General features: G+C 41.2%; 1 protein-coding gene across 1 annotated transcript; it reads left to right on the top strand.

The window, feature by feature from the left end:
* Positions 1-62,640: 62,640 nt before the first annotated feature.
* Fbn2 (fibrillin 2) lies at positions 62,641-279,173 on the top strand. Its single transcript, XM_059246115.1, has 65 exons — positions 62,641-62,654; positions 63,282-63,364; positions 67,925-68,023; positions 70,897-70,992; positions 76,596-76,691; positions 117,002-117,199; positions 128,137-128,262; positions 156,539-156,664; positions 167,180-167,332; positions 168,437-168,649; positions 169,680-169,817; positions 176,732-176,851; positions 177,697-177,822; positions 178,933-179,055; positions 180,831-180,953; positions 185,513-185,665; positions 187,784-187,837; positions 189,772-189,897; positions 192,707-192,832; positions 197,527-197,646; positions 204,856-204,993; positions 205,936-205,986; positions 206,437-206,562; positions 209,248-209,475; positions 209,991-210,116; positions 211,800-211,928; positions 212,731-212,856; positions 214,542-214,667; positions 215,085-215,207; positions 215,361-215,486; positions 216,270-216,395; positions 218,701-218,823; positions 221,028-221,150; positions 222,813-222,938; positions 226,197-226,319; positions 227,129-227,251; positions 229,999-230,160; positions 230,861-230,929; positions 231,517-231,642; positions 232,692-232,817; positions 233,596-233,748; positions 236,732-236,800; positions 238,093-238,218; positions 238,410-238,535; positions 238,995-239,120; positions 240,722-240,838; positions 242,370-242,498; positions 242,931-243,050; positions 245,487-245,612; positions 246,266-246,418; positions 247,313-247,378; positions 247,657-247,782; positions 248,599-248,718; positions 249,734-249,856; positions 250,314-250,445; positions 259,476-259,601; positions 260,835-261,041; positions 262,191-262,316; positions 263,957-264,079; positions 265,838-265,954; positions 266,559-266,687; positions 268,278-268,397; positions 273,588-273,819; positions 275,136-275,310; positions 277,228-279,173. Exons 1-65 carry the CDS (start codon positions 62,641-62,643, stop codon positions 277,600-277,602), a joined length of 8,481 nt encoding a protein of 2,826 aa, XP_059102098.1. The 3' UTR covers positions 277,603-279,173.
* Positions 279,174-288,358: the final 9,185 nt, after the last annotated feature.

The raw sequence follows: 288,358 nt of genomic DNA, 5'->3' as shown, positions 1-288,358 counted from the left end.
AAAACAAAAAACATTGTTTAGCAAATGCTGATTTAATAAAAGACAAAGTAGTATATTGAGAAATCAAAAAAAAAAAAAAAAGAGCCATGCCATATTGCCTGCCCATGTTAAGTTTCTGTTGTCCAGTATTGAGCCACTAACCAGAAACTTTTAACATGCCTGGACAAATCCTGAGTTATTAGAAAATAACTTATCATTTCCTTATCTTTCTGCTACACTGACCATTAGTAACAATGTTTTGTGGTTGGGTTGCTTAGTTGCGGTGCTTAGCAACTCAACAGTCCCCTGATTTTTTCCCAAAGAATGTTTCTTGGTCTGCTTACTATAAAACCCACCTGAGAAAAATAAAAATTTGCAGCTTGATCAGAATACTGTCTTGCTGTCAATTATTTGTGTCTCTTGTCCCTTTCATTCGCCATTCCTCCTTCTAGCGTCTCTGCTGAAGATCCCACTGGCCGGGACAACTGGCACCCAACATGGAGCTCAAGGATGTGGAGGAGTGGTGAACATAGTCACAGCCCAGGGAAGGCCTGCCTAAGAGCTGGACCACCATGGAAGTCGGCTCCATGAGCAAAGGTCCGGTCAGTAATCACCTGGGAAACACCCAGCCGTGAGACAGATCCAGAGGACTTGTGATGTGACAATGTAAGTTAAGTTTACCATGGGACAAGCATTTAGTAAACAGGATTTGTTTATTTCGGGACTGAAACAGTCTCTCAAGACACGAGGAACTAGGGTTAAAAAGAAAGACTTAAAAAAAAATTCTTGACTATATTGGAGATGTCTGTCCTTGGTTTCCCCAAGAAGGGACCATAGATGAAAAGTGCTGGAGACAGGTAAAAAAAAAAAAAAAAAAAAAAAAAAAAAAAAAAAAAAAAAAGATTGAAATTAGCATTGCAGATGTGTCCTTTTGCTTATAAAAGCAAAAATGAACAGGAATTTGCTTTCTGTTGCTGTGATAAACATCATGAGCAAAAGCAAGTTGGAGAGAAAATGGTTTATTTGGCTTTCATGTCCCACATCAAAGTCCATCATTGAGAATTCAGGGAAAGAATTCAATCAGGAGCAGAGGCAGGAGCCATATTGGAAATCTGCTTTCTAGTTTGTTCACTGCGGCTTGCTCATCTTGCTTTTATCTATGACCTTGGACCACTTACTTGGGTGTGGCACCACCCACATGGGATTGCCCCTCCCACATCAATCTTTAATCAAGAAAATGTCCCACAGGTTTGTCCGTGGGACAAGCTGATATAGACAACTGAGGTTTTCTCTCCCTAGGTTTGTGTCAGATGACAAAATTAAACCAGCACAAGAAGGGTCCACTGGTTGATCAAGACAGAAACACTACTTCAGCATACTGAAATCAAAGAATATTTAAGGAAACTTGTGATAGACTTCAAAGTATGTCCAAGGCCAACCTTCCCAACTGCCCTAGGATTCATTCATTCATCTGTATGTATGTCACTAGGGCTAGCCATGTAACAAGCCTTGGCCATTGGGACACTGACATCCATTCACTCAACAGAGACTTACTTGAGAAGGGCTTGCCCTATAGGATTTATCCTTTTGGAATGTTCCTTCTTGAAATTCGGGTCTAGGGGTACCTAAGAAGCCATGAAAAGAGTCTGATATGGGAGCCACTGGAGAAGGATCTCGGCTAAGCCTCTTAATGAGGACTGCGCCAAATATCAGTCAGATCAGAGAGGTGAAAATTAAAATAAAATATACACGCCAAAACATAGAGAACAGTAAGAATTAAAAACAATAGATGTTAATCAACATATGGAGTGACTGGAGTTTCCTCCTGTTACTGACAGAAGAAAAATTTACAACCACAGTGAGAAAAGATCTGTAAACTTCTTATAAAAACAAATAGTCCCAGTACCTCCATTCTGGATCCACCATGTACTCTGTTGGCTTCTCTTTGTGAGTAGCTCAAAATAGGAACTCTGTCTGAGAACTCCTTGTTGGACTGCCTAAGACATTATGCAGAGTACTGGACTCCTCAGACTCAGTTCTCCTTCCTGTCCCTAGTATCAGGCAAATAGGACAGCTTGAAGAGTCTCCATATGGAGTATGTTAGCATCTCAGCCCAGAATGATGTCATTAAATGATAAAACCTTTGAAAATAAATTAAGCTATATAGATGGAGCCTCATGAACAGGATTAGTGTCCTGACAAGGGAGGGAAGTCCCTGATAATTCTCAGGATCCTTCCCTTTTTCTGAATGATTATTTCCTGCCTTTACCTCTACTTCACGAAGGACTTCGACTAAAACAATCATTCAATAATTTAAAAAAAAATTAGGAACATCATGGATGAACCTTAAACCATTGTGTAGCTTGAAGAACAGCATCTCAAGGGAATAAATACTATATGATTCTATTTACATGAAGTATATGAGGAGTAAATAATCAGAAAGACATCTGACTCCAGAGTTGAGGGATCCTTTGGCAAAACTGGAAAGAGATGCAGCAGAACTAGCTATGATGATGATAGCTCCCTATGTTTCTCTAGAGTTTAACTGGACAAAACTCACCAGTAGACTGAAAATTAGCTAAAATTCAAGGACTATAAACAAATATTCAATTCTAGGTATACGCATGCTAAAATATCTAGACACTGCATTAGTTACTGTGCCACGCAATGACCAAATACCTGATGATGTTGTTATTTTCTTTTACTGTTTTGCTTTTTTGAGGTGTGGGGATCCACCACCCAGCTCAAATAAATCACACACAGAGGCTTATTATTTCTTATAAAATGTCCAGCTTGGCTTGTTTGTTTCTAGCCAGATTTTCTTAACTTAAATTATCCCATCTGCCTTTTGCCTCAGGTCTTTTTTCCTTTTTTTTATTTCTGTATATCTTACTTTCAGTCTTACTCCATGGCTGGCTGTGCAGCTGGGTGGCTGGCCCCTAGAGTCCTCCTCTCCTTGCTCTCTTGATCTTCCCTTTGCCTCCTAGATCTTCTATTTATTCTGTCTGCCTGCCAGCCCCACCTATCCTTTCTCCTCCCTTGCTATTGACCATTTATTAGACCAATCAGGTGTTTTAGACAGGCAAGTTGACACAGCTTCACAGAGTTAAACAAATGCAACATAAAAGAATGCAATGTAGTGGGTAGCCATTCCAGCTTTGATCTGGAAGTTCCAACCCTCATTGAGACTTCGGCAACTGTCACGTCTACAAGGCGGGGCCAAGGGAGGCGCCTGGAGACCTGAGATCTGGATGGGCTGCGCACTCACTCGGTTCCGGGACCTTGGACAGTGAAGGTGGGCCAAAGAGAGCTCCAGAGAACACTGCTGGACTGCGATACACCTTCCCCAGACCCCGCGGCCTACCTATCCCTTAACTTGTAAGTTACGCCATTAAATAAATCTCCTTTTAACTACGTGGAGTGGCCATAATAATTTCACCAATAATGCAACACATCTTTGCATTATTAAACAAATGTCCCATGCCATAAACAAATGTAGCACATCTTAAAATAATATTCCACAACAAACTGGCAAGAATACAGTCAAGGCTTCCAATAAAGTTTTCTGATGTCCCGCTCACCTTTAGCTGGCTAAAATCAACCACAACGTCCACCACACAGCAGCCTGGAGATTGGGTGGCCTTAAAATTTTCTCTACCAAGATAATTAGCCCCAAGTCTTTAAGCGAAGGAAATAAATGTCATGTGCATAAGCTATTTCTCAGAATGTAACATGAATAGCTGGGAGTTCAATTCCTAGTAGAAACTTTGGTTTTAATGTGAATCCTCATGAGTGTATTGAGTTTGCATTCTTACAGGCATTTTAGGCTCTCAAGCTCCAGAAAGAGTTGCTCATTAAGTTCTGCTTATACTATTCAAGGGATTTCTAGTCTTCATCTCTAAACCCCTCTGAATTCCTCCTAGAAGCCAATTCCAAAGACTTCTGAACTACATAATGAGGAATAGTCACAATCCCTCCTGATACTAAAATCTTATTCTATGTGATTTAGCCTTGATCACGATGGATAATTCCCTGAAAAGTACAATTTGAGGATTTACCTCCAATTATGTATCCCAAATTTTCAGTCTACAATCAGCTAGCTCCATTGCTGTGATCTGGTGAGGTGGGGCCAGGGCAGGGGGTTGTACAGGAAAGCAACTTCCTCATGCCGTGGTAGCCAGAAGCAGAGACTAGAGAAAGGAAGTTTCCAGAGACCAGATACCCTACAAAAGGCAAATGCTCAGTGAGCTGCTAGTAGGCCCCACCTACTAACACATCTACCATTTCCTAAAATAGCACCAAAAGTTGTGCAATAATCACTCAGCACATGAGTCAATGACAGGAACATTTCAAATTCAAACCATAGTAGAAATGATAATAAGTGAAACTCTTGATGGATTGGCGTCTGTGTTGCAGTGATATGTCTATGATGTGGCATTTAATCCACAACTGGAGAGGAGGCTTAGTAGCTTTAGTTGTTAGAATGATCTGACACATGTAATTTTTATATTACTTATTATTATCCATATGTATTCATTATGGGGGCATGGTAGGTGTCATAGGGGCATGGTAGGTGTCATAGGGGCATGTGTGATGGTGTCATAGGGGCATGTGTGATGGTAGGTGTCATAGGGGCATGGTAGGTGTCATAGGGGCATGTGTGGAGGCTAGAGGACAACTTTCAAGAACTGGTTCTTTCCTTCCACATTTGTGCGGGTTCCAGGAATTGAACACAGGTCATAGGCTTATGCAACAAATGCCTTTACCTGTTGAGACATTTCATCAGCCTCCAACCTAGATACTTTTTAAAAATGGTTTGTCAACTATGGTTTTCACAATTGGAAAAAAACGAACAACCCACTGAAGTTGTACTTGCAAAAGTAAAAATTTAAAAAAAAAAAAAAAGCGAAATTTAGTGAAGAATACCACCAATACAGAAATTACACTTCTGGTATTTCATCCAGTTTCTAGAACAAAGTCACTTAAAAAGATACAAAAAATTCCTCCAGTGAAGACCATAATGGCCAAAGAGGAAATGGAAAGGGCAATAACACCACAAACGTCAAATCTAGTTAGAGGTGCATTGCATAGGGACGAGAGCTTGTGTTCTAGAATTCGAATTCTGATTTGGCGACTGTCTTAGTTAGAGTTTCTGTTGCTGTGATAAAACGCCATGACCAAAAGCAACTCGGAAAGTAGAGGGTTTGTTTTATCTTGTCGCTTTGTCGTCCGTTATCCTCAGGTGTCATCAAGGAAGGATCCTGAAAGCAGGAATTGACGCAAAGGCTATGGAGGAGGAGTGCTGCGTACAGGCTTGCTCCTCAGGCTTCCTCAGTCTGCTTTCTTATTGTGGGAGACCAGCTCCCACCTTTTGAATGGGTTCTTGATGGGGAGGAGAAAGGAATGAGGAAGTATTAGATAGAAAGATAGAAGGAGATAAGACAGACAGAAACACAGGATAGCTTCAGAAGGGCCCTGGGTCAATACCCAGTCACCTGTCCTCCCTTTGGTGTCCTGCCAGGCCACTGTGTCCTTGTCTGAATCCTGACTCTAAGCAAGGTCTTACTGGGGAACCTCTGTGGGCACCCACATCTTACAGCACCCAGGATCACCAGTTCTGGGTGACATTGACCACAGTGAGCTGGGCCCTCCTACCTCTGTCATTAATCAAGACTATATACACAAGCTTGCCCAATCTGGTAGGGGCATTTTCTCGATTGAGGTTCTCTCTTTAAAAATGACTCTAGCTTGTGTGAAGTTGACACAAAACTAGCCAGAACAGTGACTAACTGACTTGGTGACTTTGAGCACCTATCAAGTTATTGTATTTTAATGAATAAAATTTCCTAAACATTTCAAGAAATACAAAGCAATTCCCAAGAGCCAATGCTAATTCTTGAGAATGTAAGATGCTAGTACTAACAATATAATAACATCTATGAGTATATTAATACATTGACTGCTCCAAAGTGAGTCAAGTCATGGAATCCTGCACACTGTTGCCCCTACCAAAACATTTACACTAGAAATTTCCAGTGAATACAATAGTTTTATTATGTGCTCATGGGCCTCTAAAGAGACAGAGAGGGTAAATGAATGTAGATTGAAGTCATCATGTTCGATGAATAACCTTGAGCATTAATGGTAAGCTCTGTGATACACTAACAGTTCTGAACAAGCAAACAGTAAATGATTCTGTTTTTCCCCAACTGAATTGTATGCATATAGAAATGAAGGACTAGAAAAATAATACCATCCACCTGGTTACACACTCTGTGTTGATAACAGAAAAATAAAGCAGAGTGTTTCCAGTATCAAATGGAAATGAACCTGAGGTAGGCCATTTCATCTTTCGGGAGCTATGAAGACGCAGGTTGAATGGAGTGTTTTAGTCTGGCTTGACTGATCTTTATTCTCAAGGAAAAACCAAATTGTTACTGTAGGGCAGAGAACAAAATAAACAAAACACTTTCTCACATTTCTGCTATCCACTGGTAAAAGTTAGGCAAAGGCTCTGGCAACCCATTCAGGCAGAACCAGTAAAATCTTAGTTCCCTGGGGAATGAAGGATTGAGTGACCCCATTGGGCAGAGGATCCCAGCCAGCTGAGATGCTGGCAGACAGCAATGTGAATGGAAACACACAGGGAAAGAAGAAAGCCTCAGGTGCCCGTGGAAGGCCCCTGGCCAGTTACAGACCAAACCAAAGATTCTACCTGGTTCTGATGCCTCAGTAAGTCATACCGGTATTGCCACATTTCTAATCACATTTCCTTCCCTGAATGAGATTATTGATAATATTTAATATTGCAACATGTGCTGAGTGAATAAGTTCTGAAGTGGCACTGTGCAGAAGTAAAGTAGTAAACAGAACCAGAGATATTAGACTGGACTTCACTAACTCTGGGAAAGGAAAACACATAAGGCTTCTCTCTCTCCACCTGTGCGAGGAACGGAGTCAAGGACAAGGAACTCTAGAAGGCCTGGAATAGATGGAGATCTTACATCCTACAAAGCCCAATTCTATTCTCTTTCAAATATCTGGGATCTTTAAGACTCTATCTTCTGGCCGGGCAGTTGTGGCGCACGCCTTTAATCCCAGCACTCGGGAGGCAGAGCCAGGTGGATCTCTGTGAGTTTGAGGCCAGCCTGGGCTACCAAGTGAGTTCTAGGAAAGGCGCAAAGCTACACAGAGAAACCCTGTCTCGAAAAACCAAAAAAAAAAAAAAAGACTATCTTCCTGGCCTGGATTATAATAATAATAATAATAATAATAATAATAATAATAATGAGGAGAAGGAGGAAAAGGAGGAAGAGGAGAAGAAGAAGGAGGAGGAGGAGGAGAAGCAGCAGAAGGAGGAGGAGGAGAAGAAGAAGAAGAAGAAGAAGAAGAAGAAGAAGAAGAAGAAGAAGAAGAAGAAGAAGAAGAAGAAACTTTGCCTCCATAACAGAGTGAAGGCAACCTGAAGCCCAGGACCCCTGTACCAACAGACAATCAGGTATCCTACTTCATAGTCAAATTTATGTGGGTCCTAGTCTGCTTTATGACTTTCTGTGAACTCTAAGATGCCACAGGTATGATATGGGGGTGATTAAAATTTTATTCTCCATCAGTTTGGCCAAACTGTAAATAAAGTTATCTTCCATGAATAATTTATTTTTCCTAGTTTCTTTAAAAATGCAGGGAAACTGAGGTGACAGGTTAAGGATCTAAGTGCCCACAGAGCTTTAGTGTCTTAGAGGTCATCAGTGGAGGTCAATCCTGGGGCACTGTATAGACCAGACCATGTCTGAGTAGAGACTTGGGCTGTGTTCCCACAGCCTATCTGTCCCAGGTTCCCACTTTAAATTAGAGGGCTATTTATATTATTTTCAATGCCAAGCTAACTAAGGCAAAACTATCCTCAGTCCTGTAGAAGAAAGACAGCCACAGTGTGGGGGCTAGTCCATCTGAAAAGAGACGAGAAGAACACACAGCTAGTTCTGTTACAACAGGCCCTTTCTGCCTACAACCAGGAGACTGACATGTCACCAAAAAAAAAAAAGCCAGACATTTGTATGATATAACGTCAACTTGTCATAAATTAGCATCACCTGAGTGGGAGCGGTACCTGAAAAAGTATTCTAATTGCTTTGGTCGATGTGGAAGAACCCACCCTACTGTGCCAGGCACTGCCTGATAGCAGTCCAAATAAAGGGTCTGGCAGAAGGGAAATCATGTCTTCTTTTGCTAGCTTGGCGCTCTCTTTGTTGCCAGGTTAATCTGCCCAGTGGTTGCTGCTGAGGACTCCTTCCCTAATATCAGAAACAGTGTTACCAAGCTTTCATCAAGGACTAGAGACAAGCAGCTATTTGGGAAACTTCAGAGCTTCCAGCATCAGATTTGGACCGCTGAGGCACCAGCCTCAGAGACTGAGCAACTAATGACCTATTTGTTGGCCTCATTCCCAGTGAGAGGCAGCCGCCATTTGGGACTATTCTGACTGATGAGGTACACAGCCTCAAGCACCAAGTAATTCCTCTCAGGTCTGACTCTGCTGTTGGTACTATTTTAAATCTGACTTAATAAATTCAATACATTGTAAGCATGTATTCATCTCATTAGTTCTGTTCCTTTAGCAGACTGTGACTAATACAGATGTCAAAGTTTCCCCTATAAGCTGCCATAAGTGAGAGAAAAGAGAAAGGAGAATATCATAGGATATGTGACTGAACCCCCAACCCTACCAAGAACCACCAGGGATCTCTGTTTAACAAAGGCATCAGCTTTGCATGCTATTTCAGGGGTCCATGGAGCCCCAAAGTCTTTCCCTGCTGTAGATGTCTCTGAATAGCCATTCAAAGAGGATAGCCAAACCCCATTCAAATCTCATGGAAGCCTGACTCCCCTTCTCCCTCAGCAGATTCCGGGGGGGGGGGGGGGGCTCCAATAGCATTCTCAAATTACCTGCTTCAGAGGAAACTTCATTAAATTTTGCAAAGAACACAGAAACAAGCCTTCCATTTAGCAAGACAATGGAGAAAATATCCACAGAGAGCACTTTGTGAATCAGGGCCCAAAGTGAAGAACCGTATAAACTTGCCACACAACTATCCTTTCTTTAGTAGTCAGAAACTGTACAGAAAGGGATTTTGTGTTTGCTATGGAGTGTTAACGTATCCTGATTTAGCCAGGTTTAAAATCTCTCCCCTTTCCTTTTACAATAGCCAAATGAAGTTTTTGTCTTTTCTTTCTCCAGTCTTTTTCGGTTCCAAATGGACTTGTGCCCAGCATTGCTAAAGGGAACATTTCTCCTCAACAGTCAGTGACTTCCACAGAGCAGATAATGCAAGCTCCCTCTGGATAGCTAAATCTAACACCGGAAATAGAGCTTTGTTCCTGGCCAGCCATCCCCTCCAAGCCAGATTCAACAAAATTTATCTGAAGTTACGTTATTAAAGCAAAGGAGCACTGTACCTGAAATTAATCGCCATCTTGGGCATCCCTCCAGAGTCCCTGCCTTCCTTCTCCCGTGCTCCATCTCTCTGTAAGATACAGTCTAACTATCCAGGTCTCTAAGTGAAGTATATGAACCAATCCAAAGTCTGTGCCTATATTGAATCCATCTCTAGGACAAACCTCACTTGATCATGTGAATATTTTTTACATTTGGTTTCTGTGTTTGAGTATGTGTTTGAGTTGGAAGAACACAGGCAGGTCACAGCACAAGAGTAGAGGTCAGAGGACAATCTTCCTTCCACCTTGTTTAAGGCAGGGGCCCCTTGTTCACTACTGTGTACGATAGGCTAGCTGAACCATGACTTCCTGAAGAGTTTCTATCACCAACTGCTACTCACTGTACAAGTTATGAGATGACAACTATTATAGGCTCTCCATAGCTTCTTGAGATCTAAACTTGGGTTCTTATACTTGCACAATAGCCCTTTATCTCAGTCCTAAATAATCTTTTAGGATTTTGGTTTGCTAGCCTTTTATTTAGGATTTTTGCATCTATGTTCATCAAACACATTACCCTGTAGTCCGTCTCATGTGCATGTGTGCTCACTCTCTCACTTTCTGTCATTTCATTATCTATTTTTTTGTATCAGAGTAATGCTGTCCTCTGAAAATGTTTTTAGCAAGAATCCCCTTTTCTTCTTTTGCTTGTTTAGAGTAAGGATAATTAGAATGAGCTTTCTAAAAATAGTCAGTAGAAGCCATCTATTTGAGATTTTCTAAATGAAGACTGTAATGATTTGAAAGAAAATGGCCCCCAAAGGGAGAGGCACTATTAATAGGTGTTGCTTTGTTGGAGTACATGTGGCCTTGTAAGCAGAAGTGTGTCACTGTGTGGTAGGCCTCAACATCTCCTTGGCTCAAGCTATGCTCAGTGTGACAGACAGTTCACTTCCTGTTGTCTGTGGATGAAAATGTAGCTCCTTCTCCACTCTCAGATCCTTCTCCTGCACCATGTCTACCTGTATGCCATCATGTCCCACCGTGATAATGGACTAAACCTCTGAAACTGTAAGCCACCCAATTAAATGTTTTCTTTTATAAGCATTGCTGTGGTCATGGAGTCTCTTCACAGCAATAGAAACCCCTAGCTAAGACAGGGACCTTTTAGTACTAATTCAATCTTGCTACTTGTCATGTATTTATTTGTGTTTTCCTTACTCCTTAAGATGTATTTGAGGACATTCTCCTTTCTTTCATGAAGACTGTTATAAATGCCCCTCCTTAAACTGTTTTTGTTCTATCACATAGATGTTGATATGTTGGGTGTCTTAGTTAGGGTTTCTATTGCTGCCACAAAATACCATTACCAAAAAAAGCAAGTTGGGGAGGAAAGGGTTTATTTGGCTTATATTTCCAGAGCAGAGTCCATCACTGGAGGAAGTCAGAACAGGAAGCCATGCAGGGATGGAACCTGGAGGCATGAAATGATGCAAAGACCGTGGAGGAGAGCTGCTTACTGGCTTGCTTCCCCTGGCTTACTCAGCCTGCTTTCTTATAAAACCCAAGACCACCAGCCCAGGAATGGCACCACCAACCATGGCCTGGAGCCTCACCCACTGATCACTAATTGAGAAAATGCCTTACAGCTGGATCTTGTGGAGGCATTTCCTCAACTGTGGCTGCTTGCTCTCTGATGACTCTAGCTTGTGTCAAGTTGGCACACTAAACCAGCCAGTACATTGGTTCTCTGTTTTATTTGTTTAAAGCCATTTTTAAATCCTATTTCTTAAATTTTTCTTGGATATTCTGGCTGTTCGAAAGTAAGCTGTTTATCTGGGCGGTGGTGGCACACGCCTTTAATCCCAGCACTCGGGAGGCAGAGCCAGGCGGATCTCTGTGTGTTCGAGGCCAGCCTGGGCTACCAAGTGAATTCCAGGAAAGGCGCAAAGCTACACAGAGAAACCCTGTCTCAAAAAACAAAAACAAACAAAAAAAAAACAAAAAAAAGAAAAGTAAGCTGTTTAATTTCCATATGGTCATATTATTTCCAAAGTTTTGCTTATTATTAATTTCCAGCTATAGTCCATTGTGGTAAAAAAGATAGCATGGTTTCAATTAGTGTTAAACTTGTTGATACTTTCTCTGTGACCTTCATATGATCTGTCTTGAAGCTTCCATGTGCTGATGGAAAAAAAATGTGTAGGTCAAAACTATTGGGTGGAATTTTTCTGTAGATGTCTGCTACTACTATGTAGTATAGGAGATAGTTTAATTTGTTTCTTTGTTAAAGTCTGTCTTAAGGGTATATTCAATGTGGATTGTTATTGTCTGTCATGCCCATTTAGTCTCTTAATATTTCTTCAATATTGGGAGCTTGTATGTTCAGAACTGTTGTTTCCTCTTACTTAACTGACAGAATTAAACAAGAATCTCCTTTCTCTCTCTCTTTTTTTTACTTCTTTTGATTTACAGTCTATTTTATCTGATCTAAGAATGATTGATCATTTTTTTTATTTTAGATTCTATGTACATGGAACAGAGTATCTCATCTTTAATTTTATGTATAACATTAGAGCTGACGTGAGTTTCTGGTAGGAATGTAGAGTTGGACCTTGTTTTATATACACTTAGGTGCACATCTTTTAAATGCAGAATTTATTCAATAGTGTTTACAGGCATGTAATTTCTTACAGAGGCCACTATATTGCTAGTCGCATGATTGTTTTTGTAGTTCCTGCTCCTATTACTTTATAGTTAAATAATTAACTCTTGAGGTTGTTTTTTCAGTGAATTGTTTATTGCATGTGTGGTATATGTGCTTATACCTACTTTTGTGTGCTTGTGTATGTAAAGCTGAGCACACAGATGGATATCTGTGTAGAACAGAGGCCAGTGTCTAGTGTCTTTCTCTAGTGTGCACCACATTAAATTTTGAGATTATGATTAATGTCAATTGTCAACTTATAGAATCTACAATCACTTGAGAGGCAAGCCTCCAGGCACACCTGTGTGGGATTACTTAAATAGGTGAGCCTCTGGGCATGCTTATGAGGGACTGTCATGATTGGGTTATCAAGATGGGAAAACCCACCTTAGAGGAGAGCAGCACCAATCCCCAGGCTTGTTCTGAGGCTTCAAGAAGGAGGAGAGGAACTGAGCACAAGTGCCATCACTGACTTCTTCCTGACTGAGATGGCAGTGTGACAAGCTACTTCATACTCTGCCACCTTGACTGCCTCACTTGGGCTGCAAGCCCAAATAAGCCCCTCTTTCCTTATGTTGTTTTGGGGGGTAATTTATCATACCAACAGGAAAAATGACTAAGACATGAGTCTTGGATCTCACCAACTCATCCCCACTGATTGGCCAACAAAGCCCTGGGGTCCTCCATCTTCTGGTTCCATAGCACTGATAGCATAGGTGTGTGCCACTGCACCTGGCTCTTTTGTTTTGTTTTGTTTTGTTTTTTGTTTTCAAGACAGGGTTTCTCTGTGTAGTTTTGGTGCCTGTCCTGGATCTCGCTCTGCAGACCAAGCTGGCCTGGAACTCACAGAGATCCACCTGGCTCTGCCTCCAAACAAAGTGCTGGGATTAAAGGCATGTACCATCATCGCCCATCATGCACCTGGCTTTTAATGTGGGTTCAGGGATCCTAATTCAGGTCATTCTGCTTGTGTAGCAATTAATTACCAAATGAGTCATCTCCCTAGTCCCTGTATTATACTTTGATGCATTCCTTATTATTTTTGCTGGTTATTTTACATATTTGATAAGTTCACAGCTTAATGAGCTGTTGAGGGTTAGTGTTAGGTGCTGTGGATATTTGTATGCTGTAATGTGTTACTCTGATTTGTTATTAAATAAAGTGCTGATTGGCCAGTAGCCAGGCAGGAAGTATAGGGAGGACAAAGGGAGAGGAGAATTCTGGGAACAGGAAGGCTGAGTCAGGAGATGCCAGCTGCTGCCATGAGAAACAAGATGTGAATGCAGAACTGGGAAAAGGTACCAAGACACGTGGCTAAACATAAATAAGAATTACGGGTGAATTAAAGTGTAAGAGCTAATCAGTAATAAACTTGAGCTAATGGCCACACAATTTGTAAATAACATAAGCCTCTGTGTGTTTACTTGGATCTGAGTGGCTGCAGGACTGGTGGATGAGAGAGATTTGTCCTGACCACCAGCAGGCTGGGACACAGAAAAGCTCTAGCTACAGTTATGTTCATTACTTTTTTGTTGCATGATAATATATCTATAAAAAGCCAACTTTTTTAGTTTGTTTATGCTTATAGTTCCAGAAGGGAAATGCATGGCAGCAGGCAGCTCTAGCTGGAAGCTAGGTGATGATGTCTTTAATCTTCAACCAGATGAAGAAAGCAGTGAGAGTAAACCGGAGGTAGGGTGAGGCTATACACTCTCAAAGCCCTCCCCCCATAATAGACTTCCTCCAGCAAAGTGGCCCTATCTCCTAAATCAGTGGTTCTCAACCTTCCTACCGCTGCCATCCTTTAATATGGTTTGTCATGTTGTAGTGACCTACAACCATAAAATTATTTTGTTGCTACTTCATAACTGTAACTTTGCTACTATTATGAACTGTAATGTAAATACCTGATATGCAGGATATTGGATATGAAACCCCCAAAGGGGTTGCCACCCACAGGTTGGGAACCACTGTTCTAAACCAATGTTTAAAATATGTTAGCCTATGGAGGCCGCTTCTCATTCAAAACACTATAGTGTTTTATAAGCCCTCTCCTTGTCCTCGTTTCCCCATACACACCCACCATGATGCTTCACGTCATCACAGGCCTGCAAACAAAAGCCAAGTGACTTCTGACCTAAAACTTGACACAATGAACCCAAATAAATCCCTCACCCCTTGAGCTGCTATTTTTTAGGTATTTTTTCACAATAGTGGAAAAGCAAGGTTGTAATCGTTTTAAAAAATTACTTTAGCACCTAGGCTCTATAACTGGTCACTCCTGAGTTCTACATCTGCAAGGATCTTTACAGTATCAGGGCTATCCCATGCTATGGTGGTAATATGTTCCATATCATCTTATTCTATAGTGGAGTTGCAGATCTACACCTGGTACCAGAGCAGCACTTGAGACCCATATGAGCCCTAGTCTGGTGATAACTAGAGAGGATAGATGAGGGAGCCAGCCTCTTGTTCACCAAAGCTAATGATAAGCATTCTTATATTGGAGTCTCCCAGACACTGAGGCCTTTACAGTCTTAAGAGCACATGTCCCAAGTTAACTGCAAGGCTGAAAATAATGTGGCAAAAACTCAAATCTGCAACAGAATACAGGTATCTGATGCCAGGGCCGATCTGTATGGTTTCATCTGTGATCTTTTCTTTTCTTTGACCTGCTTATGGAGACTCACCTTTTTTTTTTTTTTTTGAGATGGGGTTTCTCTGTGTAGTTTTGGTGCCTGTCCTGGATCTCACTCTGCAGACCAGGCTGGCCTCGAACTTACAGAGATCTGCCTGGCTCTGCCTCCTGAGTGCTGGAATTAAAGGCATGCACCACCACTGCCTGGCGGGGACTCACTTTCTACCAGTGCTAAATCTCTCACTGAGCTTCAAGACCAAGCATTGCACTAGCTTCCACACCCATTCCCCTCTGAGTGGAGTCTTCCTCCTTGCTCTGCCAACCAGCATTGGAGGGAAGGTGGTAACTACAGTCAGCCATCTGACCCAATGCAGATCAAGTGGCTCATAGAGAGTTGTATCCACCTGGTGGTAGGGTTATTGAGCTTTATCAAACTGAACCTGGTTTTGGATTTCAGATCTACAACCTAGATTTAATCATTTTTCCTTCTTCCCAGGAAAAAGCTGCTTTCCATTCTAGGCTTACTTAGAGCTGGGAAAGGTGATACTGGAAAGCCATTTCCCCATGCTTTCTTGAAAAGGGGAGGGTGGGTAAGCACTGTGAGCTCTCACCTCACTTCTGTAGGTCTTGTGAAGTTAGTTTGGTCTGTCTATGTAGTGACAGGAAGCACTTTCTTGGCTCTCTTACTCTGCCTCTTGTAGGAGACATGATGTGCATTCAGTTTACATTGATGGTTTAAAAAAAATCCCTTGTTTTGTCTTCTTTTTCTCCTTTTGCTATTTGGAACATGAGAACTTATATTTGTTTGCTCCTAAGTGACCCAGACATTCAACTTTGTATTCTAATGCAGTATTTTCTGTCTAAAATGGAGATGATGTGCAAGCACACCTTGTCGTAAGGAGAAAGCACACTTGAATCTAAACTGCTCTAAAATATGGAGTCTCCGAATCTATCTTCTCCATCGTCTGCAAGACAGGGAGAAATGAGAAGCTGTGCTGATTCTGTATATTCTCACTGAGTTCCAGGTAGAAAAATCAGGCAACTGAAGAACATGAGATGTTTGCAACTACATCATCAGATTCCATTTTGCAAGATGGCTACTTTTACCAGCATCATTGATGGTATTTCTTATAAGCAAGTGTATTTACCTGTATGTCTAATTATATACACATGTGTGTTGATTATTTCATATCTTTAAAAGATGGGTGTGAAATAATTAACTTTATTAATATTAATATTGCTAATATTCATGCTTAAAATACATGGTAGAAGTTACAAGGTACAATGAGACTGTCGGAATTCTGGACTGATTTCTTTTTGTTAAGAACATAAATTGGGAACAATTCCCCCTAGAATTGTTACAGAAGCATTGTAACAACAGAAATTTTACCAATATGTAGATTTTTATAACAATATATGTTTCTATCCTCAAATTTTGTGAACTATGAAGATAGGAGTGAAAACTCTTAAGTGTCCCAGAAAGTTATACATGATAGACACTAAGTCTTACATTTCAAATTCTAGAAATGTATTACTAATACAGAATATGCTATTAGAAAGATTATATAACATTTTTTCAAACTTAATATAAAATATTGATGAAAGTTAGGAAATTATGAATAGAAGTATTTCGATCCCGATATTACGATGTTCTTTTTATGGCCTAATCTTATGATTGGAACTTTTTTTTTTCTAAAACATTAAAGGTGTATAAAAGCTCCATTTGTCCTTCAAAGTCCGGTAGTTACATAATTTTTTGTGAATGTTAAGATGAGTTAAGACCAGATTCTGGGGAGAAGTTTCCTAAATTATTCTTATTATTTATATTTCATATGAAACTAGAAGGAAAGTAATATTCCCTGGGAGCCACTGAGCAATAGTTAAAATGTTTGATGGGAAATGGGAAATCCATTAGTTCTTGGTATTTCAGGGCTCTAAATTCTAATTTTGGCTTTATCTCTCTGTTATGATCTTATTATTTAAGGCTGAGGAGGAAATTTTGACTGAAAAACCCTTTCTGGAATCATGGAGCAGTGGGAAGCAGGATATGAGAGTGTGCCATTATTTTCCTCATGCCTCGTGGTAGGATTCCTTTATTGCAGTACTAGATGATCGTTCACAGGAAGAGGGAAGTTTCCTGTAATGTTGATGCATGTTGATACCTTCAGTGCAGTAAGAGACAACATGGTTTGCCCCATGTGGGTGAGTCTACACATGAATTTCAACTTAGGCTGACCTCTCTCATGTGATGTGGTGAGCAATAAAGTTTTTATTTTAATTGCTAAGATGCCTGAAATTAAGTGTAAAAAGACTATACAAAGACCCTTGCCATATTTGACCCATTGGGTAAACTTAAAAAAAATAACAAAAGCAGCAATAATCCTTTAAATGTCACAGTTCTGACCAAATAAAACATGCAGAATCTATGGTTTTGCACACTGCATGGGTACAAGCTATTTTGTCCGAATTTATGTAAGGCTTCTGTGTTTTACCAACAGTATTTCAAGCAGTTCCTGCTGCCATCCCCCTTTTCTCTGAATATTCCACGTACAAGGATGTTTGTTTAAGTTACACTATTACATACCCATTTAATGTACGAAGAAAAAAATTTATTTACAAAATATCACTGGAGTGCTCTAAATTTACCCATGGCAGGCAGTGTGATCCTGCCAGAAGGAACATAGACCTCATGTTACTTTGGCTTCAATTCTAATCAAGTTCATTATCTCCTTTTTTTTTAAGTTTTCCTTTTAATGATGTGTATGTCTGCATACAGGGTGTGTGAGAGAGAGTACAGAGCCTGAAGAGGCCCAAAGAAAGTATTAGAACCCCTGGAGCTGGAGTAACATGCAGTTGACTTGTGAGCCACCCCACATGGGTCTTCTAGAAGAGCAGTATGTGCTCTTAACAGCCAAGCCATCTCTTCAGCCCCAGTATATCGCTTCTGCTATGTGAGAAGGAAAGGTCACTGCCACTCTGTAGTCACTTTACCCATCTAACACATTTCCAATTCCCAAAGCAACTGTTTTAATCATTTACCGATGTCTCCAAGGCCATCATTCTTTCCCTAACCTTTGACTCTCAACATATGGCAATGTCCTTACTTGATTTAAAGGACAATATGGGCTCTCAGATTTATCTCAGACTTTACTGAGGCTTCAACGGTGCCCCCACTGTGCATCTTGTAGTAGGGTATGCATGAGCACGGAAGAAAGTACCAGGATATTCTGTTCATGACCTCTTAAAATATTAGATTTTACTCAAAACCTTAGAGAACCTAGAAGCTGAATTGCTTAACTTTTAAAAGCTGTACAAACCAGACAAATGAAGTTTTTTGTGTTTGTTTTTCAAGACAGGGTTTCTCTGTGTAGTTTTGGTGCCTATCCTGGATCTCATTCTGTAGACCAGGCTGGCCTCGAACTTACAGAGATCAGCCTGACTCTGCATCTCGAGTACTGGGATTAAAGGCATGTGCCACCAACATCCTGCGAGGCTTTTTCTTGTTTGTGGAAGTCTGGGGTGTAGAAGAGTTCATTTATGCTAGTTAATTGAATAATTTTATTGCAGATCATTAATGAGTTTTAAATGTAAATTTCTCATATTTCTAATTATGTTAGTTATAAATGCAACTATTTCTCTAAAATGTCTATCTTCTGAGATAGGTGCACAGTCTTCATAATGGCCCTTTCTGATATCAGCAACTGTGAAAGGAACTCTGGGACATCCAAGTTCAGATAATAGGAAAATGTGCAAAATTTACCTTTATTATCAAATAATGAACTCAAAATAATTAATGACCAGCAGAACACAGACTCCATGGAGTTAAATGATAGCAGCTGCTAAATATTGCTGGCATGTATTAACAGAGCAACATACGTGGTTGCCATGCTAAGTAAGAGCAAGTCAGTGAAGCCAAGCAGGTTTCAGCGAGGTCCTGCATGTCCAGCTTCTGAGGAACCGAGACCTCCAGTCAGAACTTATTACTTATGCAGCTACCAAAATATAACTAATGGTGGTAACAACTTAGTAGATCTGTGTTGCCTACAACACTCGGGACACCTAGCTTCAGGCACTCACAAAACACAGTTGCGGCCTCTGAATCAGTTCTCCATACTTAGAAACCTGGGGATAAAGACAGGGGAAAGCTCCACTATAACTCAACACAAAGCTTCTCTAACGCTTCTTTCCACCCTTCCCCAGAAGAACACAAGGTACAGAACACGTGGAAAAGGGGAGAAATAAATGCCAAAACCTTTTAGGTAGTTTGGGATACTGAGTTCTTGGTAATTTTGATTCCAGTAACCCACAAAACCAATGTGTCCTGATTGGAATGAGATTCCTGGCATCATGGGATAAAATGAAGACCATGCCCAAGGCCAATGGAACAAGTGGCCCAACTGTTATTTTTACAAAGTAGCACTATATTCTTAAATGGCTACTGGCAGAACCCTGGGAATGGCTCACTGACCCATGATGCCAATGCCACCATGGAAGAAAAGGCCGAATGGAAGGTCTTAGCGCTGAGTGTTCTGAAGCTTACCCACAGAACATATACCTGCCAAAGTTCTGTGCATTTAATACAACAGATGTTGAGTTCTTGCTCACATGACAGTCCAATGTGAGTTTTCCTTAATGATGGCATTTATTCCCATAAAGACCACAGATCTACAGTGTTTCCTATGTGTATCTTTTCCATCCATAGGGCATCCTCATTCTTAGAGTTCATGGGGTAGCACTGAGGGAAAGAGGTTGAAAGTGAAACACAAATATTACTGAAATGCAATGGCCTCTGCTGCTCCTTATGTTCAGTCTGTTAAGACGTAGTCACGGAATCACATCTAGATACAAAAGCATCTGATAACTCTGAAGTTAATTTCAAATGAGTAAGAGAATAAATCCTTAAGTGTGACAGTTGCTACAAGGGGAATTTAACTGGTTTGGCATTCGGGTGGTTTTCCCTAGCAGCTAATACTAATACAGGCTGCTACTGAGTTATGTTCCCTCTGAGATGTGATCTTAAAAGATAGTTCTTTCTGTGGGAAGACTTTTGAGTCACAGCTTAACAGCTCACTCTTGGCAGGAAAAAAAAAAATTACCTAGAGAAAAGTTTCTGCATTTCTGCCTCTGTGCTGGCTAATGGTTTGCTCAAACAGATCTCTCAGAATTGATAACGGCTAGTAACAGTCCTATGTAAATGGTCCCAGATAAACACTGCCTAAGAGATGTTTAGAAAAACAGCAGTGGAAACAGCAGCACCATCTCATAAAGGGCCATGAGGGAAATGCATTAAAAGAGCTGCTAAGACTTTGTGACCAGCTGCAGGAACAAGGTTCATGATGGATCATAGAGATCCTGGGCTGGAAGCTACCACTCTAAAGCGTCACTGTTAAGTTGGTCTATAATGTGTCATTGAGATAATTTTTATGTGTGTAATGGAGTCATTATGTTAGTGAGGTTATTTTTAATTTCTGGAGAAAGAGAGAGAAACACACACACACAGAGAGAGAGAGAGAGAGAGAGAGAGAGAGAGAGAGAGAGAGAGAGAGAGAGAGAGAGAGTGCTGGTAGATGACTGATAGAATCTTGTGGACATCTGTTTTTTGGGGTTTTTTTTCTACATAGAGTCCTTTCCTTATCTTTATGACTAAGAAACATTCTCATATTTGGAGAAACTGACTCCCAGTGCTAGTAGTCACTGAAGTATGGGAACAACTCAGAACATGACGAATAGATATCTTGGAATCTGAATTAGATGCCAAGATGGACGAGAACAGGGGAGAGAAGAAAGTGTCAGACTACAAACTCAAGTAACAAAAATCTGTAGCCGTGCTGTAAACCAATGATGAGCAGGCTGAAAAGGAGATCATGAGAACACTTGTAATCCCAACCACCTCAAAAAGTATCTAGGAATAAACACAAGCAAGGAAGTGAAAGATAATGTCTTCGTTAGGGTTTCTATTGCTGGGATGAAACACCTTGACAAAAGCCAATTTGGGGGAGAGAGGGTTTATTAGGCTTACACTTAAGCATTGCTGTTCATCACTGAAGGAAGTCAGTACAGGAACTCAAACAGGGCAGGATGCCAGAGGCAGGAGCTGATGCAGAGGCCATGGATGATGCTGCTTACTGACTTGCTTACAGTTTCAGAGGTTCACTCTGTTATCCTCATGACAGAGAGCATGGTGGTTTGCAGGCAGACATGGTGCTGGAGCTCAGAGTGCTACATCTTGCACAGAACAGGAAGTTGACTGACAGTCACACTGAGGGAAGCTTGAACAAAAGAAACCTCAAAGTTGGCCGCCAGCGTGACATTCTTCCAACAAGGCCACACCACCTAATAGTGTCACTCCCTTTGTGGGGGCCATTTTTTTTCAAACCACCCTAGATATCTACAATAAAACTTCAAATTTCTTAAGAAAGGTGTTGAGAGAGGCACTAGAATATAGAAAAAGCCCCTGCCCATGCTCATGGATTAGTAAAATTGATACTGTTTTATCATTTATCAAAAGGAGCCTACAGGTTAAATAGAATGCCAACAAAAATTCCCATAACAAAAAAATGTCCTAGAATCCATATGTAACCACAAAATACCCAGGATACCAAACCAATCTAGAAAAAAAAAATACTAGAAGGATTCAAGCTATATTACAGAGACATAGTAATAAAAGCAATATGGTACTGGCACACAAAAAGATATGTAGGTCAAAGCAACAGAATAGAAGATCTAAACACAAATGCACATAACAACAGTCATTTGATATTTGGCAAAGATGCCAAAAATACATACTGGAGCAAGGATAGTATTCAACAAATGGTGCTTGGAAAAATGGATTTCGAAATGTGTTTGAACGAAATTAGACTCATGACCATCGCCCTGTATCAAAATCAATTTTAAGTGAATCAAAGATCACAATGTGAAACCTGAAATGTTGGAAGTACTAGAAGAAAACATGGCAGTCTCCTGCAATATGCAGGTGCAGGAAAGGATTTTCTGAGCAGGAAAATTAGCTCAGGAATTAAGGGCAAAAACTGACAAATAGGACATCATACAACTTAAAAGCTTCTGAAAGCAATCTACTGAGTAAAGAGAAAACATATGGGGTGAGAGTCTGCCAGCTACCCATCTGGGAGGAGATTCATATATAAAGAAGGTTAAAAAAAAGAATAAAGAAAACAGACTATCCAGTAAAAAAAAAAAATAGGATATGAATTCTAACAGAGTTCTCCAAAGAAGAAATAAAATACAGAGAAGAAAGAAGGATAAGGGACAAATAACACCAAAGTTGTTTGATAAAATCTCAAGGAATCATGTATTACCAAAAATTATATACAGTCCATATAAATATACATGATACATGAACACACACACACACACACACACACACACACACACACACACACACATCTATAAGGAAGTTAAGCCCCTTGGGCTGACAATTCTTCCCACAAGAACCGCAGACTAAAATTCCCCAGTACTAGGCATGAGAAGCCTCCTTTCCTCTGTTTGGTCAACATAGGCCAAGTGACTTCCAAAACAACAGCCTCTCAGAGGTTGAAGTTAAGCCCCAGTTGCTGAAGACATGACACACTTAGACTACCGTCTCAGATGATTTGAGCTGGATCTAACCTGAAAACCTCCTTCCCATAGTTCAGCTTCCATAGTACCAGAAAATACTATGCAAGCTGCTAAAGGATGGAAGAAATGAATAGTCCTACCCAGCTGTGACACCTATGAAAAACAACAATATCAGCATTGAAAGATATCCACAAAGATGCTATAAGTGGTACTCACATGTCAGTGATAAACCACAACTGTCTAATTAGACTTCAGGCCCACTCAACAGGAAGGAAATCATGACTGGTACTAGGAACCTAAACAACTTCCTGGGGCTAGTGAGGTCATGGGCATTAGGGAAAAACCTACTACTGCCACTTTGCTAGACAGCATAATTCATTACTACATTCTAAATCTTATCCTTATACCCATAGATAAGTGTAGCTACCACTCTTCATCCAAAACAAACAAACAAACAAACAAACAAACAAACAGCTTCTATTTACAACAAATTGAGACAATCACAGAAAGCCACAACTGGACACAATGCCAAGACCAATGGATTGTGGGAAGTTCTGGCCCAATAGATGCATCTACATCACAATTGCTGCATCTATGGCTCAGGGAACATTGAAAAAATGGGGGTGGAAAGATTTTAAGAGCCAGAATATCAAGAAGTCTGCTGTGAAACAGTCTCTCCTAGAACTGGCTGCATAAACATGGAAGGAAGAAAATGTCATAAGATCTTGTCACCAGAGAACGAACTATGGACAATAAATGACTGCTGGAAGAGGGAGAATTATCTTCTCTCAGGGATGTCCCTTCTTATTGGTTATCCAACACAAAGTGGTTAGACCTAAACCATATATAAACAAACATGGAAATGGACACTTCAGGGTATATTGATATATTTGTGGATATATATGTGTGTATATATATATATATATATATATGTAACAATAATAATAATCAATTTATAATAATCAAATTTAAGAATGAGGTTATGGAAAGGGTTGGAGGGAGAGTCCCTGGGAGAGGCTGGAGGGAGGTAAGTGAAGTGAGAACATGATATAAGTCTATTTTAATTAAAAGTAATTTCAGAAGCCAGCAAAGGAAAAAAAAAAGGTACGCACAGCGTCAGCACTGAGGCATCTGAATCTACCTGCTTGTTGTCAGTGCTTAACACTCATTCATACACTGGATAGGTGGATAACTAGAGTACATGGACCATTTGTTAAGTGGTGGAATGTATTACCTAGATCCTGAAGCTAAATGATTTTATTATTATGAAAAATAATCTTATAGACATAATTTATGTCCCCCATTTTTCAAATATATTTTGTACTACTGCTTTCTACTATCTGGATTGAAATTTTTTGAATGTTACATAGAAAGTGAGTATTAAATAGTTTTAGAAATGATCAACATCCTTAGCAATGGGGAAAATGCACATTTAAACTTGGAGATTTCATCTTATCCCCATCAAAATGGCCAGGAAAACAAAATAACTGAGAGCAAATGCTGGCAATGATGTGGGGAAGACGGAACCTTTATTCACTGTTGATGGGATTACAACCTGGTCCAATGACTATGGAAATCAGTGTTGAGAATACTCAAAAACCTAAAATAGATCTATAATATGGCCCAGCTATACCACTCCTTGCATATGCCCAAAGAGCTGATATCCTACTACAGAGATACTTGCTCATACTGTTCTCTGCCAATCTATTCACAATAGTTAGGAATTAGGATCAGCCTAGGTACCCTGTGTTTCATTTAGAGTTTCTATTGCTGTGACAAACACCATGACCAAAAACAACTTGGGAAGGAATGGGATTACTTCATCTTACAATTCTCAATTCACACTCAATCGCTGAGGGAAGTCAGGACAGGAACTCAAGGCAGGAACCTCAGGAAAAGAACTAAAATAGAGGCCAGGGAGGAATGCTGCTTACTGGCTTGCTCCCCATGGCTTGCGCATCTTGACTTGTTGTACAACCCAGGGCATACACATGCCCAGTGGTGGCACTGCCTACAGAGGGCTGGACCATCTTTAATCAATCCTTAATTAATAAAATGTCCCACAAGTATATCTACAGGCCAATCTGATGGGGACATTTCCTCAACTGGTGTTCCTTTTCCCAAATGACTGTAGCTTGTGTCAAGATGACAAAAAACCAATTAGGTCATTTTTCAACTGATGGACAGATAATGAAAACATGGTGCAGATAAATGGAATTATATTCAGCTGTAAATATGAAATCATGAATTTGCAGGTAAATAGATAGAAAATATTATATAAAGTAGAATAACCTAGATCCATGCCTGGTATAGTCCCGGAAGAGAACCTACTACTGCCATCTTGGTAAACCAATATTGCTTCCAACTGTATTCTAAATGTTTTAGACTAGCTCTTACCCCTCAGCAAAGAAGGTTCTTTCTGTAGTAGACAGAAGCTGTTATGGAGACTCATGACTGGTCAAAATGATGATAACATCTGACCATGAGTTAAGTATTTTATACATCTACAACACTATACAGAAGGCTTGGGGAATCTTGTGGAAGATGATGATGAGGGTACAGGAAGAGTCTAAGAAAAGCCTGGAAGTTTCCTGGAGAACCCATGATCTTCAGTCCAAATTGGAAATCTCTGTGGCATACCCTCAAAGACCTGCCCAGAAATACGTCTTAGTTGACTCTAGATCAATCAAGTACACAATCAATATAAACCATAATAAGCACCTTTTGACTGTAGCAGTCTTTCCTTCTTGGGGGTAACCAATAGGTTCTTTAAAAAAATAGAACAGGGGTTTTATATTAGCCCCACTCAGTGGTTCCTGTGGGCTTTGATGGCAAGTTAATCATAATTCTAAAAGTACCAGGAAATGTCAGAATTTCAGTGGATGTTTAACAACACCTCTACATGAATCTCATTGCCTGGTGTGGCAAGCATACCAGTCTTAAAGTCACTAATAATAAATGAATGACCATAGATCTGTGGCAGTCTTCATATCTGATAATTTTAAGGAATACTGAGTAGTTGTGTTGTCGGATGCCCTTTATAGGAACCTGGTGTTTTTGCCATTAAACTGAGCTAAGTTAACCTTTATTCAGGGACAAAGTCACAGTGATAAAGTGTCACACTTATCCAACTTTATTAATTTTATATAACTTCAAGATGAGTTGTGACTACTGATATTTCATCTGGCTTAAAGGTGCTTGTGAAGTTTCTTAACTGTAAAGTTAGTCTTTTTTGCTCTTCAACTTTTCCTACTTCACTCTCTGCAAGGACAGCACTATGTACAGCAAACTCCAAGGGAGCAGGTATTTCTCTTTTCCTTCTTTTCAATTGGAGCAATTATGCAATCTTCTAAAGCTTGTATGCATGGAAGAGTTACATTCTCTCCTCTGTTAATTAATTTACTCATGGGCTTGTGGAATCATAGATGTTTGTTTTATAATTTAAGCTATAATCCAAAGCTATTTTATTTTGTTGCTCAAAATTTTCAGTTTCAGATATTGGAAACTCTTTTAATAGGCTCTGTCTTAACGTTTCTATTGTTGTGATTTAAGAACTAAAAAAATGTGACTAAAATCAACTCAGGAAAGAAAGAGTTTGTTTAATTTTACAGTTTATAGTCTTTCATTCAGGAAAGTCAAGGCAAGAACTCTAAGCAGGAACCCGAAGGAAGGAACTGATGCAGAGGCCATATAGGAGTGCTGCTCACTGCCTTGTTCTTTATAGCTTGCTGAAAAGCTTCCTAATACCTTCCAGGACCACCTACCCAAGAGTGGCACTACCTCCTACGGTATAGGTCTGGAAACATTTTCTCAGTTGAGATTGCCTCTTCCAAATACCTCTAGCCTTTGTCAAATTGACATAAAAACTAGCGAGCATAGACTTCTATGTCTTTTAGAAAATGCCATCAATGGACATGGGTTTATTCAAAAGTTATTTGTTCTGAACATATCATTAATTTTGAGACTACAATAAGTTTCAGGCCCATCTTGTATATCAAGCAGTATCGGCTGCTTATCAAGGATAATGAATAGTATATTAGGTAACAGGGTCTGTTAACTGTACCTTTAAATGCTCTTGATTCTAGCTTCCATGGATTAAAACCATAAATTATTGACTTTATTTCTTCCCCCTTTTGCCAATATGCATTCAATATAATCAAATTCCCTCAATAATAGACTATCCTCACAGTGCTCCTCAAATTTTAAATTCTGCTTTTTCTTTTTTTATTTAGTTCAAAGTATTTACTGTCTGTTGAGACTTCTTCTGCATACGTGTTATTTAGACTTACTGAGTCATCTAATTTCCTGGTAGCTTAACATTTTTGGTTGTAGATTTCTATTTTAACTCCATTGTGGTGTTAATTAACTTTCTATGATTTCTATTGTCTGAATTTGTGAGATAATGGCTACTGACCCAGAATATTGTCTGTATGGCTGGCTGTTCCAAGTTGAATGTTCCAAGTTTAGGAAAAAAAGGGAAATTTTCTGTTCCTGAATGATGTATTCTATAATTGCCCATTAGATACAGTTGATTAATGGTGGTATTATGTTAAACTACATCCTAGCCGATGTTCAGCTCGCTGGAGAGAAAAGAAGCGTTGACATATCCAACTAAATCACAGATTTGTCTGTTTTTCTTTGTAGCCCTATCAGCTTTTACATCATATATTTTGACTATCTGGAGCCCTGCTAATGTGGGTGCAAGGTGTAGAAGGGGAAGTATTCTATAATCCCATGATGGATTTCCACATTTTGAATGGGCCTACACCCCCAAGCTGTGGACTTGACTGACTGTCCTACATAGGTCAGTTAAGGCCTGGCTGGAGCCTGTTCCCTGGACAGGATTCTACAGAACACTGGTTTTCCATACAGCTATGCTCCAGCTGCAAACATGAAAAGACTTCTTGACCCTTCATCATGAGAACCAGAGTTGCCAGAGGAAGGTTTTGTAACAATCTGGGAATACCTAAGGATTGAGTCCCAGGAAGTGTTTTGTTCTTAAGCTGGTTCACACTTAGCCACTATCTACTCAAGATAAGCTCTACAGTGCTGTAATCAGTTTATTGCTACAGTGGCTTCTGCTCAGGATAAGCTCATCTTCACTGTGATTCTTTGTATCCAGTTGCCTTGATTTCACAAGGACAATTTTCTCTGTAACCTCAATCCTCTAATGGGTCCAAGGAAACACTGGCTTTCAATCTACCAAACATTTTTCTTCATGCAAAGATGGGAGTGACAGCTTGCAAGGTTTTACAGGTCAGAGCTGAAAGGTCCTACAACAGCTTACATTTCTCTTTATGTTTGACATAGCATACAAAGCCAGAAGTTTCTTTACAGCATTTTCACATGTTTTCTAGATCCCTCCACAATCGTTTTCCCCAGCTCCCTGTCCCTGATTGCCATTTGTACCCTCACACCTCCATTGCCCCCCTTCTATTTCCATCTATGCGGTCTATTACTATCCCCTTCCTTCCTTGAAGCTTCTTTTTCCCCCTCTCTTCACAAGCATGTTCCCTTTCTAGTTTCCTGGCCTCTGTCCAACTTAGTCCCACATAAACAGACATATATAAAAATTAGGAGCCGTGAGTCACATGAAAGAACATATAGTACCTATCTTGCTAATCTTGCATTGCCTCATTCAATAGTATTTTCCAGCTGCATCCATTTTCTTCCATATTTCATAATTTCAGTTTTCTTGACAGTTGGATACAATTCCATTGTGCATATGTACTACAAATTTCGTTATCCAGTCATCTGTCGATAGACATGTAGGTATGTTTTATGTGATTGGGAATACAGTAAGTAAGAATAAAAATGAATATGCAAGAATCTCTCTAAAAGGATGTGGAGTCCTTTAGTTACATGCTCCAGAATGGTATAGCTGGGTTATATGGTAGTTCTGTCTGTATATAGATTTGAGAAACCTCCAGACTGACTTCCAAATGAGCTGTACCAGTTTATATTCACCACAGCATGAATAAATGTACATCTTTCTTTCTACACATCCACACGAGCATTCAGACTGGGGAGAGTTGGATTTTCAAAATATTTTTGATTGGCATTTTCCTGATGGTTAATGTTGTTAAACAAATTTAAAGGTATTTATTGGGCATTTGTAGTTCTTCTTTTTGAGAACTGCCAGTTCAGATAATTGGCCCATTTATTTGAGGTTTTGTTCATGTTATTATTTCATTTTTGTAGTTCTTTATATAGCCTAATATTAAATGTATTCATATAGCCTAATATTAAGCCCTTATCTGAGGTAACTGGCAAAGATATTTCTCTTATTCTGTGCGCTCTGTACACTCTGCTGATATAATGATTTATTTTGCTATACAGAGCTTTTTAATTTCATGTATTCTTATTTTTCAATCTTGGGATAATTTTACATACTGTTGAGCTTCTATGCAGAAAATTCTTGTCCATATCTATGATGTGGAAGGTTTGCATGACTGTTTCTTATAGCAATTTCAGAATTTCAGATTTTTCAATCAATCTTTAATGGGCTTTGAATTTTATTTTGAGTGAGGTGAAAGACAGGACCTAATTTTGTTTTTGTGCAGGTGACTATCCAGTTTTCCCAGCACCATTCATTGGGTAGGCTGTTTTAACTAGTGTATTCTTTTGACACACGTGCTGCCTAGTTTTAAGTAGTAACTTGACAGGACCTAAAAATCACTTAGAAAGAGAGTCTCATGAGGAGTTATATAGATTAAATTCGGCTGTGGTCATGTCTGGATAGAGCACCTTAATTGTTTGACGTAGGAAGACCCACCCCATTATGGTGGCACTACTCCCTAAGCAATGCAGTATAAGAGAGGAGAAGGAAGGTGAAGATGTTTATTCTCTCTTTGCTCTTGATTCTGGAAGTGGTAGACAAGATGCTCGAATTCCAGCCTTGACTTTCCTGTTGTGATGGACTGTTGCTGTGGGATGTTTTGTATGCTGTGAATATGTGTTGCTCTGATTGGTTGATAAATAAAATGCTGATTGGGCAGTAGCCAGGCAGGAAGTATAGGCGGGATAAGCAGAGAGGAGAATTCTGGGAAGAGGAAGGCTGAGTCAGGAGATGCCAGCCTGACGTCCAGGGAGCAGCATGTAACGGCACATAGGTAAAGCCACGGAAAATGTGGCAACATATAGATTAACAGAAATGGGCTGAGTTTAAGTGTAAGAGCTAGTCAGTAGTTAGCCTGAGCCAATGGCCAAGCAGTTATAAATAACATTAAGCCTCTGTGTGGTTATTTTATAAGCAAGCCACGGGACTGCAGGGCCCAGGCAGGACTGGAGAAACTTCTAGATACAGACTGTAACCCAGAATTGTGAGCCAAATAAGCACTTTCTTCTGAAAGTTGCTCTTTGCCATGGTATTTTTCACAGCAAGAGAAATGAAACTGCAATTTTACCTGTGTTTTGTTCCATGTTGGCTTTTCCACAATGGCTCTGTTGTGTAGTTTGAGGTCAAATAATCTGATGCCTCCAGCTGTGTTTTATTATTATTATTAAAATTCCTTTGGCTCTGTATGGCCTTTCCTAAAAGTTTGCTATGAATTTTAAGATTCCATGTACTTTACAAATTAAACTAGTCACTTCATGACTCAGTCACTCGTGACTTAGATCAGGAGAATGGGTTTGTTTTCTGTGAATAAAATGGAATTATATAAAAGATGGGAGAAACCCAATGCTGAGTTTCACTGTCAGAAGGAGCTACTGAGACTGTTGCTTTCAAAGAAGACATTATTTCCAATGAATATTTAGCACAATTTGGTCAGGGAAATAAGATCACCTACAGGTAAGACCAAGACAGTTTGTCAAGAGAGACAGCTTAGGGACATCAAAAGATAGTCTTGCAAACAAAACTTTGATTTAGCACTTGATCTAACATGAATACTTCCCTCCAGAGGGGATTAGATTGAACACCAAGAGTCAATAACGCAATCGCAAAGAATGAGTAAGTTCCCAAAAATACAGTTACTAACATCATCTGACAAGTCAGCCCCAAGAAGAATGTACTCTGAGCATACTTGAGAAATTAGTCCTTAGGCAGTGATATATGAAATCTTTATGATTAACAGGAAAACAAGTTAAGATGTTTGTAGATTGTATAACGTGTTCACATAGGTTGATTTATTGCTTCATAAAGCATTTGACACAAAGACAACAGGAGAATGGATTCATAAGTATGTAGGTCAGTTTCAAACACAGCATCAAACAATTTGGCAGAAATACAGAGACAAATGTAGATGATGAAAAAGAGATGGTGGAAACACACACACACACACACACACACACACACACACACACACACACACACACACAAAGTGGGAAGCTTTTGCCAGAGAATATTCAAAGCCTTGCTATAGTTCACAGACCAGACTATTAATAAAACACAGCTTCAAAGCTAAGCATGGTGGTTCTTGCCTGTAATCTCAGCACACAGGGCTGGAGGCAGGAGGATGAGAAATGCAAGATCAGCCTGGGCTGCATGAGACCCTGTCTTAAAAAGAAAAACAAACAAACAAAAACCAGTAATGTCACCTGGTATGATATAGTAACAAATAAGACCAACTGCCACCCTAGTGAGGTACAGTCTGAATTGTTGAATTTACTATATTTTATATGATAATAAAAATGGTACTCTATAACAAAGTCATCATGAAGACTTCTCTCTGTAGCCCACCTCATGTGCAATGAAGGACCCTGTTTATCAATGGGAGAACGCATAGTAAATGCCTGAGATTTTCACTAGTCTGGGAGGGATGAGATAGCTAGAGTTCCAAGTAGTAAGACACATTTTCTTGGACCTCTGTAGGTCTGTAAGGGGAAACCTCTCCTGCTGCTTCTGGACAGTCGTGGTGATTATGAATGACAGGTGTTAATGACTGCTCACCTGCCATCTGGCTGAGGGGGATACAGACTGTGAAAGCTGCTTCCACAGAGGTCAGTGCTCCCCTCGGTTTCTCTTAAGAAGCAGGCACTGCTTTTAGTCTACATAATAACTGATAAGTTTATGTCCATTTAACAAACCCCATGTCTATTCTGTGCAAAGCACTGTCTTGGGTGCTGAGAACTAGCTGTGAAACATTCTAGTCATGAACTTGAACCTGATGCTTTCTCTTCATTTTCCTAGTGATAGAAAGTGACTTTGAGAGATTTTTTTCATTATATTAAACCTCAAGAATAAAACAAAATGGAGAATAATTTCCTTTTAATTTTATATTTGTGTGTGTGTGTGTGTGTGTGTGTGTGTGTGTGTGTGTGTGTGTTGTGTGCAAGCATTAATGTGTGTGCCTATATGGCAAATGTGGACATCAGTGGGTTTGGGGAATGGAACTGAGGTCATCAAGTTTGCCTAACAAGTGCTTTTTCATTTCTTAAATAAAACACTGGTATCTAACTAATACCTCCCGAATATAGATAACTACGTTAAACTGAATTCTATTGACTAAATAGCCTATGGCATATGCCTTAAACTGAAGTTCATAAAGTATTCCATCAAACACCTCCCCAAACACACACACACACACACACACACACACACACACACACACACACACACACACACACAGAGGTTTAATAAACATTGATACTCAATGGAGATGTTCTACTAACATGTTCATGGAGTTATGGAACAGTGGCTTACATTCTTATTATATAGCTACATGTTCTAAACTGTCAGTGTGTCACAGAGCTCCAAACACCGGCCTTCTGTTTCCCCTTGCCCATGTTGGTCTTTCCTCTGTACCCACTCAACCTGAGTCTCAGCAGGTTGCCACATATTAACCATCTTCCTCATTGGTTTACCACACAGTCCATGGCAAGTTCCAGAGGGAAAGTGCATCAGGGTCAGAGATTGACTTCTCTCCGCCCCTGCTCTGCATGCTGCCTCTGGGTTGCTGATACCCCAGCACAAAGGTTTTTCTATTTTGAAAGAGCAATCCCTTCATCAACGTCTTATTGGCTTTGAATTTTGAAAACCAAGCCTTCCCCAAGATTTAGAGAAGAGACAATGTCTTTTTCTTGCTAAAGTAGGACTCTACCTGATCTCATATGATTTCACTATATGTTGCCTATATCACGATTAATAAGTTATTTTCTTTTGTGCATGTATGCTGCATATGTTGTAGGTGCATATATAAATGTGTGTATGTGCATGTGCTAGAGGTTGACATCAGGTGTCTTAGTCTCTTTCAACCTTATTATTTGAAATAGGGTCTCTTGCTGGGCAGTGGTGGTGCATGTCTTTAATCCCAGCACTCAAGAGGCAGAGCCAGATGGATCTCTGTGAGTTCAAGGCCAGCATGATCTACAGAGCGAGATCCAGGACAGGCACCAAAACTACATGGAGAAACCCTGTCTGGAAAAAAAAAAACAAAAAACAAAAAAATGGAGGGTCTTTCACTGAACCTAGAGCCCACTGATTCAATGAAATGGACTATCTAGCAATCAACAGAGATCTGACTGTCATCATCTGTCTCACTGCTCCACCCCTGGCTTATATGTAAGTACCGGGGATGTGAACCCAAGTTTGAACGCTTTGCAAAGCAAGTACTTTCCTGACTGAGTCATCTTCTCAGATCTGAGTCCTCTTATTCCTAAATTCTTAAAATTACTCTACCGTCAATGTGCCAGCTGTTTCTCTCCAGAATCACTGGCTAATGCAATGTCTACCAAAGCTCAGCTGCCCAAGGTGTGTGCCACATCTGTGTATCTCTCAGCCCTTCTGGTTCTTTCTAGGTATACCTTTCTCAGAGGGTACTCTAAATGCTGGCTCTAACCTGCTCACCAAAAGCCTGTCTAGAAGATTTAGCAGAACAAGAGTTAGTCACTAACTTAAGGATGAAACATTGCCATTCTCTCCCCGTCAAGTCCTGTTCTTGTTTATAGAGACTCTACTGATTTCTCATGACACCTAAGTTCTTCCCTACTGATCTCTGCTTGTCCACCCATCCTCCTAAACTCTGACATACTGACATATGTGACTGTAAAACTGTTCATCCAACTGTCAGCCTTTAGAGATGAGAAGCCTGGACAAGTACACCTGCTGTCAACTGGGAGATGACAACAGCATCTAGAAAAAGAAAGAGGCAACGTTTGGCATCAGATTCTCGGTTCCAGCCTTCAGCATGAAAGCTTTGCACTTTAGCAAGAAAGAAAAACCCACCCTCCATACTTTCAACTTGTGTCTACATACAGCAACAGGAATCTCCTTTCCTTCAAATGCCCAACCCCGGCTGATGGAGAATGATGGAAATGGAAGCAGACCACCACATCCGGTCATCAAGTGCATTGTGTGCTCACTCTAACTTCTTGCCCAAACCAAGAGAAATGATGGGACATTTCAACCTTTCAAAGTGCAGAGGAAGCCTCAGTTTGATTGCACGTGTCTTATTCACACTGATTCTTCTGTATGTATCTTCTTTAAGAGCACAAAGGAAAACGTGATATCAAGTCAAAGGTGTGGTAGCTGTCAATGTCCCCAGGTTGGCTGCAAGGTACCAACAAATTCCAAGTCTCCTCCAACATCTTTCTCTGCAAGGAGTCCCCAGGTAGGATACTGACTCATACAACTAGACATCCAGAGTTAGCCAGGGGGCTAGTAATAACTTTGACTTCTGTTGGCAGGTCACATCTGGATGGGGTTTACAAGCCACAAATCAACCCCATACTCAATAGCTCCAACTGATCTCAACTTCTGAAGCTATGTTCTCAGCACCTTGTAAGAAAGTTTACTTACTGCCCGTGTCTCTCCATTCTAAATACATGTGCTCAACAAATCTCTCCTTCCTGTTGAGAAGCTCCTAGACAAGCTAGACAATGAAAATATGCATCTCTCCTAGCTCCTTTAGCATTATTTTATACATTAGTGTATAATATTGGCTATTGTGATATTATATGTATATGGGCCATGTATGCTCATGGCTTGTCTTCGAAGACTTGCAAGCTACACTTGCCTAAAAATGTTTAACACCACTCAGTCATCTGCCCTCATCATCACTAAATTCCTTGAAAAGCATTTCTTCCTTCTCTAGGTCTAAATGGACTCAATGCTTTTCTTCATAGCAAGAAATGCCAAGTTTCTGTTGCCTTTAGATGTTAACTGATTAATAAGTGAATATTAGGGAAATCCCACATCCTAACCGCTGGAGTATTGCTGGCACATAAGTCATCAGGAATAATTCCAGATTCAGAATCTATTGTTGATGCTTTCTAGCCAAGTGACTTCTGGTTAGCTCTTTAGCTTTTCTGAACCTAGATTTTTTTAATCAGAAAATTAAAAAAACAAAAAAACAAACAAACAAACACAGATTGAATCAGGGACGATGAGCATTCTTCATAGCCTGGGCAATATACATACATCTAGTAATGGTTATCTATTAAGAAAGCTTTGAGAGTGGTTATGTTTTGTGGGTAGGAGGATGTTAGAAGAGAAAGATCAGTCTATGACTACCACTCTGAATGTGTCCAATCTTGTCTGATCAGGGAAGCTAAGTGGGGTCAGGCCTGTTTGGTGTCTGAATGAGAGAAGGGAAAGAAGGAAAGTATTCACGCTATACATTTATCTCTGCTAGAAAAACATAACAGTTTCTTCAGTATCAAACCAATAGCTGCTGACCTAGTGGTCCATCTGAAGATGATCTAGAGAATATAGAGACACTGAAAGTGCTCCAAACCATCCAACACTTGCCATTGTATAATTCTCTCAAATGATGTCTTTACCCTTGCAGTGTTTATAAAGAACAATTGCATCCATCCCCTATGCTTAAGACTACGCCCAAACACATGACGGCTACACTACTCAGTGTGCTAGAAATAAATACAATTTTTTCAACACATTGTTCCCCCAATCACTATCTGAAAACACAAACTGCATTTTTATACATTTAAATGTGGAGATTGACATCGAGAAGAGCTTATGTACTGCCTGTTAAGTGCATGTGTTGGTTTTTATTAATAGTAAAATATTAAGCTCAAAGTGATGATTACTTCATCTTTTGCCTTTTTTGGTGTTAGTAAAACATACGTAGAATATTTGAAGTATTTTCACCCAGGCTGTTGAAGGGCAGGGTGTAACTAACTTCCTTTTCAGTCTGAAAATTTACAGGAATGCACCAAGACATCTGTGTGGAATTAACAGTGCTGATTCTATAGATTCAAGCGACTCCCCATTTCCAGTTTCGGCACTTCTGAGACAGGCTTTTGTCTGTTTTCTTTAATAAAAATATGACTTGTCTGCATCACGGGGGACAGCATTAAGCCAGAGTAACACAAATTTGTTTAAATATAAACTCCAGACCATCAAGTTGCTTCATATATTTGCATTCACTTATAAAATATGATCTCCTGAGATATCTTTCATTGGGCCAAACACCAAAACAAGCAAATGAATTCAGAAAGCTCAAAAGACAGTATAAGTGGTCTGGGATCTTGAAGTTGATAAATTAAACTTTCCTATGTAATAAAATGACTTCATCTTGGAATCTTGTTGGCTGTTTAATTTATGGACACTACGTGATCCAAGCTTACATTTCATAAATGTGTAAATATATTTAAGACAGATCACACCAGCCTCATTACTCATGCTGTTCAACTTTCGGCTCTGAACTCTGCCTCCTTCTCGTGGGGCTCCTCTGTGTAATCCCTCATGGTGCTAGTATTTCTGACTTCCAATGGCTTGTGTACTTCATTTTTTTGTTTGTTTTGTTTTGTGTTGTAATCATCCAATTTTGCTATACCAGCAAGCCACTGAAGAGACTGATGCAATCCATGGAAGAGAGATAGAATATCAAAAGCCACATAATATCAAAAACCACGAGAAAGACAACAAAACAATTATTGTTTTGTTCACACTGAGCCTTAGGTCCAAAATGATAGGGGAATCTCTCTCCCATCAATAATCTGTATACTCTAAACATGCATGTGAGACTCTGTAAACAAGCATAAACACATATGTTAGAATTCCATACCTTAAGGTTTGGGAAAGTTAGAAAGTAGGAAGCAGAAAAAATGAGCCTAAAAATAGTATAGAATGGATATAATTTTTAGACCTATCTTTTTCTGTAGAAAAAAAGGAAATTTATCTCTATATAAATACATGCAAATGTTTTGGAGAAGATGATAATACTGTGACTATGAAGATCTAGAGGCTGGGAAATCCGAGATCAAGATTCAGAACAATGCAATATTTGCTGAAGTATAGCTCCCTGAGCAGTTCTTACAGCATCTTCCCACAGCAGAAAGGGCCATGTACAGAAGAACCAAGTGGACCAGTGGCTCTCTGAAGCCTCTGTTAAAAGAGTAGTAATCCCATTCATGAGGATGGAGCCTTCATCATCCAATCATTTCCCAAAGGTCCTTCCTTTCAATAGGGCCATATTGGAGATTGTTTCAACATGAGTTGTGGAGGAACACAACTCTTCTAACTGTAGGAATCAGTATGTTGCAAACAGCAACTTTACCATGGGTCCTGAATGTCTTACATATGGCAAGAATGCAACCCTACCTATTTTCCTGGGCCATGTTTTAGGGTTGTGTTTGTGGCAAGCAAGCAAAGGATGAGGAAACATTTCTCCTTTCTCTCCAGAATGAGGAGGCTGCTTCTGGATGCTATAAGACATATAATCCCTCAGCTGTGTGATACTGCTGTGACAACAAGCCACCGTCTGTACAGCATCTGTCTCTGCTGCTTTGTCTTGTCCCTGTGGGACTTCAAAGAACTCATGCAACTCAACAGGAAACAGGCTCTTGGCTTTCCTACACTAAAAAAACAAGAGCTCCCCCACCTACTATTTTTGAAACAAGACCTTGCTCTATAGCCCAGGCTGGCCCATAACCCATAGTCATTCTTCCTCCTCAGCTTTCCAAGTGCTGGCATTATAGACATGAGCCAACATGTTCAACTCGTGGTGTTATTTTTGTCACATATTTTCATCTACATATATTATAAAGCCCATGATGTAATTACTCTTTTAATTTAAATAGAAAAATCATTATTTGAAACATAGGGCCTACAGGAAAGGTTATGATCATTCCCACTTTGCTTTGGAAGAGCAGAAAACACTCTTAACTGCTGAGCCATCTCTCTAGTCCCACTTCACCTAACTTTGAAAATCTCTGATTAGGTGGTGAATTGAACTGATACTATTTGTCAACAACTTTCACCATCAAATTGCAAGTTGGATCCTTGCCTTGGGTAGCTCTGTGGCTTTAAGAGATAGGATTGAATTTAAGCAAGTTATATACTTTACTTACCTTTTGTTGGACTCTGACTTAGAACTTGTGGGTTTGGTAGAGTTATGCCTTTTCTGCCAACATACCTAAGACAGTTTGAACCATCTCACTAGTTCAAAAGCTTTGAATCCCTTGTTTTTCTTGTAACAATCATGGGAACAGCCAGTGAATCACTATAGAGTCTTATCCTCAAAGACAGAAAATAACAATAATGTAGAAACTAATAATTTATTTTTATCTCCTTAGGCCAAATTTCACTATTAATTTCTTGAAGTCCATTACCTGGAATATGATTTAATTATAAAATAAAAGAGGATTCTTAGTTGCTAGCCAAAGAAATAGTAACTATTCCAGTCAGGAAGGGGCTCTACAAGAAGAAAGTTAGACATCTGTGATGAAAATTACATAACAAGATTCAAGAAGTAAGTGTGTGGAATGGTCACTTTTGGAACATAGGACTTATCACTCCTAGATGCTATGCATCTGTCCTCTTGACTTTTTTCTGTTCTGCCAACAATACATCCCTGACTTCCAGTTCAGTGATGCAGATAGTAGCGTCTAATGGCGGAACTGAAGCATTAGTGGGGATGGTGTCACCATTTTCCTCCCATATTTGAGTAAACAGAACCAAGTCCCACAAGCAGTACACAGTGAGGATGACCCCTACAAAAGAAGCTGATAATGAGCCAACAAAGCTGAGCACTTGCGAACATATTAATGAACCTAACTTCTTACTCTAGCTTGGGGTTCTGATATCTATTGTGACCTGCAATTCTCTGGGCACATTTTCTGGGCTGGAGTACTGTTTCTTTTGCCAGCCTCTCCTCACTTTCTAAAGTGTTCTGTTTTCTATTAGTCGGGGTGCTGATGAGGACTGATGCCAGTCTGATTCTCAGGAGTTTACTAGTACCCTGCCTTTTCATTTTCCTTTCCTTCTAGAAAACGTGATGATCAATCATTTCCTCGGTGTCTTGCTCTAGACACTCTGTTATTTCTTATTCCTTTGAAACTTTTCACTGCTACCCCTACTTCCCGACCCCCAACTACTTAGTTAGCAACTAACATTTTTGAAAGTGGTCCATTGAAATATCTTCAATGGAACCTCAGCTTCTCATGCAATCCTGGACGTAATGATGGAAGTAGTCCTTTTATTCTCTAAAGGGCTGCTCAAGACAGAATCACTTGAAGATTCTGAATAGTAGTCAGAATAGTTAAGTAGTTAGAATCTTTATGTTTCTTCAATGTCTTAGTAAGCACCCAGTTCTGACCCTCCGTCCCATCACATTCAGGTCCTTTCCCTTTGCACCTCTACTGCTACCACCATGTGCCTTCTCCAGAGCTTTCATTTTTCCTCTGGCTAAGCTAATTTCAGTGGAGTCAATAAGCACCACTGTTTCCATGGACTTCTTTCTGGTATCTGTAAAAGCTACAGCTGTGTGGTGCTCACTGACCAACTCGTTCTTTATGCATAGCAAAAAGAAGAAGCCTATGGGATCTTCCTCTACCCAAGCTGCAACACCAACAGAGGCCCCTATACATTCTTTTCTTTTTTACTTTTATTCTTCCCTCACACTTTACATCCCAACCACAGTTTTCCCTCCCTCTACTCCTCTCGGTCTCCCACCTCTCCTTTCCCCCAGATCAACTCCTTCTCCCTTTCCCTTAATAAAACAAACAAACAAACCCAAGCCTCCCAGATATATCCCATGAGCATGGCCTTGCAAGATACAATAAGATTAAGCACAAACTGTCATTTCAAGGTTGGACAAGGCAAACCAGTAGGAAGAAAGGGTCTCAAGCACAGGCAAAACACCACCCACTCCCATTGTTGGGAGTCCCACCAGAACACCAAGCTATACAACCACAAAGTGTATGCAGAGGACCTAGCTAAGGCCCATATAGGGTCTCTGTGTTTATCACTTCAATCTCTTTGAGCCATATGAGCCTTGCTTAGTTGATTCTGTGGGCCATGTTATCAATGTCCCCCACCTTCTTTGCTCCCCCTCTTCTGCTGGGTCCCCCTGGCTCTGCCTAGTTTTTGGCTGTGGATCTCTGCATCTGCTCCTGTCCGTTGCTGAATGATGCCTGTCTGATGACAATTGGGCTAGGCACCAATCTATGAGTCCAGCAGAGTATCATTGGAAATCATTTCATTTAAACCCATTTCCAATGATGGTTTCTCAAGATTAACTCATAAAAAGTACTCATTCCCACGCTCCCCCACCATTTGTTCATTTTACTCATACTCATTTAAACATTTCCTATTACTCAACAGAAGCCTTGGGAACAATTGATCCCTCACTCTTTCTCACGAAGTGCTCTTGACTTTTATTCCTGTAACTGGAGTCTCACTTTCCTTCCCACCTCATTCCTTACCAATTGCAGCTTCTTGCCAACTCCTTCTGACTGCAGCAGACCTCAAAATGGACCTGGCAACTGGTCATCTCTCCATCTCACTTTACATTCTCTCCCTGACGTGTATTTTCAGATTCTCAGTGTGTTTAAAATTTGCCAACACTGATGCTACTTGTCCTTAATCTTCTAGAAAAACTGCAGAAACACAGCTCTGCCTCTTGGAGGGCTCTGAGTGGTATCTGGGTTCCTGGTTTTCTCATCACTGCCTCATTCAGAACACAATGACGTCCAAGTTACCGGCTGGACAGTTACCTCCACTCTGCCCCTGCTTCTGTACTTCTGTATTCTTCTATATCCTTCTGTGAGTGTGCTGGACCATTGACGTTCTATTTCTTTATGTTTGAAACAATTAAACTCAAGGAGAGCAAACTTGTGGGGATATATTGTATCCCCCAAAATATTGTGCACCCTAATAAAGCTTATCTGAGGATCAGAGGAAAAAGCCAGGCACTATATTAAACATAGAAGTCAGGCAGTGGTAGCACATGCCTTTTATCCAAGAATTCGGGAGGCAGAGATCTACCCAGATCTCTGTGAATTCAAGGCCACACTGGGGAACAGAGACAGGCATGGTGACACACTCCTTTAATCCCAGCACTAACTAACCATAAAGGTCTGGAGGTCTGTACAGACAGGCAGGAAGTGATGTAGCTGGGCTGAGAGAGGAAGTGATATTGCAGAAGAGAAAGGCAGATTGGCATGGGTGTATAGGAAGTAGGTCTCTTTGGAAAGTGAGGTGTTGGTGAGATGAGGTTGTCTGTGGTTTTTCCTATTCCTCTGATCTCTCAGGTTTTAACCCCAATTTCTGGCTCTGGATTTTTTTATTAATAAGGCGATTTAGCAATTCATCTACACAAACTACTTTTGTTTCTGTGTTGACCAGCTTCACAGCAAGGGCATTATTAAAATCTACAAAAGTTCAAGGTGTACTAGGAGTCATAAATATCAAATGGCCAGAGCAGATGATTGAAGGCATTGCTTACCCAGGCTTCTCATTTCCCTGTGATTTCCCTTGACATTGCTGTTCTTCTCACATTCAGATTTTCACTTGAAGAGCTTTACTAGAAGCATAACTGTTATTTAATCAGCTCATCAACAGCTTCCAAAAACTCAGTTCGGTGTCAGGTACTGCTCTGGTGTCCATGTGTAGGAATGATCAATATTCTCTTTCTGGGAAGCATCTAGCAAAATATGTGCCCTCTGCATGAGGCCACATCACCTTTCCCGAGATAATCACTGAGGTAAGCAGAAAAGGGAGGATCTATTTTTTTTTCTTAAAGACAGTCCTTGGCCACTTCTGGTCCAGGTGAAATGTGATGTTTTTATAGAAGAGACAGAATAAGACAGAACAAATGAATTGTGGGTAATTCAAGAGTAAACATTCGTTGTATTTATCCTATCCATGACTCTTAATGAACTTTGATAATTGCACTGATGTGCAATAGTCTGCTTTCTTCTACTATACCAAAACACCCGAATCTTTATTTACATACATACATACATACATGCATATATTGTTTATATATATGTATATATATGTATATATATGTATATATATGTATATATATGTATATATGTAGTTCACGGTTTTAGAGATTGACAATGCAAACACAAAGGTACCAGCTTTGCCAAGGGTGAGGACTGACAGTCAGAAAATGGAAAACCAAAGGTGAGGAGGGAGGGACTACTTTTGTGACCTTCTACTGGACACCCTCAGAAAAATTTTTACATGTAATTTCTGTTTTGTATATTAGTGAAAATGAATTTCTAAAAATGTTTTATTTCTTCTATATGTGAATATTAAATTGTTTACTGAATCAAATAACATTTATAAACCTATTTACAAATTATACCGGCACCTAGACTTCACCTTCCACCCAACTCATAGCAGAGACAGACCTGGGCTGCTCTCAACCTTGACCATATAGATGGTTCATTTTGTTGTGGGCAGTAGTCAATGAAGAGCTGTATACTAGTAATAGTGCTGAGAATAAGAGATAGAATGCCCAGATCTAAAGAAGACATCTATATTCATCCTTCCACTACTATGGCTCAGGGAACACTGAAGAAGAGGAGAAAGAAAGAGTGTGGGAGAAAGTAGATGACAAGCAGTGCTGTGAAATGCTACCTTTGGACATGGCGGGACTATGCCAATCACGAACTCCCAGCACCTGTGTGTACCTGCTCAAGACCTATATAGAAGATCAAGCCAGCCAGGTGGTGGTGGCACACGCCTTTAAACCCGGCACTAGGGAGGCAGAGCCAGGAAGATCTCTGTGAATTTGAGGCCAGCCTAGTCTATAGAGCGAGATCCAGGACAGGCACCAAAACTACACGGAGAAACCCTGTTTCAAAAAACCAGGAAAAAAAAAATCAAGCCAGATTCCTGCCATGGATGGGGTAGGTGATCTGGAGGCCACACCCCTTACTGAGAAGCGACTGGCATTGGATGGATGCAGGGAAAGGGAGATGCTTGCTTCATTTCTAACTTTTGATGTGATTACTGGCAGTTTTTTCCAGGGTCCATTGGATGGCCCCACACTCGTGCACATATGGGCAACACTAAGTGAATTTTGTGGGTTTAAAAAAAAATTTAAATATTTAAAAAGGCATGAAGTTAAGAGGGAGTTATGTTCCTCCTATATGGTGATATTTAGAAGAGAGAAAAGAGGGGGTAGACATGATTGTATTTTATGAGAAAAGTATGAAATTCTTAAAAACATAGAAAAACTTGAAATATACTGATGAAAGGATATGTTTTATATTTTTTATTTCTTGATGTGCCAACAAATTGATTTGTCATTTAATTTTTAAGAAGCAATTTATTTATTTAAAATCCTCATCCCTATATTATCGAAATAATACTAATTTTGAGGACAATATATAGCAGGTTTTACAGCTCTGTTATTTATCTAATTATATATGTGTACTGCAATTTTATGAGAACAGTAACAATAAGCAATGATCATCAAATGAAAAAAAAAAAAAAAACAAGCTCCTTTGGACTTGGGCTACGACGGCTCTTAGTTCAGACTTACGCTACCATGCATAAGGGCTTGGGTTTAATTCCAAATACAGAAAACAAAGAATCTTTTATATTTTGTCTATTTATTTATTAACATAGTAAAAGACTTCCTAATATGAAATCATTCTTCCATTCAGAATCTAAATGATTACATTAAGCGGGAATATAATTGTTACTATTTCTGTCAGATTGCTTACCTGTTAAATTTTCATTTCTACAGAAATAGATGAAACCTTTGTTTTAGTATCTTCCTGCAGCTGGCAGAAACCAAAGTAAGTTGTTTTTTTTTTTTTAAGGACGCCTCTTTTCAATGTTTCATGTGCTGGAGCTTTAAGTTCATTTTACTAAAACAGTGACCAGGAAACTGCATAGTTTCCACTTCTAAGTCAACTGGTCTCCTTAAAGAAAGCAAAACTTGCAACAAAACTTTAAATGTCTAAAGTGAACTATTTATTATTTTTATCTTTCTGTTCCCTTTCCAGCTAGTTTTTGGCTCTGACATTAGCATAATATGTCAGAATTTTATTTAATTTTTCTTTAAACCATTTAAATATAACCAATAAAAACCTCCATTATTCTCATAAAGTCCACTTGCTCTGCTTTAAAAATGACCAGCAAGTAAACCAGGTGCTTGTCACTTTTCCCAAAGGAACACAGGTTATTCTAGAAAGCTATTTATCTAGGAAACCCTATGGTATGTGCAAGTGATAGGAAGATTCCAAGACACTTGCCTCTTTAGTTTTTGCCTTAAACTTTGGGATTTACTAGGACTTGCTTAGGTATCTTTTTTGACAAGCCTACTTTTTTGTTTTTAACCTTCCCTTCTCCCCCTGAAATAGTTATGGGAGTCATTCAGGTTCAAATTTCACATCTTTAAACTATACTAGGCAATTTATGGGGCTGATTTTTGAAGCCAACTGCAATAGTACATTTAAGATTCTTGGATGTGCCCACCCTTTATACCTAAGATTTGTTTGTTCCAATGTAGAATGGATTCCCACTCAACTATGTAGGAAAATGTAAGTGACCCCGTTGAATACATTTGATCCAAAGGAAATTACTTCTTGAAAGTCTACCTTTGACGAATATGTGCAGTAGGCAACTTTCTTTTTCTATAAACCATCCTATATTATATATAAACATCATTTCAGTGGATTTATGGATAAGCTGGTATTTATCAGTAAGTTGTAGTTATTTTATTTTTAAGTTTCTTTAAAATTCTGTTCTTATAGTGCTTGAAAGGAACAATATGGACATGCCTCTTATCTTTAGTGTTCAACATATTTTTTGTTTGCTTATTTATTTTTACATTCACTTATTCATTTGGGTGGGGTGGGGAAGGGATGTGGGAGGGAAAGTGGATGTATGTAAAGTAGGATGGGTATAAGTGAGGAAGACTATATAAATAAATGTACAGTGAGGACTAGGCTCCAGTGGTAGTCTAGGCTGGGTAGATAAGTAAATCTCTGGGGTAGGTTGTCAGGAAGGCAAGCTGGAGATTCAGGGAAAGGGAAGCTTCTGTAGTTGGTAGGGTGTCTTCTCCCTTTGAGAAACTTCAGTTCCACTCTTGAGGCCTTTCAACTGATTGGATCAGGCCCTCCAGGATTAGCAAAGATAATCTACGTTCTGAAAGTTATTATTGTAGATGCTAAGTCTACAAAATGCCTCCATTATAACACCTAAACTAGAGGTCAGTTTAATTATAAAAATACTCAGTAAACACATAAAATTGACTACCACACTGAACAAGAAAAAGGAAAGTAGAATTAATAAGGCTATTCTCCACTGTACCAAGGGATATTATAATACTTATGATAAACTTAACAAAATATTAATGATTATATGACTAAGAGAAATCAACAAAGGCCTAGTAAGAGTTGTTCTGTGTCTGTGATTCAATGTTTCAAACATTGAGTACTGATGAGATGTTCACTTGCCTAAAACCCATCTACAAACTAATTGGCATTCTGATCAAAATCCCAGGAACTCTAAACTGAAAAAAAAAAGCTTACATGTCCACCATGAAATGAACAGAGGAATTATAATATGAATAAACACTAGTTGAAATGCTCCCACAATACAGTTACTAAGCAAAACAAGTAATGGGATACTGCACAGTAATAAGGAATAAACTGACAATTGCTATAGTATGATGAGTTATAACATCATACTGTGGGAAAAGCTATGAGAACATATTGTATGAATCAATTCATATGACATTTATATGTTCTACTTGAGACAAACTAACATACAGTACAATACATACATACATAGTATGCCACCCGGATAGAGGTGGAGGGATTTACTGAGGAATCTTCCCCTAGTGATTGAAATAGTCTTTATTTTAACAGAAAGAGGTAAAGTGCTTTGGGCCATCATCACAGTTCACCAAACTATACACTTATAATATGTACACTTCACAATATATAATTTTTCCCTCCATTTACAGAGGAAAAGAAAAATGCCTATGGGGAGTGAGGTTGAGTTCAGCCACCCTGAAGCTGGGTTCAGTTGTTTCTTAACAAAATATTTTTGCATGATTTGATTTGTGACCATTTGTTTGTATTGCTTTGATTAAAATTTATTTAAAGTACTCATACAGACTTCCAAGTTGAGATGGTAGAATGAAAACATCTGAAACTCCCCTATTCCCAACTGTAACGAGAGAATAACAAAGAGGAGAAACTAGTCAAAACTCCTCCAATGCAGTCAAAAGGAAGGGCAGAATTTCATGACATACAATTCAAAATGTTCAACCCCAAATAAAAAGAAGAGGAGAGGAGGGGAAGAGGGGAGAGAAGAGAAGAGAGAAGGGAAGGGAAGGGAAGGGAGGGGAGGGGAGGAGAGGGGAAGAGAAGGGAAGGGAAAGGAAAGGAGGGGAGGGGAAGGGAGAAGAGAGAAGTTTCTTGAACTCACTCATCTCAACTCTGCTGTAAAATATAATTTCTAGTTTGACCCTGGAACACATGCATGGTAAGCAAAATATGTGACAGAAAAATTTAATTATAGTAAGACCTTCAACCACAGCATGAACTCGGCCAATACACAACAGTTGTGCCTGTATAGGGAAAAGTATCAGAAGTGTGCTGATCCTTTCTTTTTTGTTTGTTTGTTTGTTTTGTTTTTTTGACTTGACATAAGCTACAATCATCTGGGAAGAGGGGATCTCAATTGAGAAAAATTTCTTCATCAGATTGGCAAGTTTGTGGGGGCATTTTCTTGATTAATGTTTGATATGGTGTTGAGGAACATTATTTTAAAATGTGTTACATTTGTTTATGCTGTGGAACATTTGTTTTAATGATGCAAAGATGTGTTGTATTCTTTTACATTGCATTTGTTTAACTCTGCGAAGCTGTGTTAGTTTGCCTATCTAAAAACACTTGATTGGTCTAATAAAGAGCTAAACAGCCAATAGCAAGGCACGAGAAAAGATATGAGGGCCTGGCAGGCAGAGAGAACAAATGGGAGGAGAAATCTGAGAAGATCAAGGAAGTAGAAAAGGAGCAGAGGAGGAATCCAGGGGCCAGCCACACAGCCACACAGCCAGACACAGAATAAGAAGGAAAAAAGGATATGCAGAAATAGAGAAAGGTAAATGCCCAAAGGCAAAAGATAGATGGGATAATTTAAGTTAAGGAAAGCTGGCTAGAAATAAGTCAAGCTAAGGCCCCTGTACCATGAATCTTAAAGAGTCTTTATTAATAAAACAAATCTGGGCCAGGTATTGGGGTGAACACTGGAAGATCAGAGAGACAGAACAAGCCACAGCTAACCTCACCCGGCCAACTTCTCAGCTGGTCTTGTTTCCTCAGACTGGAAGCTTCTGTGTCCTCATCCCAATGGCTCTCAGATGAACTGTGCTGCTCGAAAGCCTGAAAGCTTAACCAGCCAAATGCTTCTAGTTTCTGGTCCTCACACCTTATATATCTTTCTGCTTTCTACCATCACTCCCTGGGATTAAAGGCTTGCTTTCTAGGATTAAAGGCATGAGTCACCATACTTGGCTGTATCCTTGAACAGATGGATTTCTGCCTCTGGAATGCTAGGATTAAAGGTGTGAGTGCCATCATTTTCTAGCCTTTGTATCTAGTGGCTGTTCTGTCTCTGACCCCAGGTAAGTTTATTAGGGTGTACAATATTTTGGGGAACACAATACTGCCACAGGCCCTGGCATTTATAATTAGGAATAAGCCTCCGTGTGTGATTTATTTGGGAGCTTGGTAGCGCACCCCCCCCCAAAGAGCCAAAGAGCAAAGAGTGAGAATAAAAAGAGTAAAAACAACCATCTATGACATGGGAGGGCCCAACCCACTATGGGGAGTGCTGACCTAGGAAAGTGGTCCTGGGTTGTAGAAGAAAGAAAGCTGAGCAAGTCATGGGGAACAAGCCAGTAAGCAGCATTCTTCTATGGCCTTTACTTAGTTTCTATCTCCAGGTTCCCACCTGGAATTCTTAGCCTGACTTTCCAGGATAATGGACTATAAGCTGTAGAATGAAAAAAACTCTTTTCTCCCCAAGTTGCTTTTGATCATAATGTTTATCACAGCAGTAGAGACCCAATGAAGACAGGAAGTTCAATTATCTTTTTGCTGGTAGGAAACGAAAAAGAATAGCATGAGCCACTATTAGCTTCTAAGAGTCTCAGCAAGTTGCTTTGTGCTGGGTACATTCCTGTACAGAGTAAAGTGAGTGGTGAGGACACTGTCAACAGGGCAGTGTGGGTACCCAGTAAGGGACATGCTGCATGCTACAGATGGCAATTATCTAGAAGAGAGATAATGGAAAATTCAGATGGACTTTCCCTAGGAAGTAATGACAGCAAGAACCCAATAAGAAAGAATCTTTTAAAAATAAGTAATTTTTTAAATTTAAGAATTCATACAGGACTGGATGATGGTGGCACACGCCTTTAATCCCAGCACAGAGCAGAACCAGGCGGATCTCTGTGAGTTTGAGGCCAGCCTGGACTACAGAGTGAGTTCTGGGAAAGGCACAAAGCTACACAGAGAAACTCTGTCTCAGAAAAAAAAATTAAAAAAAAAAAAAAGAATTCATGTAGGCATGTAGTATATATTTTGATAGAGTCCACTCCCTTCTCTCCCCACTAGTTCCTCTCTTATTCCCCATCACTTTTCCCTCCAACTTTGTGTGCTCTCTTTTTTTAACTCGGGGAGTTCACTTAGCACTGCCTGTGTGTGCAAGCAGACTCTCAATTATGGTCAAGCTTAATTGTAGCAATATAGGTATAATTAGCACTGTTGTAATACATTACTAATTTGTAAGTTGAATTCTCTTGCTTCAGTTTTCAAATACAAAGTTCAAATACGTTTAAAAATAAAAGAGATGATAAATGACCATTAACTAAAAATGTCAGACCTGAGAACCTAAAACATATACTAAGAAGCAAAACCAAATCAAACATCAGCATCTCTCTGACTAATGATAGACTTGGCTAATAATCAGATCACCAACAGAGAAGGGTGTTTTGAGATCACAACAACCAGCATAGAAAGAGATACAGCTATGGAAGCCAGTGGGTCAGCTAACAGGCCAGGCAATCACATCATCTACCACTGACATAAGGAACATTGCACACAAAGTCCAGAAGATACTCAAAGGTAGAACAACAAAACATTCATTTTCCTGAAAAAAGCAACAGTAGAATCTGTAGATGCAGCATAATACTATATTCCAGAAATAAAAGAATAAATGACAGTATCTACCAGGACAGGACAGGTCTTAGATAAATTTGTAAAATATCAACAATAATACAAACATATCCAAGGAAGAAAAAGCAGGTTGAGTATGGTTAAAAGATGACAGCAGGTAGGCTACATCCTTACCTACAGCTCCACCCAAAGTCCTGAGTAACTGTACAGCTGATGTCCAAACAGCTAAGGGAAGGCACAAGCCACTCCCCAATACTGTGCGTTGAAACTCAGAAGTAATTTGAATATGTAACACAAGGGCTGAGGTACAGCTCAGTAAAAGAGATATGGTTTGATTCACTAATCATGTATGTTTTCTGGAACTAGAAAGATGATGATGAGGAGGAGGAGGAGGAGATAAATATATAATAAAGAAAAAGGTAAAATTCATCATTAAGGAAAGGGGATGTTGCCCTGGTAAATTGTAAGTTATGAAAATAAATTGGAATAAGCCAAAATTTGAAGAAATTCCTTTTTAAATTCATTTTCTTACTCTATTAATGATTAATCAATGACCATTTAAAAGTGAATAAATTAGTAAATGACATTATACTATTAGCATGTGACATAAGTAGGAAGGCACTGATTATTTGACTTTTCATGGCGACATCAATATTGTCTAAAGCCGCTATAATGAGAAGTTGTGGCTAGAAAAACATAAATACTGAGCAATGTTTCCATAGTCACATCTGAAAACAAGACATACACCTTGCAAATCACGGGAAGCGTATACTTGATAGCTAAACCAAAGTTCAGAAGTTTCAGCTGTCTGCACAAAGTGCCAAGGGCACACCAAATTACAATACAGAGAACCAGGGAGTTGACTGGGGTGACTTACTAGAGCGCGGGTTAGGGGTTACTTCCACAGCACAGGGGACCTCGAAGCAGTTACATCACTGGAAAGTCTCGGCCCAACATGGTTGACAGCTCACCCATAGCTACATAAATGATGAAGCTCCCACACAGTTTGCTCTTGGCAACAGTAGACCAAATACAGCCAAGGCAGAAATCCGTACAGCTGGTAGGGAGGTGCAGGCCCAGGAGGCTGAAATCTCAGATGAAAGTCTACAGGCCCTTAGCAGGCACTCCCTTTTTGAGGGAATGTCAACAGGCCCAGTCTTGAGGGTCTCTTGTGAGTAAGCACAGCTGTTCCAGTAAGGTTGTTAATAGCTGTTACGATGATAGGACAGAGTCTCTCTCTCTCTCTCTCTCTCTCTCTCTCTCTCTCTCTCTCTCTCTCTCTCTCTCTCTCTGTGTGTGTGTGTGTGTGTGTGTGTGTGTGTGTGTGAGAGAGAGAGAGAGAGAGAGAGAGAGAGAGAGAGAGAGAGAGAGAGAGAGAGAGAGAGAGAGAGTCTGGCAAGAAAATCTGTGAACACAAAAACAAAATGTTTAAAACCAAAATATAAAATGAAACCAGACAAAATTTAAAACTAATAATATTTTAATACCTCATATATGGAGAATGTATTCACATAAAGGTTATCAAGTTTAGTAAAGAAGGAGGATGGGAAGGATGAGAGAGAGGAGGAGGGGGAGGAAGACTTGAACACAAAACACAAAAAAGCAGCCCCAGAACTAAACAATAGTTTAGACAGGTTAGATAAGGAAGAAACAAGTGATAAACAAAGTGGAATATGAGACATAAGTATCAGTGTCACAGGGACTCAATTAAAGCAAATGTTACGTGCGATAGCAGTCCATTGCATGACTATAAGGTGTTCAATTTACTGTCAGGCTACAGTTACCCAAACTGTATGTGTTAGGCCAAGTGCGGTTCATGCCTGTCACCCCAACACTTAGGAAATAGATTGAAAAGCTTACTATGGAGCCTAGGCTACATAGTGAATGCCAGGCCAGCCTGCCAAAAAAGACAGATCCTTGTTTCAAACAGACAAAGATGTGAGAGTTTATAGTAAAATAACTCAAGACCACAGAAGAATAAGTTTGGAGTCATGCACAGTATCAGCAGTAAATTTTAACTTGCCTCAGTTAAGTCAGAATAGATTAGCTGTAGATAGAAAAAAAAAGCTAACAGAGAGACTGAATTATGTAATTGTTATATGTTAGCCAACAGATATCCCAATTTGTATATCAAGAACATGCACGTATACTTTTTTTAAAGCCCTTTATGGAGCATTTAAAAGAACCAACACCATGTAATGTGACAGGCAATATTCAGATAGTTACATGAATATGTAGAGGACAGGCCATAATTCCTGAAAATGTTTCAAGATTACTAGAAATTAGTAGTCACAAATACAAAAATATGTAATGGTATTAAAGTTGTATACCCTTTCTTTAACTACTTCAAATTCAAAAATGAAATTAAAGTTAGGATAATAAACACATCACATATCAAAAAAAGTAGCAATTACTTAAGGTTGGGTTTAGGAAGAAATCATAGTGTACACTTATTGAGCAATTAAAGAGAAATGTGAGCATCTGGACATGAAAGTTGAAGAAAAAAATCAGGAAATTAAAATGTGCTTTCCAGGATAAAATGACTAAGTAGAAATTACTTCTTTGGGTAGCGGAGAATTAGTAAATTGTAAAATCTATGTGTGGGTAGTTTGTGGTTATCAGTGAGAGGGGGTACAAGAAGTAATCAAGCCACAAATTGCAGCTGGAGTTTTCTCTCTGGGTCCCGCCAAGCCCCTGCAGTCTGACAGTCCACTTATAAAATAAACATACAGACCTTATATTATTTACAAACTGTATGGCCACAGCAGGTTTCTTGCTAACTGTTCTTATATCTTAAATTAACCCATTTCTATAAATCTATACCTTGCCACGTGGCTCATGGCTTACCGGCATCTTCACATGCTGCTTGTCATGGCTGCGGCTGGCAGTGTCTCTGACTCAGCCTTCCACTTCCCAGAATTCTCCTTTCTCCTTGTCCTGCCTATAATTCCTGCCTGGCCACTGGCCAATCAGTGTTTTATTTACACAGCATCAAATAACTTTTGACTATGAAAAAAAGACTTTTTTAAAAATGTGAAAACACCAATTTAGAAATAAGCGCATGGTCAATACTTTGTGTCCTGTGCCGTATTGTCTGGATGGCTGTGACTCCTTCAGTAATTCCTGAAACTGTATGGTGACAATCCTATGGCTGTTCCTTTCATCATTGCCTTGAATTTCCATGGAAACTTAAGAATTACTGCATCAGTATCCACAGATGAAGTAGCAGAGGGCTTATCTGTGATTGCAGGGAACCTATCTATAGATAACTTCTAGACATTGAGAGCTCATCGCTGGACAGACAGCTTTTCTCTAACTCTCTAGGTCTTTCTCTCTTCTAGTCTTTATCATTTTCCTTCTGTTAATGATGTGCAAATTCATTGTAATTATATCTAAGCATTCTTTCTTCAGATTAACAGTTCATTAGTGATGTATAAGAAGACAACTGGCTGAAACTGGTTATTAACTCCAGTATTTTTGTTGGTGTTTTCCTTTTTTTAGTATTCCCTATATACATAATCTGGTTACCTGCAAACATCTACTATTTTAAAGATTCTCCTAATGCTTAAGTTTTGCATCCATATTTTGTCTTTTTGCAGTACATTGTTGACTAGGAATGATGAAAGAAGCCAACTTTGCCTTGCTCCAATCTTGAAGCAGTTCTAATCTGAATGTTCCAATGAGAAAGAATTCAGTTCTGATCAAGTGTTTTAGCCTCAAGGGTTTTGCAGATGTCTTTCATCAAGCTGAGAAAATTTCTATCTCTAGTTGGTGGCTTTTAAATGCTTTTTATTCTGCATGGTTATTGGTTTGCTATGACCATGAGTTTGCTTCTTTAAAAAGAAGAAGAAGAAGAAGAAGAAGAAGAAGAAGAAGAAGAAGAAGAAGAAGAAGAAGAAGAAGAAGAAGAAGAAGCATGGGGTTGTGGGTACATGTAGCATATGTACTAGTGTGCAGAGGTGTGCACATTCATGCATGTGCAGAGACCAGAGGAGGACACAGAGTGTCCCTTTCGATCGCTCTCCACTTTATTCCCTTGAGACAGAGCATTTCTCAACCTGGAGCTAGAATGGCAGCTAGAAAGCCCTAAGTATTCTCCTGTCTTCACAGTTTGGGGATTGCAAGTGTCATGGCCTCACCTGGATACATGAGTGCTGGGGATCTGAACTCAGGTCCTCATTCTTAAACAACAAGTGCTCTTACCCACTGAACCATCTCCCCAGCTCCCAAGTTTTCTTCTTTAAGTGACATAGTATGCTAATTCATAAATATTAAGTGAGCTTTTCACTCCTAGAGCCACTGCCTACAGATCACAGTGTACAATTCCTCTTATGCATTGTTAGATTCAATCTATTATTTTGGGGGGAGGGAAGGGGTTTGGGTCTGTGTTCATTATTTGTCTGTAATTTTCTATTCTTGAAATTTCTCTGGTTTTGATATTAGAGGAATGGTGGTACCACAGAATGAGGTGGAAATTTTTCCATATGTTTCCATTTTCTAGGGGAGATTTATAGAATGTTGATATCATTTGTCCCTCAAATGTTTGGGGAAAGTCCAGTGAACTTTAGACAGTACCACCCAAACCTGGAAATAACCTTTGGAAAACTATTAATTACCACTTCAATATCTTTAACAGTCCTAAGATTCTAACAGTCCTAATTCAAGATTATTCATCCAGTGTGAATACTGGTAATCCATGACCCACAAGCCATTATTGCACTCCACTTAAGTTAGCACATTAGTATCATAATTGTTTAATACTGTGTGTTTATTATCCTTTTGATGCCCATAGGTAAGTAGTTACAGTTCTTTCACTTAATATAATGATGTGTGTCTTTTTCTCCCTAGCTTTGCTGTAAAGTTATCCATCTTATTGGCCCTTTTCAATAACCAAACTTCGGTATTAATTTTCTCTATCACTTTCCTGTCATCAATTTTATTTATATCTGCTCTAATTTTTATTTCTTTTATCATATTTTCTTGGGATTTAACTTACTCTTCTCTTCTACGTTCCTAATGTGAAATTTTAGATTATCAATGTTAAATATTTCTTTTTCCCTAATATATGCTATAAATTCTAAAATTTCCCTCTAAGTGCTGTTTCCATGATATACATACAGATCAATAAATTTGACTTCCATTTTAATTTAGTATAGTGGTTTTTTAATTTCTTGAGACATTTTGTATGGGAGATGTTTGGAAAAGTATTATTTCCTATCTATGGCATTTCCCCCTATCTTTCTGTTTATTATTTCAACTTTAATTGGCAGTCTTGTGGTATGCTTTAATTTCTATTCTCTAAGAATTTGGCAAGGTGTGTTTTATTGCCAAAGGTGACTACCATGGTAGATAATTCACATGTGCTTGGGAAGAATGTGCATTGTGTGACTGTTAGATAAACTATAATATAAAATTCAACTAGATCTAGTTGATTGGTGCTGGTGTTCAGTCCAGTTTTTGTCCTTTTGGGATGTCTGCCCATTGGACCCATCAATTTCTGATAAAGGCCTGTTCACAGCTCTAACAATTACCAAGATTTTGCCATTTTATTTCATCTATTCAGTAAATTTTAATCTAATTGGAAGCAATGTCTCTGTTTCACATTGAAAAAAAAAAGGGCAAATTTGAGTCACTAATTTAAAAAGTGTTTCTACGTATATTGTAGTAGGAGCTATTTGAGCCATGCCCTGAAGCACTACCTCTCATGAGGTAGCAGGTAACTGTTACACCTGCCTATGACCTTGAGGTACATGGACCTGGGGTGTGGCTAATCAGGGACCCTTAAGACCTGGGATGCATGTGCATGGCTCGCTTTTAGCTACCTCATGATTTTGGATGCTGAGACTGACCAGGGCAGAGCTCTCCAGAGAACAGTGTTGGACCGTGTCTCACCCTCCCAAGATCCTGCAACAAATTTCTTTATTCTGTCTTGTGAGTTAACCCCCAAACAAATTTCTTTGATCATTAAGCAGACTGCATGGATTGCTGGTGATATAATCCCAATAGCATATTATATATTATTTGTTTATTTATAATGTGTGGGGTGATGGTGGTGTGGGTGTTTACATGCCGTGATGTAAATGCCTGGGGAGGCCAGAGGACAACCTATGGAAATTGTTATCCTCCTTCCACAATATGAGTCCTGGGGGCCAAATTCAGTTCTTCGGACTCAGCAACAAATATTAAACCATCTCTCGGGTACCATTTTTTTTTAAGTATAAATTTACAGAAAGTTGAAAAGACAGGGAAGAGATCCTACCTACTTACTCTTCCCCCAGATTCCCCCAATACCTACTTCTCAGATACAATATAAAAACTAGGAAATTGACACGTGAGGATTTGGGTAAGCACTACCAGGCAGTTAGAGAGTGATTGCCTTGTCACAAAGGTGGCTTGGGTCTCCCCTTTGTCTTATCACAGCGCACTCACGAGATCCCGATATCCTGCAGCTGCCTGGATGCTCTTCTGTTTGTTCTGTCCCTCTCCCGAGTACTTCTTACACACACATTGAGAACACATAGACAATGTGATAAATTCAGAAAACTAAATAAAGCTTACTGCATTCACCCATCTTTCCTCATGGATCGGCTACTGTTCTTTCTTCTCAGTGTGTCCAGAGTCCCGCTCGTCATTTCCTTCTTGGTTAGAGAACTTCCTTTGGCCATTTTTTTACAGTAGGCTTTCTAGAGAAAATGTCTTTCTTGCTCTTCATCTGAAAATGTCTTACTCAGGTGTAGGATTTTAGGTGGACAATTTCTCCCATCTCGGTCATTTCTGGAGAGAAACCTGCCCCTATAGCTGTTACTCAATTGCTTTTCTCCAATGCATAAAGTCAATTCTCAGGCTGAACTCAAGGTATTTTTATGATTGATTTTAGTTACTTTGTGATGAATCGGTGTCAATTTATTTGGGTTTACTGTGTTTATGATTTACTAAGATTCTTGAATCTGTGTGTATATATCCATTGCCACATGTTGGAAAATTTTAGACATTATTTTTTCCTCAGGTGGTTTAACACTGTTCTCGCTTCTCTTGACATTCTGATAATAATTTTGTTTTCTTTTCTTCTGGACCTCCAATGCTTTAATATTCAACTGATTTTCTCTAAATTTTAGTTTCAGTAATTCTATTCTTCAAACTGCAAGTTCATTGAGTGCTGGTTCCTGGGCTTGAACGACTCAGCAAGATTATATCTCAATAATAATAATAATAATAATAATAATAATAATAATAATAATAATAAGAGAGGCTAAAGATAGCTGAGTGACAGGCTGCTTGCCTAGCTTCTATCTCCAGCATCGCAAATAAATAACACAACTTACTGCATTTTTATTGCTGTATTTTTTCAGTTCTAAATTTCTCATTTCTTTCTTTCTTGCTCCTTTTTTTTTTAATCTGTGCTCACAAGTACTCACTGAAGCATTTTTATCATGGCTACTTTAAAAATACTGTCAGACAAACCCAGCATCCATGCCATCTTGGTGCTGGTGTATATGGATTTTCATTTTTCATTTGTGTTCACAGTTTCTTGGGTTTTGCAAGGTGAGTGATTTTCTCTGTTGAATCTTAGGCACTTTGGTCTTTGTGTTATGAGACTTTAATATATTTAAACCATCTATTTCAGCCATCTTCCTGGTATCACACTGATGGGCAGTAAAGAGGGAACTCCCTCACTACTGCTTGGTAGTGGTGGAAGTCCTATTTCCACACCAAGAGTCTATTAACACTCTTCATGAAGAGGAACACACTATCATCGCCAAGCAAGAGTTGAACACATCCTTCTCTTTGTAGCTTATCATAAGCCCTAGTTGGGAAGGACAGTGGCACCTTACTTCTGCTCCCCAGGATGGTGCCATGGTGTGGGTATCCACACACTCATGATCCTCTTCTATAGCTTCTCACATGCCATCTAATCAGATAGGGGCATCTCATTACTGAGAAACTGGATGCATGATTTTTTTTTTTTTTTGGAATGATGTCAATGTGAATGGATCGGTGGAGGGATGCCTAGAATACTGGCAGAGCATGACTTCTGTTTGTGTCTGTGAATTGTTTTCTGAAGAGATTACTAGTGTGGGAGTCAATGGACTGAGTGAGCAGATTTACCACTTCATTAGCTGGGGACCAAAGGCACAAGAAACAGAAGAAAGAGGAGCTGATGCTTCTGGCTCTTCCTTATGAAACAAGATACAAATTTTTCCAGCTTGTGATAGTTAGTGCTTTCAACCTGATACAATCTAGAACAGTGGTCCTCAGCCTTCCTAATGCTGTGACCCTCATGTTGTGGTGACCCCCCAACAATAAAATTGTTTCTTCGCTACTTCATAATTGTAGTTCTGCTACTGTTATGAATCGTTATGTAAATATCTGGTGTGCATCTGATTTGTGACCCCCAATGGGGTCATGACCCACTGACCTAGACTCACTGGGGAAGGAAGTCTCAATTCGAGACTGTCTAGATCAAGTTCACCCATGGGTATGTTGTCTAGGGGGAACTTTCTTAATTGGGTTCATTGAGGTGAGAACACCCACCCTGAATGTGAGAGACACCATTTCATGGGCTGAACCTTGGACTAACAGAAAAGGGGAATGCAAGCTCAATGCTACCAGGCATGCATTCATTCATTGCTCTCTGCTGGATTGTGGATGTGATGTGACCAGCTGCTTGAAGTTCCTGCCACCTTGACCTCTCCACTCGGATTGTAGCCTGGACTTGCGATTCACATCAGTCCTGTCTCTCTTGAGCTCCTTTCGTTGGGGTATTTTCTATCACAGCAACATGAAACACAACTAACACACAAGTGGTCGGTCTCTGGTTTTTTTTTAACGTTTCATTCTGATCCGGCAATAGGAATCCTTCGAGGTTCTCAAGCCTTTGACCTCAAACGGAGACTCTACTTTTGGTTCTGTGGCATCTGGCTTCCTGGGATAAGTCAGGCTGTTGAGTTCTCTGGATTTTCAGCTGGCAGAAGAGGCTCTTCAGTCTGTGGTTCTGTAAGCCAGCCCTCTGGTAAATGCATATCCACATAGATAGCACTGTTGGTTTTGTTTCTCTGGAGAACCCTGGCGAACAGGTCTGAAGTCCAGCTTCTCCACTGACATGGTGGCACGCTGGCTCCTTACTGCACGGGAAGACTGGCAGTCACACTCCCCACAGGATCTTCTCTGATGCTGTGTAGGAGGTGGGAGGGTCCCTTTGGTAGAGTGTGAGGGTCAGGTTCCCATCTGCCTTCTGTCCGGGTATGTGTGGGACAACCACAGCTGATTCTGTTTTAGTGGTACAACAGCTGTTGTCTAAGAGGTTCTGGTCCTGCTAGGCCCACCCGCTTTCATCTCTGTTACTGGAGATGACAGGTGTTCTTAGAGGCTTTCCTGAGTCCGTGATGTTAGCATTTCCAAGCTGCCAGCTTCTCCAGCACCAGGCAGGCATACACTTCCGTGTCATTCCGCAGGTCCCAAGCTCACTAGACAGCCTGGCTTCTTCCCACTGTTTCGAGACTTCCTGGGCATACTGATTCTTCTTTCCCCATAGGGTGTTAGCTTAAGTATGTTCAGCAAGGGGTACAGAGAAAATTACACCTAACCCATATTTTTCAAAACCCGGTCTTCGATTTATTTTTCCTAAGTGGTTTAAGTCAAATTTGAAGCATCACATTTTATCACCAAAAACATTTTAGTTGGTATAGTATTAATAACTATATTACTTAAATATATAGTCAAATATGCCCGTAACTCCCCATTGAAAATGAAAAATAAATCATTAATACATAGCAATTTCCTGACTATACACGTGTGCACATGCCACAGTGTGTGTGTGTGTGGGGGGGGGTCAGAGAAAACTTTTGAGAGTTGGTTTTCACCTTTCCCCACCCACGAAGGCAGAGACTTTCTTCATGTTCTGCCGCTGTGTTCGCTAGGCTACCTAGCTCTGAGTTTCTGGATGGTTCTTTCATCTTTCCCTCTCATTTCGACATAGGAATGCTGTGATTACAGATGTGCACCACTCTGCCTGGTCTTTTACGTGAGTTCTGGGGTTGAGTTCAGGCTCACACAGCTTTAACCCACCTTTCTCCCTTTTTCCTCACACATTGTTTCCACTGAATGAAATTTTGGACTTCTTTATGTGTCTTTCATTCCTAATTTACATCTCACTAGAAACTTACTGTCCAAAATGTGATTTTTGACTAACTGCTTACTCTGTGGCTAGGCTGTAAATGTAACCAGTTTATTTTACTTTGCTTTTAGTTCCTTTAAAATTCAATTATTTTAATCACATAAAACAAAGATGGTTTCAAAGCTGTAAGAGTATGTGCAGCTTCCGCTAGACTTTCTCCTACATTCTCATTTCCCCACAAGTCATTGCTGTTAGACTGGACTCAGGCTTCTATTACAAGACAATGCACCGCACAAACACACGGACAAAAGGCAGCATTCAACGTGAAATCACAGGTCTTCCACTTGAAATAATTATAGTAAAATGGTATATAATATAAATATGCCATTTTAATCATTTTGATTAAATATTTGATTAAATAGGATGGCTTGCACCCAAAATGCAGCCATCACTACCCTCTCCCTTTAGAACTTTGTCACAATCTGGAATAGAAACTCTGCAACCGCAGAACAATGGCTCACTATTCTCTCCCTCCCTAGTTCCTGGTAATGTGTATTCTACTTTGTGACTCAATCAATGACCTGTTTTACCAACACCTTGCTGATGTCCCCCCCCAGCTCTCTTTGCTAGACATCACTCCCGAGGAACACAGCGTCCCTTATTAATTTTCCTTATATTTTCAGAGTAATCCATAAAACGAGTTAAGCGTGCATGCAGCCAATTCTTCACTGGTGAAATGCTTACGTCCTTTGCTGTTACAACAATGCTGCCATGAATAGCTTCCAGGAGCCATCATTGTGCATTTCTCCGAGTATTTTTATGCAGGCTCCTAAAAGTGGTATTACGGAGTGAAAGAGTGAAGACACACGCGATTTTAGAACGCTTGGGCTTAATGCAAGAAGCAGGAATGAAATATGAAGTCGTTTAAGTATTAAACGAAAATTCACAGGGCAAGATTAGAATGCCACTTTAACTTCTGAGATCATTTATTTAGCTCCTTAAACAATTATTTGTTTGACTCAAAATGCAGGAAGAAAAAAAAAAAAGACTTCTGTTGCTCCCCGTGTCCCTTCCCCGAAACCGTGTGACTCCTGCCTTTTCCTCCTGCTCTGTGTGGACGTTGTTAGAAGGGTTACTACCTGAGAGTCTTTGTCTGCCAACTACAGCTACACTGGGGAAATAAAGGAGGGAGGTGTGCCAATTCTCCAAGAATTTTTGGCTGTCAAATAGCACATCTGGACAATCCAGGCTAGGAAAAACAAGGATGCACACTCATTTCTTTTCAAGTAAGGGTTTCTGGGCTGGAATCAGCAGGACGCTGTTCTCAAGAACCGCTTCCTAAACTGCTTGCTCATTCCTAGTTTTCAGAGGTGTGTGGTCCCCTGTCCCATCAATTCCACTAAGAGATGGCAAGGGCCATCATAGAGACCCCCCTACGGAAAGCAGGGCCACAAAAGGCCCCAGAAGCTGAGGGAGAGACACTCTAAATTTACAGACTATTCATCGCACCAATCGCTAAGTTTAATCATTAATCAGAAGGGGTCCAAGACAAAAACTAAAGCCACGCCCCAGTCCCATTTACCAGCCACTCTGCCAACTGACCTCCCAACAACATTCCCGTTTAAGGACCCAGGCAGAGTTCTGCCAGGGGTCACACCTGAGCACATCTCCTCTAAGGATTCCTTGTGACTGTGGCGCCAGCGCGTGCCCGAGGCTCCTTGCCATATGAATTCCTTCTGTACACTGAGGATGCAGCTCAATCTGGAAACGTCCAGCCCGTTTGTTCTACCGATTGATGGTGTTCCTGGTAGGGGTAGCAGGGCGCTCCGAAGGGCCTAGAATCCTAGGACAGGAGAGAAGCTGAGATCCATTGTAAGGGTCTGTCCCTGGACAACTGCGAATGCCCCCCACCTCGGATCAGAGTCTCGGTCCCTGCAGGAGAACTGGGTCCAATTTTCTACCATGCGGTCTCTGTCCCGCGGGGGAAGTTCAGTAGCGCTCTCGGGTTCCCTTGTCTCCAGTCCTCGAGACCCCGGAGCTCTCAGGAGGAGAGGCAGGGGCCCCTGCGGGGTCTCTCCCCAAACCTGGTCGCTGGCCGCCCCCTCCCCCGCCGTCTGCTTGCTTTGTAAGGCAGTCAAAACAGAGCTAGCGGCCAAGGAGCGGGACGGGAAGCCTGGCCGCCTTGCCTCGCCCCTCCAGCGGGCCCTGGCCCCCTCCTCTCCCTCCCCTTTCCCACTTCTCTCCTCGCCCTCACCTCCCCCATCCCCCTCTCATTTCCTCTGGCACCCCGGCTCGCCAATCCCTCATCCGAAGCCCCGCTTCCAACCTAGACTGGGCGCTCAAACTAACCCCCCCCCTCCGCCCGCCCCCCGCCCCAACACACACGCTCCTACCCAATCTCAATCTCCTCCACTCCCTTCGCCCTGCCCCCCTTCCTGCCTCTTCCCCTCCCCCCCCCAGCGCTCGCTCCCCCTGGTCTCTGCGGGAGATCGCCCCGTAACATTGTCCCCGCCCACCCCGCGCCGCTGGCCCCTCCGTCCCGGCTGCACTCCACGTGTGGACCGCTGCGCCCCGGCCCCCTCTGACAGCCGCCGCCCGCTGTCCCGCCCCGCGCCCCACCGGGCCTCTAAAACCCCGGCGCCGCGCCCTCCTCCGCGGCATCTTCCCCGGCGTCCAGCCTCCTGCCCTCCCTCCCGCCAGCCGTTCGCCTGGGCCCCCGCGCACCTCCGCCGGGCTGTGCAGCCGCCGCCCGCGCCTAGCTGCCCCCAAAGGACGCCAAACGAGCCCCGAGGAGACCCTCCTCTTCTTTTGGGGGTGACTTTTGTTCGCTCGCCTGCTTCCTTGGGTGACTTCTGCAGCTTTCCAGGATCTGTGCCCGGAGCGCACGGGAATCCGCTCAGCCTCTGCACACCCCCACCCCACCCCCCGCCTTTTTTTTTTTTTTTTTCCCTTGTGAGGTCCGCTTTCTTTGTAACTTTATGCCGCGGCTGCTCGGGTTACTTTTGTAATTTCCCGCCCCCACCCGCTGGCGGTCCTGGAGTCGCTCGGGGCAGTGGCCCGGGGGATGCAACGTGGACCGCGCGGGGCTACCGGCTGCATCACCGCCGCCGCGCCTCGCTGCCCCCAGCGCTAGAGCCCGCGCTCCGCACGCTGCGGGTCAGGAGCTGACGCTGCATCCCGCTCCATCCACCAGGGCACCGCAACCCAAGCGAGTCCCGCGAGCTGACGAAGGGCTGGTCAGACCCTGACTTTTTTTTTTTTTTCTTTTTCCGGGCCTCGCGGATTTGGTCTTCGACAGTCCTCTCTCTCTCTCTGCGGGCCTCGGTCCCTGTGCTCTTGGCGCCGGCGATGGGGAGACGGCGGCGGTCGTGTCTCCAGCCCTATTTCGTGTGGCTGGGTTGCGTGGCGCTCTGGGCGCAGGGCACAGCGGGTCAGCCCCAGCCTCTGCCACCTAAGACGCTCCGACCCCAGCCGCCCCCGCAACAGGTCCGGCCGGCAGTAGCGGGCTCCGAAGGCGGCTTCGCAGCGCCCGAGTACCGGGACGAGGGTGCGGTAGCGGCGAGCCGCGTCCGCAGGCGAGGACAGCAGGACATACTCCGAGGGTAGGTGGGCGGCGGGGTGGCTGGCTTGTGCGGGGGGGACCTCAGCTTCCCTGCCTTCTACTGCACACCCTCCCTGACTGTCGCGCTGGCGGGTAGAGCCACAACCCCCTCCACTAGGACACTTAAAGACCCCAAGAGCTCCAGGAGCGCCCCTCGTTTTCCTCGGGGAAAGTCTCAATTGCTCCGTGGAAAGCCCTCCCTAGGGGACTTCGGCTGGTTGGCGGTGGGAGCAGGCCTCTGGGTGTGGATGGCAGAGCCTATGCAAAGTCTGTGGCGCTGAGAAAGGGTCCCAGTGTCAGACTGAAAGCGGGCCCGGGTCTGCCCTGCGCGGGGGCCCCCCGGAGTCTGCCTGCTCCCCCACCGTCGGGGGCGCAGCTCTAGAGCCTTTTGTTTGAGGACGTGTGCGGGAGCAGTTGCTGGTGATCATCGCCAGATCCAGCGCTCCGCGTTCCAAGTCGCCTTCCTTGACACCTAGGGGCCAGAGACAACAGTTGGTCAAGGAGGGATGGATCTGGGAACAGCGGCAAAGGTTTCTGAACGCAGTGTTCCTTTTGTTCTCGGCATCCGGACTCTAGAATAGTAGCAAATTATGTGTCTCTTGTTTCTTTTCCCGGTTTAAAAAGTCAAGCAAGGGAGGGCAGATGAGAAGGGATGTTTAGATGTTCTGGACCCTCCCCCGTTCTAAAGTCTAGCCTTACTTCCACATCTGCTTCCCAAGCCCGAAGAATTTGAAGGGGAGTTTGATTTTTGTTCCTTGTCCTGATACCTACTCGCTCAGGCTTTGCTTAGGAAGATCTTGTGTGTGTGTGTGTGTGTGTGTGTGTGTGTGTGTGTGTGTTGCTGCACCCATCCTTACGTGGTGGACATCACCGTGTTTGTCCCCTGCAGGCCCAACGTGTGCGGCTCTAGATTCCACTCTTATTGCTGCCCTGGATGGAAGACGCTCCCGGGAGGAAATCAATGCATTGTCCGTGAGTGTTTGGCAGGGCCCACAGTCCAGGGCAGCATGCACAGCTCTGTTACAGGCTGACCTTACATGCAGTGTTTGAACACCCAGTTGCTCATACAAAGCCATTGGTCACAGAACCGTGGTAATGAGAGCTCAGTGGCAAGGAGGAAGCCGCATCAGCTGAGACTTCACTAAGGGAAACTTGGGAGGAAGACGTGGATAAAGGGTTTAGAATGCTTAGATGCTTACTATTTGTGTGTATTGATACAAAGGGAGGGCTTTGTGTTAAAGCAATTCCCTAGATGATGCAACATCACCTTTCCTTTAAAAATTACAGCTAAGAATTTTTAGTGTTACTAAGGTCACTCTTGGACTCCTGGGTTGGGGCCATCAAAAGATGGATCTTAGACCCTTATCCTACATCCTTATCTCTGGTTTGCCTCAGCAGCCACATGGCAAAGATTTAAAAGGAATACTCTCACAGATTTTTTTAATTGACCGAAAGTTAACAGTTTTTTTTGTTTTGTTTTGTTTTCAAGAGAATTAATTTAAGTTGTCTGACACCCCCCCCCTTTTTTTTTGGTGAGGGGACAGTTAAACTTTGAATTTCCCCATGCCAAATCTTACAGTGGACAGTATGTTTTCTCAAATATGACTCTTACACCTTGAAAAGGTCTGTGTATCAGAACTTAAAGGTTCAGGTTACTTTTTTTCAGCTTCCAGGGTATATATGCCGGTTTCCAAGTTCTAAACTTGTTAGTTTTCTAGTGTTATGATCAAGGGCTCTGAGAGATCTTACTTCACAGGCTTGTGGGGTGAAGTATGATAGGTCTTTCCTGCATGTTTATGTAGCCCGGCCACGTTTGTCCACTCTGGAGGACAGCCAGGTCACAGACAGCACATGCATTTACAGCCCGTAAGTGACTTTAGGCTGACCTTGGTGTTCCCCAAGGGAAAGATAATTATGCCACTGTGAACAGAAAAAGGGCAAGCTATCCTAGCCAAGGGGTACTGTGGGCATAGTGGCATCTCCGACTCTGTGTTTATTGGTTTTGTGGGTTTGAGACAGACCCTAAATGCTATTTCTGTGCAGTTCTTTCAAAGGACAGAAATCTGAAGATTTATTGTAAAGATTAGTTCTCTCTCTCTCTCTCTTTCTCTCTTTCTCTCTCTCTTCTATTCAAAAATCCCACAACCTCTAGTAATGACACAAAAATAAGAAGCAGCTACTGTGTCCTTTTAAGTGATTGATTCATAAATATTTTAAATAAACCCATGTATGTATAGGCCTTTGGTTTTATGGGGGGAATAAAAAAGAATGATGGTCACTTGCCTTCTCTCCAACACAGCAAGTCCTATGTGAAGTATTTATAGAAGGTGCATTACTCTTTCCGGCCACTGGGGCGTTACTGTGGCTGCCTCACACTATTGGGATCCACAGACTCTTGAAACAGCTCACATCACTCACCACACACCTGCCGCACTAGCAGGGAATGACTTAGGCACTGTGGAAAGTCTGACTCACTAAATGTAATGAATGTGACTGCCATTATTGAGTTGGCGAGCAGCCGAGGAGAGGGGATAGGTTTATGGTACGTGTTGAAAATCTGTAGAGTCAGGTTTTATTGGATCAGTAAGGAATGGGGATTGCAGAGAGCAAAGCCTCCCAGCATAGTTGCAGCTGTAATTTAGGCATGGCCCAGTGAGTGTCCACTTTTAAATACTTTGGGTCTTTGACTATCATCGTGCCATTTCCTTCTTTAAAGATCAGCTTTGAGCACCTCACAGTAAGTATTGTCACCCACATGTCTTCTACTTGAAATATTTGGGTGCTAATGAGACACGTGAAGCAAATCTGAACATTATCTTCCTATCTCCAATAAATATTTATGATATGTATGTCTGGTATGTCTAAGTAGTATTTGTTAATTAACATCTTAGGAAAATAATTTGTATGCTTGAGAGTCTAAAACGTGTGAACTTGTACACAAAATCAGCAGAAAGCGTGTGCAGCTGTGGTACCGTCCCTGCCGAGTGAGCCTCACCTAGTTCAAGTGCATTAAATTTGGGAATTCTGTTTTTGCATCTTAAGAAGGTCATAGGTGAAGAAATACGGAAATTAAAACCATTGTAGATGTAAAACCAGGAATTTTTAATTCCCCAAATTCTCAGTAACAAATATTTCTTTGTTGACTTTACTTAGATTCCACCATGAAGCAAAGACAAATCCTGAGACAATTTACAAAATAATGATAATAATATGAAGACCCGTGATTAGTTTTCTCATATGTTCCATCTCCACTGTCTTCCTCTGCAGAACGAGCTGTAAAGTTTAATGTTAGCCTCTTACCAGGCTTCACGCAAGAAGCCAGTAAAGAAACGTCTATTCCTTAAAAATCATGCTGCATTATGATTTTGTTCTCTTCTTCATTGTGCTCACTGTATTATTCGTTTTTAAAGACAGGATCTCTAGCTAGTCTGCTGTCGTGGAACTGTGTTGCTCAGGTTGGCCTTGAACTCGCAGGCTTTCTCTCGGCCGTCCAAGCGCTGCGGTTACAGGCTTGAGACACCATGCCCAACTGTTATTATATTAATTGTGGCTTGAAATGCCACTGAAGTGCTTCCAAATTTCCATGTTTGTTTCCAAACCTACTTTCCAGCTTTCTTCTTTTAAAAAAAAAAATCATCTAAGAACCTGAAATAATGGAAGAAGAGTTTGCTTATGCATTTATTTATGGAGAAAGTTCCGCAACAGTGTTTTGATCAGTGGGGAAACAATGGAGTGGGATCGGCTTAGCATCACAGCATTTGCCAATGCGGGGGAAAAAAAAAACCACATTAGAACCTTCCAATACAATTCCTTTCATTTATGTTTCTAATGAGGAAACTGAACCCAGGGATGTTTTGAGTATTTTCTGTGCTCACAGTGGATCATTGGCAGAGTGAGAATTCAGCTTCACACCTCTTATATATGTACCCCATGTGTTAAGTACCAGCCCATGCAGCTTCTCCTCATGTCACCAGACTCCCAGTATGTATGTACATCCTTCCTCCCGCTCCTTCCAGCATTCCCAGGATTCACAATTTCAGTTAAGATGAGGGAGCTGTAAAGAGACCCCAGACTGAAGTGAGCATACGGAGGAAGGAGTTCTCCAGACTTGCTTCCTCCTGGCCTGTGTAAGGGACACACTGAAGCCTCGACAGACAGGTCACTGCCTGAGAATGTCCAGGCTCCAGCCCCTCAAACCTTCTTGTGGTTTGAGACCTAAATGGGGCTGCTACACTTAAGCCCAGATTCACCTGCCAGCTAAGAAAGAGGGACCCTTGAAATAAAACTGTATTTTAATTAACATTTGATATAGAAAAATTATTGGTGGTCAAAAACTAATATATTTGAAGTATTAATTCTACGTTGGAAGGCATGTTCTTGCCTTTTTTAAAAAAAAAATCTTAAGACCGTAATATTTTTACAGTATTTTCATTCAGGATAACTAGTTGAGACACTGTCCATATTATGCAGATGCTAAAGGAGGATCTTAGAAAAGGAAAGCAATTACCAAGTCGGTTTGCTCCTGTAGAGTGCCGGCCTTACATTATAGGGGTCCCAAGTCTCTTTGAAAGCTCCAAGACCTCTCTCCAGCAAAAGATCCTATGCACATTGCTGTATTTGCATGCTGTTTCAGGACATTCCCAGACCCTTCTCTTGTTTCTTGTACCCAGAGACAGATCAAATCAGCACACAGCCTTCATGCTCAAAGAGGGAATTCAACTGGGGAGATAGAGATAAATCTTTCAGCTCCTTAATGGCCTGACTAAATTTGGGAGAGAGTTCCCATTCCAAGGCACTTGACTGTCGATTTTGAGTGGCTGTGGTATGTGCTGTATCAGTGAGCCTAGACTTGGCTTAGATGACCCGAATATTCACTAGAAGTCACAGCTGTAGGAAGCTTCAGTCCCCAACCCCCCATCAGAATGTCTTTTTAGAGCAGCAGGAGTGTTTTAGGTTGTGATAATACAGCAGAAGAAAGACTGGAAAACGGAGAGGAGTCAGGAAGGGGCTGAAGATTGATGACAGGGCAGGGCAGAAGCCAGCAGGGATGGAATGTGCAGGGAACCCGACGTTTGGCCAACTCATTAGGGACTGGAGTCTCCGTCTACCAATTTCACATTCTTAAGCAGTGGGTTTTATTGTCTAAGATGTTCAGTCTCTCAGGGTTTCCTCACCACTGCCAGCACCCTGGGATCAAGACTGCCTCCTTTGGTGAGTCCTGAATTCAAAAGTTACCAGTTTTGAATAGAAAAAAAGCAACTTGTATTGATAATCAAATTAAAGAATTGGCATCAATTGGTATTATAGCATTTTAAGAGAGCTTCATTTGTTTGTACATCATCACAAGGAAACTGTAACACTTCGTCCCCTATCTCCATTGGGCAGTTTTATTATGTACTAAAAGTCAGATGTGTTGCAACATTAATCATCCCCTAGTTTTCCAGACCTGTGGCTTTAAGATATTGCCTTCTGGCTTTGAAACATGACGGAGGGCGCTGTCACTCATTCCCACTCGTGTTGTGCTCTCTGCAGCCATTTGCAGGAACAGTTGCGGAGATGGATTTTGTTCCCGCCCCAACATGTGTACTTGTTCCAGTGGACAAATATCCCCGACCTGTGGAGCAAAATCAAGTATGTTGCCTCTCTGTGGCTATATTCGCTGAACTTTCCTTAAGCCTGTGAACCAGTGGCAAGTGTCCTCCTTGAAGAAGATACGGATTGGTGGTGGTTCTCACTAACCAGACCTGCGTTAAAGTTTTGAACTGAGACAGTCTTGGTGCAAGAGTTGTTGCCACGAGTAGCTAATTGACAACAAAAGATGTGTCTAGGTGGTGGGATGGGTAGGATTCCATGAAGTAAGGCTTGGTAATAACTATAACTTCCTGTACTTTCACTGTGGGCAACATTCTGCGTGAATAGTTTACATTATTTATTATTATAATTATTTATTTTTATAATCCTCTCATTGACGTTTATTTGATACTGATATGATCCCATTTTGCAGAGGAGGAAAGTGAGGCACATATGTATTAACTAATCTACTGCCCTACTTTGATATCTGTCGCTGTGATAAACATCATGACCAGAAGCAACTTGGGGGAGGAAAGGGTTTGTTTAATCTTACAACTCCCAGGCCAGAGCCCATCACCAAGGGAGGTCAGGGTAGGCACTGAAGCCAGGAAGCTGGAGTCAGAAACTGAAGTAGAGGCCGTGGTGGAATGCTGCTCACTGGCTTGCTTACACGGCTTTCTCATCTACCTTCTTTACCATCCAGGACCACTTGCCCAGGTGGTATTCTCCATAGTGAACTGGGCCCTTCCACATCAATCATTAATCAGGAAAATGTCCAATAAACTTCACTATGGACAGTCAAATGAGTCATTTCTTCTGGATGACTCTAGTTTGTGTCAAATTGAAAAAAATCTAACCAGCTCGCCTACCCAAGGCAGCACAGACTTGAGTCTCCTGACTAAGGCTTGCTCACCCTGTCCTCCCAAAGGCTGGCCTGTGTTTATTGTCATTTTGTGTAACTGTGGCAGCCTCTGTTCTTTTTGTGTCTAAACTATGGGGAGAGAAGACTAGAAAGACCACAGATATTTACTGAAATACTGACCAAATATTTTATATGTGCTAACTCACTTTGCTGCACATATTAATTCCTAACAATTCCATGAAGGTAACTATAACAAGTAAACTAAGAATGTATTTTTTTCATGTCTCTAGAAAATCGTGGGACTCCAAAGTCCAAGATTAACCTTCTGTGCGAGTGTTTAAGATCACATTAGCATAAGACAGAAATAATAGCTTATTTAACTGCTCAATGGCTAAACAAAGGCTTTAAATCTTCCTAAAATGAGCATGAAATTGTTACATTTTAATGGTTCCATCCAGAGGTTTTTGCTAAACAAGGGTAATGTAGAACCTGTCTGATTCAGGAATAAGAGTCAAACTAGGCACACCAATGTGTTTGTCTTCTGAGGAACCACTGACGCAAACCTCTGGGTTCATTGTTTTTAACAGTCTGTGTTTTCCCAGTGATTTCAGACTTACCATTCAAACTCACAAGGATGTCAAGTGCCTTCAGGAGCGCATTTCCCCTACCAGATTGTCTGCCAGAGACCCTTCCTCGGGTCTTTATTATCTTAGTCTCTGTTTGCTCACACCCACACTTGGCAACAACACATAAACAGAAGCAATGCTGCTTCTTAATGTCCAGGCCTGAACGGAGAATGCTTACATGGAACCTGGTTTCGGCAGGCATCCACACATTCATTTGGCTTTTAGAGAACAGCTAGTTTCTTTCCATCAGGAACTTTTCTAACCCTTCTAACCTTCATCCTGCTTGAACTTGCTAAAGCTTTTTAGCACGATTTATCACTAACTTCCTGGAACACTTTCTTACACATGTGTGCCTGTGTGTGTGCATATGGAAGCCAGAAGTTAACCTGGGGTGTCATTCCTCAGTTACAGCTCACCTCCAAAAGGAAATTCTTAATTCATTGCTGACCACAGTCTACGTGGCCACAGCTGCTGCTGCCTCAGCAGGTGGCCATGTCACCCACCCAGTGTTTATACAACTGCAGCTTTTCTTTTTCCATGTAACTCTTTAAATATGTGGGCTCTACTAGACAATATATTTCAACTGTACCTTTTCCTTGCCATGTGGTTCAAGTCATCCTCATCTTTCCTCCAGACTCCCATCTTCCTGACATCTCTAAGTTTCCCTTTCACACAGCAGTTCATCTTTTAAAATCAAATCTCTTCACTTTTATTGAATCCCTTCCTTCCATCTGCAATTGGGACATACTTAACCCTTTGGTGGGCAAGGGGCCCCACCTTATCTCGTTGGCCTTGCCTGCCTCTCCAAGATACCTTCTGCACCTTCTGTTTCCTAAAGTCTTTAGGTTGTTGAGTTCTGATCCTTCAGGAGCTGCTTCTTGCTACTGCCCGTGCCTGGCTGGTTCTCGTTTTTTCAAAGCTAAGTCTAGACATCACATCAGAGTGCTATTTTTTTCTGCATGTTGTATCTAAGTTCCTACTGAATCTGGACCGTCCTCCTCCTTACTATTTTTCTCCATACACTTTACACATTATATAACTATACATTTGCTATTCATAATTACTTTGAAGCTTTTTAAACCGATTTGATCTGTCTCCAAGCTTCCACGAGGTCTGACTCCAAATCCATCATGGCAGCAGGCACATAGGCCTTGCTGTCTAAGTGGATATGAGTGTCTCCCATATGCCCTAAACTATGCCACCAACACCTTCTAGGGATTTCCTTTGACACTGGAATGGTAGTTTATTTAAATATATACTAAGTCACATGTGGTAAGAGGTATATCCACATGTGTGGACTCAATAACAAATGATAAACACTTGTTGGGTTATAACATTTGTATCAGTAGGCTACATAGAATATATTTGTCATCAGGTTAGACATGTAGTCTATAGACTGTATAATTTGGTGATTGACATCTGTATTTTTCTTGTGTTCTTCACAGTCCAGCAGTGTAGCGTGAGATGCATGAACGGTGGGACCTGTGCTGAGGACCATTGCCAGTGCCAGAAGGGATACATCGGGACTTACTGTGGACAACGTAAGAAACCTTAGGAACAACTTATTTATAAACAATGTGACTTAGTGGCCATTTCGTTCTGGTCAGAATGTAAGTTCTTGCAAAGCTCATGGATGGTCGTTGGAAGAGATAGTTTTATCTAGTACGTCATAGTTCACAAGTAATTGTTACAAATTTAGCCTGGAGGAATTCTTCCAACTTTTGTGCCTTATACCGTTAATGTGGAGTGCTAGTGATGTGCTATCAAGTTTGACATTTATCATGGGTATTTACGCCACAGAACACAGATACGTTCCTGAAAAAACAGTAAAGGATACTGGGAAACTCTACAGCCCCCTTTACTCTGCCCCCCCCCCGATACATACAATTTTTTAGAATTGTTCAAAATTAACCCCATGAGAGCCAATTTCACACATTACCATTTATTCAAATCCATTTAGTACCAGAACACAGGATTGCAGGAATATTTGAAAAGTTTAGCTATCACTATGAAGGAAGAGACTTAGCAAAGCTCTTGCCCACTTGCGGTACTGGAAGTTACCATCAGGGCCTTGCATCTGCCAGGCAAGCAGGTTGGCACTGTGCTCTATCTCTGTGCCAGTTAATAAAACTGTCTTCACTGGAGAGAATCACATCATGATAAGGGAATAGTCCTGTTTGGAGAGGGGTGTAGAGTGGAGCTCCTGGGCTGTGACACATCCCTGGGGAATACGTTTGGTTAATGTTCACCAAATTGTGACACTTTCATGAGCACTTACGCTGTTTTTGTCTGTTGGGTTACTTTAATTTGCAGTACTGAGCATGAGTCTGAGGCTTCGTGCATGATAGGCAAGCCTTCCGTAGCCGAGATGGAGCCCTGGCCCTCTTTACTTTTTAATTTGAGACAGGTTCTCACTTTGAAATTACCCAGGCTTTGTTTGAACTCACCATCTGGCCCAAACTGGCCTAGAACTTGTGATCCTCCATCTCAGCCTCCCCGGGAGCTGAGATGTACAGTCCTGCACTGCCTGGCCCAACCAAAATTAACATAATCTTAAGTGCATGTGAAGAACACAACATTAGAAAATGTTGAATCACGTCGAGAAAGATCATCCACGTTACTTCATTCACATTTCATGTGAGTCTAGACTTCTGGGCTCCCTACGAACTGTTTATCTACTTCCAACATAGAAGAACCGATGCGAAGTGTACATGGGTGTCTGCTTTTAATTATGTTATTTATCTTTGTTGCAGTTTAAAAATGTTTCTTCATGGTGATAAACATGTATAATATGGCATTTATCGTCTTAAAACTTTTAAGTTCCAGTTCGGTGGCATTAGACCATTAACGTTCCAAGGCAGACATCACTTCCCCATCTTCAGGTGTCTGTGCTGTAAAATTGGAGCTCTCCACCCGGGAGGTCATGGTCCTCACTTCCTTCCCACCCCAAGCCCTGGCACCCGCCATTCTATCTTTATGCTTTTGATTGCTCTAGGTACTTTATACAAGTGTAATAATAAGGACGTATAAATGCAGTATTTGTCCTTTCTTCACTGGTCCTTTTCAGGTTACTTAGCCCGATAAACTCATGTTTTATCCAGGCTGTAGCATGTATCAGAACTCCTTCCTCTTAAAGATTACTACTGTCAGGAATTCTCATTCTCTCTCTCTCTCTCTCTCTCTCTCTCTCTCTCTCTCTCTCTCTCTCTCCCCCCCCGCCCCCTGTGTGTGTGTGTGTGTGTGTGTGTGTGTGTGTGTGTATGTATCACTGTTTATGCAGCTGTTCATGAACATTTATATTAATTCATCTTTTGGCTATTGTGAGTAATGCTGTTTCCAACACCATTTTTTGCAAATAACTGTTTTGAGTCCTGGTTCCCATTCTTTTATATACATACTTAGCAGTGGCGTGGGAGACATTGGGATGCTCTGTTTTTCGAGTGTATGAGGAAGAGCTGTCCTGTTTTCTGTTACAGAGTTATTCCTGACAGGAAAGCAGAGGGGCTCAGCTCACCTTGCCAACACTTGGCATTTTCTCTCTTTTCCTTAATTAAAACTACTCTAATAGATTTGAAGCCGTAGCGCATAGTGGTTGTCCTAATTATTTTTAATACTGCCTTCTAGGTGGAAATGTAGCTTCCCAATCAATGCTATAAAGGTGTAAGACAATCTCAAGAAAACTATTCAGTTCAAACCAAAATATTCTGGTAAAGGCAGGAATAGGCCAGCTCAAAGATTAGATAATACATGTTTCACTGCTTGCTTTCTCTGTTGCAAACACTGAACTCTGCCACTGTGTGAAGATGACTACAGGCAACATGTAAATGAAAGGGTTCATGTTTCTAAGAGAGAATTAGAGGGTAGATGGGAAAGTCGGGTCCCTGTGATGGTGGCTTCTTGTTCTCAGAAGACATTGCAGGCAGAACCTGCGTGGGACCATTATCTAAACAGAACCAATGAGGGGGAAAGGAATGAACCAGGATCCCTGTGTTTTGAACACCTAGCTCAGAGTCTGTTCAGCAGACTCCTAGTCTTAGGGCCCCTCTCATCCAGAAGGGATGGTTTGGCTTTCTCAGTAGCTCAGTCTTCCCTCTTTCGAAGATGTCCAGTTCTTCATCCATCCCAGGAAATGAGCAATCCCCTAGGTGATCACCAGCACTCCCATTACAGTACTTGGGAACTCTCATCTTGAATATGAAAAGATCTCTATTCAAGGTTGCATACATGACCAAAAATCACAGAGAAAGGTGGTTGCACTCTGAGGGCCTCTTCTGAGAGAGGGGACACCCCTATTCACGATTAGCAAGGTGAGAACTCACAGTCAACCATCATGAAGACTAGCATTAAAGTAAGGAGAGGAGGGGATTGGACTCCATCATAGCAGGGTGGTTCTCTTTTGTTGTTGCTCTTTAGTACAATCTTTGGATGTTGGAAAACAAGTCACCAATTCATGCGTATTTCACAGGAAAAAAAAACAAACAAACGAAAAAAAACCAGCAGTTAAGAGTCCAGAAAAGAAGCCATGTATGGTGCACATGCTCTTAATTTTGGCACTTGGGAGGAGACATAGGCAGATCTCTGTGAATTTGAGGCTAGTCAGGACTACAAAAGGAGACCCTATCTCAAAACAAACAAACAGTCCACCACTCCAAGAGTATAAAAAAATCCTTTGGCTTTTCATACAGGTTTACTTAATTCTCACAATATGGTGGGTGGGAACCACCAGCTGTTATGAGCAGGCATGCTGAGGATCAGGGAAGTGGGAAGGCTGGAATGGAGGACAGGACTCATTGCTTAGGATACTCATCTGCCTGGCAAAGGGGTAGAAAAGGCACTGGGAAGGACTGGTATGGGGCGAGGTTGCGTCAGTAACCACAGTGCTTGGAGGAAGATAAGGCCAGCTAACTGGTCTTCTTCTGTGATTGACAGGAACAGGAGCAAATGACTGGCAGTGCACTGGGTCCCAGACTTTCCATTCACAGGATCCATATCAATATTCACAGTGTTAGAAATCTGAAACTAGAAATGTCAGAACTATCGGCTAACTCATTTTAAAATGGGTGCTCACCCACGTCGCATGTTCACATAAATATTTTATGAACAATAATTTTACTTTCTGAACCTCCAGACACATTGTAAAGACAAAAGGACGTGGTAGTCTAGCACAGACAAATTAGGTTAGGGTTACTAAGTAAGTGGCTAGCCTCTGAAGGAGGAGCTGAACCTTCATCAGTACTGTCCTCTTGTCTGGGTTTGGGAAACTCAAGAGAAGCAGCCTCCTTCTGCTTATAGGTTCCAGTCAGGGGCAGACAGATTCTTTCCATTTGTGTCTTTGTCTGACAGGGGAGTATTGCAGACATACATGAATTTGGAGGATGGAGATGATCAGATGCCTTTCTCAGTAGCTCATTTTATTTATTGGGGAAGGGGGGACGTCTCACTGAAGCTGGAGCTACCATTCAGGTAGGCTGGCTGGCCAGGGAGCTCCAGGAATCTGCCTGTCTCCATCTCCCTCATGCTAGGATTACAGGGGCACCAAACTTTTTGTATGGATACTGAAGTCCAAACTCTGGCCCTCATACTTGTGTGCAAGTCCATTTCCTGGCTGAGCCAACTCCCCAGCCCATCTGTGTCTTTTCCAAAGGCTGGTACAGTAACAAGATGTGGCTGGGAAAGTGGCTTTCATTCCAATTTCCTTCCACTTGATACCATTGAAAGAAGATTCCTTACATTTTCGTTAATCACATTCAATTAGGGGTTCCTTCCGCAAAATATATGTGTTGGTCAGTTGGGAAATCCTAGATCCAAATCTAGCTAACGGTTTACGATTGAGCTTTCCAATCCTGGCAACGGATTCCAAGAATTCCACACTCCTTAGAGATCTCTGGGAAGTTCCTGTTCTCTTTGACATTTCTGTCCACCCCCGTCTGTCTTGCAACTCTCATGGGCTTCCTTCGGCTTGTCCTGTCCTTTGTATTGACTCCTCTAACTTTTTTTTGCCTGCCCCATGTTTCAAGGCAATGGTGGGTCAGAAGTGCTACTTAGAAACATTCCGTGTGATGGGTAAGGACGCAGAAGACGTGCCTCCTAGAAAGGCACACTCCTCCAGAGCCATATAGCATCATGCTGTTGAACAAAATGTGACTGCAGCAGCTAACCCTGAGGTTCATGTAGCACGTAGTATCAATGTGTGACTGCAGCAGCTAACCCTGAGGATCATATAGAACATAGTATCAAAGTGTGACTGCAACAGCTAACCCTGAAGATCATATAGCATATAGTATCAAAGTGTGACTGTAACAGTAACCCTGAGGTTCATAAAGCACATAGTATCAATGTGTGACTGCAACAGCTAACCCTGAGGTTTATATAGCACATAGTATCAAAGTGTGACTGCAGCAGCTAACCCTGAGGTTCATGTAGCACATAGTATCAATGTGTGACTGCAACAGCTAACCCTGAGGATCATATAAAACATAGTATCAAAGTGTGACTGTAACAGTAACCCTGAGGTTTATATAGCACATAGTATCAAAGTGTGACTGCAACAGCTAACCCTGAGGTTTATATAGCACATAGTATAAAAGTGTGACTGTAACAGTAACCCTGAGGTCATTGACACACGTGATGCTTTAGGATGGAGAAAATCTTTTCTGTGCAAGTATGTGTCCTTGTGCTATGATTGGCAGAGCAGAAATCACCCCATGATCTCTGGACAAAGATGATGGGCAAGGAAATAGCCAAGTGGCTGCACCTTCAGCCTACTTCTGTCTACTTATTGAACTTCTTATTTTTTGATACATACCTCACTTGGAGGGCACATCAATGTGTTTTGCCTCTGATGTCCCAGAGGAATAGGTAATATAATATTGAATAGTGATCTTCTGACTTTTGTGGGCATCAGACCCAGCCAGTCCTTATGAACCTGATAAAGAAAAAAAAACTTAATAATAAATGTTTAATTAATTATAAGATCTATGAATTGTTGAAGCATCTCTGACATAGTGACCCAGCAGACTCATTCGCTCCCATTTTAGAGCAGCAGTTGGATATAAAATGTTTTCTTGGCCACATCATTTCAGGATTTTGCTGTGCTTTGGAGACATACTGTTTAATGAGCTGTTTCTCAATGTTTTGTGTGCAGCTGTCTGTGAAAATGGATGCCAGAATGGTGGGCGTTGCATCGGCCCCAACCGCTGTGCTTGTGTCTACGGATTCACGGGGCCCCAGTGTGAGAGAGGTAAGAGGGGAAAAGAGACTGGGGGACTTCTGTTTGCAAAGTCTATTCTGTAATGCCACAATGATGTATGCATGCTTTTTTTTTTTAACCATTCTATGGTAGTTATTTTAATGAACTGTATTTTTTTTTATGTGCCAGTAGTTAGAATTGTAAAATTTGGGGCAGCCCTATCAGAACCAGAAGCATTCTATATTATTTCATTACATTGGTCTGAATCTGAGAAGCCACTTCAGAAGCAATAGCTTCAGGGTGATGCCGACTGACTGACTCCTGGCAGATTCTCATCATGTACTTCATTTATTTTCTAGACACTATTGGGAGTACCCCTCTGCTGTAAAAAAAATTAATGTCAATATGTCCCTAGCTGAACCCCACAAAATTTGACACAAATTGCCATAACAATAAAGACACACACTACGTTCCGTGACACAAGTCCAGAACTACTGGGCTTCGTCTCAGATGTGATCAAGGCTTTCAGTGTCTTACTCCATTCCTCTTGGCTCTGCACTCCTGTGGGCTTCCGTTTGGTCTTACTCTGGTGGGTTTTGGGGTGTTTTATTGTTGTTTTGTTTGTTTTGTGATTGTATGAGGACTGTCATCATTACTAAGGCAACATACATCCTTGTTCCATCTATAGAGAGAAGCCTCTCTTTAACTGTTTCTTGGTCAATTATAGTCTTCAGAGATATTTCATGCTGGTGGGATTAAGCTTGAGTTCTGCACAATAGTCCATGACAGAGGATAGCGTTACGATGTTGGCTCTGGATTCAGTACCCATTCCTGCAGCATGGTATGAGGTAAACCCTCCCAAAGCCACGTGCAAAAGATGGCTGGGCATCGGAACCCAGCAGAACTTCCCTTGGGCAAGACAAAAGAGGGTTGAAGGAATGGCCGCTTTAAGCAAGCATCCTGCGCTGACCACTGTGCTCTATAAACAGTCACTAAAGCCGACATGAAAGCAGCTCACAATGATTCCAATAGCAATTAAACCTGTTTCCTATTAGCTACTGAGAACGGCCAGCATTGATGCTCTCGAAACTTAGCCGTAGAGCCTGATACCAAGTGGGGCCACAGTCCACCAAGGAAGTTAAACCTCATCGAATGTAATAACAACTACTTAGCACCGAGCCAAGGGAGTAAATGTAAGTTTAGATTAAAAGTAACATTACATTATCCCATGGTTATGTACATCTTCAAGTTATTTTCCCTGGGCTTGTGGTGGTATCTAAAGTTACATAGCACTTTATTGGGAAACTAAAGTCTATGGAGTTAATATCAATGAAATATTACAAGTATATATGCAAAGAATTCTTGGGATTGTGACGATAACCTGTACTTCAAAAACCTAAACTCACCAGGTGTGGTGGTGCACATCTTTAATCCCAGCACTCGGGAGGCAGAGGCAGGCGGATCTCTGTGAGTTCCAGGCTAGCCTGGTCTATAGAGCGAGTTCCAGGATAGGCTCCAAAGCTACACAAAGAAACCCTGTCTCAAAACAACAACAAAACAACCCCCCCCAAAAAATACTAAAACCTAAACTCATTATCCTCACAAAAATGTCATATTGGTATTCAGGGTAAGCCTTGATAATAAGAATGGTGAAGTATGAGAAGTTAGACATATGCCAACTTTTAACATATGTCTGTGTGTACACACATTGAGATATTTATGCTATTCCTAATGTAATAGAGACTTCTTGGGACTAAAGTACATTCCACAGATGACAGAGTTTATCATTAGTCTTAGGATGAATTTTAAAGCTTTTACCAGATGTTCTCATTGGGAAAAGGAAAATGAATTGTGAAATGTTAGCACAAATTGATCGGAATGAAGTAATACAGACTTCCTAAACGATGTGTTTTAAAGACCCTAGAATAGACGATAAACTTTAAAAATGCAGACACAATCAGGACCAATGGAAAAGAAGCTCACTGTTTTCTGTCGTTCACATAAATTCCACAGCTCTTTCATCAAAGCAGATTTCAAAGTTAGTTCCTGAGTAGCACAGAGTTGGTTGTGTCCTTTCAGGCCAGGCTTCCAGGCATTACATCACTATTCTCCAACAGTTACTCATTCACTAGACAGGATGCCAGTAGAGTTATGTACATTTTACATGTACAGTAGCATGTTTTCAGAAGAAATTATAAAATTAATCAGTTAATGAATTGACCTTAAAAACTTGCTGAAAATTGTGTTTCATTACCGCTCTTCGGTAATGAAAGTACAAGAGCTTCATTTCTTTCAAGCAAGCAGTGAGGAATTTACACTCCTAAATTGCCACCGTGAACTTTAGCATTTCAAGGTCGCATTTTTTTTCAGTAGAATTTTTACATGTACATAATAATTTTTATAAGATTAGAGTTCATAATCTCTCTTAACAACTATTGTAACTACTATATACAAGAGGAGTGACCCATTTATGTTGAGTAAATAGGCTAATTTGCCTGGTTATAGTTAAAGTTGATGTTTTTACTCAATTACTGATTTCAGAATACATGTTCTTTATTATATAAGGAAAAAAAGAGTTTCATAAAGTCAAGGGCATTTCCCCTCCTTAATGTAGAATACATATAATTTTCCTTTAAACTAGCCTCCTGGGCTCAGGGGTCGCATAGAGCAGGCCTGCTTTTGCAACTCTCCGGGTTCTGGCAGACTGCTCTCTGGATTCAGGCAAAAACTGAGGGTAGCTAATGACTGGCATGATTAAGCTATTTAACTTGAGTCTTGGAGCTGTAAGCTGAAACTCTGGAGTCGCTCGTCTTTATGATACACACAATGACCTTTTATAGTTAGCAGAAAGAGAGAGGCCTTGTGGTCACATGCTGACTGTAAAACGCAGACAGCTCAGCTGTGTCTAAAGCACATAAAAGTATTCAATTATTTTTGCTTCTTTCACGAAATAGATGAAAAAAAATTTTACTTCCCATGCACCTGAGAAAAAGCAGAAACAGACTTGAGCATTATGTAGCAGGCCTCAGTGTCCCCCATACGGAAAGCAGCTTATTACTCATCAACAGAAATTTCAAGGAGGCAGAGAGGAAATAAGTGAGTCTACATAAAGGATGTTTAGACACACTAAAATGATTATTTGATTCCTGATGTGGTCTGCCCACAGTCTCTTTTCAAAATCTCTTTGACTTCAGTGAATGCTTATTTAATGATTAAATTTTCTCTGTAGAACATCTGGTAAAAATATATGCTCCACCCTTTTAGCTACACATAAACTGTGACTACAGATTATTTTTGTCATGTAAAAAATGTTTTTCTTAGAAAAGCATTTAATTCTATAAAACTTCAAATATCCTGATACCTAGTGACATTGTCTTTAAAATTTAAGCCTTCCCCAAACTACCAAAACAAGGTGCTTTTTAAAAAGAGGGACTACAGGATTGCTTTTTGAACCTATCAGTGTTTTCAAGAAAAATCCTTCTAAGGTATTCATTTGCAAAGACACAGGATTGTGAGACCAAGTTGCTAGCAGTACTGGGTGTAATAGCAAAGCTTTCATGCCTTTAGGGAAAATGATGTAGAATCAGTTCTGTGTTTGGGCAGTTCTCATAAAATCATACAGTTGTAGAGATAGATGTGTGAACTCATTATCCAAAAGGATGCTGAGGCAGAGTACTCTGGTATTTCCTGGAGCCCTGCAGCCACAAGGCTCCCACTCCTGTTTCCCTGCAGGGCTTTCATTGTCAATGTCCTGAATGACCATGAATACTACACTGTTGCTGTCTTACCTAACCTGCACATTTAAAGTATGCACACACAGCCGGATGGTGGTGCCGCATGTCTTTAATCCCAGCCCTTGGAAGGCAGAGGCAGGCAGATCTCTGAGTTAGAGGCCAACCCTGGTCCATAAAACGAGCTCTAGGACAGCCAGGGCTATGCAGAGAGACCTTGTCTTCAGAAACAAACAAAAAAAAATATCTGTACATATCCCATATTATCTGGTTTGGTATGAATGTGACAGCAGCACCTTCTTCAACACATTTAACACAGTCACCACTAGAGTAGACAAGCATGATTGTAACTTCAAGTCTTTGTCTTTTCTTTTCTTTTCTTTTTTCTTTTTTCTTTTTTCTTTTTTTTTTTTTTTTTTTTTTTTTTTGGTTTTTCAAGACAGGGTTTTTCTGTGTAGTTTTGGTGCCTGTCCTGGATCTCGCTCTGTAGACCAGGCTGGCCTTGAACTCACAGAGATCCACCTGGCTCTGCCTCCCGAGTGCTGGGATTAAAGGCATGCCGCCGGCCGGCTCAACTTCAAGTCTTATTAATGAGGTTTGAATTGTCTGCATGTTTGTTCAGTCCCTCACATGTCAGGAGATAAGGTAATAGTGGTAGTCACAAAAGCACTTGGACCTTGTCTGTATTCTCAAAAACGAGAAGAGAGCCGTCTTGGAGTTTCTTTGGATTTGGGGAGTTACATAGACAAAACCCAAGTTGTAGAGAACTCATACACTTGTTAACCTGTGTTGATTTCCAAGACTTGGAGTGTATTATAATGGATGCATGGTGGGTTTCTACAGTATTTTAGTAACACAGAGACTAAATAATATGAGCAGAAATATCAAATATGTGGTGGAAGGAATAAACTGGTACCCTACAGACATCTGTGGGCAATAGATCTGATACTTTCAAGAAATGTCTATGTAATATTTTTATTTAAACTGTACTTTATTATATTTTTAATTAATAGTAATATGTATATAATATAAAATAATTTGGAAAACAATATGAGATAAAAGGAGAAATTTCAGTTATTCATAATTCCTAAGCTCAAGGTTAAGTACTATCTAGTTACTAAATAAATCGAGTCTCTTATTCCTATTGTGCACAAAGTATTTTCAAAGAATAAGACCTTTCCATTCTTACTAGAATCTGCTCCTCTGTAATTTGAAGCACTCTCATGCTGCCCTTCTCTGGCACTGTTGAACGTACCATGAGCTGTTATGGCTGCACTTCATACAGCTATGAGGGGGATGAGTCTGCGTTGTCTATACCAAGCCAATCTTTGTAAAGCCGTCTCCCAATCTCACGGACGAGGAAGCTTGGCCCAGGTCCAGCCTGTAGCACTGAGATTATGAAACTCAGAGGACACAAGATTGCAGTCCAACTCAAGACCCCAGCCTCAGTCCCTCCATCATAGGTGTCTGGGCAGACTGTCTTCTGTCATTTGACGAAACAACAGAGACTTTGATGCACTCTGCTCATTTCCGTGGAAAAGCTTTATTGTGGTTGGTTCCTTGTTTAGTGTGTTTGGAAAATCTTTTATTATTCTAAAATATTATAAATGTGTATTTTTCTCATGCTTTTGGTATTTATTCCTTTTTACCTTCTCAGCCATAAATTAGAATATGTGACTGCAACTGAATTACATTTATTTAGGATGTTTAACCTTTACTCCCTCAAATATTTGTTAAGAACTTAACAACTATTGAGTACTTGGAAATCTAGTTGTGAAGAAATACTGTATATCCTATTCACAAGAAGCTAGCTGTGTATATAAGGACCAGAACTGGAAATCCTCTCTAAACACAAAGATACAGTGCCTATGGTAGATTCCATAATAGGAATGGAAAGAAGTAATGACCCCAGAGATACTTCTCAACTGTAGGGAATTAGAACAGTTCCCTTGTCCACAATGCAAATGTAATGTAAAATGCCATCAGACTATCCCCTACGTTGATATTATAAATGATATTATGGCTCATCTTATTATAACACTATTTAAGTTCCACAACCAATTATAATTGTTGTAGTGAACTAAGCCAGCTTTTTATTTCTTCGGAAGTGCATTACCCTTTCCTTTCACATTGAAGATTTAGTAGAATGGAAATTGTAAAGAAGACATATTATCGAATATAAATGTTAAACCCACATATGCTTATGAGTCAGTGAGCAGACGCATCTCACCAGTGCACCCACACGCATTTCTGTTCTGGTAAGGTCATTAAGAGACCATTTTATAACCTTGCACCCTCTAAGCTAAACTTAGCCTTAAATGGGCATCAGAGAAATACCAGATCTGTGAGAACTTTATGTCTTGGCACTAGCTCAGATGACATCTTTATCTTGACTGCCATTAAGAAGACGAGGTCCATCAAGGGAAGACTTGGGTTTGGGAGAAAATCATTTCCTGAAAAGGTTCATCTAGAAAAGACCCCGACTTCCATCTCCTTGTTTTTAAGCCTCTCTGTTTACATCCACTGAATAAGTTATTTACCTACTTCAACATCAGATCAGATGACATTAGAAATTACCAGGACTGGAAGCTATGCAAAGCTGCCATATCATATATAAACTCATAAAACTTAATTGTAATAAAATATTGCTATGTAGGAGTTTGTTGAAAGGAATTGAATACATCTGTGTAGAGATGGTCGCGTGTTATATAACAAATACAGTTTTTACCCAAATATCCAAAACAAATAGTACCTGTTTCTAGAAGTGAATGTAGCCTTGTAGTTTACTCAGAGAGTTATCGGGATGATCAAAAATAGTAAAACCTGACGCGTGATCCGTGAGCCTGCTACACAGCCGGCATCCACTATTATTTATTGTGTTTTAGGAAGACTGGCTGGAGTAAAAATTCAAAGGTTAATATTACCCTGGGGTGGCATTGCATGCCCTCTCTGACATCTGCTGCTACACAGGCAGGGGGTGTCTGTGATAATTAAATGACAATCGTGTAATGCCCGGCATCCCATAGATGATGATATTGATAGTTTTAATGACTCCAGATTATCAAAAAGACCTGTGTGGCAGTTACTTAATCAAACTTAACTTTCAAATGGGAGAACCAAGTTATGGAGGTGAAGTTTAATGCTACTTTTACTCTAGGGGAACTTGGAATAAATGGGAACTTTTGGAAGCATCTCATCTTAATGAGAAGAGAATTAATTGAGGACGTTTCTAGCCAGTGTCTGGCACAGAAAAGGTGCTATAGCTATAAAAGAAAAACCCATGAAACCAGGCTAAGGATATGCACACTTGGAACTGTTCTTGATGGGTGTGTGTGGGGGGGGATGATTTAGGATTCTTGGCACTCGCTTCTTGCTCTGGTTCAGGTGACATGAACTGTAAGCAACACCAGTTTCCTCATTGTCATTTTGTGACAATATAAGGTTGACCAGAAAATCTTTTGTAGTGCTGGATGGCAGTGGTGGCACACACCTTTAATCTCAGCACTCGGGAGGCAGAGCCAGGCGGATCTCTGAGCTCGAGGCCAGCCTGGTCTGCAGAGTGAGATCCAGGACAGGCACCAAACCAAAACTACACGGAGCAACCCTGTCTCGAAAAACAACAAAACAAAAATCTTCTGTGGCGTTCTCACCAACTTGCTTGTTACATCGTTGAATGATCAGACCCTGTATGTCCTGTTTTGACATGTTTTTACCCCAAATATCATAATTACTTCTAGTGTTTTTTTTATTTGACCCCTTTAAAGTTTGTCTGTTCCCTATGCATAGAATATGGTTCTAAGATTTTCTCAAGAGAAGTCTTTGGACAGTTCAGACCCTTAATCTGCACGGCCGTCACTTCTGCACTTCTTTGTCTGTGACAATTAGACATATACCCCTTTCATTGTATCTGCTGTTTGTCCAAGTTCTGTAGAGTAACTGCACTTATCCTTGTGTTATGTGTGCATATTTACTTGGCTGTGAGTCTCTCAACAGCAGAGGATTTTCCTCTCCACTTGACCTTGTGCTCTTTGGGTTTCATATGGCACAGTACAATAGAAGCCATAGCGCAGCTGCACTGTGAGCCTGTGGGATTCCAAACGGAAGAAACCAGACAAGAAGTGCTTAGTAAGGGTCCGTAAATGTCCTCGGGCCCTCATTTATCTTGAGTGGCCATAATATACAGTCAGTGAAAGACAGGACAAGGCTGGAAGAAAGAAAAAAAAACTTGGATCTGAATGTACAGCGTCTGGAAAGCCACAAGCAAAAGGCTGTTCTTTTGGTCTGCATTGGGGGAAGTGCTTTGAGTGACTTCTGGACTTGAAAGTAGTTCTCCACAAAGGTCATTCTGGGTGACAAGACAGAATGTAGGCTGGGAAGTGAGAGGCAGCAAAAAGAGTCAGGAGGATGCACATATATCAGTCGGAGTGTAGCAATCCAGTATTAAGTTTATATAATATACTCACTGAAGTAGGATGTATGTGTGCCTATGTTAGACTGTTAGCATAAATATTAAGTAGAAAAGCATGTCACATTCAGAAATGATACTTATTGAACATTTGCTTTGATAGGTACTTTAAAGTATTTCACTCTAATAATATGAAGAAAGCATCTTTTAATTTAATTAAAAAATTTAATTATGGGGGGTCTGGGGGTGTGCTCACCTTTGAGTGTATGTTATAGAAGCCTGAGGTTGATGCTGGATGTCGTCCCCCAACACTCTTCCACCTTAGATTTGGAAACAGGATCTCCCACTGAATTTGGAGCTCACATATTGGCTAGACTGCCTGGATCTCCTTGTTTCTGCTCTAGCATGGGGTTTACATACATGTACCACTACATGTGGCTTTTATGTGGATGATATGGACCTGAACTCCTGTCATTATTCTTGGGTAGCGATCACTGTACCTACCCACTGTGTCATCTCCTCAGGCCCAAAGATAGTATTTTTAAATTTTTTCTTATAAAAAACCAACCAAACAAAAAGTGGTGCATAGCGAAACAAGGTAATTTAATCAAATCCAACAAGCTAGTAAATAAAGGAGAATTTGAACATAGGAGGCATAGCCTCAGAATGCATATGCTTAATCACACCTTCAGATGAAGCACATATGCCATCTCCCAAGAAATACATGGTGCCTACCAGTCAGTTTGTATAAGGGTAACAGGGATGTCTTACTGAAATGAATGACAACTCACGTGAAGCCTGTGGTGGGCTAGCATTTAATTATTTTGCTCTCTGGCATAAATGAATTTATTTTTTGCATATAAATTTCAGATTATACCTCTGAACTCATATACTCAAAGTTTGTTTTTGTACTGGCTTGAAATGTTCAGAATTCATCATCTTAAAACAAAATTAAGACTTTGATTTCAACCAGGATAAACAGAGGCCATATTGACCCTCTTGATTGAAAACACAGGAAGAAGTAAAATATTTAAGACAACAATTTTCAAAAATGTTGGACACCAAGTTTTATGGTTTGACTTATAAATGTCCCTAAAAACTCATAATGTCTTTGTCCTCAGTGGAGCTCTGTTCAATAGGTCTTCTATGTGTTGAAGACTGGGATTGTGAGGTCTTTAACTTCCATCAGGAGAATCTATTGGTGGATTCATGACCTTAATGGCTTTTGGAGGAGGGGCTCTTTCTCTTCTTCCTCCATGTCATGAGGTGAGCAGCCTTGTTCTTCTCCCTGCCATGAGGTGAGAGAAAGAAAAATGAATGAACGGTATGAGCTACCTGAGTTTCCCAGTTAAATGCTGGGGTTTACCATGCTGTATGACAGTCAGAAAGAACACAGGCCCAGCCTCATAGACTCCCTAAGGTGAGATAATGCAGCTGAGATTCCAGGAGACCATGATGGCTAGAATTCTTAGGACAAAACACTAGAGAGGAGTTGCACATATATAAAGACTTGGGATGTACATACATGATCACATCATTCACGCTCTCTGTAAAACATGAGGTCATGAGAGGAGCAATCACCCTCAAGCTGGAGAAGGAACAACCCAAGAGCATCAAAATGAATAATATTCTGAGCACACATCTTAGAATGTTCTCTTCCCTCACATAGTTTCTGAGGTATTTTTTTTTTTTTTTGATATAGGACTTCTCTGTGTAGCTTTGGAGTCTATCCTGGAACTCGCTTTGTAGACCAGGCTGGCCTGGAACTCATAGAGATCCGCCTTCCTCTGCCTCCCAAGTGCTGGAATTAAAGGCATACGCCACCACTGCCCAGTTTGAGGTATTGATTTTAATACTCAGGAAAGTATTTAAGGAACAGAGTATTAAGAAATAAACGGGAGTAGTTAGCCATAGAACAAATTTTATTCTGGTCCTGGTTGGTGACTCTGAAAGGTAAATACTTAAGAGGATCAAATATCCATTTCTAAATTCAGAATTATTTATGTGATTACCAAAGTTCCAAATAGTCAGAAAATTGCTGACAATACATGGTATCTATTACGTTACTAACTACTAAAAGTTTCCTGTGAGGAAGTAATAGGGGATGATCATGGTGAAATCAGAATCCCCTAGAACTGATAACAAATGCTAAAGTTGTAGACTGGTCAGTGTAAAGATTGCTTTTGGGGTATTTTGTTTGTCCTTAAAGCTAGAGAAAATATTAGCAGTATGTTGTTTGTTTTTGCTCTTCTGGAGAGACCCACCACCCAATTCCCAAATAAATCACACATGGAGTCTTATTCTTAATTATGAATGCCTGGCCTTAGCTTGGCTTGTTTCTTGCCAGCTTTTCTTAATTTTAAATTAACCTATCTGTCTTTTGCCTCTGAGCTTTTACCTTTCTCTATTTTTGTATACCTTTCTTTCTTACTGCATTGCTGGCTGTGTAGCTGGGTGGCTGGCCCCGATGTCCTCCTCCTTCTCTGGTTTCATCCTTTTTTTTCTCCCAGATTTCTCCTTCTATATATGCTCTCTGCCTGCCAGCCCCGCCTATCCTCTTTCCTGACTCGCTATTGGCTGTTCAGCTCTTTATTAGACCATCAGGTGTTTTAGACAGGCACAGCAGCACAGCTTCATAGAGTTAAACAAATGCAGCATAAAGAAAAGACACCTAAAAGTGATATTCTTCAACATTTATTCTACCACAGCAGTGTGTAAATCAAACAGAAGATTTAGTCATGAACTATATGGATAAGATTCATAGGAAATTAGGTATTGTAGATGAAAATATTAGTGAAGCTGAAGACACATCAAGAGAAAATATTAAAATGAATTACAGAGACTGAGGCCATCAAATATAAAGATAAAATATTGATCTTTGTGCCAAATCCTAGAAAATGAAGTATATGCAATTAGAGTTGTCAGAGGACTCAATAAAAGAAAAATAATAGTTGAAAATTTCCAAACTTTTTTAATGTTGTAAACTGACAAGACCAAGAACACCAATGAACCCTAAGAAAATAAACATTTAAAAAATATCAAGGAACATCATAATCAAATTTCTAAAAATCCAAGGATATTGAGAAAATCTCTGTAGCAGCCAGAGGGGAAAGAGACGCATTTTTAAACCGAGGAATGAGGTAAGGATGCTGACGCCAGAGAGTGTCTGCTTGGAGAGAGTGCAAGTGAGAAGTTGGTCATTGCCCTGCATTAAACACAAACCCGTGTAGACTTAAAAAATGTCTTTCAAAAGGGAAATGAAATAAATCAATTTTAAGACACAAAAGATGAAAACATCACCACTGTAGTGTTAAAGAGAGATTTCAGACCAAAGAAAAATATTAAATAGCTTTAGAACACTTAACAGTTGGGAATCTCTGCTCTGGTCTCACACCTCCCATTCCAGACCCTGCCTCTCAGAAAACCCGCCATGGGCCAGTTCCTCCCCCAGGGCTACTCAGGACCATGCCTACAGGGTATTTAAGACCTGGTCACTAGACTTGCCTTGCAGATTTCTCTTTGGCCTTTCAGAGAGTTATATGGTGGTTGCTTTGCTCTGTTTGTTAAACGGCGTCTTACTAATTCGGCTGGGTTTGCCTTATTGCATTCGCGGAGAATATCCAATTACCAGGGATCCAATACTTATATCATTAACCATGTGAATAAATAACTTTTCTTTGTAATTCTTGAATCTTTTGAAGGACAATTTGGCTGTTGAACTGAAAGATAATTGCGGTGTTCCTTTTTTCAGTACGTGGTTGGCCAATTATATTTTATTATGGAGTAGCTTCTCCGAGATGGGCTCATGAGCACTTTCTCATTGTGGAGAGTGTGGACCTATTGTCTCATGTTTGAGTTCCAAGTGGTATGTGTTTAATTTTGGAAGTTGACACATTTCTCACTCATTTCTATGGGCATAGTACAAGTGCTTTCTGTCAGTGACTGTCATGAGGAAGTCTGTATCTAGCCTTATTTTTTTAATGTCCTATTTTTTCCACAAGACTGAATATTTTGGCTTTTTTAAAAAGATTTATTTATTTATTATATATAGTGTTCTGCCTGCATGTGTACCTTCACATCAGATCTCATTATAGATGGTTGTGAGCCACATGTGCTTGCTGGGAATTGAATTCAGGACCTTTGGAAGAGCAGCCACTGCTCTTAACCTTAAGCCATCTCTCCAGCCCTATTTTGGCTTTTTAATGATATATAATATCTCTTCTTTATTGCACAAGTTTTAATGATCCGCTGATCTGGAACAACATCTGTCTGGAAATGTATGGAGATTTTATCTTTGAGCTCAGCTTTAGGTCCTCCACTTCAGTTAAATTGATATTTATCAATAAACTTAATCTATTATCTGCTCTATAATTGTTTAAATCTTTTCAGTAAGTCTTTAAAAAAAAACCTGTCTGTTCTTTACATCAGTTAACAGTTTTGTAATCTGCTTTTTGTCTTCACTTTCTTTCTTTAACTTTGAAGTTTTCCTATTTTGCTTTTAAGCTTTGTCACCTAGACAGCACTCTTTTATTAATCAATTCATTTTCTTTTTTAAGTCTTTTTTTTTTAATTTTTTTTAACTTTATTTTCTGTGTATGAGTGTTTTACCTGCATGTACTTATCTGTGCCTGCATGCCTGATGCCAGCAGAGGTCAAAAGAAGACATCAGATCCCTGAAACGCCAGTTAGGGATGTTTATGAGACACCATGTGGGTGCTGAGAACCGAACCCAGGTCCTCTGCAAAGGGTCTTAACTGCTGAACTGTCTCTCCAGATCTTCAACTCATTTCCTTAAGTAGTTCTTGACAGAGACCTCTGCAGTGCAAAGAACTCCTGTCTGCTTTTGGTTTTGTTTCCTGGTTACTTTCTTTCCTCCCAGTAATGGAACAGTCTTGCTCTCTTAGCCTACTCTGTGCCTCAGGGTAAATAAAGAGAATTATAATATGCTGCGTACTTCCAGCCCTGTCCTTGATCCCTCTCCCTACAAAACAGGAAGCCCTGTCCAGAGTTTCTATTAGCAGTAATTAGACAAAGGAGGTAAGTTTTCTCATCTCCATTTAAACATCACCTGAACATTGTTTCCATTCTGTAGCTCCTGTTGGAGGCCCAGGTGTTTCAGGTTCTCGGTGATCTCGGGGGCAGAAGAGGACCTCAGCTGGGCTTTGGTAGTTTGGAGGAAGGATTTGAGCTCTCTACTCTGTATCCTCCGCATCCCCCATGTCCAGATCACACTGTCTTTGTCTTTTTGAAGACATTCTTCCAGTAGTGCCTGCCCACCCCCATCTCAGGTGTAATGCCTGGTAGCATCCTTGGCTGTGAGGAGACTCTGCTTGCTTGGTTTCAGAATTCCTCCAGCCCTTTCCAGAACTGATCCTTTCTCCCCATGTCGTTGTAAAGGGCTTCACCCAGTCTCCTGCCCCCCGAGACTCTGTCACCCTCACATTCCTCATTTATTCTCTTCTGTTTAACGCTAGAGATAATTGGCCTTATGTGACGATAAGCATTACATCTTCCATAACTTCCTCCCATCTGGTAGCGATCACACTGGCTGAGGCTGGCTGGGGCTGGCTGGGGCTGGCTGGGGCTGGCTGGGGCTGGCTGGGGCTGGCTGGGGTTGGCTGGAGCTTTGGCCTTTCCTTCCCATGAGATGCTATATTGGTAGCAGGACCTCTACTCCTACACATTTTCTCTAGTTCATAAACTAGACAAATACAGCTCTCTATGGAGAATTAGTGAACTTTCTCAGGATTTTGAGTATCTACCCTCGTTCCCTGTATTATTTGCAGGGGAGGGTTTACAAAGCCCTTCTGTGTCAATTCTAGACAGTCATTGTGATGCCCTCTGGGACTGTTTCCTACTTTAGGTACTGGCGATAATCTTTGCTCGGTTGTTGGTTTTGACGTCTGTTGAGTTGTTGTTGTTGTTGTTCATAGTTTCTGTGGGAAAGGGAAGAGTCTGCGATATGTTTTCAATTTGCTGTTTTTTCTAAGGCATTGACATCACAGGAAATTTTTGACTTGGAAATCTATCTAAAGTCGTATAGAAAGCCAAGGGTAGGTACTTCTCATAGGATATAATTTGTGTTTCTATATCTGATATCTACAAGTAAGATTATGGCAATGCATTAGGTACATCTAATGGAACCAGGAACCCCAGTTCCATGGGTGCCTCATCTTCTGTGGGTTACACATGTTTCCCATGACCATACTTAATGTCACAGTTTAATGCATGCAAACTTCTTCCATATGGGCCAAGTTGCATGTTTTCATCTGATTTAGAAATAGCACACAAGGCACATTCCTGTCTTGAACAAGACCATTTTCATCTCAAAAGGAAAAGAATTAAGCTCTGAACATTACAGTAGAGGCTTTAATCAGAATTCAACAGTTTATTGTGGTCCTTAAACTTGTAAGTAAAATTGTTGTTTGGAAAATGAAGATGTGTTTGCTGTTTCTCGGTCATGAGAATGACCTGGATATTTTGACCAAAATGTATGTTCCCATGCCAGCTCCCTGGAAGTTCTGATTCAGTGCTCAGTTGCAGTGATACCAGGAAGACAGACACCACAGAGCTTTAAAATACTGGCACAGACATCCCATGCATTCAGTCAAATAAGCAGTGGGACCCAAGCATACCTAACCATCAGTGGTTCCAAGCCCCCAAAGTAATCCCATTATATAGTTCGTTGATTGTGAAATACTACCTTACATGTGGTCCTTTTAAAATGCCTCAGAGTGCTTTTTTTTGGGTAACTAAATAAAAAGTTTACAAATAATTTCTTAAAATTTTTTCCAGGATCCAATACTTACTTTTCTTTTGCAGACAGTCCCAAATGAAGCCATTTAGAATGATATTCACTCTTAAGCCTAAGTTGAACCAAGTTATAAATCTTCAAATTATATTATGAGAATAGTTGTGTACCTCCCTCTGGTACAGCAAAATGGGTTTTGAAAGTAGTCTACTTTTTTCTGGCAATGGTCGAGAGACAGTCCGAATTGACCTACTCTGGTGATGGGATGGCCAAACACCCTAATTGTCGTGCTAGAAACCTCATCCCACTACTGAGGGATCTGGATGCAGAGATCCATGACTAGGCCCCAGGTAGATCTCTGGGAGTCCAATTAGCGAGAATGAGGAGGGTTTATATGAGAGAGAATTGTTGAGACCAAGGTCGGATAAAGCACAGAGACAAATAGCCAAACAAATGGAAACACATGAAATATGAACCAATGGCTGAGGGGTCACCAACTGGATCAGGCCCTATGAGTGGGTGAGACAGTTGATTGGCCTGATCTGTTTGGGAGGCATCCAGGCAGTGGCACTGGGTCCTGTGCTCATTGCATGAGTCGGCTGTTTGAAACCTGGGGCCTATGCAGGGTCGCTTGGCTCGGCCTGGGAGGAGGGGACTGGACCTACCTGGACTGAGTCCACCAGGTTGATCTCAGTCTGTGGGGAAGGCTTTGCCCTGGAGGAGATTGGAGTGGGGGGCGGGCTGGGGGGAAGGTGAGGGGGGCGGGAGGGGGGAGAACAAGGGAATCTGTGCCTGTATGTAGAACTTAATTGTATTGCAAAATAAAAATTAAAAAAAAAAAAAGAAAGTAGTCTACTTTTATCTAGTATTTCTCCATGTTTTCTATTTTTAAATCCTAATGACCTCATTCAGAAGCACACACACACACACACACACACACACACACACACACACACACATACACACACCCGCTGGGAGCAAAAAGAAAAAGAAAAAAGAGCCCAGAGTTAGATGGCTTCATGCATCAGCTTGGGTACGATGACATAGACTAGAAATAGGCCAGATAAACTTTAAAAATTGTGTGTACAAAATGGAAAGCTTTCTCTAGATTTTTAAAAGAATAATCTCAGTTGTTTGAGACAAGCGCCTCACATATCTTGCTGTAGTTGAACTGTGTTTTATCCAATAATTCTATGAGGAATTTGGAGGGTTTAGTAAGACAGTGTGGACTGTAGTAAGATGCATGAAGGAATACATACTTATTGTTTCTCATGTTATCTTTTATAATACCTCCTCTTTTAGGATACTGTCATTTTAATGATTTTTTTAAAAAATGATATACTTCTTGCTGTTGATGATTTTGCAAAGCTAAGTAAGTACATTTGGAGTGAGGCCAGAGGAACATGATGGATTTCATTTGGTTATGTAAAGAATGTTTGTGAAGGAGGTAGAGTGTAAAGTCTTAAAAAAAGAAAGAAAGAAAAAGATAGCTTGGAGTCTGTGGTTTAGGCACTTGAAGGAAAAAGCTCACATCAGAACTAAGTGAGACTCCGGACTAGCTCATCAGAAAGTTCTGAAGGAACTGAAGAAATGAAGGTCTTCGGGGCATCTTGATGGAAAGACTAAATATTCACTAATTAAAGCCCTGATGCTATTATGGTATTTGGACCTTTTTTGTCCCCTGTTTTTTTCTTTCTTTTTTTCCCTGTTTGCATATTAAATGTGACCATGAGAATATGTAAGATTTTGCAGTTGTCCCCAGCGAGACCCTCTATTAAGTTCTAGGCCCCGTGGAGCTGTGTAGGGACTACTCTGAGGAGGTGATCTCCACATTGGATTGCATTTGTGGAGTCCCCAGAGAAGACCAATATGCCTTGCCCAGTGTGTTCCCACTAGTGTGTGTGTGCCCTGTCTCTTCTCTGGACAGTGGTCTAAGGGCATCAGAGAAGGAAGCAAGGCCGTAGGGACTGAGGATTCTAGATTTGGATTTACTTCCCATAGTACACTTTGGCAAATAGAAAGAAGTCAGTTTTTTGTGTAATACAGATATCTAATTTTTACAATGTTATTTAATTACTAGAATTATAAAACATGTTCATCCAGTCGTTTCATTAGAAGCTCTGTGGAGATTTCTGTGTTATTTTAAAAATCTGATTGCAGTGGATCTTGAAATATGGCTTTAATATTCTCTAGCACAAAGTCACCTTGAACTAAAGGACGGTTCCTTCTTGTAGGGGGGTACTTCAATGCCAGTGACCTGCTTGATGGTGGGAAATCAGATGACTATCTTGTGAGTCACTCTTCCCAGAGCTGGGAGTATATTGCTCCCACCTTAGGAGGCCACAAAAGCAAACCTGGAACATAGTTATTTGTTTATACTATTTAGTTTATTAGTTTATACTATTTAGTTTATTAGTTTATACTATTTAGCAATTATATATTAGTTTATACTATTTAGCAATTCAGAATAAACTCTTGGATCTCACTGCCTTGGTCTTTATTCATGAGGGGTTGGATTTATTGAGATTACCAGACCAGATCTAGGAAACTGATATGATAAATCATAGTGACCCAGGGGAATTTGATCCACAAATCTCCACAGATTGTGGATTTGGTCATGTGTCATATACTAAATTTTCCTAAGACTAGCATTTGGTATTCCAGAAAGTTGTCCTGGCACTTCTGAGTATTCATTTGCCAGAAAGCATAGCTCAAAGCATCTTTCTTGACCTGACTCACCTTTGTTGAAGACGTTTTTGAAAAGATGTTTGATAATCATAAATTGCTTTGGTTTGTTCAAGCTAGTTTGCTTCTTTATGGCTGTGGTAAAGGCATGACTGAAAAGCAACTTGTGGAGGAAAAGGTTTATTATATCTTACAGATGAGAATCCTTCATCAAGAGAAATTATTGCAGGAGCTGAAGTAGGGACCATGGAGGAACACTTCTTACTGGCTTACTCAGCCTGCTTTCTTATACAGCTTTTGACCACTGCCTGCAGTGGACCAGACCCTCCTACATCAATCATTAATCAAGATAATACCCTGTAGACATGCTCACAGGCTGATCTGATGTGGGGGGTGGCGCAATTCCTCATTTGAAGTTACCTCTCCTCAGATAATTCTAGTTATGTCAAGAAAACTGTTAAAGTTGATCTTTGTTCCTTCCAATAGATGTTTTTCTAATTAATCTTCTTTTTAAGAAGACCTCAACAATGTTCTGTAAATTTCAGAACAATAAGTGTTGACATTTCTTCGGTTAGTGTTTTCTCCCAGGTAAATGGAATTCTTTTCTTAATTCTATTTTTCATCATTTATTGCTAATTTTTTGAAATATAATTGATTTTCATACATTGATTTTTGTATCCTGTGACTTTGGAGAACTAGTTATTAAATGAGTTAACTTTCCCCTGTAGCTGAATGCTTTGCCTTTGTTTCTCAGAGAACAAGTTCTGAGCATGCTCAGTAGCCCTGGCGTGCTAGTGGTTTTAGCAAGGCTTTCTTTGATCCCCCCATCCCTTCTCAGATCTCTGTTAAGCTGTCTGCCTCTGTTGATGTCACAGCATCCCTGGGGTTCCTCTAATGGCTCGCTAATCACTTCATTGTTTTCTATAATGTCTTAGGGCCTAGGTTGCTCCACAAGCTGATCCATTTCAAGTCAGGCCCCTTTGCAGTGTTTTTGAGTCCAGGCTTTGAGGACCTTAGGGATATATATGTTTTTTTTTTCCTCCTGTGGTTCTTCTAGATAACTAATTGGGCTGTGGTTTCACCCACTGACCTCATAAAGCTACCTGCGTCCTCCAGCTTACTCAGGAAAACTTTGAAAAAATCTCCATTTTCAAAAGCAGTCATAGTTCTTTCTTAACACGATCTATGTGAGATTTCAAATATAGTCAGTTCTTGTGGGCAAAATTTCTGAGCGGTTCCTCAGGTTTGGAGCTGGAGACAGTGGTCTGCATCTTCTCAGCTTGCCAGTCTTCCCTGGGAACCTCTCCCCTTTAGCTTCAGGCTGGTACACCAGCAGTATCTGCTCTAATGTTCTTGGCCAGATTGCCAGAGTAGCCATCAATCTACCAGATCTGCTCACCAGTCTGTAGCAGGAATCTTAAAAGGTCTTAGTAATAACAACAAACCTGAAGCCACAAGCCACAGCTACCTCACCTTGCTCCCTGTAAGTGAGCCCCTGCGACACCTAGCCAAGGACACTAAATAGTCTTAGCCTGCTTTCCTGCAGTCCAGACAAGACTCAGCCCTTGACTGAGCTTGGAGAGGAGGGCTATCTATCCTTCCTGCTGTTCTTGCCTCTGTGGAGAGTTTCATGGCCCTAAGCCAGCACAGCAAAAGAAGGAAGGGCGTGTGGCTTCCAGGGACACAGACTCTTGCTGTTACTGAGATTTCAGAGACTTTCTTGAAGAAATGTTAACTGGTTTGCTTTGTTGCTAGTAGGACAATACTCGCAGACTTAAAATGGCTCTTGCATGAAGGTTTTCATGATTGTTTTATTGGGGACCAGGTCAACAACGCTTCTGTCTTCTTTCTGTAATTTTTTTCTGTGTATATAAATTTATCTTTAAATTATTTTTCTAATGTGTCAGCTTCCTATTTGACATCTAATTAAACAAAGCATCTCTTTATTTTTTTTAATGTCATTATTCCGCGCTTGAATGTTCACAGTCTCGCATAGTGTCTGTTGCCCTCTTTATCTGCTGCACTGAAATCTCTTTGTCTCCAACCTTAACTGAGTCTCAGCCTACATTGCACAACGGGGCGAGGTTGTCTGACTGCTCCGCTGACACTCTGGTGTGGCATGTCACACTGCACCTGCTGGTTTTCCCTAGAGCTCTGGTGTCTCTGCATATCCCTAGTGGGAGACAGGATCATCCTGTCACCTAAACCAACATCCTCACAGTAACACCGAATGCTCACGCCACATCCCAGACAGATGTTACTAAGTCTCGTCTATTCTGCCTTTGAAGCATCACTGGAATGCTTGCCCTTGTGAGCAGTGCAACGCTGATGCCTGAATTCAGCACTCTTCTTTCCCCAGACTGTTTTTACAGTTATTGTTCCAGTATCAGACCACCTTGTCTGTATGTTTCCAAGTTAAGAAGTTTGCATAAATACTCACCTTAGAAATGATAGCCATTTCTGAACTTGACAGAGAAGGCCTTTGTGAGTGAGTGTACCCCATCAGCCCTCACTGTGGGGATAGTAAGCATCAGGGGTATTAGGAAGTATTGGCAGCACAGTGTATGTCAAGTGTGCACTTAGCATACAGAGTGTGCTCAGTCATTGTTTTCTGTTACCATTTTCACCCCTTTTCCTTCATACCTGAATGTTTTCCTAACCATCTTGACACCAAAGTGTAGTGAGTTTTTCTCTGTCCCGCCAGCTAGCTCCCAAATCATGACATGGAGACTTATTATTAATTATGAAAGCTTGGCCGTTAGCTTAGGCTTATTTCTAACTGGCTTTTATAACTTAAACTAACCCATATCTTTTCATCTATGTTCTTTTATGTGACTCGGTTACTTTACCTTGTAATGCCCATGCTGCTTGCTCTGCATCCCTGGTGTCTCCTCTTCTTCCCAGCATCCTCTCTTCCCTGAAAATCCTGCCTAGCTAGTGGCCATTCAGCTTTTTATTAAACCAATCAGAGTGACACATCTTCACAGTGTACAAAAAGATTATTCCACAACACCAAAGTATGCCCCATCCCACCCACAGGGAACTGATTTTGTTGTCCCCATTCACTCTTCTGCCTTTGAACTTGATACTGCCTGTTGGATTTCCCAGCACCAGGTTTCCATAAAGGCTGAGAGGCAGCTGCCTGCCTCTACCTTCTCTTCTCACTTACTGTACAACACTTGATATTTTAAGTGTCTCAGTTTATTTTTTCATGTACTGCTTTAGAAGGCCAGTGCCCAGGTTTTATTTATCCTATTGCCAGCTCTGTGCTGCTTATGACGGTAAAGCTATATAGTGCTCACTCAGAGCACAGTGGGCCAGGTTATCTTCCTTGCTTGCTTTTGTATGTATTTCATTGTGTAACTTTGCTGTGGTATGGATACTTTTTATATTTAAAAAGTATTTACATTTGAGTTGTTTAATCAAGTATATGAATTTTTCTTACATGCCAATTAATATTTATATATTTTAGCAAAACGTTCACCCCATGAATGTAGGCTAAAAGTCTCTGACATCATGGAAATAGTACTGGGGTGGTTTTTTTAGCTGCCTCTAAGCATAGATTTGGTGCCTATAATTTAGACCCCCAACATGCATTTATTATAAATGATCAACTATTGGTTATTGAAAGAGGACATGGTTCTCACTCTGACTAAAAGACAATGCCATTTTAGAGGGGGTGTAGATGAGGTGCGTGTAAAAAGAATCCACAGTGTGTTTGTGCTCAGAATTCTCAGAAGTCAGTTCTCTCCCTCCACCATGGGTCCTGCAGCAGGGGAGGCAGGCACAGTCGTTGCTTTTATCCACTCAGCCATTTTGCCAATACAACTGTGCCCTTTTGTGTGGGGGTGGGGGTGGGGGGTGGGGGAAGCTAACACCTGGGTTAGAGTGGGTGATAAACTGGAAATAGCATGAATAATTCTGGAAGGAAGAGAATGAACATTATTTAATGGCATTTTTTTTTTACTACGTCATTGTAGATGAGTCTGAGCATTTCTGAGTTGGAGAGAAGCCATGCCTATTGTCATTGAGCATGATTTTTCAAAGCATCTAATTGATTTTAGAAGAAGGGAGACTTTAAAATTATAACAATAACTGAAGAGACATGAATGTTATAGACAAAGTTTATAAAAATGCTTTCTATGGGGAATTGAGACAAAGACACTTCTCAAAGGTATTTTGTCAAAACTCTCTCCTTAATTCCCCCACAGACTGTATTTTTGAATAATCTTGGCTCTGTCTGAAAAACACCTGTGGTTGGGGGTTTTGCCTTTTAAAAAATGAAGACAAGTTCTGTTTCTGCACTAGGGACTTTTCTATTTTCCTCTGTATTTGTTGCTGCATTTTTCTCTCAATGTTTTGCTGATTTGGGAGCATCTATAAGAGAAATAACTTAATGTCATTAAAGACCAGAAAGGCTGGGTCCTGGTTCAGTGAGTAAAGTACTTACACACCACCATGTCCTGTTTTGATGGGAGTTCTGGGGGGTTTGAACTCAGGTCTTCACTACTTAGTTTTCTGGTTTAAAGAATAGTATATGTCCAATAAACAGAACTTAGAAAATGCCAAGCATTACCAGAAAATTATTGAAATTATGAGAAAATATAATAAAAAAATCTCTGCTATCCTATTTTATTTTAATTTTATACTGAGGATCAAACCTAGCCTATCACAGATGCTAGACAAGTGCTGATTGATGTTACTACATCATGGTGAGTTTTTAGTTTAAGAAGTGGTGTTGTCCATCTCACCTTGAACTTATAAAACTTCTATGTGCTGGAGGAATAGGCATATGCCACCACACCATGGTGCCAGTCTCTCTCTTCAGTGAGCATCTATTCTTTTAAGGCTTTCTCCATTAACTATTTCACCAAATTGACATCACATAAGTGATTGATAACATTAAGTTATTCACTCAGGTACACTTCCTTCTAGAATCTATATCTTTTTACTATAGCTTATGCCTGTTGTTTCTCTGGTTATGAATTGTAACTGATAACTAACTGCACACAATATTTGGATCTAACACTGACTTCTGAAGGCTTCTATATGTGCCCATTATTTGTAGCAATCACACCTACCTCATCAGTAAGGTAAAGTCTTCTCAGAAAGCAGATGTAACAGGGCCTGATATGTACAAGTATTTCATACTTGTTAATAATCTCATTACCAAAAAAAATCCATTTTTTTCTTTTAAAAATCATTCTGCTATTGCTTATTTGTGAGTTCATGACAAACATATATAACTACATTTACCAGAAAAATCAAGACTTTTAACTTTATGAACATGGAGGCAAACATTGCCTGGACACATTAAGATTTTTTTCAAATAGAATAGAAATAAAACAGTATTTTAAATTAAAAGAGATGAAAGTTAAGATTTCTGTGATTTAAAGAAATTATGTAAAGTCAAAGCTCATCAACAGCCCATGAGAGATCTCTAGCCATTGACTAAAGTAATGGTCCTGACAAAGAATGTTAGTACAACCTGCCTCTGTCCTCCAACCCAGACAGTTGAGCCATGTGGTTTAGGGTTTGGTGGATGCCAGTTTAAGATTCATCTTCATAATAGAATTTTGAGTCTAGGTTTATTGAAGCATGAACTCTTAAGGTTTTCTTTTTTTGTTTGTTTGTTTGTTTGTTTTTTTTGTCCTGCCAACAGAAGCTACATGGGAAATGAAGTAGTCACAAATATAACTGAAGCATGTGCTTTTTTGCCAGAAGAAAGTAAAGACCCAAACCTAGTGTCCACATTCCTTACAGCTTCAACATAATGCCATTTTTGTAACTCTTGTTACTTTTTATATTTTATGTAGTTCAAGTCTACATCACTTTTTATGCAAACTGCATCTGAGGTTATCTAAGCATCTTTGTTAGAAGTCAGGAAACTTCCTTTCACAGTGTTCTTACGTGGAAGTGGCTGTGTCACTATTTACAACATAGCTTGTGTTTCATGTAGATATTCAAATTTGGGACTTTTTGTGTGTTTTTAAAGTGTCCTGTGTGTTTAATATTTGGTTACTATTTCTATTTCTTTATTTAAGAATACTATGTTTTAGAATTATAAGGTCTCTACATTATTTTAATAAGGTGAGCATTCATTCATTCTGCAAGACCTCACTAGTACTGTTTTGTATACACACACACACACACACACACACACACACACATACACATACACACACACATGAGCAATGATACATTCTCTGATGGAAATAAAGAGATTTCTGGTGTATTTGATTAAAGAAATTTCAAATAATTTTGTAAGACATTTTAATGTGAGAATATGTCATTTGATCTAAGACCTCCTCTGTTAATTGGGATGCTTCTGGCCAGGGATTCATCCACTGTTTCTACTCTCAACTGCTTTTCACCCAAGAAATGTTTACGTGACCAAGAGAACATAGCAATATAAACTAGGTGTACAAATAAAATTTTAACTGATAATAAATCATAAAAATTTTAAAACTGATTTAATTTTATTTTATGTGTATTGTCTGTGTGTACTAAATGCAGCATGTGCATTCAGTGCCCATAGAGGCCAAAAGAGAGCTTCAGACGCTTCCAGGAACTGGAGTTACAGACAGTTGTTAACCACCAGATGGGTGCTGAGAACTGAACCCAGGTCCTCTGCAAGAGCAGCAAGTACTCTTAACTGCTTAAGCCATCTCTCTGGTTCCAGGAAATTTATTTTTAAATGGTCCTTTGACGTACATATAATTTTTCCATTTATTAAAGATGTAAACTAGTTCTCATATGGAGATGGTGTATTTGTTTATTTTACATGAATAATTAGATAGCAGCTCAATGAATATTTGATACTACAAAACGTAAAACATCTTCAATGTATTTCAGAATTGATACTTGAACACCACTGAATAAGTGTGGAACCTTTTCAGAAATTGTTAGAAACTCCATCCTAATCCAAACTGAAATTAATGTAATGAATTTTCATGAAAGTCAGAATCAACTACTCATACAGCAGTTTTAAGAACACAATATTCTAACATAATACAATCCATTATACTAACAAACCCATGCTGAGAAGTGACAGTTGGGAAGCATTCTGTCTGCAGTTTCTATAATCAGACCACTCAGTCTCTGTAACTTGCACGGCACAGTGAAAACTGCAGTTTGTAACATTGAGAGGAGCCAGATTTGAGCCCAGGTATATCAGGCAGTCGTTGTGAGCATGCTGGCATGTGCAGTGTGAGGTGTGCATGTGGTATGCTGAGAAACAAGACTGCAGTCAGGTCTGTAGGACAACACGGGCCAGCGCTGTGAGATTAACCTCGGATTTGTTACAGGTGTGGTTCTGAATTCCTTTTTGGTCATTGTGTGTTCAGAAGCTTTTTACCATTGCCTGATTGTTTTGTGCAACCCCTACATTCAATAACGTGACCCCATGTGGGCTTTCGACCCAAAATCTATGAGGCTATGAGAGTTGGAGTACCTACCAATTGTAAGACTGCTTATTCAGTTTACTTAGCAAGGGTTAATTTCAGTTTATCCAAATATCCAATGGAGGTTGATGGGAGCTTTGATCATCATAGCAACTCAGAGATGTGAAAAAAAAAAAAAAAAGGCTCTCTCATTTTCACCTCCATAGATACTGGGGCAAGGAAAGGAGGTAACCATCACATGCGTAGTGGCTAGAATGGCCAGCACAACACTTACATCCTTGTTTTATAGGCTATATATGCCACATGCTATAGTTACATCTTCAGGAGGGACAGAGATTTGTTTCTTTTCTGAAAAAAAGGGCAAGTTGGGTTTGACAGGCAGCATTAAGAACTAGGACAGGCCAGAAGAATGAAAGGATCTGGCCATTGTCTTTAGGGACCTGGACATTGTAGGGAACTGGACCTTTTAGGGTCCTGGTCATTTTAAGAGTTAGAGAAAGAAGTTTCTTATAAAGGAGTCTTCATAGGAAAGGCTTTAAGTTTGGAGAGAATTCAGTGTGCTTGAAAGATTTAAGACAAGGAAGGGCCCTGGACTGTTGTAATAGTTCTCTACATAGCTGAATATCTATAAGCATTATTCTGGACACTTTTATGCCACCCATGAAAATACTATGTAGTGATGGTAGCTACTATGAGTATAGTTTACTAATATTTATCATTGCATTTTTCACTATTTTTCAGAAGAGGTATTTTTCTGTTCTTCAAATTTTTGTTTGTGGTGACTATGCAGGTATATGGAATTAGAATTTATGGGGTTTTTTTTCGGGGGGGGGGGTGTCTTAACTTAATATCAAGTGTACTAGGTTTTAAGAACAACCATGGTTTGTTTGTTTATTTTCTCCAAGTTGACTTGTCTGTGACAACCCCTAGCAGAGAAAGAGGTCTTCAGATAAAAACTCTGGGGTAAGGGACTTTAGAGCGGATAGCATAACATTCTCAATGTAACTTTTTAAATACATGATTCCAGGAGATACATGTTTATTGTCTTGCAGTTAAACACAGAGAAATGTCTCTAAGTAAGTCATATATGTTAATTATTACTTGAATTTATCCCTGAAAAATAAAATGGTTCTCCCTAATGAGTCATTGGTTCAAAACAACTCTGTCCTTATCAAGGTGGACTTCAGTATAAGACTTAGGACTTCAAAAGCACGGTGTGCAGGGGTTCAGGAGATGGCTCCATGGATCAGAGCGCTCTTTGCATAGTCACTAGGACCTGAGTTTGATGCCTCAGCACCCACATGAAAAGACATGTATAGTTAGTTAGTCTCCAGTGCATGTAGCCCCAGGGTTGTGGAAGGCTGAGACAGGAGGATGACTGTGGCCTCCTGGCTGCTAGCCAAGCTGCAGGTTCAGTGAAAGATTCCATATGAAAGGAATATGATGGAAAAGATACAGCAGGACGGGGTGTGTGCACAGATGCGTGCACCCCCAGACACATACGTGCAAATATACCACATGCACATACAACACACACACACACACACACACACATTTTCTTTCTCTCTCTCTCTCTCTCTCTCTCTCTCTCTCTCTCTCTCTGAAAGAAAGAAAGAAAGAAAGAAAGAAAGAAAGAAAGAAAGAAAGAAAGAAAATGGCTTCTGATCTTCCTCTCTGTCCTTTATGAGTAACACTTTATCGATATAATAATTTGTATTTTCTTTTCATTCCTAACTTTTCTTCCTTACTAGAAATAGTGAATGTTACACATGCACAGAGCACCTAAGTGCCTTCTGGTGCTGCTGAAGTACTAGGACTTAAAGCCAGGACTCCACACACACTAGTCAAGTATGCTGCCCCTTGATAAGTAACCCCAGCCTGTGTCATTGCTAGCCTTTACATTTTGGAAGTGCTGAGGTTTTTTTTTTTTCACAAAGTATTTCAGCTTTTATTGTGGCCCTTTTATGATTTCTGCTTAGAAGTAAGTGACACCTTGTTTCCATGTGTTCAAATATGGGTTATTATTAGTGAGCTTAATAATTACAACACAGTTTCAAAAGTCCTCAGTTATCCATGTTGTTACTGACAGAGAAAATGTTGTTAAAAACAAGTATACTCTAAAATGAACAGTACAAGATTGTGAAAGCTGTAATTGTGTGGAAATCTAAAACAACATCAACAAAACCAGGAGAAATGGACTTCTCCATTGGACAGTCTCAACCCTTCCCCTGCCCTTGCCCATTCATCCTCAGCGGTGTGTTAGATAGCCCAGTCAGTCACCAGCCTCCGTTGCAGATACTGTGAAAAATTCTTCATTTCCACAGTTGAGTCAGATACCACTGCAAGATTGAAATGCAATCATGGAGCCTCTTCTGGCAGCCAGACTTGTCTACTCTATAAAGATTATGATTTTGAGAAGTATTACTACATACTTAAATTTTTCCAGACATTTTCACTTAAAATGTTGAGGCATTGATTCATATAAAATATTAAGATTTTCTGATCACCCCCAATGCAGTCTATTTTTCAGAGCCTATTTGGCGTTCAAAATCATTATATTTTATGTGCTCACAGACTTACCTGCCCTAAGTATTTCATTAAGGTTTTCACATAGACTTAGTGGGAATTCAGGATTTGGAAATGGGCAGATGCTAAGTTTTCCAGTGTCTGTTAAGAGAGTGCATTTGGATGGGCAGCGTCTTCCAGGTTGTAACATCAGCCAGCGTTTGGTGGTTTACAAGACCATCTCTCATTTCTGGCTACAGTCTGTTGCCTCTGTGCCTCGGTGAATACTTTGTTTCACAAAGTCATTTTTACTCCTGTCGACCTCAAGCCACCGGATCCTTGGTTCTTATCTTTGGAAAGCTCATGTCTGTGTCATCCTGACAAATCAGTGTGCTGGAGACAGAGAAGTGTCTGTGAAGGATTTCAGCATGTGCAAAGGCCTCTGCAAAGATTAAGCCTCTTTAAATGGCCTAATGATGGCTAAGACCCTTTGAGCATCCCTACATTGTGGGAGTTGTGGGGAAGATTAAAATTTGGAACTCCACTGGAGAATACAACTAGTGTGGCTGTGCTTAAACTTCTAATCAAAACCCAGACACAAAGGCAGAGAATGGCTGCTACTTGTAAATGCCACCCCCTAACTACAAAATTAGAAAAAGAAAAAAAATTATCAAGTTTCAAAGTTGTAACTAACATTTTAAACTTTAAAAATTTCCATTGTCTGTAAGTCGACACATGCTTCAGTTTGAGTTCTCAGTTGACAAAAAAATCTTACAGAGATAAAAATTTAGCCTCTGTAATTAAAGATAGTAGCAAGAGGAATGTTGTGTAAGGGTGCTGGTCATGTCACAGGACAGGATGAGAGTGGAGACTGGGTGCTGAGGAAGGGAGGCAGGAAACCCACCCAGGTCCTTCCTCTGCACCTTGCTGGCCCCATTGTCCTCTTGTGCTGAGAAAAATATGCCAGTGTGTGGCTTTGGATGATTCTCCCACCAAGAGTCACACAGTGGAAATCTCTCCCAGTTGAAAAGAAGCTTTGGACCTAAGACAAGTCAGATGTATCCACACAACTCAGCGTTTATTTTGAGTGTGAGCTTTGGGAGCTCTGGGAATCCTTGAAACTTAGGTTGCAAAAAGTATTAGGAACAGTTCAGTGGACCTTTGGCTGTTCAATTTTTTTGCTCCAGTTTGGTTAGAGTTCTTTTTATGTGTCGCATTTGATTTTGCTCCTAAAAGATATGATCATTTAAGGAAGTCCACCTTATAGGTCTTGATACTTTCTGTCTGTATAGGAAACAAAGTTGTCTGCAGTTACTGGAGAATTGGGGTAGTTTTCTAAATCACTGGAAGGAAAATAGACAAAAGCCTTACATACCAAAAATGAAAACATGGTGTGTGTGTGATTATAAGTTCAAAGATTTTTTTCAATAATAAATTGATGTTATTTACTAAATAAGGGAAGAAGATAGTAAATGGTTGATTGATAAGAAAGATAATAGATGGTAGGTGATGGATAAATGATAGATGATTGATAGGTGGTGGATAAATGATCCATAATTGATAAATGATAGATGATTGACAGAAAATGGATGCACAGATACATAGATGATAGACAATACACAGATAGGTAATGTATAGATTGATAGGTAAATAGATACTACGGTGAAATAAGAATCACACTTTTCTCAATTTTGAGGACAGCTAGAAGCTATGAGCAATCTAAAACCCAAATAAATGTTTTAAAAATTGATTGAGTAGGAGATGTTTTTGTATCTTTGGAATGTTAGCGACATTTGGAAACATGGATACCCAACTAGGTTTTCTTCCATATGCATCACTAGGTGAGGCGGCCTCTCACAAGAGAGGCCAGAGGAGCTGCAGGGAGATGATCTGAGCAGATAACCTCCTCCGAGATAATCAGAACCCCCTGGCTGTGCTCCTGTCCAGGATAGAGCAGCACTATTAGGAGCAAGACTGGGTGAGAGCCAGGAACCAAAAGTGCTCTTTTTGGCAGACCATGGACACTGACAGATGCTGTGGCTTTAAGTTTACCCATTGTACGTTTTGGTGAAGTGAAAAAATTGAGGGGAGGTTCTTTTTCCTTGCAAAACACTTCTATGGATCTGGAATTTCTCTCTGCAAAGTAATTTATTCCTGGTTTCCCAGTATTAGTTTTCAGCCTGTGAATCCTGGCTTTGATTCTAAACTGAACTTTGGGGAAGAGAGAATTTGAAGAGCGGAGAGAAGCACTCTGGTATATTGTTTCTTGGGAGGACCCTGCTATCCATAGAAGTGGTTTCTTACAGCTTTCCTAAACGAGAACACTTTATCCATATGTAATTAGGAGGCTCAAAGCCACGGTAAGGTTTGCATAGACTTTTCTGCCTCCCTTGTGCTTCACCTTACAATGTCACTGCTGTGGCATGAAAAAGCTAAAGAGGGAAGTGGATTGCAAATCAGAGTGGCCTGAGATGTTACATTCTTAGTGGCCATAGCCATAAGAATGGGAGCCAGGTAGTGTGTATTTATTGCAAGTTGGACACTGGGTCCAGCATGAAGGTTTGTCCTCACATGCACACATCCACAGCTTCTGCTCTGTGCAAGCTCTCCTGTTATAAGGGATTAATTTTACAAATAGAGAAATGGTGGGAAGCGAACTCATTTAAAATCACAGGCAGGTTGCTGCTGAAAGCTTGGGTTCTAGAACTGCCAGACAGCCCCTCCCCCATTCCCAGTCATTGTGCTTGGTGCTCCTATACAGAGGGGCAGAATGCAGCACCTTGCTTATCGGGGTTAAGGAGAAGCAATTAAACTGTTTGAAAATCCCAATGCCATTTGGAAAAACCATAGATATCTCACCATATTGCACTCATACACACACACACACACACACACACACACACACACACACACACACACGTTTCCTCTGCCCTGCGTTGCTTGCAAAATCTTGCATAGAAATGTATGGATTACATTTTAGGCCTTAGATGTGAGCTTTAGTAGATAGAAGAACAACACAAGGAAAACAGAAGAGCCTTGGTACTTTGGCCATTTACAAACACCATCAGCACCATTAGCAATTTGGGCAGTAGTGTGGGATGTGCTGCAGAGAGCTTGGGTATCACAGCATGGCACAGGTTCTGACATTCCCCGTGATATTTATGAGGACCATGATGTCATCTGGATGAAAGCCAGTCACACAAAAGGTATCCTTTCACTAAATCTATTTCAGGCAGCCACATTTGAGGATATGACAGGGGCTTACATGGTGAGAAGGTTAGATAAGTGTTTGCCAAAATATATTTCACCCCACACTGGTCTTCAGGAATGCTTCTATATAAAACTTTTTTATGAGCAAATAAATTTTGAAGACTGCCTACTATAGCCCCCTCTTGCCAGTTAATATGTGCATGAGTACATTAAGCACTCCTGAAGGTTGTGGAATCATATCTACAGACAAAGGAGCCAGTTTTCTTGAATTCTAATATATTTTCTGATGTTTGACTACAGAATCCTTTTTTGAGAAACTATTTCTAATGTTTCATGTAACTGATATGCCACTGACCACATGCTGAGAAATGCTGAATTACACTCTACCCTGAATCTCAGCCATGTGTATTTGGTAATGAAAATCAAGAATCAGGTCAGAGACATGCTTGACACCTTAGAGTCATTGCTGGTAGGAGTACAGGTACCATTTAATGTTGGAGACAGAGGAGGCTGAGCCAGGAGGTCCAGGCTCTCATTTTAAATCTTCCTGACTAGACTAGTTACTCAAACTTTGCAGACTTCAGTTCCCCATCTGTTGATCTGTGATTAAACCTCTTTGTTTCTAGGGTGTTCCATGTCTAAAAGTTACAGAAAATGATTAGAATTTAAGTCATCTGTTACAGTGCTTAAAAATGCTTTTGTGTGTTCCATCTAGGAGGGGCTGAAAGTTTGGGGTTATCCATATTAAAAACTGGGTTTCAACTGAGGCTTTACTGAGCAGTTCAGCGTTATCTTCTGTAGATAGCGTGTCTGGCTTCTTGGGCACTGGGTTAGCCGTTTCTGTCGTCCACTCAGCATCATCACCACAACTTCTTTCATCACTGAACTAGCACTTCCTTAACTCCGCCCATGCAGAGAAGATCAGCAGAGCTGCCGCTGATAAGGACATGAGTGGCCTGTGCTGTAACGCCGGAGAGGACTCGCTGAAAGAGAATGTCCGTAGCTGAGAAGGATGTGATACTAACAGCAGCCATGAAAGAACTATATCGGGGCGGTGGCTGAGAAGTCTTAGACATGGTGGCTCCTGGGACACAAATCAAAGGACCCAGTGAAGCATTTAGTAAACCAAGCTAATTTGCTGACAGCAAAAAGACCTTACAGTCTTAAAATATGGGATGGAATAGATGGGCACAAAAATGCATTTAACTCAAAGCTCTTGATCAAGTGCGGAACAAACTCTGCCATGATAGTCAAAGATGCTGAGAAATGGAAGAGAGAGTGTGAGAGTTGAGAATATGGATTTGGGGGTGGGGACAGGGCTCAGCCAATATAAAGTACTCACTGTGCGCAAGCGTGGGGACCTAAGTTGGATTGGCAACACCCGTAGGAAAAAGCCTGACACAGAGGCAGGTGGTTATACTGCCAGAGCTGAGGAGGCAGAGGCAGGAGGATCCCTGGATAGCCAGTCTACTAGAATCAGAGTCCCTGGTTCAATGGGAGACTATCTCAAAAGGTGATGTGGAAAACACCGAACACTGACTTCTGGTCTCCACATGCATACACAGATATGAACATGTACACATAAAATCTTGAAAACGGGAGCAGGGATTTTATGTGAGATACAATTGCTCATTCAAAATCTGCTTCACTTTAGCACCAACTGTGGCGCTTTGGGCAGTTTTGCTTAACCTGTGTAAATCTACTGTGACCATCAGTAAAAGAGCTGTTTGTGCCACCAAACAGGAGTGTTCACAATGGTGCACCCATGCTCTGTACATACTTCATGGTTGGCACATGTGCGCTCTTTGTCCTCTGTTCACATGTCCCTGGTTTCTCCTACCCACACGACGATAAAAAAGCATTATCACAGAGCTGCTAGAGTCCAGAGCTCTTCATTAGATAGCTTTTGGATGCTGATCGACAGGTAAGGTCTGAATGTTGCCACGTTTAATTGCATTTTTAACCTGAATCCATGTGTCTTCAGACACACCACCCCATATAGAGCCATTGCACCAAGCGCTGTTTTAATTTCCATTTCTCTGTGGTCTAGGGAGATAACCACAGGAGCATATGTAGATAGAACATTCTGGGAGGATGTAAATACTTGTGCTTTCCAGTTTGGTAGCCACTAACCACCGTGCGGCCTCTGAGCCCTTGACATGTGGCAAGTGTGACTGAGGAACTGAATGTTTGTTTTATGTCACTCGTATATTAAGCTGAAATTGAGGAAGCCACATGTGGCTACTGGCTGCCACTTTCAGCCACAGAGCTGTGCATGCTGGCAAACCACGGTGCTGTGTGATTTTAGAGCTGTTGCCCTTTGTCCCTCTAAAATGATCAATTTCATGTCACAAATCTCTAGTTGGAAAAACAGTCATCCCTTTTAAAAACAGCACAGAAAGCTCCTTTCTTGGGTGACCCTCAGATCCTTTACCCAAAACTCTACACAAGGGCAGTGACAGCTTTCAGTTTCACAGACTATTACAGACATGACATTTAGTAGAAAGCTCCGGAATCTATTGGTGTCATTCTAATAATTGTGTGATTGTAAGCAAAGATTTATCATAAACTAACAAATTTATCATAATAAATGAATAAATAAATTTATTATGTTTTCTTTTTACATAACACAGAATTATATCTCTACCTATGAAAGCAAGAGTTTGTTTTTACTTTTTTTTCTTAGTTGCTTTGTCTATTTTTGAAAAGTTCTTGTGTTTCCAGAAGGTTTTGTTGCTTCTTTGTATTTCATTGTATCTTTTAGTATATGAATCTTGTCTCAATTTAATTTTAATTTTTAGCCCCATATAGTAATCCTAAGCCAGCCAATGCTGTGTGTGTGTGTGTGTGTGTGTGTGTGTGTGTGTGTGTGTGTATGTGTATGCATGTGTGACTTAAAGTGTGTGTGGACATGGAACCAGAAATACTTCATCTTTTAAAAAGTTATATTTTGTTTCAATTAAAATATAATTATATCCCTTCCTTCCTCCCCTTTTCTCCTTCCAACCCCTCCAATGTCTTCTACCCAACTCCCTCTCAAATTCACAGGTTTTTTTCTTTGATTACTATTGTAACACTCATATATACATAAATGTATAAATACACCCTGCTAAGTCCATTTTTGTTGCTTGTGTGTATGATATCAGGGCTGAGCATTTTTTACTGGCTAGTCATTTAGGGGGCTTATTCTTGGGAGACACTAATTGTCCTTCATTGTTGCCTGTAGTTCTTCTTTGTCTAGAGGTGAGATTTCCCACTTACACATTATTAGCATGTCTATTGATTTGTTCAGGTCTCGTGTAGTTAGCCATGTTGTTGCAATATCACGAGTGTGTAGCTTCATTATCATTTCCTACAGCAGTCTTCGTGGTCCTCTGGCTCTTATGCCCCCACCCCACACACACACTACCTTCTGCATACTCCCTAGTCTTTAGGTGCCAGAGCTGTGTTATAAATGTGTCTGTTGGGGCTGGGATCCCCATGATGCAATCCATTGACTTTTGCATTATGACCAGTAGTGATTTTCTGCTATAAAGAGAAGATTCTTTGGTGAAGGTTGAGAACTACAGTTATCTGTGGGTCTAATAAGTATTGAGAATGCATCTAGGAATTGTGCTGGTTTAGGAAAGTGGCTATAGTAGATTGTCCACCAAGATCCATCACCTCACTAGCACTGGGGAGTCGTCTAACTTTCTAGCACCAGGCATGACTTCCTTCACCACACTGAAGGGGCCTTCAGTCCAGTTAGATAGTTGTTGGTTATCACCAAGATGTGAGTGCCACTATTGCTGTGTTGGTAATTCTTGTGGTTCATAGATGTCACAGCAGGATAGGACTGTGATTGCTCCCCTCCTTTGGCATCTTGCATAGTATTTTCTGGTCCAGTGAAAGCTAGTTCTCAGGGAGGAGGCTGTCAGACCAGAAGTACTGTGTCTGAAGTGTATGGTGTCTTCAGCCTCTGAGAGGCGATCAGGGACAGCAGCAATAGCTTATATTGTTTTGAGAATCACGTGGACCATCTTAACCAACAACTTAAAGAAAGCTTCTCATACCTGGTACTGTTTTTTATTTAATTTTTTATTTTAGATAGTCTATGGCTTTAGTAGGGAATGTTGTCATCCTAGGTTGCATAATTTCATTTAAGGTGTGTGTGTGTGTGTGTGTGTGTGTGTGTGTGTGTGTGTGTCAGAGAGAAAGAGAGAGAGAGAGAAAGAGAGAAAGAGTATACACATATATGTATTATGTGTAATTTTAGGGACATATAAAACAATATGATTCCTTGATGCTATATCAAACATCCTTAGTGTTGTTTATTCTTCTTCATCTTCCCTTCCCCCTACCTGTTTTTTTCCCATTTTCCCCCTTTACACCACCTATCTGCTTTATTTTTGAAGACCTGGTCTCTCACTGAACCTGGTGCTCACTGATTGGCTATAGTGGCGGGCTAACAAACTCTAGGTCCCTACCTTCACCAGGGTTGCAGATCTACGGATGCATACAACCACACCAGTTTTTTATGTGAGTGCTGCAGACCAGAACTCGGGTACTTGGACTTGTCCATCAGGCACTTTACCACCTGAGCCATCTCCCCAGCCCATCATCTAACATTTATTTCCTGGGACTTTTTATTGATTAATTTTGTTATTTGATAATTTCATAAATATATTTCTGATTATTCTCCCCTTTCCAGCCTTTCTTATCTCCCTCCTATCTCTCTCAAAATGAACTCCTCTCCTACAAGTCCCAGACTCATGACTTTTGGTTTGGTTTTGTGACCCCATTTAGTTTAATCAGAGCTGTCTGTGTGACAGTTGGGTTGGAACTACCTGAGCTTGATGGGGGGGTGGGCATTAGTGAGTACATGAATGAGGGAGCTACATGCACTGTCCCTCAACCTGTAGGTAAAACTATAGTTCAGCAGTAACGGTTAGTGCCTTCTGAATCCCTCCTGCATCCATGCCTTAATGTCGGTGGTACCACCTTATATGGACTGAGTGCAGGCATCCCTAGCTCTGTCTTTGCTAGAAGATGTTGTTTCATAGATTTTTGTTTTCTAACTTGCATTCCTTCTGCCTTGTCCCCTATTGAGCAATGTTCTCTGAGCCTTAGTGAGGATGGAATAGATTGCTTTGTTAGGGTAGAGCATTTATCCATCACTTATACAGAAGAACTTGCCCAACCATGGATCTCTGTTCATCACTGTTCAGTGGTCTGAATAAACCTGAGAGTGGCATTTATCTGGAGGTAAGCATACATACTTACAGGGCAGCCTGATGCTATATCAATCTAGATAAACATCAATATTCAGTTTCCCCTTAGGGCTTATGATCTCCCTCACCGTGGGGTTTTGTCCAGGTTTCTATTACAGGGTCTGTCTTTCTTTCTGTAGAGTGGGTCTCAAATCCAATTGGAAAGCAAATGATTACCCCCATAACCATAGTGTCCTTTAGGGCATACCTCACTTATTTAGTTGATTGGTCATAGTAGTCACAGAAAAGTGAGACCATTGGTACCTCTTCTCCCTCAGTAGGTCTAATAGCCTCTTCTGGTACAATGAAAGCTAGCTGGGAGGGAGGAAGCTTCCAGCTCCATCCTGGTCGTTCTCTGCATATCACACATCCAAGATGTATAGTGTCTTCAGTACTAGGTCTCCTCATCTACCTCTGATGGGCAACCAAAAGGAATAGCAAGAATGTGTATATTTTTGGAGTCCCTGGGACTTCCTTGATCAACAGCTCAGAGGTAACCCCACTTGTGGCATTGGAGTTTAGTAAACCACAGCTTCTGTGAACAGCTTTTTCTGGTGGTACAAGGTAGCTCCCATCAAACTCCTTTTTAAAAATATATAAATTTTATTTTTAAATATGGTTACAAGATACTAGGTAATCATATGACTTTCATACCCATTTCATCTTGGTTAATCTTCTTCCTCATCTCCTCTGTCATCGTACATGCTTACATTTCTACATCTTAGCCATCCTCCATCATGTTCTAGAGTGCTTTGCCTTACTTATCTAAGGATAATTCTCATACAGAGTCGGGCTTCACACTTAATTTAGCCTATGATGTCATTTATTTATATGAGTTGTCCTGAAAATGCAAATTGGTAGTGACAGGGCTTGGAGAGCAGTTGTCTAGGATTGGGCTGGTAATAGACAGAAGGAATGTTGCAGAAGTAACAGAAATGTTCCAGAACTGGATTGTGATAATAGTTGTGCATTTCAATAAATGTACCACAAATCATCTAATTGTGTATTTCAGACAGATATGACATGTAATATATACCTTAATTAAGTTGTCTGTGGAGGAAAGAAATTCAGGGAGTTGCCAATTTTTTTATGAGCTTGCTAATTGTCCTAATATTCAAAAGCCAGGGAGATGGTTCAGCCATTAAAGATGTTTGCTTCTCCAAGCTGAAAGACTGCTGGCCTGAGTTTGATCTCTGGAACACAGATAAAGTAGGGAGGAGACAGTTGACTCCTCAAAGTTTTCTTCTCACCTCCACAGGTGAGCTGTGGCACACACATCTCTCCCCTCACACATGATGCAATTGCACAAACGCAATAAGACAAAATAAGGTAATACATTTAAAAAATAAATAAATGAAATGGCCTGAAACAAGTTCTCAAATAGTAGTATTTCACTGAGATATTAGAAAATAAAAATAACAATATTTATATTCCACAGACTAATTTTTTAAAAAAAAATTATTGGTCATACCTCAAGGAAGAAGTTTCCAGTTTCCCATCCATTGGCTCTAACACAGCCAAGTTGATGAAACATCCTATACTTTGCTCCCACCCTGACTCTTAATGCTTACTGGGGTGTACAGTGATATTTTGCTACGGTGACACTTTCATAAAGAGAATACATGATCGACAAGCAAGGCATTTATCAGATTCTTGCTCATAGCCAAGGTACAAGTAGAATTTAGGGACTGAATACTTTAATCTGACGAAGAATTTAAATTCCTTCCCCGTATGCAGTATCCTTCTTGCTTTGGCTATTGACAGTTGCTACATGTAGAGCTAAGAATGCAAATTTAAACTTTAAAGCTATTTAAGTGAGAGAGAAAAATGTCATCATAGTAAGTAAGCTGTTGCATAATTGATGCAGAAGAAAGTGTAAAGAATAGGAGAGAGGTAGATGAAATCTATTGTTAGAAGGGAGCCTACGGTTGCCTGCATCAGTACCTTCTACCAGAAAGGTCATTTGCAAAGACACACAGCTGCTGTGTCCACTGAGAATATGCTCAGAGGCCAGCATTTTAAGAAGGTGCTGTGGTGAGATAAAGGGATGAGTTTTCTGTCCAGTTGGTTTGCTTGAGGAGGATGGGTTAGAGGAAGACCCACAGGCTTTTTCCCTGGGCATCTGAAAATCTTAAAGTATGTAAAGATAAGTATTTATGCATGTATCTCAAGAACTCATAATTTTAATGTCTTTTGGTAAGAAATGGAGTTTTCCAACATGTTCAGAACTTGATATAATTGAAAACTTGCAAACCCAATATTTAAAATGGCAAAATGTGGGTTTTATGAAGATTTTTTAAAAGTTATGACCTGGAAAATGCTTATTCATAAGATTGGTATAGCTTTCCATATACATAAAAGATTTTTCTTCAAGATTTAACTGCAACAAGTACATCTGCTCTTCTTAAAAGGGAATTAAAATAAGCTACTTTTGTGGAAGTTAAGCTGAGAACTTTAAGAACTTGTGCCAAAATGCCCGCTCTAGATTTTGTTTCATTACATTGAATTTACTTATCTTTATGTTAGTTCTCAAAGTACACTGAACTTTTAAAATACCCATTTCTTTTGTTCGAGGAAGCCTCCTTTTTCATTAAACACGGCTTTATGTGGTTTTAAGTTTTGTTTGACCACGTACAGCCTTTACATGCTATAATACACCCTACATGTCATTCCAAATGTCAGATTGTTATCCAAGGTTGACTTTCACAGTAGCAGTTTTTCGTAATAATCATACCACGAATCTTTGCAACAAAAGCCCAAGAGTCAGCTTTTATTCCCAAGAAGTGGCCAATGATGAGCTGCGGTCTTTCTGGAAAGAAATGTTTTTGTATGTGTTCTTACTTTCGGGGCTAATGAGAGCCATTATACCAGTCAGCCATTAGGAAACTAACTTCTCTTCCATTTCTTTTTTTTTTTAATTAGCATAACATTTTTATTTATTTATTTATTAAGGATTTTTTTATTCATTTTGCATACCACTCACAGATCCCCCTCTCTTCCTGCCTCTCCTGCCTTCCCCACCCACAACCCACTCCCCAGTCCCTCCTCCAACAAGGCAAGGTCTCCCATGGGGAGTCAGCAGAGCCTGGTACATTCAGTAGAGGCAGGTCCAAACCCCTCCACCTGCATCAAGGCTGTGCAAGGTGTCCCACCATAGGACACCTTTTTAGGTGTCCCTCCAAAAAGCCAGCTCATGTACCAGGGATAGATCCTGATCCTACTGCCAGGGGGTCTCTTAAGTAGATCAAGCTTCGACACCAGTAACACTCAATGGCTGTCTTATTGGTATTTCCATTCTGTCTACAAGAATCTTTACTGGTTACCCAGAATGTTTATCAAAGTAGATTTACAGCCTGAAGAAAGTAGACTAGAAATACCCAGAACTAGCCTTTGAGTTGCCTACAGCCTGGTCCAGCCCTCAAGCTTTGAGATGCCTGTGGATCTCTTGAAAATTTTGTTAAATAGACTGAGTCTGGGTCAGTGAGCCTAAGGGTGGGATATAAAGTTGACACCAAGATATCTGGACCCTGGACCTTACACTTGGAGGTGTAAGAGTCCTGACCTCATAGGAAGGTCCTAGGAGTGCTTATGCGTCATGCAGCTGCCATGCATTTACTCAGACTTTGGTCATCATCTATAACAGTGTAAGATGACAGTCATCTGATAGAGAGCAAAGAGAATCCAACATTACCTTACCTGTAAAGAATTCATGACTGCAGGGCTTTCTTAGCATTTCTAAGCTACTAAAAAGCTACAGACTGATACAGAAATAGATGTCAGCTTATTAGACCTAACTATTCATGCATTGTTTAGATTGCCCAAGTATATTTTTGATAAGCAAAACACATCTTCATCTGGTCACTTTGGCTTTCTAAACTCTTGACCACTTAGTCTGAAAAGAAAATACTCAGAGGATAAGAAGGAGTAATCGTTAATGACAATGCCTTCAGGGCCCGTGTGAGGCTTTTGAATGCATACTAATGGTTGAGATTAAAGTGGGAGGGTCCTAGGAAGACAAACTCTTCATCCTATCATGCCATGTGACATACTGGGTTTTGCACAGCTAGAACTTCCAGTTTTGTTTTGTTTTACTCAAGAAAAGCCTGAAATATAAGTTTCTTGTGAAATTTCCCATTTTTACAGTGTTGACTACCAATTGAAATTCTTTAAAATCATCCAAGCCAAGAAAGCACATCTGGGTGCCATGAGCCATCCGATTCACAATGACCAGTGCAGAACCTGCTACGGTCTCTGAATACACACCTCATGATTGGAAAATTATAAATTTTCACAATGAAACTCACAGCTCTTCTGTCTTTAGATGCTTTGCTCAGAAGGAAGTTTCTGGTTTCTGTCTTTGGTAGCTGGGTCTTAGACTAGTGCATGATCATTAAAGCAGTCTTTCCTCCTGTCTCATTCTAGATTACAGGACAGGCCCATGTTTCACACAAGTCAATAATCAGATGTGCCAGGGTCAGCTGACGGGCATTGTCTGCACGAAGACACTGTGCTGTGCCACCATTGGACGAGCCTGGGGTCATCCCTGTGAGATGTGTCCAGCCCAGCCTCAGCCCTGCCGCCGGGGCTTCATTCCCAACATCCGCACGGGAGCCTGTCAAGGTGAGTCAGCCGTGTTTACCACCACAAGTATCACCTCTTTGATAGGAGTCGGGAAACCTGAAACTGTGTGTGGGAACCTTGAAAACAGTACCCATTGCCATAGTGGACCCTGCTCAGAAGTCTGACTAGAGATAGTTTATAATTTATATTGTAGTCACCCAATGGAAAGTTTCTGTTCTCAACATTAATGGAGAAGAAGATGAAAAATAAAATAACTTCTTTTTGTTTGTTTGTTTCGAGACAGGGTTTCTCTGTGTAGTTTTGGTGCCTGTCCTGGGTCTCGCTCTGTAGACCAGGCTGGCCTCAAACTCACAGAGATCCTCCTGCCTCTGCCTCCCAAGTGCTGGGATTAAAGGCATGAGCCACTGCTGCCCAGCATAAAATAACTTTTAAAAACTACTTCTTAAAATATGCAATACCGTGAGAGAGTAAGCTACTCTGTGTGTATATTCTGATGGCACAGTCTTTTGTACCTACTTGCACTACACTTCCTGGAGGAAGTGATTTCTTCTCTCCTGATCATTCATGATATCTTTCTCTCCAGGTAATATCCAGGGACTCCCACACCTCACAAGTGACACTGGTACATGTGTCAAGGGCAGATCTGAGGCCTGAGGCTCCTACAGCCACCGAGTCCAACCCAAGTACCTAGAATGGTCCTGTACTTACTAGTTAGTTCCACTCATTTTTAGCCAACAGAGCCCTTGCCATCGTTAGCTACTTCTCTGATGTCATAGGAACTAAATCCATTTTTAGAACTTAGAGATACTCTCTCTAGAAAGTTGTTGAACGGGTATAGAGACAGCTTTTGTATTATTGATAGAAATGGTGTGGCTTCTATTTGAGACACAGGAGTTAGACGTACTTCTTATAAGTAAATCATGTGCAAGGTTAGAGCTGAAGGTTTCAGGCTAAAGTCAGTGAGCATGTCAGAAGTGAAGATGCCTTCAGCTCCACTGAGTAAATGTCAGAGTTTCGTAAGCAGACCGGTGTCCTCCTCTATGTCATAATTACAGCTGAGAAAGCACATGCAACCTTAGCTCACTGCACAATAAACTGTGAGCAATTTGGTAAATTAAGAAACAAACAGTAGCCCCCAAAGATTTTTGCCAGTTTTGTACAGTTGTGATTAAAGGGTATGGGCGTAGCACCTCTAAATTGAGAAAATCCAAATTCCAAAAGGCTCCCCAAACCAAGAACATTTTGAATACTAACACGATGCCGTAAGGGGAAAAGCTCCGCTGTGACCTCACATGGGAAGCTGTTGTCAAAATGCACAGAATTGAGGCCTGTCAAAATGGCTCAGCAGTCAAAAGTATTTGCTGCTCTTGCAGAAGAACCTAATTTGGTTCCATAAATTTACATTGGGAGGCTCATCATTGCCTGTACCTTGAGCTCCAGGCATCCAATGCACTCTCTAGTGTCCAGAGGTACCTGCACTCATCTGGAAGGCACACAGAAGCACACATATACGAACAAAGAAAGAAAGAAATCTTTTTTAAAATGCACAAAATTGTTAAAATATTGAGTAAAATTATCACGAAGCTCTGTGTTCAAGCATGTGAAGCGTAAATGAACTTTTGTGTTTAGAGTTGTGTCCCATCCCCAAGGCATCCCGTGTGTGCTGATACTCCAAACTCTGAAAACAACCGTAGCAGTTCAGTTAAGGCAACCCATGATTCTACTGGTGTTAATTAATCACAGGTTAATCACTGTGTCATAGTGATTTTCAAAACAGAGCTACAGGGACACGGAGGGGGTAGCAGTTCAACTCCCCAGAGTAGAAAGTGAGTATTTCCCAATAATGAAAGCCATGTCAGTTGTGGACTTACAAGGCTTTTTGGTAACTACTATGGGTAAGACCTCAAGGATGAAAGCTGTGTTAAGTGCTGATCTTAATATTCTTTATTACAAATAGGGAACTTCTCTATTTTTCTTATGAACACTCATTAGCCTGAGTGTTTCCTCTTTGTGTAGATGTACTGTAATACATTCTTGATAGTATTTACTGTTCTCTAGAGACTTCCAAAATTGGTGTACATAACCCATTACATAGACATTATATAATAATACCCTTTTTTTAAATTCTATATCACCTTTCAACTTCTAAGACACTGTGTCCCGGGCTTGATTCCCTGCCTGTAGAATATAATCTGCGTAAAGGCAGAAATCATTTAATTCACTAGTGAGCTGGGGGGGGGGATATCTAGGACAGTGCCTGGTGTGAGTGTACATACAGTAAACACTCTTTGAGCCAAGAAATGGTTACAGGATTTAAATATTTCAAAATGTAATATTTCAAGGAAAGAAATCATTCAGGTTAAAAGGTCATTCAGCCAAGGCACACCAAATTACTAAATTATTAAACCTCGTCATCTGTATGGGCATGTCTTTTTTCCTTTGGTGTTCGTCAGAGGCCTCATATTTCAGAGCATGACTGTTTAAGAGATGTGTCGTCCATGTTCAGATTCTGTAGTTAGGAGTAAGCAGTGTCTCAAGATTTACTCGCTTGGTTTTGCTTATGCAGAAGAGGTAAGTTTTGGACATCCTTTGCCTCGAAACTCTAATGGATTAGCACAGTAATGGGAGCAAAATGAAACTTAAAACATGGTTAAGATGTCTGGAAAAGCGAGAGGAGACGTTCTGCCTCATCTCAAGATCACAGTGTGGTCAGGAAGTTCCTGGACATGGGGTAATCCTCAGTTTAGAGGGTTTTCAAGCTACATCTTCCTATGATTTCATTTTCTCTTGTTCCTAGATTGTTTCCGGAATACTTATACCAAAATAGTTTGAGAGAGATGGGACATTAAAATGACACACTGATATACATGTCACACTTGTGGGGTTTTTTTGTAATTTTGGCCAGTCACTTTATAGGATGGTTGGAATTTTATAAAGTTAGAAACAAATGTCAGCTGTGTAGAAGACATTAAAAAATTGCTTAATGCTGACTCCAAAACACTGATCATACTAACCAAGGCAGGCCGTCTCTGAAAGTTGGTTGCCCTGCAGCTGTTACAGTTTTAATTGGTCCATGGCTTCAGAAAGGATGCAGCATCGTGGTTTTGTACCAAACACAATAACTGTGGGAAATGAGAAGCAACAGAAAGTGAAGATGATACTTTAGGGAACTTAATCTGTGCGGAAAACAGTGAGATTTTGTTTTGTTTTGTTTTTTAAGTTTTAGCTGTGTCTTTGTTAATATTCTATAGCTAGATAAGCAGGGTCAGGTGTGTGTTCTTGGGGTGCTTAGCAATCTCTGGCTTCTTTAATGTTGAAAGCAGACTGAGCTCTTTTCCTCTATAAAAACTTAGTGGTGTGTTGTCCCTATCTTTCATCCACACATAGTGGTGTGCTATCTCCACTTTACAGTGCACTGTGACCAAAGTTAGATCCTGTCACCCTTTACATTTAAGCTATCGTAAAACAAGTGAATTCAAAATTTTGATAGTTGAATTAAATCCTTCCAGGAATATTTATGAGATTTACATCCTATGTAAACAGCTATTTGCATGCATATAGTATTTTCTTATAGTTTGCGTTTTATCGACACATATGACACATATTCTAATTAGAAGTGGTATTTTACTTAAGATTAATACTTGTAAATGAATGTATCCACTTCAAATCTTTAGTTATATTAATACATAAGTAATACAATTATTAACATGTCATTCATGGTTAAATATTGGGCTTTTAAATATCTCTGCCTGTTCTAAAACTCGAAAAATTGGTAAGGAAATTTGTTTATTTGTTTATTAAATTTTAGTTCTTGGTTGAAAAGGAGATTTGACAATGACCCTGATTAGCATAAATTAGTAAAGATAGTTATAGCCCAAACGCATTTATCTTAGTTGTCTATAGTGACCAAAATAATCATGTAATTTGCAAGTCTAATTTTAAATGAGCATTCTGTCAACACAAGTTGCTACTTATACAATCCAAGACATTGCTTAAAACTCCATCACAGGAACCTCTAGTAAAGATAGCAAACTAATCTCCCGTTCCAGCTTGGCAGAAGCACCAAGAGGATGCTTACTAAGAACAGCTCACAATTCTGAAATCAGATTCTGAAACAATGGTTAAAGTCAGCGATGAGAAGCCATTGGATAGGGGGAGCTTTCCAGACATTTCTATGTGGGGTACATCATCATCCTTCAGTCTGTGTTTGTTTGAACCTACTAAGAACTAGATCCACAGATACTAATGTCCCATTGAAAAGGAGAGTAACATCCTGACTCATTCATGGACCTCAGACCTTCCCAGTAACAGAAGAGAGCAGAAGGGGAAACCTTTAAAAAAAAAAAGGCAAGAAAGAATGAACATAAGAAAAAAGAAGGTGGAAATGTGCCCCCAAAGAATTACATATAAATATATGCAGAGTTCACACATCTTCCATCTCAAAGATTAAAAATAATAAAGTCTTTCTTATATAAAAAAAGGTCTTTAAAGGAGAGTTATAAGCATTAAATAAAGGCAACTGAGAAAATGTGGAGTTGGTAATAGGAAGGATTTAAACTGTTTATATTAGTTTCTCTCCCCATTGCTGTCATTACTGACAAGAAGCAACTTGGTGAAGGGTTTATGTTGGCTTGCGGTTGTAGGGGATACAGTCAGTCTATCATGGCGGGGAAGGTATAGTGACAGAGTGCTTAATAGCTGGTCTCATTTCCCTTGCAGTCAGGAAAAGGAGCTCAGCAGTAACACAATCCAATGAAGCTCCTTTTTCCAGAAAGTTCCACAACCCTCCTGAATAGCACCTCCAGCTGAGGACCAAGTGTTCAAACAAATGAGCCTATGGGGACATTTCACACTTAACCATAGTACTTAGTCTGTTGAAAGACAAATAATACATGTACATACACACATTCATATAACTGAAGAGTCGGTGGTGCACCAACCACACAAGGGCCTAATGTCAGAGTATAATAAGCAACAGTGGTAGAAAAACTGGCACACAGTAGAAGCCAGACAAAGACAATTGATGAGAGACGCTGAAAACTTTCACAAAAATGACAAAAAGTTTGAGGTAGACAAAGACTTCTACTGATTGGAAAGCACAAAACTTAACCAAGAAGATAATAAGAATCCCATGGGCAAGTGTCTCTGTTTGCTTTTTAGTTTTTTTTTAAGTCAACTTTGGGTGTCATTCTGCTTTCTTTTTGTTATGAGATCTTTCATTGTCCCTGAGCTCAGCAGGTAAGGTGTATTAGCTGACCAATGAGTGTGAGGAATCTGCTTGTCTCTGCCTCCCCAGCACTGGATTACAAGTGGACAGCACCACACCTGCCTTGTTATGTGGTTTGAGGGGATCAAATTCAGGTTCTCAGGTTTCCATAAGCACCTGACCAACTGAACAATCTCCCCAGTAAGAATTCGACCAGCTGAACCATCCCTCCAGTAAGAATTTGATAAACTTAGCCATCCCCCCATAAGCACTTGGCCAACTGTGAGCCCCACCCCACCCCGTAAACACTTAACCAATTGAGCCATCTCCCCCATAAGCTCTTGACCAACTGAGTCATCTCTCCAGGAAGCACTGGACCAAATGAGTCATTTCCCCATTTCCTTTGATCATTAAAATAAGGAAATCCTCCCACATTGTCTTGCATGTCTTTAGAATAACTCATAGAGCAAGACACTGTGAGGGCAAAGTTTGTGCCCATCGACCTTTCTCATGATAATCTGCTCTCATCTGAACTTGGATGAGATTTCCTTCGTTGCTCTGTAAAGAATCAAGTACAGGGACTGAGGGAGGAAGACAAGAAATGAGCTCCACAGCCCAAGCAGAAGTTCAGGTGATGTGTGATGGAAGCTAAGGCCATGGAGGCGGAGTGAAGATGTGAGAAGTGTGTGGGAAGTACGAACTTGCTGCCAGTGGAATGATGTGAGCAGCATAATGAGGAAATGCCAAGTTCTCTGCTGGGCTTCTCACTTTAGTGTCTAGAAATGGTGGCATCTGCTGGATGAAGCACACTGAGACAGAAACATTCTCTGTTTTTTTTTGTTTTTTTTTTTTGTTTTTTTTTTTTTGGTTTTTTGAGACAGGGTTTCTCTGTGTAGCTTTGCGCCCTTCCTGGGACTCACTTGGTGGCCCAGGCTGGCCTCGAACTCACAGAGATCTGCCTGGCTCTGCCTCCCAAGTGCTGGGATTAAAGGCGTGCGCCACCACCGCCCGGCTTCTCTGTTCTTTTTTTGTTATAAGATTGGATATAAGCAGGTAGTATACTGCCGTTATCAGCTTGTTATTATGACCCTTCAGTGTTTGAATTCTCATGTCACTCATGAATGGAGATTGTGGCCGAACCAAACCATGGCGAGTAGTTGCCGAGAAACCTCATGTATCTAAGACTTCAGAGAGACATAAACCAGTTATTCAATTGTTATGGTTAAGGCCTCACACTTGCTTTTATGGAAATATAAGTTGTTGGCATGAATATATACAGAACATAAAAATAATAATTTCGTTTAAAAAATGAATCTAGGAGGGCGGGAAAGCCTTATTGTGTAAAAGGGCTTTCCTGAGGTAGGTTCCTGGAACCCACATTGGAAGGAGAGAAATGACTCCTGAAAGTTGTCTTCTGACTCCCACAACTCCACTGTGGCATGCATGTCTGCACACACACACACACACACACACACACACACACACACACACCTCAAAACCAACAACAGCAACAAACCCACACATGTACAGAGAGACAGAGAGAGACAGAGACAAAGACAGAGAGAGAGATAGAGAGGTGATGTTGATAGAATTAGTAATAGTAACAGCAACATTAGAGCTGGAGAGATGGTCCAGCAAGTAACAATACTGTCTGCTCTTGCAGAGAACTCAGATTCAGTTCCCAGCACCCATCGGTGACTCCAGTTACAGAGGAGGCAACTCCCTCTGCTGGCCTCCACAGACATGGGATGAACATGCCCATAAATGCAGACAAAACACATAAAAAAATTAATTGAACTTATTTTAGTGACAGAAAAAATTAAACATTATCAAATATAATTGTTTTCTTCTCCTTGGCCCCATACCTATAAACAAGCTATGTTATAAGTCTATACTACATTTTTTTCCATATTTAGGCGTGAACTAAAAATGTGCCGCTGAATGCTAGTTTTTATAATGAATATGTCCTTTTAGGACAAGAGTCTTTGGAGAAATTGGAGAGTGAATTTTCATAAACTTCAATTAACATACTTTTTTTTAAACATATCTTACTTATAACTTCAATAGAAGACACTGAAGTGGTTAGGTAAGGCTTGAGTTTCAAAAGATTTAACTTAATTCTGTACAGTCTTTGCATGTGATTTGTAATAATCCAGCATTTGAAGAAATGAATGGAATGAGCCTGAACTGACAGAATGAACAGAAACACGTTGGCACCATGTGGGTAGTGGAAAATTCATTGTGAGATGTTGTGTGGCTGAGATTTTGAAGTTGTAATTGGGAATCTGGGCTTGCTTCTTATTTTTACAGACAGTGCTGGTGTATGTTTCTAAATTAATTTTTTCAGTTTCGCTTCCTTACAATTCCCTCTTTCCTTTCAGTGGCTAGCCTTGTCTGCCTATAAGATACACGTATAGTTCTGAGAGAGCATAACTTTTTTTTTTTTTATTTTGAAACATGTTCTCGCCCTTAATCCCACTAACTTTTGCTCCTCCTCCTTTCAGCCTCCCAAGGGCTAAGATCTGGGGTATGAGCTCCCATGCCTGGTTCAATTGAGCGTTTTTATAGAGAAATCAGTATTGGGGGAACAGAGTCACAAGATCTAGACCTAACTAACTCTAAATGACTTAGGAAAATTAAAAATTTTTTGAAGGTTACTAATGGTAAATCTTTGTTTAAAATATTCTTTGTGTTATTGTTGTAAATTTGTGTTATTCTTTGTGTTATTATTGTAAATCCCTTTTAAAGCTTTTCACCATTTCAAAATAAGATGTCTTAATGAAGGGCATATAGTTAACAACACTAAAATGAGGAAGGAGAATAAATATATAAGTATATAAACTTTTAATATAAAATCTCCCTACTTTACAGTGAAATCCACACCACTAATTTTGCTTACTCACTATAAAAGTACTGGGTTTCATTGCCACAACTTTAAATGTGAGAGGATCGTTGTGTAGTGAACACACCAAGATATGAAAATTGCCAATTGCTGCAAACTACTTTATTTGTTTGTTTGTTTGTTTGTTTGTTTTCGAGACAGGGTTTCTCTGTGTAGCTTTGTGCCTTTCCTGGAACTTGCTTTGTAGACCAGACTGGCCTCAAACTCACAGAGATCCGCCTGCCTCTGCCTCCCGAGTGCTGGGATTAAAGGCGTGCACCACCACCTCCCGGCTGCAAACTACTTTAAAGTAGACAGGTATAAAATATCTGATGCTATGGGGGCATTATTTTTAAAGGTATTATTTTATAGCAACTATAAAAACAATAAGTAATGGTTGCTTTTTCTGTAAAAATCTAATACTAAAACTGTATAGCTGTAAAGATTGGAGGCTTCCTAAATGAAGGACTTCTTTTTCCTTCTAGGAAAATGCATTTTAAACAGTTATACAATGAATACTATCATGTCAGAATTCTCCGCTCTTTGAAAAATTGCTAAAGATCCCCTGTGTAGGCCGAGATTTTATACAGAGTAAAAGGATTCTAATCTGGCCTTCTTCTTCAGCTTCCTTCACGATACCCTTCCTCTGATTTCCTTCTTTTCCAGGAAAAGAAGTCCCCAGAGGTGTTTTCTCCTGTGCTGTGACACGGATTGGAGTGTAGGACCTTTTAGAATAGTGATGCTTCACTGCTTGAAGTTTTTCAATATCTAATGTTATGTCCTGTATTTACTTCCCAGTTGACTTTCGTTTGAACTAGGGAGTCTTTCAAATGCCCTGAGATTTAATTTTAACACAAACTTTCTTTGGACTGCTATCACTGATTTTTATAGACAGAAGTTAAAAACAAGCTGTCTTTTGTAAGCTCAAAGTCTCTAATTCCTAAACACAAAGGGTACCCTGTTTGTGGGTTTACAAAAAGTAACAAGAAACTCTAACATGCTTTTATACAAAAGAAACACAGGACACATGAAGTATAGCCTTATCCTTTCTATTCAGATCTCACAATTAAGCACTGGCTGACATTAAACTCATTATATAGACCAGACTGGCCTCAAACCCACAGAGGGCCACTTGCCTCCTCTTCCTGAGTTCTGAGATTAAAGGCGTGCACAACCACACCCAGTATCTTATTTTTGTTAAATACACAGACAATGACTTTATATGGACATGTGAATAAAAGTCTCCTTTAAGGAGAGGACTGCACATTTATGAATTGCTGTTTCTCTGGTGTTCTGTGCTTCTGTATTTTAAATGAAAAGAGCACACAGTATTTTTTTTAACCTTATAATGAAATATGTGTCATTTATCAGTTTGACTAGACTTTCAGTTTGAACTGATTGTAGCAACTTTTTATGTTTTTATTTTATGTATAAAGTTTAACATACAAATCTACTCAGTTATATCATTGTTTCTTGTAAAGAAGTTAAGTCAAATTTACATAGATATAAAAATGAAAATTGTAATGGATGTGGTAGAGCATGAGGTCAGCCTTGGCTCCATAATGTGTCCAAGCCAGCCTGGTTTATATAGCAAGATCCTGTCTCAAGGAAATAAACAGGCAAGGGAGGGCATGACTTTCAAACACTCTCAACAAAGGATCTTTGAAAATCTCCACCTATCTTGTTAACCATAGCTTTTATTTTTCACATGTGACTTTTGTCAGATTAAAGAAGTTATATTGCTTTAGTGAGGCTTTTAGAATCATGAATTAGAGTTGAATTCTGTTACTTGCTTTTCTAAATCGGTAGGTTGGTGATGGCTTTTCTTCTTTTATTTGTTAATATGATGAACTATATTGATTAATATTTCATTCTACTTTTAAGAAAACCTTTAAATTCCTGGGATAAACCTCTTCTGATCCTGTTACACTAATTTTAATGCATTACTAAGCTCGACTCATTAAAATTTTGTGTGCCTGTCCTGGAGAGAGATTTTCAATTTTGTTCTTTTTATTTGTGTTTCTTTCGGTAATGTCTTGGTCTGGCTGTGATGCCAGACAGATGTTTTTTAACTCACATCAACAGGACAGTGTCACATCTTTGTGCTGTAAGAATTTGAATGAAATTTCTGTCATTTTTTCCTCTTACATCTTTAATAGGCTTCAGTGGCGCATCCCCTGAGGCCTGAGGTGTTCTTTGTGTAAATATATTAAACTGTGAATGAAATTACTTTAACAGAAATACTTTATATTCAATATGTTTGTTCTTGAGTAAGCCTTGGCATTTGTACCTTTCAACAGACTTGTGTATTTCACCTTATTTATTGAATTTCTACCATTCATTTTTTGGATCTTTTTCATCTTTATAGACTCTGTGGTGATGTGTTCATTATCAGTGCTTATATTAGTAAATCATTTTTTTCTTATATCTGTGATTAGTACTGACAAGATACATCAGTTTTACTTAAAGTCACAGAAACCCAGATTTCATAGTAATTATCTATCTATATGGGGTTTTTTGTTTTATATTTTGTCTCTTGAATTTACTCACTTCACATTGAATTAGTGCTTTTAGAATGTATGAATGTAGAAAGTTAGATCATTGGGCAGAGAACTTACTCTTTTTGCAATATAAACATTTTGCTGCTCTGCATTCTGTGACACACCAAATCTGTGGATTCTCCTCACCCCAGAACAGCACAGTGGCTCTCCAGAAGACTCATGTGGCATATCTGGTACTGTCTATGTAAGTTAAGTAACAGGCATGCAGAGGGCCTGCTTCCCTCACCCTGATGTTGTGATAGCAACGTTTTCCCTGGACATAAAAGAAAAATACTGATAGAGTCTGCAAATCAGTTTTGTTTATGCTCAAAATGTTTTCTTCTTGCAGATGTTGATGAATGCCAGGCGATTCCAGGATTGTGCCAAGGGGGGAACTGTATCAACACAGTGGGCTCTTTTGAATGCAGATGCCCTGCTGGTCACAAGCAGAGTGAGACAACTCAGAAATGTGAAGGTGAGAGTGAACAGGTGCAAGCCTGGCTGCTGACTTTGAATCCAAGAAAAGAAATTGCATTAGGAATTGCTAAAACTAATGACAAAAATTCTGATTCTTTATCTTACTATGGAAGTGCAGGTGTAGCCTATAGCATTTGGTTTGAGGAGCATATATTGTAGCCTTCAAGGATTTGACTTGCAAAAAGGAAGTGAACATTTTACATTTGCTTATCTCAGTAGATATGAGGTAGTGAGAGTGAGAGTCATTTAGCCTCACATAATTTCTTTCATAAGGTAGGTTTTCATTTCATCTGTGAATTTGTTTCTAGTAAATTTCCTGTTCTAATTTAGCTGTGATAAAGTCTGTGTCACGATTATAAAACTTAAGAAATGTCTAAATGCATGTAGCTTCAAGGATCATGTATATTTTTAGAATGCTTTTAGCAGTACTGAAGCTTTTCAGCCATTGCCCTACTTTAATCAATTTATTCAATCACAGGTAATTTTAGTGTGTGTGTGTGTGTGTGTGTGTGTGTGTGTGTGTGTGTGTGTGTGCGCATGTATGTACATGCTCCTGTGCGTGAGGACATGTGTGCCTATGCTTTGGTGTGTATATGCCATGGTATGTGTATGAGGGTTAGAGGACAGTTTCAGGTGACTGTCCTCATCATCCGTCTGGTTTGAGGCAGGTCTCTTGGATTCTCCTAGCTCTGCCCTCTGTCTCACTATGAGAGCACTGGGGTTACAGAAATGCTACCACATCAGCCTTTAGATGAAGTCTGAAGATCTGAACTCAGATCCTCAGGCTTATACAACCAGCCTGTTATCCCACTGAGCCACCATCTAGCCCAAAGGTCGTTTCTAAAGACAGTAACATATCATTGATCTAGTTAGCTGTAAAAAAGTAGCCTCATTTACTCTAGTTAAGATCTCCCCTTTTTGCCTTTTATAAAAGGCAGTAGTTTGTTTATTTTATGTTGACCAGTTATAGAGAAACATGCCCATCTATATAGACAAGAAAATGGGAAAGGGGAAAATGTAGTGCTTAACCGTACACTGCAAGCGGGAATCTGAGCAGTGCTGGGAAGTAGGAGCTGGTGTGTGGGCATCAAGACTACTGCTTCACTACTGACAACCACACTCCTATGCGTTGTTGGCTGGCACCGGTCTCTCTTTCCCATGTCCTTCTACTTATGTAGGTCAGTCTGCACTCATCTTTACGGTCTCACACCGTTATCACTGTTACCAGCTCATTTCATGTTCCTCCCAACAGGAAGGTGGGAAGAATGTAGTTGATTATTTTAAGGGCCAAATGAATTTTCTCTGACACTGTTCTTAATAATATTCAAGTACTTCAATACAATATTGATCATCAGTGTCCTTGAAATGAAAAGGTTAAAAAAAATACATGCAAAATGAGGAAAATTATCTGGATCAGCACCAGAAAGGAACCAAACACTGAATGTTCTACAAAAAGGGTGTTGTCATTTCCATTTTCCCGCCTAGGTTTTTGGGGGAGTTTATCCTATTGCTCGCTTTTTTTTTCTTCACTCCCCTCTACTTTTAATTTCTGGAATAAACTCCAAACTCTATCCAAGAGTGAGGGGAGAAAAGCCAGTCTTTGATTATAGGTAAGAAGGCTCAGCCACTGGCTGATTCTAGTGGTTGTGACATTTCCGTTACACTTCAAACAATGACTTCCTTTTTAGTTGAAAATGAGAGAAGTCTTTTCTCCATCACATTTCCTCAAAAGAGCATGTGGAGCCAAGACAGAGCTCCGGGGAGGACAGGGCTGCTCTTTATTCCCGCTTGCCTAGTTCTTTGGGAATGGGAGTTATTGATATAACATAGGCACCACCCGGGTGGTGCCTCGAATCCAGTCATGTCTTGGCTTACATCCTGTCCAGGCAGCCAACTCCATTTAAACATTGCCCAGAAAGAATTATATGATTTAGTATTTGTGATTTGTGGGAATGGAGGAATTGGAACAAGGGCTGATTAGGAATTGAACCCATAGATTTTTTTGTAAAAACTTTACTTGTTTATAAGGCATATTTATTTAGATATGTCTTAAAAGCGGCTATTATCAATTTGCTTTGGGTAATACTGTTCCTGTATATAAAAGAGCAAGCAGTACTTACAGAAAATTATTTAAATTAATTCAATTGGTATCAAAGCGTACCTTGAAATACCAGAGCTGTGGCTGTACACAATATTGGATTTTGAATTATACTTGCATATGGTTTAATATTGTGTTGTCCTAAGTTCAAATTGATGGGTATTCTAAATAAAATACAAAATACATCCACAGCAGCTGCTTTTTATTATCAAAACCAAGGTATTTACATTTCAGTGTTAAAAATGTAAAATGGAGTACTGGTAGATTTATTTTTAAATTATGCCCTTCCTGTTTTTACTATATGAAATTCCATGCTTTTGTTCATGTAAAAGAAACCCCTTAATATTTAAGTTCCTATGTCTGCTCAAAACTAAGAGGACACAGCATTGTTGAGTCTGAGCCACTGGGGTGATGGGATTCTTAGTAGGAAGCCACAACACTGGGCTGTGAATTTTGGGAATTGTGATGTCATTGCACTTTGCATGTGTTTGTTGACTCTGTCTTTCAAATGCTTGAGTAAGATTCCTGAGGACAGAAATCATTCTTCATGACTGTATTCCAGACCCGAGAACTATTTCTGATATACTTGGCAGACTCCTTACTAATAAATGTTGATGAGCAGGAACAGAAGTTTGTAAAGTGGTGATCTGTTTGACCTGAGTTCATGTCCAAAAAGGAGGTGAACTGTGAGACCAGGATAAAGCCATGTTTCCCTTTAAAAATATTTATTTATTTGTTTGTTTATTTATTTATTTATTCCTTCCTTCATTGATTGACTGATTGATTTGGAGACAGGATCTCACCATATAGCCCTGGATGCCTAGAACTCACTATATCGCCCAGCTGGTCTTAAGTTTGCCTTAGTCTTCCTGTCTTCCCTTTCAGAGTCTGGGTTTATTGGAGAGTACCGCCATACCCATCTCCATTTTTTTTTTAATGATTTCATTTTTGTTGTGTCTGCCACTGCGAGATCAAGATAAACATTAAATGTGGCGTGTTGCTTTTTTCTTGTCTTGTGGTCCCTTTGTGTTGTCCTATCATTCTGAGGTTAGGGAACCTGTACTCTCTATGAAAAAGGAAGGATGGTCCAATATCTGCTCACTGATCAGAACATCCTCCTTGGCTATTGTGAAAGCTTTGATCTTCTAATCATAGGAGTTTGAACCCGAATAGCTTATATTCTGATTCAGGGTGAGGACAGACTCCGTCTCCTTAGTGTTTGACACCTGATCCTTGGTGCCTTCACGGAGTCTGTTGGATTTTATATGGGTGGTCTGGTATGTTTCTGCTTTTCGACTGATTTCTCCTCTCCTGCTCAGTGTACAGACTGCTGATTGAGCCCTAAATCTCAACCCAAATCTGGAAGAAGTACACAAGCATACTTGTTTGCGTGTGTCGAAAGAAAGTCATTTCTCCCTCCTCTTTGGTTGGGGGCCCAATTCCGTAGACTTCCCGATGACAGCCGCTGCGGCCGTGCTTACTTCTCCGGAGCCAGTTTGCTTCCGAAATCTAATTTCCTAATTCTGTCAGACACCAGGCAAATGATGCCTTCACATCCAAAGAGGAGGTTGGTTCAGCCACTTACCCGCTCAGACATTCATTAATAGAAATAGGTGTGTGGTTTAAATGAAGACGAGATACCAAGTACCTTCGCGCAGTATGGTGACACACCACTGACACTGCCCAGCCGCCTTCTTTCTGCACACACGTGATGCCGGTTTGCTTTGTTCTGCGCATGCGTGGAGACGAGTGGGTGCCAGATGTCCGTGCATGTCTCCCTCTTCCCGCACGGTACCTTCTCTAACATTCCTGAGCCATTTGTTCTGTCTTGCCACGTTGTGCAGGCAGGAAAGCTGCATTGCAGTCTTTCCTTCTAGTGACTCTCAATGTGTCAGACGCTTTTTAAACAATTTATCCCGGAGAGTCTTTGGCCTTGATCTATTTGTACAGCATTGTGTCATTTGGAGTCAGAAGACAACAAATATATTTTATCTGTGCTTGGGAAATTCGCGGAACGTGTTGGCATGGTGTCCTTTGCCACTATTGCAGCTCTGCTTTGATAAACCTGGGGTGATAAATTCTCTGTGGTGGGATGAAAATCATTTGCTTTTACTCACATTTCCAAAAGTAAATTAATTTTAAAATGAAGAACAAATGCTCCAGCTATGTCTTAGAGTGAAGCCTGTGTATGAAACAGATAGGGAGGGAAGACAGTTGTTAGCTGTGGAAGCTGATGAAAGCTTGGAGGTCATCAATGGAAATGATGGTGAAAATCATCGCCTTTTAAATCCTTCCGAAAGCTTAGAACTTTGAGGTTGAAACAGATAGTCCTTTCTGTTGAATACGGAAGTTGAGGCTGCCATATCCAAACCTATTTCCTGGCCCCATAATAAAAAATACTTCCCTCTGCCACTTATTCCACCGCATTTTAAGTTGCTTTGTTATTTTTTTTTTCATGCCTGAGTCTACCAGCAGACTACATGTAGTAATAATAACAGCTCACGTTCACTATGCACTTCCTATAACCTCTGGCAATACTGGGACAATAAGATAACCCAGTGTACACTGGCTGCTGTACTGAACAATCACAACAGAGCAGGAGGGTGGCCTACTAACACTAATCTACTTCACAACTGAAAACACCGAGGCACAGAGGTCATGTGACTAAATGTGACATTACTGAGATCCAGCTTGTTCTTGGTCAGGGTTGTCAGGCAGGTGGGTGCCAGAGAGGCATAGCACAGCAGAGGACTCTATTGAGCGGTAGCTGAGCAGTTCAGCCTTTTCTCAGTTTGTGACAGGACTGGAAAATCTAACTAGGTCAGAATTAGATGCAGTTTTGTGGTCCAGTCACTGGCTGTGGAGTTAGGAAGCTTTGTGAATGGAAAAGGTACCATCTCAACCTTGATCTAACAAACACAGAAAGCATGAGACTGAATCCTTCAGTCTTCATTTTGGCCTTCACATTCATAGGAAGCATTCCCATGTCACTGATGGTGACAATTAGGTGTGTCCTGGAGCTCTGTTGCTCCAGATGAGTGGTCATCCCACCAGCTCTCTACTCAGACTGGGCATTGGAAGCATCCCTACAGAGCCAGTGTACAGGTGCTTTTCAGGAGAGTGGCTCACAGGCCTATTTCTTTAAGAAGCTTGTTTCCCACTGAAATGTGTTCTGCTGCCTCTTTGGATGACGCATTTCCATACTCAGCCACACGGTTTTCTGATACATTCTATATTCATTAAACTGTGATTTATTCTGTATTACTGCACTGAACTCATCCATTTACCCAGACTCCAGAACTTCAGTAGGTCTAGGAAAGCAGGAGTCCAGGCTAAGGGAGTAGAATTGAAATAATTCCCTTGTTCATGGAAGGGGTCAAGAGCAGCACTCTGGAGAAATAGTTGTGAGAAGAGTGCATTCAGCTATTCCTATGGAAAGATGAGATAAAAGCTTCAAAGTAGGGAATGAATGGGTCAGGTGACAATGCCTTTAATGCCAGCACTAGGAAGGCAGATCACCCCTTGGACACTAAAATATGATTAAAAATATAAAGTATTTACTATAATATTTGTATCATTAGCTTTCTGGTCTGATAAACAGAGTCCCAGGCCTTATTTTTTTTAAAAACCAGGAAGTTTCTCTGAAGGATTCTCCTCAAAGTCTGAGAACCCTTAAACCTTCAATCAGAAGGTTTTTTACACATCTTTGGCTTCTCTGTCCCCCATCTAAGGTGACATATATTCTGATGGGATGTAAGAATTGAGTAAGAAAGGGAGAGGAAGGAAGGGGGTTACAGGAGAGATCTGGTGGATGGTGGAGTCACACATCACTCATGCACACTGACCAACAGGTGACTGTTTCCGGTTATTTTTTCCTTAATTGCCAACAGCAAATAGACATTCAATGAAGACAGTCCAGTAACACAAAACAGATGTATATCATGTATTCAATAAAGGAGGTGATCTAGTATACAGTGAATGATTTTGAGATAATTGGATATCAAATTTGAAAAGTACTAGATTGGAATGCCACATGTTGTATAGTGCTAGGCCCAAGAACGCATACTCCAACACCTGTAGAGGAATGGGTTGGTAAATTCTAGTCTATAAAAGAAAATAAATTCCATGCTAATAAAAGAGAAAAACACCACAAACATGAATAAAAGACATACAAAAAACTGAAAAAAGTAGCTTTTCTTAGTACGGATAAAGACAAATTTTTCAAAATATGTAAAGAAATTCTATGAATCAATAAGAATATTTTTAATAAAAAGATCAAAGATCTGATTTCACTGTTGATATGGGCAATTGTTATTTGACTGCTATTTTTTTTCCTCACTAGAATAAAAATATGTAAACCAGTACTGAGATAACTTTTTTTAACCTATAATCCATGACAAAATAAAATTCTAATGAAAACTGTTTCACTAAAGGTGTTAGATTGTAGACATGATTATAAATTCCTGACAAAAAATACCAGGAGTATTTTTGACTACCAGAATACAAATGTATTTACCATTTAATCCATTGATTATAATCCTAAAATGTTATCCAATCTATATTCATTGTTAAACAACGATGGACATAAGATTATGTCTTCCTGTCTGTAATGACAAAATACAGTAAAGAATGTATTCAGTAGTAGACTGACAGGTATAAAGCGCAAAGTAGGAAATGATGGCCTTTTAAAAAATTTTGGTTGCCTTATATGTTTATGTAAATGTATTAAAGATATATTCCCCTTGACAAAAGTAAGTTGTAAAACATGTACATATAAAAGATAAAATGTTTCTGTTGAGGGCTAGACCAAACTGAGGCTTTCCCTGAGGCCCTGATTATAGAGAAGGAACATAAATCCTTGTCTAAAACCAGGAATATGCTTGGCAGAGGCAGGAATGGCCTGAGGCCAGGGCCTTGGGGAAGCTGTGGCTTTGGATCCTGAGACCCCTACTTCTGCCACCCTGTAGGGGCTGTGGTTATCAGTCCCAAAGCTGCTGTGGGCTTGGTCTCTGATGCCCTTGAGATCTGTGTTCTTCTTGTGCAACACTGTTCGATTAGTTCCCTACTGAGCTGACTTCCTCCCATTGTATGATGGCTTTTTACCGACTCTGTCCTGTTTTTCTCGCAAAAATAGTATATAGGATGCTGTTCTTAATAAACTTGCTGGGCATAAGACGTAGGCTGTACAAGACCCCTGTACCCCAGCTCTTCTATCTTCTCACCTTCCATCCATTAACCCTAAAGAAAGACCTCCTGGTCCATGTCAGTTTTATATATGTATTTGCTTGTTTCTGCATAGAATATCAGTGGAAGGACCCAAGGGAATTCTCATTCAGTATCCTAAAACATAGAAATTGGATGACTTGAAAAAAAAAATGGGAAGGCATCTTTTTATTTAGTGCCCTAACCGATGGCTTTGTTTTGTTTTTTGACGTTTCTTGAGCCATCTAAGTATATTAATAATCTATTTAAAAGTAGGAATAATTATTTGTACTCAGACAAATTGATAGTAAAACTTCTATGACCTAAAAATTCTGCTTTTTACGATACATTTATATTGGACTGAAGTTTAGAAAAACAGTTCATTTGGAAAATGGGGGATTAAATCAAAACCAGAAATTGGAAGCACCTGTTCTCCCATAAACCATCTAGGAATGGCAACGAGCAGTGGGGTTATCAGGCTGACCTTTCGATGCCCTTCCTGTTATGAATTATTGTGCGGAGTGGACTCCCAAGGGTATCCCGTGTGTGCAGGGAAACATGCTGGGCAGATGGGGGGCGGGGGCAGGGGCAGGGAGGCAGCATGTAGAAAGTCCTTCACACCCAGGCGCTGCATCCATGCAGAAAGAGTTTATGAGGAAGATAGACAGAAAGGAGAGAGGAAGAGAGAGGGGGTTCAAGGATGCACACCTCATGGGAGGAAAAGTTGGAAAAAGAAAGAGAGGAGGGGGAGGAGTATTTTTTTTTAGAATGGGGCTTGCTTCCCACCCCACTTTGGTTTATGAGACAGGGTTTCTCTGTGTAGTTTTGGTGCCTGTCCTGGAACTCAACTCTGTCGACCAGGCTGGCCTCGAACTTGCAGAGATCCACCTGGCTCAGCAGGGTAGGGGTGCGGTGGGGGTGACAGGGACTCCTGAGGGACAGGGACAGAGCCGCAGGCTAAGTGGGGGGGACTGTGTGACTGCTCAGTGTGCTGACGAAAATCCTATTACAAACCTTCCCAGTTTTCCCACAGACGACTTCCATGGCTGTTGGTAACTTTATTACCACCTTGACAATAGAGTCGTCACCCTTCAGTGAGCCAGCAGCGGGAGTGTATGGGGAGCTACTCATGAACTTCTTAATTTCAAACTAAGTGAAATGGTTTACGGAAAGAAGCTACAGACATGATTCTCAGTGGAAGTATAGAGAAGTTATTTCATTTTTTATTACATTTGTATATTTACTTATTTAGTGTGTGTACACCATGGCACATGGAGGAGTCAAAAAACAGTTAACAAAATATTGGTTCTTTCCTTGCACAGCGTGGGTCCTGGACAAACTCAGATTGTCAGGCTTGGCAGCAAGTACCTTTACACACAGAGTCATCTCTCAAGCCGCCATGAGTTCTTGATTTGAGACTCAATGGGTGACATCACGGTTATGACCATAAATCCGCTGAAATAAGTGTATATATAAAAAATGAAACTATTCAGCAAAAAAAAAAGTTAACCTTTAGGGTATAAGAACAGACTTTGTTCTGGGTTGTGAATCAAACATTGAAACATGTAGATCTGAGCTGATGAGATAAGTCAGTGGGTAACATGTCTGAATTCAGATTCCTAGCACCAAAATAAGATACTTTGGGGTGGCAGCCAGTGTCTGTAACCCCAGTGCTGGGATGTTGAGACAGGAGGTCCCTGGAGCATTCTGGCCAGTCCCTTGAGTCAGTCAGCTCAGTAAAAGCCCTGTCTCAGAAGAAAGAAGGAAGGAAGGAAGGAAGAGGAAGGAAGGAAGAGGAAGGAAGGAAGAGGAAGGAAGGAAGGAAGGAAGGAAGGAAGGAAGGAAGGAAGGAAGGAAGGGGAAGAGAAAAGGAAGACGGCAATGACAATTACTAGGATAGAGAGTAGGGAAAAATACTTGACATTGACCTTTGGCCTCTACATACATACGCACCTGTGAGCATGCATACATGCACACACACACACACACACACACACACACACACACACACACACACACACAGAGGCAGGTCACATTTTTAACTTCTATCATAATTTTATTTTAATAATTTTATTCCCAAGTAAGAGGAAGCATGTAGAAAGAAACGATCACTTAAGTGTGAAGAGTTATTCAGAATGTACTTGGGGAGGGAGGAGAGTGAGCTCCTGTAGCACAGAGTCAAGTGTCCACACATCAGGACAGTAGGAGCTAATGCCAACACCAGCACATTAAAGTCTCAACCTTGGGAGAGTCATCGTACTTGACTTTCCTGCCCAAGATTTCAATGTGTGTCATAAAATACAGTATTTTTGTTGAGAGTTTTGATGTATCATTTCAATGGGTACATTCAGCAACAACATCTAGTAAGTAAGCTTTTACAAGCTAGCAAAAATTTTCAAAAATATCATAACTGACCTTCTGGAGTGTCTATTTGCATAACCTCTGAAAAACCTCTGAGAGCAATGACATGGTGAGGAAAGGTAGAATAGGATTTCAGATGACCAGGTAATTCCTGCCTGGTCTTGGCCGGTTCAACTCCCCACGCCCCGGTAAGTTTCATACAAATCACAGCAATGAAGATTTGAGACTGCTATAACTAAATTTATGTCACCTGAGACAGTGATCGTGAAATGACACTTTGCTGGATCAACTGCTACAACCTAGTGCTGTTTCACCAGTGCTAGTGTGTGCTCACCTCCTTTTATCAACGATGAAAAAAAATGGTAAGGTCATGCTCAGGGTTCCTGTAGTTGAGTGTTGAAGACCACAGGAGAGGTTGAGAGCCTCCAGAACACCTTTTTCATAGATGTAAGGCTAGATGTGTGCTATTAGATGTGTGCTAGTGACAGAAAACTGGTTCTTCCATGGAATGAAAGGGGAGGAGGAGTGATTTGAACCTGGACTTCGATGCTTGAAAAACAAAAAGCAAAATCTAAAATATATCTCCATTTTGTTTGCCAAATACATGGAGTGACAGATGTCATAGGCAAATGGCACTTACTCTCCCCTTAAATAGTTATGATGGATAGACAGGAGAGGTTTTCCTGGTGGTGTTGGTGTGAAGGTAGTGAGCTCAATTTTGAGTTTCCTCAAAATAGAAGGTGCAGTAAGCCTTATGCCCTCCACCAAAAGGGACACTAATGCCAGAATCATTCATTCAGGAGTGTAATTTTTAAGTTATTGCTGTTCTTCTAGACCAGTAGTTCTCAACCTGTGGGTCACAACAGGGTATCAGGTATCCTGCATGTCAGATACTTACATTACAGTTCATAACAGTAGCAAAATTGCAGTTATGAAGTAACAATGAAGTAATTTAATGGTCAGAGGTCACCACATCATGAGGAACTGTATTAAAGTTTTGCAGCATAAGGAGGGTTGAGAACCACCGTTGCAGACCATGAGGATAGAGACTGGAACCAAGGAGATACAAATCCTTGCTCCTGTGAATGCTGTGTTGTAGCATGAATCTTAACAGGTCTTATTAATAAAATCAAACCTGAGGCCAGTTATTGGGGTGAATGCTGGAAGATCAGAGAAGCAGAACAAGCCACAGCTACCTCACCTCACCAGTTCCTCAGCTGATCCTGTTTCCTCAGACTGGAAGCCTCTGAGTCCTCATCCAAATGAATCTCAGCTGAACTGTGCTGCTCAAAACCTAAAAGCTTAACCAGCCAAATACTTCTAGTTTCTTGTCTTCACGTCTTATATACCTTTCTGCCATCACTTCTTGGGATTAAAGGTGTGTGTCACCATGCCTGGCTGTTTCCAGTGTGGCTTTGAACTCACAGAGATCCAGACGGATCTCTGCTTCTGGAATGCTAGGATTAAAGGTGTGTGTGCCAACATTTTATAGCCTCTGTATCTAGTGGCTGTTCTGTTCTCTGACCCCAGATAAGTTTATTAGGGTGCACAATATTTTGGGGAACACAATACCACTACACTGTGTTAGAGTCAAAGGGGAGATGAGAGGCAAGGAATCCTATGGAACTAAACACAATCAAATCCTCAGAAAAAACAAAGCAGACTGTTTATCAATTAGTGATGTCATAACATTTTATATTTGTAATTATAAAAGTCACTAAGATGCAACATTTTGAGACAAGATATGAGAATGTGAAGGAATAAGGTATGGCTGGCAAACATATCCTGTTATGTGCCATCCTAGGTAGAGGCCATTGTCAAACAGAAACTGGAGCACACCTGAGGTTTTTAAGAGGACACTGAGAGATGCATATTTTGGGGAGAGTGATAGCAGGAACAGGGAACCTTCACCGTGAAGGTAATTCAGTCTCACTGAAGCCTGTGCAGTGTTTAAGTTCTGTGAAAATGAAGTCCAGATGCATTCCTTAGGGGTAAGCCACCAAAGATCATTTCCTGCAGCAGAAGGTGGTCATCCAAGAATGCAGGATGGGTGTGTCTACATCAGGCTAGTTAGAGTGAGAGGCTGTTGAAGATTCTCTGTGCAGCTACTGGGCTACAGAGTCAGCCATTTTGATATTTGTCCTTTTCCATAGAAAATGACTCCAGCAATTTTTGTGATTCTACCACTTTCCTGTGAAGGTCAAAGTATGCACTGTACTATAGACTGACCCTGAAGAGTGGCCCTTCCATACTAGTATATTCAGTTACACAATCCACTCCAATATGTATACAGATAGTGTTTATATCATACAGTAAATGGACAGCTGCTTTTCTGAAGGGCTGGAGATTGAAAACAGGGCCTTGCTCAGTTGGGGCAAGTTCTCTCATTCCACTCTACATCCCCAGCCATGTACCACTGCGTTAAAAAGTAAACCAAACTTTAAACAACATAACCTGTTAGGAGAATTTTCAAAATAAAGCACAACTAAGAAAATACAGTTCTACCAATTTGAAGGTCAACTTTCTTTGTAGGCATCGTATGTACTATGTATGTTAGTGAGTGAGCATAGAGATTTCATTAAATTCATTTTCTTTCTAGACCGTATGAAAAGCACAGAGGGAGCTTAACACTCATGATGTCATACTGCTACAGTGGAATGCAGAACTAGGTCCAATTTCACTTGAGACCATTTATATAGAAGATAAAAATAAATTACTCTTAAATGTATCATTAGAACACTGAGAAGTGATCAACTTCTTTAGTTTTTTGACAGTATATTGCCAAAATGCTTTTTAAAATATCAAAGTTTTACGTACTGCTTACTAATGAGAACAGGAGTGCAAAGTACTGAATTCCTGGAACTTTGCCAAGTCCAAATGGTTACAGTAAATTTAACTTTGGAATTTCCTGACTTTCACGTTTGTGAAATTTTAGTTTTTATCCAACCTTAAAGGGAGGCGTTCAGTTCATCTTCTCTTCATTGAAAATTTGAAGGAAATGGTGAAAGGTGGGGAGAATTGGAGCAAAGAATTATTGAGAGTCTGCTGGGAATAGGGCTCTGTGGCAGAGTGCTTACTAAGCAGGTGTTGGGCCCTGTTTGATCTCCAGAGCTGATAGTGGGAATAAAAATCAAGAAAGATGTTGGAAGAGAATTTAATAGGGCTCCACTCTGCTGTTAGAGGTGCTGCTGTTCTACACATATATGATTTCACCATGTTGAGTCATCAGTATTTTAAAGTTATAAATTATAATTGGTTTGGTTTATTTTAGAAGTCCATGTTCTAAATGTAATGTTGTTTCCCATGTGTATTAAGTTTGGATTAACAAAGGGTAACAAAATATTTCACCCTGAGTAAAACGTTGGTTCAAGGGGAACAAGGTGAGGCAGTTAACCACTATTGATAAGTGGCTGTGCTCTCCAAGGAAATAGTTTTGGAATATATACCAAAAACTAAGGTTCATGTTGCTTAACTATGTTTTTAGTGACTTTTATGTATTTTGAAGTGGAAATAGTTTCCTGGGTGTTCTCACAATGCCACAAAACATCGTGATGGCATTGCCTCTTGCTGCCAGTTCTTTATGCCTGAATTACCCCAAACTGGTGTCCAGGAAAATGCAACACTGATTTCAGGCCAGCAGGGAACCATTTATTACATTGCACAATAGTAGCCCTTTTACAAATGCTATTATTCATAGTAAGTGAACACAAAACTCTTTGTAAAAAAGCTCCACTAGTGTCCATTTATGTTAACATACAAAGATCATTTTAAAAGCAATTTCATAGGCTGACAGCAATAGAAAAGAGGGGTCAAGAAATTAGATAGATAGATAGATAGATAGATAGATAGATAGATAGATAATGATATAATTAGATGATAGATTAGATAGATGATAGATAGATAGATAGACAGACAGACAAATAGATGAGAGAGAGAGAGAGAGAGAGAGAGAGAGAGAGAGAGAGAGAGAGAGAGAGGTAGATATTGCAGCATAGCCCTGAAACAACATAAGATATTGATGTCAAGCTATAGACTATGGCACTTTCCACACAGTCCCTAGTGTTCTCTACATCCTAGAAGAATGTGCTTCTCTTTCATCTTCCAGTGACTGCTATCACTCTCCAACTTTTTTATATAGGATTTTGGAATTGATATTCATCCAGCTTCTTCTCTGCTTACATTCCCAGGCTTATTTGTTCCCTCCTCACATTTATTTCAGACACATTTACTTACTTCACTCTTGCCTAGTCTCTTCCTCCAGATCAATTATTGTTGGCCTGCTTACCTATTTGTTTATCTCTTACTTTCTGAGGGAGACCTGTAGGTCCATTTCTCTCTGAGTTCTCCTTCCACCAGGCACTGTTTGTACTCTCATACCATCCTGTCCACAGGTACAGTCCTGTTCTTTTGGTTGCCACTGCCAGCTTCCAGAGAAGAAATTTAGCAAGTCCTTGGTCTCAGCTCAACTCATCACTTTGATATGCTATTGCAGGTCTAGGGAAATGTTTATCTTATATATCCTTTTGTCTTCACATGGTTTCTGTCAGTACTACGTGTTTGGAATTGGGCGGGGGGGGGGGGGGGCGGCGTACAGAGTGTTTACTGTGCTTGAGTGGAAGTCAAGATCTGCATATCCAATAGTTTGTGCTGTTGACTCCTGAGCACATTTGGAGGTGGATTTTTCTTTAAGCCACCAGCTCACAAATAATGACATGAAGACTTATTACTAATTGTGAAAAGCTTGGCCAATAGCTTAGGCTTGTTTCTAAATGGCTCTTATAACTTAAATTAACACATATCCTTTAATCTAATGCCATTTACATTGCTCAGTTTCCTTTACATTGGAAAGCTCATGCTGCTTGTTCTGCATCCTCTGGCATCTCCTCGTGACTCTACCCTTCTTCTCAGTGTCCTCTCTGCCCATAAAATTCTACTTAGCTATTGGCTGTTCATCTTTTTATTAAAGTAATCACAGTGACATATCTTTACACAGTGTAATCAAATATCTCACATTTCCCTCTTTTTGTCTAAATAAAAAGTAAAGGGTTTATTTAGCTCTGACAAAATAAATATATATACAATAAAAACAATTATCAGATAAGAATTACATTTAGAATGTCCAGTCCATTTGTATTTGGCAATTTCAAAGAAAATACTCCATTATTTATCCTATCTTGGTGAGTCTAAAGTTTTGTACCTAATTTACCTTCTATTATACCTAAGGAAATATAACTGTATGTAGTCTTCAACTCCATCAAAGACCTCAGAAGGATATAATATTACCTGAATAAACAGAGTGCATTGCAGGCAGCTTCCAAAATTCTAGAAATTACAGAGACATCTGGCTACCTGGACAGTCATCCAAAGTTCCTCTGCAATGGTGGGGCATCCAGTCTTCAGCCTATAGGCTTAGAATACCTGACAGACTTTTTTTATGAAGCAGGAATTTTGAAGGATTGTCTTGGAAAAGTTCACCAGTTACTTTCCTGTGTGTCCTGCTTGTCCAGCTTGTATAGCATACTGTCAGCAGTCAAGGCAAGAATAGTTTCTTGCCCAGTGACTAGCTTTGCCACAGTGAAAGCAAACTCCATATGGAGGTTCTTCGATGTCTATCATCCTTTTATGAAGTAGATTGGTGCTGCCAGGAGCAGACGTATGTCACTTTCATAAAAAGTCTTAGGTTATTAAACATATTAAGTGCCATATTCTGTAGATTTCTAAAGTGTTTGAAGACTGTTTACCTAAACTATATCTCTGTTTGACCTTGAAAACATACCTAACATGATTATGACTTTGTGAGATGATTAACTATTAACCCGTATTTCTTTATTATCCTAAATAGTTTCTAATAATAACTTTCAAGGACTACAAATATACATTAGAAATTTTTATTAATTTTAAACTTTTTATTTACTTTTATGACTGTCTATATGTTTTTTTTTTCCTTATGCCTACACACGTTGTTAAACATACTGCAACCTGTTGAGAAGTTTTTTTCCATCTGAATCCATTTTACTGCATATCTGTAACCTTTTCTGTCTGCATGAGCAAAACTTTAACCTACCATGCATCTTAGCTCATGGCAGCTCAAGGCCACAGACAGTGGCCAGGAGATACATCTCTGTTGGTACAAAGGCCCATATAAATGACTACAAAAGTAGGAAGCTGTGTTTGGCTCTATTTTTGTTTGCTTGGAACCTTTTTTTTTTTACTTTTCTCAAGTCTTATGTGGAAATGCATTCACCCACATTGGATACTATTTGTAGTGAGCCTCTGTACCACTAGCCAGCTCTCAAATCATGACATGGAGGTTTCTTATTAATTATGAAAGCTCAGCTGATATCTTAGGTTTGTTTCTAACTAGTTCTTATAACTCAAATTAACCCATATCTTTTAATCTACCTTCTTTTACATTGCTCAGTTACCTTTACTATGCTGCTTGTTCTGCATCCTCTGGCATCTCCTCAAAACTCCACCCTTCATCTTCCCAGCATCCTCTCTGCCCATAAAATCCTGCTTAGCTCTTCATCATTCAGCTTTTTATTAAACCAATCACAGTGACATATCTTTACACAGTGTAATCGAATATCTCACAACATTTCCCTCTTTTTGTCTAAATAAAAAGGAAATGGTTTTAGCTCTGACACAGTAAAACGATATACAATAAGAACAATTATCAGGTCAGAATTACATTTACAATGTCCAGTCCATTTGTATTTGGCAATTTCAAAGAAAATACTCCATTATTTATCCTATCTTGGTAAGTCCAAAGTTTTGTACTTAATTTACCTTCTGTAATAATCAAGGAAAAATATAACTATAACTATTTAGTCTTCAACTCCATCAAAGACCTCAGAAGGATATAATAATACCTGAATAAACAAATTGAATTGCAAGCAGCTTCTAAAAATATAGAAACAAATGAGTCACCTGGCTACCTGGACAGTCACCCAAAGTTTCTCTATAACATTGGGGCATCCAATATTTGGCCTACAGACCTAGAATATCTGGCAGACTCTTCCATCAAGCAAGAATTTTGAAGGACTTTCCTGCCTTACCTTGATGTAGTTTCACAGTTTTGTCTTTTGTGTCCTCATATTTAAATGGGTACTGGAAATATGAGCACAGACCCTCATGCTTATGTGGAAGTATGTTACCCACTGAGCCATTTGTCTAGCCATATCCATTTCCATTTTAAAAGCTAGCCATGTATGGTAGCACTTTCAGCCCTTTCCCCTGAGTGTGGTACTTATTATTACATTGGATTTAAGATTTGATAACCCAGGAATGTACATCTTTAAGAACAATGAAGCATTTCTCAGCCCAAGTGTGCATGACTCAGAGCCATCAGTGTTGAACATTCAGTGGTCATCAGAAGTCAAGCTGAAACACTGTCTCATGCTCAAACTCTGTCTCATGCCAGTAAGGGAATAAGGAGGAAGCAAAGCAAAAGCTACAGTTTTTAATTTAGAAAGCAGGAAAGATGAAGGAGGCTCTCATAGCAGCAGGGGACTTGAAGGGCGTGCCATTGAGTTGTTTCTCTACAGGCTTTGGTATAGGACTTAGCAGAACCTCTTTATCATCTTGCCTCTATTGTGTTCTCCTCTCTCTGCTTTCTAACTTCCATCCCACTGATTTTATCTGTCTCGTTGGCTTCATCCTCCTGTGTCCTTGGCTGACAATCACCTTCCAAAGTTCAGCTGTTTCAAGATACTGTAACTCAAAGTGTTCATGAAGAGGCCATTGTTTCCCTTAAAACATCATTCTATCTTGCCTTGCTGGTTTATTAATTCCAGATCACTAGTGAAACTTGCTGTGTCTTTCTCTTACCCTTCCTTCTTATGCTCAAGGCAATCTTGCCTTCGTCCTTTTCTCTCCCAGTCCTGATCTCATTACCTAAAGCTTGATGATCTCTAGTGCCCCTGTCCGCACTAGTAACTCTGTCCCATCCTTACCAGCACTGGAATGTCTCCTTCACCAGCAGTGGACCTCTGGTCAGCATCTACCTCACTTTCTAGTTGCCTCTCTTTGCTACAAAACAAGGACAGCAAAGTATTCTAGGTCTTTTTCTTTACTTTCTGGTTTTATCTTCTAGATAAATGACCTCAGCTTACAGGAAACTTCATTCCTCACTCAAGAGGCTCCCTTCATACTTTGACTCTTTCTGTTTCCTAGCTGGGAAAAACCCTCTTGTTCCTTCCTATATAGGTGATGGTTTTCTCACATTCTTTAAGGTCTCTTTTCAGATACTATGACTTTAAGTACTTGTTCTGAGCCTCACAACTGCATTGAGTTAGAATACTACTATAACATGTTGTCTTCCAGGGCACTCAATCATCTTCTGCTTTTTTTTATATCCATCTTCTTAGCAGATTGCAAATTCCTGGCAGTTACAGACCGTGTATAATTAGTTCTTGGTATGCGACAAATCAAAGACTTTTAATCAGCAGTAACTTCTTGCGTTTGTGAATAAATAACATGTGTCTAATTGATTGTTTTTCATTGTTTAAGGAAACGAACTGGAAGGCTTTTTAAATGTAGTATCATTTCAATTATTATTTTTATTCAAAAAGTTGGCCTGAAATACTTTGCCTCTTAAGGAAACTCAGCATGAAGAAACTAAAGTCTCTGTGTTTGTTTAAACACTCATCTCTTTTAACCCTTTTCCACAAAACATAGATGATGTATCGATAACTAAAGCTAATATCTGTGATTTAGAGCTGAAGGTACAACAGTCATCATTTAGAAACGACATAACTGTCTTTCCTGTCTCTTCTAGGGATTGTGTATTTCCAAATGTCTCATAAATACAGTGTGTGTAAGAGAAAGTAATTTCATGCTAACTAGCTGGATGGTTTTGAGAAATCAATGTGTCATCTTTTATTGTTATAGTAACAATGTAGTGAGTAGGATTCTATCCTAAATAGATAAATTTAGAAAGCTGAATTTAGCATGGAATGGCATGAAAAAAAAATGTCAAACACTTCAAAAATATCAAGTAAGAATTCTGGTAGAATTTCTCCTTGCAAAACAGGAATTTAAGTTTGAAAAGTCTCCATTGTTTAAAAATCTTGAAATAAGAAAACAAGGCCCTGTGTAAAATAATTATGTTCTATTGTCCGTTACAAGTTCTTCCTCCATGGATGAGCAGTTATACATCACCATCAGTGAAGATCTGTCCCAAGAATGCAAGGTTGGCCCAGCATCTTCAAATGAATCCATGTAGTATATCAGAGTAAATTAAAGATTGTGATCACCACAGAAGATGCAGGAAAACATAAAAAAAAAAAAAAGAAACCAAAATCTCTAGTGTCACTTCCCGATCAAAAAGATCTACAAATTAGGAATTTATTGAAAGGAGTTCCCCCACCTTGATCAAGAACATCTGTGTAAAGTTACAGCTGACATCTTCTTAGATGCCAAAAGAAGGTTTCCCCAACAGCGGGGGGTGGGGGGGGTGGGGGTGGGGGAATCCACTTGCCATTTCTGCTCAGTTGTAGAGGAGGCTGTAGCCAGGGCAATTAGGTAAGAACGGTAGTGAAGGACATTAACTAGAACAGCAGAAGAAAACTACAGCAGTCGCTCCTTGACTTCAAGGGACACATCCCAGAAATCCCAGTGGATGCCTGAAGCTATAGTCAGTATATGTCTATTTCTCTCTTACTATCTGGTTAGACAGCTATCTCTTTACATATGCGTATACAGTGTTTTTCCTCTACACATATAAATACATGCACACATGTTTGCTGTGAAGTTTAACTTACACATGAGGCATGATAGTTAGGTGCCGTACTCATGTTAGCACGATATTAGGAAACTTAGAGGGTTCTTGAAAACAGAGGAGAGCACCAAAGGGCAGTACAGGAGAACATATACAGCATGAATGTGCTCAGTAAAGGGGTATCTGAAACCTAAGTAAGATGAAAACTTTTATCACACCACTCAGAATGTACACAATGTTCTGTCTTCCATTTAATATTTTTGGACTGTTTGAGCGTGGCTAACTGAAATCACAGAACATGGAGCCATGTATAAGAGTGGTGTTGTCAGTCAGCCATGCCAGAAACATAGACAAATATGCCTGTGCCTTTCCATGTGTCAAAATTTATTGAGTAACAATAAATTTACAAAGTAAAGATGTTCCAGAGGCAACAATCTGCCTGATTATTCTTATTTCCTTTGTAGTCTGGTTAAGAGGAACACATTCCTTTATTCCAGTTTTAGTTGCTAATATTAACTCTTAGAAATCATGCATCACACTTATGTATGTGTGTTCGTGTGTGCATGTATATGTGTATGCACATGAATTTATGTGGGATACAAAATGAAAACAAGAGATAAAGAGGCTATGCTATGGAAGAGTTTTAAGAGGTTTAAGAAGTAGGCTGGTAAAACTGCAGAGTCTGTGTTGATAAGATAATGAACCCAAACCAGCTACAGGTAAAAGGGCAAGACCTGGTCAACAGGCAGAAGAAACAGACAGGTAGATGAACAGCACACCAGAGGGGTGAACAAGAGGATGAGCAGAAGCCAGCTGAGTAGGTTGCAGCCATGATGGGGTCTAGCTGAGTAATAACGGGGAGTTCTCTGCCTGTTGATCCTTGATGCACACACACGACGACAGGTCAGTGGTTGAAGAGGTGACTGATATCACCATCTTAGTGTGGGCATTTACCTCTTTATGGGATCCAGGTGAGGGAGTTTTACCCTTTCATGAGTCCAATGTATTGGATAAGTTCTTGACCCTGCTCTCCATGATATGGTTTTAGTATGCTCATGTGCCAGTGCAGTCTCAGTTTATCATGATGAATTACTAAGGTGGCAATAGTAAGTCATATACCAATGTCTGCTGCCTGGTTGGTACTGGACAGGTGGGGTGTGTGTGAATGTACCCAGGCTCACAGGAATTTCCCATCCTCAGAATGTAGTCAGGAGCTGCTTGTGAGATGGAGTGTTTCAGGATGAGGCACAAACTGAAAACCACCACTTTACACAGTGAGAGCAGGGCACACCCTAGTCTCAACAGGAGGATTACTGTGCTTTGTGTATGATATGCTTAGCCGATAAACTACCACCTAAATGAAAGGAGGTATCCCCTAAGGAGTCTGCGGTGAACTCTAAAAAGACTTTAGAGCTGGTAGATTGCTTCAGCATTGCTGCAGTTCGGGATCAATGTACAAACTAATTTTCTATACATTGACAGTGAGCATCCTGAAAGCGAAATTAAGGGAATTCCATTAATTAATAAGATCAGAAAGAAAGAAATGGAAACGGAATCAAAAGATTAGCACTCTGAAAACTATAAATATCACTGAAGTCAATTAAGATCTAAATAAGTGGAAATACATTATACTTTTATAGGTTGGAAGGCTTAATATTGCTGAAGTGCAAGCAGAAGGTGGAGAGCATGCTGGGAATGATGCCTCAAAGCCCACCCCAGAGACACACCTCCTCCTAGAAGACCACACCTCCTAATCTTTTCCAAAGGGTTCCACTAACTGAGTACCAGGTACTCTAACATATGAGCCTATAGAGGTCATTCTCACAAGCTGCCACAAAACTCAATAATAAAATGTCCAATTTTTGAAGTGGGCAAAGGCATTAAACACATTTTACACAAGATAGACAAAAGGTTAATAAGCACAACATGAAAATACCAGCAGGATATCCTTAGAGAAATGCAGTGTGATAACACTCCAGCTCTGCTTAAAAAAAATGCACCCCCCCCAAAAAAAAAAAAAACCACTGCAACAAACAAAAAAAGAGAATAATAAATGTAGGTAACGATGTGGAGAAACTGGAGTGTTCATACACTGTTAGTGGGAGTATAAAGGATGACTACCGCTTTGAAGACAGTTGATCTTCATGACTCGTTAGACTTTATGTTAATGACAGCTTTGTGTCCTCTAGCACCCAAGCGTAAATCACCCACATGTCCCCAATGGATGATAAGTTGCATAGTGCATCCAGCAACTCAAAGGAACAAAATGCTGAAACACACCACAGCATGGAGCAGCCTAGCAAATGTCAAACTACGTGGAAGTCATATTTCCCCGAAGACTGCACACTTTATGATCTCATTTGCATGGGCTTTGTAGAACAGTCAATTGTCTTACGGCAGAGTCTATTAATGATTACCTGGGGCTTACAGGAGGCCATGAAGAATGATTAATAGTGGAGTGGAATTGGATGGGAGGGGGTGAAGGTGTCATAAAATTAAGTTACAGTGATGGTCATGTAGCCCCGCACTATATTTAGAAAAATACAGTAGAATTTTATAAGGTGAATGTGTGAAGTGTAAAGTATGTGAAGTTTTTCTCAGTTAAGCCCTCATATACTATAAAACTCAGTGCAGTTCGTATATGTTGGCCCCTCAAAACGTAGGAGGGAGAAACCAAGCAGGAGTTTTCCATTTAGAATTTATTTTATCACACTGACATTGCCCTATTCGGACTAAAATATACAGCAATTGGTTGTACATCACATCCCAGCTCATGGATTTTCCTTCAGTCCACCAATGTACCTTAATAAGTAGAAGCTCAGTATATAACAAAAACAAGAATGTAACAAGAAAAGGTTGTACCTCATGTACAGAGGTTATTGGCACTGGTGGGTAGGAAGTATCCTAGCAGTATTTTATAAACAAAAATCGCGTGTTTTATTCACACTGAGTTTTCTGGAGCAGGTGCTCATGGCGGGCTTTTGAGGATGCCATGTCCCTGTTACAACAGAGCATCCCTCGGGCAGTGTGCTTAGAAAGCAGTGCTATCTGTGATCACTCTACTCACTGGGTTAACACCGTATCCTGCTAAGAGTAAGACCCACAAGAATACGAGCCTATGTGGCTTGGCAATCAGAAATCCAGTCAGATAGTTTTCTCTAGACCCTGTTCCCCCCCTCCCTTTTAAGCCCTGTGTTCAGACTCATCAACTCCATGTACACTCCAGTGCCCCTTATGTCTTCCAGGCCCTTCTTCTCACTCCTGGTTCCTGGGCTCTCCCCTGTCCTCTCAGTTCCTGCTCTTTTATTCCTAGACTTCACCTCTTCTCCTCAGCAGTTTCCCTGAGGTGTTGATGGTTTTCACCATTGCCTTTTTAAATTCAGCCCTGTTTATTTGACCTTTTGAAATCCCATCCATTTGTTCCATCTAATCCAAGCTGCACAGTTAATGACAAACCGTGAAAGGACGCATCTGGAACTTAGCCCTCAGCTGAAGTCCATACCAGAATCTTAGTTGGGTGGATCATGAGTCTACTTCTCTCAAACCCAACCCTCCCCATGTCCCATTCTCCCTCCATCATTCTACACCATCTGTCTTATAAATCAAGGTATATGTCTGCCGTGTCTTCCCAGTGACAGAGTTCTGTTCTTCTGTCCTGATTTCTTATTTTCTTATTAACTGTTTCCTTCTTCTTCTTCTTCTTCTTCTTCTTCTTCTTCTTCTTCTTCTTCTTCTTCTTCTTCTTCTTCTTCTTCTTCTTCTTCTCCTTCTCCTCCTCCTCCTCCTCCTCCTCCTCCTCCTCCTCCTCCTCCTCCTCCTCCTCCTCCTTCTTCTTGTCTAAGTCCAGGCATCCTGCAATATTACTTCTTCATGAAACGCTCTTGCTTCACTTAAAAATCTTAAACAGCAGACGGTTCCTTCAGAATAAAAGCCAAAGCTCTAAAGATGATGCTCCAGGATTCGGCTTCTGTTCTACCAACTGCGCCTTTTACCTCCACGTTTCCCAGCCGTTGTTTCAGACTCACTCACACCCTTCTACTTCCTGGTACTTAGGAGTCTATATTGAGTGATGGTGAGGGCCCCAGGCTTATGCCCGTGAAGCCATTTCTCTGACTAAGGAACTGTTCAGCTATTGCCTGTGAGCCGATTCACAATGTTAGGATGAAAGGGAAGGTTTGTGGAGACTTTCTTGGAGAGTTTTTCTTCCTCTTAAGAGGGCAGAGACCCTGGAGAGACAAGCTGTCCTTGACTGGATGACCCAGTCAAAGGTCTAGCTATACTTACAGTAGCTGTTTGAACCCATCAGGGAAAGAAGATGGAAGATAAGTTCGGAGTACGGAGAGGCTGTCACCAGGCTCCCAGCCTGTAACTAACTGCCTGAGCTTCCCTATTCTCCAAACCTTTTCCAGGAAACCAAGTTAGGTGAAGGAAAATGGGATATTTACAGTGTAGCCAAACCAGGGAAAGAATCTAGTTTTTCTCTGTACCTTGCCTGTATCTATTCAGAAAGACTTGGAATTCATAGAGAAGGAAGACGAGGACCAGAATGTTTAGACAGCTAGGCGTGTAAGATTTAATCTGCACTTTCGTAGAGTGCAGGGGAAGAAGAGCATCTTCACCCCATTTTGCCTCCATTCTCATCAGGTCATCTTGATTCTCCTATATTTTTACAAGGTTAATATGGTTGTAGAGCATCAGCCTGGGCGTCTTGTGACCTAAGGCGGAGACATTGGTCTAACCAATCCTGAGGTCCATGTTACTGGACTTTCAGTTATGATGCTATTAAATATCTGGCCTGTGTTTAGATCACTCTTTCTGGGATTTGAAAACCAAAGCTAGCACACTTTAAAAATTCAAAACGTTTAAGATGATGTGGGGGAAGCATAATAGACGTGCAGAAATGGCTTTCCTTTTTCCTTTGAATAGACCTGGTACCCTTAGATATACTTGTCTATGCTAAGGCAGTATGTGATGTTCATTGATATAGGGCCTCCTTTCAAATCTGATTCTAACATAGGGTCCTGAAGAAACAAATGAGTAAGAGAGCTATGTGCATGTAGTCCACTGAACAAATATGTCAATGCTAAATTTTATTAGATGAGTAAATACCAGGCGTTCATATACCGAAATGCAAAATGTCTGGACCATCCTGTTTCTGTTTCTTTGCTGTTGCTTTTGTATTGTTTTGTTTAAACCTATCTCTTTAATTCTTACAATTTGAAGAGTAACTTGCCTAAAACTATTTCAGAAAAAAATCATTTTTTTTAAATACAGAATCCTCAGCCTCCTGACACTGTTTGTGGCATATATCTATTTTGAACTTAACCTTTTAAGGTTTCTATCTCATTCTAAATACACAGAGATTTTGTAAAATGAATGTTTTAATAGAAAACCTCAAAATTGTATGTCATGGTATGCTGCTTAGTTTTTTATCAACTTCACAAAATTAGAGTCAACCGGGAAGAGGAATGGCCTATGAGCAAGTCGGTGGGGCGTTTTCTTAGCTGATTGATGTGAGAGAGTCCTGCCCCCTGTGGGTGGTACTGTCCTTGGGCAGGTGTTTCAAGGTGGTAGAAAAAGGCACACTGAGCAAGCCATGGGGAGAGAGCAGTAAAACTTTCATGCTCCCTGTGTCTCCTGTCTCTTGTCTGTCTGTTGTATGAGTCTGAGTCTGTGCCTACATGAGTTGTATGAGTCTGAACCTGTGTCTATCCCTGTGTCTGCCTGTTTTATCTGTGTCTGTCCCTCACACGGGGCTTTGCTCTGTCTTTATTGAACTGTACAGGAAGCATCATATGGGGAAGGAAGAGAATACTTGACAGAAATCTTTAATTGAGTTTTATAGGGGATTAAGTCACTGGCTACCACCAATCCCAACTGACCCAGATAACAAGCATCATCATTTATCAGCCAATATCCATAGATGGTTGCTTTCAACTTCATATGTTAGATTTTTAGAAAGTTGCTTTCTGCTTCTGTGTGCTGCTTTCAGCAAATGATGCACACACATTATCTGGGTCAAGGGTACTGAAGAGTATATAATTTAAGGTTACAACTATGCATTAGCTTACGTTGTAAAAGTTGATTGCATGGGAAACTCAAGAAATGTAAGTGTGACTGTTACATTGTTCTCTTAAAAGTAAGTTAAGCAAACTGTTTGAGTACACAGTAAGATAGCAATCTCAAGTCTCAAGTGACCTCAAGGTGTATTATTAACTTTGACTATGAGCTCCAGCAAAAGTTCCAGTCTCTTCTCTTCGAATGTAAGAGATATTTTTGTAATATTTCACCACCACACTATTCCATGGCCTCTGCTTCAGTGCCTGTCTCCAGGTTCCTTCCTTGAGTTCCTGCCTTGTCTTCCCTCGATGATGGGCTATAAGCTGTAAGATGAAACAAACAACTTTTTGCCCCAAGTTGTTTTTCTGGCCTATGTTGTATTACAACAGAAAACAGCATGTGTTTCTATATCCAGATATTTCTTTCAAAAATACCCGCCCCCCCCCCTCCAAATGTCAAACATCTTTCAAATTTCAGTTTTGGACCCAAAAAAAAAAAAAAAAAAAAGATCCTTTATTAGGAAATGCTTACAAATAAAAGTTAGTGTTCAAATGAAGGCCATGAGATCTTATAATGTTTAAGAATTTTCATTAATGCTAAACTACCCAAACTCTTGGACTGTTGATATTTTGGACAATGAAGAGAACAATGAAGATGCAGGTTCAGTCCTCCATTTGTGCCTCCTGCTCCACATCCTGCTGTTCTCTGTTCTGTCCCCTTGGGGAGAGGCCATTTATGGTGATACCTGTTGTTTGCGGTCTAACTGTTCCTGCTTGTCTCTGTGCAACTCTCCATTGTGTGAAAGCACGGTGTGCCTGAAGATGGCCGCACAGGATGCCACAGCTCCTAATTTGCACACATGGTTTCGTTTTGCGGGGTGACGGCTGATGGGAGTGCTGTTACCGCATCACACATTTGCTCCTCATTTGTGTAGGCAATTCATGTTAGAATTCTGATCTCCCAGGGGGATTGGTAGATATGGATTTGTGCCTCTGTCCTTCAGCAGCTGTTGAATCTCAAATGAAGATAATAGTTTAGAGGATGTCTGAATGTTCGCCTTCTTTTTGAAGAATATACAAAGGAGATTTAAAAAAAAAAATCCAGTGGTTGCTTCGTGATGCAATTCATTAACCTGGTGATTAGTCGGAATGAATGGGCAAAAAGTAATGAGTGCATCAATAGAGGGATATCAAAAAGAGATGGGTAACTTTATGTGTTTTTATTTAAAACTTTCAATCGTTTATTTCTTATATTTTCCACTTCATAGTTTTAATTGCTTTCTGATTGTTTGAGAATCTCACACTTGTCTGTGATGTGTTTGATCAAATGTCCCCATTCTCTCTCCCCTCTAGCTCTTTCTCTTTCTCCCTCACTACTTCCCCGCGCCTCCCCCCACCTCCCATCCCTCAGCTGCTCTGTTTTTAACACTGAGTCTCCTTTGTGCTGTCCATATGTGTACTGATGTCGGACCTGCTACTCAGGCTAGCTTCTCAGGGACCACATCCCTAAAGAAAGCTGGCTCTCCCTCCTCTGGCAGCCATCAGCTGTCAACTGCTCCTCAGCTAAGGGTGGGCCTTCATGTCTGCCTCCCTTCTGCATGCTGGGATTTGGGCTAGCTTTGTCTTAGGGCACGTCTTGTGCCTGCTGTCACAGCCCCTGTGAGTTCACGTGAACTTTCTGTGTACTGCCAGGCCCAGGGAATCCTGCTTGACTGTGAAAGTTCACTACCCCTGACAGTCTTTCTACCCCTTCTTTTGCAGTGATCCCTGAAGCTCAGGGGGAGAGGTGTAATTATGGAGCTTAAATGTTTTCCCTCTCATTTATAATTAAAATGCAGTTATTTTCCCTGTCTTGCAAATTGAGACACTCTAAAAGAATGTATACAGCACAAGAGGACAAGAACATAAAAGAAACAAAAAGTTCCCATTTACTTTGATTTTGAGTAATTATGTTTATGACTTTTATAATTGCTTCCTCTATTCAGTGGTCTTTACTACACCGATGTCTTTGCTAACAATGCCCACAATTGGGTATCCCTGCCTGGGTTTTCTCCCAGCGGCTCATTTCCTTTGTAAAAGGGATTAACATTCAGCTCCCAGTGTGCCTAACTGAAGTTTTGTTTGACTTTCTACCTCTCTCTGCTCCTGGGATTAAAAGGGAAGTACAGGAAAGCTTATAGAGACTCTCCTGCTTTAGGTCAATTTAAGAAAAAGCAGACTTTCGTGCCTGTGAAAGGAAGCAGTCCATTCCCGGGATTAAGCAGAGTGGATACACACAAAGAGCGTAGGAAAAGTGGATCCTTCCCGGTGCCTCTCACACTTTCTTGTTACAACAGTTGTACATTGTTTCAAATTGAAGTTATTCCCAGAATGTCAAATGTACCCACATCCAAATGCACCTACCATCAGCACATCCTAAAACCAAATGGGAAAAGATAATCCGATACTCTCTGTTAGTTCCGATGATGGTTGTTAAAATGAGCTATGTTTGTATTTAATTATTCCATATTTAAAAGGTAATTGTATATGTGCATTTTTGAAGGGCTCCAGAAGGATAATTCAGAGCTAAAACGTTGACATCTTATTTGCAATTTAAGTTGCATTTGAAGGGAAAGGGCTTATATAGAGTTTTGCTTAAGTTGGCCTTGTTTTGCTATCCTGGGAGGCTACTCTCAACTCAGTTCCCATAGATATGTGTGAGAAATTCCTTAGGGCCTGAAACAAGAGTATCTTCAGGGTTACATGATCTGACCTAATCAACCATGAGTGCGCTCATAGTTTTTAAATCCTTTTGTTTAATGAAGGCCTTTCTCAATTATCTTCCCTTGATTAGACATCGATGAGTGCAGTGTGGTTCCTGGGGTCTGTGAAACCGGTGACTGTTCCAACACCGTGGGAAGCTATTTTTGTGTCTGTCCGCGTGGCTTCGTAACCTCCACAGATGGCTCACGGTGCATTGGTAAGCCTTGTGTTTCGAAGGTACAATACGTGTGCGCAGCTTCTTTATAATGACAGGACAGCCCGAACAGGTATGAAGATGGTAACGATTATAAAACCATTGGGAAAAAATGGATGAAAGTGTTGTTCTACAGCCTTAGCAGTATTTAGCATCACGAAAGGATTGATAGACCAGGTACTGTTTGTAAAGGCTTCACTTTCCCGAGCCATCTGGCTTAGTTTTATGTTGTCAAAATCATTTTTTGGAAGGAAGATTTCGTCAGGATGTAACTGTTGCCCAGCATTGCAGGCACAGCACAAGAAAGATGTAAAATCTGCTTGGGGAACTGGAATATAGTAATTAAAGGTTCTTTTGTTGCTATGAATCATGAACACAGAGAGCATCTTATTTACTTAAGCTTGTTTATTCTGGTAAAAAGTACTTATTACAAAGGAGGAGCTGGCACCCCTAATTTTGTGTTTCAAGCACATTCAAATTAAAGCCAAATATACTTACACGGTCTGCCCTGTTTAAAAAGATGAAGATGTACTTTGCAGCCATGGTGTATGTCATCCATCAGGAAGCATGCCTTAGGCTTCTGTCGTGTGAGCGCAGAGATTATGAAATGCCCTTTGATGTACAATTGTGTTATAGTTTGTTATCTTCTCATTCCTTGCCTTGAGTATTCATCCCAGTCAGTTCCAATATTGAGCTAATAATAGCTGCAAAGAGAGGGACAAGGATGTACAATCTCTATAGCAACACTCAAGATTTATATAATGATGAATTAGAGAAATTAGTCTAGTGCCCAAAGAATAGAGTTTCATGGTCCAGCAAAAGGAACAAGTGGGATAATGAGGCTTTCCCTCAGTCTGGCAGTTAGTGTATCAGTAGCTCCCTGGGGAGTGGGGGGGGGGTGGTCTATGGATTAGTGAGAGTACCAAGTAAATCAGTTTACGAGCTAGAACTACAGAGTTAAGGAGATAAACTGAAAATCTCATACCATCAATAAAGGACTATGGCTTGAAACCATTTGATGAATATCTTATCTACCAGGCACTAAACTAGCTATGGCCATCCATCAGCGAGTGTGAAAGGTGTATGTCCTGCCATCGGAGGTCCGGGTTGTTATCACAGATAATAGGATCCCAGGATAGACATGTCGGTGACCGTGACGGTCACGGCTCTCACCAGTTGTACATGACGTGGGAGGCACTGCACACCCTCAGTCTCACCTGCAGATCTGTTAGGACTCAGGAAAGCTGCTGGTCTCTCTCCACCTCCACTGTAGAAAGTGGTCGATAGAATAGTCCCATTATGCTCGCTGTTATTATTAGGAGAAACAAGGAATGATAGATATTTCTACACTTCACCACAAGGTTTGTGGACTCGTTATCTTTCTTCTCTTTGTTTTCCCAGTAAATTAAAAATAGCCTGTTAGTCTCTTGCATGTCTTCACTGAGCTCGTATTCAGGGCTCAGCTGTAACCACCTCCGTCTGACCTTACATGCACATCTCTCGTCGTGAAGTGTGGTAGCATTGCCTTGTTTGCCAGCAGACTCCTCTGCCTGCGTTACTGTGGTTTTTCTGTTCCGTACTCATCAAAGCTCACTCGTTCTTTGAGGATTAAATTGGGAATGTTTTTTAACAGCCACTCCTACGTAATCTTAATTTTCTTCTTAGATGAAATGAATGAGCCCCTCATGAATGAGCCCCTCCTACAAGACCCACGTCCCGTAGCTGGGGGTCTCTTGTCCTCTCACAGGTGCCCCTGCTCTTCCCACCAGCCAGACTTTGGGCTCCTGCCTTAGCCGGCCTCATGGATCTCAGGCTTCCTGTCATACATCGTCATACGCATTTCCTGGAGTCAGTGCACTTGAATGAATGGGAAAGCCACCAAATGTGTGAACGGGACAATAGTGGGTGTAGGAGTCTCATTTGGTCAATGACATCTTTGTGTCATTTGGCTGTCTGATGGACAAGATGATGCAGGACTGACTCATAGTCCTGGATACTTCACAGGTTGACTCCAGATGCTGACCCCTGAGCCTCCAGAAATCCCCCTCATTTAAGAGGAAACATTCTATCCCAGTGGACAGAGGGAGGGCACCCCCAAAAATAGAAAAGTGAAAAATGACTCCCAGAAATTACAAAGCTAGTGCTAAAGTTAAGTAACCAGCTTAATTTAAAAAATATATACACATTATATTTTGAATAAGTGTATGTTTCCATGTATGAGAAAAAAAAACAAATACAGCATTTTAACATGTAAGAGGTTTTTGAGTTTTAAAAATCTTGAGTGTCTATTTTCTTTTTTTTTATTATTTTTTTTTCAATTTTTATTTTGCAATACAATTCAGTTCTATATATCAGCCACGGATTCCCTTGTTCTCCCCTCTCCTGCCCCCCTCACCTTCCCCCCAGCCCGCCCCCCATTCCCATCTCCTCCAGGGCAAAGCCTTCCCTGCAGACTGAGATCAACCTGGTAGACTCAGTCCAGGCAGGTCCAGTCCCCTCCTCCCAGGCCGAGCCAAGGGACCCTGCATAGGCCCCAGGTTTCAAACAGCCGACTCATGCAATGAGCACAGGACCCAGTGCCACTGCCTGGATGCCTCCCAAACAGATCAGGCCAATCAACTGTCTCACCCACTCAGAGGGCCTGATCCAGTTGGTGACCCCTCAGCCATTGGTTCATATTTCATGTGTTTTCGTTCGTTTGGCTATTTGTCCCTGTGCTTTATCCAACCTTGGTCTCAACAATTCTCGCTCATATAAACCCTCCTCATTCTCGCTAATTGGACTCCCAGAGATCCACCCGAGGCCTAGTCATGGATCTCTGCATCCAGATCCCTCAGTAGTTGGATGAGGTTTCTAGCACGACAATTAGGGTGTTTGGCCTGGAAAACAGGACCCCAAGAAAGACACGGGGATCGCCCAATGACCGAGAAATGGAATGAGATCTACATGAACACCCTGGACATGAGTGGGGGTAGTGAAGGGCGAGGGTCGAGGGAAAGAAAGCTTGGGGGAGCGGGAGATCCCAGCTGGATCAACAACAGAGAGGGAGAACAAGGAATAGGAGACCATGGTAAATGAAGACCACATGAGAATAGGAAGAAGCAAAGTGCTAGAGAGGCCCACAGAAATCCACAAAGATACCCCCACAACAGACTGCTGGCAATGGTCGAGAGACAGCCCGAACTGACCTACTCTGGTGATGGAGTGTCTATTTTCTTAGATTGAATTTACTTATGATAGACTCTTACGTCATGGATATATGGATCCCCCTCGGTTGTTTGTTTTTTTGTTTTTGTTTTTTGTTTTTTGTTTTTTGTTTTTTTTTTTTGTTTTGTTTTTCGAGACAGGGTTTCTCTGTGTAGCTTTTGCGCCTTTCCTGGGACTCACTTGGTAGCCCAGGCTGGCCTCGAACTCACAGAGATCCGCCTGGCTCTGCCTCCCGAGTGCTGGGATTAAAGGCGTGCGCCACCACTGCCCGGCGGTTGTTTGTTTTGTAAGTGCATAGTGTACCTGCTAATGATGCTGAGCGGGATGAACTCAGAACAGTCTTTAGTACGAAGCTTCATGCTATCTCAGCTCTGTTCTGAGAGCGACACTTGATGCATCGGCCCTGCTCCCTTGTCCTAGTTAACACCGTTCTCCTCCAGTGTCGTAGGAAAACCAACAGAGTCAATATGCTGAGCCTAAAGCCCAGTATAAAGCATCAGGAGACCGAGCCTTTTTTTTACCCCCCGCAGACAAGAGAAGAGTTTCATGGGGCAGAAGCATTTCGCTAGTTATTTTAATTTTCAAATAATATAGCCCTCCCATTTCATTAATGCTAAATTAGGAAGACAAATCCTAACTTAATTTTACCTAGTGTGTTAATTTTTTTTAAATCCAGGAAAAAAATGTAATTTAGAAACTAACATATGCCACCTTTAAAAAGAGTTGAAGTGTCCTGTCGCTAATAGCATTTTCCTTAAAAGCATTTTCATAGTGTTATTTAATGAACCTTATGTCATTTTGGAATTTGCTCCCCTCGGGCATCATTAATACCTAATTTCCACAATTTAATCCAGGCACTGAAGAATGACTGGCACAAGGAGTAATAAGTAATGAATGTTTAAGCCGCAGAGAGCAGGCTGGATGCAGGCAAAGGAGGCTGGCTGGCTTTTTGTGCTCACACGGCTAGCTAGCATCCGCCCTTGACAGGGACTGGCTAGGGCCAGACCATCAGAGGCAAGAAAAGTTTAGAAAAAGCGATTAGAAATTCTTGCAGAAAGTGATGTTGTGACAGCATTCTAATGCATTTTCCTCCAGCTTTACACGTTTTGTTATACGGTGTCACCTGGAACGTCCTGAGGATATAAACCTGAAAATATAATGTGAAGTGTGTGTGTGTGTGTGTGTGTGTGTGTGTGTGTGTGAGAGAGAGAGAGAGAGAGAGAGAGAGAGAGAGAGAGAGAGAGAGAGAGAGAAAGAGAGAGAGAACATTTGAAGGAGGAAGTAACTCACTGCTAAATACTTTCAAAGTATTGTGTACCATTAAGTAAAAGAAAAGAAAAGGCTAAAGCTGGCAAGATGTCCCAGAAGTAAAGTACTTATGCAAGCCTCGTGACCTGAGTTTGATCCCCAGAACACACATAAAGGTGGGAGGAGAGAACCACCTCCACACAGTTGTCTTCTAACCGCCACACGTACAGAATAATAACAAAAACGTTTTAAATGTTGATAAGGTTAAAATTCTAAAGAGAACACTGGAGGGACAGCTCCATGAATGAAGTACTTGCTCTGCGAGCGTGAGGGCCAGAGATCAGCTCCTCACAACCCACACAGAAGCCAGGCAGGTGTGACTGTGTAATCCCAGCACTCAGAGGGCAGAAACAGGAGATCCCTGAGCAAACAGGTTAGTCAGAGTAGCCGGAAATAGCCATCCCCAGGTTCAGTGAGAAACTCTGCTCAACAAAGTGGAGATCAACCGAGGAAGGCACTTGTTATCAATTTGAGCTTCCATCCATATGTCCACACCCATGCACGTGTACCCCACACACATGTGCAACACACACATACACACACGCACACACACATGCACACACACACACATGCACACACACACACACACACACACACACACACACACACACACACACACACCATTGAAAGGAAAATCCTCAAGGAGCTGAGCACCAGTGTAGATCTTTAATAAGTGTGTAGAGCTGGACCCATGGGAGGAATAAGATTGGCCAAACAGGGGAATGCTGTAGGCAACTGGGTGCTGAAAGTGTCCCATAGGGGCTCAGGAGACACTGAGCAGAGCTTAGTTGGGAAAGAACTGAGTAAGAGACTGGTTGGCAATAAAATAAAAAGGATGGGTTGAGACTAAGTCTGATGCTAGAGTTGACTGCAGGTAGATCCTGAATGCAGTGAGGGTCCATCAAGAGTTCAAAGCAGGCTAAGGCATGAAAATCAATGGGCCAGGAGTCCTGTGTCAGTCAAAAGGAAAGATCATCATTCAGTGACCTAGTTTGATGACTATTGAATGCTCTTTAAAACTCGGAATGTAGCAATGGTATGTATAATGTGTGGCACTCTGTGTTATGTTTTGTGCTAATTTCTGGTACATTTGCAAGAAAACACTTGAGGAAGAACCTAAAATACCTAAAGATTTTTTTCTTTATAAAAGCTAGAAGGCAGGTCAAGGATGACCATTGTGGTAACTAGTTCACAATTGTATAAAAGCAAACCAGTGATTAAGAAAGAGGGCCCAAAGATGAAACAAGACAAGGATTAATCTTAACTACCTCAAGGGAAGCAGTGAACCTGGTTCCCACTGTGGTTCAATTTCTTCCTTTGCTCTTACTTCAGTTCCTATTGAATAATATCAACAGGTAGTTTGCATAAAAGTATCCTGGGACAAGACAGCTCTGTGGAGTTAGTTAATCCACAGTAACCCAAGGTGGAACTAGGCCATCAGAGATGTGGATGTTTATCTAGTGTCAGGACACCAACTGTCATGAGTGTTCTGACCAGGGCCAACTTTCTCTGCTCTGTGTTTTAAGGAGTAGAGATCACTTAGTACAGATATGCATACTTCAGGTTGCCATCCCCAAGTCTAACCAAGGATTCATCATCCATCACACCCTGTCATCAGTCACTAGTTCTCTTCAACCAAATTTAGACTAAATGCCAGACCGTAAGGCACATTCTGATGATCGTACCACGATTTTGTTTCAATAAAGATTTATATTTTATTCAGAGGGGGTAAATTGTTTCCTCTTTCTGGGGACCGTGGTAAATAAGACTTGGCAAAGCCTGCTTGGGAATTTAACAAGTATGGTGATGCCTAGATGACTAGAAAATGTACTCTTCTTGCTTACAACCTGTCAGTCTAGTTGAGTGCACACCAGGTGTTAGGACCATGTGATTATGGATTTTCTTTGACTTTGGCCCCAGTAAATCCTTGCTTCAAGGAATAATGTTTCTGGGCAGCTTTCATTTCTGACAGAGCTCTTCTGAATGTATTCTCTCTTGATAAAATGCCTTACTGCAGCACTTGGTAAGGACCATGGAATTACAGATACACTGGACCAGACTGAACTGGCTTCCTTTACAGTATATCTTTTTGTGGACCTGAACCATGGGTGCCACCATTCTGTACCTCGTGTTAGAATATTCTGTGTGTGTGTGTGTGTGTGTGTGTGTGTTTTATTCTGTGTGTTTTGATTCAAGGGATTAGACGTGAGTCCGCCATCTCTATGCTGTTATTAGAGGAGAGTAATCATGTAGTTTGTGAAAATATTTATTGTTTTCTTTATAGTCCTCCCTCTGCCTCTGCCCTCTCACAGATGGCCTAGTATCCTAGGTGCATGTTACAACACTATCTTGAGATTTCCAAACCGTAGACTAGTGTGTAACACGAACCTTAAAAGGTCTTAATAGAAAAACCCGGAGCCAGATATTGGGGTAAATTCTGAAAGATCAGAGAGACAGAACACGCCACAGCCAACCTCACCTCACCAACTCCTCAGCAGATCCTGTTTCCACAAATCCTCAGACTGAAAGCCTCTGAGTCCTCTCCCCTGATGGTCTCAGTTGAACTGCTTAAAAGCCTCTACTTCCTGGTCCTCACGTCTTATATACCTTTCTGCTTCCTACCATCACTTCCTGGGATTAAAGGCGTGTGTCCTTCCCAAGCAAAGATATGAGATCTCAAGTGCTGGGATTAAAGATGTGTGCCACCACTGCCTGGCTCTGTTCCCAGTGTGACCTTGAACTCACAGAGATCCAGATGGATCTCTGCCTCCTGAGTGATAGGATTAAAGGCGTGTGCACAGAGCCTATGGTTATAAATTCTCAAGAGGCAGCTGCTTCCTTTTCCCACAGCTCCAGCATAGAGACAGGCATGTCTCCTCACTTCCCTCACTCTGTCACTCATGCCCTCAGGACACTGGTCTTTGAGGCACCTAGTCACACCATGGTGGGTGGAATCTAGACTTCCTGTTCTGGATGCTTTGTGCCTTGTGAAGCTGTAACAGAGGTTTGGCAAATCTGTAGTTTAATAGAAGCTGAAAAGTGAAACCCAGCTGCACACTTAATTCCCCAGACGCCCATCTTCACTTCATTTGGGGGCTCCTTTTTCTCTTGGCTTTCGTGTCAGCAGGGTGCTGTTTTTCCATACATTTTTTTGTACTCTTCAGGATAATTTCATTAAGAGGGACATTTGAGGTAGACAGTCTACCACATGGCCAGGGGGCCTATTGTTTTATTTCATTTTCCCACCAGCTTCAATCCATGAGTAAGAAGAGTTAAATAAAGTTATGGAAGTAAACCTAGGTCTCCTGACTCAAGGCTGTGATTTTGGTTTTGTTTTCAAACATGCCACAAGCTCTTCCAGGCAAAAGCCTTGCCAAATTTCATGTTTTCATCCTACCTTGTAACATTGGTTGTATTCTATAGTTTGAGGGATTATTTTTAAGAGTTCAGGGCTTACTTATCTTAATTTACATCTTGTTCATGAGAAGTACATCAATCAAGTAGAGCTAAGCATATGAGACTTTGGCTCCTAGAATGAATATTTTAAAATGTGTTCCCATGACTAACTTTACAATAGAAATTAACCTGGGATATTATTCCCAGCTACAAACTGTTCAAACCCAGCTCCTAAGGTGTTTAGTGTCTCCCGTGGCTGTAATCATACATGCATACAGCAGATCCGGTGCTTTGCTTTACAGCGAGCTGAGCCTCTATTGGAAATCAAAGGGATACATTTCCCTTCCTGCTGGCTCTCTGAAAGCCAACTCATTTGTTTCAAGCTGGCTTGGAAGCAATCCGAGATTGCTATGGACCATTCGCAGAAATGGTGTTAGACTATGTAATTAATGCCAAGAATGTCAGCTGTATATATGATTGGAATTATTTGCAATGTTTTTTTATAATTTCATGAGTACTGTATTTACACCATTTCTATCCCTCCTTCTTCCTCCTCCAACTCCTCCCATGGCCCCCTTAGATTGATGACCTCTTTTTCTTTAATTAGTATTGTTACACCTATGCATGTGTGTGCAACCTATTGAGTCCATTTAGTGTTGCTTGTATTGATTTGTGTTTAGGACTGACCACTTGGGACTGGATAGCCTGTCAAGAAGCTTGTCTGTGGGGAAAACTGATTCTCCCTCTCTGTCTGTGTCTTTGGTGTGATGCTCCTGAGTATTGCCCTGTACCTTTTTACAATCATGGAGAAAATGTCTTTGAATACATCTTGATAACCAGGCACGGTGGTAAACATCCATAATCTAGCACTTAGAGGCTGGGGATGGATGGTTTCATGGAGCTACCTTGGGCTTCGCAGTAAGCTCTGGGGCTGCCTGAGCTGTCTGTTACAACCCCGGGGGCTTTTTTGTTTGTTTATTTGTTTGACAAATATGTCGGTGCACATAATTAACTGGACATAACTTTTTCATTCGGGTGATTGTACATCAAGTTTGTCAATGATCTGGGTTTTTATTCTGGTGTGATTGGGAGTTGACCGTCCTTGGTGACCACTAAAACTTGTCTTCCTGTGTTACCTGCCACCCTGCTTCTGTCTCAGTTCAGCTGACAAAGTGACCTCTAGTGGACTCAAATTTGATTTGTTACTTTTCTACCCCAAATCCTCCAGATAGCGCACCAACGCCTTACCATATCTGAATTGCCAAACTCAATGACACCTTTTTTCTTTTTTTATTATTAAGAAATTTTCTATTCATTTTACATACTAACCACAGATCCCCCTCTCTTATTACTTAACTTAACCCATGTCTATTACTCTATGTGTTGCCACGGACATTACCTGTCTGCAGGCATCTTGTTGCTCCTTGAGTGGCAGGCTGGCGTCACTCCAACTCTCCTTTCTGTTTCTCTCTCTTGAGTTAGAATGTCCTGCCTAATCTTATTCTGCCTCGCCATTGGTCAAACAGCTTTATTTATCAACCAATCAGAGCAATACCTATTCACAGCATGGCCCTGGCTACTGCCCTCATCAAAGTCTTTGCTCACCTGAATGGCTCCTGTGCCCTCTTGATGGCTCTGCCTTCTCTTCTGATAGTTCCCACCACAGTCAAGATCTTAAAAATGTCAGCCGTTATCTTTTCTCTAATTGAAGCCATCCCAGCCACAAACCCTCACAACATTGCATTCAAATCCCATTCAAGTCCTTTCACAGTGACCTTAGGGCTCCTGTGACAGCGGCCTCTGCAATTTCTTCTTCTTTTGTCAATTGGGACCCTGTTCTTTGTACGGTTGCAGCCCATGTACTCAGACGTCGGCCTCTGTGGTGGCTTCTGATTGGTCTTTTTGTTTTGTTTTGTTTTTCAAGATAGGGTTTCTCTGTGTAGTTTTTGGTGCCTGTCCTGGATCTCGCTCTGTAGACCAGGCTGGCCTCGAACTCACAGAGATCCCCCTACCTCTGTCCCCCTCCCCCCAGCGCTGGGATTAAAGGCGTGCGCCACCACCTCCCGGCTCCTGATTGATCTTTAAATCAGCATCTCCATCAGTTAGATGTTGTTGTAAAGCAAATAGCTACATAGATCTCAGTAGCAGACAGCAGAACACGTGTAGGTCAAGTTTGATTCTGGCCTGAAATACATAGAAAGCTCTAGGCTAGCCTCAGCTACATAGCACAACCCCATTCTTTTCTTGTTAAAAAATTATTTTGATCAAGCCCAAACAAGGTTGTGAAGAATGGGGTTAAGTTGTCACTGTTCATTGAGCACCAGACCTGTTTGGCTTGTCACTGAAGCTTGCCTCAGATTTGCATGTCTTTTGCTTGCATATTCAAGAAAAATATCACAGAATCAGTATTTGAAGAAATCTTTGATGAATACATGAATTAAGCAATGACCAGATGTGTAAAAATTAAAAGACAAGGGAATGAGCTGGAATAAGAAAGATTAAGTCAATGCAAGTCACCTCTCCTGTATTCGCCTAACATGGCAAGTGGTTGCTGTAGGAACCAGAGGTAATTTCACCATGTCTTCTGTTTTCCCTTTACATCTTCAGATCAGAGAACGGGCACGTGCTTCTCTGGTCTGGTGAATGGCCGCTGTGCACAAGAACTCCCGGGCCGAATGGCAAAAGCCCAGTGTTGCTGCGAGCCCGGCCGCTGCTGGGGTGTTGGGACCATTCCTGAGGCCTGTCCTGTCAGAGGTTCTGGTGAGTGTCAGGTTGCTGTCACCTTGGCACCAACAGTATTCAGGCAGTAACATGGTAAAGTTAAAATTTTATCATGTTAAAGAGACAGTAAAGTGCTCTCTGTCCTTCTTCTTCAAGCAAATCATGTGTGTATTTGGATTACCATCACCTTGTAGCTTATCAGTCCTTTAGAATCATTTCTCTCCTTTCTTGTGACCTGAGAATTAATCCCTCTCATACCCTGTGCCTTATCAGTGAGTTTCTATTGGAAAAAAAAATCCCCTTAGGATGAACAAGAAGGTCCTCTTGTTAGATAGAGCACAAATAGGAAAGCATGATTAAGGCTCCACAAATAAATATGTTGACATTTTCTGTTATCTTTTCCATGTGGAAAACTCAAAATAATTAAAGCTCCTGAAATTTAGTTATAAAGGCATATTATATATGCAGTTACAGAGAAAAAAAATGAGACACATTCTTCATTCCCTCAAAAGCATGAAGCCATAATACACTCCCAAGCCTGATCTCCAATATGCTGCCCTAATTCCGTGAATAATTAGGACAATCAGGCAGTTGCTATCTATAGCCTTGCTTCTTACTCGGTTTTGATATCCACGCAACTAAGTAAAGATTTGAAGGCTACCTGGATACTGTCTACTGCTAAAATTTATTTTTAAAACATTATTCCGAACCTATCTTAATATATAATTCCTTAAAAATGAAGAAAACAGATACAAATTTGGGTGGACACAATCCTGATGAGAATTCAAGGAAAACCAAACATGTAGAATGAGTTACCTAAAGCTTCCCACCTGCTAAAGTAAATTTCTTGCAATAACAGTTATGCCTGGAATGTTATGAGTTATCCTTAGGGTGTAAAGTAAAAAGGTACACACAAAGAGCTCTTTGTGTAAGTCAGTTAAAATAATGAGGAACGTGAATTTTAAATATTTTTGAAACACCTATACCTTGTTCTTGCTAATATACAACATTGAAACTATTTAACAAGAAAATAACCTTGTTACTCATATTGTATAGAATAAGTAAACTAAAAATGATCTATGACAACTGCTTTTATGATGCAGCAAGAACTCTGTGTTTAACCACACTCTTTTTTTCTTATAGAGGAATATCGCAGACTGTGCCTGGATGGCCTTCCAATGGGCGGCGTACCCGGGAGTTCAGTTTCTAGACCTGGAGGCCCTGGGGGCAATGGAAATGGCTATGGCCCAGGAGGAACAGGCTTCCTCCCCATTCCTGGAGGCAATGGCTTTTCTCCTGGTGTTGGGGGAGCTGGAGTAGGTGCCGGGGGACAGGGACCCATCATCACTGGACTAAGTAAGTGCTCACATTTCCTATAGATTCCTGAGTTATCAGCCTCAAGTGATACTACATTAACAAACGTGTGTGTGTGTGTGTGTGTGTGTGTGTGTGTGTGTGTGTGTGTGTGTACACGTCTGTGTGTATCTAAAGTACACTAATACTAAATTTAAGAAAATGTGATAGGGAAAGCATTTCATCTGTTCTTCAACCCTTTTGATAAATTGGAACAAAAGAATGCATGTGACCTAGGCTCTTTGAAAATACAAATGAGAGTCCAAGACTATCCAGCCTATATGGTGTCACTGGAAGCACGTTTTGGATTCTCATTCATCTGGCCTGTTCCACTGCCCTACTCATATGCTGCTTGGATTATTTCCCAACACTGTGTCTCAAATGAGATAAAGCCAGCCCTGAACGGAACCTCTCCAGCTAGCCTAACGCACACATCTCTCTTCCCTTATGCTTTGCCATTGTTGTCAAATTGCTTGAAATTGAGAAGTGTGGGCTTCAGACCAGAGTTGGCGTCCATTTGCTTGACATTTAAGCTCGCTCTTTAAAAGCTCTGTTCTTGATAATAATATTTAATAATGTCCCACGGTGTTATGTTTATTCTTTCTGGCACACTGCCTATTTGCTACATCTAAATACTCAGCAAGTAACCAAAACAGAAAAAGAAATGGAGCACTCTCAAATGTATGGTAGAACATTCCTGAAATTTTTTTAAAAAGACATGAGCAGAGTTTCCAGATGTGTGACTTAACAAGCACAACTTGTGGCCATGTGTCTCAAGTATTTGTTTTTTAAGATCTTCCATATTAAAATTTCACAAAAATGTGAGTGTAACAGAGAATGACTATGAGCAAAGTACACATACACACACACATATTTCAAACACCCCCACAATGGAAAATATAATATAATAAAATACAGGGTAATGCAGACTTCTGATAGACACTTAATTTCTGTTAAACCTCTAAAAAAATCAGTTCAAGTAAATAATGCGTGTTGTGACAACCGAGTCTGATTACCTCATGATTTTCCATAGCAATTCTCAACCAGACAATAGACATATGTAAGCACCACGCCAACCTGTGTTTGAATGGACGCTGCATACCTACTGTGTCTAGCTACAGATGTGAGTGCAACATGGGCTATAAGCAGAGTGCCAATGGAGACTGCATAGGTAAGTTCACGATTCCTAAGCCTTCCTAAGTTTTCAACTAGCGGCTAGACTGTGAGAACAAATGCAACAGAATGGGATTTTTTTTTTTAAGGTCGTTTGAAGTAAAACTAATTTGTGTGCTGTCTCTCTGGTGTGCATGCTGCTGTCTCTATCCCAGGACCCCTTAACTGGTTATTGACCTAAATCGTGTGAGGAATTCCCCGTTCTCTCTTTCCCTAAATATAATTTGTCTCTCCTTTCTTGGTAGAGTTGATTATCCTTATTCTGAATTAAGTTTTTAAAGAGAATGTATTTTGAAAACAGCAGTCCTCAGTCCTTTGGAAGTGGCAATGCTAACTATAAATTTGCAAATATTTTGGTCCCTGGCTGATTTAAACTCTTAAAAAGTGCTGGCTATGACTATATGACTGTAATTATTAACTAATTCTTCCTCCTCTTCCTTCTTTTAGTTTTTTGAGACGAGGTACGTAGTCCTGGTATGTAGACAAACTTTGTAGTCCTGGCTGTCCTAGAACTCACTATGGCTTCAAACTCCACACAGATCCACCTGCCTTTGCCTAACCAATACAGAGGGCTGTGGGGATGACTCAGCTGGTAAAGTGTTAACTGTGTAAGCATGAGAAGTAGAGTTCAGAGGAGTATGGGCTTGTAAACCCAGCAATGGGGAGGCAGACACAGGAGGATCCTTGAGATCTATTGAGCAATGAGTCTAGCCAGTCAGGGACATTCAGGTTCGGGAAGATTTCCTGTCTCCAAAGTAAAAATAATAAGAGGGAGATGGAGAGTAGTTGTGGAAGACAGGGATGTTGTCTTAGGGTTTCTATGGCTGTGAAGAGACACCGTGACCACGGCAACTCTTATAAAGGAAAACATTTAAATAGGGCTGGCTTACAGAGGTTTAGTCCATCATCATCATCATGGTGGGAAGCATGGTGGCATGCAGGCAGACATGGTGCTAGAGAGGTAGCTAAGAGTTCTACATCTGGATCTGCAGGCAGTGGGAAGAGAGAGTGACACTGGACCTGGTTTGAGCTTCTAGAACCTCAAAGCCCACCCCTCGTGACACACTTCCTCCAACAAGGCCACACCTCCTAATAGTGCCACTCCCTATGGGCCTGTGGGGGCCATTTTCACTCAAACCACCACAGATGTCAACCTCTGGCTTCTACACACACCTGCATACGTGAATGGACACACAGGGAATAGCCATAAATAAAATCTTTGATAATATAATGACAGGAGCTGGAGAGATGTCTCAGCAGTTTAGAGTACTTCCTACTTTTGCAGAGGGCCTGCATTTGGTGCTCAGCATCCTTGTCAAGGGGCTTACAGTCTGCCTACAATGCCAGCCCCAGGGGATCTGACACCCTCTTCAGGCCTCCACAACCACTCACATACAGGTGACATACATTCACACAGACACAGACACAGACACACACACATACACACATACACATACACACACACATACACACACATTCACACAGATGCATACACACACGTAATTTAACATAAAAATAAATTTTAAAGCAAATTTAAATAACAATATAAATATCCATATCAATGTAAGTACCACATATATAAAAATTATATATTCTAAAATAAATGGAAGTGTATTTTCTAAAGCAAAAATGAAAAGCAAGATTCTCTGTGTCTGTATTAGTCACCTGTGATAAGTTGTTATAGCTGAAAAATACAATAAACTCAATTTTAAGTCATACAAATACTTGAGAAAGGAGAGAGATGTCTTGAAGGTTTTTTGTTTGTTTGTTTGTTTGTTTTAGGTAATTGTGGATCTTTTCTGCTATTCCATTCAAGGCTAGTAAGCAGTAATTCTTAGAGCTTGCCTGCAATGTGGAAACATCAACAAACTGAGTGCTTTGCTTAGTCCACTGGCCTGTTTTGTATGTTGGGTGAATTTTGAAGTGTACATCAGGTGTAACCAGAAATATAATGGCTATAATGGCTCCCTGTGTTACAAGTTGTTCCACAGTCAAGATATTTCACCATTATTTAAAAAAAAAAAAAACATTTGATATTACACATTCAGACTCATTAGAAACTCTGTTAAATTTTAGAAAATTGGCCGTATTTTTTTTTAAATTCTGCCACTTTAAGCCTGGGATTTTAGCTTTAACATCAACTAGACTCTTTTTTTATTTCCTTAAAGGGACAGGTTCTTGTTTTTCTTTGTCAAGAAAATGTCTTACATACTCACATATTTGAAGAACTGTAATTTTCATGTGAGCTCATCTTCAAATAACAATAGTATTCTGTGATAAAACATGACTTACAAAGACTGTTACCGCCATTTGTTTCTGAGACCACTGTGGTCCTTCAGTCAGCAAAGGTGTGTCATATGTGTTACTTTCCTCAGAGATTTTAGCAAGTGTACCCACAGCTCAGGATTTAGTATGGTCTGTTTTTTACTGTCACAAATGATGCTCTTTGTTCAACATGGCTTGTCTTTGCTCTACTGTGCTGTGTGTCCTTGGCAATGTGGCTTTCATTTGTGCTCAGGCATAAGCATTGCTTTGCCCTGTCACTGCAAATCTGAAAATGTCCACACAGTGAAGAAGGCAGTGGCATCTCCAAGTGATTGTGAAAAAACTTTTTCATCATGTTCCTGAAATCCCAGTGGCTTCCAGGGGCCCTTACACTAGATCTTGACAGTGGTTATTATAGAGAATCCTCAACTTGGTCTTGAGCCATGTATGAACTCAGAGACCATTCTCTCTCTCTCTCTCTCTCTCTCTCTCTCTCTCTCTCTCTCTCTCTCTCTCTCTCTCTCTCTCTCTCACACACACACACACACACACACACACACACACACTTTCTTTTTTCTTTTCCATCTTTTTTATGACAGAGTCTCACTGTGTACCTCTGGCTATTCCTGGAACTCACTATTTTGACCAGGCTGGCCTCACACTCATAAAGCTCTACCTGCCTTTGCCTCCCAAGTGCTGTGATTAAAGGCGTGTGCTACCATGCTTGGCTAGAAGCCATTTTCTCACAGACTTAAAAGGTCGTCTCGGAAGGGCTGAGTCCCTACATTCTATCTATTTGATTTAGAGTCATGTGACATGACAGTGGAAAGGAAGACAATGAGAGATCTCTGACTCAGAAGCAGGTTCCATGGGAGCTGCTCCCTTGCCAGCTGGATAAATCAGAATTTCCTTGGAAGGGTTAAGGAATGCCACAATCAGCACGTCTCCTCTTCCCTGCTAAGTTCTGAACAATTGGAGGCAAACACAACCCACTCCAGATGGTGTTGTACAGATACTGAAAATTCCATCTGAACATGTTGTTTAGGTTCCTCATTTGGGCTTCCAGGTCTTGAGTCTGGAAGCACAGGGTCATGATCTGTAGAAATGCCCTGTACTTTTAGATAAGAGTCACAGGTGTGCCTATTTGCCCATCTTTAGACTCACGCCTAGAAAGGCCAGATGGAGCCTCACTAGAGGCTTTGATTTGTCCAAGTTGACTTCTCTTTGCAGATGCCACTCCTTGAACTTCATCCCTCAGAAAGCCATTGGCGTGAGTGTTGCTCAGCTCACCCAAAGATGGTCCATAGACCACACTCAGCCAGATGCCCAGGAGATGAGTTTTGTTTCAAGTTTAATGTTGAAGGGCCTGATGTGTTAAGCCCCAAGAAGGAAGGGTTCTTGTCATACTTTTTTATCACCTCTGCCTAATGTGGTGTTGGAATTATATATCCACATGGTTTAATATGTTAGGGGAACCTAGCTAGATCTTCTACAGTTTGCCCAGATATACACATTTACAGTAGAGACGGATCTCATTGTTCAATCCATCAACAATGAAAAACCCCATCAAGGTTCTCTTTCACACTTTTATAACGCACACAGGCATAGCTTAATACTGCAGCACATTTTCAGGAAAAACGTAAGTTTTTGGTCTTTCTAAACCTACCATTCTCTTTCTGGTGTCAGCTTTTAATCATTTGGAGTTCATGAGGAACAAATTAGCATTTTAGAAAAAAAACTGGCTGAATACTTAACTAATATTAGTAGCCAGAATAAGAATGGTACCTCCTTAAAATGTGCCAGTGTTTTGAGGTGTGACAAATTGCCATTTATATTTGGGAACTTCTGTTAGATACTTGGTAAAGCATAAAGAAATCACTATGTTAAACATTAAAAAAAAAAAAACCTTTGGCCCTTTTTGCTTCTAGGAGAATTACCCTCATAGCCTGAAAGCAGTTACATTTATTCACCATGTTCCTCTTATTTTCTTGTTTGACTCTTACCATGAAATTCTGTAATGCCTAGTGCCTGTCGGATTCACAGGGTTGTTAAAACCATTTTACTTCATATCATTTCATGATAGGACAATAGGAAATAAATGCATTCCTTTTCTGCCATGGGTAATACAGAGCTCTTCAAATTAAGTATTTTCTAAACTGATATATAAAATATTTTTTCAAGGATAAACTTTAAAACTCAAATAGTGTCTGAAAATTCAACAACTTCAATAATCAATACTTTCACAATTCTTTCCTTTGTTTTAGGAGTCTAAGGTTCCCATGAATTCTTCTTAATATTACTCAGTTCTTAATGGAGTCTTAGAAAAAGCCACAATGTAGTGACTGTGGTAGTTGTTTATCTCTGCCCCTTTAAGAAAGATACATGTGGTCACTTTGCATTACTGGAGTGTGAGACACATAATAGAGAAGAGACAGAAAATGCATGATTCAGAAGACAGTGATAGTGACTTGTGGTTGTCCTGAAGCCAAATCTCTAGCAGCTCAGGGTGGAGCTTAATGATGAAGTGCTTGTCTGCATGCATAAGGCCGTGAATTTGATCCCCAGAACTATAAAAAATAGATAAAAAATGATTCAGTTAAATATCATAATTCAACTGGGCATGGTGGTGCATGCCTTTAATCCCAGCACCCAAGAGAAGCAGACAGAGCTCTGAGTTTGAGGCCAGCCTGGTCTACAGAGTGAGTTTCAGGACAGCCAAGGCTATATATAGAGAAACCCTGCCTCAAAAAAAAAACAAACCAAAATCATAATCCTGTTAAACAAACAAAAAAGCAACAAATGAGGTTTAAAAGGCACTTGGAATTATAAAGCAACTTGATTAATTTGCCAATGAAGAAATAAAAATAAGTGAACAGATACAGCCTGTCTGTTGGCTGGACCCTTGAAGACTAAGGAGACAGCTCTTGTATCACTGAATGACAGGGTGGTCGGAAGAGTTGTCATGGCAACAATAAGCCATGGGTGTAGGTCCTTAAGGGAGAAAGACATGCTGATGTGACACTGTAGACTCTTCCAGTTTGCCGTGGCTTCCCAGACCGTTACCTGGAAAGAGGGGGTTGGGTGTGTGGTCTCTCAAATGCTTCATGTAAGCAGTTTTACAGTGGGACTTCCGTCAAGATCCATCTGTGGATCCTGTTTAATGGTTGGACTTCAGTAATGTCCATCTGGATAAACGAAGTGGTTTTCCACAGTGCAGACTGGAGAATCACTGCACAGTGGAAAGTACTGATTGTTCCTTATGTGCTTGCTAATGCTCTGAACTCTCTCTTTCTGCTTCATTCCTTTGGCTCAGTAGCATTGATGTTATCAACCCAAAGTGTCAATGTAAGTGAGTCTTAATGGGCTGCAAGGGCCTTTACATGAAATTGAAAAAGCATTTAATCCTGTTATACTCTGTTGTCTTCATTTTATTCACCGTGAGGTTTTGTTTTGCTGCCCCCCCCGCCCCCACTTCTTTTTACCAGAAAGGGTTTAATTGCACTCCCTCTGAAAGTTTATATAAACGAGGCTGGTGTGTTTGAGGGAGTGCAGTCCTGGGGCAGGAACATCTGTGGAAAGAGCAGTCTCTTTATTGAAACGGTCACCCTGCGAGTTGATGACCTTGTGGCTTTCTCCAGTTTAACCAAAATTGCAAGGCTAATGGCTTCTCCGTGTACCTGTGATGGCTAACCATGGCACCAGCTTTTTGACTTGCCAGCGTTCATTGTGTTATTCAGTGAGCATTGCTAAGGGAAGACAAATTCAGCTTCCACTGGCACAAGTGATTTCCCTGGGATTTGCCTGGTCTAAATTGTCAGTCTAGTCCTGGCTTTTACACACCCAAAGCTCTGTAATGGAGTCACATTTAATTGACCCTTAGGAGACCTTACATGATACCTTCAGCTTTCTTGTCTTTCAAATCAGATAGTAATTGCATCAGATTTTATTTTCTGTGAGAAAAGTCCTCAGTGCCAATTTTAAGGCCTGCACGAAATCTGAAGTTAATGGGGGGAAAATAGATTTTTTAATCAGTTTTCATTGTCTGCATACTTTATGTTTTTTTTTTTAACTACAAAATAAAGCCTCGGTGAATACCTAGTTGTGCTTATATAGATGAGTCCACAACGCAGTAACAAAGAAAGTCCATAGTCCAGTCTTTAAAACTAACAGTATTGACCACATGTAGTGTTCATATGTGTGTGTGTATGCATGCGTGTATGCGTGCGTGCGTGCGTGCATGTGTATCTTTAGAAACCATTCATGTTCTCATGACATTGTCTAAGCCCTTAAGCTGTTACCTTACCTAGATTGCTGTAGTTACTGAGTGTTATAGTTGTTGGAACTCACATTGTTGCTTTTCAAGGCCTGTGCCCTTAATCACTGGGCAGTATTCCAGTTGGAAAAAAAATCATTATTTCCTAATTAAAGCAAATTCTCTAGTACTCGCCAGTAAGTATTATTTTTGTAAATCTTCACATTGGACTGTATATTTGAAGAAAGGAATTTCCATTCATTTATAAATACTCCACTATTTAGACTATTACCACGGGCTGGCCCTCTCTCAAGTTTGGGGAGGCTAAATGCACTTTAAACAAACATTTCTACAAATTGAGTGACGTCTGTAATGATTTCTTTTGCTCCTCACAGATGTTGACGAATGCACATCAAATCCCTGCACTAATGGAGATTGTGTTAACACACCTGGATCCTATTACTGTAAATGTCACGCTGGATTCCAGAGGACTCCTACGAAGCAAGCATGCATTGGTAAAGCAGGGTTTCTGCACACAGAAAACAGTGCAATGAAATCGAGTCAGCAAGGCTGTCGAAGTCAAAGGAAACTTATTAAAACGAGACACGAATTACTTAGGCGCTGTTATGCTGTGGATTTGTTTTATAATGCCCTTGGAGAATCTCCCTTTAAACATAAGCACTGTGTGTGCACGTATAACCCAGGCAATGTAGTTATCTGGCTTCAGAAACCTGTAGTCTGCCTTCTTTGCCTCGCCAGCACAGCTTCAGATTTATAGTTGTTTTCAATGACTGTTTTCTTTGAGCCCCACTCACAATCCACCACCACATCACACCTTGTCTGTAGTCACAGCCTCATCGCTTCAGCCACCACCATCATCATCCAAAACCTACCTCACTGCTGACTCATCTCAGAATCCATTTACCAGCCAGCTTCACTTGTCTTTTCATTTCCTCTTCACCCACGGGCACTTGGTTGTCTGAATCGACTCTCTCCTGCAGTCATTATATTGCTCTTCACCTAGGAACTCTGCAGCCTCTTTTCAGGTCTTCGTCCATTATGCCCAAAATGGCTGCATCCATAATTCCAGCCTCCTCCTCCCCACTCCTAAGCTCACTGCACCCCATTTCCTTCTTGCTTTCGCTCCCTCTTCACCTACTATCAGGTCTGTAGAATTGCTCACACTTTCTGTGCAAGAAGTAAAGTTAGTGAGGGACGAAAATGTTGCTGAGAAAGCAACACAATCTTGGGTATCGTGTGTGAAAACACAGTGAGTATTTCAAGTGGCATGCATTGTCTTACTGTTTTCATTGACAAGCACTACAGAGGAACACTGTCTGGCTCTCTTTAATCATCTCAGATATCGATGAGTGCATCCAGAATGGAGTTCTTTGTAAAAATGGCCGCTGCGTGAACACCGATGGAAGTTTCCAGTGCATTTGCAATGCTGGCTTTGAGTTAACCACAGATGGAAAAAACTGTGTCGGTATGGAATTTGTTTCTAAAAAGATGGTTTTTAGAGGATAGACCTTTGATTTAGAACCACATAGATGATTTTTACAAAGGCTTCCACACCTCATGGGTGAAAGAAAGCTGGTCATGTAACTTAGGTAAATAAAATACAGACGCATTTAACACTGAGTATAGGAGAAAAGCGATAGTTAATTAGTAATGTCCCAACAACTCATGATTTAGGACTGCTCATCTTTTTCCTATGCAGTACATATTTAAGTATAAGTAACAGTTATTCCTCGGCGGTGTGCTGTATTTTAGGGTCATAACACTGATAGGATAGAGAAGAGGCAGCCTCTTTCTGAATTTGGGAGAATACAGCAATGTTGGTGTCCACAGTCACCAATTGGCATGCTTGGCATGCCGGTAGTCTTTGGCTGGCATGCTTGGCTGAGCAATAGATGTCAAAAGAGATATGGAACTCACACATTCACTAAGGGAAGCCCAGGTCATTTCACCAACAATGAGGCTTACCATTAATTCCATTGCAAACCTAACGCCCACCGAAACCTTGTTACCTTTTCGAGAAAACAAGGCACCAGTGATGTTTATATGGTTTCAAAGGCAACTAAACGTAAGTTGTATTCCTTGCCTTTCCATTCATATGGAAGCTCCCTCCCAGTCTCCACACACCGTTGTCTTCACGCATGAGGCTTTCTTGTTTTGAAAGGTGAAGTGAACCAATGCCCAGTCCTGAAAACACACACAGGCCACATTATACAGATCGGGCAGGTTGTGTTTATGTGTTTAGGAATATCAGCAACCAGTGGGAAAGAGGCCATGAATGTGAAAGACAGCAAAGAAGGTACATGAGAGGGTTTGGAGAGAGGCAGAGGAAGGGAGAAATGATGTCACGATATCATAATCTCAAAGTAAAAGCTAAATGATGCAAAAAAGTGAAATAGGACCCACAAGGACAGGATTCGTCTGTGAAGTGGTTTCGACTGGAGATCATGGAAGGAGAGAGAGAGAGAGAGAGAGAGAGAGAGAGAGAGAGAGAGAGAGAGAGAGAGAGAGAGAGAGAGAGAAAGAAACTTGGTTCTTTTGAGGCCAGAGGTCCAAGTCACTCTGTCTTCTGCCGCAGACCATGATGAATGCACAACTACCAACATGTGTTTGAACGGAATGTGCATCAATGAGGACGGTAGCTTCAAATGCATATGCAAGCCAGGCTTTGTTCTGGCGCCAAACGGCCGCTACTGCACAGGTATGTACCGCTCTGAGATAAGAGAGTCGCCATGATTGGAACCATCCTTTCCTTGTCTGTGGGTCATACAGGAATAATTCCATTTTCCTTCCTTCGATTTCATGTCTTTCACATCTCCTGCTAGATCAGCAAGGCAGATAGATGTCTAAAGCTTCCTGGGGAAAGATACACTGTGAACTGAGAAACAGTAACGTCTTTGCAAAGTAACAATGGTATAGGAGACACTAAGGGTGTGGCAGATTGATTTTATCAAGTCTAAAGAAAGCAATACAGAAATAATTTCTTGTGGCTTGTTGGCTAAATGAGTAAGAGTAAGCAGAAACCTTGAAAAAATCATCATTTATATATATTCCCAGGCCTGGATTTTCCAGGGTCACTTTTTTTTTTTTTTTTGGTTTTTCGAGACAGGGTTTCTCTGTGTAGCTTTGCGCCTTTCCTGGAACTCACTTGGTAGCCCAGGCCGGCCTCGAACTCACAGAGATCCACCTGGCTCTGCCTCAGGGTCACTTTTTTTGGGCACAGTATCACATCTTTTCCATAGCACTAATCTACAGGTTGTTAGGAAACACATCATGATTTTATAATCTTAATTTAATTAAGTGAAGACATAATTTGAATGTTTTCGTTAGCCATTTTGTTTACGAAGCCATTTTGGTGACCGAATTCTAGTGATAATTTTAATAATCAAATTCGAGTCCTCCTGGAAATCTGTGACACTGTATGATGTTCATACTCACAAGCAGCACTTTGTAACACGGAATTCATTTTGTGGTTTCATCTTGGAAGCAATCTTTTATTTTTACTTCGGTTTCCTCCCTTAGAGGAAATCAACTCAATGAATGCTTTCTGCCTTCAATTTCACCAATCTACCGGAATAAAATAAGATTTGCTACCAATTCCTGTGATTTCGCTGAAATTCCAGGACAGTAGGGATACAACGTACAACTAAGTCCATACGTAACAAATAACTTTGACTTTGATAAAAAATAGAAAAAGAAAAAGGAAAGAAAAGAAAGAGAATACAGGATGAAGTGGAAAAGCTATTGCTTTGACCTGATATCTCAAGGTCAATTGACTGAGATTTAACACAGGATAGGTGACCAGCATTTCTCTGTATCATGCAGCATTGCATGACAGTCTGGAGCTTCGTGGTTTCAGGGTTTCCTAGCAAAGTTAAATGCATGTATATAGATGACTTTGGCTTCCCCCATGGGAATTTCTCTTCTGGAAATTATTTTTCACCAATTTTCTCACTAAAAATGTCAGACTCTAGATGACTTGAAATGGCCATCACTTCTCAGTTCTGTGTCTGGGGTGTGTTTCTGCTGTTGAGAATGCCACTTCATATTGGGCAGCATGTGATAAATGCCAGAGAACTGAAGATGATAAGGAATATCTCAGCTTATTTTGTTAATGAAATGTTGAGATTAATGTCAAAAACCATCTATTTCTGTGTGGAAAAATATTGCAAAAATTGATCATAGATTTGTAGATTTTTACTTCTTAATTTGAATTAAATATTATTAGTAGTAAACAAGGTAATCAAATAAACAATAGACATTATTAGATTCTTTCTTTTCCTCAATGCATACAGCAGATCTTATTCTGCCTTCTATAAAACGTGCTTGAGAGGACTATATTTTTATAGTTGGTCAGTTGCTATTTTTATATATTTTTCTGCAAGTTACTCAGTTGAAAGGCTGGTAGGATAGACCAGTTCAGCCAGCACTGTCTACTACTCTGTAATGGACCAGCTTTTGTCCCCCTCTGGGCAGATGTTGACGAATGCCAGACCCCAGGCATCTGCATGAATGGGCATTGCATCAACAAGGAGGGATCCTTCCGCTGTGACTGTCCCCCTGGCCTGGCTGTGGGAGTAGATGGACGTGTATGTGTTGGTAAGTGAGTGTTCTGTAATGGCCCAATGGTCCCAAGTGATCTCTGAAAACATAACATAGGATATATCTACACAGAGGAATAGTGATACTCAACCACAACCGAATGCGTACTGAAACACAGGGACGGCTTAACCATATGCCAAGGGAAAGGAATCCATTTCAGAAAGGCCATATTGTGTATGGTGTCATTTAGAGGAAAGGCCCAGAATAGGCCAGTCTGCATTCATTCATTGTGATGGCTTATAGCAGAAAGGACGGGGTGGCAGGGGAAGAAAATGGTAACTGAAGGACATGCAAATGTTCTAAAATCCAATTGTGAGTGCTCTTAAAACGTAGTTTCAATGGGTAAATTCTATAGCTTGTGCATTATATATTAATACAACTGTTACAAAAATGAGACCCTCACACTGTCTCCTTTCAAAGCTTCTGATGATATATACAAAGAAACAGAGTTTTGAATTCAGTGGGCATTCGTGTTATATTAATAACAGATATAATTATAGTTACATTCATGTAAACTCTTACTTCTATCTGAACAAAGCTTGAATCGTAAGTGACTTGTTCAGTAGAAGTGTACTGATGTCTAAAGCCTCAAGTTTTTAAGATTATTCCTCACCACTATCAACTACTAAAGGGAAAATAGGAGAGTGAATGTACGTTTTACTGTAAGCCATTCTGAATTCCTTTTGGAAATATTTGCTGAATGGATGCCATGAAAATGAATCAAAACGATCCTGCCGTGCCTTTGAAAAGACAGGCAAGAATGTGTGAGCTGCTGTGGGCACCTCAAGACCTAAGCCACGATGCCGCAGCGATACTGGAAGTCGAGAAGTTAGGAAGACGCATTCATGGGGTTTCCCCTTCCGAGTGCTTCTGTGAAGCTCGAAGGGTGAACTGGTCGTTTTGCACCCTCTGATTTTCAGCTCTGATTTAAGGCAGGGAAACAGCCAGGCTGGTTTGAAAGTGTATTTTTGAGAGAAAGGAAATTCTTTAGCCCTAGTTGTTAATACTTTACTTCTAACTCTTGAATCCCAGGAGGGGTTAGGAGAGACAAGGAAGTGCCGGCAGATGGAAATCATCTGTTCTCTCAGACTCATCCTGTGTCCAGCCCAGGCTGCATTTCAGCCTGCAGGTTGTCAGCAACTTATCCAGGGGAATTTCAAACATAGCAGCCAGAAGAATGTAGCTCCTTCCTGTGCGGAGAGCTGAAGTATTTCCAGTTGCCTTAAAACACTTAGTTGCATTTTGTCTACACCTACGTGATTCCATTGAAATCTAAAGTGAACATAAGGCTGGTTCAGGAAGGAGAGATGATTTTTATTTCAAGCAGCCAATTTTTGAATATTTTTCATGAAACTGAGGTTCAAAACCAAGGATTCTTTCTTTTATCCACATTCAGGGAACACATCAGAAATCATTGGAATGCCTTTGTGAATTTTTTCATCATGGATTTCAGCTTTTTAAAATAAGAGCACATTGTTTGAGTGGGAAATTATATATTGCTATTCTCACACTGTGGTAGATTTCTTCAGTCCACCCAATAAACAATGGGAACCATTCCCTACTATGTTAGGAAGAAGTCACTCCCATGAGTTATTTGAATTGGCTCTTTAACTTAGGTTTCTTATTTATATCTTTGTTTCTATAATAATTGAGTTTTTTTAACTTTCATAAAATTAAGCTATGGTTTTAATTAGCGTACTGAAGAACCATGATTCACAAACAGACAAAACTTATGTTTCCATACCATCCCCATCCTTTAAATTTTATTTTTTAGTTTTTTTTTCCCAGTAGACAAAGTGGATCCTGTAATGAAGGAAGAAAACTTGGTCTATTCTATAACTTAACTTTTAGGTAACAAGAAAATTCTATGAAGATTTTATATAATGAGAATAATCTGAATTTAGAAATTAGAATGTTCAGTAGCATGTATTAATTAATATTCTTAGCTGGGTTTTAAATAACAAATTCCCTTCCAAGCTCTGCTCTTCAGTGAGGGAGGGTTTTGGAGTGCATGGAGAGAGGCCGGATGGTGGAAGTAGGAATTCTTTGTGGTACTGGAACTGCCCTAGGGTGGCTTCAAGATTTCCCGGCTTTGCAAATATTTAAAGCTACCCTTCTTCCTGTGTGCTTGCTACACAGGCCCTCTCTTCATGTGACCCACCCCAAAGACATACTATCCACTGCCCACTGTGACCTGAGGCTCACACTTCCCACCGTCTGTTCCTCACTCACACGACACACATCATGGCCCTGGACTTGCCTGTTATACCTCCCAAGCAGGACTGAATAAAAAGTCCTTCCAGGGATACCATGGGACTCTTTAGGTCTTGAAAAGATTTAAAGAAGAAGAACCTCAATTTATAACCCAGATTATGCACAAAAAAACCCTCTTTTAATAACTATTCTTTTAACATTAGATAGAGAGATAAATAGATAAGTGATGATAGATAGATAGATAGATAGATAGATAGATAGATAGATAGATAGAAGATAGATAGATAGATAGATAGATAGATAGATAGATAGATAGATAGATAGACAGATAGGTAGATAGAAAGGCATGTAGGTAGGTAGATAGATGGATAGATAGATAGATAGATAGATAGATAGATATCCTTGATGTTGGACAGATATGAGGGATCAGTTATTAATTTCTATCTTCAGGATTGGATCTCAAAATTTGCCTTGCTTTTAGAAAATTTTCAGCTAAATTTTCTTTTTCAGCAGCCTTTTTTAAACACTAGCTTTAGAACATTGCATCATGTTTCCAAACACCAGCATTTTTGTTTCTAAAGTGTTACGTTCTTTTCTTCATCAGTTCCATTATCTACCAAGTGTGTAGTCTTGGACAGAATACAGTCCCTCCCAGAAACTTTTTTTTCCTCTTTAGCTCTGTTGATTAAATATTGCTCCCGTAATTGGTTCCACAGCTTTCTGTCTACTTGCTTTTATTTTTTTTTAACTAATTTAAGTTTATTCATTTATTATTTTTACCTTCATGTATGTGTACCTGGGTGAGTTTATGTGCACCATGTATGTGCAGGAGAAAGTGTCAGATCCCCTGGAACTGGAGTTATAAGTGGTTATGGTTTTCCATGTGGGTTCTAGGAACTGAACCTGGATCCTAAAAAGCAGAAAGCACTTTAAGCCACTGAACCCTCTCCCCAGCCCAGTCAACTTGCTTTTGAAAACTGTCCATTGTATGTTTTTGTCCTGAAAACAGCAGTTACTTTGACCATACTCTGATTCCTTGCAATGTTATTGGAAATCTCTAGAACCCTCACAGAAATCCTATTGTAAATCCAGGCTGTGTTCCTTGGGGTTATGGTGATGATAAACTCGGGGCCCTCTTCCATGTGAAAACACAAACATCTCCTTGTTTAACAGAGCTGTAAGTCTGATTCCTTTCATGGTCAAAACTGCTAGGACCTAAGAAAACATTAGAAGACACCCTCTAAGAAACAGTTACAGTTATTTCCAACAACTTGTGAACAATGTGAGATACTTCCAATGGGGGCTATTCCCTAATGAAATTACCATGCTCTACTACTAAGAAACTACGCTGCTTCTCTGACTTTTAAGATAGTCTATTTTTTTAAATAGTTCATTATGTACTGCCTCATAAAGCTGTAACATATTTCATAAGGCTCAGGAATGAGAGAATCAAGCAGAGTGGGGTTTTTAGGGGCATGGATGGGTACAGTGGCAAGAGGAGTTACTTTGGAAGCCACACAAGCCTACAGTCAATCCCAGCCTGGGCTTGTGACTTTGACCTATTTATATATTCTTCCTCGGCTCTAGAGTTGGTGACCTGACTGTTTCATGAGATCCTGTCTGCACAGCCACCCAATACAGTGTCAGAGACAGTGGTCCCTTGTCTTTTTCTTTCATTTTTGAAACAGGGTCTCACTATGAAGCTGGCCTAGAACTCTGTAGACCAGGCTAGGCTTGAACTCTCGGAGATCTGCCTGTCACTGTCTCCTGAGTGCTGGGATTAGACTTGAGCACCGCCATACTCAGCTCATTTTTTTTCCTAACTATTAGTTGAGCATCAAAGATAAAAACATGGTCACCACCAGCATCCTGAGGATTGAAAAGAAAGATGACCTAATTTAAAAGGTCAAAGTAAGCAGTCTCCTAGACAACACTCTAATCATTTTAAAGCAGTTTATCCTCACTGCTCCTTAGAACTGCTCCAGCAGAAACAAGAGTTAAGTGCCAGGCTGAGGCTAGGACAACTCAAAGATTAAAGCTCAAGGTGGTGCTTTTAACTGTCTCTATATCCTTACCCAATGAGAGACCTGTACGAATAGGTGGGAAGATGGGTACCTGTGTATCACAAGGTAGAGCTGGGGACCACAGTTGTTGGCATGTTTTTAGTCATCCCCTTAGTCTACAAGCATATTTGTTCATTCCCCAACTTTGAAGAGGCTAAAGATGCATAAGAGGGAGTGGCGGGTGTTCTCTGAAAGTCCCCAGTTTAGTCACCTCTTAGGTTACAGAAGCTTTCCATTTTACAGTCTCTGTCTCTCTTACCATGCGTCTATTTCCGGTAGACACTCACATGCGTAGTACCTGCTACGGTGGAATCAAGAAGGGAGTGTGTGTGCGTCCTTTCCCTGGAGCAGTGACCAAATCTGAATGCTGCTGTGCTAATCCCGACTATGGATTTGGAGAGCCCTGCCAGCCTTGCCCTGCTAAAAATTCAGGTATTCACTTGTAGGAAGAAACTAGAAGCTCAGTAGTAGAATTTGCCCACAGACGATATTCAGTCTGAAGTGTCTTCTCCTTATTCTGAATCGAAGAAGAAAAAGCTGAGTTTGCATTGATCTGTGAGGCGTGTGGTCAGAATTTGCAGAATGTGTGCATGCTTTTGCTGGACCCACAGTCATCACAGTGGACAGCAACTATTTGCTCATGCAGCTGTGATTGTGGCACAGATTTTATATTCCAATGTTACCCTCAGTTCCCTTGATCAGTGTTGTTATGGAGAATAGAAAATGCCTCAATGTGTACTTGCCATTATTGAATTTATAAATACAAGACAATCTGATTGACATTTGAAAAATCTTAACACCTTATAATGTCAAGCCCAAGGTCCATCAAAGTTGACTCTTGTTCATTCACACTTTCAATGAGCCTCTGTGGTATATAAGTAAGTACAGTGGGGTTCAAAAATAAATTCCCTGCTGCTGCTTCTTCTTCAGGTTGAAGATACTTGAGATCACTGGCAGCAAACAGGAATTACGATGTAGTATGAACAGCACCGGAAAGGGTCAGGAACAGAGAGCAGGGGAAGCACAAAGGCTGAAGCAGCAGTTACCTGGGGCAGTGAGGAGAGAGATGCTGATAGTTCTCTTTCCACGTGGAAGATGGGAGAAAACTTCCCCCAGAGTTGATGGGTGTTGAGTTCTGTTGAAAGTCTTAAATGGGTTATTCAAACCTTGGGAAAACATTCAATACATCTCGAATGACTGAATATGACATTTTCTTTTTCTTTTTCTTTCTTTTTTTTTTTTTTTGGTTTTTTTGTTTTTTCGAGACAGGGTTTCTCTGTGTAGCTTTGCGCCTTTCCTGGGACTCACTTGGTAGCCCAGGCTGGCCTCGAACTCACAGAGATCCGCCTGGCTCTGCCTCCCGAGTGCTGGGATTAAAGGCATGCGCCACCACCGCCCGGCTCTTTTTCTTTTTTATTAAAGAGGGGAAATAAAATATACTAAACTACATATCAGGTAATAAAACAGATTTAAACTGAAAGAAAGCATTTCCTATATCATCCCTTACTCTCCAAGGAACATAAATTAATCAGTAAGGAAAGTCAAAACGCTCTGCTGAGGAAAGTTTAGTACGCACAGAGTTTTTCAAAGGAGAACGTAAATGGTAGCTTTCCATGTGAAAAAAAAAATGTCTCCTATAAAAATTATAATGAGATTACAATTTTATTTGTCAGACTGAGGAAACTACAGGCAATTAATTTTTCCTGTGATGGGAAGATATGCCAAAACAAATACTCTTAAATGGCAGATGGATGAGTATTCTAGGAACAGGGAAGGGATGTTAACCTCAAAAGATGCATGCACCCAGAGAAGTTTTACTTCCAAAAAACTAATTATTCAGGTAACACAGCTCAAGTTGTCATTATTTGTCTAAGTTTCTGCAAGTTGGAAAGACCCAACTACATCAGTAAGAGACCGATAAGGAAATATAGTCCCTCCATATCCCTGTGAATAAAATATTGATGCTCCAGTAAATGGGGCATTCATGTGACATGTCTGTGACAGTTCTCAGGACCCAAGCCTGCTATTCTGCTCATCTCAGTGACTTTGGCCAAACTACTGTGTTACTCTTTGTCAGTTTTCTCTCTTGTAAGAAGGAAAAAAATATTTCTAGTTGGTGGTATTAGGACAAGTAGATTAATTATTAGTTGTAAAATGGAGACTATCTGGTTTGGGGTAAATATGATGACGGAAGTTTTGACCCTTGTCATGTTATCATGGAGAAAAAAGACAAAAACAATATATGACGTGTCTTAGATTAAAGTTGCATATGAAAAGTATTCTAACATTTATCAGTGTATCGAGATCATCCTGAACCATGGTTATAAGCAATTCTACTACTTAGACTTTTCTGTGATTTTTAGAATTCTTGAAATAATTATGTTCTAGAAAACAGTGATTGTTTTTAGTATTAAAATGAATTTATGTAAAATTGTTATGTTAACGACCGAGTGTGGAGTAAGCCTGTTTTAAATTTCCTATTTCCATCGTTATATTAATGACTTGTGGAGTGGGCATGGCTTAACATTTCTGTTTGTTTTTGTTGCACAGCTGAGTTCCATGGCCTCTGTAGCAGTGGAGTGGGCATCACTGTGGATGGAAGAGGTAATTCTGCTCAACGCTCAGTCTCATGACTGTAAAATATAAATATATAGCTTTCTGATCAGCATATGAATATGGTTATATTTACTGTGATGATGCACAGATGGAGAATGAGAGGGTGAACCATCTTCCAGAGAAATAGTTGTTAAGTTAGATGACGTTAAATGGAGTTTCACATGTGACTGCTTTTCATTACAGGTAAATATTTATCCATTAAAAGTACTTCACTGAGAACCTTACTATCAAGCCATATTGTATTTGGAATTTTCTCCGGTCCTGCCTAGCCTTGCAGTCTGGAGGAATCTCTCCCACCCATGGTCCCATAGCCACTTATATAATAATTACTCAGAGGCTTAATATTAATTACAAACTGTTTGGTCTATGGCTCAGGCTTTTTGCTAGCTAGTTCTTATAACTTAACTCAGTCTATTCCTATTAATCTGTGTTTTGCCATGTGGCCATGACATTACCGGTCTGCTGGCATCTTGTTGCTCCTTCAGCAGGAGGCTCTAATCTCTCTCATCCCACCTTTCTCTTTCCTGTCTCTCTTCTTGGATTTCCCACCTGCCTCTAAGCTATCTTGCCATAGACCACAGAAGCTTATTTATTAACCAATGGGAGCAACATATATTCACAGGGTACAGACAGACATCCCACAGCACCATGCCCATGATTTTATTTAAGACAGCACTACACCAAATAATTATACAGATAGGGATATTTGATATGGATCAGGTCTAAAATATATTGTCCCAAAATAACTAAGATTGTTTAGGCTGAAAAACCACCAACATGTTTCTGTCTAACTGCAGAAGTAAAATTCACTCAAGTTTTCTTATTTCAAATTTGGCATTATCTTTTAACAAAACCCTGACAGAGAAGCAAGTGCATCTGTGTTTACATGTGTATAGGCTTGTGGCTGTGTTTGAGGAGTCTGTAAATCTTCAGGCACTGTTGGTGAGTTTTAAATATCTGAAATCAGAGAAAGAGGCAGAATTTTACTGGGATGTTTTTCCCAAAAATAAAATGAAAAGTTAGATAGATAATCAGAGAGTTTCTAAGGAGTTCTTTCTAATTCCTTTTTTACTTTTTTAAGACAGTGCTCGAAGCCCAGGCTGGCCTTTACTTCCTGATTCTCCTTCCTTGTCCCAGGTGCTAGGATTATAGGGATGTTCTGGCTGGCTGATCCTTCCCAATTCCTATAAACATTCATCAGAATTGGATCACAGTGAAGAAAATGGTAGTTTTGTACCGCAGTATTTTGTTGTTGTTATTTTGTTTTGTTTTTGTTTTTGTTACTTCCCTGTCAGTGACCTCCCACCAGAGACCACTGCCTCTTGGGAATTGTGTTTGTTTCACTGGAGTTCAAATGCCACTGTCCCTGGGCAGCACAGCAGTTGTCGTGTCCGTGGCTTGTTATAAAGCATTTTGTTGTCAAGTAGCCGTGTTTGAGTGTCTTCTGGATTCATTCTAACTCATGAACAATGGGAAGCACTATGTGTCCTGTTATTTAAATAATTGCTAAATATGAGAACAAAACAAGAGCATCCTGTAACTATAAAATCATATAGGCCTTCCTAATAAATCTCTGTGTTTTATTTAAATGGCTATAATACCCATTAAATTGAGTTTTCCTTTAGATTTTGAGCCAACAGCCTATAAATGTTCTTTATTAATTTTGTCAAAAATATAGACATACTACATGACTTAATTATTTGGGTGCTGCCAGCTCCTTTCCTTTTTTTTTCTCCTGACTTACCAGTAAAGTGTCTTGTGTCCTTCAGTTTTATTTTCTTCTTTTCTTTTCTTTTTCTTTCTAAAAGGCAAATTGTAGATTTTCAAGGTTAGCTATTTCACGCATCAAACGCTTCTTATTAGATCCTCATTTGTCAACAAAGAGGTGTCTGTAAGTGTTACGCCTGCTATATTTCCTGCAGATATCAACGAGTGTGCTTTGGACCCTGACATTTGTGCCAATGGGATCTGTGAAAACCTGAGGGGAAGCTACCGCTGTAACTGCAATAGCGGCTATGAACCAGATACCTCTGGAAGAAACTGCATTGGTGAGTTCCTAGTGATATATGGACAAGAGCCACTCATGTTCTTTAATTCCAGGGGAAGAGAAGAAACAGCCATTAATGATGAAAACTAGAAATCCCCTAGCTTCTCTTATTGCCTTTGTATTGTACATTGATACAAAAGTATTAGAATTGAGTTCCACAACACAGCATCCAACCTGTTGGGGTACTTGTGTATTTAGATAATCTTTTCCCAAATGAGTGAATACGACTGAATTATTCACCTCCTGCTTCTCTGTAGTTATCTTAATCCTAAATGTTTTCAGTGAGGCATGGACTTCAAAAGCTAACCCCCTTGATAATAAGTTGGGAAAGTGCAGTGTTCCAGGTTGGAGGAAACTTGACCTTATCAAAAAACTGCTAGTTTCTGCTGCATGCCTAAATATGATAGCTGAGATAACTTTTTTTAACTTATAACAGAGTGTGGAAAGAAAAAGCTCATGTGTAATTTATATTCAGCAGAAGGAAAGAGGACGATAAGGAGACCTCCAGTCCAGTGCTTTATTAGTTTACATATTTAAGAGACTGGATAGAATCAACATTGCCCCACAGGACAATTGAGTCATTTTCATAAAATGAGAATTATTGGAGCTTTCATTATATAGAATACTTACAAATTATCTGTAATGCCTTTTACAACCCAACAGTTGATGATTATGAGTAACGAAACTTAATATTCTGTGTTTCTGCTAATGGTTTTATTACTTAACATACCCATTTGATCTTGAGTTTAAGATGTATACAGATGGACTTTCTTATTATTATATACTCAAATAGATTGTACACATACAGGAAAGGGTACCAGCCAAAGGTCATTGAACAGTTCTAAAAGCATGCAGATGAGCCAGGAGTTTGGGACCGTTGCTAGGAGTTTGGAAGTCTTGGGTTCAATCCTCAGCACTATGTAAACCAAGGGTGGTGGCCCGCATTTATAATCCCAGAATTTGGGAGTCAGGGGGATCAGGAATTCAAGTTCAACAGCTGTCATAGTCCCAGGCCAGCCAGGCTGGAAATCCTGTCTCAATAAATAAATACAAACCAAGCCATCTTTTATTCAGCAGAAGCAAGGGCACTTCCAAATGAGCGTGTGGGTGGGGCCCTTTTAAAACCAAGAAAAATTTTGTGAACATTCCCACTCAGAACTCAGGTGACAGAGCTCGGACACTTTACATACATGTGATGCTTGTTAAAATTTATAGATGAAGGAATTGGAGAGATGTTGCAGCCATTGAGAGCACTGGCTGCCCTCCCAGTGGACCAGGATTCAGTTCCCAGTACCCACATGGTGGTTCATAACTATCTATAACCCCAGTTGTCAGGAAACGTGATGCCCTCTGTTGCTCTCCACAGACATTGTGTGCACATGGTACACACACATGCATGCATCCAAAACACACACTCAGAGATAACATAGAAAACATGTAAGTCTTATCAAGTGCTTGACTCACCATTTTCTTACCATTTCTCATGGAATTGAACTGTGTCCCTCAGTAAACATACATCAACATCCTCAACCTTAGTAACACAGTATGTGACCTCATTGGGATTAGATTTTTTTTTTAACGTGTGTCTTGATTTTTTTTTTTGAGAAGTTCATATGTGCATACAAAGCATTTTCATCATACATCTCCTGCCTCTCCCCCAGTGCCTTCTACACACACCTCTCTCCAACTTCTACTCTCCCACCCCCACCAACTTCATCCCTTTAAAAAAATAAAAGACCAGTGGAGTCCAGTTTGTGCCGCACATACAAGCATACATGTATCACCACTCACTCGAGCTCGGCCAACCTACTGGGGCCACAGCCCTGAAGAAAAGTGACTGGGTTCAGACAATTCTCATTTAAATCTGCATATTAAAAGTCGGAATCAGAGCAAAACACTGCATCCAGAGTGGGAAAAACTCAAGTAAAACGGAAAGATAAAACTACCGATGGTGATGATATGCGAAATCATTTTCCGATCCCCGTTTTCAGTATTATCGGGGTGACAGCATGTCCTCTGACAAAGGGGGGCAGCTGTGTGCAAGATGAAACGTGTAACGTGAAGCCAAAGGCGCTCTTTATCCCCAAGTATAGTTGCTATTTCTTCCTCTTGGTAACGCTGCTGGCTGATAAGAAGTCATTGCCTGTAATCTCAGCCCACAGTGAGTGAATTCGATGCCAGCCTGAGCTACACGGTGAGATCTGTTCCAAATAAAATAAAGTGAGATAAAGTTGATGTGAACTTTTGAACCAACCGCAGGTTTTAAACCGTCTTCTCTGGGCCATTCCGGATGGCGAGAGGAATGTACAAAATGCATCCACAGTGCTCCCCTAGTAACTCCTCTTCCTTAGCTGAAAACACAATGGGAATTTTTTCCTTAACCGACCCTTAATGCATTCTTGGAATTGTCACCAGGAAAAAAAAAAGAAAAATACCATATTTTTATTATATGTAAGTTTACTGGCAAATGAGTTTAACTTTCTCATATATTTTATCAGTGCTGTAAATGTAAAAATAAACCTAAAATAATCCCATTTAGGGGGAAAAAAAAAAGGTAACTGAAGAAAAAGAAAGAAAGAGCCCTGGCTACATCTTACACATTGCCAAAGGATTTCAGAAGATCTTAAAAGCATCCACCAGTGTAAGAATGTACTGTGTGAATAGCATGGGTATATTTGCTCTAGTGTGGCATAGAGATACGGAGCCAGAGAGGAGAGTGGGGGACAAAACCCAATAAAAATAAAACGTAGGTGGTCTGTGTGATAGGCCTTTAACCGTTCCCCCTCCTGTCTTCCGCTGACTGCTTGCAGATATTGATGAGTGCTTGGTAAACAGGCTGCTGTGTGACAATGGTCTGTGCAGAAACACCCCGGGGAGTTACAGCTGCACATGTCCCCCTGGCTATGTGTTCCGGACCGAGACGGAGACCTGTGAAGGTAAGGGCTGTCTTCTTTTCACTTGGCATGTCCGCGCCCAGGAAGCATCTCGAGACGTATCAACAGCAGTCACAGCGAGGGAGTGTCGTCAAAACATGTGTCTGAATATCTTCCCTGTTTTATGATCTCTGTCCACTGATGTGGAAGTTCTGGAAAAGGCATTCATATAAACACAATTTATAAACACTGTTGGTTTGTTCTGTTCACATAGAATATCAACAAGCACTTGGAAAAACTAACACAAAGAGCCGTATTATTTTACTTGTTAAAATAAAATATCTGATTTTGTTCACTTGGCATACCCTTTAAAAAAAAAATCCCTGTGACACATTAACCTACAAACCTACATTCCAAAAGCACTCGGCTGCTAGCCTCTTCGTTATGAAATGGATAGTTCATAGTGTCAACCCAGGAAAATGTGTGGAGCCGATGTGAAACTAATTCCTCACTGAATATGTAGTCTATGAAAATTGTCCTTTCCATTTGACAAGTTGAAGGCTATCATTTGGGTTTGTAGACCCAAATTAGGTCAGGATTTTAAAACCTCTTCTTTTATGCCATGAGTTTCTGCTGGGCAAGTTGCTTGAACAAATTAAATGCTGGAGGAGGTCTCTGTTTTTACTGAGGCTCAGGCTGTGAATAAGTGCATTCAGTGATGATTTGATATCTTAATCACAGTTCCACTTCAGAATAATCTGTTTCTTCACTATCGTTCATTTTTTCCTTTAGTTTCTATGAGGTGAGCCTGCGGAGGATTCCTATCCTATGCTTGAATCCAGTTACTGCTTCCAAATAGTGGCTTGTTTTAAGAAAGTTAATATTAATTAATGCAGAATGACCCTTTCCTTTTCTGGGGGTGTAATTGTTCCTTAGTGACTTCACACCCAGGAAAAATGCAATAGCACTATATTATGCCAAAAAAAAAAAAAAAAAAAAAAAAGATGTTAGCATTCTCTCCTCATCGTCTTCTTTAACTTCAAAGCATTCTTGTGGAAAGAAGCAAGTTAGGACTATTGAACAAGATGCCAGAACACAAATGTCTTCGCTGAAGCCAGTGGAATGCAATTGCATAGCACAGTTCTAAGTTTGGACTGAGTCGGAGGGACGTCTAAAAAAACAGTAATTAACCAAGGAGGGGGTGGATAATCATTTACATAAAATCACATTTTCCTAAACTTAGCTGAGGTAACTGTTTCCCTTATTGTCTGACAGGACACACTCATCCGTCCCAGACTGGAGTACTTGGCTTCTCTTCACAGATGGTTAGGGGTTTCCTAAGAGTGAGGGCCATTTGTTGGTAAACCCAGCTCAGGCTCCTCGACTATACCTGTGCCATTTTCTGTTTTCTGGCTTCCATTCTACTCCTAACACTCATTTACCTTCAACATTCTCCAAGAAAAGATTGTCTAGTAGATTTGCCTGTACTGTTTTTTTTTTTTTTTTTCAGAGTGATGAGATAGGGAGTTTCTAGCGTTTGTTTTTCCTAGGTATTCCTTCTTCTGCTGCTGCATTTTTCCATTTTACCAATTCAGTTCTCTATTAAAAAGGTAAGTTTGTCTAAATCCCAGGAAACTTAAAAAGCAAGAGTAGATGAAATGCCATCTTGATGAACTCAGAGCTACTGATGATTAAGGTCTGGTTTCCCATCTGTCATATGCAACTATAGCCTCTGGTGATCACATGAGCAAAAGAGTGGGAACCACGTGGCTGGGGTCTGGTTCTGTGATATGTACCCCAAATTGTCAAAACAAGTAAGATGGTGTTGAAAGATACCGATAGGTAAACTACCAAGCAGGTAAGAGACCAAATGACATTTAGTAGCAAAATGTTGGATGGTCACATAAATTTTAAGGCACTTCAGTGGCAAATCAGCCAACAAGGAATGTTGGAGAGACTTCTTGACTTACTTTGTTCAAAGGGCACTTGTTCTTAATAAATCTTAGTCTTTCCTTTGATATGGAAATGACCTTTATCTGTTATTCATAGGAAAGACGTTCATGGTGTATGAATAAAAATGAAACGATAGAAAAATATTTGGGCTCCAACCTTATGATGTTGGTGAAATTTAAAAAAAATTAAAATGATTTACACAGGAAACTTTCCCAAGTAACTTTTTTACCCATTGTTAAATTATTTGCGTTTCATCTAAAGTTTTCCTCACAACTACGTTTGTACAGACCCAGAAGCCACTCATCTCTTGTCTCCTTGAGCATCCCTACCTCCACCATTGGGCACAGTCAGTTTGTCAGCCTGAGCTCTATCCACTCTAGTCTTTCTTATTAATTTCCATGGGCTAGACAGAGAATTAGGACTGGGTTCTTTGCAAATTTCAGCTTTCTGTATATGTATTTTCTCTGTTCACTTATTCTATTTGTAATTCATGTTTTCAATAGATTAATTTAAATATGTAATAAACAACAGTACCAACAAGCAGGAAGTTCCTCTGTATTTTTTAGGCTGAGATTACAAAAAAAAAAAATTATTTCATTTTGCTTGAGCTTGGAGAGTCTGTGAAAGTTAAAATTTTGACATCAAGTACTGTGGTTTAGATTGTGTTCCCAGTGACATAACTAGTTAAATGTAAACCAGATGTGCTTTGAAGTTTATTTCCAGAAATGTACAGTGAACTGTTTCAGTTTCTGGTTCCATGACATTTACGCCATAAAAACATTGTATTTAAGGGAAAACTAAATAGTTGATATTTGTAGTTGTTGCTGTATGTGTTTTTGAGTTGGCCATTGCTTAATCCAAAATGGATATTTGTAAAACTATGGCACCAGCACTTTTTTTTTGGGGGGGGGGAGTCTTCTCACAAATGAATTAATTGGAGAATTAAACGTGGACTGCCCTCCGATGGAATGCCTACTTCCTGCTCCCCCTAGGTTTTGGGGGTTTTTTTTGTGCTTATATTTTCATGAAAGGATTTCAATATTGTAGAATATTTGCTTCCATTTAAAAAACCTCCCATTTGAATTAGTGTATTATAAATGCTTGTATTTTTCTTTTAAGAAATCTTTTTCCACTGCAAGCAACCTGAAAGCAAAATGCACTCATATTTCTCCCAATAATTTATAGTTCAAGAGCTAAATTAATACCTGAGCACATCTTCAGACATTCTGAAGTGGCGGTAATTGCTCTCTGCACAGGTTTTTTAATTAAAATATAATTATATAATTCTCTCCTCATCTCTTCTCTCTCTCCCACTCCTCCTATGCACTCGTCTTTCAAGTTCGTGGCCTCTGTTTTTTGTTACATGTGTGAGTCTAAATATATAAATCTAACCTGCTCAGTCCACATAATGTTACTTGTATGGATATGTTTTTAGGGTTGACCACTTGCTACTGAATAACCAATCGGGGGATCTTCCCTGCTCTCAACATTCCTTACTTGCCTATAGTTCTTTGTTTAGGATTTAAGCTGGCATGAGGTTTCTTCCTCCCATGTTAGCACATCTTTGGTCTTTGTACATAGATTTTTGAGTTGATATTTTAAACCCATTGGCTGGCAGTCAGCTCTGAGCCTGCCCCTTTCAGGACTAGTTTATTTATATTTACTTGAGTTAATCAGGAGCAAGCATTAGAGCCTTCTAGCTTTACTTACAAATCTTCTCCAATATTTTAAATAAAAAAGTGTCTGTATTAAATCCAAAGATAGGTGTAGAGGTGCGTGTCTCCTTGGGACTTCAGAGACCCTACTGTTTAACCTAAAAGTATTGACATACATTGTTATGTTTGGAATACTTAAGCAAGGAGAGATGGGATTGAGTGGCAGCTTTTGTAGCTGAGTAATTGGATTGAATGGAAAGTGTCCTTGATGTTCTTGTTCATATTTTAACTGAGACCTGTGTTTACCTTTTATTAACTCACATGTTTAGGTATTTAACTTCATAACTTGGAGAATTTCTTAGACACCTCTTGAAAATGTAGGTGTACTATGATTCTATTTGCTTTTGACATAAACAAGAATTGCTTACGTTACTAGTATATCATTTGACTTAAGACTAAGAGCCGTAATCATTGGAGTCCTACTGAGTGCAATCAAAGCTAGTATTTTCTTTCTATCTTTAATGGTTCTAGAGATTAGATTTAGGGCCCGAGTCATGTGCTCTGCCATTGAACAGTTCTCCCACCCTACCCCAGCTCTAGTTTTCCTAATTTTTGTCTTACCAAAGTAATTCATTAAGAAATCATGTAACTGTAAAGGGCTCAAGAAAGAGAACGGTGGATAGTGACTGGGGAAAATTCTGTCGCCAGGATGAATATCCCAGTCCTTGTTTCCTGATTTCCCTCTAGGAGTTCAGAATTAAAGCCAATGTTGGCATGCTTTTCTATTCAAACTTCACAGAACTATGAGAGGCAGAAAACAATCAGCCTTTGTTATGCCATTCGATTACAACCTATTAAAGAGCTAACCAAATCAACTCTATGTACTTAGAGTCATAGAAGATACACATACTGAACCCTTTTCCAAATAGGCTGTTCCTGATGGTCCTACCGAGTCTTTAGTCATGTAGATGTGCATCCACGCTGTAGACCACATGTCTTCATTCCCCATTCACTTCAGGCCTTGAAGGTCCCTATTAAAATTAAAAGAGCCAAGTTTACCAGACATTCTGGCATAGCGAGGCTTGCTGGAATAATATTTTCCAGAAACCCATGGCAGCTCTAACGGAATCTTTTCCTTCTGCATTGTAGATGTAAATGAATGTGAGAGCAACCCATGTGTCAATGGGGCCTGCAGGAACAACCTGGGCTCCTTCCACTGTGAGTGTTCGCCCGGCAGCAAGCTCAGCCCCTCGGGATTCGTCTGCATCGGTGAGATCCCTACAAGGAGTCCCTGGGGAGGTCATCCCACACCTCAGCCTTCCTGTGGTGGAAACAGAACAAGAACAGAAGTTAGGCAGGCTGTTCCATTCTAGAACGCCCCCCTTTTCACGTCAGTAGATACGTGACACTGTGGTTGTAAGCGCTTCTGTACATACACATTTTGTCGTACCCTTCAAATGCTCTAGGCACGGGTACAGTTGAATCCTGTCACAGATCTTTAAACCTTCTTTCGTAATCAAAGACATGATGGGATTTGGATTCAGTTCACAGAACAAGAATTTGAAGATTTTTAAACATGAACACACAGAGGGAGTTTAGTATTTTCCTTTCTCTCATCCATCACAAGTTGATAGGCTCCAGAGAAAAGAAGATAAGTGTTCTTTTGCTTTGGAAAATCTCTAGGGGGATAATACTATGACTCAAAATGTCTAAGGCCAGTTCTTTTATTCCAAGTTTTGTTCCAAGATAAGTTTTTGATGTATAGCCCAGGCTGGCCTAGGACCTGATGCAGAGCGGGCTGATTGGGAATTCACAATTCCTCTGTCTCAACTTCACAGATCCTGAGATTGCAGGCATGGGCCACCATGCCTGCTTAAGACCAGGTCTTGGTAATGACACAGAATGTATACAGAGCAAGATAGTCTGATCTAGGAAAAAATGTTATGTGTCCGGGAAAGTCTGCCTCAGACATTTCTCCATAATCTAGCAGCATGCCACAATCTCCATGGATACCTAACATCCACCTTTAAAGGGAGTTTTCCATGGTGTCATATAAATGGGCAAGTTCTTGTTTGTTGTCTAGCCAAAATGCATTAGTGATTTAATAGTTAAGTAAAGACACAAGTATTTTTATCATTGTCTCCATAGAGAGTTGGATGCTAGCTTACCTACTTGTTTTTAATTCGAAATGACCGAGACCCATATTATCAATGGAACCCTCTTTGGAGTCATGTGTTCATTTCCTAGTGAAACATGGCCACTGAAATATAAGCACTGCTCAGCTTTCCTTTTAAAAATCAGTTGCCACACACCTGGGACAAGGCTCTATTTTTTAAAAAAATCTAATTACTAGTGTTTAGGGGTATGGGACTAGATCTGTAAAGCAGAAATATTTTTGCTAAAGCACAGTTTCCAACTAAGATGGAATTATTTTTATTATATAAAGGAAATGAACTCAGCATCAGTCAAATAGTCTGAGAAAGCGATCTGTATGCCACTTGAGCATCAAAGACATCTTCCTTTTTGATTCATCATATAGACTTTTATCATCCTGGCCTTTTGTCTTTATAGTTATTAATGAAACAAAGATGTCTTATTCCCAAGTTATTAAGTCATTCTTCCATTTGCCAACAACTAAACACCACCACATTTCCCTGGCCAGTGTCTTCAGTTTTTCATTCATTATGATAAAATGTGTTTCCGTTGGTTTTCTCTTTCCACCAAGTGAATCCCAGGAATAGAACTCAGGTCCCCAGGCTTGTTGGCAAGCACCCTTACCCGCTGAGCCATCTCTCCAGCCTGCCTTGAACGTGTTTTCAATGGGGCTATCAGTGACTCTAATCAGTGACTACCCCACCACCTCTAGTCACAGGGTTTAAGTCATTAAGAAATGAAAATTCTGCTTTTTGGTTACTAATTTAAACTTAGAGCTTCTGTGACTTCATTGTGTACTAAGAATAGTTACAGAGTTTGAGTTAATCCTTCAGATATACCAAAGATGATCCTAAGTGGTTTTGTAAATGTTTAAAAGACTATCGTATTCTGGTTAGTATTGTTAACCTTGACAGAACAACACACTTGATTCACTTTTCCTGTGTGGTACTGCTCTAGCGCCATAGTGCCATGTAATCCATACCTGTGTCCCTTGTCTTCGTCCTGGGTCTGCATGCACTCTGGCCTTATGTCCCTAACTCCTATGGACGTAAAAGAACAGCAGCTTTCCTGCTATTGGATCCCACGGTCTATTCCTTATGGTAGACTATTAGCAAAGAAGTCTGTCACCCGCTCTCTCAGGATTTGCGTTGTGGACATCCCAAGCACAACTGTTTCTTGAATTTTTTTTTTTTTTTTTTTTTTTTTTTTTTGGTTTTTTGAGACAGGGTTTCTCTGTGTAGCTTTGCGCCTTTCCTGGGACTCACTTGGTAGTCTAGGCTGGCCTCGAACCCACAGAGATCCGCCTGGCTCTGCCTCCCGAGTGCTGGGATTAAAGGCGTGTGCCACCACCGCCCGGCGTCTTGACTCCTTTTTTAAAAATATCTTTTGCTGTGTCATTCTTACCCACCCGACATCCAGCCTGAAGTATATCACTGGTGGGTCCTTAATCTCTTTGCCTTTCTGTGTGCACTCACCCCTGTTTCTCAATTCCGTGGACCCATCCTCACCTTTCCATGAATTCCAGGCTTAGGTTTCCACCCGGCTGCAACTGTTTCTGTTAGCATGTCTTGTGACATCTCAACAGAACGTGTCTGAAACCAGGTTCTGATTTTCGAACTAGATCCTGTTTCTTGGACACATATTTATCTTCGCCAATGGCAGCTCCATTCTCTCAATTGTCACCCCAAATTCTCCTCCTCAGCCTCGATGCCTTACTCCCAAGCTTCCCGTTGAATCTATAAACAGGATCTATTGATTTTGTTTGCTGGTTACCCGTATTTCAGCCACTTTTCACCCTCCACCTACTATTTCTCTTCTGATTTTAAAATTAATTATTTTAGGTTAGCTTACCGTAGTAATAGATTTCATCACAGCATCTTCATATACACATCCTGTTTCACTGTGTTCTGATTCATCACCCCCCTGTCCTCCTCCATTAGGCCCCATCTGTCACTGTCTCTACACAAACCAATTCATTCTCTTTCCCTAAATGGTACCCTTTCGGCTTTCCGTGTGTGTGTGTGTGTGTGTGTGTGTGTGTGTGTGTGTGTGTGTGTGTGTGTATTCCATTATTGTGTCTATTTGCCACCTCCCTTAACAATCTCTTATTCCCCACTCATCATCCCCTTTCTAGTTGTGATATGCAAACATATATGTATAAATACACACAAGAACACACACACAGAGATATTTAAATCTATGTTCTACATACAATATTTGTCTTTCTGAGTCTTGCTTATTTTCACTTAACCATTTCCAGTTGGGTCTATTTTCCTATAAAAGTCATCATTTGGTTTTTCTTCATGGCTACCCAAGATTCCATTATGTCTACATACGTATTTTCTGTATGCGTTTGTATGTAGATGGACATCTAACCTGGTTCCATTTCTTGGTGTTTATGAGTAGTGAAGCTATAAACATGAATGTGTAGGTATCTCTGTCATATGTTGACACAGTCTTTTGTCCTTTGGGCATATACCTAGGAGTGATATTGCTGAGTCATCTGTGGTAATTCTGTTTTCAGTTTCTTGAGGAGCCTCCACTCTGATTTTGAGTGGTCCTACGCTAAGTTCTGATCCTGGCGACAGTGGACAAGGGTCCCTCTTTCCCACACCCTGGCCAGCCTGTGCTGTCTTTTGCCTTCTTGATGATGGCCGTTCTGACTAGGGTGAGATGGAATGTCAAAGCAGTTTACATTTGCACTTCCCTGGTAGCTAGGGCTATTGCACACATTTCCAAGTGTTTATTGGCTGTTTGTATTTCTTCTTTGAGAACTAACTGTTCAGTGCATTAGTCTGTGTATTCATTTGATGACTTGGGATTTTTTTTTTTGCGGGGGAGAGGGATAACTTTTGTAAATTTCTGTGTGTACTGGATTTTAACCCCTGTGTGATGCAGAGCTGGTAAAGATTTCTTCCTTCTGTAGTCTGGTTCTCACTCTGGTGACCATTTCCTTTCCTGAGAAGAAGCTTAATCTTCGTTGTCCAGGTCTCTTCTTAATACTATTGACTCCATTTTCCTCTTACTCCCAAACATGCTGCCTACAGTATTTCTGCACAGGCCTCAGCTTATGCTTGGAGAGAGAAGTCAGCATGGCATTCTTTTGTGGGAACTGGAGTTGTTAAACACAGTGGCTCCTCCATTTCTTCAGAGCAAGGGCGGCCATCCTTGCCAAAGATTTTGTCACTTTCATGACCCCCTTCCTGCTGTGACCATCCCCCACAGCCCTCTGCCTGCTACCCTCCACCCTGAGCCACATGGGCCTTCGCTCATGCATGTCCAGCCTGCACCTACTGTTCTTGATCTCTGTGGCTAGAATGGTCCTCGTCCAGGTTCTGTGTCTTGTCCTCTTCCTGTTTCTATTAAGCTGTCAGAGTTGGGGCTTCTCTGAGCATCCTGAATAAAGTCTCTCTGTCTGTCTCTGTCTCTCCCTCCCCCCAAGATGTTAACCCTGATTTATTTTATTCAGAGATTTTAATTAACCCATAATTAAATCTTTGCACCTACATCTCTTGTGTGTATACAAAAATCATGAGGGGAAGTATCAATGAGTCTCTAACCTGCGTCTTAGTGCACAGTAGTACCACCCTAAGAAGTGAAGTGTTGCATGGTGAGGGCCTAGAATCTGACTTCACTGACTTGAATCTTGATACTAGCACCCAAATACTTGATTGGCCTTAGATATACTGAGTAAATAAAGAGGGTCTGGAATGACTCTGGTCACTAGCCCAGTGAATAGTAGCAATTGCTGTCACAGTTTATCTTACTCTGAATAACAAAAGCCAGGGTGATAAACCAGTTGTTATATGGATAATTGAAGATTTAAATTCAATCTTATGGATGGGTCTGTTTTCTCTGGGTCATGGGACTTACAAGTGTGTATAAATCTGTATAGAGTGTTTCATTTGAGAAAGTACAGATGCTGGCTGATATGTCAGTCTTTCTGGAGTGTACAGAGATTTTTCCCAAACCAAAAACTGCCCCAAAGGAAAAACACACCTAGCTCTTCCAACACCCTCAGCTCCTCCCATACCCTCACCCAGCTCCTCCCAGACCCTCAGCTCCTCCCATACCCTTACTCAGCTCCCCCCACACCCTCAGCTCCTCCCACACCCTTACCCAGCTCCTCCCACACCCTCAGCTCCTCCCACACCCTTACCCAGCTCTTCCCACACCCTCATGCAGCTCCTCCCACACCCTCATCCAGCTACTCCAACACCCTCAGCTCCTCCCAGACCTTCAGCTCCTCCCAGGCCCTCAGCTCCTCCTACACCCTCACCCAGCTCCTCCCACACCCTCAGATCCTCCCACACCCACACCTAGCTCTTCCAACACGCTCAGGTCTTCTCACACCCTTACCCAGCTCCTCCCAGACCCTCAGCTCCTCCCAGACCCTCAGCTCCTCCCAGGCCCTCAGCTCCTCCTACACTCTCATTCAGCTCTGCCCACACTCAATTCCTCCTACATCCTCACCCAGCTCCTCCCACACTCTTGCCCACAACTTTTTATATTAGGTCAAGGAAAGAATTGTTGCTTTAGTTTAATCTCTACCCCCACAGGATTTAGGCCATGACAACTTCTTGTGATATGCCCAAGCATCATCATTCTCTCATAGTTCCTTCTCTGGATTTGTGGAGTCACTTTTGCTTATATTTTATTGTTGAATTTAGAAGTAAAGCTTTGCACATAGAATTAAATGAGATTGCAGTAAGTTCTATGGGAATATGCTTTGATATCCCTCAATTGTGTGCAGCAATATTGCTTTTTTAGCAGTGCTCTTACACTGCGAGAAAAAGTCACGAAACACGACAGAATCCACTAACAAGAGTTTTATTAAGATGAGGAGAAAAGGATAGATGTGATCAGGCCTGCTGAAAGGACACATGTGTGAAGGGGGTGGGGGAACCTAGGGGCCGGCTTTTAAAGGCCAAGCTGCACCTGCACACACAGGCCCACGTGGCTACTCCACCCATGCGCATAGATCATGTGGTTGGACTGCATGCTTTATGCAACCACGCAGCCGCGGGTCATGGCTCACGCAGGATGTATGACCCGGAAATGACTAGGCAGAAGTGACTGAGTGTCCTGCTGGGCATGCTTGGCCATGCCTGGCTGTGGGGGCATGGTGGGAATTTCTATCAAATATGTTCTAGAGTTTGTTATCAGAATCATCTGAGGAGATGGTCAAGAATGCAGATTGCTTGGCTGCACACCCAGAGCTATGCATCTGCAATTAATCAGGAATATTGCCAATGTCATGCACACTTAACTGAGAGCCACAGTTCTACAAAGAAAATTAAGCTTGTAGTTGTATAGGCAGTCAATACTCGCCCTGTCACTTGGAATAAATTCGTTGCCACTGCTTCAGAATCAGTTGTCATTTACCCTTTGCTCAATTAAAGTCTGTTGTTCTATCAAAAGCTCCACTCACCACTGGCCATACCCTCCAGCACATGTGGACTCAAAAGCAAGATGCTCGTGGTAGCTCAAGAAGATGTCACTATTTAAAAAGAAAAAGTTAAATGAGATATGGAAACGTTTTAAAAATTGGGAGTGGCTATCTCAGGTGGTCAAATTGCTAGGAGATTTTTATATCTTGTTTATATTGCCCTGTGCACTCAAGTCATTGATGATAAATAAACATGCGTTAGTTTTGGAGGTAGAGCTAAAATTACACGTAAGCACACAGGACAAAATACTAAAAGAAAGCAGCCCTGGTATGAGCCAGGGATGACTGGTGGATCTATCATTATGTGTTATCATCATAGGTTTGTCATCTTTGTTTTGTTTTGTTTTTTAAGATATTTTTTTCCAAGCTAGTCATCAAATAAATGTCTTCAGTTAGGGGAATACTGGATCTTCTCAAATAGAATGTAGATCTTGACTGCCTTGTTCGGTGAAGAATGAGGGAAGAATGGAAATGACATATATTTGTTCTTAATTATCAAAGCATATCAAAGTATCATAAAGGTTGTCCATCTCCACCTGGGTTATGTGGTGTTATCATGGCAATGCACCATATTTCTAGTACCAGAATAAACCCTTGGGCAATAGTGATTATTTCTCTAGAGCTTATTAGCAGATACAGTTGTACGAACGGCCACATTGTGTGGGATAGTGAAGTTCAATATTTGATGTATGTCGTATTTAAATACAGGCACATGTCAATATGCTCAAAGAATATGATGTAAAAAATGATTTCAAGAATTAATACTCTTGTATCCTTTTTACACTGTAACAATCCCTTTGGTGTAGAGAATGAACACAGAGTTCATTTTTTTCCTAAGAGATCAGAGCTTCCCAACCTCTCCTCTTCCTTTTCAGACAGCCTGAAAGGGACATGCTGGCTCAACATCCAGGACAACCGCTGTGAAGTGAACATTAATGGGGCCACTCTGAAATCCGAATGCTGTGCTACTCTTGGAGCTGCCTGGGGGAGCCCCTGTGAGCGCTGTGAGCTAGGTAGGAGCCCCTGTGAGTGCTGTGAGCTAGGTAGGAGCCTGACCAGGCCCCGAGACCTGTTGATTGGAATGTCATCTGGGTCAACAGATGTTCCTTCTCACAGTGTATCTTTAGTGAGGAAGACCACTATGTTGTATTCTCTCCAAAATTGTCTTCCCAGATGTGTAGCTGAGTTTTCCTGGTCCTGCCTGGCCCATGGTCAGGACAAATCTCTCTCACCCGCCAGTCCCGCAGCCACTCAGACCCAACCAAGTAAACACGCAGAGACTTATATTGCTTACAAACTGTATGGCCATGGCAGGCTTCTTGTTATCTAGTTCTTATATCTTAAATTAACCCATTTCTATTAATCTATAAGTTGCCACGTGGCTCCTGGCTTACCGGTATCTTAACATCTGCTTCTCATCCTGGCGGCTGGCAGTGTCTCTCTGCCTCAGCCTTCCACTTCCCAGAATTCTCTTCTCTGCTTGTCCCGCCTATACGTCCTGCCTGGCCACTGGCCAATCAGCATTTTATTTATACAGAGCGATATCCACAGCACAGGTGAAATTCATTCTTCTTTAGACATTTATATTTGCGTTTTCCATTAAGTGTGAGTAGACCTCCTAAGTCTCTTAGATGTGGAGAGAGAATTGGCTCAAACTCGGTGTCCTCGTTTGGATGTGTCCAGGGGGACAGGATGGCCTTGTCCTTGAGGCTTTAGTTTGTTTGCTTTTAATTCATTTGTCAGTTTGAGCAGAGAGGAATTGACGGGGAAATCATTTCAGTCTGGGTCAACAGGGATGGTGTCAGCAGCACAGCAAGCGGGGAGTTTTTGAATTGGAGACAACTGGTCCCTTGGCCTTGGTGACCCAGCTTCAAGTTTTAATTCCTTCGTGCTGAGCCTGACAAATGTATTCTTCTTCTGTAACGAAGTAACATTCTGCCCTGTTCCTCTTCCAGATGCAGCTTGCCCAAGAGGGTTTGCCAGGATCAAAGGTGTGACTTGTGAAGGTGGGTGTGATTCTTGAATGAAACAAGTCCTTAAAGAAGAGCACAGAATTCCCATTCCCTCTCAAGGAGCTAGTCACTGTTTTCCAGACCCTTGAAATTTCAATTAAAATAACTCAGTGTAATCAACACAGTGCTCTTAGGAAATAGCTTCGAGGTTCCCATTTCTCCTCTTTATACAGTTCCCAGGGAAGTCCCCAGCCTTCAAGGCACAGAACAGCTGGCAAGGGAGCATGTCTGGGCTGCACTTTTATGGACAGCATGGCTGTGGCCGTCTGCACAGCTGGTGCCCAGGAAAGCTGGTGGCTGCGTTGTGGAATATTTTTGCTTTAACTAAAGTAATAATCCACACCACGCTGTTGCAGATTGAATACCCTACACAGGAAATGAGGCTACACCTGCTTTTTCTATTTGTAACGTCTTTACCCTTCTGCTTACTGCATTTCCCCACAGATGTTAATGAATGTGAGGTGTTTCCTGGCGTCTGTCCAAATGGACGCTGTGTCAACAGCAAAGGCTCTTTCCACTGTGAATGCCCTGAAGGCCTTACACTGGATGGAACGGGCCGTGTGTGTTTGGGTAAGATGCATGCTTTCCTGTCCACATGCATGAAGTTAACCATCAGCTCTTTGTCCTCTGGGCCAGTCCAAAACCAGAGTCTGTACTGGAGAAATTTGCTTTAAATGAGATACAGTTTGAGGGGGAAAAAATCACTCCAAGATATTAAAATATGTGCTTTATTAAAATAGTTTCTGTTTAAAACATACTTTTACAGGAAAAAAGAAAAACTATCATTTAAGCTTTAGTTTCTGATACTTTAGACAAGTTGAGTTACTCTCACTATATTCACAAAAGGAAACTAGACATAATTTGAACCTAGAATTTTAAAAGTTAGCATGTACCAGCTCACTGAAACCATACTTTCCAGATAAAAGGGGGAAGGGAGGGGCAAAGGTATGTCAATCATACTGCTCCCTCCTCTACCACCATTAAAGTGCAAGTTTTCCTTTTTTAAAAAATAGAGGCCGGGCGGTGGTGGCGCACGCCTTTAATCCCAGCACTCGGGAGGCAGAGCCAGGCGGATCTCTGTGAGTTCGAGGCCAGCCTGGGCTACCAAGTGAGTTCCAGGAAAGGCGCAACGCTACACAGAGAAACCCTGTCTCGAAAAACCAAAAAAAAAAAAAAAAAAATAGAAGTTTGTTTTGTTTTTGTTTGTTTGGGGTTTTTTGGTTTTCAAAACGGGGTTTCTCTGTGCAGCTTTGGCTGTCCTGGAACTCATTCTGTAGACCAGGCTGGACCAGGCTAACCTTGAACTCACAGATATCCACCTGCCTCTGCCTCCTGAGTGCTGGGATTAAAGGCGTGCGCCCACTACCCGCACAGCTGCAGATTTTCTTAATGTTTTGTTTTCTTAAGATCTAAAGTGCTCAGACTCCTTATCAGCATGGTACTGATAGTGGTTTCACCTTAGTCTTTATCGATGCCGTAGCTGAAAGAATTTGAATTTTATAATGGAAAGAGAAGCTTTCGTTTATTTTGTGTTATATGTAAGCAACACTTTTTCTTTTAAAGATAACTTTTCCCAATAAGCTGTGGAGTAGTAAAGTTTTCGAAAGGACTAGAGTTGGCACAGCTACACCAAGACCAAGTTCTCAGCTCAAAGGAGATTGATTTGCCCCTGAGGGACAAAGACAGGGGCTAAGAGACAAGGGAGAGGGAGAAGGAATATTTGACCTGGATGTCTCTGGATAGAGAGGAGATAGATGTGACCCATAGGCAAATGGCAGTTTATAGGTGGAAAATAGGAACCCTGTGTTAGGATGAGTTGGTTTATTTTGATTGGGCATGTTGATTGGAGTGCCAAAAGAGGGTTTTTGATCGCTGGACCTCAATACTTTCATAGCTGGACCTAACTAAATCCTTCACATCTTCTAAAGATCCTTCCTTCCCTAGTGGCCGTGCTGGGTAAAGTCAACTCGGAGACCAGTGTTTGGGAAGTTGTGTCATTAGACTCTGGGAAGTGGTATAGTGTGTGACTTTTCTTCATGTTCATGTAGACACCCTGCATGGAACACTCAAAATGAAACTTTACCGTGCTTGCTCTTATAAAATACTTCTTCTCAGTTTCGATTCTGGGAAATGTATATAACTCAAGGTTAAAGACGGAGGCAGATACTGATGTGACCTTTGGTTGAGAACTCGGAAGACTCAGGGCCGACAATAACTGGAACATTAAACTTGTCTTTGTGCCATGGTGACCTTTCCATCAGGGAAGACCTTCCCTTTGTGAAGCAGGTTTCAAGCTCACTCATGATGTCACATCTCAGAATGCTTTCACCAAAAAAAAAAAAAAAAAAAAAAATCTTTTTGTTTAGCTAAGAAAAATTCTTTTCTGAGCCTGTTATTCCTATTTGTCATTAAGAAGTGTGTGACTGGAGTTCTGCCATCTTTCTGTTGACCAGCACATGAGCATGTTGTCCATAGACGGTACTATCTCACCCTGCCGTGTGGCTGTTCATCGCTGCGCTGAGTCCCTGAATAACTCAAGCTAGGCACTAACATACAGTTTGGAAAATGCTCATTCATTTAAACAAATAATTTGGCTCCTTCATGGTGAAGAAGTTGATGGGTCTGCCTGGTTCAGGAGAAAACCAAGATCCACAATTTGTAACAACAGAACAAAACCCACTTGAAGTAAAAACATAATGTTTTAGTCAAGCAGACTCAGTAAATTTTTACTAGTTGCAAAAGGGATGCAGCAATGATCTAGCTGACCATGGCTGTTTATGACTGGACCCTAACAGGACTCCTGTAAGATGACTTTAAGCAGATGAAAAAGAAGAGGCCACCATTGAAATTATTTTTTTTTTCTGATGAGGAAAATGAAAGGCCATGATCGTGGGCTAGGAGGGAAGAGCCATGCCATCAGGAGAGTGTTTCAGGATTCCTTATGAGAGTTAAATAATCTTCTAAGAACCCACCTTCACTCCCACTAAATGACTGTTACTATGGAGACCATTCAAGGTGGTGACAGACTGGTTTCTCATTTTCGGTCTGTCTCCAGGCCTACCATCATGCACTGCTTTCTCGAGTCGGTTTCACACAGCACTGCCATTGATGAGGAAAGAATCCTTTAGGAGATGTGCAGTTTGAGCTAAGTCCAGGTAGCCTGAGGCCCCCAGTGTGAGAGTCACTGAACAGATGTGGGATAGGGATGTTGAGTGAATCTCCCGACTTAGGCGCAGACTGTGCTTGTCGATGCAGATATCCGCGTGGAGCAGTGCTTCCTGACGTGGGATGAGGATGAATGCATCCACCCCGTTCCTGGGAAATTCCGCATGGACGCCTGCTGCTGTGCAGTTGGGGCAGCTTGGGGCACAGAGTGTGAAGAATGCCCCAAACCTGGCACCAAGGAATATGAGACCCTGTGCCCCCGGGGCCCAGGCTTTGCTAACAGAGGGGACATCCTCACTGGGCGTCCGTTTTACAAAGGTAACTGCAAGCTGGGTCCGTGGCCCATCACACGTTCCAGGGCACGCTACACTCTCTGAGAATGGGTTCTGTTTTCAACCTGTGATTTGTAGCCAGCCTAAGGACCAAAACTCTAAATTACGTGCAAAAGACAGTATTGATAGAAAGCTGGGAAAACAGAATGCTAATCATTCTCTTCCTCTACTTCTACTGTCCTGCATTTCCTTTGACATAGCTTGAAGAGAGGTAGCCCTGCCCATGTCCTCAGTAGCAGAGAGATCTCTGCCCCCACTGTTCTTCATAAGCCAACACCCAGGTATATAGGAGTGAGACTCAGTTGAGGGTGAAGTTCCTCTTCAACAGTGGAAACGTTTCCCGTGCCACCTCTGTAGTTATTTCAGACCCCAGGAGCGGTCCCTGTCCACGGCTGCATGGCTGCACGGTTATTGTCTATGGAGATAGACTTTTAAGTTAAGGCAATGGGGGGACTCATTCCTGCCAACCAGCTCCACAGTTGGGCCTCGCTCTGCTTGCAGATATCAACGAGTGCAAAGCCTTTCCCGGGATGTGCACCTATGGGAAGTGCAGAAACACAATTGGAAGCTTCAAGTGCCGCTGCAATAATGGCTTCGCCCTGGACATGGAGGAGAGAAACTGTACGGGTAAGATGGGTTTTGTCCGTTAATGAAGCCTGTCTTCATTGCCTTGGCAGTGAGTATACTGCCTTCAAAAGCCCATCTTCTCAATGAGGATCTCCCGTTCTCTCTCTCTCTCTCTCTCTCTCTCTCTCTCTCTCTCTCTCTCTCTCTCTCTCTCTCTCTCACACACACACACACACACACACACACACACACTCTCTCTCTCTCTCTCTCTCTCTCTCTCTCACACACACACACACACACACACACACACATTACTATTATTTTCTTTTACTGAACTTAAAAGCCAGTTCTCCAAAGAATTTTGAGAGCTACAAAATAGCCTAAAATGCCATTGTTTTGATGTGAAAATATGATCTTCCAAATATATGAGGACTAAAGAATATAGCCATTAAGAGTTTGTGTCTGTTATTTCAACCTGAAGAATATTCTAATAATTGTTTTTGTTTATGATAGACGTGTTTTGACTTGCTTTCCTCCCGTAGAAACAGCATTGTTTTTTTTTCTGAGCTGAGGACCGAACCCAGGGCCTTGCGCTTGCTAGGCAAGCGCTCTACCACTGAGCTAAATCCCCAACCCCTGCAAGCAGCGTTCTTAACCCCATGAGATTGAAAAGAGATGAAGTTAGAAATGTTTCTGTTTGGTGGCGTGCAAATTGATAACAAAAGCTTGACCAGAAATGCAGAAGTTGTCCAGTGATCGTACAGAAAGACTTCAAACTTCAATTCATCAAAAAAAAAAAAAAAAAAAAAACACACAATGAGCCGTTGGCAGGCAGAGGCTGGGGAAATCTCTGTGAGTTCCTGGTCTATGCAGAGTACTCCAGGACTGTCAGAGACTCAATACATTAACAAATATTTTAAAATAAGATAGTGGCAGAAACATTTCATTCATTGTGACTTTTTTTTAATGGCTCATGTTTTCTTAAACATATTTGGTATAGATCCGACTTCGGTACTGAAAATGCATTACAGGTCTGAGGGAGTTCTCAAGAACTTTTGGAGAGTTTTATTAATAAATAAATTAATAATCTAGAGAGCAGATATTATTACTGTGATAGAGAAAACATGGTAAAACACAACACATAGTTTCTCTTTATTTTTTAAAACTTGGTAAGTAAGCACATGTCTTCCAAGGGCAGCACAGATCATATGGTGGGTTCACTCCACGACCCAGCTGTGTCCGAAAACTCTGACTTGAGGGGTGTACTGGGTCTGCCTTGGACGCTGCCTGTCTGTGTCCAGCCAGCCAGCCAGCCCTCTCAGCGTTAGCATTCCATGTCCACATGCTGCCTTGGCTGGGGTAGCAGAATGAACAGTCTCTGCACATTGCTGGGCCTTCCTCCCGTGTGAGCACACTGCCTCCCCACTCGGACCATACAGAGGAGTTGCTGGGTCCACTCTCCATTACTACAACTAAGCCACAAAGAGATGGCCACATTTCAGAACTCAAAGACACCCAGGCCCCACCTGCCGGTTGACCATGACAGTTTTGGCAGTTGGAAAAAGGAATGTGCCTTAGGAAGGAGACGTCCCCTCCACCCGATCGCCTCGGAACATTTCTTCCTACTCTCAGCCCTGGTTTCCCCAAGTCTCAAAAGTGCAGCACCCTCCCGTGGAAAGCCGCGTCCCTCCAGCACTCTCTTATCTCCTTCTGTATTTTTCTTTCCTTGGACATGGGGAGTAGACATCGATGAGTGCAGGATCTCCCCTGACCTCTGCGGGAGTGGCATCTGTGTCAACACCCCGGGCAGCTTCGAATGCGAGTGCTTTGAGGGATACGAGAGCGGCTTCATGATGATGAAGAATTGCATGGGTAAGCTGGGCCAGACCCTCCTGGCAGTCTAGGAAAGCAGCCTAGTGCAGGCCAGTCTGCTGCACCTCGCCTGGCTTCAGAGCTGTGGCAGCACCCTTGACCGGAAGTGTGCTGAGGACTGAGAGCTGTCAGGGACAGACAAAAATCCCTTCCTTGAACTGGAAGCAACACACAGACTACCCAGGATCAATTTTTTTTTTTAATCGATAACATTGTGGTGACCCCTGATTTGTGTTCTGGCTTGCCAGTCCCATGAGAGCTATGCCTTGTAGTTGTGAAACTGAAAAATACTTAGGCCACTATTTCATATGAGTGACTTATTGAACTTACCACATAAGATGTTGCCATTCTCATGGGTACAACCTTTTCACGTTACAAAAGAGCATTGTTGTCTATAATGTGCTGGTCTGCACTCATGGGCTGCATGCAGCCACAGGCCACAGATTAGGCTCTCCTTGCTGCAATCTTTTAGGAATCTTAGATTCAGGCTATAAACACTCAATTGACTGGCAACAACATATGAACCCTTAGTCTATGGTGATATAAAAGTAAATGTTGTATAGGTAACTTATGAACTAGATTATTTTGTACATGAAAATTTTCCAGTGGTTTGCTGTATTGAGAGTAGAAGTTTCATGCTTTTCATATTGAAATAACAAGTGAGACTTATCCCACTTCTAACTGGATGTTGTCTTTATGTTTGAGCCACACACCTTCCTCCTACTATCCCTTCTCCCGTACTGTATGTGCAAATGTATTTTCCTCCGAGTTCTTTAATGGATCTCACGTTTTTACCTTTCAGACATTGACGAATGTGAACGTAACCCTCTCCTTTGTAGGGGTGGTACCTGTGTGAACACTGAGGGCAGCTTTCAGTGTGACTGCCCCCTGGGGCATGAGCTGTCCCCGTCCCGTGAGGACTGTGTGGGTGAGTTTTTTTCCCCTTCGTATAGAAATCCAGTGAGCACAATGGGTAAGATCAAGAGTCAGTTCTAGTGGATGTGTATGACTTTTGTGGCTCATGTCAACCTGGATATCCCAATTCCCCATATCTAGTTTCTAGAATGTTGGGCACTGGGCTCCTTTCCATGTAAAGACCTCTATGCAAGGCCCATAGGTTTTGTTGTCCAGGAAGGGTGGTGAGTGAGCTGCACAGGACACCTCCTGGTTGTTTTTGTGTCCACACACCCATTCGCCTAGTATGTCAGAGTCCACACCTCATCCAGGTCAACACACCCACATAAGGCTGTGGAGCTCCTTTGACACCTCATGCCTCAAGGTCTTCCGCTAGCATCAAGTCCAGAAGGATGGCAGAGGTCACAGCAGAGTGCTGGAGGCATTTCCCCACTCCAGCTATTCCCTTGAAATCCACACAGGGTTAGCATGTCTAGGACATGTGCTGTCCTGCACTGGCTTAGCCAGGAAGCACCTTCCTCAGCACACCTTTTCCTCAGAACTGTTTGAGCACAGCTCACCAACACACATACCTTTATGTATAAGCCAGATAGATTTCTCTGCCAGTACATGAAATGAACCTTAAGCAATATATTAAACAGACATTTTTCAGCAGGGTGAATTTAAACTCTTAGATATTTTTATTTTGATAACAGTGCACAAGATGACTTTACACTGGGGACTGAAGAATTCATGACTGGACATGCTGCAATATAGTGATTTGGGAACCTCCTCCTGAGTCTATCTGTCACAGCTTAGAGTTCACCAACCCTACAGCTGAGAAAATGGCCCCTCAAAAGGGCAATATGTATTATAAAATAAATGTTTTGTGATATGTATACTCAATGACTATAACCATAAATTTATGTAGCATATTCTTCTAGATAGTTGTATGAGTCTGAGATAATTTCTCGTTATATCCAGTGGTCACTGAGTCTAACTTATATTCCTTCTGATGAGTATTTTGCATATGGAAATGGATCACTCTGCTGTCACAGGGTGTTCTCTAGGGATTTTATGATTTATTCCACATATTTTTGCATGAGTTTTTTTTAAGGCATTTGTCCATCTTGTAAAGGCCAGATTGTTTTAAACTAACAGTGGCGGGCTGAAGATCCACATAGCCAGGCACATAAACAGCTTGATGAACACAAACATATGAGGGTCTTAACTGCCATGACTCTATTCTCTGGAACCGGCATCTTCCTTCAGGATAGTCCAAGTTCTGTAGGCAACACCTGAACAGCGTTTGAAGATTATGTGGGTACACCAGTGTGAACCCATAAAATAGATAACAATGAGATTTACTTATGGCATACAATATGTCTGTGTACTTTGTGATGGCAATGACTAGCTACATGTGGCTATCTAATTGTAATTAAAATTAAATACATAAAATTGCTCAGTCATATTATACACATTTCAAGGGCTAGTAGAACATGCAGTTCCATTTTGGAAACTATAGACAGAGAAGGGAATGCTTCCAATACAGCAGAAAGTTGTTGTGTCAGCAATAAGGGAATAGAGACCAGCATTTTTACCAAACATTCCAGATTATCCTGTTTCCCACTCAGGCGACACCTCTTTGGTGAAACCTGCTCTTAAAGGCTCTTCTAAGTTTGCTGTGGTGTAAAGCATAATTCTGTTTGTCTTTTCTAGATATTAATGAGTGCTCCTTGAGCGACAATCTCTGTAGAAACGGCAAATGTGTGAACATGATTGGAACCTATCAGTGCTCTTGCAATCCTGGATACCAGGCCACGCCAGACCGCCAGGGCTGTACAGGTAAGGGTGGGCCGCACAGGTCTGCGCTCCCCGTCTCTCAGGTCATCAAGCTTTGGCACCAGCTATATCCTAAAGCCTATGGGAGTCCTTTGTACTATAAATGAATGTAAGCAGGGGCCAGATGGTTTGCTGACTTTGCAGAAAACTCACTGGTCTTTTCATAAAAAGTGCTCCAAACTTCATAGCTGTTATATTTCTGGGGTCTTTCCTCCTCAGACAGTGAACTAAACAGAATGCTATATAAAAGGAAGTGAAAGGGATTAAGGGAGATCAATAGTATAATCTTAAATCAGTACAAACAGTATAAAGACAAATCCAAAGCTAGTCATCTATTATCTGTTTAAAAAGAAGATGCAGTAACCATTCCTTTATATGGATGTCGATTTGGCGTTTAATGTGCTTGTAATGTCCGCGCAGATATCGATGAATGTATGATAATGAACGGAGGCTGCGACACCCAGTGCACCAATTCAGAAGGGAGCTACGAATGCAGCTGTAGTGAGGGGTACGCACTGATGCCAGACGGGAGATCGTGTGCAGGTACAGAAAAGATAAAAAAATATATGCATGCTATGATTCTTCTGTTATAAATGTGGCTCCCGACTTTGTCAAGTAGAGCTGAATGGAGACATTTTATCTGAGACCAATGAAAAACGTTCTTGCTCTCACTGACCATTAACTTTGCGTCCTCAGATATCGATGAATGTGAAGACCATCCTGATGTCTGCGATGGTGGTCAGTGCACCAACATTCCTGGGGAGTATCGCTGCCTCTGTTACGACGGCTTCATGGCTTCAATGGACATGAAAACATGCATCGGTGGGTATCAGGAACAAGTGATAATGTTTTTATTGTTCTCTATTATTGAGACCATCATAACTGATTGAAATAGAATGTCTGCCTCCATCTTCCTTTCTTCCCATATCTCCTCATATGTGTTTCCCGCTCAGCTTCAGGTTTGTTTCTTTTTATCACCCATTGAGTCCAGTTAGTGCCACCCTTACATGCACAGATGTAGGGACATCCACAAGAGCTTAGGAACCCTACCAGTGGCCACACCCTCCAAAAAGAATGGTTTTCCCTCCCTCAGTCACTTTCCATTGACCATTGCTCATCAGTCGGGGCCAGGACCTGGAAATCACTTCCCATGTCTGTGGTCCAATTTTAGTTGGGTTGATCTTGTATGAGTAACCATGGCTGCTGTGAGTTCATGCATTCGATAACCATGTCATGTCCAGAAGACAGCATGCCACAGCACTCCCTCCCCAGCAAATGAGAGTCTGATACATATGTGAACACACACACACACACACACACACACACACACACACACACACACACACATACACACGGAAAGAAGACTTTTTTTTTCACTGTTTCTTTGAAAATCTGAGCCATTTTGCCTGAACTGTAAAATATGAAAAAGAAGAATTATTTCAGAAGTTCTTAAAGGCAGGTAGGTACTTACCTGCAGCACGAATCTTTCAAGGAGGCTGTATTTTAAGTTTTATCTGTTTACTTCAGTACTATGCTATTCAGCTTAAAAGGCGGCTTTTAAATTACGGCGATGAACAACAGTAACCAGAAAAATGTATTTTCCAGATGTGAATGAATGTGACTTGAATCCCAACATCTGCATGTTTGGGGAATGTGAGAACACAAAAGGCTCTTTCATCTGCCACTGTCAGCTGGGCTATTCGGTGAAGAAGGGGACCACGGGATGCACAGGTAGGACTCCCCGCAATGTCCGCTAGACTTTGGCCTCACGGGTTTCAAAAGCTGACATCCTTTCAGCATGCACCATCCTCGGACCCGTGCATGCTAGGGCCGGTCCACCAGGCTGTGACTGCCGTGTGATGGGTAACTCACTCTTAGCTGTACCTTGCCACCCAGAAAGGAGGAAGGAGTGGGCCAAGTCTGCCCCGCTTCTGGTGGATCCTGTAACATCGTTCAGTTGCTCAGCTTGATTACAGCCCAGATGGAGGGCCCACGTAAAGAGGGAAAAGTCACAGCAGTGACTTTTCAGTGGTTCTCAACCTCCCTAATGCTGCAACCCTTTAATACAGGTCCTCGTGTTGCGTGGCCCCCAACCATACAATTATTTTTGTTGCTACTTCATACCTGTAATTTTGCTACTGTTATGAATCGTAATGTCAGTAGCTGCGTTTTCCGATAGTCTTAGGCGACCCCCGTGAAAGGGCCATCCTACCACAAAAGGGAGTGCAGCCCACAGGCTGACAACCATTGTCCTAAAGCATCCAAGTTTTCATTTGATTCTCAGTGTGAAACTGGTAATGCATTCTTAGGTCCTATTTAGACTTTTACTGTCTTACCCCCATGCTTTCTTCTTTTTTCTCTCTCTCTCCCACTATTACCTCTCTCTTTCTCTCTCTTCACTGTTCTTGCTTACCCCATATACTTTATCTTCTAACTCCTGTTTTTGCTATTTACTTTTCTCCCTTTGCATACAGATAGGACTAGGAAACGCCATAATAAAGGTCTGGGGAGTTGTCTCCTGATGTTCACTTTAAGGTCCCCATATGGTGTTGTGTGATATTTTGATTGTGTTCTGACAAATAAAGCTTGCTTAGAGTTAGAGGGCAGAGCTAGCCACTAGATAACCATAGAGGTTTGGAGGACTGTAGAAAGAGGAGACAGGAAGTAGTAAGGTGGGGCTGAGAGAGGATCTGAATCCTTTTGTTTGGAGGAACCGGAAAGGGATGAAGGGACTGTGGCTGCTCCCCTGCTGCTCTGAACTTTCAGATTTTTACCCCGATATTTGACTCCTGGTTTTTTATTGATAAGATTAATTAGAATAATGCTTCAGTATGGCATTTTGTTCAAGACAGCAATGAGGCACTCAGGCTGCAGGAAACGCTTTAGCTGACCATCCAGGAAAAGGCAGAGAGGATGAGGGATGAGGGCAGGACTTTACTCTAGTAAAGGTGATAGAAGCCAGTCGTGTGTACAGTGTCAGTTCAGCAGTGGCAGCTTGAAGTTAGTGAGCTGCTAGAACAGATGAATCATAGTCTAGAAAGTTTTGGAAACCAAATCTACATAGTTGTGCATAGTACAAGTGTATATGTTATGTATATACACATTCACACAGCTGTGTATTGCTTTGCAATAGGGATACGTCGCAAGAAATGCATCCTTAGATGAATTCACCAGCATGCTAAATCAAAAAGCATACCTATTCCAGCATAGCCGTGTGTCTAGGCATTATCAGCTTATAGGACCATTGTCAGTGGTTCGCGATTGACCAAAATGTCATTAGGCTGCACATGACTGTATATATCTGAATAGATCACATATATGTGTCTCTGTGTAATATTTGTGAACATAAACATACACTCGTAAGCACTGGTCCCCTTCCAGGAATGTTTGGAAGAGAACATTCTTTACATATTCCTAGATAAGAAATAAAAAGCAAAAGGGCACACGTAAGTGACAGTTTACAGAAACTCTAAATATATATGTAGCAGTGTGTGTGGAGGGAAGGAGGGTGCTGGAAGTCAATCCTATGTGCTTACAGATGCCAAGCAAACCTTTTACCCCTGAACTACATTGGAGCATTGACTCATAAAATGAAGGATGATTTTTTTTTTTATGTCAAGCTCATTCTTACCTTCATGAAAAGTATGTGATAAATAGTAATTGGAAGGAACAGCACAGTCCTTCTCAAAAATCTCTCTTGAAATGTGTGTCTCCATATCCTTCCCACAGAGTTTTGTCTGGGCCTTTGCAGCATGTGGGGGCTGCCACTCATGTCCGCAGGGGACAACAGCTGCACTGTCTCGTTCCAGCAGGAAGTGGCCAGCAAGTTCTTGTAGAGAGAAGGGCTTGTTGGGTCACGATCATGAAGTTTTACATCTTACCGGAGTGAGAAATGAATGAAAGACGAAAGCGGTGTTAGTGCTTTCTCTCGAAAGCCCCGTGTTCATCCTAAATTGTCGTCTTCTCAGGAACACACTTGGAAGTAGACTTAATCAGCTCGGGCTTTATCTTTTCCTTTCTAACTTTGGTTTCTCAGATGTGGATGAGTGTGAAATCGGGGCCCACAACTGTGACATGCACGCCTCGTGTCTGAATGTCCCCGGAAGCTTCAAATGCAGCTGCCGAGAAGGCTGGGTGGGGAAAGGCATCAAGTGCATTGGTGAGTTCCCAAACAAGGAAGACCCTTCTCGGAGGGCCAGCGTTCCTCACGGCCCTTCCTTGCACACGTGTTCACCGCCATACTCCAGCGGGAACATCCTCTTCACTTTTTATTTACTCTCTCGTAAATCAAAGCTGTCTTTGGTCGCAGGGATAATTCCTGCCTGAGTGTTTCCTTAGCTTTAATATAAATGGTCAAATTACAACAGGATGCTCTGGCATCTGCCTTTCCATGCATGTTGCTCAGTAAAAAAAATTATTTGATGTGCAGCCAGTGATCTAAACAGCTGTAACATGAAAAAACGGCTAATGTGTTTTCCCAGTCTTTTCCTAGAGTAATCAGTGCGATTTGAAAGCCAGGGAAATAAACGGTGGAACAAAGGGGGTTTTCACATGGCCTCAAGACGGGAGTAAGTGGACGGCTCTTAGTGTTAGCATTGTCCTCACAGGCAAAGCTGAGTGTTTTGTTGAATTCCAAGAAGTCTAACTTGAAAAAGAGACTGGAGAAATCTTTTTCCCTGAGTTCCTCTTGAGCCAAAGCCTAATAATATTATATAGCCCTGAGGCAGGGGACTGGATTATACTCTGGGTGTCATTCATAAAGCTGTTTAATATGTCCATGCTGTGACAATAAAGACTATTTCCAGCTGGTAAGAATTACTCAGGTCAAATTTAAAATAGAAGAAGAAGAAAAACCATCTGAGATTCCCATGATGACGTCTCATTAAAGCTTATAGACCCCTAGTAGGGATTAAATAAAAAAAAAAAAACCTTTACTATCTCTTACCAACAGTGTAAATTAATTTAAGTAAGGCTTGCCTATCCGGCCAAATGTTTCATACTTGTCAAATATTTAAAGCCAATTACTGAATGTACGTAATCATAGTTTCCAAATGACTTTGCCTGTGTCAGCTTCCTCAGGTCGACTGCAGGCCTGTTTCCAGGCCAGCCATGCCCACCAGCGTCCATCTCACGGCCTGACAGGCAGGCCTGGCCTCCTCATTCCCATCGTTCTTGTCCCATGTGCCTTCTGGTTTTCTCTCAGTTTCCATTTTATGTGCGGCTTCATGTCCGTCTGTCGGTCTGGCCGACCGTCACAAGACTGCCTGCCCCGGGATGAGATCAGTCGCCAGCGGTCCATCATTCTCAGTCATTTCCTTCCCTCCCTCTCTCCTCCTGCCACCCCTGTCCCCTCTCTTCCACCTCTCCCATCCTCCTGCCCTCTTCCCTCTCAGTTTCGCCCCTCTCCTTCTTTCCCCGCTTCTGACCCCTCTCTCTCTTCCTTTCTCTTTTTCCCTCCCCCATATTCACTCCCTGACCCTCCTGCAACTTATTCACTTCAGCTAGCAGTACTAGAAATCTTCAGCCTCTTCTCACAATTGACAGTGACCTCTTTACATTTAGGAACAACCCCAGCTTCCTCTCCATGGTTTACAAGTCTCTGCGGCATTTCTGGCTTCACCTTCCACTGCCCTGGCCCCCAGGTGCCGTGGTGCCGCTCCACCTGCCTTTAATGCCACATTCTGTAGGTTTCCTCTCCGGCGGTCCTGTCTGTGCTGCTCTCTCTGAGAAACACCCTCCGTCCTTCTACTCAGTGAAGTTCTGCTCCTTCATCCTTGCAAGAGGAGGTCTGGAGTTGATTAAAAGTTACCTCTTCGATGGGATCTGCCTTGAACCCTGCATTTCCAACTAGGTTATATCTGCAACATTTTCCATAGTTCATAGCAAAATACGTAATTATTTCTTTTCTGTGTTTGACACCCATCCTTTCCAATAGGCTGTTAATTCCAGGAGATCAAGAAACGCGTTTCTCTTCCCTTCTTATAAAATAAATTTAGAACCCTATGCTGCTTCTCTCTTGTGGAGATCGGTGCTACCTCCCAAACAGAGCCTCTTACCGTGATAAGAGAACCAGTAGAAAGAGCCACCAGAGGTGGAGATCAGAGTGAATCTGACTCTTGTTTTCCTTTGTTTTATGAATACTTCACACAATTCTTGAATTGGTAGCTGGGGCCACGGTTATGACATGAGCATTTTGGATTATGAAACTAAAATCTTGGGGATATAGAGCAGTGTCCTTCCAGATAAACCAAAACAAAGTCAGTTTGGGCTGCCTCGTGATTTTGACAAGTCACAACCTCCCCATGCATTAGAATGTCCCATCTCCGTCTGTCATCTTCTTTCTTGTGCTCACTCGTCACGCAGATCTGGATGAATGCTCCAACGGAACCCACCAGTGCAGCATAAACGCTCAGTGTGTCAACACCCCTGGCTCCTACCGATGTGCCTGCTCGGAGGGTTTCACAGGGGACGGCTTCACTTGCTCAGGTGAGTGACAGATTTGAGGGGTACTCTGATAGGTCCATCTCAGGACACCACATACGCTTTCCTTGTTTTCAGAAAACTACAAAAACTGAAATGATTCTCTCTGTGCTTCTACTTGACTTATGAGTGAGCACACACCCTTTCATCCACTAAACACAGAAGCCTGAAAATGCTTCCAGAATATTGGCTGGTGTTTTAAAGTAATGACATATATCTTTTCCTGTCCTGTAAATGACTACCGTTATCTCTTACTACTTTATGAAGTACTGATCAGGAAAATGTGGGCTTTGGATAAGGCACCTGGGTTCACAGTGTATATGCTGCCTACTCTACTATAAACCTAAGTACATGAGTAGCCTGGCTGGCCTCAGCTCTTCTCATTTTAGAATAGGCATAGTGACCACAGCAGCACTTTTTTTTTTTTTTTAATCACTAAGTAGATGATGTGACAGAACTTCTCAGTTCTTGAAGATGGGATGCATAGTATCTCTTTCTAAGTTGCATCACCAGAGGTGCTTATTATCTTCCTCAGAGTTTTACTAGCTTTCCTCACAGTTTCAAAAGGATTAAATGGAATGACAGAAGCAAAGAACTTAGGAAAGCGCCACTTAGAGTCAGCATCACTAAGAGTCAGCATCACTAAAAGAGTCAGCATCACTAAAAGAGTCAGTATCACTAAGAGTCAGCATCACTAAGAGTCAGCATCACTAAGAGTCAGCATCACTAAGAGCATCACTAAGAGTCAGGACACGCCGGTTGCTATTCCACTCGTGCTGCTCCCCGGGGCTCAAGGATGACCCCTTGTCTCATTACACCCACGTGCAAGACTAGATCATCCTTTTGGGCAAGAAAACCACTTTCACTTTACAAGCGAGGTGTCTCTCAGCTGATGTTCATTCACACTTTAAACTCGTAAGACTAAGTCTGTAATTATTCACACAAAGTGCAGACTTAGACTCCCTCTCTTTAGAGTCTTGGCTATTCTATATTTCCCGGACTTGGTCTGTGATGTCGTGTCAAAGAAAGACGTGCAGAAAAACACATCTGCAATCACAGTGGGGCTCAGTGGGACCTTGGCAGCTCTTTTGGCCGCTCTCAGCCCAGATCTTTCTAGTGAACTCGATGGAAACCTCGTGCCTGGTAACTGCCGCAGCACCTGGCTCAGGGCATGCTGACATCTGCCCTCCTCCCCTTTTCTGCTTTATAGAATTAAGTAAACCACCTTGAAGGTCGTTGGGAAGTGTCTGTCTGTGTAATTTTGGTGAGACTTTAGTAGTAAGGAGGAAGCTTTGTTTCCATGGTGTCTTCCTTCAAGAAGCCTCAGCTAGGGAAACAGGGAAGTGCATTGCTGTGCTTTCAAATGAATGCACGTAATTCCAGAGCTCTTGGTCATATCTACTAATACTGCTTTGATACTAATTCATTGATGGATATTAAGGAGAACTAAGAGAAACCCCATCAATCTATATTATAGCTGAGTGTTGAGGTATAAGTTAGGGAGCTTCCATCTCAGGCTTCAGACCCTAACTCTAGTGAATGGGATTAATCGTTGCTTCCTATTAATGAACACCAACTCCAGCCACTAAAACCGATTTCATTTTCGAGCAAGGACATAAGTGTGTCGTGAAATTTGAAACATAACGGAGGTGTCTTTTTACCCTCCAGACGTGGACGAGTGTGCGGAGAACATAAACCTTTGTGAGAACGGCCAGTGCCTGAACGTGCCGGGAGCTTACCGCTGCGAGTGTGAAATGGGCTTCACCCCAGCCTCCGACAGCAGATCCTGCCAAGGTGGGTCGCCAGGCTGCCAGTTCATTTTCAAGTTGGATCAGCTACAGCAAATGAAACCACGGAAAAGGCTGGAACGGGCTCCACCTGGGAGCAGAATCCACAGTGCATGCTGCACATATAAAAGCCGCTCATTTGAGCATGGATTATTGTGTGGAATGAATAATGAGGAAGGCTGGCTTTCATCTCCTATGAAATATTTCTGGCTAAGATCCAATAGTTGGAAATTTGGCTTATTCCCTTTTTTTAAAACCATTTTTTCCCCTTTCGTGTCACTAAATGAATGACATGTGACACACCTCTTCAGTTTTTAAATGGTGATCTATTGCCCGCCTCAGCCATCTGTATTTATTACCCTTAGTAAAGTCAAAGCAACTTGTTTCTGGTATTTCCTTTCCTGTTTAAGTCTGCGGTGTATATGTCTAAGACTAAAAGCCTCCTAAGTCCACCAAGGACTTGTTCACCTCTGCTCAAGAGGGGGGAAAATACATCATCTCTCTCCTAAAAATGGGTCTTTGTGTCTGGTATGCTATCTGTCTGGGTGGGGGGGAATTGATTTTCTCTCAAGTTAGAGATTCAATTCATGGTACACGTACACGTAGTTTGGACCATCAACATGCTATAGGAAATACAATATGTTTGAAGAATGAAAAGAATTTAGTTTTGTTGTGAGACCATGGAACTTCAACCAAATTTGCCATTCATAGAAACCCTACAAATTTTTTTTTAAAAAAAGTGACCCCCTCAACTCCAACTCTGGCTCCTCCTCTTCCTTCTCCCCCCCTCCCCCGCTAAATCTCAGGCAAAGATGATAAAATGAAACAAATCTCAGTCCCTTTCCCTACTGTAGTGTGAAAGAAATGTCGAGTACCAGCACAGACAAACAAACACAACAATATCAACCAGACCCAAACAAATTGTACTGGGGAGACTCATGGCCAAACCTCACCCCGCCCCACCATCAGAAAATAGACCTTAAGAGAGAAGTTGTGCCTGAGAGACGGTCATGTCTGAGTAGCTAGTCTGCAGTGTGGATCGATCTGTGCGTGGTGGTCGATGAAGGCCCTAGGGGAAGACGACATTCTTTTTTGATCTGTTAGCAATGCATTCTATGTCATTAGAATTGTTGAGCACCAATAGTATAAAGGCTGTGTTTTCACCCCGTCTTACACAAGCTGCTGCGTTAGTATAAATGGGAAGCTTTTGGTAGTTCATTTAAGAGTGGCATGTGTGCTCGCAAAGATGATGCCATTCTCTCTCCATTGGCAGACTACCAACATTTTATCCGCAACCTACATGAAGAAATTTTTCCTCTCTTTCCTTAGCGTGTCCCAACAAAGGCAAGACACATTTGAATATTAGCTGAACATTTAACACAATTTGAACAGCTCCTTAGACCTAAGATAATTAAAAACAAATGAGTGTAACTATTTTAAATGGCCAGGAGACCCTCTTAAATTTAAGATACAACTGTTTCAAGATAGTGTTTGAAATGACTTATCTACGGAGCCTGCCACAATGACTCAGCAAGGGAAGGTGCTTGCCACCAAGCCTGATGACATGAGGTCTATCCCTGGGACCCACATGGTGGAAGAAGAGGACTAATATCCACAAATCACCCTCTCCCATCCACATGCAAGCCATGATATACACATGTACATGTGCGCACGCACGCGTGCACACACACACACTAAATAAATAAATAAATAAGTGTAATTTTTAAGAATCTTTTTTTTTTTTTTTTTTTTTGGTTTTTCGAGACAGGGTTTCTCTGTGTAGTTTTGCGCCTTTCCTGGAACTCACTTGGTAGCCCAGGCTGGCCTCGAACTCACAGAGATCCTCCTGGCTCTGCCTCCCGAGTGCTGGGATTAAAGGCGTGCACCACCACCGCCCGGCTTAAGAATCATTTTTAAAGAATTGTTTCCTTAAAAAAGAATGACTTTTCTAGTCTAACCTAAATGTTGCATGTGGGCTTCATTCTCACAGTACTGGACAATTTACATATTAAAGAGTCCACCTTCTTTTTGTGGGTACAAATACATTATTTCTGCAACTTTTGTGCCTTGTTTGCACTTGTAAAGTGTGACTACTTTGTATTTATTGCCCTTTGACTGCAGCCTCAGGAGATGGTTTTATAAACTGAGTTTCTGATTTTAGTAGAAATATTTTTTTTAAGATTTTACATGGGCATGTGTGTTGTGGAATAAGGTGGTATGTGTACGTGTGAATGTGAGTGCTCATGGAGCCCAGAAGAGGGTATCAAGTTCCTGAAGCTGGATTTGCAGATGGTTGTAAGCCGTTGAATGTGGCTACGAGGAATCAAACTCAGGTCCTCTGGAAGAGCAGTATGCACTCTGAACTACTGAGCCACCCCTTCAGCTCTGTTAGTACCTATATCTTAGCAAAATACATATAAATTTATGGGTATGGATCCTGTTATTTCATGGTATAAGGAACACTATACATGTTTATAAGTGATTTCATGGTAATAGGTCACATTATAAAATGAACTAAAATTAAGTGTTAAAGACTTTTGACTAATAGCCAGGCGGTGGTGGCGCACGCCTTTAATCCCAGCACCAGGAAGGCAGAGGCAGGACGATCTCTGTGAGTTCGAGGCCAGCCTGGACTATAGAGGGAGTTCCAGGAAAGGCGCAAAACTACACAGAGAAACCTTGTCTCGAAAAACCAAAAAAAAAAAAAAAAAAAGACTTTTTACCAATATATTTAATATATAGTGTTATATCATTTTATATTTCAGTATGCCAATTACAAACTACATAATGTTTGTATGAATTAGGTAGAATATTTCATTTGTTTTTGCTTTTTAAAATTTCACTAATTTGACGAATTTGCATTGAATTTTTGTATTCTACTTACGCTGCCTAAGCTGACACTTCCTATTAGAGTATATTGTAATCCAAAACAGTTACAATATTAGACATTTGGGTCTAGGGTGTAGCTCAGTGGTAAAGCCCTTGCCTCGCATGCATGAGTCTCTATGTCATATTCCTAGTACTGCAGAAAGAGGAAAAGGTATAAGACACTCATTGAACCAAAATAGGATTTGTTTTATATCTTATCCTGTAGATAAGCATATCTAACTTACCATTTGGACTGTTTATCTAGCCAAAGATGAAGTTTAAAAAAAAAAAGTTACTGCTGATAAATATCTTAGAATTTAGAAAAATTCATTGTTACATGTTAAAAACTTTAAATATCTTTGTCAACAAGAGGTGACCTTATTTTTCATGTCCTCAGATATTGATGAATGCTCTTTCCAAAACATTTGTGTCTTTGGAACCTGCAACAATTTGCCTGGGATGTTTCACTGTATCTGTGATGATGGTTATGAGCTGGACAGAACAGGAGGAAACTGCACAGGTATTGTGAGTCAGGGCAACTGTGTTCTCATTGCTTGACATTAATGTTCTATGCTAACTACATAAACATTAGGCTGTGCATGTTTGCAAAAAAGAAAAAGTACATTCTGGTACATTTACTTTCTACTATGGAATTTATTTGCATTTAGATAAACAACTTCATTATTTAATACAAAACTAGTAAGTATTCATATACGTGTGAACATGTGAATTTCTACATATATTTCATTTTTTCTTAATTTTTAACAAAATGTATTATAAACAAATCTTGCAAATAAAAACCATCATATAACAAAATTAACCAGACCCAAAGCCTACGGTGAACCTCTACACAGGCTGGATAGCAATTCTGAGCCTGTGGCGCTTCTCACTGGATTCTCGGTTTTTCTTAAGCAGGTAATTTTTCTTCCTCAGAATTGCAAAATTTGATTATTGCATATATATTAGGATATTAAATGGCATTGTTGAAAATATCATTTTCTATGAGTTCCAGGCCTTTCTGGTCTACATAGTAAATTTCAGACCGGTCAGGACTATGAATTATAACCCTATTATCTCCCCCTACACCCTAAAAAAAAATACACACACACACACACACACACATGCACACATGCACATATACACACATACACATATAAAACCCTCACCATTACAGATCTGTTTTGTTTATATTGAATCTTTTATTTTCATTTTGCTGAGTCTTCTGCAACAATCTTTAATAACTTGGGGAAAAAGTCCACCCAATTTTTTAGAATAGCACTTCGTATGTAGAAGTAAAGATAGTAACATTGGCATCTTACATGTTCATAGATATTGATGAGTGTGCAGATCCCATAAACTGTGTCAACGGCCTATGTGTGAACACGCCTGGTCGCTATGAGTGTAACTGCCCACCTGACTTTCAGCTGAACCCCACTGGCGTGGGTTGTGTTGGTAAGTGAAAGATAAATGAAATATATAGAATCATCTAGGCAAAGTTGAATGTTTAAATTCTCTTGACAATTAACTGTAATATGTATTTGATAAAATTCATTTAAAGAAAAACAGCCTGTTCACTTAAGAGAAACTCTAGATGATTCTAAGTTTATAATCTGAAGGACAATTTGGAGTACAAAACCAAGCAAGCGGGTAGTAGATATTTGAGTTAGCAAGGACTAAATCCTTACTAAAATAAGCAATAATTTTTTTCAGTATAGATAGTTTTTTATTTTCTATAAACTTCATTAAAAATTATTTTAAAACATTAAAGAGGAACCATTGAATGCAGATAATAAAGGACAGTGTTCTTTACTTCTGAAGGATCTATGAACCATAAATTTCTATACTGATTTTATATGCCAAAGATGTTGACGTACTGACTCTTTCGTAGATGTATTTATACACATAAGATGTTCATTACATTACTTGTGGTGACACAGATTTAGAAACCAGTTTAACAAACTGTACAGATTTTTTTAATGCAATCCAAACTCTCAGGAAGCTGAGGCAGGAGGATTGCACATTGGAGTCTTGCCTGCGCTGTAGAATAAAGCCATATCTTAAAACAGATCAACGAGAAATATAAGCATTTGGATATCATAGAACTCATACGCAGTTTCTCCACAAAGCAAGTGCAATTAAACGTTAAAAGTCAGTGTTTTGCATGACAAAAAGTCATTTATTTAAGTTTTAAATTAGTGCATTAAAACTGTTTTATGAGAACACATGCAAAAGCTATTAGCAGGGAATTTGAACAGTCAAGTAGGACAAGAAAGACAGGAAGGAAGTGTAAAGGTAAAAGGGGGGAAGAGGAAGGAAGGGGTGCCAAATGAATTCAGAGCTAGCAAGGGAGGGACCATGGGCTAACTCAGTTCTCTGCACCCAAGATTTGGCATCAGAAACAAATGAAAATATCGCAGTGTAGCAGTGAGAAGCAGCCAGATGGTTGTACTGTATGCAGACGCAAGTGAAAGGTACTTTGTGGACTCATAAAGACTTTCAGAATACTCTGGTTAGGATGAGACCTCTTAGGGGTGGCCTGGCCTAAAGCAGTTCTTTGGAAGGATTACTTTGGCCAAAGGCCAAAACAGACTGGACCTGGGCCGAGGATCGAAGCTAAGAGAAGAGTTAAGAGGCCATTGTAGTAGTCTAGGTTAAAGAAGGTGCTGGTGTCTGGAATTCAGACCAAGGGGGAAAGGCATCAGTGACGTCAGTTGCTAGATACATTTTGAAAATAAAGTTGTCAAGCCTTGTTGTTGCTGGTGTGAAAAAGGAATGAGAGTAAGATACCAGACGTGGAAGGATAAGGAACGAGTCCCTCTTGTGTAGCCTAGGAAACAGGCCTTCAGAGCGAGCTAGAAATAGGTCAAATTAACTATATTTCCTCCATATATGTAATGAATGTGTAATTTAATCTTCCTTCTTTGGCTTAGGCTTGCATTGGGAAACAGAGGAACTGGGAATCCTGGATGTTTGATAGGTGTGTCTGGGCATACCAAAGAGAACTTGTCTCCAAAGCCAAAAGAAACTCAATAAGACACCAGTCAAGGTCCACACCCTTAAATATGTCCTCCTCCTCAAAGAACAGATTCGGCAGCTGGAAACAGTGATGTCCTTCTTTAATTATATTCAGAAGGCAATGGCAGTCTGCAGTGGCAGCCTGGAATACACAGGGAGTTTAAGGGGAGCCCTGGGAAACAGTTCATTTGAGTTGAGGCTGTCCTTCTTAAGTGGCTTAAACTCAAAAACCCAAACACACAAAAATTAAATGTAAGAGAAAGCAAAACAAAGGTCTAGTATAATTTTTTAAAACAAGAGTTTAGCAGAGACATCATCATCAAGGAGAATATGTAAGTGGTGAATAATATGTAGTTATTAAAAAAAAAAGATACCAGAAGTGGCAGCAAGGCTGGACAGCTGAGAAAGGTGGAAACTTCCTCGACTGAAAACCCCTAAGACTCAAGGACAAGTAGAACAGATCTGTATGGGGAATGAAGAGTATCCAGTTTAATTTTTGGAAGTGTTAACTTGGAAATAACTGATAATACTTGAGAAAAAATAAGCAGAAAGGTTTAGAACTTAGAAGAAAGGTAAGAGAGAATTCTGAACTTGAGATCACTCGAGGGAAAAAGAAAATACTGTTTAAAGCTGTGGTTCAAGATGGTAACTATAGAGACGAGACAGTCTTCCCAGTCACTGGAACCTTTGGCTGAAGAGTCTAGTTTGACAACCTTTTGACAGTCTGCGAATGTTGCTGTGAAGACTGAAGTAAAGCCATTGGGGGATGCAGGTGAAAGGAGCAGAATGAGATTGTTAACATGTCACAAGCTTAGTTAACTTCTCCTAGGTATGTTTCCACGTCTTTACAAACTCAAGATACAGATTAGTTATACCCAGTCTTATTATGTTCACATTATTTGAAATGTCCAGAGTACCCCCAAATAAGGAATGCCTCACTGTGTTGTTTATTCCCTGGATATATGGAAAACAGTCTATGGTTTCTAGTGACCACCATCTGTCATCATGTCTTGTGGTTGACTCCATCTTTTGAGAAGTTTAAAAGCAAAAGAGTGTGTTGTGCAGGGGGTTGGGATGTGCCCCCCACATCAGTGTGCAAAATCTTGAACTCAGTCTTTCAAATGCCTTCCTGAGCGGTTCTCTCCATAGCAAGGACCTCTTTAAGCTCTTCTGTTGTTCTGCAGACAACCGCGTGGGCAACTGTTACTTGAAGTTTGGTCCCCGAGGAGATGGGAGTCTGTCCTGCAACACGGAGATCGGGGTGGGCGTCAGTCGCTCCTCCTGCTGCTGCTCCCTGGGGAAGGCCTGGGGAAACCCCTGCGAGACATGTCCCCCTGTAAATAGCAGTAAGTATGGAGCCGGAAGAAGAGGAATGGAACATTGCTAGTCCAGGATGGAAACAAATTGCTATTGTATTCTTGGAAGGGGGGCGGGGAGGGGGGGGCTTTGGACTGTTGTCAGTGGTTCTGCTGAAATCTGCCAAGAGTGTTTTATAGAAAAGGAATTTCAGTTCCTTTCTTCCTATTTTTTTCATTATGTTCTCAAAAAAAAAAAAAATCATTTTAACCACAATCCAATCTGAATGGTGATAATGTCGATTCTCCATGGTATCACACATGAAGGCCACTCCCGGGTCTTCTTGGAGGTTGTTAGTTCAAGTCCATAGGTGGAGTGTATCCTGAAGTCAGTCACAGGGCACTTTAAATGGAAACATGTGTTCTGATATGCACAAAACCCAAGCCTTTGTGCCATAGACTCCTGACGTTTTTTATTGACTTGCCAAGTCATTTGTGATATGAATTATCTAAAAGGAAGTGTTTTCTTTAAAATAAAAACAAAAAAAAGGTTTTTGTTATCCCACTGCATTGTCATTGATGAAGTAATGATATTTGGGAGTAAAATGTGATATACATTATTGTACATGCATTTGAAAGGACACGTGGTCATCCCCTGAGGATTTGAGTTTGGCAGTTGCTGAGCATTTGCTGATTGTTTTTACCACTGCGATCCAAGAATCAAACTTTGTTTTCCTCCCCCCACCCCCAGCTGAATATTATACCCTGTGTCCTGGAGGTGAAGGCTTTAGACCGAACCCCATCACGATCATCTTAGAGGGTGAGTTCATCCCTCGTTGTCATGTTGTTTTTAATAAGGTTAATGGCTTAGTTTAGAGGGAAGCCGGTACAAAAGTCAGTGTGAAACCGTGCCAGCAAGGATTCTAGAGTGGAATTGCAGGTAGACAGTCTGTCACACACATGTGAAGCAACAATTTAACTGAGAAGTAGCCATCCGTTGACCGCATCTTAAGCAACAATTTAACTGAGAAGTAGCCATCCGCATGCAACAATTTAACTGAGAAGTAGCCATCCGCATGCAACAATTTAACTGAAAAGTAGCCATCCGCATGCAACAATTTAACTGAGGAGTAGCCATCCATTGTCCGCATCTGGCGTACAGTTGTTATGCAGAGAAACTTTGTGTTACATTGTCCCCAACAAATTACACGCAGCTTGCTTCCATTACTCTCCTCAGCAAACAGCAACAAAGGCAAGAGATTCTCAGTCAGAAGAAACGCAGCACTTACGGGCCTCCCTTTAGGTGCACAGATGTCTGTGGTGCATACGAGCCGTCATGTTTGAAAGCTGCAAAGACTGACTCTTTGGTCGTGATGTTTGTTGTTAATGAACTGCCTCCTCTTGTAGACATTGACGAATGTCAGGAGTTGCCGGGGCTCTGCCAGGGCGGAAACTGTATCAACACTTTCGGGAGTTTCCAGTGTGAGTGCCCACAGGGCTACTACCTCAGTGAGGAGACCCGCATCTGTGAAGGTGAGGGAAACTGGTGTTATTCCCTGCCACAGTGTTGCCTCTCATGGCCCTTCATCCTACCGTCGGGCTCTGTTGAGACTGATAGCTTTCACCTTTTATAACAATGCTGTCCCTTTGTATAGTGATGAGCTCAGTTTGCAGTTCCTCTGCAATGATTTACTAAAAAAAAAAAAAAAAAAAAAAAAAAAAAAAAAAAAAAAAAAAAAAAAAAAAGAGTAAGATGATTGGTTAAGAATAAATTGAAAATGGAATTTTGAATATGAAGTTAGTTACATGTAAATGTTGACAATCAATTCAAGTAGGAACCTGTAAACTTAAACGTGACTGCAAATCAATATTGGTCGTTAATTTCTGAATGTTGGATATAATATAAAGACGTCGAAATGTTGTATGGATTCTTTCTCCCTCCCCTTTATCACATGGCAGTTATAATTTTATTTTTAGGGGACCGTCTTGCCTCTGGAGGCAAGGTCCATCCTTGTCTTTATTGCTTCAAGTTCTGGCTAACAGTATAACTTCAGTGTTTGTGTGCCGGATGAGGGACTGTTTCTAAAACTGAACATTATGAATGAAACATTATTTATTCTATTACAGCCTTTAGTTTTGAACTTACTAGCCAAAGGCATCTGAAATGTGACTTATCCTCCATTGAGAACCTTTGAGGGGACTTCTAATTAGAAAGGAGGATCACATAGCCTACACTCAGTTTAAAGCTGCTGTTAAAATTTAATTTGAATGTCATAGGAAAAAGTAGACTTTGAAGAAATTCCTCTTGAAGAATGTGAATTTCCCCAAATGTATATAGGCATGAGGCAATTGTTTTTCTTATAGTTCATAATTTTTAGGATTGGGAGCTTTTTATCTTTCATTGTTTTTTTGTTTTGTTTTTAAGGAATATGTTCTTGTGTGGTGTAAATGTAAACACATCCTTTGGGGGTATTTTTTATTCCTGAATCTTATAAACACGGAACTGTGGTCTGTTCCGTAAACTATACTCTCTATACACTCATAGAGCCAACCTAACTCCTGGACATTCTCGCCTCCTCTAGATATTGACGAATGTTTTGCCCACCCCGGCGTGTGTGGACCTGGCACCTGCTACAACACCCTGGGGAATTACACTTGCATCTGCCCACCCGAGTACATGCAAGTCAACGGCGGGCACAACTGCATGGGTCAGTAGCCATCACCAAGATGCACTCACTGCCGGAGTCCAGGTTGCTGGCATTGCAGCCAGGACACCTCTGTTCTCAGAATTACTGTTCAGAGCCTCCGGAAACCAAATTTAATGAATGGGGAATCGTTATGAGTGAGGAAGTGTGTCAGAGTCCTATGAACTGCTGCTTCCCTCAAGCTTTTAATCTTCCACCACATGGTTACATAGTCTGTAAATCTGAGGTTTAAAAAAAAAGGGGGGCCGGGCGGTGGTGGCGCACGCCTTTAATCCCAGCACTTGGGAGGCAGAGCCAGGCGGATCTCTGTGAGTTCGAGGCCAGCCTGGGCTACCAAGTGAGTTCCAGGAAAGGCTCAAAGCTACACAGAGAAACCCTGTCTCGAAAAACCAAAAAAAAAAAAAAAAAAAAAAAAAAAGGGGGGGGGGCATTGGAGTTACAGATCTTAGGTAATTTTGATTCTCCATGTATATAAAATACACTTTGTATAGATAAGGGGATATTTAAATTTCAATACTTAATTATTTAATTTTTCAATTAAATTAATGTTGTTAATTAAATGAATAGTTTAGTAGAAGAAGAATTCATGCTCATTTGCCCATAAACACCTTGCCTAAAAGCAGGGGCTGTCCATCTGGAAACGATGGAGCAGTTCAGAGAGTTAAGACAGCTGAACATGGCAGACCTTTTCCAGAGTTGTATCACCTCAGGAAAGTCAGCTGACCAAGCACACTGGTCTCACTGCTCCCGATGCCCAGCTGACCCATTTCTCTCCATGTAGACATGAGGAAAAGCTTTTGCTACCGAAGCTATAATGGGACCACTTGTGAAAACGAGTTACCTTTTAACGTGACCAAGAGGATGTGCTGCTGTACATACAACGTCGGCAAAGCCTGGAACAAACCTTGTGAGCCGTGCCCAACGCCAGGAACAGGTAGGTAACACAGCTCATGCTCTGCTCAAGGCTTTGTCTGACACACAGCCACAGCATGTGTGACTGTAGCCGGAGGGGTTCAGTTCCAGAGAGATCCCCAAAACATGCATGCTATGACTTCGTTTTCCAAATGACCTGAGCCAAACACCAACTCTTGAGACATATGCCGCATAAGCTCCAAATCTCAAAAGGAGGTGAGCACCATTGCTAGAATTTATAGCATTGGTCTACATGCAACCATCATCAAATAAGACTGGCCATTTATTTATTCATCAAGTGAATTTATTGAGCAACTACTGTTTGTCACTGGGTTCAACATGGAAGGTATAATATTTCGGTAATGTAACTTAAAAGCTAGCAACTTCAGTAATAATTGTTTAAATTACACCTTGAAAAATATGTTTTAAAAAGTATTTGCTGAAGAAACATTGCTTGAAAAATATGATAAAAAAGAATTTCATGAAAAGACTGCAGAAACCAGCTTGTTAATGTGTTCCTTATGTAGCTCCTCCCACAACACAGAAGGAACTTTTACAGGACAATACATCTTAAATTATTTTATTATTGTATGTGTACGGATGTTTTCCTTTGTGTGTTTCTGTGCCTGGTGCCTGCAGAGGCCAGAGGAGGGCACCGAATCTCCAGGAATTGGGAATTATAGATGGTTGTGATGTGCCACGTGCATGCTGGGAATGGGACCCAAAAGAACATGTCTCCAGCCTTTCATGGAAGGATTTTTCACAAGCACAAATTCCATTGAAAAGAAAAAAAAAAAAAAAAAACCTCACAGAGACAAGAATAGCAACCATTTGTCTTTAAATTACTCTTCGTCTAGACCCTAGGAGGCCTAGAGAATAAAAATTTTTCATAGTTACAGATCCTGAAAGCTGACCTGGGAGAACCAATAGGAGGCAGGTTGTGCATTTGTTACCAAATACTGACTCAGCACGCATTCAAACATTTCACTTAAGAGGATGCTAAAATGAATTCAGGGAGGAGGTGGGGGCAGGTGGTACAGGGGCCTTTTTTCAGGGACTCAAATCCAGCAGTGTGTCACTTTCCTCATCACATCACGAACACCTGACGGACCCGTCTCGGGGACAACAGATGTATTTTGTCTCTTGTGTTCCAAAAGTCAGGACCCATCACGGCAGGGAAATTTGAGTGGAGCAGTTTGGTCCAGGGTAGCGGGAGCTTGAGGTCCCAGCTTGTTCACCGAGGGTAGACCAGGAGGCAGAGGATGCAGGCAGGAGGCAGAAGCAGATGTGACCTTTAAAGACCAACCCTTCCAGACTGATTCCACCAGGCATGCCCAGCTGCTAAATGCTCCATAAGCCTCAAACACTGCAACCTCGGTTAAAGAGCCAGAGGCCAAGTGTTCAAAGGGTGAGCTGGGCAGGGGCGTCTCCGACCCATATCGCAACGGCTTTCAGGTGGGTTCGTCTAGCCTTCCCTTACTCCGGCTATGCTCCGTAAGATGATGTGAAGACATTTCTCACCGGTTTCCATTATAAAGCTCCAAAAGTAAAAGTTGAAGATTGCTGGTTTAAGAAAATAAATGTCATTTTCTCTGAGAAGACATTTTGGAGACAGATCTATGTGTATATCAAAGTCCTGTCACTTGTGTGACCCAAGCAGAGGCTTTACCGTCACTCCCTAATGATGCCTTTTCTGGAAAATGGGATAATCTACAGTGGTAGGGGCTACTCCCTGTGGGTGTCATGCTTTCTGATGAACTAAGATGAGTGACGACAGCTAGAGACAGATAGGAAGACAGATAAATGGGTGGGTGGGTAGGTAAGTAGGTAGTTAGGAAGTTAGATAGATGATAGGTAGGTAGGTAGGTAGATAGATTAGATGGATAGGTGGGTGGATGGGTGGGTGAGTAGATAGGTAGATGGATGGATGGATAGATAGATAGATGGATGATAGGTAGGTGGATGGATCGATGAATGGATGGATGAGAGAGAGAGATAAGTAAAGATACATATCTGAAGGTGACCAAGCTATTAGAAAACAATGAATTGAAAACTCTGTGTTTACTGATGGAAGAAAACTACAAAATCCTCACACTGATGTCACTGAGAGTCTCGCGCCATATGCATTTTACCACTACAGTCTTAGTCATACACACTTGTGTCATGACCACCATCCAAAACACTTTGCTCTAACAAATCGATGTTTCTTGATGTTTCTGTTGATTTGGTGAGGTATAGGAAAGAGCCCTTGTAGTCTCTATTTTATTTCTCAAATTTCACTTTCCAACAGGTAGACCGTAAAACAAACAAATGAAACAAAACTCGGGCCTCACTCTTGGGCCACCTTTAGCCCGTGTCTCCACTGCAAAACCTCTCTGCACATCTGTGCCTTGTGCAATCGTGGCCTCTTTAAATTCAGTTTCTCAATCTTTATAAATTGGATATTTTTGTTACAATTTCAAATTTCTAATTATAATTAGTGTGTGTGTGTGTGTGTGTGTGTGTGTGTGTTTGTGTGTGTGTGTAGGTCAGAGGACAGCTTTGTGAAGTTGTTTCTCTCCTCACACTTGGATGAGAACTCCAGGGATCCAGCTCAGGTGTCAGGCTTACTCCATGAGAGCTTCCACAGCTGAACCACCTAAGAAGCCCAAATTGAACCATTATTAACACTCTTTGTATCACAAGGGGGAAATAATTTAATTGCCAAAGAAATTTTGTCTTCTTTAGTACTTTGCTTACCTTCTTCTGCTATCAGATCAATAAAAAGTTGATGACAGAGATGGCAATGATAGAGGATGCCCAGATCGTTTGCAGAAGCAGACATTATTATCAAATGTATACAATTACAATTTAAAAGACTGGTTGTGAATATTATGAAAATGCTCTTTTTGCTGAAAATGATGGTATAAATTATGGTATAATCATGGTATGAAAATTATGGTGTAAAGTTAACTTGAATGTGTCTGAGAATGTTAAGAGTGCCTGCCTTTGTTTCTGTTTTAAAGCTGACTTTAAAACTATATGTGGAAATATTCCTGGATTTACCTTTGACATCCACACAGGGAAAGCCGTTGGTGAGTTTTTTCCCATTATATTTGTGAATGCACACATACACATGTAAACATATACATTTATATGTCACAGTTTGTACACAAGTGTCTCACAATGTAACAGTAACACAAAATCTAATAATCTGGATTCCAGGCTAATGTGAATAGTTAATTAATTAATTAATCAAGAAACCATGCTTGCAGACTATGATCAAGTGTTAATGATAGTATTATATTTCATCAGCATTGCCTAGCAATTTAATTATGATGATTACTTGACAATCAAATTCCATGCATACCATGCAAAAAATTCAAATTTCTCTTGCCATGCATATTGTCTTACATGTCTAAACCTTATTTTGTGTTTGTGGGGGTGGATGTGCCTCAGATGTGTTTGTGGGGGTGCATATGCATGTGTGTGCCCGTATTTCTAAAGGCCAGAGATTGATACCTGATGTCTCCCCTCAACACTTTCCACATTATTTCCTGAGACAGGCTCTCTCACTGAACCTAACGGTCACTTACTCAGCTAGACAAGCTGGCCAGGAGCTCCAGGGATCCGCCCATCTCTGATCCCTCCCTTCTCAGCCCTGGGGTTACAGATGCATGCCACTGTGTCCAACTTTTATGTGGACGTTAGGGATCTGAACTCGGGTCCTTATGCTCACATGGCAAGCACTAACCCACTGAACCACCCCTCTCTCTGTCCCCCTTCATCTTATTTTAACTGCTAGTTACTCTTTTAAAAAATACATCTTAAGTTTTTTTGTATGTTTTAATATCATCCCTTTCATTTGATCTCATTATGAATGTACAGAATTCCCTTTCACATAAATTGCCTCCTTCTGAGTGGAATTTCAGTTGCAAACTCTATTTTTTCCCTCCTAGTTTAAGCAATATAATTTTAAGTCTTTATGAGCAATCTACTTGAGTGTGTGTGTGTGTAACAAAATACATTAACTTGAGGGAACATAGCTTTATCCAATGAATGGCAGCTGTTGGGGTCATCTGACACGACTGGTGGGTGGGGCTTGATTCCTTAAGAGATGCACTTGATTTATTACCACATAAAATCACTTTCTGTGTTTGTTTTGCCATCCACCTCCATTTTTCCAAAGCTCTTTAGAGGAACTAACTGCACTGCAGTCTTCAGTTCTTTGTAAGCTGTAAGACCATTTATGCCAGTTTGCGTCTGACTTGAACAGAGAGTACGTCTTTTTCATTTCAGGCTACCCATACCATTGTTTTAAGGTAAGATGGTAGGCGCGTTTAGCAGAAACACATACATACATTTTACCAAATCCATTCGATTTCAGACATTGACGAATGCAAAGAGATTCCGGGCATCTGTGCCAACGGCGTGTGCATTAACCAGATTGGCAGTTTCCGCTGCGAATGCCCCACAGGCTTCAGCTACAACGACCTGCTCTTGGTCTGCGAAGGTAATCTGGGATGTCTGTGTCCGTCCTCCAGAGACTTGGCTATCTATGCATAAGTGGCTTTTAGGTGGGCCTCTGATTTTGTACCACCTCTTCGGGAGCGTTTAAGAGTTGCGTGGGGAAGTTGGTGGACTGAATCTGATCCCAAAGCAGTAGTGAAAGACTTGCTTACCTGGACCCCATTGCCTTTCCAGACATCGACGAGTGCAGCAACGGCGACAATCTCTGCCAGCGCAATGCCGACTGCATCAACAGCCCCGGCAGCTACCGCTGTGAGTGTGCCACCGGCTTCAAACTCTCTCCCAACGGGGCCTGTGTAGGTAAGCAAGACGCCGGCAGTCACCAAATACCGCGGTCGCTGGGTTCCCTGTTCTTGAGGGGCTCCTTGCCTTCTCACCACCAAATACTTTAAGGGTGATTCTAGGAAGACTGTCTAACTCAATCTGTGTCGTCAGGCTGAAACACTTGCACCGTAACTTTCAGATGATTTTGCTGAGAAACGGTGTTCCTTTGGTGGATTTCTCTGGTCTAAAAATACAATCCTTGAGGTCCCAGTGAATCTACAAAAAAATTGCATGACTGAAAAGAGAGCCTTGGGCACTTGAAAGGCTCTGCTTATTTTGATTCAGCTGTTCTTCTGGTTCGTTCTCAGCCTGTCTATAGTAATTAATAGCAGGTTAGAGAAATGCATCTGTGAAAAACGGAGGAATCTTAATAAAAATCAGATATGTATAACATGTGTCTTCTTCTTTTGTTTTGTTTTGCTTTTTCTGTTGTAGATCGCAATGAATGTCTGGAAATTCCTAACGTTTGCAGTCATGGCCTGTGTGTTGATTTGCAAGGGAGTTACCAGTGCATCTGCAACAACGGCTTTAAGGCTTCTCAGGACCAGACCATGTGCATGGGTAAGTAAGAAGGATATTCCAATCCAGGGAGCGACATGAGGTCGAGTCTTAAGGACAGTGATTCTCAGGGCAGCTACCATGTCTCTGCCATGCTGAACAGCCCAAGGCTTTGGGGTAAAAGTTGCAAGCAGGGACGTACCATAGTAGGTTCTTCTGCCCAGTGATTCTCAACATTTCGCTCCAGAAGTTCATGTGGCATGACGTTCATTCAGACGAACTCAGGGCTAGGTGGCATTTCCCCACACAATGCATTGTGAAATGCAAAGGAGTAGAAAGGATGACAATATTAACAACAAAATCATATGCAAATGTGCATCCTTTTATGCAAACTGTAGCTTAGGATTTAATGGCATCATTTAAGCTTTAGCTCTTAAAATAATTGCAGACATGAATATAACCAGAGTCTTTAAAAATTCCCAGTAACCAACATAATGGCTGGTTAATTGATGAGAGTGTTGGTTAATATGTTTGCAAAGGCAGGTGGGCAGGATTCCTTGAGGCTGGAACTGCACCGAATGCCTTAACTCTGATGTCAGCAGAGGACTGTGCCTCTGCCAAAGTTCCTCTCTGTGCTTCATATTTGAGGGAGGAAAACTAAATTTAAAACGTGGTTATTTGTAAGTAGCATGTTCTCTGTGTTCTCTGTGTAGAAAAGCCAGGGGATTTTTGTGCACCCGCTCTACAGGGATTCTAGATAATTGCTAGGTGAGTGTTAAAATCAGGTTTCAATAGTGTAAAGTCATCTCCTTCTTGGAATATCTGTGCAACAAGGAGCATATCGGAAAAGCCTCAGTTTACCCAATGTACCCTGAGAGCACCTTCCCACCATGGGCTGCCCCAGAATGACAAGAAAAACATCTCTAGTGTTTATGCAAAGTATATCACAGGTTCTGGTCCCATGTGCATGGACTTTCTGGGAAGGTTTGCTTACAGGAGACACAGGGGCCTCCCTTTATACTCTCTCAGAGAGTATAATCTGCCACAAATAAAAATCTGTGATATTTATGACTCAGAAATTCATATGGGAAAAATGTGTCCCTATATTAACAGTTCTTCCATGATAAAGTCAGTTGGAGCCTCAGACCTCTTGGACGTAGTTCTCCTAAGGAGCTGTGTCCATTCCTTGTATGGTGGCCCTGCAGGCTGGCCTTCCAGCACAAGGGTCTATTGTCCCTTGTCACAGATGACCTTGCTAACTATTCTCTCCAGGATTTTTGCAATGCTCATGACTTAAATTCTAAGTAAACCCCTATTCATTACTTCATTCAAGGGACTACAGTTTTTGTTATGAAATTAAGATTTACAAATTCTTAAACAAGTGTTAATAATGCTTTAACATTGATAAGCAAGCCTGTTCATTGCCAATGGCGTTTCTACCCATTCCTTCTGAGAACTGTATCTACCAGTAAGTTAAACTGTTTTCTCTCTTGGACGTTTGCAGTTTTGGTTTGTTCCCCCTTTTTCACATTCCTAATTTCCTCAAATAAACGCGGGTCCCTTACCGCTACCCTGGGAAGCGTCGGATTAATGACGTAGTGACAGCGGGAGAACGTTAAAGGTGGCCGTCTGGTTCTAGCTAACAGTTGAGTTCTTCTTGGTAGATGTGGATGAGTGTGAGCGGCATCCATGTGGAAACGGGACCTGTAAGAATACTGTCGGCTCCTACAACTGTCTGTGCTACCCGGGGTTTGAGCTCACTCACAACAACGATTGCCTCGGTAAGTCGTCCTCCTGGTTCAGCCTTGGTTCTTCTTTCCCAGTGGGATGTACGGAAATAAAACCAAAGAGCACGGAGGACTTCTGTTGTTAAACTCGCACACACGCCAGGAGATGTCAAAGCCACTGAGCACTCTCTAGTCACCACCAGCCATTTGTTTCCCTCAGCAATGGCAAGGCTGCATACCGTTTTGAGCCCTTCCTCAGGAATCCTGTCTGTCAGGGAGAAAGGTCATTGAGACACCCGTAAATGGATCAGGACTGATTTATAGTTTAGGCTCTTTGTCCCCTCTAGGTGTGACGGGGAGAGACCCTCTATTATCCTCATGTTACCTCACGGGTTTTATGAGTTCATTCCTAATTTACACTTGAGCACCAGCATACCCGTGTCCATGTCTTAAAATTTCCTTATCCATCAGCTTCAAAAGCCTGTATGCCTTTCCCTTCCACCCACAAAAAAAAAAAAAAAAAAAAAAAAAAAAAAAAAAAAAAAAAAAAAAAAAAAAAAGCACAGTGAACAGGTCTTGAGATGGCCCCTCAGACCACACCTATGCTAAATACAGGATTTCAGCTTTTGCCTCACCCTGACATACCAGTAGGATAAGGGAACTGATGCCAGAGAAGCTCCCCGAGGAAGTGGAGTAAACAGAAGGAAAAGGGCAACACTGGTAACACCTGTGTAGTCCCTGTTTGCAGGGAGCCTGGCACCGTGGGGTGCTTCACAGCATTGTACAACTGTAGCCCATAACTGGGAGGTGTGAGGGAAGAATCCAGGAGGCCGCCCACCACTGTAGGATCACCCCAGCTCAGCCCCACCTCCTCATGATCCCAGCTTCCCTATTGATTTTCTTTATCCTTTGGAATTCTGCAGTCCCAAAAAGGATTTGCAGCTAAATGGGTATTTTATTCCACTTCCGGCCGGATCTTCTGTAGGTTTCTCAGTCCCTCCTGTAGAAAGGAAGACCCAGGAGGCATCACTGATGCCGTAATCAAAATGCAGTCTTCAGAAAGCACAGGCAGTGACTCACTTGTATCCAGCCCGTGGCTTCCCTGAAAAGCCAGCATGTGCGGTCTTCCTTGTGAATGGTGCATGTTGTCAGCCGTCCTGCACTTCTTAGCAGGACGGATTCCTGTGTCTAGCATGCTCACTCTTCTGTCCTTTGCATTGGATTCTGTGTCCAGGTAAAGGATCTGCAAATCATTCAGTCGAGTTACATCCATAGTCCCCTCTCCACTGTCAAAAGAAAGACTTTTCAATTGGAAAAAATAAATAAAAAGATTCACCTTAAACCGCCAAATTTACCTGTTTATAAATTTCCTGACTTATATCTCATGTCTTTTAAAAATCGAGGAGCCCCTGTGTGAACTTTTAGTGGTTCAGTCCTTAAAATGTGCCATTTTCTTCTCCTGTTAGTAAAGTACAGTGTAGATCTTTTGTAAATGGGTGCCAACAAACGTGTTTTCAAGTTTCAGCTAGTGAAATGGTACAGTGTAGACGCTCCCGCTGAGACACTGACCGCTCTCTGTTTACAGACATAGACGAGTGCAGCTCATTTTTCGGCCAAGTGTGCAGAAATGGCCGGTGCTTCAATGAAATTGGCTCCTTCAAGTGTCTGTGCAATGAAGGTTATGAACTCACACCAGACGGCAAAAACTGCATCGGTAAGAAACTAAACGGGGTCATCTTGATGGCCTTTTGTTCTGTGAGACAGCATGAACCCCGCAGACTCACTTCGCTTATCCACATTTCATCGCCAAATCACAGGGCTACAGGGACCTGTGACAGGGACAGTTATTTCAGTCTAAGGTATTAACCACCAGTCGGGAATGTATCACAGGGAGAGTTTTTATTGGGGACAGTGCCTGAGGCTATGTCTCAATAAAAGGACGTGAAGAAACAAATCAAAAGAATTGGCAGCCTTCCCCCTAAGAACCATCTATGATATTGGAGGAGTGCAGGGCATCTTTGTCCACGGTGACCCAGCAGACCAGAGGGCCCGAGTGGAATCTGTGTTACTCATTCCGCAAACAGATGAGTCTGCAATGATTGTCTCGTGTCTGGGTTACATTTTTGGGTCTTCTTTCTCTCCAAAGATACTAACGAGTGTGTCGCACTTCCTGGCTCTTGTTCTCCTGGGACCTGTCAGAATCTGGAGGGATCATTCAGGTGCATCTGTCCCCCCGGATATGAAGTGAAAAGCGAGAACTGCATTGGTGAGGCTTGAGTTCATTCGGAGGTCACGGGGTGTGCGGGAGAATAAGCTTTAGTAAAGGCTGTACGGAGACCTCAGACCCAGCCCGCGTGTGCATGCTGGCCTCAGGACTTAAACGTATAGCTGCCTGCATCTGCTTTACTGAACCGTCACAAATGGTTGCTTGGCCGAGTGTTGGCAGTGAAAGCTTAGGGATGTGGGCTTGTTTTCATCGACAGAAATCTTATTGCTAGTCAAGGGTTTTTTCATTATACTCAGTATCTGTGTTCTAAATGTCAATAGAGACTACCCGTTGAATTTTTAAAATGTCTACAATGTAATCTTTGGCACACGATTTTAAAATAGTTACTAAAGGTGTCCAGGCTCCTGAAAATATGAACCAGAAACCGTGATGGTTCTCTTGACATGTCCCCTCTTGGGAAGGCTTTAGTTATACACAGATAGAAACTATGAACCCCTTTGCCACAACAAATGTCTCATGCTGGAGCTTTCGGCACAGGAGAACACTGTACAGCCTCGGAATGCCTGATAGGCACGAGGGAGGTGACCTTTGTACAGATCGCTTCATTTCACTTCTTGTGGATCATTTTTACAGCATGATTGACATTCAGAAACAGTGGTGTCTCGGGGACACTTGGCTAGCACAGAAGGATTGCAAAGGACATGTTTGTCTTTGAGGTTTTTCATTCTCTCACCCTTGGCATGATCCTAAAGATAATAGTTCTGCTGTTTCATATTCAAGGCAGTGACAGAGGAAAAAAGGCTGTTGATGTCACAGAAGCGAGTTGTGTTTCAGACCACATGGTTAGATAGTATGTATCTGATTGGTATGTATAGTTTATGATCAGATTAGATCTTACTTTCCTAGCCAAAATAATAGTGAACACAGTTGAATCATCTTGGTAGAAAGTTTTTTGAAAGCTTACAATTCTCTACCATTTTTTAATTTTGTTTTGGTAATATGGGAGAGGATTTTTTTTTAATTTGTGTATGTGTACATATGGATGAGTTCACAACAAAGTATCAAGGAAATTCTATAGTCCATCAATCCTTTCCTTTGAAATTATCACTATTGGCTACATAGTATGTATGTGTTTATGTGGGGTGTGTGTGTGGGGGGGGGTATATGTGTGTGGGGGGTAAAACATGGGGAAAATATGTGTGTGAAATGTACGTGTGTGTGGTATATAAATATGTATATGTGGTGTGTTATATGTGTAGTATGAACACGTGTGTGTGATGCATGTGTGTGATATATGGGGAGTATGTTGGGGAATGGTATATATGTGTGTATGTGGGGAGAAGTATGTGTGTGGTATAAATGTGCATGTGATGTATGTGAGTTAGAGTGTGTGTGTATGTGTGTGTGTGTGTGTGTGTGCGTGTGTGTGTGTGTGTGTGTGTGTGTGTGTGTGTGTGTGTGTGTGGTGGAGGGGATATATGTGTGTGGTGTATATATGTTGTATCTAATTTGGGTAGATATTTGTGTGTGTGGTATATGTGTACATGATGGGAAGTATGTGTGTGTTATGTGTGTGTATAGTATATTTGTGTATGTGTGTGGTGTATATGGTGTATGTGTACATGTATGCATGTATAGATGTTATTCCCCTTGTTCCTTTGAGATAGTATCTCACTGAACCTGGAGTGAGGCTGGCAGGCAGCAAGCCCCAATGACCTGGCCCTCTGTCTCTGCTTCTGGGGGGGTGGCTACAGGCGCATGTGACCAACCCTGGCTTTTAACATATGGTCTGGAGATTTAAACGTAGGTCTTCATGCTTGCACAATGATAGCCATATGGGAATAGATATACAGATGTTTTCAGGCACCGTAGCATCCTAGAAACCTCTGCCTTATTGGAAGCACCTGCATCTGTGATTTCATTTCTTTTATATTGCCTTTCTTTAAACCCTGTTCACTGTGCAACTATTATCTTCCTCTGAAAGCTGGCGAAGAGGTGTAAAGTAATTGGATGCCAACTGAGGGTGGGTAGAAGGTACCGAGGAGCAGGATATTAGGCTACATGCTAATTGTGTATAGGCATTAAAAAGCCAGAGGTATCCTCTAGTGAATTTCCAAAAGAAGCGTTTGGGAGGGGGCCCATGAGTAGAAGCCATTTGAGCACCCTGGATCTTTGAGGCATATAAGTTGGTCACATCACATAGGCAAGTGTACCTCACTCCTCATGATCCAAGGTCAGGACTTGGAGGTGGATGTGGGAAGCTCTGGCATATAGCTGGCTGAAATTAGATATTATCTTTCACGTTTAAGAAGAATAATTTATCTTAAAAGAGCAAATTAGCTATGTACACAGTATCATCTCTAATTCCATTATTAAATATCCATTAATTAATGGCTGTTGGCAGTATGGACAAGTAGATATTTTCAGCTATCAAAGAGAACATCGGTTTGACTAACGATCTCTGCTGTTCTGCAGATATAAATGAATGTGACGAAGACCCCAACATTTGCCTCTTTGGTTCCTGCACCAACACCCCAGGGGGCTTCCAATGCATCTGCCCCCCTGGCTTTGTCTTGTCTGATAATGGACGGAGATGCTTCGGTAAGCTGTGGCATTGACTTCTCTGTCATGACTCTCCTCTAGACAGTTTGAACATGGACAGTAAAACATCATGCCAGGGCTTTATTACATAAAATATTTGTCTATTAGCAATAGACTGTCTGCAAGTACAACACAGACTTATCAAGAGTGTCTCAAATGGACAGCTTTCAGAACACTCTGTTAACATTGTTAGGACATATGTTTAGATTTTAGGCTAAAAGAGAAATTGTCTTGGTTTACTATTTTCATTTTGTTGCTGGCGTTGGTTGTTATTTATCAGTACACGAGTTGCCTCAGGCAACGTTTAACTTACTGAAACTTAAATTCGTTGTTTTTGGACAGCTTTAATGTTATAGTGAAGGGGAAAAAAAAGGAGACTGTGGGGATATTTTCCCAACTAAGGCTGATTTTACAAATCCCTAGACACATCGTAAAAATATTTTAGATATAATAACATTTTATATGCAGATCAATTTAAACTAGCAAATGAAAGTGACCCGTGGAGACGGTCCAGGCCTGTGTCTTAACTACTGATCTAGCTTGTACCTTGTGTCCTGCTCGTGAGAAATGTTCTGTCAGAATCAGTTGTATCCACACCGTTCCGTCTGTTTAAAGAGCAGTGAGGAGCTTGTGCTGTTTGCTTCCCTGATTAGATACACGCCAGAGTTTCTGCTTCACCAACTTCGAAAACGGAAAGTGTTCTGTACCCAAGGCCTTCAACACCACCAAAGCGAAATGCTGTTGCAGTAAGATGCCAGGCGAGGGCTGGGGGGACCCGTGTGAGCTGTGCCCCAAAGACGATGAAGGTGAGAGTAACAGCAGAGAGAACTCTGTTGTGACTGTGTGGAGGGCAAGATTATACCTTCAGATAGAGCTGTCAACTGTTCCAGAAGCGGCTGCTTGGCAAGACCTCCACCAGCGTTTACTTACATGCAGCATGTACTCTGAGATTGCCCGCTTACCTTTTCTTCCAAAGCATTGGTATCACTTGTGTTCTGAAGACTGAACCACAGAGGCAGGGCCAGAAGATGCCAGAAGAGGGTGGAAATTAAACTTCACATGACGCCACAAGTCCCAAGCTGGGGGTGCAGACGTGTAGCTTGGCAAGAGAGCATAGGCCTAATGCCTACAAGGCTGGGAGTTTGATCCCTACCACCAAAAATAAATACACACCGATAAGTAAAATCCTATGTTGCTGTAGTATCGTGGGCTGTGATTCTCAGACGATTACATCAAATTCTGAGAAGTGAAATCAGCACCTTGGCCCAACAGTTTCCCATCAGCACCAGTGAATTGTAGCGTTTAATTCCCAGCAAGATCAACCTGCAGTGGATCCTTATCTCAGTGGTGGCTTCTGTGTGTAAAGGACAGGGACCTTTTTGGACTTCCTGATGTTAGACAGAGTCAGGTACCCTAGGAGAAGCTCAGTGTTGGTTTTAAAAATAAGTCATGGCCACATGGCCAGGTGCAGTGGTGTGTGCCTTTACTCCCAGCACTCAGGAGGCAGAAAGCAGGCCAATCTCTGAGTTCAAGGCCAGCCTGGTCTGTGTAGCAAGTTTCAGACTCTTGTTTCCAAACAGCAGACCAGGAAAAAAGAAAAGAAAAGAAAACTGAGGAAAATTGTTAAGGATGAATTTGTACAGTGTTAACTGGTTCTTAAAATGAGGCGCTTCAGTAATGGAGAACCTGTTTTTCTGTAGTTGCATTCCAGGATCTGTGTCCATATGGCCATGGGACAGTCCCTAGTCTTCATGATACACGAGAAGGTGAGCTTTGACAAATAGGTGGATTTTTTTTCATTTGTTTTATAAATCATGCTAATTTTAGTATGCCCGATAGTATATTATATTTAAAGTATGTATGTAATAGTTTATGGACCATGTATTATATGTGTGTATCATATGACTACTTATGTGTGAAATATCTATTTTTCTAACAAAAGAAAGATTTATATTCCATTCATGTTAGATGTGTGTTTAGTAGATGTGGCTGTATTAGCCTATCTTTTATTATGAGGAAGTTCATGGGCAGTTTTATATTTTAGATGTCAATGAGTGTCTTGAGAGCCCAGGCATTTGCTCAAACGGTCAGTGCATCAACACCGATGGATCTTTCCGTTGTGAGTGTCCAATGGGCTACAACCTGGATTATACTGGAGTCCGGTGCGTGGGTGAGTATTGGCTCTGGTTGATGGAGTTTGAATGCCGTTTTATTCTCCTGTGAGCCCAAAGGGTGCTTGAGCAGCCTCGGTGGTGGTGGTGCTAAGATTTAGAAAACCAAGATGAGCGAATAACAGTACCTTCACTTCTGCATTTTCCCATGTAGCTTGGTTCAAGTGAACCAGGTATCTGAGTTTCTCAGTATCTGTGCCTTTAACCAAATGTACCAACTCGAAGGCTTTGGGATGTCGTCCAATGATAGATTATATATGCCTTGCATGCACAAGGCCTGGGTTTGGTCCCTAGCATTAAAAACAAGCAAAAAAAAAAAAAAAAAAAAAAAACATTATTCAGGCCGGGGGTGGTGGCACACGCCTTTAATCCCAGCACTCAGGAGGCAGAGGCAGGTGGATCTCTGTGAGTTCGAGGCCAGCCCGGGCTACAGAGTGAGTTCCAGGACAGGCGCCAAAGCTACACAGAGAGACCCTGTCTCGAAAAACCAAAACCAAAATCAAACAAAAATAAAAACATTATTCAATTGAAAAAGGCCTAACTAGGAGAATTGTCCATTTTATTTCATGTCTTTGCACATTTCTTCTTGAGGCAAATGTCCACATACAGCCTCTGGATTTGTGACCATTGCAGAAAGCATTATCCTCTGAGAAGTCACAGCCCTGCACAGTGACCCTTCAGATCCTCCGCACACATAAAGGCTGGCCAAGGCCGAGGGGGGAGGGGGGAGCGCGGTCACAGGGGGCGGGTCGCTGTGGTTCCTTCAGATCCTTGGAATGTGTGTGGGACCCCGTACACCTGCCCTCGTTTTCCAGACACTGACGAGTGTTCTATTGGCAACCCCTGTGGGAATGGCACGTGCACCAACGTGATCGGAAGCTTCGAGTGCAATTGTAAGGAAGGCTTCGAGCCAGGACCCATGATGAACTGTGAAGGCAAGTCGGGCTGCCTTGGGGACGGCCTGTCATCTTCCTTCGATATGCGGAACGTGTTGTAGAGAATTATTGCCATCTTGAGTCACCGTGTTCTTCTTCTGTTTATACTCTTCACGAGTGCATTGTCCTTTACGGTGGTCTCTGTCACTGTCCTACACACTTGTAGGTTGGCAGCAGCACCTGAGTGGCTCAGGGCTGGTATCTGGGTTTTTTTTTTTTTTTCCTTTCTTTAAGATCTGGTTACATTTGCCCCATTTCGTGGCTTTTCAATGTATTGCTTAATTTTTCAGTTTCTACTCTAGATGTTGGGAATGATACATTCTGGGCTCGGTTACCTTGCTTTGAGGAATGTTGACGCTTTTTTGTCTTAGCAGAGTTAACTGGTGTAGGCACAAGAGCAGCCTGGGTCGAGCTTGTGAAGGCTCAGATTTCAGTTCAACTCTTGGAACCAAGAAGCTAGCCTCTGAGTTTTGTCCCACGCATGCGTGGCACAGTCAACAGCCTAGGCCATGTGCATGGAAAGGAAGAAAGTATATCACTTCTCTTTTCTGGCTCTCCTTTCCAGAATTCTGTTCAGCCTTTAGCACCATGATGGCCTCAAGGTTCTGCCCCCTGGAAAGGGCATTAAGAAGTTGAGATTTAGCTCTCAGGCGACAACTGCCAGGATAATGGTCACCTGCGGGGTAGACTGGAAGAAGGGAAGAGGGAGGGAGTTCAGAACATGGTGATTAATGTTAGTTCCTGCGGGTTCTCAGCTCTGAGTTTTCACTCTTCACTCAAACTCCAGGGAACCTTTGCAGTTCTTCCAGCCTAGGCTGTTATCTTGCTGGAGGAGGAGTTTACTAGGTAGTGTGTTTTATATACCGGAAGTGAAAGTTTTATTACCTTGTTGCTTCCTATGTGATTTGCAAGTAAATACACTAGTGTTTCTTTAAAGAAATGATTTGGGGAGGGCAGGAGGGGGGTGATATCATGAAGAGTCTCCCTCTGAGCTCGTGCCCATTTCTTTGATCAGACATCAATGAGTGCGCCCAGAACCCACTGCTGTGCGCCTTCCGCTGCATGAACACTTTTGGATCTTACGAATGCACGTGCCCAGTTGGCTATGCCCTCAGGGAAGACCAAAAGATGTGTAAAGGTAAGGGAAGAGCCGCGGCTTGACTTGCCCCGTTGGGATGTATCATACTTTGGTCAGTGTCATCTTCTGAGCAGCTTTCTTTCAGGGCATGACAGGAAGAAATGTGGCAGCTTTGCTGTACATTCACTTACCTGGATAACAGTACACTTGAAAGTCTATGGATGAGGTGGCTTAGCATCCCATTGTTGTCACACCCCCGGACTCTTACTGAAAGCAAAGGTTACCCTTCCCAGAACTCACTGTAAGGACCAGTCCTGAGAGTATAATACATCTGGACTAGAGCCAGCTGTTCAGAAGACTGGGCTACTTCTTCCTCTGTCATACCAAATGACAGCATGATAAGGATCAGAAGACCAGAAATAATGACTGAAAATTACTAACATATAGCCCGCTAAACAGAATGTGCTATTTCTATTTTTTTTTCCTTTTCATACCTATTTTAACAAATGTCTTCTAGATCTGGATGAATGTGCTGAAGGGCTACACGACTGTGAATCTCGAGGCATGATGTGTAAGAATCTGATTGGCACCTTCATGTGCATCTGCCCCCCTGGCATGGCCCGCAGGCCCGATGGAGAGGGCTGTGTAGGTAAGCTCCCAAGGGCACTCTCTGTGTGAGCGGCACTCTTGCTCCAAGCCAGATCTAACACCGCTTCCCAGATAAGCTAAATGGAAGCCAGCTCTTTTCCAGGTTGTGCCGAGGCCAGTGTTGACCATCTCAGGGTCCAAGGCAGCCCATGAGGCTCTGGAGCGTGCAGTGGTGGTTTATGCTGCTGGGAATTGTGTCCACTTGTTGTGTGTGAGCTTCTGTGAGTCTAAAACATCAAACTTTGAAGTATAGAAAACGTCCGTGAAATACCTCTGCTCCTGAAGCGAAATGAAAGCTTTGAGGTTAACAGTCTCACCCCTGTGTCTTCCCATGAGTGACGGGAGCCCTTCAGGGGCAGTCATCATGTTTGAGCCTCAGTGCATTCACATTTAAGGGGGTGGGGCACAAAGCTATGACTTTGTGACGCGTGCGAGTCTTGCCTTGTGCAAGCCTTGCCTTGTGCAAGCCTTGCCTTGTGCAAGCCTTGCCTTGTGCAAGCATGCATTATCCATGTCCTTCTTTCCTAAAGTGCTGCCTGGCCCCTGAGCCACTGCAGCCCCCCTGCACGAGCTTTCTCCTCCCTGAGAACAGGGACTGTTTAACTGAGAACCGCTACTCCCTTACCAACCTCTGCTACCTAGAGCAACTGAGTTATTTTTAGAGAAACAACCATTATTAATAATTTCCCGTTCCTGCAAAAAGAAGACCAAAATAAAGAATAAGAATGAATCTACACACAGTTGTTCAAAGTTAGAACAGAGAGAGGCTGCCAATGGACACCAGGGATGCCTTTAAGGGGTGGAAATGTTAGAAGACTACATTGTGGTGACTGTTCCGCCAGCCCGTAATTGACCAAAAACCAGTGAATTGTACACTGACAAATTTTATGGCATGCAAATTATACCTCAGTAAAGTTCAATTTTTTTAAAAAAATGAAGCTACCCCAGGGAAAGAGATACGGGATGTAGAACGTGGTACTGTTTATACTAACAAAAAAATAAATGAATGAAACCACCAAAATATGCATCATGGATACATAGATAAATCCATTTGGCATATTTTGTGCTAGAAAATACATAGCTGTTAAAATGAGTATGATAAATGTATGTACATAGATACTGAGATAACCGTAAACATACAGAATGAAGCAATATAAAATAACATATCATTTTATGGGAAATAGAAAGTCATATGTTTTCTGTAGGTAATGCAAGCAAGTGAATACATAGGATAAGTTTTAAAAAGAGAAATTGTGATTCAGGAATTAGCCACCAAAAAAAAAAAAAAAAAGATACTTAGATTAAAGGCTACTAATCTAGAGTGACTTTATCTCTCTGAAAATATTGATCTTTGACAAGAGCGAATTCCTAAATCGAATGTATAGCATAAATCTTAGAAATGCAGCTCCCTACTAAATTCTGTGTGGATTACTAACATATTTGCATTGTCTCTTTCTGTCATGGCAACAAAATGAGATAATGTCTAAAGAGAAAAGGGTGTTTTGGTTCGTAGCTATAGATGTTCTAGTCCCTGACCGATGGCCGCACACTTTGAACTTACACCCAAGAATTATACCACAAGAGGAAAAGTACTCATTAAGACCACAAAATCCAGGCCAAAGAAACGAGGCAGGCTCTGGGATCCTATAGTCCCCATAGGGAACAAGTCTTCGTTGACCCTGGCACCTCCTTGCTATACCCCACCTCATCAAGGTTTCGCTACAACCCACATGGTGGCTAACCTTCAGCATATCAGCCTTTAGGGGACATTGAGTATCCACACTACAGCATGCAGTGTCTTGTAATTTAACAAACTTTTTTTAATGACAGTTAGGCTTTTTGTTTGTTTGTTTAAGTGTTTAATTATTCCGTGGCTGTTTCCCAATCACTGTTATCCAAGATCCATCCATTCAGGGGATTAACCTAGTCTCCTAAGTCAAAACATGTGTTCCTCAAATCTAGCATATGACCCAATTCTAACATGTGGGAAGGAGGAAATAACCGTCCTGATTACTGCACCTGAAACACTTTTCCTTTGTTTTAAGTCAGACTGTAAGCTATTAGTCTAATTCTATCTGGCTAACGTACCTAGAAATATGTTTTGCTTTATTGACATGGAAATTTCCCATTCTTTATCACTGTCAGGCTCTCTTGTTATAATGCCAGTACATTTATCTGTCTGTTTCCTGGGGAACAAGGGTAGACATCAGGATGAAGCTTCTCATTAAAACAGTTGCAAAGGAGCAGAATAACTCCAAAAAGGGTTTCATTCTTAGTCCCTCATTTTCTTTTTTGGGGATGTGGGAAGAAAGGCATCTCCTCTAATCCTAATATTTTATGATCTTGTTGATGGGCAGCATTTTGTATCTGTACTTTTTGTGGTTAAAATACACAATAAAAGATGTAAGTCCCAAGGCGTGGCATAGTGGCTCAAGCTTGTGACACTAGCGTTTGGGACTACGTGTTCAAAGCCAGCCTGGGCTACGTCATAAGAATCAGGTTTTGAAGTTTATCAAACCCTCAAGCTTTTCATTATAGCACACTGGTAGTGGAACAGTAGACAAAAGCTTTTAGGACCACCGGAAAAAACGCTATGGAAAAGTCCATTTGATGCAGGCGGTATGATTTCGCAATTAGAAATCCCACACAAATAACAAAATATTATAAAAATAAAAAGCATTTGCAAAATTCAGGGTGGAAAATAACATCATTTGGAAAATGAAAAATGTACGTACATAACCTTGGAGTCCAAGAAAATGTCTCAAAAAAAGTCAATTGTAATAAAAATATAAAACATGGCAAGCTAAGGACATTGTGTAGGACATAGAAAAAAAAAACAGAAAGAAAACTATAAAATTAACCAGAGGTGGAAACTTGATCCTGCAATATATTATAATCAAGCAATCATTTCTTGAACAAATCACAAATTCCGAAATCTAATAAATAGAAAAAATATACCAAGATCATTACATTTGATTGAAAACGGATTCATAAGCATCTGAGGTTGTAATTTAGGAGAAAGCAGTTTATTTTAAAGATGATGGAATAAAGATATGTCCTTCTCAACCTTGAAGACTTTCGAAATGTTGTGGGAGAAGATGAGTACTGGACTCTCTCGACTTAAACAAAGACCCAGTCACCGCAGACTTTGAAGGGTGCTGTTAGACAGTGTCAGGTTCCAAACACAGCACAGGTGTCTGGTGACACATTCTCCTGCAGACTTTAGCCAACCATCTCAGTTTTCAAAAGTTTGATTAGCAGATCGGAGCACAGTGAACGAGAGACGTGGGAGCCTTTTCCTGGAGGCTCCGTTGTTCTACCCTGCAGTCTCGGGAAGGGCGGATGTGAGAGATAGGCTGGTACCATGCTGTTTAATTGTCAACAGGCTGGTCTAGATGTGGAGATTTCTAGAGACCAGTCCAAGGGCAGAGGGACAAAGCAGTCACTAGAGAGCCTAAGGTTTTGTGCGCCGTGTGACCCAGACGGCAACGATCATCTGACGCAGCGCAGTGCCCCAGGGACTCAAGGCATGACAGATTCGTTGAAGATGTTCGTAAGGAAATATGTGCATGGAAACCACAGATTATGCCGGCTTTCCCACAGTGACCTGCTGGTCTACTTTTTCAACAAGTAAACAAATAAAGTCAAACTGCAGAAAACCTATTCAAGGCCAAATACGCAGGTCACATGTGCAGAGTAGAAGGGAGAGAGGGAGCAAGATAAGAAATAAAACTCAAGACAACGGGAGAGAGAAAATGATTTAGAAAAATCACTTCAGCCATCTGTGAGAAAGACTGTTAAAGACCCAAATGGTTTAAAAGCTACTGAAATACAGAAGAAAAGACAATGTAATGGTAATCTAGCAAAGCTCAGAAAAGAAATGCACCTGTTACAGGAGTTAAACATCACTTTGGAAGTGACAGAGTAGAAACAAAGGCTGGGGAGATGGCTTGGTTGGTAGAGGTGGAGTGCTTACTGTGCAGCATAGGACCCGAGTCCAGCTCTCAGCACCCAGGTGGAGTCTGGCTCTGCGGTGGGCACCTGGAATCTCAGCACTAGAGAAAGGGAAAGAAGGGTTCTTGGGATGTGCTGACTAGCCAGACCAGCCAAAACGGTGGAAGCTAGGTTTAGTGAGAGACCTGTCTCAAAAACTAAAGCGAGCACAACACAGGAAGATACCCATGGTAACCTCCAGTCTCTGTGTGCCTGCACACATGCACATCGGCACGTGCTCGAAGACGTGTGTGGATTCACAAAATAGAAATGACAGAAAATACAATTAGAAATGTGGATATAGAGTGGGTCAACAAAATGATTAAGTAGAAGACAGGTATCTACAATGTTTATGAATAAAATTCCTTTTAAAAAGGAAAACAAGCGGAGCGTGATGGTGCCTGCCTTTAATCCCAGCACTCAGGAGGCAGAGGTAGGTGGATCTCTGTGACTTCAAGGCCAGCCTGGTCTACAGAGCAAGTTCCAGGATGGCTAGGGTTGTTACATGGAGAAATCCTGTTTTGAAAAAAAAAAAAAAAAGCAAAAAAGGAAAACTAAGCAAAAAAAAAAATCCCTGGGGTATATTTGAGTATTTTGAAGAAATTCTTCGGAAAAAGATTTAAATCTCCATCAAAAAGAGCACGCTGCCTCATGAAAACCCTCACACAAGAGTCATCCATTAGTTTAATTATATTTATGAAACATTCGCCATGAGTAAACCGGTTTCGTCTGAGGACAAACGCCTCACTTCCTCCCTGGCTTGGGACAAAGAAGCTTGGACAAATAAAGAGACAAATGATCACGGTAATGCCATATAGTGGTGATTAAGCCCTTTAAGGAAAGTAAGTTTGGGGGACTGGGTAGGAGATACTGGAGAGCGTGCTCCAGGGTTTAATGAAGTGACCCGGGAGCTGTGACGTGGGATGGAGAATGAAAGAAATATCGGCAACAATGTGTGGCAGATCCTGTGGCAAGAGGGAAGGGCAGCAGCATCAGAGTCTGTGCCAGAGCATGGCACAAAGGGAGGCCAAAACATTGAAGTCGTGGTGAAGAGTCTGGCTTTGTAGCCAAGGCCAGAAGGCAGAGTGCTTTATTTGTAAGGCCTGGGATATGCCATGAACACGAGGAGCCTAGTTGTAAGTCTTGGCTGGCCTATAACCTTGAGTAAATTGGATTAACAGTGTCTCAGATTCCTGGTGCTAAAACAAATTGTAATCGTGAGGACGCTTACCTCATAGGGTTGCTGTCATGGCTAACTTAGGACAGAGAGGAGCAGATGGTAAAGTTTCGATTAAATGCTAGCATTGTTATCCTCTAATTGACTTTGGGGAGGGGGGTGCGGGGCTTTCAAGACAGGGTTTCTCTGTGTAGTTTTGGTGCCTGTCCTGGATATCTCGCTCTATAGACCAGACTGACCTCGAACTCACAGAGATCTGCCTTGCTCTGCCTCCCGAGAGCTGGGATTAAAGGCGTGCACCGCCACCCCACCCCACCCCAGCTCTAACTGACGTTTTTTAGAGCTCTCTGGCAGCCTTGTTAAGTGGTGCATTTGAAGGGGGAAGAAGCTGAATTAGTGATGTCATTTAGGTGGCCATTGAAAAAAATCATCCAGGTTGGGGCCATGGTTATGCAGACAGACCTAGAATAAACAATGAACTAATCAACATCCAGGATTGCTGATGGATGCATGACAGGGTAGATGAAGGAAAGAAGTATAAAAGATGAGAAGGATTTTTACTTGAGTAAGTTGATTGAACAGTGTTACTGTAAACGTGTATGGAAAAGACTAGAAAAAGTAAAAATTTGCATTAGGTACGCAAATGACTGAGATGTGTCAATATGTGTGACTGTGGAATGTGTTGGATATATTTCACATCCCACTGGTATTATTACACATACAAACATTCATGAGGCAGAGGTATAAATTGCCGACATACATATTGTTAAATGGAATTGGCATGGACACCGGGAAGGGGGTCATAGGGAAGTGAAGGGGCAGCAACTGAGCTCTGGGAACTCTACTATTTAGGGCAGCTGAAAACCCATGGGAAATGGAAACAGAGTGGCCAGCAGGAAAGGAGACCCTGTGGGGTGTCGTGCTGTCCTGAGAATATGGAGAACTGGTCATTGGGTAGGTAGTCAGGGAGTCTGTTTTGCAAGGTGTTACAGAGCGGAAGAGTCAGATGTAGACAGCAGCATGACAGTTGGATTTGGTGGTCTTTCAGGAAGTGTCAGTGGAGGGAGACAGAGCAGGGGCGTAAAGCAAAGAATCAGAGGTGCGGAAGTGGGGTGGGCAATTACGGAGCCTTCCTTCCAGTTTTGTCCCCCGTAGAGAATGTGATGATGTGACCATAACCGGAGTCGTCAAGTGTGACTGAGAAGTGTTGCGTTCTGGTTTTGGTTTTCAAGGTAGAAGTTACTGGGTGTGATTTCCTGAGAAGGGAGAACCGTGAGATCTTGGAACACAACGAAGGCCTCATCTTGTGGAAAGGGAGAAAAAGCTGAGAGTGAGGACAGTCCCCAGTAGGACATTCACATACCCTCCTCAGTACTGCGGCTGCATAGACACTAGGGACTGTCGTGGGATGGTCCCCAAAAGTCCAAGTTCCGTGGTGCCCAGACTCATGAATGAACTGAGAACTGTCTGGAGCATCGTACCGCTCTGGGTGGTACTGCTGTGGGTCAGACACAGAGTAGGAAGAGGACATGAGCACAGGAAGAGCCATGGGCATGGAAATGGGAGTAGTTGGTGCAGAAACTGTCCAAGGAGAGACAGTGGATGTGGGGAATCAAAATGCCCTGGGTAATGAAGCGCCATACACACCCTCTGACAGCTGCAGAGTCTGGCAGCGGTGGGGAATTTGGCTTTTTGCCCTTTTTTTCTTTCTTTTTTTTTTTTTTTTTTAATTCTTGTTACCAGGGGCAGTAAAGCAAAGTAACGGTAGAACTTGAGGCACACCAAGTAGTCACTCAAATATCGGAGCTTGGGTTAGGCGGTACATCCAGCTAAAGCTTTCCTGAAGAACTCAATTTCCGCTGTTAAATTACAAATCAATATAAATACATTAAGCTGGGTGGTGGCAGCACACGCCCTTGATTCCAGCACCAAGGAAAGGAGAGTACAGGGGGGAAGGCAGGGGATGGGAGGAGGTGGTGGGCAGAGGCAGGTAGATCTGAATTCAAGGCCAGTCTGGTCTACAGAGCAAGTTCTGGGCAGCCAAGGCTACACAGAGAAACCTTGTCTCAAAAAAACATGTATATATATATGGAGAGAGAGAAGTCACAGCATGAGAGAAAGGATCAGTTCTAGGATGGCAGACCTGAGCCCTCAGATTCTAGAAACAACAAACTAAAACGTGCAAAATTCATAATTTAGCTCATCATTTTTGTGAGTACTTTAAAATTTCCATAAGGTTTTTTTTTTCCCTAAAACTGAATATCTACATAAAAGTTACATCATTGTGAGTTTCAAAACACTAAAAACAAAATGAAAATACTCAGCTCTTCCAGAAAAAAAAAACTAGATTCCCTTCAAAGTGAAATAATCTTGAACTAAAATTTTAAACTCAATGGAGTTTAAGAACAGTCAAAATAAGACATTGTCAAAAGTCTGTTTGGGAATTTATTTCACATTCACGTGCCCTCTCTGAACTAGTTAACAAACTATATAATCTAATCCAAGAGACAGTCATTACATGTATGTAGTAACACAGCCTCTCACAAGCATACCAAGTTCTGGTTAAAAACTTTGGAACAGATCCCACCCTTGGGGCAGGACCTGAAGAGGCTGAGGCAAAAAGATGGCAAGTTCAAATCCGTCCTAGACTACGGAGTCAGGTTAAGCCAGTCTGAGCAATTTAGTAAGACTTTGTCTCAAAATATAAAGGGGCCTAGAGACAATAGCCCAGCGGTAGAATGTTTACCTAGCACGCACAGGGTACTAGATTCAATATATAGGATCAAAAAGATACAATGTTCTACTTGACTCTGGCAGAAAATCAATAAAGCAACATTTTTAAATCATTTAAAGGCTGCTACTTAAAAGAGTGGCAAGAACGTGGTAATTTCCAAACCTGGGTTGGAGAGGAAAGCATAAAAAGTAGATTGATTCAATAGATGTTAAGAGAGTGGGGCAACAGCATAGTAAATATGAAATAATTTGAAACATATGAAATGGCAGGTAGGAGTGAAATCGTAAGTATAAATGGTTTCAATTGCTACATGAAAGACGAATGCATTTTTACAATTCTTTTTAAGTTCAGCTAAATGTTTCTTTTTTTGCAAGAAACCTACCTAAATCAAAGAGTGAGATGATGGTTTGAAAATAAAGAGATGGGAAAGATATTCAAGGCAAATGTTAATAAAAAGAGAACACAAAAAAAAAGATGTCAGAAAACTGAAGACTAAAAAACTAAAATGTATAAAAGAAGCAATTTATCAAAAAGATGAAGTTGTCGTGAGCTCCCTTATGTTGAAAACAGCTTTGAGAAATCATCCAGTACAATTGACAAAATGCCGTACAAACGGAGTAAGGATAGCGGGAACTTTTATGAATAAGTTTGGGTTTGTCTTTGTTATCTATTTGTTGCCAAGCTCCCTACATTCTCTGTCCCATCAACTGCCCTCAGAGACCACAGCTGGCCCTGTGATTTCACTCAAAAAGCTTTCATCCCTGGTTACCACCATCTCAACAGACCATCCCTCTTCCGCATGACTTCGTTCCCCAGCCCACAGAATTCTTCCTCTCCTGGTGGGGTGTCTCAGGGAAGAGCTCTCCCTCCCATTGCGACTCTGTGAGATCGCCATCCCTCCTCAACAGGGGTAGGGTCAAGAAGGAAACTTTACCAAAGGAACTCCCTCGATGGACGAGGTACAGGGGGTGCCATAGTCATGTGCCATAGTCATATGGGATGTGATGTATCCCATCTTACTGGTATTTTGTCAAGGAATTTTAAGTAAGGTGTAACCACTGGAAGATAGGTAAAAATGTGTGGTTTTACAAGCTGCTCATTGCTCATACTATTTTTTTTCTATGAAGATGAAAACGAATGCAGAACCAAGCCAGGTATCTGTGAAAATGGACGTTGCGTTAACATCATTGGGAGCTACAGATGTGAGTGCAACGAAGGATTCCAGTCAAGCTCCTCCGGCACCGAATGCCTCGGTAAGCAAGTATAGGAATATTTTCTTTGGTGAGCGAAACATGTTTATGATGTCATCAGAGAAGAGCTCCGCACGTGTATTCTTGTCTGGTGAGCCTCATAAGCACAGTACTCTCCGTGCCTCTGCCCACGGGTATACGTCTATTAAAATGATATATTTATATGCCTGTCATACATGCACATGTAATGTAAATAACAACCTGAAATAGTCTTTCCAAAATTACAATTAATTAAGCTCCGTGGAAAATGTGACTTTAGTAAGGCTTACACGAGGAAATGACTTAATTCCAAAAGAAAATATTTGCAGTGTGAGCTAGGCTCCGCCAATATTAATGCAAAGCAAAAGCCACATTTCCAAAGTGCAAGGGAGGTTAATTTTTATATTACGGTCCAGAAAAATGTTCTACAGAGTATTTTCTAGGGGGAAATATAAACCCAATGGGCACTCCATCACACTAAACCAATGCTGCAATGTGGGCATTCCTGGAGCTGTTGCAGTTAATGGCGGCAGCTGTAGGGTGTGGTCAAATTTGAAGGAACCAGGTAAAGAAGAGCGATCAACTGGCCAGTGGCTTGATGGGGCCAGACATCAGAGGTGCATCAACATGCTGCTTCCAATCCTAGGAAGATTTTTATACTCAACATAGTGTATTTTATGTCCTGTTGTTTCCAATCTAGACCTTCCCTGGTAATGAGTCTTTGAAGAAATAGCAAAGATACCCTACAAAGAATACTGTTTTCTGTTCATATTATGATTTTACTAGCATACTTGGCTTATTAAGCCATACTGAAGAAGAAACCCCTGAACTTACATTAATACACTATCTATAATGTACTCAGTCCTTTCACTGTAGAAAATAGTGGAATAAGCACCACGTTCATAACATAGTCTTGATTTTATTTTTCAGTAATTCTTACCTGTCATTATTTTATCTAAAAGGAAATAAATGTACGTGGTGTTTCTTTCTTTGGGGTCCTGACAGTCATGACTTTCACTGTATTGAAAAGAATGAATATTGTGTAAATTTGTCAAGTTTAATCATCTGTTGGTGGTATAAGCACCATGGGGGTGTAATGTCAACAAGACCTTATAATTACTAAGTGTAGACTGCTCACGTAAGAAGAATACTTTCAGTGTTGAAGGTTGTGGCTGAGGAGGAAAGCATGACTGTCCACTGAAAACCAGGCTGACGGCTCCTTGACCTTGACTCTCGTCTCCCTGGTGTTTGTTGCAGACAACCGGCAGGGCCTGTGCTTTGCAGAGGTGTTGCAGACCATGTGTCAAATGGCGTCCAGCAGCCGCAACCTCGTCACGAAGTCAGAATGCTGCTGTGATGGTGGCCGAGGTTGGGGCCACCAGTGTGAGCTGTGCCCGCTTCCTGGAACTGCCCAGTACAAAAAGATATGTCCTCATGGCCCAGGCTACGCCACTGATGGAAGAGGTGATCTGCTGGGGGGCTTCGGGGATTGTGTTTTCATACATCCAAATTAGTTTAAAAGAAACATGAAAAAGTAATCCTCACTATTCAACTTGCTAGTGTGGAAGTATCCAGAAAATAGAATGAATTCCTACCTACACTCAGGTGAGCAACATTTCTTGGCACAAGGCGAGTGTAGTTCAGAGGTTACTAACCCCACGGCCTTTGGGATCAGGTAGGTCTGTGCCATTTTCTTGAGGACATTCTTTACTGTTACCATAGTTTTGTGCTTCCGTCTCCTCATCTGCTAAGTGAGGATTGTAAAGTCTTCTGTGGGTTTGATGTAGGAATAGATCTCTTCAGTTTTGTGAAGCGTGGCCTGGAGGGATAGCTGGGTGGGTCAAGTGCCTTACAAGCATGAAGGCATGAGTTAAATTCCCAGGACCTGCATTTTGAAAGGCCAAGAGTGGTAGGGAGATGAAAACAGGTGGGTCCCTAAGGTTCCCTGGCCAGCCAGCCAGGCCCGCTTGGGGGTTCCCCTGGCTTCCACACACACCTGTACACACACACACACACACACACACACACACACACACACACACTTTTATAACGCATTACACAATGTTCTTGTGATTCATGTACAGAGCACACATAAGTGCAGCAGTGTTTTAGATGGAATTATGATAGGATTACTTTTTCACATTTCTGTTAGCCTGACTGCTAACAGAAGCCTTCCTTTAGAATCTAAGGCCAATGGGAACTAGAGGCCCAAGACTATATAGAGTCAATTACCACATATTTCAGAAGAGTCATACTTCAAAGAGGCAGCTTTCTAATATATATATATATATATATATATATATATATATATATATATATATATATATATATAATTTTTTTAAAAGGTAGTAACTCTCACTTAGCAAGCAATATGTACAGTCCAGTGTGGGGCTTGCGGCATAGCCCTCCCCTGTTTGTCTCTCCCCCCTCCTCAGTTGGTTTTGTTGCCCTCCCACGTTGCCGTTCCCTGAACAGTGAGAAAGGACTCTGGAGGTTCTGCGGGTGTCCACTGCCATCTCACGCCAGTCCCTTCGTCCCTCCTCACTTCCCGCCATCTCCACTGTGCAGACATTGACTCCTGTTCTTCCTTCTCTCTCTTCTCTTACCGCACAGACATCGACGAGTGTAAGGTGATGCCAAGCCTCTGCACTAACGGCCAGTGTGTCAACACCATGGGCACCTTCCGCTGCTTCTGCAAGGTTGGCTACACCACCGACATCAGCGGGACGGCTTGCGTAGGTAAGATGAGGTTGCGCCCGCACTGTCTGGTGATCCCTGCTTCCTCCAGACGGAGTGCGGTCGGCGAAGCGCCGGTCTGTGCAGCTCGCCCTGGAGGATGCCAGACTTGCCAGTGACGCTGTTCTGAACGATGGAGTTCTTGACTTTCCCATAACTGTGTGGGATTCAGGGCCCAGTTCATCTCGATTCCTGTGCAGTCAGGGAAATGTAAAAATTGACGAATGCGCTTTCAACATTTTCTATTTTAATTTGAAATTTACAAGTGTGCATTTAGTTGGTGAAGAGAAATAGACTTTTCTTGTGAATCCGGTGTGTTTGTGTGTGAAACAGAATGCATTTCTACAATTTTTCATGAAAAGAAGCAAGTCAGGGCATCATGTAAACTCTCTCCTTGTGGAGCAGTCTCGCTACAGCATCTTTTGGCTGTTTTACAACATAATTTTTCTTGAATTTTTTTTATCATCTGATTGGTGGCAAACGGAAGGCTAGAGAGTAGCCTTTTTTTTTTTCCCTTGTCTCTCAAACATTTCTTAGATTCTTGGTATTTCCTCAGCTTCGGCTGCATCCTCTTAAATTGCCTATTTTAGTAACAAGTACCTGGCATAAAAACATTAAGAAAAACCAACTGACTGACCCTTCGTAAGTATCTGACTCACACAGTAGAAAGAGCAGACAGGGGAGTAGCCAGGAGTAGGTTGTTAGTCAAGAGCTGTCTGCATGCCATAGGCATCCACCCAGTGAGCTCTGTGGAGGAAACGGAGGTGGCCTACTGGCGGTCATAGGCCTGGCCGTGAAGAGGTGGCTCCTCCCTGTGAGGACCTTCAGTACGGCTTAACAGTGAGAGTCTGTAAATGGACAGTGGAGTGTAGAAAGGCCACAATGGAACATCACCCTGGGGCCAAAAATAAAATGAAATAAAGAGGGAAACGTGTTGGGAGCCTTGCCTCACAGGTGTATGGAGTGCTCAGAGGGCATCCATGAGAGGCTGCAATGGGAGTCGGTGGCTCAGACTAAACCCACACTGGAGAGACAATGAAGAAGAACTAGGAGTGTCCAGAAGGCTGGAGGTGGGAAAGCGCACTGGTAAAGCCTCCAAGGTCTAGTCCAGCCTAATTGATCTGCAGAGGAATTTTTTTGAGCCCAGACGGTTGTCTAGACATTACAAGATGTAGCCCCGATCTGTACATTGATCTTCAAAGTAAGCCAGTGGAGAATGGTAACAGATCTAAGAGCAATTAACAAGGTAACTCAGCCGGTGGGCTCTCTACAATCTGGAATTCCTTTGCCTGGCTCTGTTTCCAGAGCGGCCTTGAACTCACAGAGATCCACATGGATCTCTGCCTCCCAAGTGATAGGATTAAGGGTGTGTGCCACCACTGTCTGGCCTCTCTATGTCTAATCTAGTGGCTGGCTCTGTCCTCTGATCCTCGGGTGAGCTTTACTGGTGTACACAATATATCACCACATAAGCCAGTCTGCTACTTTAGAGAAAACTGCTCTAAGCATCGTTTCTCTTGGGCTGGATTGCACTGTAAGTTGCAGAGGAGGAGCCAGAAGGTTGAAGTAAGAATGTGGAGAGGGGAGAGGGGCTGGCCGTCTCTTGTAACCAGGGCTCTCATGTTCGTGTTACTTCCGCTCAGACCTCGACGAATGCTCACAGTCTCCAAAACCGTGCAACTTCATCTGCAAGAACACCGAGGGCAGTTACCAGTGCTCCTGTCCCCGGGGGTACGTCCTGCAGGAGGACGGAAAGACATGCAAAGGTGAGGGGAATCTCAGTGGCCGCCGCCCTGGTCTCTCTCTTCAGTAATGTTTGCACATTAGTGATCAGAGTTGTAACCCAGGCTTTTCCCTGTGTTAAAACACTGCTTCACAGATGCTGCACCAGGGCTTCCATTATAGAAGGAAAGGGACTTCAAAATCTAAGTCACACTGTTTCACTCCTTAGAAATTAAACACACACACACACACACACACACACACACACACACACACACACACACACATATAATGGAGGTTTTTTGGGATTTTTTTTCCAAGCCAGGAAACTCAAAATTACATCAAAGGAAAATGGATGGAACTGGATGTCATCACATCAAGCAAAATAAGCCAACCTCAGGAATGCAAATATCATGTTTTCTGACATACACAGATTCTAGACTTTTTTTCCCAAGGAGTGTAAAAATGCCATAATGAAACCTACTACATTGTCTGCTGTCTTAAAATATTAATTTTAAAAAATTTTAAACTAAAAATTTAAAAGAAAATATGTATGACTGACATGAAAGTTGAAGAACACTTTTGGGGAGATGGTCAGAGGCGTGAGGGAGAAACGAGAAGAGATAATGGGGGTAAATTTGAGAAAATTACAATGATGTTCATATATGAAAATAGGATAATCTATTCATTCATATGGTAACTTTTTAATTAAAAAAATGTTGAGGCAAGAGTTGAAACAAACCATGAGAAATTAGTTTTTGTTGCTGCCTACCTCAGACTTCATCTCTCAGCAGTCTTACATACATCTGCATTTACTGTAGAAAGGTGAGAAGTCAGTGTTTGCATTACTTTTTGTGTAGTATTAAAAGTAATTACCAGGCTAAATTTGATCATTAAAATGGCTTCCACGCCATACCGTGTTTGATTTTATGTGAACCATCCTAAGCATGATACTAATGGATTGAGCAGATGGTTTACCTGTATTCTCTGTGAAGCAAGCTTTCATTTCCAACCTATATTAAGAAATGAGTGCATAAAAAGTAGCAAGTTCTGGGATTTTCTTAACCCCGTTGAGAGCAATAGTTCACATGACCTGACTTTTGCATGGTGTTTATAAAATGTGTGGAACTCATACCTTCCACTGCGCAGGGAACTTAGTTTGAATGTATTTTTTCCAAATTAAGCTTCACTCAAACCAAGATCAAATTTTGAGTTTCCTATTAGAATAGTCCAGAGGTCAATTCTAAATTTGTGGTTGTTTGGTTTTGTTGGTTTTGCGTTGGTTTGGGGGTTTGTTACTGTCTTTTTGACGGTCATGCACCACCATGCCCAGCAGAAGCGAAGTTTTGGCTTCTCTCATGTTAGCGATGGTGTTTCCATTTAGATCTGGTAAACCTTCCTCCATTTCCAAACTCTGTTCTATTTTTATTTAATATTCCCTGTAATAAGTCACCATCCATGTTCTAAACCACATTAAGTACAAGCAGGACTACTTTTCCATGTTAGCTTTGAAAAGGGTGAACTTGCTATGTTTCAGCCATCCAGTTCTTACTTTAAGAAAACTTTGCTCTAAAACCTTTTAGCCACCCTGTCCTGATTGATAGCCTTCTATAGAAGTATACTTAGACTATTTAATATGCACATTCAAGCCCTTCCTCATAAGCATATGCGTGCCTTTATAAACTAGAGCCAAAATGTAAACCAAATGCTCCCATAGAAAATGCACAGCTCCTGTGGATGTGTGAGGACAAATGGTAAGCAGATAGCCCTCCTGATTCTCCTGGATTTCTCTGTCATTTCAGACCTCGATGAATGTCAAACCAAACAGCACAATTGCCAGTTCCTCTGTGTCAACACCCTGGGGGGCTTCACCTGTAAATGCCCTCCTGGGTTCACCCAGCATCACACTGCTTGCATTGGTAAGGCACATCTGAGTTGGGGTATTTTGTAGATGTTGGGTAGGTGCATAACTACGGCTCAGCCTGGCCTAAAGAAGTCGTAGGAAACGGGGACGTTTCTGCACAAGAACAGCATCCACGGGAAGAAGGCCTGGACAGGCATTTGTGCAGTGGGGACATTGTGTGGTGCTTCAGCATGACCCCCTCAGTGTCAGCACAACTGTAATCACACATTGTATCTACTGTAGGCAATGCCTCCGTTTCATATTCTGTACTGCTGTGACACATGCTCAGATAAAACAGGATTAAAAGCTAATAGCCACACTGGAATATTTCAGTTTTACTTTTAGAAGGCACATGTTAAAAGATTCTTAGTCTATATTATCTAAAGCAGTGCCTCTAGTGACTCTCAAATACGTTCTATTTTCAAGTCACTGCAAAAAAAACCCACACTTTTTATGCTACTCTTGCTAATAAATTCAGATTTAGCTTTGTCTAAAATGCTTCCTCCCTATACCGAAAGCTCGAGCTTGTATCTGTCTGCTTATTTCACGTAGTGAGATTGAGTTCACATACTACACACCAGGAAGTTTGACTCTCTCCCTCCATCTTGTTACTTGGCTAGACAATAATGAATGTGGGTCTCAGCCTTCACTCTGTGGCACGAAAGGAATCTGTCAAAATACTCCTGGAAGCTTCAGCTGCGAATGCCAAAGAGGGTTCTCTCTGGACGCCTCTGGGCTGAACTGTGAAGGTGAGTTCACGTGCACAAGAGCCTTTGATGTTAGGGCTGTGGAAACAGCCTAGTACATGAAGCATTTGCCATATCAGGCTGAGGAACAGAGTTCAGGTCCCCAGAACCCAAGTAAATGAAAAATAGGCATGCTACCTCTGCTGTAATCCCAGTGCTCTGGAGGCCAGAGTGGGTTCTGTGGAGCAAGGTGGATAGCTACAAGAATCAGCATGCTCTGAGTTCAGCAAAAGACCCTGCCTCAATATCCGAGGTTGAGCACACTAGAGGAACATCACACACACACACACACACACACACACACACACACACACACACACACACACCTCTCTGCACATGCACACGTACCTGTACACATAAGAACGTGCATACGCACATGCATGCACATCACATACAAATACACACACAACAATAGTAATTAACTGGAGCAGGACGCTGATGGCTGTTGCCCTTTTCATAGGCTGAAGCTCGTCCCATGCTCTCTATTAGTGGGAGCTTACGGTGCCTCCCATGAAATAGGTGTTTTTCTCTTACAAAATCCAAGGGAACAGCTGATTGGGAGGTGAGAGTCTGCCCGCAGTTTGAAGACATGGCTCTTCAGTGTTTCCTTGGCAAGGGCTCAGGTACAGGAAGATGAATATGTTAGTGTTGAATGCCTCATCACCTTTACATCTTTATATTGTGTTGCAATTTATATTATTGAGTCAGTCATCCTTTTTAAAGTTATTCCTAGAAATAGGTGGCTTTCAACTCTAGAAACATTCAGAATTTTAAACACGCTCTTTGTAAGAATTATAGGACTTTTGTACATGTTTTTCAGCCCATTTTTTTGCTTTAAAAATTTTTAATTTTTTTGTGTTTGAAATCAATAGACATTGAAAGCATTCTGAATCTACCAGCTGCTTGCCATGTGTGAATTCAGCTCATGCCCATCCACATAAGATACCATTTATTAATTATCCATGTAAATTTGTTACACACACATCAGACATGCCAATTTCATTTCACTCTTTTTGGGGTAGATTTCAAAGCCTTAGTTGTCATTCCAAAAGTGTATGCATATATTAACAAAGAAATTATTCCATATGTATCATACCACATCTTGCCTAAAAATAACAACATATTCAAATACTTAAAAAGGATTTGCATCTAATTAGTCTTGACCAACAACAACAAAAAAAACTTTGCATGCAAAACCATTATACTTTATAGATATCTCCATGGTTTTTGTATCTTCCCCACAATGAGGATTACATGTGAGTCACTCTTGAATCAGCTAGAAACTGCACACACACGCGCGCGCACACACACACACACACACACACATAATTTACCAAATAAATAATACCATATGGAGCTAATCAATTCAAAATGCACCATATTTGTGGTTACTATGGTTGATTTGCTGAAATTAAACTATTATTCAGAACACTGGTGTGCCATGGTCTGGTGGACAACATTCAGAATAAGGTGGTTTCTTATCTCAGCCATCCTTTCTACACCATGCCTTGTTTATTTGTTCCCTTAAAGGTTGTGTCAGGAATGCATTTAACAAGGGAAAGTAAAGACCGGACTTGGGTTGTTTTTCCGCAGATGTTGATGAATGTGATGGAAACCACAGGTGCCAACATGGCTGCCAGAACATCCTGGGAGGTTATAGGTGCGGCTGCCCCCAGGGATATGTGCAGCATTACCAGTGGAATCAGTGTGTTGGTGAGCATTCCTTGGTGGCCCAGCACTTGCTTTTCTCACTTCAGTGTCTGAGTAAACTGAATAAATAATGGAAGTGGTAGAGGTAGTGCAGTGTCCTAGAACCTAAAAAACAGCATTTGGGGTCTGTGTGTGGGAGGGCTAGAGTTAGCTCAGTGGCAGAGCACATGAGGGTCCAGGGTTCCGTCCTACCCCTACTCACTGTTAAAAAGGTGGACAGGGGAAATCTACATAAAAACATGGATGCACACTGAGGTTTTAGTCTACTAGTCTCTGCACTTGCACGTGTGACAAAATCCATAATAAACATGTTTCTGAAGTTTTTAAAGGCCCATCGACTAGAGGTGTAGACATTTTCACTTTCTGGTGCACTGTGAGGTTTCTGAGGACAGCATCAAAAACAACATCTTCGTTCACCATGCTTTGCTGCTTTTCGTCAGTAATCTGATAGATTTAGGTTGTGGAAGTACTCTTCCATTACCCTCTTATAAATCTAAAGGACCTTTTCCCTCCTTTTTGAGACAGGGCTTCCTATAGCCCAGGCTTGTCTGTAACTTGCTATGTAGCCTCAGGCTGGCCTTGAACTCTTCTAGATCCTGTAACCTCTGCTTCCCAGGACTTGGGATAGCAGGCATGTACCACCGTGCCTGGTTAGGAATTCTAAGAACTGAGGCCAGGCCATCTGGGCTCTCCTGTCACATAGCTTTAATAAGCGTTGTGACGGTGTTTTAACATAGAAGAGGCAGCGAGTCACAGCAAATGCTCCTGACAACTCCAGACAAAAATGTTTATAAAAGAAAACACACGGTCATTCCGTTCTATTCTTTGCATTGATAATAATCACAGACATTCTCCTCATGAGAAACCACTGATCAAAGAGACCGTTACTCTTCTTGAGTAGGCTCACTTAGCATATGCCCAATTTCTTGGCTGTGTTTGAACACACTCCACAGCTGCACATCTTGAGAGGAGAAGCTTGCCTTGCCAAACAGAAGGGCAGCGGAGCCCTGCCCCTCCCCCACCCCTAGAGACTAGCCAGGATGCTTCCTTGTCTCTGAAGTGATTTAAGCTACTACACATGTCGTTCAAAAGTAGTGTAATGATCCACCAAATGAACTGACTTGATTTGATCTTTTATGTTTTTCTCAAAAGAATTTTTCTAATGACAGCTCAGTGAGCTGAGAAGAAAACCAAGTGTTTCAGAAGGGACACGAGGTCTATGAAGTTCTTATCTGGACTGTGGCCCCCTGCCAGGCCAGAAATGCCACACCAGAAATGCCCATCATGGGGAGGAAAGTCTCTACACCCTGTGGTCTAGAGCAAGGGATAATGGTGATGTGTGGGGAAATGTCACAAATGAAGCCCATTGTTTTTTACGCTACCTTAAAAAATTAGTAAAAAACTTTAAAAACATGCAGCTAGGAAATAAAGGTAAGGGTAAATCTTTAAATGATTACCAAAGCAATGAATTAAGTTGCCAATCAAAACTGTTTCATAAATACGATCCACTTCCTTTTTCTTTACAATATATATATATATATATATATTGTAGAATTCCCTAGGGCCTGTTATATTCATTCATATACTGAGGCCAAGTCCTGGCAAGCTCTATAGAATACAGGCAATAGTGATTTTTTTTTTTTTACCATTAGCAATGATGTAGAACTTTATTATATTATGGTGTTTCTGAACTCCCAGGGCCATCATTTTAGTAAAGACTGCATGCTTCTCATGAGCTCTGCAAAACTTAAGGCAAAAAGAATCATTCTCTAGTAGTTAACTCACACCGAATTCTTGGTTTTAAAGAGAATTTAAGTAAAAATGAGAACATGTATAAGTCATCAATTCAAGTTTTTACACTTCTTAAAGTTTTGACCTGTAAACATCCAATGCAAAAACTGTCTTTCAGTAACTTTGGAGTTTCTGTTTGAAACTGAGTGAAGTTTGAAATGGTAAGGTACCATTCCTGTTTCCTTTTCATGAGTTCCTTGAGTACAGCGCTTTAGCCTAGGCTGCTAGAGTCCAGACCCAGGCCTAGGTGCCTTCTGATGAGAGAAACGCCTTGAGGAGGGCAGCAGTGCTTTTCAAGGATGGGGTGTGGGGACAGGTGCTGTGGATATCGCTCTGTATGCTGTGAATGTGTTGCTCTCATTGGTTGATAAATAAAATGCTAATTGGCTAGTAGACAGGCAGGAAGTATAGGCAGTACAAGCAGAGAAGAAAATTGTGGGAAGAGTCAGGAGTCACCAGCCAGACACAGAGGAAGTAAGATGTAAAGACAGAACTGAGAAAAGGTATCAAGCCACGTGGCTAAACATAAATAAGAATTATGGGTTAATTTAAGTGTAAGAACTAATCAATAGTAAGCCTGAGCTAATGGCCAAACAGTTTTAATTAATATAAGCCTCTGTGTGTTTACTTGGGTCCAAGTGGCTGCAGAGTCGCAGGAGCCAAGCAGGACCAGGAAAACTTCAGCCACAGACATGTGCGTGCAGTCCCAGCACCCACAAACTAAAGCAGGAGAATCCAAAGCCAGTGAGACCCTGTCTCAAAAACAAGCCGTCCAAGAAAGGGGATCAAAAGTACATAAGCAGTTCTCCCCGGTTGCAAGAGTGGTTTAGGAGCTTTTCTTTCCTAAAATGGTTATCTCTAAGCAGCCACTCCATTGGTAGAGAACAGAGACTGATTTCAAAGGTTCTGGATCCTTCCAGGGATTCAGCTGGTCTCCAATAAAGCCAACACTATTCTTGCCTTGAAACCTTAACACAGTTTGGAATTTTAGCGCAAATACATGGCAGAAATAGAGTGACATTGTTCCAACCAGGAAGTTGTCAGCATAAAAATAAAATTATGACATAGTTCAGATTATCTGTGACTGCTGGTATAAATACTCTATGAGTGGTGGGGGGACATAGAGAAGACTCTGAAGCAGTTTTCTCAGAGTCCTCTAGTGAACAGTCACAACTGTCAGTCAGTGCACCAGATTCTTGTCAAGTAGACAAAATTGTAAGTTTGTGATACTATTCATGTTGCCACCAATTCAAGAAAAGCAAAAGTTCTCTGAAAGGGTTCATTTTGGAAAAAGCTTTCCATCCAAGCTCTCACTTTAATAAGTTTCCAGTACGTTACCACGGGGAATCAAGAGACCGGTTTTAGGACATTGGATATCCAGATGTGGGGAGTACCTCAGCCACTGATTATTGTGATTGTTTGAAATTGAAAATGTGGGACTCTTATGAACATTTGCACACGAAGAAAATGTTTCAGTTTGCAAATTTTTTTTTTGCCATTTACTGCTGATAACTTTCAGTTCCTTCTATATTATAAGCTTTCCAAAAAAAATAATTCTAACATAGCCTAGCAAGGCGTTTTAATTCACAGTGTATCTCAGACAAGGCCAGGCTTAACTGAATTCATACAATGTCACCATGCTATATATTTATAGCATATAAATATGAGATCTTATGGTGCTTCCAGAAACATTATCTTGTTTTAAAATGTTCTTGTAAGTGGAATGTTCAAATTCAATTTACTCAATTAATTGGCTTTCTTGGTAATTTTTCTGCCTAACACAATGCCTGAATAAACCATAGTGGGAACATGCCATTAAGTTATAATCTAATTTAGATCCCATGTTAGAAGAGAAATCCTGCATGCTAATGTGAGAATTAATTATAAAAGTGGATGAAGCTTGGGGGCACAGCCCCATGTCTCTCAAATAGATAAACAAAACACTGAATACATTCAGGTCTCATGGAGCCAAGTTACTGAAAATTTATGCATTTTCTCTGCATATAATAAAGGCCAGGGGATTTCACATATTAGGTAATCTGAATATATTTTATATTCAATGACTTAATAGGTCAACACTTAGCTCTCTCATTTAATTCTCAAACTATGTTCATTATATTAAAATGTACCTCCTATCTGCCCTTTTGGTAGTCTCTATCCTGTGCTTAAACGAAGTTCAATTTCCTGTCTAGAGGCCTCTGCTGAGCCCCATCTTCATCTAGGAAATCTCCCGAACCCCTGCAGGTCCCTGCCCCCACGCTCCATAATCACCATTGTGTTCCCTGGGTATGCACACTCACAGATGTGCCTGCTTCCCCACATGGGCTGAAATATGTCCACAGACACTCTACACTCCATATACAGTCACAGGAATGGAAAGAATTCCATGGACCAGATGTGATTTGTGCCCAGGGTGAAATTTGGGTTATAATAAAGCTCAAAGGAGTCAAACTCAGGGCTATCTATCAACCAAACAGTTAAAAGCAAACTCATAATTTCCAAAGTCAAAAGCACCATGGGGCCTTGGATCTCTGATAACAGCAACTGAAAACAGACTTGTGATCGTACTCCTGCCCGGCTTCCACAGGCCAGAGCTGAGCATTTAACAGTAAGGGCTCAGTGTCGGCTAATGATGGGATACAACGCTCCCAGAAGGCACAGTCCACACCAGGCAGGCTCTGGAGCAGTTAAAACCACTCAGTTCGGTATAGTGCAGCAGGGTTGTTTCCAACACTCTCATAAAAGGCTCTGAATTTTTCATAGACATGAAGGTGTGGGGAAGTGCTGAGGGGCCATTGATACAAATGCTGATAGAGAAATGAGCTTTTAAAAAAAAAATCCACATGATTCACATACCAGAAAATTCATCCTTTTAAAGTGTCAGCTGAATGATTTCGGTGTGCTCTTCCAAGAGTATGCAGCACCTACCCCAATAGTTTCGTTCCCCCCGCCCCAAGAGAAACCCCATACCTAGCAGCCATTATTCCCACCTCTTCTCTCCCCCAAGCCCCGGCAACCTCCAATCTGCTCCCTCTGGATTTGCCTAAAATACAGGCTTTTGAAACAACCCTTTGTTAAGAGAAGAGGAGAATTATTCATTAGGTAAGCTGCAAATATCTGTCCCTAAGGTCTGCCCACATACTCAGAAGTAGTACAAATAGAATAGAAAAGGGCGGTGTGAGTTTTTTGTTTTGTTTCGATTTGGGGTATTTGCCTCTAAAGATGTATTTTTGAAATATTTCTTTAATTAACTCTCTGGCTGCTTTGAAGTTGGTAGCAACAGTGTTTCTTTTAAGCTATCTCCCCTATAAACTGACAGGCCCTGAGAGACCACTCCCCAACTCCATCTTCCTCGGCCCTGCCCCCTTCCCCGTGTAAGGCTTGCTTTCTTCCTTGGAACAGATGAGAACGAATGTTCCAACCCCAGCGCCTGTGGCTCTGCGTCCTGCTACAACACCCTGGGGAGTTACAAGTGCGCCTGCCCCTCCGGCTTCTCCTTCGACCAGTTCTCCAGCGCCTGCCATGACGTGAACGAGTGTTCCTCCTCCAGCAACCCGTGCAGCTACGGCTGCTCCAACACGGAAGGCGGCTACCTCTGCGGCTGCCCACCGGGGTACTTCAGAGTGGGACAGGGGTAAGGCAGCGCACGGCCCCCAGCAACAGCACAGTGTGACTCTTCCGCTGTCCCGTGAGTTGAGGCAGCCTTGCGTCCCGCCACTGTGGGGAAGGAACGGGACCCTCACAACGTGTAAGGCCTGAGAGATGAAAGTGTTGGGACTCAGGCACCACCGTGAAGTATAGGGTCGCTTCCTTTGTGGAGTGCCTAAGGCTTGAGCTTCATGGTGGTGTCACTCTTTGCTCCTTGTAATGGCTGAAATTGATGGATTCCGACCCAAGGCCAGATTAAGGCTTAGGTAGCTTGTAGGTCACTGCGGGAGGGAGGGCAATGTGGAAACGACCTGCATTGTTCTGCCGATTTCAACAGGGGCTGACCCAGTAATCCCCGAGGAAGGAAGGACTTTGTCTGGTTTTGTGTTGCCCAGAAAGGGAACAATCCTTCTCCCTAAGGCTGACTTCCCTTGGGCAACTGAACTTTCTCAAGTCTTACCACTTGTGGCTGAGTCCTAGCCCCATGCACCCTTCCACCCCAAGGGCGTTCTTCTGTGACACAGAGAATGGTAGGAGTGAATAGGGATGAACTTCTTTGAAAGGAACAGTCGGTGAAGCAGGCACTAAGGGACATGGGCCAATCTTCCCCCGACTGCCATACAATCCCATGGAACAGAACAGATTGGGCCTAGCACAGGTCACTTCAGAGCCAATGCATTGCCTCTTTTTGCTAACTAAAATAGGATTCAGAAACACCAATGACTGAAGCACGGATCTTTTCCTGAGCAGTAGGAAGCAGCCGCAGGCTCATGAAGCAATGGAGTTTCTCTTACCATTGTGTTTTGACTTTCAGAGCTGCTTTTTCCTCCTTAATAAACGACCTTTCAGTGGCTCAGTCTAATTAGGATTGAAAGCCGAGGAAGCCCAGGGCTAGTCGGAAATCTCTCCCTCTGTGTGGAGAAGAACAGAACTACCATGATCGGGTTTTGTGATTAAGAGCCTAGGACAGCGTGGTTCTCTCAACCTTCCTAATGCTGGGACCCTTTAATGCAGGTCCTCATGTTGCGGTGACCCCCCACCACACAATTACTTTTGCTGCTACTTCATAACTGTAACTTTGCTACTGTTATGAATCGTAATGTAAATATCTGTGATTTCTAATTGGCTTAGGCCGCCCCTGTGAAAGGGATATTTGATACCCCCCAAGGGTCAAACCTCCCCCCCCCCAAGGTTGAGAAACAGTGGTTTAGAGCTTGCTCTGTTGTTCCCATGTTCTGAAAGATCTTTAGACCGCCCAGGCTAATGATGATAACGTCTAACAGTGTTCCTTCTCACGAACAGCCACTGTGTCTCGGGGATGGGCTTCAACAAAGGACAGTACCTCTCGGTGGACACGGAGGTGGATGAGGAAAATGCTCTGTCCCCAGAAGCGTGCTACGAATGCAAAATCAATGGCTACCCCAAGAAAGATGGCAGGCAGAAGAGGAGCTTGCAGGAGCCTGGGCCAGCCTCGGCTGTGAGTAGATACGGAGTAGAAATCCTGCTTTGCCAAAACAAAAAACAAAAGCAAAAGGTTATCCACATCTTGTCACAGTGACATTAATATTCTTTCAGCTCCAGCACAGGGAAGTCTATCTGGATATTTGGTTGGCCAATTGGCAGGTCCGGTGCGGTAAAGATAAGCAAATTAAAATTAGTTGGAATGATGTCTAAAGCACAAAGCCCTGTGGGAAACGATGATTCAGTTTCAAGTCATTTTGATTTAGTTTGCATTTGTGCCACAGAGTGGAAGATGCTCACTCGAGAAATAATGATTTGAAAATTATTGAAAACTGAAATGGTTTTGAATTCTTACAGTTCTATTCCAGACATACAAGAAGACACTGTCAATTTTAGCTTTTCAGTGGGTCCGCCAGCCTGGCCACGTGTTCTGTGCTTTTAAGTCTTGCCCATCATCAAATTTTGTTTCCAATTAACTTGCCTTTCGTAAAGAACTAGAGGTCTGACTTGGCAGCCTCTGGTATTTTCTCTCTCCCAGTGGCGTTTTAGCAGCGTAGTTAGGAGGCTGGGCCAAAGGCTGCCTGGTTTGGGAGCTGTTCCTCAGCCCCGCCCACCAATAATGGGTCTCATAGGACACGTATGTACACCTAACACTCAATGACTAATAACCCACATATAGGGAGGTTGGTGATTTTCTCTGAGGCCAGAGGCAGTATGATTTCACCAAGTTACCTCTCATTTCAATTAATATTGCTGAGAATTGAGCCTTCCCCCCCCCAAAAAAAAATACAGTCACCAACTGCCTGGCTATGTCAATTGGCAGCTTGTTTTATTTTTCTGGGCCCTAGAACCTTTCCTTATCTATAGGACCATATTAACTTAGACCCAAAATCTCTGATAGTATTTTAAAATAACAAGTTAATGTTACATTTCCTTTTCAGTAAACTGAAGTATCCAACAGATGTTTAATCATGACAACTCATTCATCAAGATATAAAGCCTTCCCATTGTGGTGCATGAAACATAATTCTGTCTAAAAATAATGATGAGTTCCTCCAAGCTACTGTAGCCACAACCTCACTTAAGCACATACCCACATCAAAGCATTATGGTTTTCGGGCATGTCTAACTAAAGTGTATTCCTACCTCACACCCCGACTGACAAATTCGGATCATATTATCTGGGCCCTACCCGCTTGTTCTCACTCATCTTGGCTCACTCTGCATCTGACTCTGCATGTACTAAGGCTGCTAGTCAATTCAGAGCCCAGCCTTGAGGGTGATGATTTCCCTGGGTGCGGGACCTGCTGTTGAATAGTCTTCTCATTTTGACCCCAGAAAAGATAAAATTAGACTCATCTCTTCAATTGTCCTTTTTTTCTTTAAAAATGTTTATTTTAGAATTTCACATGTGTACAAAACGCATGCTGGTCCTATTGGCCCCCATTTCTCCCCTCTGGCTCCCTCAAGAGAACCTCCCAACACAACATATCCCCCTTTCGACTTCTTTAGTTAACACCCCACTGGTTACACTTTGTGCTGCCCATAGGCACTGAAACATGGACAAACTATGAGTGGCCACACCACCAGAGAAAAACCACTCTCTCGCTTTAAAATTACTAATAAGCACCATGTGGTGCTTAAACTCATCAAAATAACTAGATGCGTGACTATTCTCTGTGGCCTACATCCTATAACTTTAATGATCTTGTTGGGTCTGGGTGAGAGTCAGAAGAAAGATTTACAAGAGCATCCCTCCATGGGATGAAGCTTTGCCCCGCCTCTATTTACAGTAACCCCTTTCTCAGACAGCTGATGGCCAAACAGGGAACAACCTCAACCTGCCACTGTGACTGTACCCCTCAGATGGCTTTTGAGTCCACTGTGTGCTCTGTAGAAGTTCATCTCAAGTGTGTGCCTGCTCTTTCCCCAGGTGGAGCAAATCAGCCTAGACAGCGTCGCCATGGACAGCCCGGTCAACATGAAGTTCAACCTCTCTGGCCTTGGCTCCAAGGAGCACATCTTAGAACTGGTACCTGCCATTGAGCCCCTCAACAACCACATCCGTTACATCATCTCCCAAGGGAATGACGACGGCCTCTTCCGAATCCACCAAAGGAATGGGCTCAGCTACCTGCACACAGCCAAGAAGAAGCTCACCCCCGGCACTTACACACTGGAAATCACCAGCATCCCTCTCTATGGGAAGAAGGAGCTTAGGAAACTGGAGGAATACAATGAGGATGACTACCTCCTGGGGGTGCTGGGGAAAGCCCTCAGAATGAGGCTTCAGATTCAGCTGTACTAGCCCTTTGCAGACTTGGGTCCCACACCCAGCTCAGATCCCAGCACTGCCAGCCTTCAGAAGTGTTTGGAATGTCAGTGACTAATTTTAAAAGAGGAAAAAAAAATGACTTCTGTTCCTTTCCTCCCTGATTCAGACTTTGGGATGTTGACCCTCACAGGGAGGGATAACTTAGACTCCAGTACGGCCAAAGATTTGAGTGCAAAGGCAAACATAGTTACTGTATTTTTTATATAACTTCATTTTAAAATATATTAAAAAAAAAACCTAAATGTTCAAGAGATCAGCATATGGCACTAAATGCACAAAAATAATGTGAGCTTTCTTCCTGTTAGCAGTCTGTAACACTTTGGGTATTTTGCTATAGTTGCTAATTAAAAAAAAATATAGATGTTTATTTATTTTAATGCAGTAATATATGGAGAAAAGAACGAACTATGTAAACAAAAAGGGAAACTTGCTTGTTTTTCTTTAGATTTATAAATTTGAGGTATTTCTTTTAGAGGTGCTTTAAAAAAAAAAAGTCCAGTACATTCAAGAGATGTCTCCTTTGGTTTCTCTGCCAGCCCTCCAACTGGTACGCACCTGACTATTTGAAAGAAAGTCTTACGGAGCTGAATGGGCAGTGTAATCAATAATTTAGAAGACATAAATGTTGTCTGATCCCATCTAAAGGAGATCAAAGCCAGAGCAGCTCACGTGACAATATTTCACATCACCAGATTCACCAGGCAACAGTAGAGGAAACTCAACCACTGTAGCAAAATACCTTGACTGCTTGTGAGACCGTTAGCATTGCAGGCCAAACTGTACTGTATTTCCTTCTCATAACCTCAAGGAACCACATGTGCTGCCCACAACACCTCACTCTTACCAGGGCGCGCTGCACACTTGTGGTCCCCTAGGCAGCTGAAGAACTGCTGTTCCTTTGAATAGGAACACCTGGCGTCCCGTCGCGTTTGGTGCTGTCGTAGATTAATGGTGCATTTATTATGTTCAAGCTATTTCAGGATCGCCATATGTGCAAACAATCATGCCACGCAGCCAAGGAATATATGTTGATGTTGTTTTTTTTTTAAACCCATGTTTTTTTTTTAGAATTTTTCATTAATACTGTAGTTATACACCATATGCCTCATTTTATCATAGCTTATTGTGTATGAAGTACCTTTGTAAAATGAATTGATATTTAGTTTGCTTTAGCCATTTGAAAAGATGCTACACCAGGAGGTACTACTAATAAGGGCACGTCTCCATGCTCTTCTCTCCGGAGAACCCATCCCTGGACCAGTGACGAAACCTCTTAAGTGAAATGGCCAAAGCGCACACAGACTGCCAATCATTCCTCTCACACCTGTGTCGACCAAAGAGTAGTAACCAGTTATATCCAGTGTTTGGGGGCTTTTCTCGTTTTGTTTGTTTGTTTTTAATAACTAAAAAGAAAAAAGAAAAACAATGTAAATTTGTAATCAAGTGTTTGTGAGGAAAAACTTATGGATTTTGGTTGTGTTTGTTTTTGTAGGTCTATGTATCAAACATGACACTTGTCTTGCAATAAAGCTTATTTTGGGGTAGTTTTCTGGCTGAGTTTCCTGAGACTACAGTGGCTGGTACGTTTGCGGGAGGCACTGGGGACTTGGCTTACAGGGACATGTATTGAAGAACTGGATGGAGGGCAGGGCACACCCACAGGAAAGTAAAGGAATTTGGTGACATACACGACAAGCAAGCAGCTAGGGTTTGCTTTCGTGTCACATTCATACAGAAGAATATAATGAAAGCAGTGGGATTGTTCAATTCTTCATAAGTCCTAAGCTTCCTAGGACCCAGTTTTTCAGTGACCTCAAAGAATTACACTTCTTCCACCAGTATATTTGTGGAAGCTATCGTAATAAAGCATCCTGAAGTATCGATAAAAGCTTAAAGTGCAAAGTTTACTGGAGCCAAAACTTTAAGCAAAAGTAAATAGCCGGCATATCTCAATGCAAGTGGCATCTGCACCCAAAAGCAACCCAAAGCGTATCTCTTACAATGCCGTGCACTATACTCTGAGAAGTGAATAGATTTAATGGAGTTTAACTTGAACCCTCCTTTGATATGTTGTAAAAATGGTGCGCGCGCACACACACACACACACACACACACACACACACACACACACACGTTTCCAAGATCTCCAAGTTAATTCAATCCGTGGTAGGATTTGTGTGCTTAAATTTTTCATCCAAGGAATAAGAAAACAAGGGAATATTATGACTGATTTTAATTCTGTTCTTTGCCAACCAGAAATTAGCTGTGTGGAATAAGGAAAGTATTTGCCTCGGGGCATCCTTTAAAACTTAACATGCACATGCAGCTTCATCTGGCGTCTATTAATGGTACAGCGTGAGCTCTGTAATGTCAAATGACCTGGAACCAAATTTGACTCTAGCTCTGGATATCAAGCAACAAGGCTCTCAGTTTACCTTAAGTCTGCTCATGAGGAAGTTTGAAAACCTACAGAGTTGAGAGCTTCATGCAGAAGATAAAAGGCATTAGGCACGCTGCCTGGAAGAATGTGCTAGAAGAAAATGATTCCAAAAAGCTTTTACCAAGGAAGATCCTTATGGGCATCCCTGGCTGCTTTATTACAGCTTTAACTGATGTCATCTTTCTCAGAACTAACCACCACCACCGAGGATGTTTAGGTAGCATGTTGTATTCCCATCCTCACTTTTCTCAGAAATTTACTCAGCCTAATTCTTTTTTTTTTAATTTATATAAAAGTATAATGTTGACTCAGGGATCTAAACTAAACCCAGTGACTCTGTGCACTGGTAATAATGATCTTCGGATGACAGGGATTCTCTCTCTACTCGCTTTGTGATTTGGAGCTTTTGAGGCTTTTGTCCTGTTATTTTCCATGTGGCTGCAGCTTACACTGTGTGGACGTCAGTCACATTTGCATCTGAACTTAATTCAGAGAAGCATATAAATGACAATTAATTCAAACAGCTACTCTTTTTTATTATCTTAGGGTAGGGAACAGTGCCGGTCACGCTGTCCATTCTCTGAGGCTTCATTTGGCTTTAATTACCTTGGTTTGCAGAATAGATCATGTTAAAGGTGAAACACACAACTGAAAATTCTAAAATATTGCTTTGATTGAGTCCATTAAAATTTTAGGGAACAATGGAATTAATTTATGAAATTGAAATGAAAGAAGCACAGCCATATTTGACATATTAATGTTGACCATTCAGAAATACTCATGCTCTTTTAAGAATATGCTAGAAATATGAAAGTTCCTTTCTCTTCAGAAAACAAAAAACTCCACTGCTCTCCATGCTGCTCATGGCTCATCTGTGCTCCTACTTTACAATAGTCCAGTGCAGGACGACATCACTTATTCAAACAAGCTCGCTTTTTTCTCCTCCACTGCCATGGAAAGAGACTGATGTACTCAGCTTTGGGACTTTGATAGGTTAATTGGAAGCTGTTCAAAAACAAGTTTATTAGGGGGAGAAAATGAATATAGGAAATTTTTTAAAAAGGAAGCAACTTTTTTGTTGTTGTTTTTCGAGAGAGGGTTTCTCTGTGTAGTTTTAGTGCTTGTCCTGGCTCTCGCTCTGTAGACCAGGCTGGCCTCGAACTCGCCTAGCTCTGCCTCCTGAGCGTGGGGATTAAAGGCGTGCGCCACCACTCCCTGGCAAATTCCAGGAACTTTTAAAGACAAAGATGAAAGGAAAGATGGAAGTCCACTGCTGCCTCATAGGAAATGAGACATTTGCTACATGATGGTTGATTCTTCTTTTTTTTAAGCATGCTCATTTTCTCAATACATTCAAAACCATGATTTCTTAATAAGAAGTATGTTTTGCTGACTTTAATTGTCTTCGAAAAACCCTTTCAATAGAATCCTAACATACAATGTAAAACTCATTCTGTAATCCAACCATTGAGACAGTATGGTCTCATAATAAACAACAACAAAAACAAGCAACCCTCCTTTAAACCGGGCAGAACAATTGAATTCTGCCTCCTGGAACAAATTGTGTGACATCTCAGACTTGATCGCTTCCCCGATTTGATCTCACTGTGTGGCTCCAAGGGTTCCATGAAGTAAGAGGAGCTTCCTGGTTGTGGAGGGCCCCAGCAGGTAGCAGCAGGAACTCAGGAAGGCCAGCTTTTTCTGCACTTTGTATCCATGCCCCCGGGCCATCACTAGAGGATAAACGAGACCACATACTGATCCAAGACTTCCTCCTAAGCATGTTTCTTTGACTACTGATACAAGCACTAAACTGTAGGATTCTGTCCAAACATTCAGCACCTGGATGAACCAGTCGCCCAAGTGGTCCACACCTGTGGGATTTTTAGATGCACTAACATTTAGATTGCCACCAACATTTACAATTGCCATACTACCCCTTGTTTATTGGAATTGTGGGTGAGAGCCCAGAATTCCAAGCCACAAACACAGCCAGAGCCCTCATGCTACAGAGTCCCCAAGAAAGTGAGTAAAGAGACCATGCACACCAATAACCCCTGTTAGAATGATTTATCACCATGAGAGCTAGAGCTAGAAACCTACTCATATTTACAGGTAAAGGAACTGAGGCCCAGATTTATAAGAGTTGCGTGCACAGCCAATTTACACACAAGTGAGACCAGAACCCTGGTTGTCTGGCTAAACTCTGGTACTCTGCATACTTCCACTCTATGGTAAGCCTATTTGGATCTCTTTTAAGCCCTGAGGATATAGGCCAGTTCCCATGGTTTTGGCTTCTGCTGAATCCAAAATGTTTTCCAAGCACGATTTAAGCACTGCCTTTGCTTTGTCTGCCCCACCCTCTGAATAACTGCTCCCAGTGTCTCATAAACCAGAGATTTGTGTAGGCACTAACATGCCAAGATATTGGCCACAAGACAGCAGACCCCACCCCAAACCCTGTACCTTAAATGCATATTAAAGTCCTGCCTCTCGAAGGGTTAAACATTTTATTTAAACCAGACTTTCGTATTTTAAAAACACATACACACTTCTTTTCACTAAGAATGCTCAAGGAAAGTACACTAGTTACTTGTGTTTCTTAATTGTCTTTTCCCCCTCTTCCTGTGAGCCTAAAAAAGATATTAGTAGATTAAGTTGGCTTTCTTTCGAAATTGCCAAGAACCTACAGCTCACATTAGTCACCCCCATTAAAGCCACAGATTAAATGTCAGGATGTAGTGTAAATGTTTTCCAAGGGAAACGGAAAACATGTTACATGAATTTTGAGCAAACTGTAACGAACACTAACATGAATAGCCTTCCGCCAACAACTACTGCTTCATACACGAAATAACAGTAAGAGCTATGAACAACCAATTCCTAACACTGTGTCGGAAAAAGCAGCATGTTGACCTGTCCTAGGTGCCTACATTCCTGCCCCAAGGGTTCCTCCTGCCTACCTTTATTTCCTGATCTAAACACCCTGCACTTAGGTAACCTACTCTTGTGAAGAAAGACAAGGGCAATTTTAACCCCCTGGCCAATGTATTTATGAACCTCAGACCTAAGTCAAGTTTAACCCTTGACTACAGAGTAGCACCTAGAACTTCTAACCAGCAGTGACCACATGTCTTCATCATTCTACTGAACTTATAGAACCAAGTCTAGAAATTTTCAGTGAAGGAAAAATGATGAATATACAGAGTCAGTCTCATGGACCACCCTCTGTAATAAATGAAGGAAGGAGAGGTTCTAACTGTACAGTCAGTTTCGTGGATCACCCTCCATAATGAATGAAGGAAGGAGAAGTTCTGACTATACAGTCAGTCTTATGTGGACTGCCTCCTGGATTTGAATCTTGTGCAGACAGTAGGCAATTCCATGACAAGGAGTTTACCAGAAAACATCTGAACAGGTTTCTGAGGATCATCTGGTAATACCTTCTTTAATTTAGAGAGACTTTCTTGATTCACACTCCTTTCTGTACCTTTCTAGGGAGCCCCGTGGGACTTCCCCAAAATAAGAATAGAATGCTGGGGCATCTGGAGCAGGCTAACTACAAGTTTTGTTCCATGATGGTCCCCTGATCCACTGAAGCTATCAATGTCACTACTGTTACAGTCAGGGGATGGGGCCTACTGGTCTTTACTGCAAGGGAGGTATTACACAGTTTTATTTTGAATAAGTTGCTCAGAAGAGCATTTGACATTTGTTACCTCACTATAATCCAGACACAAAACAATTTTCCTTCCAAGACTGAAACAATTTAGAGAAACAAGACAACCATCTATGGCTGCACAATGGTATTTACTCAAAGGCCACATTGACTGTCTTGCACAAATAGCCCAGAATCTTGGGGAAAGAGTAGTCAATGAATTGCAACATGTCTAGATGAGGTCTCCTAAGGATGATGGGAATGAGATCATCCTTGAAGAGGCAGATTTTGATACATGACACAGTAATATGAACAAGTGTTAGAAATTGTCCTGTGCATGGCCTATTGAAACACAAAGAAGAGAAGAGCCTGTGGGAGTCATGGTGCCACCTGGAATAAAAGGCAAGATTTTTTTTCACCACAAAGGATGATTAATAGATGAGGTGATATATCTATTACTCAAAATTGACCATTACACATCATATGGATGGATCAAAGCAACACACTGACCATATAACATGTACCACATGACAAAATTCTAAAATGTAAAACATATTCATTTTTAAAACCTCTCAAAGACTTTCTTCTCCAGGGTCTAGCCTGGGGAGAGTGGCTGATGATCTTCTTCCCCATGGACCCTCCCCAAGCACTTACATACAGTGCCCCAGCCTAGTCTGCCTGTACCTGTCTGTGCCACAACCAACTCCTTCCAGGATGTGCCCTGCCTGCCACTGACCCATAGGACCCGCCTATGCCACGTACAGTCTCTCCACCCTGTAAGATGCTACACGTCATGCTCCAGGCTCCAGCCAAGTGACTCTGCTGGTCCTCCCCTCCAAAGTCTCCCCTATTCCCAGATCTAACCCACACTCCAGGCTTGGACTAGAATGCACATCCTGCATACCATCCCACTTTCCTGTGTTCACCTGACGTCATTCAACCTAAGCCATTTCCAACTTCTAGGCCTGCTCCATTCACACATGCTCAATTCTGCCACAGCCTTCTCTATCCATATCAGACACAGAACTAACAACAAAAACAACAAAAAGCCCACGTGTCCAGATCTCATTGGAAGAGCACAAACAATATGAAAGATCAGGCTAGAATCCCCTCTCCAAAACAAGTCCTCCCTACAAGTCCTTTAGAAATGTTTGCCCATGAATGTTATCTAAATACACTCAGGATAGAGAATTTAAAGAAAAATCATAAACTTCATCCAAGAATTCAGGGAGTTTAAGGAAGACCCAAAGAAGCTCAATGAAATTAAAGGGGAAAAAAAAACTTAAAAAGACTAAACACCAGAATGATACAGGAGAAAACAGGAAGCTGACGGAAATGATGAAGACAATTCAGGATCTGAAAACAGAATTCTGTAAATGGATAGAAACATTGAAGAAGACTCGACTGAGGATAACTAGAACTGAAAGAACCCAACTAGAAAACTCAAAAGAAAGACATATAAGTAGAATAAAAACCAGCAGAAGACAGACTATCACGACTTGAAAATAAAGGAGAATCTAGAGGGAAAAAAATTAAAACACAGGAAAGGAATATAGGGGAAATGTGGAACAGCACAAATAAAATCATAGAAGAAAACTTCCCAAAACTATGAAATGACACACCCATATAGAACACCAAATAGACAAGACCAGAAAAGACCATCTCCACCGCATATCGCAGTTAAAACATTAAGTATACAGGACAAAAAGAAAAGTGTATTTGAAAGACCAAGAAGAAAAACTCAAGTCACAAATAAAAGGAAACCCATCAGAGTAACTGCTGATTTCTCAATAGAATCTTTGAAAGCCAGAAGAGCCTGGAGCAGTGAGTTAAAAGTCCAAAAATACCACGACGATGGCCAACCTAGACTAATGTACCCAGCCAAATTATCTGATATAGCTGAAGAAGAAAGAAAAGCTTTACACAATATGAATAGCCTAAAAATATTTATTTTTAGGTTTGGTTTCAACAAACCAAACCTAAAGAAAATACAGGAAGCAATATTCCAGGCTGAAAAGAGGAAGGAGCCTATCCAAGAGACTGAGAAGAAATAAGTAGCCATTATCACTAAAACACAAAAGTACCACTAAGAACACAAACAACAAAAACAAAAATCAGCTATGGCCACCATCAGCTCATGCATTTCAGTAATAACTTTAACTGTAAATGAACTTGATTCTCCAGTCAAAAGACACAGACTGGCTGAATGGATCGAGAAACCAAGTCCACCGACCTGTTGTCTGGAAGAAACACATCTCAGCTTTAGTGATAGGCACTGCCTTAGAGTAACAGGATGGGCTCAGTCCCTGAAGAGCAAACCACTGCCTGTCTTCCTTGTTCTGAAATACATGCTGGAGAACGGTGCAGTCTGTGCTGCCCAAGAGCTGGTGGTTGGCATGTCACAGAAGACGAAGAAAACGGCAGAGAGGAACCTTGAGGTCTCAAGAATCGCAATTTATAGTCCATTGTGGTGAAAAGTACCCAGCTCGTAGAAGGGGCATACATCTAACACCATACCTGTGTCAGCCACTTTAATTGTATTTCTCTCCAGGCTGTCACTCTTTGGTTTCCCTTTAATATTGTGTTAAGCTGTGTCCGTGGGCTGATTGAGAACATGACATAGGCGAAGCTTTGTGTGAATGAATAATTACCCGAGCTCTTTGAAAGAATCAATGCATTTGGCCGAACAAGGCTACTTTCAAATATTAAGGAGCCAGCTCTTACAGATGCCAGGTTTGTCCACCACTTCTCCAGCAACCTAGCAGTTTAACTCTTCTCCTTTGTCTTTCTGGCCTCACTACACACAAATGGTTCTCAGAGTGGGAGGGAAAAAAAAGTGCTTTCTGGCATCTGTTTTAAATCTGGTTTTTGTCTGCATTGTGCGTCTGACTTTGTCCTCATATTTGTTTTACAACAAAACAAAACAGAGGGAAGATATCAACCGTGTCCCCCCAAGTTTATATAAGTTCCTTTTTGCTGTTGATAATAAAAGCAGTTCTGTTTTATAATGTTGATCTCATCCATAATCTGCAAACATCCAGTTCCCTCACTGGCTTCCCATCTCTTTTGAGTGTAGATGAAGGATTAGACAGTGACATATGCATCCCTTCAAGGTCCTGAACGCCTGCTGTGAATGTAGTCTGTCTGTGGGTCCACAGCTGCCTCTGGTCACCTACTCACTCTTTGAATTCATACTTGGATCAGTGAGAGACAGTATGGACAGCGGTGTTTTCTTTTTTCTTTTCTTTCTTTCTTTCTTTCTTTCTTTCTTTCTTTCTTTCTTTCTTTCTTTCTTCCTTCCTTCCTTCCTTCCTTCCTTCCTTTCTCTCTCTCTCTCTCTCTCTCTCTCTCTCTCTCTCTCTCTCTCTCTCTCTCTCTTTCTTTCTTTCTTTCTTTCTTTCTTTCTTTCTTTCCTTTTTTTCCAGACAGGGTTTCTCTGTGTAGTTTTGGAGCCTGTCCTGGAACTCGCTCTGTAGAGCAGGCTGGCCTCAAACTCACAGAGATCCACCTGCCTCTGCCTCCCCAGTTCTGCGATTAAAGACATGCACCACCACCGCCCAGCTGACAGTGGTGTTTTCTATGCCCTGCCCTGATTACTAGCCTTCAAGAAGTCACGCCTTCTGATGTAACATAAAACCCTAAGTGGGAGACAACCCAAGTCTCCTCCCATTTTCCTAACGGAGACTATTCAGAGAGAGAGAGTGAGAGAGAAAAGAGGAGTGTAAGGTCAGAATGAAGCTGTAAACTTAAAAGATTATATAAAATAATATTGGTTTTAATCAATTAAATTGTATATGTATTTTAAAATTATTTATCTAAACTAATATCGCAATTCAAGATCTTTTAATTTTGCACTCTTATACTTTGTAAATTGACTTTAAGTTTATAATGTGTATCTTTGGGTTAGGTGTGTTTTGACCTTCTAAAATCATTTAACACAGATTCTAAAACATGCTATTTCTATTATTACCTAAATTGTTTGAAATATGCCCCTTTTCAGTTTTAATGACCAGATATGATTATTTTTCAGTTTTAATGACCAGATATGATTATCAGAATTTCAAATAAATATGCAGGTAATATGTATACTCAACAAATATCCTACTCATAAAATTTGTAGTGGACCTTTGCTTTGAACTAGTCTACCACAATAGGGTTCAACAGACCATGATTACATGTTTAGAGGATATGGAAAGCAAGCTACATCAGTTTCCTAAGATGCTATGCCAAAGCCTCATAAATCAAGTGCCTTAAATAAGAGAAATGAATTATCTCGTAGTTCTAAACTCTGAAATCAAGGCAGTTTGGGTCCCATGCTCATTATGCAACCTGTAGTGTAGACTTCTCAGCCTTGACTAGTTTGCCGGAGCATCTGTTGACTCTCATGACCCACACTTCAGTTTCTGACTCCATGGTCATGTGGTAACTTCCTCTCAATACATCTGTCTCTACATACCATCTCTTCTTATAAGGACACCAGTCATATTGGATTAAGGAACTGCTGTAGTCCAGTGTGACTTCATTTTTATTAGTTTTGAGACCAGGTCTCATGTTGTAGCCTTGTCTGGCTGCAAGTGCACCAGCCCAGGTTGGCCTTGAATTTGGTGATCTTCTGTCTAGTTAGGGTTTAT

This window comes from Peromyscus eremicus, chromosome 19 (assembly GCF_949786415.1).
Source record: "Peromyscus eremicus chromosome 19, PerEre_H2_v1, whole genome shotgun sequence".
Classification (NCBI taxonomy): domain Eukaryota; kingdom Metazoa; phylum Chordata; class Mammalia; order Rodentia; family Cricetidae; genus Peromyscus; species Peromyscus eremicus.
This window is presented reverse-complemented; position numbering and strand designations above follow the sequence as displayed.

Coding starts and splice junctions, on each gene's coding strand:
- Fbn2 (XM_059246115.1), top strand. Junction 63,365..67,924: donor AGGAAATCAATGCATTGTCC/GTGAGTGTTTGG, acceptor TGCTCTCTGCAG/CCATTTGCAGGAACAGTTGC. Junction 211,929..212,730: donor GATGATGAAGAATTGCATGG/GTAAGCTGGGCC, acceptor TTTACCTTTCAG/ACATTGACGAATGTGAACGT.